This window comes from Anser anser (assembly GCF_964211835.1).
Source record: "Anser anser genome assembly, chromosome: 23".
Taxonomy (NCBI): domain Eukaryota; kingdom Metazoa; phylum Chordata; class Aves; order Anseriformes; family Anatidae; genus Anser; species Anser anser.
In genome coordinates this window covers 3444171-3691205 of record NC_139744.1, presented here as the reverse complement: position 1 = coordinate 3691205, position 247035 = coordinate 3444171, and the positions used below count along the sequence as shown (strand labels likewise).

The 247035-nt window shown below is 49.5% G+C and overlaps 12 protein-coding genes and 1 long non-coding RNA gene across 41 annotated transcripts in view; 8 read left to right on the top strand and 5 right to left on the bottom strand.

Moving 5' to 3' along the window:
• The first annotated feature begins 3525 nt into the window (after positions 1 to 3525).
• KCNH6 (potassium voltage-gated channel subfamily H member 6) lies at positions 3526 to 35140 on the top strand. Of its 2 annotated transcripts, XM_083809097.1 has the most exons (16): positions 3526 to 3796; positions 6705 to 6935; positions 14507 to 14662; positions 17203 to 17312; positions 19049 to 19361; positions 20870 to 21081; positions 25691 to 26119; positions 26864 to 27263; positions 27506 to 27705; positions 29466 to 29718; positions 30211 to 30404; positions 30819 to 30918; positions 31205 to 31492; positions 31875 to 32055; positions 33208 to 33406; positions 33781 to 35140. In XM_083809097.1, the coding sequence occupies exons 1-16, from the start codon at positions 3721 to 3723 to the stop codon at positions 34066 to 34068; spliced, it is 3630 nt and encodes a 1209-aa protein (XP_083665223.1). In that variant the 5' UTR covers positions 3526 to 3720; the 3' UTR covers positions 34069 to 35140. The 2 variants fall into 2 exon arrangements, with proteins under 2 accessions (XP_083665223.1, XP_083665224.1); XM_083809098.1 differs by lacking the exons at positions 17203 to 17312; positions 19049 to 19361.
• Positions 6982 to 14495, bottom strand: LOC310885583. The gene is made up of 3 exons (XR_014574859.1): positions 12966 to 14495; positions 12792 to 12838; positions 6982 to 11892 (listed from the first exon to the last, which is right to left on the bottom strand). It is a non-coding gene; the product is annotated as an uncharacterized lncRNA (long non-coding RNA).
• A 1151-nt stretch (positions 35141 to 36291) lies between the features above and the next one.
• Positions 36292 to 52893, top strand: DCAF7 (DDB1 and CUL4 associated factor 7). Its single transcript, XM_083809356.1, has 7 exons — positions 36292 to 36674; positions 42323 to 42481; positions 42883 to 42994; positions 44087 to 44205; positions 44843 to 45052; positions 45630 to 45747; positions 46311 to 52893. Exons 1-7 carry the CDS (start codon positions 36537 to 36539, stop codon positions 46481 to 46483), a joined length of 1029 nt encoding a protein of 342 aa, XP_083665482.1. The 5' UTR covers positions 36292 to 36536; the 3' UTR covers positions 46484 to 52893.
• Positions 52894 to 59547: 6654 nt separating this feature from the next.
• MAP3K3 (mitogen-activated protein kinase kinase kinase 3) lies at positions 59548 to 102302 on the top strand. 2 transcript variants are annotated; one of them, XM_083809354.1, is made up of 17 exons: positions 59548 to 59820; positions 67110 to 67231; positions 67594 to 67683; positions 70776 to 70816; positions 75572 to 75671; positions 76950 to 77063; positions 80573 to 80693; positions 84658 to 84791; positions 85454 to 85527; positions 87217 to 87284; positions 87534 to 87626; positions 88449 to 88640; positions 90503 to 90651; positions 92500 to 92631; positions 93497 to 93626; positions 95260 to 95437; positions 97859 to 102302. In XM_083809354.1, exons 1-17 carry the CDS (start codon positions 59817 to 59819, stop codon positions 98085 to 98087), a joined length of 1971 nt encoding a protein of 656 aa, XP_083665480.1. In that variant the 5' UTR covers positions 59548 to 59816; the 3' UTR covers positions 98088 to 102302. The 2 variants fall into 2 exon arrangements, with proteins under 2 accessions (XP_083665480.1, XP_083665481.1); XM_083809355.1 differs by having other exon boundaries at positions 59561 to 59820; positions 85454 to 85515.
• A 6237-nt stretch (positions 102303 to 108539) lies between these two features.
• Positions 108540 to 121837, bottom strand: LIMD2 (LIM domain containing 2). 3 transcript variants are annotated; one of them, XM_083809357.1, is made up of 5 exons: positions 121360 to 121837; positions 112766 to 112929; positions 110180 to 110224; positions 109800 to 109939; positions 108540 to 109329 (listed from the first exon to the last, which is right to left on the bottom strand). In XM_083809357.1, the coding sequence occupies exons 1-5, from the start codon at positions 121733 to 121735 to the stop codon at positions 109170 to 109172; spliced, it is 885 nt and encodes a 294-aa protein (XP_083665483.1). In that variant the 5' UTR covers positions 121736 to 121837; the 3' UTR covers positions 108540 to 109169. The 3 variants fall into 3 exon arrangements, with proteins under 3 accessions (XP_083665483.1, XP_083665484.1, XP_083665485.1); XM_083809358.1 differs by having other exon boundaries at positions 112785 to 112929; positions 121360 to 121504; XM_083809359.1 differs by lacking the exon at positions 121360 to 121837 and adding an exon at positions 114867 to 115506 and having other exon boundaries at positions 112785 to 112929.
• Positions 121838 to 124236: 2399 nt separating this feature from the next.
• LOC310885554 (E3 ubiquitin-protein ligase RNF113A-like) lies at positions 124237 to 130063 on the top strand. The gene is made up of 10 exons (XM_083809040.1): positions 124237 to 124395; positions 124577 to 124653; positions 124782 to 124886; positions 126323 to 126430; positions 126565 to 126674; positions 126879 to 126985; positions 127467 to 127556; positions 128409 to 128502; positions 129225 to 129331; positions 129837 to 130063. Exons 1-10 carry the CDS (start codon positions 124296 to 124298, stop codon positions 129917 to 129919), a joined length of 981 nt encoding a protein of 326 aa, XP_083665166.1. The 5' UTR covers positions 124237 to 124295; the 3' UTR covers positions 129920 to 130063.
• Positions 130064 to 130883: 820 nt separating this feature from the next.
• On the bottom strand, positions 130884 to 142019 carry STRADA (STE20 related adaptor alpha). 4 transcript variants are annotated; one of them, XM_083809039.1, is made up of 13 exons: positions 141944 to 142019; positions 141778 to 141854; positions 140437 to 140494; positions 139820 to 139848; positions 136199 to 136301; positions 135554 to 135675; positions 135327 to 135435; positions 135077 to 135200; positions 134226 to 134397; positions 133818 to 133922; positions 133326 to 133567; positions 132781 to 132823; positions 130884 to 132349 (listed from the first exon to the last, which is right to left on the bottom strand). In XM_083809039.1, exons 2-13 carry the CDS (start codon positions 141811 to 141813, stop codon positions 132197 to 132199), a joined length of 1296 nt encoding a protein of 431 aa, XP_083665165.1. In that variant the 5' UTR covers positions 141814 to 141854; positions 141944 to 142019; the 3' UTR covers positions 130884 to 132196. The 4 variants fall into 4 exon arrangements, with proteins under 4 accessions (XP_083665165.1, XP_083665162.1, XP_083665164.1 ...); XM_083809036.1 differs by lacking the exon at positions 139820 to 139848 and having other exon boundaries at positions 141802 to 141854; positions 141944 to 141984; XM_083809038.1 differs by lacking the exons at positions 139820 to 139848; positions 141778 to 141854 and having other exon boundaries at positions 141944 to 142001.
• A 277-nt stretch (positions 142020 to 142296) lies between these two features.
• Positions 142297 to 154398, bottom strand: CCDC47 (coiled-coil domain containing 47). Of its 3 annotated transcripts, none has more exons than XM_083809033.1 (13): positions 154368 to 154398; positions 151857 to 152122; positions 151620 to 151727; positions 149960 to 150134; positions 149518 to 149639; positions 149130 to 149195; positions 148112 to 148213; positions 147150 to 147260; positions 146500 to 146585; positions 145321 to 145379; positions 144535 to 144644; positions 144195 to 144362; positions 142297 to 143876 (listed from the first exon to the last, which is right to left on the bottom strand). In XM_083809033.1, exons 1-13 carry the CDS (start codon positions 154381 to 154383, stop codon positions 143796 to 143798), a joined length of 1470 nt encoding a protein of 489 aa, XP_083665159.1. In that variant the 5' UTR covers positions 154384 to 154398; the 3' UTR covers positions 142297 to 143795. The 3 variants fall into 3 exon arrangements, with proteins under 3 accessions (XP_083665159.1, XP_083665160.1, XP_083665161.1); XM_083809034.1 differs by lacking the exon at positions 154368 to 154398 and adding an exon at positions 153970 to 154113; XM_083809035.1 differs by lacking the exon at positions 154368 to 154398 and adding an exon at positions 153776 to 153918.
• Positions 154341 to 171139, top strand: DDX42 (DEAD-box helicase 42). 5 transcript variants are annotated; one of them, XM_083809029.1, is made up of 18 exons: positions 154341 to 154462; positions 156065 to 156301; positions 156983 to 157133; positions 157744 to 157805; positions 158556 to 158592; positions 160061 to 160210; positions 160470 to 160574; positions 161192 to 161311; positions 161778 to 161954; positions 162441 to 162569; positions 163445 to 163544; positions 164243 to 164290; positions 164847 to 164944; positions 165909 to 166185; positions 166813 to 167039; positions 168358 to 168468; positions 168856 to 168957; positions 169639 to 171139. In XM_083809029.1, exons 2-18 carry the CDS (start codon positions 156081 to 156083, stop codon positions 170353 to 170355), a joined length of 2832 nt encoding a protein of 943 aa, XP_083665155.1. In that variant the 5' UTR covers positions 154341 to 154462; positions 156065 to 156080; the 3' UTR covers positions 170356 to 171139. The 5 variants fall into 5 exon arrangements, with proteins under 5 accessions (XP_083665155.1, XP_083665154.1, XP_083665157.1 ...); XM_083809028.1 differs by having other exon boundaries at positions 154376 to 154496; XM_083809031.1 differs by having other exon boundaries at positions 154445 to 154496; positions 158183 to 158592.
• Positions 171109 to 180725, bottom strand: LOC310885556 (parathyroid hormone/parathyroid hormone-related peptide receptor-like). Its single transcript, XM_083809042.1, has 13 exons — positions 179391 to 180725; positions 178524 to 178629; positions 178006 to 178116; positions 177761 to 177885; positions 177496 to 177590; positions 176967 to 177144; positions 176619 to 176772; positions 176396 to 176456; positions 175726 to 175792; positions 175494 to 175592; positions 175007 to 175144; positions 174859 to 174900; positions 171109 to 174525 (listed from the first exon to the last, which is right to left on the bottom strand). The coding sequence occupies exons 1-13, from the start codon at positions 179466 to 179468 to the stop codon at positions 174169 to 174171; spliced, it is 1611 nt and encodes a 536-aa protein (XP_083665168.1). The 5' UTR covers positions 179469 to 180725; the 3' UTR covers positions 171109 to 174168.
• Positions 180726 to 182803: 2078 nt separating this feature from the next.
• Positions 182804 to 188980, top strand: MYL4 (myosin light chain 4). Its single transcript, XM_083809041.1, has 7 exons — positions 182804 to 183028; positions 183857 to 183884; positions 185880 to 186029; positions 186566 to 186739; positions 187101 to 187178; positions 187824 to 187864; positions 188730 to 188980. Exons 1-6 carry the CDS (start codon positions 182930 to 182932, stop codon positions 187850 to 187852), a joined length of 558 nt encoding a protein of 185 aa, XP_083665167.1. The 5' UTR covers positions 182804 to 182929; the 3' UTR covers positions 187853 to 187864; positions 188730 to 188980.
• A 3318-nt stretch (positions 188981 to 192298) lies between these two features.
• On the top strand, positions 192299 to 225261 carry CDC27 (cell division cycle 27; the record flags this gene model as incomplete). 9 transcript variants are annotated; one of them, XM_083808903.1, is made up of 19 exons in its annotated part: positions 192299 to 192534; positions 198417 to 198492; positions 201803 to 201950; positions 203935 to 204060; positions 205079 to 205176; positions 205689 to 205843; positions 205955 to 206169; positions 206844 to 206958; positions 209983 to 210098; positions 210533 to 210632; positions 211322 to 211529; positions 212318 to 212487; positions 213805 to 213957; positions 215192 to 215400; positions 216068 to 216185; positions 217009 to 217137; positions 218147 to 218221; positions 219940 to 220120; positions 222326 to 225261. In XM_083808903.1, the coding sequence occupies exons 1-19, from the start codon at positions 192508 to 192510 to the stop codon at positions 222406 to 222408; spliced, it is 2502 nt and encodes an 833-aa protein (XP_083665029.1). In that variant the 5' UTR covers positions 192299 to 192507. The 9 variants fall into 9 exon arrangements, with proteins under 9 accessions (XP_083665029.1, XP_083665028.1, XP_083665031.1 ...); XM_083808902.1 differs by having other exon boundaries at positions 192304 to 192534; positions 212315 to 212487; XM_083808905.1 differs by lacking the exon at positions 222326 to 225261 and adding an exon at positions 221011 to 221165 and having other exon boundaries at positions 192333 to 192534; positions 212315 to 212487.
• A 4209-nt stretch (positions 225262 to 229470) lies between these two features.
• The window catches only part of KANSL1 (KAT8 regulatory NSL complex subunit 1), a 94725-nt gene continuing 77160 nt past the window's right edge, over positions 229471 to 247035 (top strand). For 2 of the 8 annotated variants that reach the window (XM_083808823.1, XM_083808821.1), the window contains exon 1: positions 238091 to 238531. The gene's annotated coding sequence lies outside the window, so the exon portion shown is untranslated. Of the gene's footprint in view, positions 229506 to 229982; positions 230309 to 237930; positions 237954 to 238090; positions 238532 to 238792; positions 238814 to 247035 lie in introns of those variants that run through there. The other 6 variants (XM_083808822.1, XM_083808816.1, XM_083808818.1 and 3 more) reach the window with 5 other exon arrangements.

Here is a 247035-nt window from a genome sequence, read left to right as displayed (position 1 = left end):
CGAAGGGGAAAGGAGCAAAACCTCCAAAACGCTCCCTGAGGAGGAGGAAAGAACTGAGCGAGGGAGGAGGAGGAGGAGGGGAGCAGGGCAGGGAGGGGATTACTGCTCGCTGAATTAGAGGGAGCCCTTCAGCTGCCTTGAACAGCAGGAGAATTTGCCCAGAGACCCCAATTCTTCCTATTTGGGATAGGCTGTAAGCACGGGATTAACTGCAAGCATATGCTTAAGTCCCAGAGAAGCCCAGGGAACTGAAAGGAGTCTGGGCACGGGGCACTCCTGAGGAGAGCACTGACCCAGCCTCACGGATCAGCCAGCTCTGCTGGGATGCTCTGGGGGCACTGGGAGAGCCGTAGGGGCACTGGGAGAGCTATGGGGGCACTGGATGAGCTGTAGGGGGAATGGGAGAGCCATGGGGGCACTGGGAGAGCTATGGGGGCACTGGGAGAGCTATGGGGGCACTGGGAGAGCTATGGGGGCACTGGGAGAGCCACAGGGGGACTGGGAGAGCTATGGGGGCACTGGGAGAGCCACAGGGGGACTGGGAGAGCCAAAGGGGGATTGGGAGAGCCATGGGGGCAGTGGGAGAGCCATGGGGGGATTGGAAGAGCTATGGGGGCACAGGGAGGCCGTAGGGAGATTGGGAGAGCCATGGGGGCAGTGGGAGAGCCATGGGGGGATTGGGAGAGCCATGGGGGCACTGGGAGAGCTATGGGGGCACTGGGAGAGCTATGGGGGCACTGGGAGGCCCCTGGAGCTCAGTCCAGAGAAAGGGGGACTGAAGCTGCCCCACTGCCATGGCCGGAGGGGGACAAGACTTCCCGGGCTCGCCCCACGGACCGCAGCCTGGCAGAGGGGCTGGAGGGGCTGTTCCTGTGCCCTGCCCCCAGAGGCCCCCCCCCCCCCGGTGACCCCACACTCCCCTCTGGGGACCCGATGAGCTCCGGCGAGGGCTGTGAGCCGTCACGCGCCCACACCACCGGGCACATCCGCAGCCACGTGCCGTGCCCATGAACAGCCCGGGCTGATTTATGGGATGAGAGGAGGGCAGGAGGCCAACCTTAAATCCTGACTGCCCAGTGATTAATAATCATAATTATCATCATATTAGCCATAATAATAATAGTTTTCTTTTCCCCGCGGAGCTGGACATCCAGGAATCTCGGAGCGGTTTCATAAGGCGGAGTGACCGCCGTCCCTATTTTCTGGCGAGGAAATTGCGGCACAGAGCTGTCTCCCTCGAGTCACCCAGTATATCAACAAGAAAACAGAGAAGGCAGGAGCCTGGACTCTGTGTCCCTCTCCCTCCCCCATGCTATTAAGCTGCATCTGTGTAATATAGAGCAAAATATCCTCCACGATTCGCAGTAAATCACGGCAGAGGCAGTGTGCGGAGTGGATGGGGGGGAAGATAATGGGTTTTTCACCCTCTTCAACAATGGAATAAGTTTTTCTCTGCTGGGGGAAGGCTGACTTCTCTGACAGGCGGAGATAAAAGCAGCGGCAGGGTTCTGAAATGGGCTCTGGGAGCACCTGCCGTTGCCCACCCACTCTTGGTGCCGGCCCTGGGGGCAGGAGGCAGCTCCGGTGGGTGCCGCCGCGGGTCGGGTGCCCCCCGGGCAGGGCCTGGTCCCCGTAAGTATTCCTGAGGTGCAGCGGAATATTAATTGAAAATCCCAGCAAAACACTCCTGCTGATGCTAATGGCCCATAATCCTCTTAGTCCAATTTCATGCCTGAAAAATTGCGCGTGGCGAACTAACAACGGAGAGCCCCTCGCTGCCCTGAGCGGCGGGCCCGGGGGGAGGAGGGCTGGGAGAAAAGGGAGAAGGACCCCTTGGAGGTACGGAGAGGTGGCAGGATTGGTGCTGAGCCTGGGGCTCTGTCCGAGCATCTCCTCTGCCAGGGCAGCCTGGGCCCCCTGTGCCCTCCTGGTCCCCCCCGAACCCCAAGCCCACGGGGCCGGATGACCTGGAGCTCAAGCGTGACCCCAAAGGCCCCTGCCCCCCTTGGACCCTCCACGTCCCATGGAGTCCCCGTGTGCCCCGTGTCCCCAGGCCCCAAAGGTGCCCCCCCAGTGCCGAGCCCCCCCCCGGAGCCCGGCCCTTCAGCACCTCGCGAGTGGACAGCGCCGGGCGCGGGGCCCCGCCCGCACTGGGACCCCCCCGGACCCCCCCGGACCCCCCCTCCTGGGATCCCCCAGGAACCCCCGACACCTTCCCTGCACCCCCAGCCTTGCCCCCATCCCCCTGCCGCCCTGTACCTCACGTCCCACTGCACCCGCCCCCCCGCTCTCCAGCTCCCTCTCCCCTTTTTTTGGGCACCCCCGCACCCCCCCCCGCACCCCCCACTTCTCACCCCCCCCGGCTCTGCCCCCACACCCTTGCAGCCCTACAACTCCTCCTCTGCCCCTGCACGCCCCCTCCACCCCCTGCATCGCCTCCTCTGCCACCCCCGGCACCCCAGCACCCACCATCACCCCCCCCACAGCCCCCTGCACCCCATCCCCAGCCTCCTGCACCCTCCCCAGCCCCCAGGCCCCCCCAGCACCTCCTCCTCCACCAGTCCCGTGCCTCAGCACCCCCATCACCCGGCACCCACACTCCCACCAACCCCCCCTGCCTGCAGCATATCCTATTCCAACACCCCAATCTCCCAGCGCCCCCCTGCCTCAGCACCCAAAGAACCCCACGTCCAGCACCCTCCAGGATCCCCCTGTCCCATCACCCCAAGGACTCCATCTCCACCATTCCTGTCCCAGCACCCCATGGACCTCACCTCCAGCTCCCCAGCACCCTAAGAACCCCACCTCCAGCACCCTCCAGCACCCCCCTGCCCCAGCACCCTGAGGATCCCGCACCCACAAACCTGCAGCCCTCCAAGGACCCCACCTCCAGCACCCCCAGCACCCCCATCACCTCCAGCACCCCACATCCAGCACCCCAAGGACCTCACATCCAACACCCTCCAGCACCTCGAAGACCCCACCTCCACCCCCTCCAGCACCCCAAGGACCCTCCTCCAGCACCCCAGCACCCCAGGGACCCTCCTCCAGCACCCCAGCACCCCAAGGACCCCACCTCCAGCACCCCAGCACCCACCTGCTCCCCCCACCCCAGCACTCCATCCCGGAGCCCACCGGGGCTGCGGGGCCGCTGCCGGCAAGTGCTGTGCCGGGGGTACCGGGGGGCACCGGGGGACACCGGGGGGGGACCAGGGGGGGCCGGGGGGGGCAGCTCCCCATCTTCCGTCTGGTGCTGTCGACAGCCACCCGGGAACCTCCCGGCGGGCCGGGACAGCGGTGACTAAGCACTTTGGGGATTTCTACTCTTAGAATTTTATTCTCTTCTTTTCTCCCCCTTTCAAGCAGAGCCTCCCCCCCTTCCTCCACACACATCCCCCCTCCACCTCCCACCCCCCTCCTCCTCCTCCTCCTCCTCCTCCTCCTCCTCCCCTCCATCCTCATCCTCCCCGGCCGCCCCCGCCCGGGGCCGGGCGCGGCAGGGCGGGCGGTGGGGTTCCCCCTTCCGGCCGCCGGGAGCACGGGAGCCCCGGGCCGGCTCGGCTCCAGAGCTCGGCCAGCCCTGGGGTGAGGCGGAGCGGGGCCGTGCCGTGCCGAGCCGGGCCGTGCTGAGCCGAGCCGAGCCGCTCCGGGCCGGGCCGAGCTCCCCGCCGCCCCCGTGGGAAGTTGCGCTGCGCCCAGGGCGCACCGGGCGGCGGGGAGATGCCGGTGCGAAGGGGCCATGTGGCCCCCCAAAACACCTACCTGGACACCATCATCCGCAAATTTGAAGGGCAAAGTGAGTACCGTACCCCCCCCCCCGCCCCGCTCCCTGCTCCCGGTCCCCGGTACCGGTACCGGTGTCGTCCCAACCCCCCCCCCCCCCCCCCCCGCGGCCCCCAAACTTCGGGGCGCGGCGAGGAGCAGAGGGGGGACAGGAGGGAGGCCACCGGCAGGGTGTCCCCGGGGAAATAAAGGCTCCTCCGTGACCCCCCCCCCGGGGAAGGGGGGGGCGGAGGGGTGGGCGACAGCCAGGCACTGTCCCCGCGGGTATTTATAGACAGGGCGACGCAAGGGGACGAGCGGTGCCGGGGGAGGGGGACACCGGGGACCCCCGCGCCCCTCCGGGCTGGGTGGGGGTCCCCGGGGTGGCGGGGAGGGGGCCCGGCCGGCAGCCGGGTGTCCGGCGGCACAGACGCGCTCGCTGCTTGTTTGCCTTCAACTCCGCGCTGCTCCGAGGCAGCCGTCCCTGGTGAAATGTTGCCATTTGCTGTTGCTCGGAGTAATCCCTTTATATGATTTTTTTTTTTTTTTTGGCTGCTTTTCGTGTCAAATATAGCAAAGAGTTCGGGCGCCTCGGGGAGCTCGGGGGTTTGCACGCCGTCGGTCGGGGGCCACGGGGGGAGGCAGCGGGGGGCTGCGCTCACCCTGTCCGGGCACCCCGATGGGGCTGGTTTGTCCCTCTGGGGCTGGGGACAAGGGGAGGGGAGCGGGGTTACCCCCCCTTTTGTATTTGGGTCTCTACCGTGGGGCGCTGGGGCCGTGCACCCCCCGGCGCCCCATCTCCCTGCGCTTTGTCCCTGGTATCCGAGTTTTCCGGCTGGGCGACCGTCCCTGCGGGATCTGCCGTGGCAGTGAGTGACGTGACCCCGGGGACGGGAAGCGAGAAAAACTGTCCCTGGTTCCTATCAGCCCCCGCTGGGACGCGGCGGCTGGAGGGCAGCGGGGGCAGGCGGCGAGGCGTGCCAGCGGGGAGGCAGCCAGGCCCCCTTGGCCCCGCGGGCTCCCTGCCTGCGTGCTGCCAGCAGGGCCACGCACACACCAAAATATTCCCCCCGCACTCCCCCGGGGCAGCTCTGTGTGTAACAGGTGTTGGGAGAGACTAAAACGAGCCCCCCCGGGTCACTTCGCCCTCCTTTGTTTGTGGGTGCCGTCACCCTGCCCCGCAGCCCCCGTGGGTGCCGCAGCACCCGGAGCTGGAGAGCCCAGAGCACCCTCCCGGCTGAGCACAAGGGCAAGGGCAAACCTGCAGGTGAGGGCAGGGCAGAAAGCAAATTTGGGGCAAAAACACCCGCAAGGAGAGCTGGCTCCCCAGCTCGTCCCCACGCCGGCCTTGGGCACATCCGTGTGCTCGGTGCGGCGCGCTGCCAGCACCATCAATTCTGTCCTGCGCCAGCACGGCCCCGATCCGGCCCACGGGGCTGGCACTGCGTGGGGAGATGTTTATCGCAGGTGGTGCGCGGGGTTTGGGGGGATCCCTTCCCTGTGCTGCCAGAGTGATTGGGACAGAGCGGGATGGGGCAGGGGAGGCAACTTGGGGACGCTTGGATGTGGGTTTTGTGCTCTTTGCGGTGAAAACCCCACGCCAGCGTGTGTCCGTCCTACGTGGGAAAGGAGCCGAGGGTGGGAGCCCCCCACGAGGGGCCACCAAGGGCTGACGCAGGAGACCACGATGCCGGCATCCCCGCTCCCCCAGGGACTCCGGAGGTGACATTAAGGGGAGCCCTGATGTGCCGGGGGGGCCCCCACCCCGCCAGGTCCCGGTGCCGCAGCCGTGCCGAGGTTTCTCCGCGTTGGAGTGAAGCCGGCGCTCGGCTCGGGAGAGCAGCGGGGCTCTGGAGCGCGCGCACACTGCAGATGCCATTCCTGGGTAATCCGGGAGATTATTTGGGGTCTGGGCTGGGAAGCAGCCTCCAAAGGGACCCTCTGCTCTGACCTGCCTCCGGCTCCAAACCGGGAGGATGCCAAAGGCTGGGGGAGTGCTGCAGGGGGTGGACGCAGCCTTTTCCATCAGTGCACATAGACCCCGCTGCCACATCCTAACAAAACCTCTCCTGGTGCCCAGCACCCCCCGATCTTGGAGAAAAGCAAAAAAAAATAAAATAAAATAAAATAAAAGCTTGAGGCTGGGTCTCCCCTAGGAAAAGGGGTGAAGGGGCTCCATCCAGGCTGGACACCCCAGGCTCGGCAGCGCTGCGAGTCACCACGGCATGACACCAGCGTGGCCACAGCCCAGCGATGCGGACGTGCCGCTCCCTGCCTCAGTTTCCCCTTTCCTCCACCTGAGCCCCGGCCTTCTCAAGCACGTGGGCCATGCAGCGCAGCGGGGTCTGCGTTTCAGCTCCAGCCCGAAGGCACAATTATCCCATAAAACATTCGGAGGATCATTAGTGCGGCAGGTTTCAGCCTGGCTTCCCGCAGAAGCCGAGCTCACGCCTCCTCTCACCTCTTGCCTGACTTGAGTCAAATCTGAGCAAGGGTGGGAAGTGTCTGAGATATCTCGGGTCCCCGATGATCTCCTGGGCTGAGACGGGCTCTGCAGCTCTTCCCCATGCCTGCTGGGGACAAATTTCCCATGTTTCAGACAGCAGCGAGTCCTCATGCGTGAGCAGGGAGAGGTGGCTCAGGGCTGTGCAGTGGCATTTTAGCAGGGACCCTTGTTTGGGGGTCCCCACAGCCACCGATTTGCGGGAAATTAGGGGGATTTTCTCTCTCTGAGGAGCAGGGCAGCACCCAGAGTGGTGTGGGCTGGTGCCAGCGATCGTCCTAAGCACCTCTCACTGGTGTCACTGGGGAGCCCGTCCCTGCACAAGCCTGGGGTGCCCAACAGAGGGTGACACCAAAAAACCCCAGCACCCCCCATCCAGCCGGGCCCCCCGCGTGTCCCCACGTCCCCCTAAGCCCCGCGCTCTGCTGCGTCCCTGCAGACCGCAAGTTCCTCATCGCCAACGCCCAGATGGAGAACTGCGCCATCATCTACTGCAACGACGGCTTCTGCGAGATGTTCGGCTACTCGCGCGTGGAGGTGATGCAGCGGCCCTGCACCTGCGACTTCCTCACCGGCCCCGACACCACCAAGAGCTCCATCGCGCAGCTCACGCAGGCGCTGCTTGGCTCCGAGGAGTGCAAGTTGGAGATCCTCTACTACCGCAAAGACAGTAAGGGATGCTTTCGGCATGCGCGGGGCGAACCGGTGTCCTTAGGTGGGGACTGTGGTTGTGGTGGTGTCACCCATCTGGGCTTGAGGTGAATCACAGCATGGGGTGGGGTGGGAGGGACCCTAAAGTTCGTCCCATTCCACTCGCTGCTATGGGCAGGGACCCTTCCTACCAGCCTTTTGGTTGCCCAAAGCCCCATCCAACCTGGCCTTGGGCACCTCCAGGGATGGGGCACCCTCAGCTTCTCTTCTTCTTTCAGCTCTTTGAAGCTGGGGCTGGGTGGCAAAGGGAGTCTGTTGGCACCAGGGCTTTGCGATTGGACCCAGGACTAGGGTTTTGCCACAGGATATGGGAGCAGGGTGACCCCATGGTGGGTCCTGGCTGGACAGACCCAGCTTGGCCATAATTTGGGCTCTGGTAGTGGTGGCAACTCAAGCAACAGAAAGGAGCTGCTGGATTATTTGGGAATGGGGTTTGCAAGCCCTCAGTGACGGCTCAGAGCCATGGGACCACTCTCAGCATCCCGATGGCTTGAATGAGGATCCCACGGGGTGCCCACGGAGGAGACGGGGTGGGACTGCGGCTGCGTGTCGGGGTGAGCCTGCCACCCATCTCGTCCCAAAGCCGGCTGCGGGCGCTGGTACGGCGTCGGAGCCGCCCCTCCAGCCAGCAGGATGTGGCTGCGTGCGCACAGATGGAATTACACTAAGATGAAAATGAAGCTTTGATGGAAAATACTAGTGATTAGTTCTAATACTGCAGGAAGTTAAATAAATATTTAGTGCTCGATGCTGCCAAGCAGCGTTGGCCGGGACTGGCAGAAGCGGGGGGAATTCAGAAGATCAGGCGCTCGCTAGAGGTAGAAAACATTAAGTATTTCCTTTTTTTTTTTCAACCTGCGGCGCCTTCCCATCGCTTTAGATTATATTGCTGGGGGCTGGGCTTGAGAAAGGGGCTGCACCTCGCTGTTGTCAGCTCCGAGCGTGCCGGGATGGAGGAGAAACAACCGGGAGGGGAACATGGAGGCAGGAGCCTTGGCTCCCGGCCCGCGCCCTATCTCCCAGGCAGGGACCCGGGTGTCCTGGCCTCCCTCCCAGCCCCTATCTCCTGGGCTGGCATCCAGGTGGGGCTGCGCGTCCCCCCTCCCGAGCCGCCGCGGGTTGAAGGGGTCTGGCCGGAGCCCAGCGTGGCTGGGAAGGCACGAGGAGGAGCGGGCACACGCCGTCCCCCTGCTCCCTGCAGCGTGTGGCAAGGACAGGGCGTGCGGCTCCGCGTCCCCTCCCCAGGACGGGGATGGTGGCACAGGATGAGCAGGGAGAGAAAGCAGCCCCCAGAACCCAGCGCCGAAAAACTGGGGACAATCCTGGCCCCCACGGTCACGGGGAGCTGGAGGTGGTGGCTTCCCAAAGGCCGTTTGGGATCTTGGTCCCTGGGGACTGCTCGATCCCACTGGCAGCAGGATCCAGCCCCGTCCTTCCGTGCTTGAAGAGCTCCCGACAGCTCGTGGGATGCTCGCCACTCTCCGCAGAGCCCTGCTCTTCCTCCAGGCCACGGAAACGCTCCGAGCTGCTTTCTTCTCTTTTTCTATTACAAAAGAAAGGGTTAAAAAAAAAAAAAACACGCACACACACAACAAAGCCTAGAAGAAAGCCCTTCGTGGCTATTTTTAAACCCCAGCCCCACCAGCAATACGCTCTCCAATTGTCTCCCCCCAGCACTCAGCCTGCGATCGCTCAGCCCATTATAAATGGGCCTTATCGGCGAAGAAAAGGCCCTCGCATTACGGGGAGCTGCTGCTTAATTAGACCGCGGAGGCTCCGAACCCGCCCGTCCTCCTTTTCATCACGGCGGCTCCAATCTCCAGGCTCGACCTGCTGTTTATTACTGCGGTACTCCCGGCTCTGCAGCTCGCCTGGTTCTTTCCTGGCTTTTGTGGTTTGCCAGAGCTGATGTTCTCCCCCCGAAAACCTGCCTGCCTGAGCCCCCCAGCGGGGTCGGGGGGAATGAACATAAGGGACGGGGGGGGGACAGGGTGCCTGGGGCACCCATGGGTGTCAGGGCAGGTGGCTGTGCCCATGTCCAGGCAGGTTCCCATGGGGGTTGTTGCTCTGGGGCCAGCACGTCCCTGGGGACAACATCACACCCATGCTGTCGTTAGCGTGCCGCTGATTATAAAAGGAGATGAAATGGAGCCAATAAACACCGGGGGGGGGAAGCAGGACCGGGTCGTTGTCCCTCCCCACCGCAGCAGCCCCAGATCAGCCTCGGGAAGAGGGCAGAGCCCGGCCGTGGTGCGGGTGGGCTCCAACCCTCCGGCCAAAGCCAGCGGCTCAGCCTGAAGTTCATTTCCTCGCAAGACGCTGCCCAGCTGGACCTGCCCGGGGCCAGGATCAACCCCACATCAATGAGGAGCACATGGGGTCACGGTCCCCACCACGGCCAGCTGGCCCAGAGGGGCTGGGGGTCCCCCAAAGGTGGCTGGTGAGAGCCCCCAGGGCCCCCCGAGCGGGGCCGGTGGCCGCAGGTGCTGGGCACGGTGGCGCTGGCACAGGCGGCGCGGCGGCAGCTGGCACCGAGCGCCTGGCTCTTAATCTGCGTGGATGCGATGGTTATGAATCTGAAAGGGGAGACGAGGGGACGAGACAGCTGGAGGGACAGCCACCTGCTGGCAGCCCCTTCATCCCCGTCCCTGTCCCCCCCCGGTGACAGTGTCCAGAGCCCGGGGTTTGTCCCCTCGAGCAGAGACCGTTCGTGCCAGTCCCCCGAGGGTTAGGGGCAGGGATGAACCCGGCAGATGCCTCGCGCCCGCTGTGCCGTGGCTGGGATTTCCCCGGGGGCTCAGGAGGTCGCAGAGCCGTCGGGGACCCGGTGTCACCACGGTTGTCCCCCGCAGCTCCCCATGGGGCTGGTGGTTACGGGGTGTCACCGCAGGCAGCGTGTCCCCTCCTTCCCCATTTGGGGCACGTTTGCAGCACAGCCATGGGCTTCTCTCCATCAGCTGTTGCCAGAAGCCCACGTGAAGGCAGACGGGGACGGATCCGGCCACGTTTACTCCGCACAGCCGTACAGATGGCAACATGCAGCGTGCTGCCCCGTGGTGCAGAGCAGGCAGGACCCAGGGGACCTCCCGGGTGGCAGGGGACAGCAGGGAGGCACGGCAGGCTGACAAAGCCCAACCCCAGCTCGATCCGTTCGCTTTTACAAAAACTTGTGGTTTTTGCGCCGAGCCAGGGCAGCTCGCCCCGTGTTTCTTTAAGGGTCGGGCTTGGCAGAGCTGAGCCCTGACCTCGGGAAGGGGACAGACACCGCGGCCCGACTCCAGATGGGGACTTATAAACATCCCCGGCTCGCAATGACAAACACTCCGCTCCCGGGGGTCTGGCGCTGCGGGGCCACGTCTGTCCTCCTTGGCACGGCCGTGCTGCGCCTCCAGCTCTGCCCCGGGGACGGCACGGTCAGGGTACGGGGCTGGAAGGGACACATCTCCACCCTCTGCAGCTCCTTGGGTGCTGTGCGCCTGGACCGGCACTGCTTCTCACCCTAATCCCCACACCCTCACCGGCTGCTGTGTCCCCGGTGGGAGGTGGCACCGTGTGGAACCAGGACGGAGCCCTCCGGGTGCCTGGACAGCCCCGGGAGATGTAGTGCTGCAGCTTTGGCCACACAGCCCCGTGCTAAGCTGGGCTAATTCCTGCGGCCAGCGGGGATTTAGCGAGGGAAGGGCCACCGGAGCATCCCGCCACCCGCACCCCAAAATGCCCCGCCAGGCTGGGTGGCATCCTCATGGCCACCTCGTGCTGGAGGCTCCCCGGTGTCCTCAGCTGCTCCATGCTCCTACTCCTTCCCCTCCTATCGTCCCCAACCCATGAGCAGAAATCCCCGGTGCGGGGCCACGTCCATCCCACCTCCCTTAATAAGGTCGTTTTGGTTGTAGGGGCTTGCCCCAAGCAGTATTTTTGCTGGTCCCATGTCGCAGCCAGTTTCAATAGGATAGGAGCAGGCATCCCCCAGCACCATCCTCGTGGTGCACATGGGGCCACCCCTCCCAGCGCAGGGGGACGCGGTCCCAGGGCGCTCCCCAGCCCCCATAGCCGCCCCCCAGCAGACGGACCCTATGGGACACCCACTTCCCAAGGGCTCAGCCTCCCAGCATTTTCCATCCCGCCTCAACGGCTTGATTTAGGGTCTCGGAGCAATCTGCACAGCTCTTTGAAGTTTCCACCGGGGCCCTAGCGCTGATTTCTCCCCGGACAGGAGCAAGGCTCAGCCCTGTGCGCGTCTCGGGGGCGCGAGACGGCCCCGTCCCCTCCGTGCCCTTCCCACCCTTTTTCCTCCGCTCCGTTATATAATGCCACTATAGATTTAGCCACTCTGCCATGAGACCCTGCAGATTAAATCTGCCGGCCGGGGGAGGGAAGGACTCAGTGAGAGCTCCCAGGGCAGATTAATAGCTTGCTTTTTTAATATTCATAACAATACAGTTTTGTGTCCGGCTCTCGGAAACCCCCGTGTCCCGTTGATTAGTTTAATGCCGATGATACGGGCAAACACAGTCACTGCTCGTGGCTGCAGAGGATAAGAGGGCCGGGGAGGGAGGGGCCCCACGATGACATTTTTAATGTTATTAAGTGCTCGCTTTCATCAAGGTCAGGAGACGAGATGGGTCAGAAAGCACAAAGCCTCTGACCTCTCGGTTTCGGGGAGATGCTGGGTGATGGGAGGATCGAACCCAGCCCGGGGTTTGGGGGAACGAGCTGTTTTCCAGCCCATGCAAACCCATCAAGTCTTGGAGGATGAGTGTGGGACTCTCCAAAGCAGCAGCTTCATTGCTGACGGCCAGATCGGTGTGGGGACACCCCCCGGTGCTGGGACACCCCCAGTTTTCCAGGAGAGCCCTCACTGATGCCCCAGGGACCGCTCGGCTGCCAGGCAGGAGGGAAGATGCCAAAAGCCTGCGCTGGGGAAGGGAAAAGAAATTCCAGCAGGGTCCCCAGGGCCACCACTCCCTGCCCCAGCCCACCGGGAGCCACTCGGTCCCGTTCCCGTGCCGCGTCCCCCCTGCCATCCCTTTTTGTGGGCAGCCCCACGGGCGGGGGCGAAGCGCAGAGAGGTTGCGAATGCCCCCAGGACTCCTCCAGGAGATCATTTGGCGGCTAGATAAAATTAGACGGATGGAGACAGATTAGCTGAACAGCTGAAGGGAAGAGACGGGCAGATGGATGGGGACAGGCGATCGAGGAACAAGGACGGCGGCGCAGGGCTGGGGGCTCAGCCCACCCGCACCAGGCACCGCAGCAGCTCCAGGGTGCCCAAGTACCCCACACCCCGCTGCCCAAAACCCCAAATCTTTGAGGATTTGGCTGCAGCTCAAGGGAAGGTGCTGAGCCATCCTCTCCATCCCCGATGCCCCGTCCTCCCATCTAAGGCACAGGTCCAAGCCAGGCACCGGGCTCCCTGCACGCAGGATGGGTCCTGCCCCAGCTGGGGCAATTCCCCGGGGACCAGTGGGGGGGTATCGGACCACTGCCTGGATTTGTGGGATCACACCGGGCGCCAGCTGCCTCCCAGCTCCAACCCGAGCCCCAGCCTTCACCCAGCTGCTCCTCACGGCCCCAATCTTCAGCTGTTTGACATCGGCCCGGGATTAACCCTTTGTGGGCACGCTGGCCCTTCCAGGATCCGGCCCCCACAAGGTGTGCGGCGGCTCAGAGGCTCCCAGCGCCGTGGAGGAGCTTAGGAAGGAAAAAAATGAAGCAGCGAAAGGGAAGCGTGCAGCAGGGCAGAGCACGTGAGCCAGGATCAGGCCATCTGGATCGGGATGCCCTTGCATGGGAAAGCACAGAGCTGACGGCTAACCTGCCAGTTTTCTGGTCCTTTGGAAGTTGGTGATGCTTCAAAATAGCCTGCAGGAAAATAATAATAATAATAATAATAATAATAATAATAATAATAATAATAATAATAATAATAATAATAAATTTTATAGCACGGAGCAGGAGAAAGCATCCTGCAACCAACCCTACCACTCACACGCGTGCGCCAGCAGAGCTGCGGCATCCCAGGGCTGGCACCGCATCCTCCGTGCCTGTGCCACCACCTGAGGACACCCGCTCGCCTCTCAGGCCCCGCAGAAATACCTACAAAAGGTTGAAAAAAGGGTTCATTTCTCTCCGTCCCCAGTATCACGGCACGCGGGTCGGCGCGGCGTGCCCGTGCGTCCCTTCCAAATGACTTTATCTGTCGAAAATCCCCCCCCCTCCTCCCCACCTCCTGCTTTTAAGTGGATTTCCCCTCCGTGTGGTGAACAACGATGAAATCAAGAAAGGAAAGGAATAATCCCGGCTGCCGGGCCCTTTAAACGGATTTCACCCTATCCATTTCTTTCCCCTTCTTGTGCATGTGTGTGTGCGCGCGCCACTGACGTCAGGGCAGATTTGGAAGTTGCCCGATGCCGGCCATCTGCTCCTGATTACGGGAGGCCCTGAGCTCTTTAAAATTACACGCAGGAAGGCCGACGGGCCCCGAGCGTGGCCGCGCATCCCCGCGCTGCCGACCCCGCTAATCCCCCGCTCGCAGGGCGCCGGCCCCTTTAATCGCTGTGTCCAGGGGCGGAGGGAAGATTTGGGTGGTTTTGCAGGGGCTGATGCTTGTTGAAATGGCCAAAATTGCCCCAAAGTGTTGAGGGGGGTTATCCTGTCACCCAGCAGGTACCTCTGCAGCAGTACCCCGCTGCCCTGTCGCTTCTAGGGGACCTGGGGGGATTTTCGGGGGGATTTCACCAGCAGGGATGGGGTCGGTGCCAAAGCAACAGGAGGCGGCTCAAGGAAGGGCTGCGCATTGAGTGTACCCTTGGGAATGGCTTTTTTAGGATTGTTGTGGGAATGAAGGGTGGTGGGAAGCCCTCTGCGTCCTCCCTTTGGGGAAAGGGCTGCAGGGAATTTGGGGATCCCCTGCAGCAGGCTGGCACCTGCCTGCGGCTCAAGCAGGACCATGGGGTCAGGTCGTGCATCCAGCGGGCAAATCTGCATGGCCCCGTGCCCTGGTGCCACACTGGGGGTCGTCCCCGCAGCCCCCCTGCTCCCAGGTCACTGCGCCCATCCCTATGTCCCCCCCCCGTGCCTCAGTTTCCCCGAGGTGCTGCCCCCACCCACGGCCTGCACCCGGGACGGGAGAAGGCCGAAACCGGTCCCCCCCCCAAACTGGTTGGCGATTGCAGGGCAATTAGCGGCGGTTTGATTACAAGCAGCACACTTAATGAGGTTGAACTGCTACCTGGAAACTTTCGGAGTTCTTAATTACCCACGCTGTAATTGCTAGTCTAAAGTACATTAATATAAATGACTGTCTGGGACAAAAAAAATAAAATATAAAGGCAAGATGCGGTCTGCGGGAGCTGGGATGTGGCAGGGCGACGGAGCTTTCCAGGGCCTTCCAAATTCCCCACTGCTCACCCTTGGGAATTGCATCCCTTAAAAAATACGGCTCTGCCAAAATCGTTTTATGGCACGGGGGGGGGGGCCGGGGAAGAGCTCCCCGGAATCCCCCCCTGACTTCTCCCTCTCTCCGCGCAGCCTCGTGTTTCCGGTGCCTGGTGGACGTGGTGCCGGTGAAGAACGAGGACGGCGTCGTCATCATGTTCATCCTCAACTTCGAGGACCTGGCGCAGCTCATCGCCAAGAGCGCCAGCCGGAGCCTGCACCAGCGGCTGTCGCAGAGCTGGCGCGCAGGTGGGTGGCGCTGGGGACACCGGGGACATCGGGGGGGGGGGAGGCAGGGCTGCGTCCTCCGGGGGGCTGCGCTTCTGCAAAGCCGCAGCTCCGCCGGGTCGGGGAATTGAGCCACTTGAAAAGAAAACGGGTGAAAAAAGGGCTTTTTTTGCCCTTCGCGTGCACGCCCAGGCACGCCGTGTGCCGCGCGCCTCCCGATCCACCTGGGGACCTCGGGACAGGGTGGGGACGGACCCCGGGCACAGGAGGGTGCAAATTTAAGGAGAGGGCATCTCGCCACGAGTGGAGCCGTCGAGCCCCTCTGCACACCCCCTGCTTTGCTGCCAGCCTTTTGATAGTTCATGCTGCGAGGGGTTTGTGGCAGCCCCTCGGGTCCCTGCTGCGGGCAGGCAGCACTGCGTTGGCCGGGACAGAGGGCGCTGGCGTGGGACAGGAGCCACGTGTGGATATTTTGGGACAGCTGGGGGATATTTGGTGTCACCAACAGCAGGGCTGTGCCACGGGGATGTCACCGCACGAGGGACGCATTGGGATGGCTCTGAACTTGCTCCAGCTTTGGGCTGTTACCCGCAGTCCCAGGCTCATCCCAGGGTTTTGCAGGGCTTTTGGGGGCAGTGGAAAATCCAGTCGCAATTTTTTGGGGAGCTGGATCAAAGGGAGAGCTATGGCGAGGCGCTGCACGGGGTGCGGGTACCAAAAGATACCGATGTTGGACCAGACCGTGGGAAGCTGGGGTGGAGCTTCCAAATACTCTCCTGCTATAGGGTCCTCTGTGTCAGCCACCTGTATTCTAAGTGGGTAAATAATCTTGCGTAGATCTTCCTATAAACGCTACCTGGGGTGCGGGGCGCTACAGGGAGGCTTGCGTCAGGACATATGGGGACCAGGCTAAAGCTGTGGGAGCAGCCCGGCTCTGTCCCCCCATGGCACTGGGGGTGGCACAGTAGGACTGGGACCACAGCCAGGGCTGGGGCTGCACCCGGGAATGACGGGGCTCCTTCACGCTGCCCTTTGTGTAGTGTAACGTGTTTTAAATGCATTCACGCTCGGTGCACGGACACAGCCCGGTGCCACGAAGGGGTTCGCGTGCACGGCTGCAGGTCCCGGTGGGGATGCTGTGTGTGGTTTCGGGTTTTGTGCATCCTCAGGCCAGGCATACGCACAGGGCTGTGCGGTGGATGTATGTAAATCCTGCTATGTCTGTGAAGTGGCGAGGTTTATATTTCTGGTGCATCGCGACAATAGCAGTTAGCCTCTGTGCGTGAACTGCTGAGGACGTCCTAAATACCAGCACCGGTGTTGCCTGGCAGCCCTCCCAGCTCTCATATGTACGTCTCGACATATGATGTGTTCCTGTCCTGTTGAACATACCCCGAGGTGTGGGTTTGGCTGCGGAAGGCGCCCAAACAGATCCAGCACCGAGTGATTTCCCTGCGCACCCCGTATTGCGCTGCGCACCCCAAGGAGCCTTGTCGGGAAAGGCTGGGGCCAGCCCGGACCAGCCTCTTGTGCGTGGGTTTTATGACTCCGAGCAGCTCAGCAGCGTGTTGGGGTTAAGTGAGGGGAGGCAAATTCTGCCAAAACCCACCAGGTCCGCAATATGCTGCCTTCTCCCAGAGGACGATGCCTTTCTGGAGCTTATGTTGCATCCCACGTCCCTGTGCCAAGAGGTATTGCTGCTAGTGGAGGGATGAGACACGGGGAAAGTCAGCCAGAGGCTCATCTAATGGTGGATTTAGGCTGCTTTGTTTTTGACGCAGGGTGAAGCCAAGCTGGTCCAAGCCTTGTCCAGCTCCTGGCCCTGCTGCCGGGGTTTGTCTGGGGAAGGTTTTGGTCCTGGTCACGAGTGTGGTCCTGTGAGTCATGGTCTGCTCCGCAAAGCAGCCGCAGAGGAGGACGAGCGATTTTGTGCTGGGCATCACAACCAGGGACATCAGGTCCTCCTGTGGCTGCTGGTGGTCCCTCTCTGCATCCACCCCTTCCCCTCCTCACCCTCTTCTGCCGCTCCTTGCAGCCCCAGCTGCTCTCGTCTCGGTCCTGGGCTCCAGCGAGGTGGTGCCTTTGTCCCCAGGGGCAACCCCAACACTTTGTTCCAGCACTGGACAAAATGGCTGGAAGTACTTTTCCTAATTGTTAACTTATAGGATTTTTTTTGCACTTTTTTTTTCTTTTCTTTTTTTTTTCCCTGAGTCCCACCAAGGAGATTTAGAGGCTCGATTTCCTCCAGGTCCAAATCCCCTAAGTGGCTTTAAGCAGCTTAGAGACGCTCCGCACCTTTCCCGTCTTGCATCCTCAGTGGCAGGGGTCTCCTGCAGCCCCGCCGTGCTTTCTGCCTGCTCAGGGTCTGCCCTGAGCGCACAGCGCTGCGGGAATAGCGAGCGCCGCAGGAGGAAGGCCCACGCATGTCCCCCAAAACCACCCGAAATCCTTCGCAGCCCGCTCCCCCGCCACCGCCCCGACCTGCCTCACTGCAGCCATCCCGTGCAGCTAGGTTACATCTGTGTCTCTTGTGTTTTGTCTGTGTTTTTCTTTTTAACAAGGTCAAGGTAGGCGGTTGAAGTTTAGTCTCCCGTCCCTGCGGCGACTCAAAGTCCAGCGGAAATCTCTGCCCACCAGTGAGTTTGATGGAGTAGCCATTGACTATGGAAAGGTAACCGCAGCCTTTGTCTGATACGAGCCCGTGCCTCAGGCCAGGACCCAGCGCTCTTCCTCGCTCTCCCCACCCCGCTCCCCCTCGGCTGCTGTGGCTCGGGCCGTACCCGGTGCTGGGGGGGCTCCGGCCCCGGCGGCGTTGCTTCGGTGGCATGGGACCGTGCTGCTCCGCAGGGCCAGCCGTGGCTCACGGGGGGAGCGGGAGATGTGCCGAGCTGGGAGGAAGGTCCAGCTCTGTAGGGCGAGTTGTTTGGGATGGCGGAGGTCAGGGGAGGTGTCTCCTCCGTGGAGATACTGGTGGCAGCTGGAGAAGGTGTGGTGTGAGCAGGGAGCACAGCTGGCAGGGCTTGCAGGCAAACACCTCGAAACGGCACATTTCCCCCCATTTTCCTGGCTGGGACCAGCCCAGGCAGCTCTGGCTTCTCAGTCCTCCTGCAAAGACTGTGATGGAGGGTGATGCTCACTGCTGATGTGATGAGATTGGGGAGGTACCGGAGGAACCTCTTTAGAGCTTGCTCTTCTCAGTGTCTTCTTGGCTGTCGGAAGTGCTCAAGGTACCTCTGGGCAAAGGCGTGTTGTTTTCTGAAACCCTCCAGCTCGAGGCACAGGGCTGTGGGCAGGAGGCTTTCGCTCTGCTGGGGCATCCCCAGGCACGAGGTCGTTGCTGCGCTGGGTGTATCCAGACAGCCTGGATACAGCTGCTTCCCAAAATCACAGCTTGGGTAAGGCGGGAGGTGCATGTCTTCTCAGAGGTTGTGCTTGTGGCGAGCTGAAGGCGTCCGTAGTGCTGTCAGCTGCTCTGGGTACGTTGGTCCCACACCCACCAGTGCTGCTAAAGGCTCTGGGTGCCCCACGTTGAAGCTGCGTGGTGCACTGCAGCGTTTCGGGGGCACACACGTGGAAGATGCGCACTGAGGACGTCCTGACGATCCACCGCTCTGGTGGAGCCTGGTCTGAGTGGGGAGAGCCTGGCAGGAGCAGGGACAGCCAGCCCCACTGGTCACCACGTCCTACGACCTGCAGTATGGTGAGAAGTGCTGCACCATGCCTTGGGCACGCGCTCAAAGCCCCAGTCCCAGCCATGGACATGACTGCATAGACCCGGAGGATTCTGCCCCAGAAGGCGGTGGCTTTGTGCTCCTCGCTGCAGAAGCCGTTAAAGGCTGGAAACCCTTTAGGTCCCCAGGGAACAACCTTTAGCAATGGCCAAGGGGCGCTGGAGGAGGGGGAGGACCTCATATGGCTGAATTTGCAAACCCAGCAGCATCTCTGGTGCTTCCTGGTGCAGAGCACATCACTTCCCAGGGACAGCAGCACAGCACCCCGGGCACCCACCCGCCGTGGTGGCCTGAGCAAGGGGCGAGGGAAAGGCAGGACCGGTGGTGGGACATGGGGACACCTCAGGAAAGAGCGCTGCAGGGCAGGTGCTCCAGGCAAACCCACCGTTAGGGTTTCCTCTTCTCTTCTTGCTCTGCCTGCTTCCAGCTACGCCTTGCAAACAGCCCTGCGGCCGTGCGAGCAGGCTCCTGGCACCGTCCCGGGGCTGCCACGTCCCCGAGGGCTCGGTCACCCCCACCGCAAAGCACCCTCGGTTCTGGTCCAAGCTGGAGCTGAACGGGGGAACCGCAGCACTTCCCAGCCCCCTGCCCCTCCTCTTACCTCCCCAGCTCCCTCCTTCCCCCCAGCACGCGAGGACTCCTTCTAATAAAACCCTTTCTCCCGGCTGTCTTAAAGCCTGGTGGTGACTCCCTGATTTTGAGGGACTTGAAGACATCGCCCAAGGAGAACTGTGTGCAGTCAGAGACCGAATCCCTCCTGGAAAAGGAGAGGAGGCCGAGCCTGGAGGCCGACCCCACCTTACAACACTCGTCCCCGAAACAAGAGCCTCCCTCGCTGGGCCCGCGAGGGCCGTACTCTGCGTGGGGTTTCATTCGGTCTCGCCCCGGGGGCAGCTTCCACAGCCTCCGCAGGGTCTCCTCCTTGGACAACTTTGAGGCTGCGAGGTCTGAGTTCCAGAGAAAATTCAGGGAAAGGAGGGCAAACTCAGGTAGGGGAAAAACCCCGGAGTTTTCGGTCCTACTGCGGGAGCGACGGCCCCAGGGGCCACCGGCACGTCTCGGGGGGGGGAGGTCTCTTACCTTGCACTGCTTTTTCCTCTGCAAAGCGGAGATAAAGCGGGGTCTCCTCCCTCAAACCCACTGGTCTCGGCGTGCTTCCCTGCGTAGGCAGGTCCTGCTCTTGGGTAGAGCATCGGTGGCGTCACGTGTGGGTCGTGAGACCGCGTGAGGTTGCGTTTGGCTGCCTCGGGTGAGAGGCGTCTCGATGCCGTCCCACCACGCCAGGAGGGAGGGAAGGGGTCAGCAGGCAGCGCGATGCCCCCGTGAGCGATGTCCCCACGTTGAAGGTGGAGGGGACAGCGGCCAGGCCGCCTCTGTAGGGTGGGAGGAAACGCGCCTCCACCCTGGTGTTCACGTTCAGGCCTCTTGTTCTTGTAGAGACGTGACAATAAATAAGATGGAGGTCAGGCAAGGGAAGCTCCAACAATTGGGGATGGGGAGAGATCAGCATGCGGTGTTTGGCTTGAGAAAACGGGGTGGGGGATCGTGGTCCTCAAATAGTCACAAGTTACGGACCTCAGGAGGGGACACGGCACAGTGGGAGGGAAGGGGCTGAGCGGGCAGGAGAAGGGTGGCAGCAGGAGGGCACCTTCACGGGGTCTTCGGCACCTCCTGCCCATGACACCTCTTGGGGTGATGTCAGAATGTGAGGGCTAGAAGGGGTAATAAACTGAAAAAATAACCCAGCCGTGCCCGTAGGAGATAGAGGGGGTGGGACACACTGGTTGCGGTGCTTGGGGATGTTCCTGAACCCCCTGGTGTGGGCACGAGCACCTCTGTGGGCACACATTGCCATGAGCCAGCCCAAGCTGGTGCCTCTGGAACTTCTTCCCTGCTCCTGCACCAGGGTGAGGCAGGGAGGAAAACCAGGTGGGATCCAGCCCCCGCAGCACTGTGACCCCAACCCCGCTACAGCTCTTCTTCGGGAGAATTGAGGGTGGAGGATATGTCTGGGTGGGGACATTGCCCATCTCCTTGGCTCACTTTGGTGGCCACGAGCCAAGGCGAGGAACTGAGGAGCTGTGTTGGTCATGCTGGAGTATGCAAGGGTGGAGGAGGCCCACCTTCCCCTTCTGCTTTCATATCAGCTCCTGACATCCCTCCCTGGTGGGTCTCGTTGGGACCGGTCCCTAACCCACCACAATCTTCAGGGATAGCACAGCACGTTGGGTGCCTCTGTATTTTGGCATCCCATCCGAGCCCCCCTGAAGGAGGTTTAATGGTGAGAAGATGGGTGATGTGCCTGAAAAGCAGCCCCCCTCGGGTGTCTTGGGTTGGGCATCCCATGTCAGAAGCCACCCTGAAGAAGCCAAGCCTTTATGGCCTGGTCAGTGCCTTCTGGTGGCACCCTGTGGTGGTCCTGCACCAAGGTTAGAGCTCTGCAAATCAGCTCCTGCTCTCGCCACCCTCCTCAACGCTCCTCTCCATCCTGTTTCAGAGGCTTCCCACGTCAAACCCAACCCCCCGAACTCCACCTCAGACTCGGACCTGATGAAGTACCGGACCATCAGCCAGATCCCCCAGTTCACGCTCAACTTCGTGGAGTTCAACCTGGAGAAGCACCGCTCGGGCTCCACCACCGAGATCGAGATAATCGCGCCCCACAAGGTGATGGAGCGCACGCAGAATGTCACCGAGAAGGTCACGCAGGTACGTGGGCGCTGAGGCAGTGGTGGCATGGTGGCACTGCCACCAGGATGTGGTCACGGCCATTCCTGTGGCTTTGGGAGGAGAGGGCAGCGATACCTGGAGTTTCCACCCTGGGCAATGCCAGCATCTCAGCATTTGATTTTCATCTTTTCCTCTGAATGTTTGATACACTTACTTTTTTTTTTCTTGAATCATTTTTTTATGGGTAATTTGTGTCCAGGGGGACATGGGCATTAACTGCTGGTGGTGTGGCGATGGCCATGAAGGGGACACGCGTGTGCCTGCATGTGCCTGTGGTTCCTTTGCAGGGGAGGCTCTGGCTGTCCCCAGGGCACCGGTGGCCCTCGTGTGCTCAGCTGGGGACCCCACGGATCCCCTGGGAGACAGCAGGTGGCACTGCGCTGTCACCGAACTGGACACTCGTGGCACTGCGCTGTCACCAACACGTGTGACGCTGCGCTGTCACTGCAGGGGACACGCATGACACTGCGCTGTCACCGTGGCGAACACACATGGCATCACCCTGTCACCACAGGGGACACGCGTGTCCCTGTACTGTCACCACAAGGCAAACGCATGGCACCGTCCTGTCCCCAGAGGGACCGAGTTCCCTGGTGGCCCTGGCCATGGGACGCGGTGGCACAGGTGTGAGGAGGAGGAGGACGCCAAGTGGCGAGGACCGACCCTGCTGTCACCTGCCCACGGTGCCTGTGCCCCGGGGGCAGAGGGGGGACATTGCCCACAGCTGCCTGCCCTCCTTCTATGCACAGGAAGGGAAATATTTTTAAATCCCCATTGGGAAATAATGACTTTGGGACAGCGAGTTAATTAAAAGGCCACGGGAGATGCCAAGGCACGGCGCGAGCAGGGAGAGGGGCGTTTCGGTGCACGTGGGGGGTGCTGCTGCGTCCCACAGCCCTGGTCAGGATCTGTTACCAGTGGGGAAACTGAGGCACGGGGGAGCCGTGATGTGCAAAAAACATCCAATACATCCCACCATTGCTAGGAGCAGCCGAGGGCAAATTTAACGAAAAAGCAGCCATCTGAGCCCAGAAAAGCCCCAGGGTTTGGCAGGTTGCTCCTTCAGAGCAGGACTTCCCTCCCAGGAGCTTGGTGCCAGGAAACTTTCCAGCTCGTGTCCTCTGTGCGGGGTGGACGGGCTCTCCCCAAATAGCACGGGATGGTTTTTAGGTTTGTTCCCTGCTTTGGCTTGACCCCGTCAGCCCACACCCCTCTGATCTAGGGGACCAGCCCCGAATGCTGCAGCAGGACGGCGAGTGGCCTCCATGTCCCCATCCTGGGGGAAAACCCACATGCTGGGGACCACTGCGGTGCACTGGGGTGATTTTGGGCATGATGGCGATGCCGGGTCTCTGACTGGTGGTGGGGTGACGGGATCAGAGCTGATGGGTTTTGGCTACGGGCAGGCACGGGGCTCTGCGGTGCAGCCCCCAAAAAGGTCAACCTTCCCTTTGCCCATCTCCAGGCGGGATGGGATGGGATGGGATGGGATGGGATGGGATGGGATGGGATGGGATGGGATGGGATGGGATGGGACTGGACCGGATGGGACTGGACCGGATGGGACGGGACAGGCTTCTTCTCCCCATTGCATCTCCCTATGGCTTCAGGGACCCCAAGCATCCTGCCCATCCTCACCCCATGCCTCCCACCACGCCACAGCTCCTTGCTCCTGCCCACTAAATAATTCACAGCGAGGCAGAGACAGAGGCGAGGCATGGCTGACGGCATCTAAAAATACCGGCTGGCAGCAGGGAGAGGCAGGCAGCGGCTGCTCGGGGCGCTCTGGCACCGCAGCGAGCGGGCGGGACGGTCGGTCACAAGTGCAACGAGTGCGCCGGGCTCAGCCTGCTCAGGGGTGCTGCGGGGTCAGCACCACCAGCTTGGGGTCTTGTTTCGTGGGTGGCACCTCTCCAGGTCCCCATGGAAGGGGGAAGTTTGTGGAGGTGGTCGGGGGGTGATGGGGAAGAGGGGTGGGGGTGCTGAGCGGTGTCAGGATTTGCACCAGAGGATAAACAACAGAGAGGGGGGGAAAGGCCAGTGCCTGCCTGCTGCCAGCACCATGGGCCTGATCCTGCCCAGTCTCTTTGCTTGAGGTGTGTCCCCCTCCCCAGCTTGGTGTCCCCATCCCCCTGCATGGGGCAAAGAGAGAAGGAGGCAGAACATCTGCTCTGCCCTGAGCCCCATGGGGAGCAAGCAGTGGCCTGGGTCAGCCGGGGCCATCAGGGCCCCCCCCTCCATCACCCACAGCCCACACGCACCCTCCTCCCTCCTCCCCCTCCTCCTCCTCCCTCCCATGGCCGCCTCGCTCACCCAGCACCCAGCACCGGCACCCTGCACCCTGCACCATGAGCCTGCGGCTGCAGCTGAAGCCGGTAAGTGCAGGGGAAAGGGGACAGGGGAAGGCGCACCCGGTGGAGTCACCATGGGGGACACCCGGCACTGCCACCCTTGCAGACTCCTGGAGCCACCCAGGCCAACGATGGGTGCCGCCCGCATCCCTTGGGGCCAAGGCTGAAGGCATTCCCTACCTCTGGGTTGCTATAGATGCTCATTTGGACGTTGTTTCTTTTCCTTTTTCTGCCTCAAATCTTTGTGGTTGTCCTTTTTTTGTTAATCCCTGCCTGGAAACCAAGGGGGCTCAACCCACTCTTGCTCCAGCCGCAGGAGCCAGGTGCCAGGAGCAGGGGTGCACAGCAGGCATCTGAGCACAGGGAACAACATTTGAGGTGCTCAAATTTGGGACTGGCCTCGCCGAGCTGCTCCCAGCCAGGCAGGACAGGGCAATTTTGCTACAAGGGTGGCAGCATCGCCTGCTTTCCCAGACACAAAGCGTAGGAGCCCGTTTGGGGTCTGCAGGACACATCTTAGCTCGAGGACCAAAAATTTCAGCAGCATCACTTTGTCCCCGCGGGAACCGGTCCCCAAGCCCACCCAGTGCCTCATTTCCCTCCACAACGATTGCATTTCAGTCACTTTTTCCTATCCCTCCCTCTCCATCCACCGGCGACGTCGGCAGCTCCCGCAGCCCCATTGGTGCTTTCGTCCCCACGGGGGCCCCAGCATCGATCGGGTTTGATTAATCCACGCCGGGCTCCCGAATGCCCTTCGCAGCCGCATGCCTCCCGCCCGCCTGGCCGAGCGCGTGCGTGCCTGCGCGGGCGATGCCGTGGCCCCGGTCCTGCGCCCCCTGCACCGGTCGCTGCGTGGGCGCCTGGGGCTGGGGACCCCCATGGGGGACACCCGGACCTCGCCGCGGGTCAGCTGCCACCCAGGGCGCCGGGCAAGCCGCAGGCAGGTAGGAGCTGAGGACGTGGTGGGATGGGGCTGTGGGGCCGGATCTGTGCGGGGTCACAGCAGCAGGAGCCCTCGGGTAGCCCTTGAAGCCTTGAAGGAGATGGGCGCCAGTGCAGGAAGGATCCGGCCCTTCCTCCGGAGCTGTTGGCAGAGTCATGGTGGTGCCCATCACTGTGGCCTCAGGGTATACGGGGCTGCTGGTGGGATGTGGGATCTGCATGGGTCCTGCTCTCTCCTTGGGGACAGATATCACAGCCTGGCACCGAATCGCGCCCGTTTTGCTGGGGCCTCCGTGCGGGGATGCCCCTTGTTCTCCTCTATGGGTGGCACGGGTGGTGGGCACTGCGGGGACACCCAGGGGACAATGGAGTGGCAGGGGCAGGCAGGGAGGATCTGGCTGCCCCCAGCTGCAAATAACCCCCTTCATGCCACTGTCTCAGCATCCAAAGTAGGACAGCCCCAGCCCTCTCGGTCCCCAGAGCCTTGCTTCGTGTCCCCACGGTGGCTTCAGAGCTCACCAGGAGCTGGCGGTGGTCCTGGAGGGGGGAACTGGGACATGGGGGGACTCACCGGTGCTGTGGGATTGTGTCCCCAGGAGGAAAGACAAATCCAGGGCATGTGACAACGCGGCAGGCTGGCTGTGCATGTGAGATGGTGTGTGCCCCTTGGTGGTCACAGGCTGTCCCCTCCCTGAGGATGCTCAGATGGGAAATGGGCTTTGCCCGAGGCCAGGCTTTGCTGCGGGTGGCCCCGGCTGTCCCCTCTGTCCCAGGATAGCTGTCCCAGAGGGACATCGAGGGGAAGGTCCTGCTGTGACCAAGAAAGGCACCATGCAAGGCTTGCAGGATGTCTAACATGCCATCGCCCTTGGGGCCACAGCCACGGGACTGCATCTCCAGGCTTGTTGTCCCCTGTGGTGGGGACACCCAGCAGCTCCTGGGCTGGTAGCACAGAGCTGAGGGCACAAGGAGGCATGATAAGAGGCACTGTCCTCCCTGCCAGTGTGGGTCTCAAGGGTGTAAAGTGGATAAATGCCTGCCCCGAGGGTCCTTCAGCCATCAGAGCTGGCCAAGGAGCTGGGAAGACCTTGGTGCCAGCCACAGTGGTCACCTCACCTTGTGGCCTCCTGGACAGACACACATGAAGGCAACAGAAGTGAAATAGATGTAGAAACCCAACTGAATGCTCCCTGCTGCCCTACTGGGACAGACAGTAGCCTCTCACCTGGCTCCTGGCCTTGCCCAACCTCCCTCCTGGTCTCCATGTCCTTCTCATGCCCATCTCCTGGCAGGTGCTGTCCCTGGGGGCCGACGTCCTTCCTGAGTACAAGCTACAGGCACCGCGCATCCACCGATGGACCATCCTGCACTACAGTCCCTTCAAGGCCGTGTGGGACTGGCTCATCCTGCTGCTGGTCATCTACACGGCCGTCTTCACCCCCTACTCGGCCGCCTTTCTGCTCAACGAGGAGCAGGTGGAGGAGAAGCACTGGAACTGCAGTTACTCCTGCGACCCGCTCAACATCATCGACCTCATCGTGGACATCATGTTCATCGTGGACATTGTCATCAACTTCCGCACCACCTACGTCAACATCAACGACGAGGTGGTGAGCCACCCCGGCAAGATCGCCATCCACTACTTCAAGGGCTGGTTCCTCATCGACATGGTGGCCGCCATCCCCTTTGACCTGCTCATCTTCCGCTCCGGCTCTGACGAGGTCAGGAGAGGACTCGTGGAGGGATGGGGAGAGGGATTTAGGGGAGAGAACGAGAGGGGTATGGATGGGTTAATGCAAGCGGTGGGTGGCTAGGTCTGCGAGGAGTTGGTCAGAGGGTTGAGCAAGGATGTTATTACAGGTTTTTATTAAGCAGCTGGAACCTGGGGTTTTATTTGAAAAGGGTCAGGCAGCCACGCAGACCCTACTATAAGCTAAGATAATGTCCAACTGGACCTGCTCTCCTTGCAGGGCAGACAGCCCGAGGCTAACCCAGCACAGCAGGCTGGGAGCTCAGTTTAGGGACCGGCCTCACACATCAGCAAGGACGAATTTGGGCTTGCATTTCCAGCCAGACTCAAAATGTAGGCAGTGGGATGGGTCTGTTGTTATTGTACTACCTGGAGGCCCCACCATGGCTCAGAGCCCATGGGATGGGGTGAAAGGCAGTCGTTCTGGGATCTACGCGAGGTGAGGACCCATCAGGAAACACGAGATTGGCCTTGACTCCTCTCACTTGCTCGCCTGTAATCCCAGGGCTCCTTCCCTTCCCAGTCAGTGGAGGGAAGCCGTCCATTTTGTGGCATGATTCACCTAGCCTCTTTCAGGTGTCACCTCCAGGACAAGTGATTCATGCTCTAGAAGTGCCTTTTCAGCCTTCAGAGCTGGCATGGTTAGACTGGAGACATGCCTTTGGCCACATTTATCCCCTGCTTGTCCCTGAGCTGTCTCTGCTCTGCCCTGCAGACCACCACCCTCATCGGCCTCCTGAAGACCGCCCGGCTGCTGCGCCTGGTCCGCGTGGCCCGCAAGCTGGACCGCTACTCCGAGTACGGGGCGGCCGTGCTCTTCCTGCTCATGTGCACCTTCGCCCTCATCGCCCACTGGCTGGCCTGCATCTGGTACGCCATCGGCAACGTGGAGCGGCCCTACATGGAGCACAAGATCGGCTGGCTGGACAACCTGGGCGACCAGATCGGCAAACGCTACAACGACAGCGACCTCTCCTCCGGCCCGTCCATCAAGGATAAATACGTCACTGCCCTCTACTTCACCTTCAGCAGCCTCACCAGCGTGGGGTTCGGCAACGTCTCGCCCAACACCAACTCGGAGAAGATCTTCTCCATCTGTGTCATGCTCATCGGCTGTGAGTGCCTGGCCCTGGCCCTGCCCCGGAGGTTGGAGGGGTTGCTGTGGGGAGAAGCGGGGGGGACAGCCACCATGCTGTGGCACGTGGGGTTTTGGAGAGGATCTCCCTCCGTCTGTGCCTCTTCTGCACAGAGGATGAGGGGATAGAAATAGAGGATTTGGGAACCTGCTGGTTGCAGGTCCGTGGTGGTTGGATATGCATCTCCCCGTGGCCCCCTGAGTCGTGCCCTCTTGTTGCAGCTCTGATGTACGCCAGCATCTTCGGCAATGTCTCCGCCATCATCCAGCGGCTGTACTCGGGCACGGCCCGCTACCACACACAGATGCTGCGGGTGAAGGAGTTCATCCGCTTCCACCAGATCCCCAACCCCCTGCGCCAGCGCCTGGAGGAGTATTTCCAGCACGCCTGGTCCTACACCAACGGCATCGACATGAACGCGGTGAGTGCGGCGGGGGAGGCCCCCGATTCGTGCAGCACCTTGTCCTGAGGTCTGGGAGCCCACCCAAATGTGTCCACCCTTTTGACCAGGTTGGAGAGGAGGCAGGAGATTTGGGAGGCTGAAGAGAGTCTGTCAGCCCTCTTTCCCTATTTTTCCCCTTTCTCCTTCTCCCCCCTATCTATCCATACCTCCACATCTATCCAGCCATTCCAGGACCACGATAACATTTCTCCCTCCCCCAGCTATCCAGCCCTCCACATCTATCCGGCCGTTCCAGGCCCACGATAACATTTCTCGGCTGGAGGGCGGCTTTGGTGCCAGCGAGGAGCTCAGAGCCCCCGTCGGCGCCAAGCGCTTTCAGGACGGTGTCTGCTGGTGCCGCAGAGCCGGGATCGATCCAGCTCCTCTTCATGCTGCCGGTTGCTAAGCAAAGTGCATCCCGCTCTCGGCAGCAGGGAAAGGAGGGCATTTAAATAAACCTCAATCCATTTTAATTAGAGCCCAGAGAGGCAGCTGTTTGTTAGCAAAGGGGGGATCAATGGGGGAGCCACGCTGGAGAGGCGCCGGGGCTCCGAGCCTGGTGGGGTGGCTTGGATGGCACCAAGGCACCGTGGGGCACAGGGGGGGCTCAGCCTGGGGTGGTTTTGGGGTGGTCTCGGGGTGGCAGGACTTAACTAATGGCCATGGGGTCCTGTGCACAAACGTGCTGGCTCAGCCAGCTGCAAGGCAGAGAGGAATGAGAAGGGGCAAGGCAAGGAGAGAGGTGGCACCTGGTGCTCCCCAGCTTGCAGCCCTCGCCAGGCTGCTAACCTGCTCGTTCCCAGCTCATCCTCCCTTTTTTTTTTTCAAAGACTTGATCCTCCTCCATCCTTGAGCACTACCAGGGGACAGATTTGCATTAATTCAACAGCTGCTGCCTCAATAAACTGGGCAGCACTGGGAGCTTTGCTGCTGGGATAGCCTGAGGTTACCCCTCTCCCATGGAGGGAGCACCCTGAGCTGGACGTTGGTGGCAATAGCTGGAAGCGAAGCCACAGCACCCCGCAAAGCAGAGGGCCTGGCACAAATCCCCTGCGACGAGCTGAGTTTGGACGTGCCTCTGCTCACACCAGCTCCTGCTGGATGCTGCTAAGACACAATACACTCAGATCAATCATCCCACGTCCCGATCGAAGTGTCCGCCCCCGATTTCCCAGTAGGGAAACTAAGGCATCCTAACTAGGCATCCGAACTAAGGCATCCAGACTAGGCATCCGAAGCCCTCGGTGGCAGCGGCTTTCTCCGTGTCGCCAGTTTTACCTTGATTTCACCTTCAGGTTCAGCTTTTGTTCGAGGAGAGGTGTTTGCCATGGGTATATTTAGCTGTTGCTGCACACAACTGGCCTGTGCTGCTTCTTGGCGTTCAGGCAGGTGCTGTTTAATTAGGACAGCACCTCGTTACCAGTTTGCGCTCTCATTTAGCCAAGATTAGTGGGTGGAAAGATGAAAGGGGGATATGCCACCAGCGGGTATAAATAGATTAATTTGGTTATTATTATTATTTATTGCTCAGGAGTGCTTTCATCCCCAGCACAGGTGGTACAAGCCAGGGACAGCAGGCGTCCACCAAGGGAAGCTCAGAAGATGCCCCCAGCTTTGGGATTTGGCTTTTTGGGGGCTCCCCATTTGGCCACAACATGCAGCACCCCGGGGTGGGCAGGACCGTGGCCGTCCTTCCTGGGGACAGCGGTGTGAGGGCATCTCTCCCTCGCTCTCTGCAGGTGCTGAAGGGCTTCCCCGACTGCCTGCAGGCAGACATCTGCCTCCACCTCAACCGCACGCTGCTGCAGAACTGCAAGGCTTTCCGAGGGGCCAGCAAAGGCTGCCTGCGAGCCCTGGCCATGAAGTTCAAGACGACCCACGCGCCGCCCGGAGACACCCTGGTGCACTACGGGGACGTCCTCACCACGCTCTACTTCATCTCCCGGGGCTCCATTGAGATCCTCCGGGAAGACATTGTGGTGGCCATCCTAGGTGGAGAAGTCCTTCCTTCTGGGAGAGCGAGGGGCGCTGGGCAAGGGGTGAAGGGTGATGGGTGAAGGGCAATGGGCAATGGACAAGGAATGCTAGGTAAAGGGTGATGAGCGATGGACAAAGGGCGGCAGGTGAGGGGCAGAGGACTTCTCCAAGTCCTGGAGAAGGAAAATTTGATCCTCATCATCCGGCTGGTCACCATACCAGTGGACGTAGGATGGAGGATTGCCTGGAGATGACGGGGAGAGGCCCCAAAGGACTGAAGATAGATAGCAGGGCATGGTTCAGCAGTGCCCAGCTGTCACTGATGACCCACCGCCCTGGCTTGGTCTCCCCATCAGTGGTGGCTTTCATGGTGTAATCCCCACATCCACACTCAAGGTTGGGGTTTCTGGGCACCCCCTTCTCCCCAAGCCCCAAAGTGAGGTCTCCTGGTCCAGCAGAGCTGGAGTGGGCCCCCATCTCTCCCTAACAAGCTGTCTGTTGGCACAGGGAAGAACGACATCTTCGGGGAGCCCATCAGCCTCTATGCCCGCCCAGGGAAGTCCAATGCTGATGTGAGGGCCCTGACCTACTGCGACTTGCACAAGATCCAGCGGGAGGACCTGCTGGAGGTTCTGGACATGTACCCGGCCTTCTCCGACAACTTCTGGAGCAACTTAGAAATCACCTTCAACCTGCGAGATGTGAGTGCTAGGGTTGTCCCGGGGATGGGTCGGTCAGTGCCTTAAATTTGGCCAGTGGGAGGGCTGAAGCGAGGACATCAGGCTGTGCTCCTCGCTCAGTCTCTGAGCTCTCAGGCCAGCCCTTAGGGTCCCTTGAGCTCTGACACCAGCCCAGGAGTTGCTGTGTGGGATGGGGAAGTGAAGAAGAGCCAGAGGTGGCTGGAGACCAGCCCTAGAAGGATGGTGGTTGGGCGGTGGCACCTACGGATGGGACATGGCACCCATAGATGGGAAATAGCACCCATGGATGGGACATGGCGCCCATGGATGGACTGTGACACCCATGGATGAGACATGGTACCCATGGATGGGCCGCGGTACCCATGGGTGGGCCATGGCACCTTGTCCTGGTGACCAGCCCCTCTTGTCCCTTAGGCAGACAGCGTTCCCCGCACACCGCTCAGCGAGGAGTACGACTGCACCTACCGGCGGGTGCGCCGACGCAAGCACTCCCTTTGCCAGCCCAACAAGCCCGGTGAGTCCCCTGCCTCCCTCGCCGTGCCCCGGCCATTCCCAGCCCTGTGCCAGCTCCGCAGCCCGAAGCATTGGCAGAGCCAGGGAGCAGGATTTGCCATTCAATCGCTGCCCTGGCAGGCACCCCAAAGCGGTGCTTCTGTCCCAGTACACCCCCACACTGACACCCATGCTGCCTTCCCTTCTTCTCCTTAGGATGCCCCAGCCCTACAAGCACCCTAGAGGGGGTGGGGGCTGATTTTACCACCGTGCCACTCCCCGAATTAACCTGTTGTGCTGCCCCACAGACCCAGACACGGGCACCTCTGATGCTGAGCAGTATCACACCTACTCAGAGCTCACCAACCCGCAGGACCCGCTGAGTAAGGACCAGTGGGATGACCTGGGCAGCAGCACCACCCCCTGCTCCCAGACCAGCGACGACGAGGCCAAGCCCAGCAGCCCCACGAAAGCTGAGCCCTTCCCCGCATCCAAAAAGGATGATTTTGCTCTGCCCACGCTCAGCCTCATCACTGCCAACGTCAGCAGCACGGAGGTCGGCAAGCAGGCGGCGGAGAGCAGCCAGTCCTACACAGGTAGCCCATCTGCAGCTGGTAGGAGGGTGGAAGAAAGGATGCTAGGAGTAACGCCGGTGCCATGGGGTTTCTCCTAGCACCCAGGGACCCCTCTGGAGCTGTCCCAAAGGGCCAGATCTGTGCTGGGCCACACAGGAGGTAGCAGCTTCCATAAGTGTGGTGGGTGCCACTGTGGCGGACTGCCCATGAGCAACTTGGGTGCCAAGGGTGATGGATCCCCATAAGCACCTCAGCTGCCAGGGTGCTGGACTCTCCCTGAGCACCATATATGTCAGGGGGTGGCTTTCCGTGAGCACGTAGGGTGGTGGGTCTTGGAGCATCTCCATGCCAGGAAGCTGGGGAACACAAGTCAGAGGTGCTGAGGGGTCTCCTCTCCTTCCAGCCACCCCCCTGGATATCCCCAACATGTTCACCTTCTGGGAGGACCGAAGGCCGAACCACCACCCGGAGCCCCTGCAGCATGTCTCCCTGGTGCACAGCTCACGGGACATCCCCCTGCACAGCGACTACAGGCCAGGGCAGATTGAGTCCAGGCTGGAGCTCCTGCAGGCCCAGCTCAGCAGGTGGGCAGGGCACAGGGTTGGAGAGAACCTTGGGGGGAGAACTCTGGGCCATCACCTTCTCCTGCTCTCCAAGGGTGGCTGCACCAGGCTCCGTGTGCAGCAGATGCCACCTCCTGACCCCCTGGGACACTGCAGTCCTTGGGGAGGAGGTGGAGGTGATTTGTAAATGCAGCAGCTTCTCAAAGTGCAAGTCTCGGCCCTGGCTGCAGCCCAGCACCTCGTCTCTGCCATCCCATCACCACTGGCATCTGCTGCTCTGCCACTGCCTCCAGGCTTGATGCAACCACAGGCGTGAAAGCACGCCCAGGCTCACAGCCTGAGCCCTTTGCAGGCCTCCTCTTCCTCTTGCAAAGAGCTGCAAAATTCCTCTTGCTCAAGCCTCATGCACATCGTTGCCTTCTAAATAAGAAAAAGGACAAGATTTTTGAATAAAAAGGAAGAGACTGCACTGGAAACACGGGTTTAAAGGCCCCAGGCAGCACCTGCACGAGCAGCCAGCTCTCCCACTCACGGTGCTGCACGTGTTAATCTCACTTCACCCCAGTGCCCGTGCACATATTTCGGTGTCTCACCAAGGTGCCAGTCCCAGCAATGGGAGCCAGACCTCCCATCTGCTCTGATAGCACTACCAGGGCTATTGCCTGCAAGAAGAGCTGTGCCCACTGCTGCCAGAGCTGCTCGTTTCACCTAAGGTTAGGACAAGGCAGAAGGAAGGGGCTTATTCTGCTTTTCCTTTTCCTTCTATTACTCCGTTCAAAAAGGTTGGCACCAACCCATCTTGCTCCCATTTGTCAGCACAGGCAGCTGGCCTGCAGAATTGATCCGGGTTAAAACTAACCACTGCGTTTTTCCCCCCCTCCGGGGTAGTTTTAACTTTGCTCAGTTCCCTGCTCCAGATCCTGGTTTGGCTCCACAAAAAAATAAAACTAGGCGGGGGAAAATTGAGTGTGGCAGGAGAGAGGCGGCAGGACTGATCTCTCTGTGGCAGCACCGGTTTGAAGCTCTGCTAAAAATCTCCCCAAGCAGCACCAGGCAGAGCAGCATCACCCGCAGGCAGCCGAATCAGCACCTCCTCCCCGCCCATCCGCGGGTCCGGCTCTCACGGGGTGCAGCGGGACGCACTGCGCTAACGCTGGGCTGCTCTGTCCCCAGGCTGGAGTCCAGGATGTCGTCAGACATTAATATAATCCTCCAGCTCCTGCAGCGCCAGCTGTCCCAAGTGCCGCCCGCGTACAGCCCCATCTCGCCGTCCTCGCACAACCTGGCCATGTACGGCATCGTCCCGCGGAGCCTGGAGCCGCTCGCCCCCTGCGCACCCCTGGAGGATGAGGAGCAGACGGCCCTGGGGCAGGTAAGGCCACCCCGTCCTGGCTCAGCACCCACCGAGCTTCCTTCTGCCCCCAGATGAAGGGCCCCGGAGGGCCGGCAGTTCTCTCCAGCCTCCCTGCATGCAAAACACAGCTAAGTTTGTTGGGGTTCAGACAAAGCCCAGGAGCCATGAAACTGGAGAGGATCTACTTTGGGGATGCTTCTGCCACTGATTTGTGGGCACAGCGCTACCAGGTTTCCCAGTCAGTAGGGAATGGGGTGGGTTCCTCTCCTCCGAGGCTTCCCCAAGCCCAAAATAACATTTTTGGGGGGTTAAGGCCTGATGGGGTGAGGAGAAAGCATGCCTACTTTGTTTTGCTTTTGCCATAACCCACCTGGTTCCTCCTTTCCCACCAGAACCCGAGCTACACGGAGGTAGAAAAGTTCCACTTGAAATCCAGGGACTCCTTGTCGAGCGGGATGCACCTCGCCGTGGCATCCGATGAAACCATGACGGTCTACTCCAAACAGGAGCACCATTCCCCACCTCTCCCAAACCCAGAGCCTCCCCACCAAAGGGCACCAAATACCCAGGGACTCTTGCGGGGCTCTCGTTTCCCTTCCCTCCCTGAGCACTTGGAGGCATCTTCCGAGCACCAGGACATTCAGAGACACCTCTCCGACCCAGTGCTTCCTGGAAGTTAGAGATGTGGGGGCTGCGAAGCAAGTCAAGAGGAACCTCAACTGTGAGCTCAGTCAGTTGATGTTGATTTTGACTGCAGGGGTAAGACGGAGGACAATGCCGTTGGCTCAGGGGTATAATTTGTAGCTGTCTTCTGCCACCGTGAAAGGAAGAGTAGAGTGGCTGGCTTCCAAGATCAACGTTTTCCAGCGGTTTCCATAGAGTAGATTTCATTTGCACATTATAGTGAACCCAGAGCAGTTCTTTCTTACGGCCACCAACAGGCTGGCTAGGCCAAACAGCACCCACCGCCTCTTCCTTGCCAAGGCTTCCTCTCGAGAGCAGCACAAGCCGAGTGAGCCACAGCGACTGGAGGGGAGCAAATCCGTGGCTCTCAGCCGCGAGGGCGCTTTGCTGTCAGCTCTTCGGAGCCGGGACCATTGCGTTGGTACTGGGCTTGGCCCAGCGGAGCCTGTGGGCACCACAAAAAGGGGAGTCAACCAGAGGAGGAGGAGATCTCCACAGTGCGGTACCGGGGGGAGCTGCAGGTGGGAAGCCCAGGACAAGGACAGAGGACAGAAGCTATCCCTGTCCTACCTGATGGCCACCGAGACACTAAGAGCCAACAACCCCCGCCACTTCAGCATGCTTCAGCACGAGTCCTAGGGCACTGACTTCTCCAGCAAGGCCAACTGCGCCTTGCAAACCCCAACACGCGTCTCACAAATCCCTGTAGGAACCCAGCTGGTCACCGGCCTGGACATAAAGCACAAAACTCAAAAGCACAATCCCAGAAAGGCGAAAAGTCCCAGACACCTCATCTCCAGCCCTTCCTCCCAGCTTCTCTCTTTTGATAAAGGTTTGATAGATGCTTCCTCCTCCTCAGCCCTTTCCCTGGCAGACTCCCACAGCACCCCCCGTAGGAGAAGCCCACTTAGCACTGCCGCCTCGCTGTTCGGTTAGATGCTGTGACAGTCCTAGGCCGCCTGCTCAAGTAATGTATTGAGCTCCCTTTGAGAGTAGTAAAACTGTGAGCGTCTCTTTCTCTGGAGTTTTAGTGTACACTTTGCTAATAAAGATGTTTTTGGCACCTAACGTGGATTACAGCTGTGTTTGTTGGGAGTATATATAAATTCACTCCTGGCAGTACAGAGGAAGCTGCTGATCTGTAAAGATCCCTGGAAAGGTTGTGGTGAAATCACAAAGCTGTTCTTTTCCAGGGAGTGCAGGGCTGATGGACACCACTTGCAGACCCTGCAGATCAAGGACAGGGCTGGTTGGCAATTCGTTCCCAGTAGGATGCAGCTCGGTCTCAGCAACAACGGGGAAAGCTCTTTGACTTTTACCAGCGTGCTCCTGTTCCCCTGTGTACGTGAAATGATCCAGCAAACACACCTCAGGCAGAGATCGCACCAAGAGCCCTTGGTACACGCTGGATTTCAGGATAACATAGCGCTACCTGGAACCCAACGCGCATCCCCTGAGGAAGGCAGGGCCCGGGGTTCAGACCTGCCCCCCCCGCTGATCTCTGCCCTGGGGGCTGCTCCCCGCCTGCTTTTTGCCCTGCCCTGGCCGTGTCCCACAAAGCCACCATCTGTAGCCAGGCCAGCTCAGCTTTGGGCTCACGGCGTTTGGGCACCTCTGCTCCCCGCCATGCTCCAGGAGGCACCTGAGCACCCAGGGAGCACCCAAGGGAGCACCCGCACCCTGTTCTGGGTCCCCAGGCACCACCTGCCCCGCCATGAGGGGCTCAAGGCAGGCGCTGTGCCTCAGCCTGCCCGGCTGCAGGCAGGAGCTTCCTGGGAAGCCGGCGCACAGCCGGGCTCCTTGGCGTTACTGAACGTAAAGCCCCGTAATTAAACTCCGGCTAATTGCATGCCAGCCCACCCCCGCCCGCCCCTCGGCGGAGGCGGGATTCGAACTCGCGACAACAGGGAGCGCCTGAAGCGGGCCTCGGGCTGCGGTGACAGACAGCGCCTCCAGCCAATCGGCTGTCAATAAGGGCTCAAGAGCCCACCTCGCGCCGCTGCAACCCCCAGCAGCCAATGAGATGCCGAGAACGAGCGTGGCCTCCCTCTAGGGCGGGACCAACCTCCGCGGTAGGTTATCCCGGCAAGGGAAGGGCAAACCAACCAATAAAATACCGCTCAGCGCCAAACGGACGTGAAAAACACCCAATAGCCAACCGCCGAGCTAATTGACACCAGAGGCGCCCAACCCGCGCTCAGAGGGCGGGCCTCCGCGCGCGGCTTCCGCTCCCGTTGTGTGAGGGGCCCGAATCCCAACCGGCCGCCGCCGGGCGTCTGAGGCCGGGCCTGGGGGCGCCGCGGCCTCCCCCGTTCCCCGCCGCCTCCTCGGCCGGGCCCAGCGCCTGCCTCGGGCCCTTCCCCGGCCCCTTCCCCTCAGCAGGGCCCAGCGCCCTCCCCCCACCCCCCCTTAGCCCAGCCCGGGGTCCCCGGTCCCGGTCCCGGTCCCCCCCCCCGGCCCCGCCATGTCGCTGCACGGCAAGCGGAAGGAGATCTACAAGTACGAGGCGCCATGGACCGTGTACGCCATGAACTGGAGCGTGCGGCCGGACAAACGGTTCCGCCTGGCGCTGGGCAGCTTCGTGGAGGAGTACAACAACAAGGTGGGCGCGGGCACGGCCCTCCCCTAAGGGCCCCGGGAGGGTTTTTTTGGGGTCCCCCCTCCGCCCCGGGCACCACCCCCGCGGGTTGGGGGGGCTGCGGGGGTCCCGTGCTTCGGCCCCGGCTCTGGGAGCCAGGCGGGGCCTCCCCTGGGTGCCGCCCCCCCCCGGTTGGGTCCTTCCCTGTGGGGTTTGGGGTGCCGGGAGGCCGAGGGGTCGAGGTGGGGGTGCTGCTGCTCACAGAGAGGTCTCCTCGCTGGCCTCAACCCCCCCCCTCCCCCCCCCGGCTTTTTGTGCAGAAAGTTTTCGGCCAGGACTCAAGTCTGGGAGCTGGGGTGAGGCTCCGTCAGAAGTGTTACGCCTTTTTTTACCGTTTTTTCTCCTCGTGGAAGGCTGCTGTGGTGGCTTTTTCACGAGGCTGTAATCCCTCGGTGCCTTTACTCGGCTCTGAGAGGAATGCTGACACGAAGCGCGTGGTCGTATCCTCAGCATTCCCTCCAGATCGAAGCAGGGAGCCTTGTGCAGGTAGCAGAGATGTGCCCGTCTCTTCAGGCATTTCACCCTTCATCTCTCAACAGCCTTTAATGCATCCGTCTGGGGTGGTGAATGCATACAGGCAGGGGAGAGATGAGGAAATAAACCCAGCTACAGAGCATCCAGAAACTTGTGTGAAACTGAAGCTGTTGCAAGTAGAGCTTTGTGTTTATAGTATGCATGTTTTGTAGCTTTGTCGAGCTGCTTAACGGAGAAAATAAGGCCGAAAGTTGGTGTCGGGGACTGGGCTTTGGGGAGGATGTCGTGAGATGTGATCAGAAGGGGCAGGGTGACATCTCAGAGCGGTTAAATCACTGCACCTGCAGCAGTCCTGGCATGATGCTCACGGAGCATGCTGTAGTCCAGCCACTGATCCGGCTACGAGTGAGTTGTGTCCTCCCGCCGCTGAGCGCCATCGGGGTGCTGGGGATTGCAGCTCACTGAGCTCAAAAACTTTCCGTTTGTTTAAAGGCCAAATCGCCAACCTGTGAATATATTTTTTTTCTTGTTTAGAAGTGGTAGAGTTGGTTAATAAGGGACGTGTTTCTGGTGCTTTTCAGTTTGGGTCATTCCCCGGGGATTATTGTTCCCAATTACAGCGCTATCAAGTCTGCTTTTCGGTTCAGGCTTCAACCATAAAGGCAGTTGAGTCAGCCACATTTTTTTTTTTATCCTTTACACTTAGTTGTTGCAGACAGAAGCTGTGTAGGACTATGTAAATTACCGCTGTCTGTAAACATCCCCCAGAGCTTCTCCTGCCCTCAGTGATTCAGGACTGACAATCCTGTTGACTCCGGTCCCTGGAAGCACCTCGTTCTGTATTTATGCAGCGTGGTGTGAATAGCAGGAGAGTAATTGGACGAGGACGAGGTGCCAGTCTGGAAGTAAAGAAAATGTGTGATTAAAAGCTCAGTTTGTACAATAACGCAGTGAAACGTGGCCTTCGCTTTGCTGAGATGTTTTGCTGTGACACTTAAAGGGTGCTATTTTTTTTGTGTGGTGAGGGGTGGGGTTTTGTTTTTTTTTAAGGTGCTTTCAGTGCAGTTTTCTGCTGTAGGCAGGTGATAATAGGTAGAGCCCTCCTGGATAAAGGCAAGTGGTATTATTGCGCAGAGTATTGGCGTTGTCTTTTCTTTGGAGACCAGAGGGAGCTTGGGAGTGCTCGGTTATTTGCACGCTCTTCGTGGTGTCTCTCTGAGACTCTCAGCCCTTCGCTGAAACTTTCAGAGGATGCTCAAACCCTCGGGGAGTGGCTTCGGGCTCCAGGTTGGGAGCTCTAGGACAGACCCTGCGCGGTCGTGCAGGGTGCATGCCAGCTGTGAGTTCTTTCAGCTCCAGCCTCTTGTCCGTGTGTGTGGTAAAACTGAAGTTGTCCTAAGTAGTCCATAACGTTGTGCTTAGAGCAGGTTTTTTCAACCCGAGTTCTGAGATAAGTGGAAATTTAAGGTTTTTCAGGCATGTGTGGCAGCTTTGTCCTTTTGCCTAAGTCACCCTGCGCGGTTGAGATGTTTTACGTTGCCAACTTCTGACATCAAAATACACTTGCAGGTGGAACCAATCAAAAGGCTAACGAAAACTCACTTTCATTTCAGCTTTCTCCTTGCACTCAGATATCTTTGGAGGCTTTTGACAAGCACCGAACATTTCTGTTCCTGTTGCTGCGGTGTTTTGTTCTAAATAACCGACTTCCTTCCTTCCCCCTACTGCACCAAAGCCCAGATCGGAACAGCAATTCTAGTGTGCTGAAAACGTAACCAAATAGGTCAATATACCTTTTCCCTGTTACTCTCCTGTTTTATTTATTTTTTGGAAGGTGTTTTTAAAAAGATTTAATGCACCAAGCGTTCATTGTAGCAGCAGCTTCTGCTGGGGTTGGAATTGCAGGGGAAGGAAGAGGACAGATCCTTGTCTCCTTCATTTCGGGGAGTTTCCATTTCTGTAGTAATTACCAGAGCTCCGAGTACTTGTGGCTACATGTATAAAAGGTCTCTCTGCACCTCTAATTTGTGGGGGATTCAATTCTGCTGACTGCAAAACCCCGATTTCCTGCTGTCCCCAATTCCCAGACTCTTCTAACTGCTGTCACTCCCCAACTACTAATGAGCTGTAGGGCACAGGAGGAAGCTGATTGCCAGGATCTCTCTGAACCCCCAGGGAGTTTTGGTTCAGCTCCTACACCTGCACTGATCGGTTCCCTGCTATAAGACAGATGACTTTGCTCCAGCGGGAAGAGCTGAAATTATTTAGGCTGGCTTTTCCTGAACGCTGCGGATTAGCGAACTGCTGTTAGGCTTCAGAACGTCTCGCGGATCGCTGGCACGACGGGAGGCAGCTGCGGGCCCCTGACCGTGCCTTCGGGGATCAGGAGTGATCTGTGGAAAACGGCAGGAAGGCTGATTTCAGGACGTGCCTGTAAGACAGAGGTGAAATGGGAGGTAGAAAGCAGGAGGAGGTGGTGCTGTGAGCTGCTCGCTCCCATCGCAGGAGCAGACGGACAGGTTGTGACCACGCGTTTCCCAGACTGCCACCTTCTCCCGCGCAGCGCCTCAGATCGGAGAGCGTTCCGGGTGGTTGCTGTACCAGAAGGCTGTGGTTTTGATTTTTCTGTAAGGTTTAGGGTTGCAAAGACAAGTCCATCACGTGTTGAAGGTCAAACAGCGCAGTGTCTGACTGTGTCTGACCCTAAAATAATTGTGAAATGTCATTCTTCTTTTGGATCGTGTTGAAGAGGGAATTTTGGGGAAGTTAATGAATGCTGATGGAAGGCGCTTGTTTGCTCAGATGCAGTGTTGCAAATAAGCCTCAGGTAAATAAAAGCTGGGGCTGCGATAGGAAAACACACAGCCAATTGCAGCGTATCCTGATGTATGGGAGAAATAAAATAATCATGTAGCCTTCCTGGCTGCCATCGTAGCATAATCGCAAAACTAATGGAGGTTGAACCCCCTTGTCCTCATTTTCCCACCGGAACGAGTTACAGGTAGATGCAGAAGGGTTCAGATCGTCTCCTGACTGACGATTACTTTGGTTTTAGCATCTCCTCAGGCTTTTCTGGCCTAGCCTTCAGGCACTGCTTCGTGCAGTAGTCGACAGCAGCAAATCTCGCCTCGCTTGCAGGAGGGAGAGACGGGGCTCTCATACAGGCAGCATCCTGAAAATAACTCCGTCGTTCTCCGCAGCCTGCGCCAAGAGGATGGACGGAGGGCTTCGGTAGTCGCTGCGTGTGATCGGGTCCGAAGAGAAGAGTCAGACCTTCGAATATGCTGAGCTAGGAGAGAACAGAGCTCCTCAAGCAGTATTTTCTGCTGCTGTCTCTGGGCAGACCAGTGCCTCCTGCTCAGAACTACCCCGGGCTGCTGCCGGCTCTGACAGTCAGCGGCAGGCACCTGCTCCTCAGCAGGTGCCAGGAGGTCTTGTGCCCTTACGGGGCTTTTTGTTCTCCAACCTGGCCTGCACCAAAAAATGTCCAAGATCACAAAGCGATTGGCTTGCTACGTAGTCGCTGCTTTTTCTGCAGAGGGGTTAAACACGATTATGCAGCGCGGGGATCTGTCAGTTGACACCAGGAAAGGGAGTCCTCTGCTGTCTGAGATCTGCTGCTGCTTGGGGAATGGTGATTGCTTTGCACAGGCTGAATGCCCTCACGTTGAGCTGCAAACAGCGTAAGCAAAGGGAAAGAAATGATTAGAAGTCATTTGTCTTCTGATTCTGACCTTGCCACGAGATTTTCTGTGACCAAGGACAACTTGCTTCCTTTGTGAAATCCGCTTAGCGTTTCTGATCCCTGAAGGAGTCAGAGAGCTTTTTGTCAATCGCTTCAGAAGACCGGGAGATCCGGGGCTGGTTCGTGGTGGAGTGTGAAGTGGAGTAGCTGCAGTGAGGGGAGTGCGAGGCAGACGTAGCCTGGTTTTAGAGGCTTATTTTGATGTCTTCTGAGGTCTGTTACAGGGTGGAAAGGATGGATGGATCTTCAGTTTGACAAGCTGCAAGGGTTGCATTTGTTAGGAGCACCTCTAAATTGTCTCGTAATTGATGATGATGCTTCAGTTTAAGGTCTGAAGGATGGTGGAGAGGCGGTGTTGTGTGTCTGGGGGGAAATATGGTGATTTCCAGTCTACTTTTAATGTGTAGTTCATTAACCAAATTGCATTTACCAGAATATTTAGGAATTGTCCAGATAAACATCGTAGGGTAAGTCCATTAAGCCGCCGTTTCCAGGAGGAAGCTGCAGTGTGGAAAGTATTAGGAAGTTCCTACTGTGAGCAGCTTACAAACTGCTTGCAATGAGTTGTCCTCGCTGTTTGTGTTCGAGCAGCGTTTAGCACAGCGGGGCTCTCATCCTGTTTAGGTCTTGTAGGCACTGCTAGGTAAACACATCCTCCCAGCACCATATTGTTCTCTGAGCGCTTTCTGACATGTCAATATTTTTCTAATAACATAATGTCTGGGACTACCAGCATTACTTCAGGTGTTGTCATGACCGAGCTATGTGGAGATAGCTTCTCGTCTGCTCTGTCTTGCTTTACTTTAACAACTGGGCAAGTTAGCCCTTCCCTTCATCACATTACCGTGGGAAGAAAAATACTAATTTGGAGATCAGCTACCTAAAATCTTCTTCAGCAGGCCTGCTTTCTTGGTCTTCACACAAAACAGTTGAATAATTTTGTCAACGTTTTCTCTTCCCCCTCCTTTTTTCAAGTTTGAATTCTCTTTACTTTCTGACACCAGGTGGGATTAATCTGCGTTCTCCTTTGGTGCAGTTGTGGCAGGCTGCGCTAGCTACTGTGACACCGAGAACAGCTCGAGAGTTGGCTGATGCGATCTGTTGCAGTGTGTGGAAGAGAAGGGTGGGCTTTAGTCCTTCAGGCTTGGATTTTGCTTCACTCGAGATCTTGTCTTCAAAGTACAGCACTGTGGTGATGATGGGTGCTTCGCTTTGCTTCCCAGCTGGGCCTGTAAGCGCAGCTTTGAAGATTTCTCATTCCATTGCCGTGATGGTCCTTTGTAATTGTCCTTGAGGTTACAGAAGGCATCCTTCTGAAATACTGTCCTAATGCACTAATTATAAATGATTATTTTGATAAAAATGCTTTCTTTTTAAATATGGTTTCTTACAGGTGCAGCTTGTTGGTTTGGATGAAGAGAGCTCGGAGTTCATTTGCAGGAACACCTTTGATCACCCCTACCCTACCACAAAGCTGATGTGGATCCCAGACACCAAGGGAGTCTACCCAGACCTGTTGGCAACCAGCGGTGACTACCTGCGTGTGTGGAGGGTGAGTAAATCCTCCCTGGGGAGAGACAACTCGGATATTAACTGCTGCATATTTATCTCCTTTTTACTTGAGACCAGATTTTTCACTTTCCTTTCAGGTTGTCTTGTGCTTGCTGCAGTGTGAAGGTTAAGACACAAAACGAAGGCAGAGCACTGAATAATTTTTTCTTAACTGTAGTAATAACGCTACTAAATACGAAGACTGTAGAAGAGGCAGAATTATGGTGGTAGTTGCTGGTTTAATCACCTGGTTGAAGATAGAGGTGGTGATTGTGTTTTCCAGACACTTAGGTTGTAAAGCTGAAGGAAAGAAACCCGGGATTAGCACTCGGTGTTGGAAGTACAAGTGGAACGAGTCGCGTGGTGTTTCTATTTCAGTCAGATGTTTTGCTTTTTCTAAAGGTGGGTGAAACAGAGACCCGGCTGGAGTGCTTGCTGAACAATAACAAGAACTCTGATTTCTGTGCTCCGCTAACATCGTTTGATTGGAATGAAGTGGATCCGTACCTCCTAGGTGAGACTGACAAAACGCTGCGGTTTTTGGCGTGAAAAAGACACACTTCTGAATTCAGTCTGGTGAAATCCCAGATGTGCCTGACTGCTGTCACTGCAATCAGCAGTCTGGTAACTAACAAGCAGACAAATTTGTACGTCAGAGAAACTGTCGTTGTCTTGGGTTTCAAAAAAAAGCCAGCTCGTGGAGACTCTTTTGTATTGAAAGGTGGCCCCTCCAGTACGGAGCGGGTCGCTGAGGTTGGGTTAGGGGCGTTCCTTTGCTGCCTCAGTTGTTCCTACCTTGCAGATAGGAGCTATCAGCCTTCAGGGCTGGTGAGCTGGTGTTCCAGTGCTGAGTAAAAGCGGATGTGAACTCCTGTGACTTATTCGGTGTGTTCTGGAGTGGTTAGAAAACTCCGTACCAGGCTTTTTATTTCTGAAAATCGTTTCAGTAGCAGGAGTAAAGGCAGGAACCCTTAAATCAGTTGGAGGAGGGGGCTGAATGCTTAAGGCTTAATTTTAGCCTTTGGGACAAATTGTCAATCCATGATGACTGATTCAGCAGAGGTTTGTTTTCCAGAGGAGGACAGCCGTTCGTGTCAGGGGGATTTGCCCAGAGATTAACACTGATAATGTGTCTTAGTAATTATTTACTACATGATTTATTTTTTCCATGTTGCATTGCTTCTCTCTTAAGAGCTTTACTGCTAGCCCCACCTTCAGTCCACAGAAGCAATCAGTTAATAATGATGTGCTATTGCAATTCTAGGATTAGGCTTTGGTTTTGACATGTGCATGAGACTTAAAGGATGGGGAAGTTCATCCCAGAGCTGCATCAGGCTTCTGCATAGATTGAAGCAGACATGAGCTATTTACACTTTATTCCTGTGTGAAAGACCCTTTCTGCAGCTAAAGGGTTTGGGTCATTTAAATGCATGGCAGACTGCTGGCTGGTTGACATCCTTGACTTTAATTGTATGCTGCTCTTGTAGCTATTCTGATCTGTAGATGTCAGTGGCTATTACACTAATGGAATAAGTCATTAGCAAAATTCTCACAAATTATCGTATTAAGAATATTCATTTTGCTAACAGAAGCCTTTTTGTTTCAGGTACTTCTAGTATTGACACGACCTGCACTATCTGGGGTCTGGAGACAGGACAGGTTCTTGGAAGAGTAAATCTGGTCTCTGGCCATGTTAAGACCCAACTTATTGCGCATGACAAAGAGGTGATGACTTTTTTTTTTGGTTGTTTACACTGCATATTTTTAAAGCAGCAGAAAAGGAAAAGGGTTTTTCTGTTTTCTTTTTTTTTGAGAAATCTGGTTATCCAAAAATTCAATGTATCTAAAACTTAAGATTCATGGCTTTGATATGCATTAGTTATAGCTAAGATATACAGGTTTTATACATCACAAACTGATTCAAGCTGTACTGTTGGCTACCAGAACTGCTCTGTTTACTCATCATAAAATCTGGGCTTGAGAATATGTTTGTCTTACTAGATTACGCTCTAGAACATTTTAGAAAAATTAGATAAAGCATCAAACTAGAATTGTAATCAACTGCATACCAAAGGCAATAAACAGCTTACAGGATTCTTTCATTTTAACAAAATCTGAGTCTGGAAAACAAATGTGTTCGGTTTCAGTGAATAATCCTGTAATGACATGACTAGTTGTTGTTTTTTCCCCTCCCTTTGGCGAATGTAGCGACTTAAAAACTAGCTAGGAACCTCAAGCATTTAACAGAAAATGTCATTACTAGTTCTCTTATCCATATGGAAAATCCATTTTGCTGTGAATTAGGAGGCAGTGCACTCACTAAAACTGAGGTTGTGTTTTTCTCTGCCCTGGTGCCGAGCAGGTGTATGACATAGCATTTAGCCGTGCAGGTGGTGGAAGAGATATGTTCGCTTCGGTTGGTGCAGATGGCTCGGTGAGGATGTTCGATCTCCGTCATCTGGAACATAGCACCATAATTTATGAAGACCCACAGCACCATCCATTGCTGCGTCTTTGCTGGAACAAGCAGGATCCCAACTACCTTGCTACAATGGCTATGGATGGCATGGAGGTGAGGCATTAGCTCTCCTGGGGGTGCTAGTGGCTGTGATTTTTGGGAGGTTGCTCAGCTCTTAATCCTTTTTGAAGGAAGGGGGCAATGTCGTTATGTGGAGTATGATTAAGTACCACTTCTTACTGTAGCAATTTCAGTAGGAGCTAAACATAACTGGCGTTATAAACTTGGAGATCTCTGGGGCTCCTAAACATTTTAGCTGATTTTTTAAGAGGGGTCTGTGAGCCAGCTGGGCAACAGCTTTCACATAAAATCATAAATGCAAGTATTTTAGTCATCCTGTTCTTTCTCAGTTCATTGCATAAGGCAGTGTACCTTAGTTTGTCGCCTGTGCTGCTTCAGGGGAGCATAACTCATTTGCCATTTTTTCATAACTCACAAGCCTTCCTGGTGAGGCCTGACTCTTTTTGAGATACACACAATTTGCTGACCAGCTAGAAACTTTTGAGAACAGTGTGTGCTTGCCAGGTACACCCTTCGGGAAAGCCTTTACCGCCGTAGTCCAAATCTTTTTGTTTTCTGGAGGAAAACATAAAAAATGCAAATTATTAACTTAGTTGTTTTGTTTCTGAAGGTTGTGATTCTGGATGTCAGAGTTCCCTGCACTCCTGTTGCCAGGTTAAACAACCACAGAGCATGTGTAAATGGAATTGCTTGGGCGCCTCATTCTTCCTGCCATATTTGTACAGCAGGTAGGTGTGGAAAGAGATTCCAGATCAATCTCTCGCCATCTATGTTAGTGAATCTCTGCTTGGGAGCTTTCCATTACATTTGCAAAATCCTCTCTTCCAAAAAGTCAATGCACTTCTCTTACTGCCTTTTGCTAAAGATTACCTGAAGTTTAGAAGCCTTTTATTAGAGACTTTCCTAAAAATTTTATGCAAATAGACACCTGCTTATTGGGAGGCAGTAGTGAGCACAGTGCCCAAACTGTGCATCTCTGTTGGCTAAGCTATTTTATTTTCCACACTTCTTAATGTTTTTTTGCAAGCTAGTTCTTAAATGTTTTCAATTGGAGTTCCCTGGATTGTTTGGTTTATAACTGTCTTGGATAACGCATAATTATCCAAAGATGTGTGCACGTTTTGTTGGAGAACAGCTGCATCGCTCACTGTACCTCCATCTTGATTTCTTATCTGGACTGCAACAGCCATATTCTATCTACCTGCTTCTACTACACCCCTTTTAGGGAGATCCCATGTAAGGAGATCCCATAGTACTTTGATTCTACTTACTGTTTTGTTTTCTTGTGCAGCGGATGACCATCAGGCTCTCATCTGGGACATCCAGCAAATGCCTCGTGCCATTGAGGACCCTATCTTGGCCTATACAGCAGAGGGAGAAATCAACAATGTACAGTGGGCATCAACTCAGCCAGACTGGATAGCTATCTGCTACAACAACTGCCTGGAGATTTTGAGAGTGTAACATTACTGCTTCATGCCGAATTGAGGCAAGGCCGTATAATTTCCCCTCCCCTCTAAAGTAAGAACAACACAAGTCAAGTGGCCAGTATTTGTTGTTGCTTTGCATCTACTGTTCCAAGAAACTGTTACAAGAATCGAGGACGGGTGTTTCCTGTCCCCAAGACTCTAAAATGCAGAGACATGCTGAGCCTCTTGGACCTTTTGGGTTCTGGTTTTCTTTTTTTTTTCTTCAGTTAAAGTTCTGTATATTTGTTTGACTGTGTTAATAAGCTTGCAGGCTTTAAGTTGCTGCGTATGTCCACATGTTTGTCAGCCAGCTGGGGCAGCACATCTAACTAGTTCAACAGATGCAAGTGCAAAACAAGGTGGGGAAAAAGACGGTGATGTTAACAGCCACCTTGGCAGGAATCTTTATCATTCCTGTTGTTGCTGCCTCGCAACTGTTTAAACATTTGTATGTTTTTTATATATTGGGCTAACTTTCTATTGAGTAAGGCTTTTCTCCCGAATTCTTACTTTTGATATGTGATCCACTTCCATAGGCCCAAAGCAGGATATATTTGTTGATACAAGTCACAATAACACTGCAGGCTCCCTGGCAGTAAAGGCCTGCCAGAATTAACTGTTGCCTTGGCTCTCAATACCTGGTTACCTGGGCAGAATTTTCTGGTGCTGTGAAGTACAAGTACTTGTTGCACAATTTCCTTACACTTTTCTGATGCTAGAGGCAGTTGCTACTATGGTAGGCCTTATTTTTAAATTATAACTGAATTTATTGTGTGTCTCCTGCAGTTGTGTTAGCTAACAGAATGGTAATAGGTTTCAGAAAGAAGATACTTGCATGACTTGAGCTCCCTCTGAGGTAAATGACTTCTCAAAAAAATGTTATTTGTAATGGACTTTGGATTGACATTTCCAATGAAATGATTTCCCCTTAGAGGGCTTACTATCTGAACCAAAATAAAATGGTTTCACACTTTGTAGCTTGCTTGATTGGCAAATAATATGACCAAGATTTTGTGGTTAACCTGTACCTTGGAGCTTCTTTGCATTTGGCCTGTGTTCCTGGGAGTTCTTGAAAGGAGTGCAAAGCAATCTTTTTTTCCTAAACGTATTTGCTTTGTACTGTCAGGTCTTGTTGAATGAGGAGATGAGTTGGAAGAGCTGGTCTGCTATCCAAATGAAAGCTGTTTCTCTGAAAGAAAGAATTCCCTAATGTAATGCACAGAAGATGGGTTTCAAATGAAAGAAACAGTGCCACAGAGGCTATGGTTTGGCACTTGTCATCCTCATGTCTTTTTGGGATGTGTCCAGGGGCATCTGTTTCTGTTTTGAATAGTGGAATGCTCTACAGTAATACTTTGCAATCAAAGCTGAGTGGATTAGGCAAGATAAAAATCTTCAGTGAAGTCTTAATATAACACAGCTATTCAGATCGATGTTCCACAGTGCTCTCCCAGCGAAGACATGACAACTGTAGCTGGGCTCTGAGGCTATATCAGCTGAGTTTTGATGTAAACGTCAGAAATTATCAAAATCAGCCTTCCACCTAATGTATATTCACCTACAACTCCAGGCAGCATTATAAATAGTAGGACACTGGCAAACTTGAATTTTGTTGGTTTATGCAGCCAAAGGCAAGTCGGGAAAAGAGATTGCTGAGAAACAGTAAAACTGACGCTGAAAGTGCTGTCACGTACAGAACAGGCTCTGAAAAGTTTTGTCATTCTGGACATGGAGAAATATTCTTCTACAGATTACTTTTCAGCATGAGCTCAGAAAAGCACGGCCTTGTGAATTTGTTTGTAGTTCATTAGAAACAGCATTATTATTCCATCACCCCTTTTAATTGCAGAGCCAAGAAACTCTAACACAGTTTAAGCTCGTGGTTTGTCAATGGCATTCTGTGTTCAGGATTTTTTGACAGAAGGCTCCATTTGACTTGAAGGTCGGTTTTCCTTACTAGCTGTGGTGCTGAGAGTAGTGTGTTCCACAGATTTGATCTAGGTATCAGAACGGTGTTAGCCAAACAGTTGGGTTCTAACTCTTTTAAATAGTGCTTCATCTTAAATTGGAAAATACTCAGAATTAAATGAAAATTAGGATTGTCTTAGTAGTAGCGTATAATTACGTGCAGAGCTTTAGAAACTCATAAAAATGTGCACACACTTGTAATGTGCTGTTTAATTACGAACAGTGGATATTATGCCGTGTGTCACTAAGGGATTTTAACTTTGGCTTGGATTGCAAAGTCAGTTGTTACCAGACAAGCTTTTAATTTAACTTGTGGTTTGGGGAATGGCAGGAACTACCTGTAACGTTAGTACTTCAGGAGTCCCCTCTGTGCTTTGAAGTCTCATTCTTAAATAGATGGCATGAGTAAAGGATGAATGTGCCTGTTGCTTAGCTTAAGAACAGATCTTTTGCAACTGTCGAATTGTGCTTTAAAAAAAGACATAAGCTAATTTAGTTGAAAATAAAGTCACCGAAAGACTCCATTGGCTATACTAAATGACAAATACAGCCTGCTTCTCTAGGAATAGAATCTCTATTTGTACTAAGATGATGAAAAGAGCACGCGTGAAGGGGCTAATAGTCAAATAACCAGGTAGCTTTTGCTAGTGTTAAGAGTACAATTCTGTTGTGAACCTGGAGTGTCAGCCCTTCCATTCATAAAACCGATGGAAGTTCGCTTGTGGTATTGGATTCTCATTCCAAACTCTTCAAAGGCAAGTGAAGGAATTTTGTGGACTCCAGTGGATTCTAAATAAAACTCATATCCTGTTTGTTTAGCCAGTTGGGCTACCTTCTAGGTCTATAACATGTTGCTTTGGGCATAATCTGTTGTCATTCTTTGTATGAAATTACATTCAAAATCACCAGAGGCTGTTTTGGAACAGGGAAACGCTACTTAAAATAGCTTCTTTTCAAAGAAGTCGCTTGAAAGGTTAATGACTGAGAAGACATGAAAATCCTCATGGGTGAGATGTTCTGTAGTGCAAATGGCACTTCCATCTAGAGAGGAAGTGAGAGACTTCGGTGCCCTTTTGCCAGCACCTGCTGACACAGTGGCAGCAAGCTAACTGTCTACTTGCTGGTTCAAGTTTATTTGCAAGATAAAATAAAACCCTGAGACTTGCCACTGTACCCTGTGAATCAGAAGATAGAGTTTATCGCATTTTACTGGCATAACATTCAATTATGTTGGGTATGAAACCCCCATAAGCATTATTTTTTTTCTAAGTTCATGGATATAAATACTTCAGCATTTGATCTTGATTATTTTGTGCTTGCTGGAGGGTGCAGAGCAACTGCTTTCAAATGCCTCATATCCCTTGAGTATGCAGTAACATTAAGGGAAAAGTCTGAGCATCAGTGAGGTTAGAAAAGCAGAAAATCGCAGCCTATTTTGGTACAGGCAAGGCCTTGATTCTGGTACAGAAATGTCATTTTTCTCTGGCTTCGGTAGTTGTGTAGCACTCCAGTTGATTAATTCCAGATATTATGCTATTGTCTTGTTGTTATGTTCCGTTTAAACCAAGCTTTCCACAGATTTCTACTATTATGTGGGCAACCGGTTGCTAGTATATGGGCTTCAACCAGGAGATTTCAATTGTGTAATACCTCATTAGTGAGGGGAAAACATCCAGAATACAAGTTGGATGTTGAATTAGTGTGTAGTATGCTAACCCTTAATTGTCTAAATGAAATGGCCTATGGTAGGTTGTGTATACCGGACTTGTGCTTCTGTGTGCAGGGATTTAAAAGGCAAGGATGTGAGTGCTTTGACAATCTATTTAGAAAGGAAGCGGCGCTTTCAAAGAGCGGTATGACAGGAGACTGATAATACAGGTTGTTCCGTATGGAACCTTGAAATGTACTTAAAAGGGGGAGGCACTGCCTCTCATAAGTCAAAGTTAATGATCCTTTCAAAACTTAGCTGTAATTACTCTCCTGAATGTTCTGGATAATAGTAAAAGGATCTATTTTTGCCTGGTGTCGCACTGAGAAAGCTGCATCAGGCTCAACTGTAGATCATTGCCTACCAGGGACTAGGTGAGGGGAGAAGTCCAATATATTGGAATTCACAGATACTCTTGTGCTTGTTTTAAATGTAAATTAAGAAAGCTGAGTGTGTCTGTTTTGTTCTCTTGCAGATGGCACTTTAACAAGTATATTTTTGGTAAGATTAGGAGGAGAGTCATCTTTTCCTCAGCCTTTTTATGGTAGGCGTTCGTCTGTGTTTTGTATGAAATGTTAAATACAACAGTCACTGAAATCCTCAACTGGCTATGGCTGTCAGTATCTAGTGGACCCTCATCTGTTTCTACTAAACACCAAAACCATGAGCACTTGACAATACTGTTTATGTTAAACTGAAGCTCTGTATTCAGAGAATGACACAACCTTGCAAGGTCACCCCAAGTAATTTAGCGCAGCTTGTCACCCAGGGAGTCCCTTTTGCTTTATTTAGGAACTTGGCAGTGTTTGGCAATCTCTCTTCTACTGTTTGACGGCAGTGGTGGCAGGTTGGTGGTGTACAGATCTGGCTGGATTCTTTGGGTAACGTTTTTGTGATAGAAAAATTGCTGCTGCCGTCTGTAAATTCACACAGCCTAAATTCTGGAGCTTGTCAGTTCCTCGTGTTTAATGGTGTTTTGTCTCTTTCAGAACATCCTCAAAAGGATGAATGGCAGCAGGGGTAAGCTATTGGCTCGATGGATTGCAGAGTTACAGTTCCATCAAAATACTGAAATGGTTAGTCTTCCCATTGCAGGTTAGCAAAATGGCCCTACCACCTCACGTCCATACGGTTATCTTACCAGTTAGTACAGGTTATCTCTACACATTTACTGCTTTCTACTGTCAGACCAATATTCCAGAGCAGGCCTGTATTTATTGTACAGGGGACATTAAAAACAAGGTGTCCAAAACCTGTTCTGGAATGGGCAAGGTACTGTCAACTGTGTCCCTGTTTCTCTTGATCTTTGCGGAGAATCCGGGGATTTATTTGTATGTGGCACTTAACGAGCACTTTCTCATGCTTGCTTAGAGAGGCAGCTGTATTTCACCCTACTTACCTGAGAAGAGTCGGAAATGTTTTATTGTTGAGGATATTGAGAGGAATTCAGCATGCCCCGACTCTTCTTTTAGGAAGAGATTTCCAGAACTTTTGGTCAGCAGCATTCACCAGCACTAAAAAGCAGTAATTAAAAATGCAGCTAAGCACCAGTTACTGAATGCTCATCATTCGTGGGCAGACTCCAGAGACAAAGGCACTTGTGAGACTTGCTCGCTGCTGTCTAATTTCAGAAGATAACTTTGTCTGCCATGTATCTCAGTGGCCTTTTGTGCAGCCTTTGATACTCAGCATCAAGCTAGGATTTTCATACTCATAAAAAAAAAAAATCTGTATGACTTTCTGTATGACATCAAATTTACTCCCTTTCAGAAAATCTAACAAAAAGATTATTTCCCGAAAAATATCGCTGCAAAGGGTAGCTGTAAGCCCATGTTCCAGCTCTCATTGATAGCCACAAGTCAACATCCCTTGGAGTTTGCTCTCACGATTGTAAAACGTGTGACTCTCAAGTCTCCTCTGTTAGAGACGACAATCGGTCTGTCGAATCTGAACAAAGGCAGAAATGCGAGAACTAGTGAAAGTCATAGTACAGCTGTGAAGCGATGTGTTGCTTTTCTGACAACCTGGTGAATATGAATTATGAAATCTACTATTTAAAAGGAACCTTTTTTTTTAAACTTGGGTTGCTAGCAGTGTAAAATGTAATTTAAATCTGTTGCGCCGAAGCATTTTTGTTACCGATAGTCAGTAGGAGATGTTTACTTTTGTGTGTTTTTTCCCTTCTGCTCTTTCCATTCACGGTCCCGTTGTGGTAATTTCCTGAAGGTGTAATCTTTGTAGCATGATTGTACAAACATTCATATGAAACTCCCGACTTCTTGTTCTCACTAAAATATGTTAAAGCAATAGTAGTTTTACTTCTGTCCTTCTTTTCTCCACCTTCCATATTGAGATTTGCAACTTTGCTACTATACTGTCCTAGAGGAATCCTAGTATCCTGCTATTCAACAGACATATGTTGTTGACATGGATAACTGCAGTGTCCCTATACTCCTTTATTTTTATGGAGAAAATGCAAAAGGTTTTGTTACAATGGATTTTAACACCTGAGTCATGGAACCATACTGTTGAAACTCTGTAAATTTTAAGGCAATTTTCTGAAGTCGCTTGAAAGTGGAATGTTGCATCCTTTTATGCTATTTCCTGCTTCCTATGTAGTTTTATTCAAATTTTTTAACCTTCTTTCTAAGTTTCAGCCTCCTGTGTATTAGGTACAGTATTTTCTGCCTTTCATACTTTGTAATAAAAATGGAACATTTGTAGATTGACTGCAGTTCACTGTGTGGTGAGTTGAAACTGGTACCCGTGGGACTAGCAGGGAAATATTTAAAACAGGTTTCACATATCCTGCGTGAAGTTCATTGCTGTGAAAGGGAGGGTGATTGTTTTATCTTGTCTCTGCTTTACAAAACTGGTGAGATGTATTAATCTCTTATCCTACTAATAACGAAACTAACTTAATATTTCTAGCTACAATAAGTTACAGGTTGCTCCAAATAATTATATTGTTAGGAAACCAGTCACAAGACAACTTGAACAGAATGGTTAATATTTAAAGTACACCCACATTTACTTTTTTTTTAAACAAATGTACCACGTGTTGTCTGTGCTCGTGTTTTCTGACTTCCTTGCATAGTACTTCTTCCCTACAGAACAAATAGTAATTATCTGCCTGCATGTTTCTGGTACTTAAGATGAGGGGAAGAGGGATTTTCTAATACAAATAATTGGTCTCTAAGGCTTTTTGAATACAGGCAAATTGAAGACAAAGCAATTAGGCCCTTATTTAGCTACTAAGTCTTATGTATAGGTGACCTCTGTTAAAGGGCATTTTCTTTACAGGCTCTGTCACTGGTGTCATTGTTGCTGGAACTGGGACCTAGAGGGGAATAGGGTGGCGGAACTTGGAAATCTGTTTTTAACCTTAAAACTTGGTGAGCAGGACTGATTTCAGTAAGTATTTAGATTATCTCTGGTTCAACTAAACTGTTGTCTGAAAACTAGTGTACTTCTGGATTCTTCTCTAATTCTTTGTATACTGGCTTTGAAATGAAAGCTTTTTAAGCTTCATGACCACAGTGGAAAGAGTTGCCTATAAAGATGCACTGTTTAAGCTATATATGGACTTTGTTCCAGTAATCCATATTTGGAAAAGATGCCTTCCTTCTAAGAATTGTGTCTTTACACTAGAAATGTATTTACATCCTCCTAGATTCTTTTTCCTGGATCTGTGCTTCAGAATTCTCCAAAGAAGGTTTCTCCGCTTCCATTCTAGCGGAAGAAGGCAAGAAATTTAAATTTCTGTATGCCAAATCCCAGCAACTGTTTTCAATATTGAGACATACTGCATCAGCTTCCCGCTTGGAGAACGTGCTTTCTTCTTTATGGAGGTAAATAGCAATATGTATTCAAATAGCATCAAACTTGCATTTGCTTGAAATCAATTTATGCAGAAATCTTAAGTGACAATCTTCAAGCAGCAAATATTTAATGCCAGAATTCAAAGATGCCAAGCACTACCTGTCGTATTTTTAGTAACTTTCAACTGAGAAGAAAATCCCCATCTCTGTAGGGAAGCAACTAAAACAGAAAAGTAAAAAAACAGAAAAGTAACATTCATTGTAAAGCCAAATTATTGTTCTTTGGTTAACTTTGCTTACAATCTAAATTAAATCTGTCCTTTCCATTTGGCATAACTGAGTTTTAAACTTCTCCTTACCCAGTGTGGTATTATGGGGAGTGCAACAAAAATAGGATCGGTGGCTATTGGAGGTAGGTCACCTTCCAGCCGAGGGAGCTCAACCTGTCTTCCCATCTCTTCCCTTCATTAGGGACCAGTAGGATGCAGAAATGTGTAGGTTGGGTAGGAGGTGGGGGCTAGCTCAGCAGTAACCAAACAAATCTACCTGTTTCTATAGGCATCCTGTCTCTTTGGTGATAAAGACTAGAAGTCTATAAAATACAGCTGGAAGCAACCAGTTTGCACCCTAATTAAGTCCTGGGGGAAAGGCTGTGATGACAACTTCTGCAAATTGGACCTACTAGTGCAAAAAGTCAGGAGCTGGTAGATGATGAGAGAAACAGACTGCTTGTCAGCGTAGCAAAACAAGTGCCATTAAGTCCTGTAGAGGAATATGCGTAGAAAAAGAAACAGCGAGAGGTTCTCTTCCCTTTGTAAATATTAAGGAACAGCTGACATCTGGTGTGGCTGGCCGGCTTGCTTGCTGTGTGACCCTGGGAAAGTCACTTCTTTCATAGCAGCTGTAAGTGAAAAGCACGCAATTCATCGCTGATCAGTAAGTGGCTGGAAAATACTTGAAAGTTAAAGATGTCCAGCAGTAACGCGCACTAGTTACAGTAATGCAGTGACTTTAACAAACTTATGCTTTAATCTTGGGCTTTTTTTTTTTTGGTGCTGCTCTGTAAGTGGTCCAGATTGCCAGCTCAGAAGCAAGTAATGATCTGAAAGCATACAATATTTCTAACATCCTTCCTCTTCCTTCTCTTCAGTTCAGCCCACCACAAGCAGGAGAATGGCTTTTATTTTTTAAACAGACAGCTTCAGAGCCCCCTCTACTGGAGTGCTGACAGCAGTAGGCCAGAGTTTGGCCAGCAGAGTAGGACAGGTACCAGCTGTTCTGCTGGGGCTGGGGAATGAATGCTACACTTGTGCTTTTTGAGGAGATGTTTCCCATGGGTGATGTGCTCTGGTGGTGGTGCGGTAAGGTTTGGCCCTTCCATGTTGTGCCACGCTCTCCTGAAGTTGGATTACAATGACAGTTCTCTTAGTTTTCCATCAAAAAACCTGCCTGCAATGTTAAAGCTGAGAACACCAAGAGAAAGTGTTAGCAGAGCCAGAACTGCCTGGAACCAGCGTGATTGCTCTTCTCAGATCTGCGGAAGAGAGTGCAGAACGCTTTCATGCATTGTCTGAAGATTCATGGAGTTTCTTCTCCACTACCACCCCCTTCCCCCCAGTTTTTTTTTCTTTGCACAGCTCCCAGTTCAGTGTGTCTGGCTGTGGAGGCTGAGAGGTTGAATAAGGAAGTTTTGGCATGGGACAAGGCTCAGCCTGGAGACTGCTAAGCTCCCCAGGAAGGATGTGTGTACCTAAACAAGAAGGGAAACAGGAAGGAAAGAAGAAATAGTACATCTGATAGCAAGGAGAAGAGGCTCTTTGAGTCAGACAGGTATGCTACAGAAAACGGAAATACTACCAGAATAGAAAATATGATGGCATAGCGATTAAGAGACTGGGAAAAGATGCCAGGAGTTAAATCCCAAAGGCCTACTCCAGACTTCCTGTGTAACTTTTAACAAGTCACTGGCTCTCTGTGCAACGCTCTTTAATCCCTAAAATAGGGATTACATTTCCTTTTCTTGCTTCATGCTGTGTGACGGCATTAAACAATTAGGCCTCTGTAAAGTTCCTTTAAAACAAATGAGATGACTATAAACACAGTAGCTCCTGTAGAGTCTTGGTGAATATCTGTACTGATGATTTTACGTAAAACGGCTTCAAACAATCTGAATAGCTTTAAGCTGAAGTATTAAGTATGTTTTATAGCTGTTATTTACAGAAATGCTGCTGCTTTTCTGGAAAGCAGCAGCTTTAAAAGGATGTGGGCAATCAGGGTGGAAAACCACAGAATATCAGTTTGTATCATAGTGTTATTAGTAAAATGAATAACCTGATTCTTTTGTTCAAAATTAGTACATCATTAAGTAGATAGTAAAAGTGGAAAAAACTTTTTTTTTCCCCTGAAGATATACAAAATAGGGGCATCTGCTAAATTTTCACGGTAGAAGCTGTAACTGCAGTCCAGGAAGGGTGTACCAGCTTGTCTAGAAAATAAAATATCAGGCGGGAAGTCTACAATGGGCCAAAAAGGTCTAATGGCACTTGGGTATAAACAGGGTCATGATAATGTCTCCAAAAGAGAACAGAACTGCAAATCAGCAGACACAACTTGCTGTCTTGCACATCAGGCTTGATAGGTGCGTGAAGTAATGAACCATCAAGGACAAATCATTCTATTTTCAGAGGAGGAGGAATAAAAACTTCAGTGAAATCCAGACTTTCTGGGCAATTGGAGATGGAAAGAGCACGTTTTACCAGGGTGGCTGTCTCCTACCATCTGCTGGGGGCTCCTCATTCATTGTCAGAATTGATGACTAGCAAGCCTGGTGTCTCTTTGGTTTAAAAAACCCACTTTCCACACAAAGGACTTGTAATAGGTTTCATGTAACAGGACTTCAACTGAGAATTTCATTCAAAACCATGTAAGAACTGGAAGACAGACAGAAATTCCAAAGGGTGAGGTGACATAGTGTTTTGACATCAGAGCTGGCACAGTGGGGAGTTAATACTGAATTTCTCCAGTTCTAGTCCCAGGAGTAATCTCATTAAAACCTTCCTATAATGTCCTTGGCACAAAAAGCAAGCATGATAATTAAATTTGGTGATGAACAAAAGAGGGAGGCTTCAATAATACGAGGGGACTAGAATATCGTAGAGAATTGATGACTTTGAAGAGTGAGAAATAGACATGAGATGAAACGTAGCCCTGGAAAGTGCAAAGCTGTGAATTTAGGGGCGAAGAGAAATTTGCAAAGGATGCTAATAGTTTATTACTTGGAAATTAGTGCGGAAAGGAAGTTGGTTTTACTAGTTGATAACGGATAGCGATGAGCTACTGTGAAGCTGTGAAAATGCATGTAGAAGGTTGGTCTAGTGGCGATGAAGATACTGTCATCGAGAGAGAGGAATCAAATTGGAATGGGGGCAGAAAAGGCTGCCAGGAAGACACTGCAAATACAAAGCTTGTATTATAAGAGTTAGAGTGGCTTACTCATCTATTAAAATGAAGCCTGGAAGGGGATATGATTATCTTCTTGAAGTATTTAGAGAGAAAACACCAGGGAAGAGGAAAAGATTATTTAAATAAAAGGATAATCTTGACATGAAAACAAATGGCTATACGCTGGGCATGAATACGAGACAGAATATACAGGAAAAGCAATTCAAGAGATACTAAAAAGCCTAAACACCGACAGCATTAGACTTGGTTTTGGGTGGGAACTTCAAGGTGAGATCTGGGGAAGCCATCTAGTCCAACCCCCTGCTCAAAGCAGGCTGACTGTTGGCTTTGTGCAGAGCTTCGTGCCCTAGAGAGGCCAGATCTGTTGATCTAAGCATTCCTTTACTGATTAATTTGTCTATAGTATGGCATTGCAAGATCTTTTTATCATCCCAAGTACTTGACAAAAAAAAAAGTAATGACATCACAGATACTGTCATCATGCTTTGGGTAAATCCTAAATTCTTCCTGCTGTGTGGGGTCTGGATTCCTGCACTTGCCCACGCTTCTGAGAAACTTTTCTTTTCCAGTCTAGTTTTCTTCTTCGTGTGGCTTGTCCAGTTGATGCAACCCCTTTGACATTGCCGTGTTGCTTGTGAGCAAAAACATTTAGAAAACAATGCACTTGCTGCTAGATGGCTGCCAGATTGAAAAGCAGCTGCTGACACCATCTGCACGAGGTGGGTTTCCCAGCAGCAGGGTGGCCAGTGCAGCAACAGGGAAGGAGAGCTGTACTTGTTCATTGAAATAAAATAATAAAAATAACATAACCACACCCCCCGCTGTCCCTTGTGCAGAAAAAAAAAAGCACTGTCAAAATATCATCCCACAGGTGGAATGGAAACAGAAGCAAGGAAAGAGCAGCTGAAGCCTGGACGTCATTTTAAAAGGTATGAGTTGATTTATGAAGTGAGATGGAATTAACTGGGTTAAATGGGACAACCACCTTAGTCCTCCTTTGCACTAAAACTGCTGCAAATTCCCTGTGTGGTGTGTCTGTTTTGGGGTGATCTCCCTCAAAGCTTTTTATGTTTAGTGGCACTGAGCTTTTCAGCAAGAATGTGTTCTGCTTCTGGGCCCTCTGTTGGAGGTGGCCTGGCAGACAAGGCTGCTAAAACAGGAGGAGGAAAAAATTGTCATCGAGTGTCTACAGGTGAGCGAACGTAGCAGGTGAGCAGTTCCGCTTCCACCACCAAAAACACTTTCTCCTGGAGACAGACCGCTAAATGAAAGGGAGGAAATGCTGAGCTTCAAGTCCCCTAGGCTAGAGTGCACTCCCGGGCATTAAATCCACGTGAATTTACTTTCATGTCGAGTAACTTTAATAAATATTTGATGACCTAGAAGCATTGGGGTTGTGGAGAGTATGAAATGTGCTTTTGCAGGCTTAAGGAATGAGGGAATTAAGATGTTACGTGCACATTTGTCCCTTACTGCACTCTCTGGGGGGCCATGGGTCTCATGGGGGCCATGGGGTACCTGTGAGGCTCAGGGGACACGGGCAAGGCTTGGTCATGCCACAACTTTTGGTTAGAGCAAAAGAGATCTCTTCCCTCAGGTGGCCTTAGTCATCCTGAGGTGGTTTGTGGGGGCATTGTCCAACACTTCTTTTTCCTTTGAAAACAAAAAAAAATCCCGTTTTTGCAGCTTTGAGGCTTTATTCCATTATGGAACTGTGTTCTTTTTCAAGAAAAAGAAGCCCTTTCTTAAAAATAAATAAAAAGAGGATTTTTAAGCAGAAACTTAACCTCCCTGCAACCCTCCCTGCGTGACGGGAGCGAACCCCCAGGGCCCAACGCGGCCCCCGCGCGGCGGCCTCTAGGACCCAGGGCCGAGCCCGCGGCGGCCGGGGGCGGGCCCCGGGTGCCGCCCGTCACCCTGATTGGCAGCCAGCAGCGGGCGGGCTCCCCGCTCACCCCCCCAGTAGCGGGACGGAGGGGGCGGGCCCACCAGCATCCCCATCCAGCTTGCGGCGCGCCGATTGGCGGGCCGAGCCGTCTGCTGGCGGGCCGCGCGGCGCTGATTGGCTGCCGCCGGCGGGCCGGCCCCTGTGATTGGCAGGCGGCGGCGGGTGCGCGGCGGCGGCCGAGCCGTTTGTTTTGCTCCAGGCGGCGGCGGCGGCGGGGAACGATCGGCACCGCCCCAACCCCCCCCCCTTCCCCCTCCCTCCCCCGGTCCCCCCCCTCCCTCCCTCCCCTCCCGGGGCCGCCGGAAGGAGCCCGGCAATGTGGCGGCGGCGGCCCTGAGCCCTCCCCCCTCGGCCCGGCCGCCATGGAGCCGCGGCGGTGACAGCCCCGGAGCGCAGCCCAACGCCGCCGCCGCCCGCCGCCATGGGTGAGAGACGGGGGGCGCGGGGGGGGGGGGGGTCCCGTTGTGGTGGGGGCTGGGCCGCGTTACGGGGCTGGGGGTGGAGCCTGAGGGGGAGAAGGGGGGACCGGGGGGGACTGGGGGGTGTGGGGGGAACCGGGGGGAACCGGCACTTGATGGAGCCGGGGAGGGCGGGGGGGGACCGGGGGGAACCGGGAGGGGATGGAGCCGGGGGGACGTGGAGGGGACCGGGGGGGGACCTAGGGGTGTAGGGGGGCCGGGGGGACTCGTCCCGGTCTCTGGGTTTTGCTCCAGGGCTGAGGGGCCCTCTGGCAAAGAGCGAGGCCGCCGGGCAGCCCGTGCTCGTGAGGCTATTTTTTTTTTTTTAATTTTCTTCGTAAAAATTTTGCGTTGGTGTGGCGGAACGTGGGCGCGTTGGCGGCTGGTTTGGGTTAAAACTGGCTGGAGGTCAGCACGGGCACCCTGCGGGCCCCCAGGACCCCCGTACGGGGCTGCTCTGGGGGTGGCTGCCCGTGGCCTCCAGCTGGGCTGCGAAGGGGCCGGGGGGGGGTGGCCGCGGGGCCAGCCGGTGTCTGCGGGGCTGGCCAGACACCTGTGGGGCCAGCGAGTGGCCGTGGGGCCAGCCGGGTGTTTGTCCGTCACGTTGGCCACAGGCCTGTCAAGGCACCGCTTCCTCCGGGGAGCTTCCATTGAACGCTTGCTTGCTGCATTTAACTCGGAGAATGGCGCACAGAACTGCGTGAAGGAGTTAGGTGAACTCTTTCCAGACTAAAAAGTTGGTCTTGAAAGTTGGCATAACTGAATTTGAATGATTAATGCGTATTTTTTTGAAGTTATGTCTTCTGTAAAGAACTGGTTACGTTCTTGGGTTTTGCTTTTGTTTGTTTGTTTTGTTGCCTCATTTCCTTTTTAGTTTAAAGAGATGTCTATTATGTAAGAGAATAAAAAATTTAACTTCTCTAAACCCAAACTTACCCCTGCTTATATATCGGCTGGGGAATTATCCCCTGTAACGTGCTCTATGTGACCCTGCTTGAGCAGGGAGGTTGGACTGGACGGTCCCTGGAGGTCCCCTCCAACCTCCCCCATTCTGTGAATTTCTGAGCAGATTCTGTGAATTTCTGCTTTTATCTGCAGCGCAGAATTGGGTTGCTTTGTGGGCTGCAGCTTGCTCCTTTCCTCCAGCTAAGTGTGCTGTTCTGAGGCTCACCTGCATTATTTAGTCCCTGTGCGTAATCAGGTCTTTTATTTATACTGTAACTTCATAAAGCACTGCAAACCTTGCTCAAAGCCAAAGTAAAGCAAGTTCGCTTCCTTTGTGGCCCTGGGCAATCCTAGCTACAGTAGCACTTACCTAAAACAAGCTTGTAACTTGCTTTGATTTTGTAAATACAACAAATGTGCACACCCACAAGTGGGTTTCTGCCTTATAAAGAGAGGCATGGTATTGTTCGGTCCGTATCTTCCCTAAAGGAACCAACGTGATGGTACGTAGGCTTAAAATAGTTGAGAAGGACGGAGCTGGATTTCCACGGAAGCATTTTCCAGCAGCTTTGGGATGCCTGTTTGCAAACAGCTGGGTGCAGAACGACGATGAGCAGTTCATGGAGTGCTCCTCTGTAGCGCTGTACGCCTGCACGGAGTAATTACGGTACAGCTGCGAGCAGATTGCTCCTGATAGGAAAGATCTTATCTAAATTAACGTGGCGTTCGTTATCAAGCCTTTTAATAAGGCTGGTGGATAACGGGCTGCGTGATGCTCTAGTTTGCGTCCCTCGTGTTTTTCGGAAGCTGGTCTGAGCTAAGGGGAGGGGGTGATGACGAGAGGTTAGTGTCGCAGGTTTTGGGGCTCCATCGATACAAATGAGGCTCGCTGCTGGTGGATCTCTGGCACATCGCAGAAGGGGCTACAGCTGAGGTTTATTTCCAAACGGAGAGCTCCTCAACAGCATTTAAAGTAAATACACGCATAACCAGGTCTTTTGTTTATGTCGTAACTTCATAAAGCATTGCAAACGTTGCTCAAAGCCAAAGTAAAGCAAGTTCATTTCATAGATTTACATTTCGTAGTAAATCTGTGGTTACTTGCTGCTCATCCAGAGAAATGCACGTGTACGTGGGACACGGGAGAGCGGCCTTTGGGCCGAGTGGCCTGTGCAAGGCCTAGGATGAAATGCTCATTGCAGGCCCAGCTGCAGTCGAGTCTTTCCCTCGATCTGCTCTTTTTTTCCTGCCTGTGTCACTTCCTTCCCTTGGCTCGCAGCTTGCCCGTAGCCAGCTCCTGGGTTTCGCTGCGGTGACAGCCCCTGCAGCGTCGGGGGGGGGGGGGGGGGGAAGGGAGGGGGGCCAAGGCTGCAGGTCAGGGCCGAATCCTGCTGGGGGGCTCTGTCGGTGAGCAGAGGGACCCCAAACACGCACCCCATGTGTCAGGTTCATGGGCACGCTCTGATTTCTCTCTTAAACTACAAACCAAGTCACTCGTGATTTCCAAAAAAATCTGGCAAAACAGCATTTTGCTAAGACAGTGTTGCAGAATCCCCAGCGCTTCGTTCAGTGCAATGCTGCAAAGGGCTCAGAATTAAAATTTTTCAAAGAAACACTTGAAAGCTCTGAAAACACACTGGAATCTCTCTCCCTAACTTGTGATACTTACTCATTGCCCCTGCATCTGCTGATGGTTTGCGCGAGCAATCGGCTTTGCTGTTGTTGGGGGGAGATAACAAACAACCCCTTATTTGTTCGCTTTTCTTCTTTTTTCCTAAGCAGCTGCAGCATCATGCCTTCTATTATCACACTATATAAAACAGCATCTTGGTTTATAGGGCTTTACAGACTTCCTGTTTTTACCAGCGTGCAGATACTTTTACTCTGTTTGAACTTCGTGATTATTTTTTTTTGCAAAACTCTATTTTCTGCCATTGCAAACACGCCGACTTGCTCGGACCCGTGTAGTAAGCCGTGTATGAGCTGAAATAAACGCTTTATGCAGAGGAACAGCTTTCTTCATGAGCAGCAGTTCCCCTTTATCGATGTTATAAAAATCCTTGAGTGTAGTTTTTAAAACATGAAAAGCATTTCCTGGACAACATCTTTCCCGCACAAAGCAGAACTGTGTTTCCCAGACCTAGTGGAGACCTAGCAAAACAGGGTCTCTCAGTGAGCTTCAAAAATTGCTTATTTTTCATTTGTAATAACTTTTGCATTGTGTGATTAATGCGATGCTGCTGCACATACTTCCTTAAAGCCAGCCGATGGAAATCATCTATTTTGATGGAAATAAAGAAGTATTCATGCTCCTCAACGCTAAGTCTATCACAAGGTTGGCCGAAATGGAAACATTTTTTCCATACGTTACATTCAAATCAATATTTGGCCTTCGGTTTATGTTAGGAAATGGATTTCTCTTTTTATCTCGCCAACATAGGAATGAATTATAGGATATGGTTTGGTACTAGGGTCCTAACCCAACCCTAGTTACTAGGGGTCTGATAGCCTGCTGTGAGACTACTAAAACGTATAATCGCATAAGATTCAGATTCACCTGCAGTTGTTCCATCAGCCTGCCGCGTTCCAGCGTGTCCCTTTTTGCCTGGACGGAAGATTTCAGCATTAGAGATGAAGCCCAGATCACAGTAAGCGTCGCGCAGACCTCGCAGCGCACCAGCTAGGGTTTAGCTGCTGCCCGTAGGAGTTTAATATCTTTCTTGTGAATTCACAGGTTGAATTATAATCTATATCAAGAGATGGATAGGTGATTAAATGCCTGTCCTCTTTGCCCGCTTCCTCGTACAAATAAGAGACAGAAAATGAGCTGGGGCTTTGGCACGCGACACCTCCAGCCCGTGATCCCCTCATAACTGCTGATCTTGATTTCTGAGTGCCGTGCCGTCCTGTTTAGATGCAATCCCTCATTCACTGATGGGTTCCTTGATTGATTTGATTCCTTGTCATGAGTGCTCAGTTACGAGCTGTTTTCATAGCTGTTGTGCTTGCCCAAAGGAGCCCTGACCGGCTGCCAAGACAAGCTCTTCTTCCTCCTCCTGGTATCTGGCCAAACCCCAAGTGCACTGTAGTGGAAAACTTGTGTCCCTGCTCCTGGAAAACTTGTGTCCCCGCTCCTCGCGGCGTGCTTTGGGTGGCAGGCGCTCCAGGGACGTGCCAGTCCCTAATTCGTAGCGTCTTGTTGTGCAGAGTTACAGTCTTCGCTGGGCAGGTTACTCAGAGGTTATGCTTAACATCAACCAAGATGAAAGAAGAGGAGAAAACTGGAGACACTCCAGTAAGGTAAAAGGTTAAACACTCGATGTAGAGTTGGAAACGATTTTTAAAAGAAGTTGTGCTGTCAGCTACCTGGAACTTGAACTTCATTCACGTGTTTTATCACGTTTTCCTCGCACAAGGGTTTACTTAGTGCTGAGATAGGGATAGCAATTATTTCCTTTGGCCGTGTGCTTGTCAAAAAGCACCCTCTTGCTTTGGTTGGGTTACTTACGGTTGGATTACTTATCCCCTGGTTCCTTGAGCATGCAGATGGAAACTCAAGGAACGCTCTCCCTTCTACGCTGCCACAATGTAGTTATTGTCTCATCTGGCTTGTCTTGGAAAATTGTGATTTGGTGCATTTTAAATTTTTTAACTTTGTTTGCTGCGCTCTGCTTTAATTTGAAGGGTTTTGTTCTAAGTTAACACCTCCTGCAAGTGACGTGGGGGGAGCTCCTTCCCTTCCTCTCTCTTGCCTGGCTGAGGCGCGATGCTTCTGTTTCATTTATAACACTTGATCAGATTTGTCTTAATAATTGATACAGCACCTCATTAAAATCCAGATAATCCTTTTCTTGGTGGTGCTGGGAGAGCAATGGGATGAATGCACGATCTGAGAGCGGGATGCTAACCCTCCAAAATTGCCCTCAAGCTACCGGAGGAGCTCCGTGTTGCATTTATCGATTCTTGATGCAATCAAAATCCTAGAAACAATTAATTTGTTTGTCAGTGGTTCCTAGCATACACCGAAGCTAAGTAACCTTGGTAGGAAATGCTTGGTAGGAAATGCCCCCGGTTGTTTGCAGGGTACCTGCTCAGCGCGTCGAAGGACTGCCGAGGTCTACGGCTATCGACGAGGTTTAAATGAACTGGAAAAAGTTTAATGGGGAATATGGTCCAGATTTTGTAGTGGTTAAACAATCGTTCTTGTTTTGGGGGGATGCATAAAGCTGCCTCTCAAGAAAAGATAGTGAAACGAGAGCTTACATCACCTTACCAGCACGTACTGCAGCCCGGAGTGGAAGTATTTCTGCTCTACCATTCGGTCCCGCCAGGGAGGCGAAACAGACCTGGGCAGGAACCAGGGGCTGGAACAAAGATGATGGTAGCGTGGCTTCTGTTCCAGCTGGGACTGGTTTAGATGCTGCCCCCATACAAGTCGGTATGTTTTCATCCTTCTTGCTCCTAAGTGTTGGTGCTATTTGTTCCCTACGTGCTTAAGAAGCTGGACGCATCCTGCATTTGTCAGCTTTAAGCAGGGTAAAAATCTGTTGTTCAGGCATTGCTTAATTCTGAAGGCAGTCTCCTGCATAAAACATAAGCCAGCTTTATGGAGAGAGACTCCTGGGCAAAAACATAACGTGAAGCTGAAGAAACGATTGCTCCCAGTGAGTCCCCTTCACAGGGAAATGCAGGTGCACACCAGTCTGTCATTTAACCTACAGCTGGTCCCAGGACACCGCTTCCCAATATAAGCCTTCACCCATCCGAATCAGTACCTTGGCTTGTGAGTAAAGGTGTAGCCCTGCTGGATTTATAAAAGAACTTCTCAGTTATTTACACGTCACCCTCAGAAACGCTCGGTTCAATTCAAGCACGTCAAACCGATGTTTGAGGACCTTGGGGAGAAAGGAGGAACCTGATATATCCAAACCTGCCTACCTGACGCACTTCGTACGAGTGTGGGTGTCGTCTGTGCCTTTGTTGTGTAACAGCACTTTCAAATGTTCGTACCCCCCCCCCCCCCAAAAAAAAACCATAAAGCATAGCTTTGCATCCAGACCTACTGGTGAAGTCCAACCAGCCTCTTCGAAAGGGCAGATTGTCCTTCTGGGCATGCCTAGAGCTGATCTGATCACTGGTTCACATTTCATGCATCCGTTATCCGTCAATATCAGGAAGGATTGAACCGGACGCGTTATTTGCCGAGGAAACAACGCTTTGTCCCCCAAAACACCGAGTCCGTATGTGAAACCGCAGCCCAGCAATGCGGTAGGCATGAGCGTGCCGGTAACAGGTCATTGCGGTGGTGGCATCTGATGCTGCTTTGTTGCACAGATGGCACAGCACCTAGGAGCAAAGACACTAGCCCGGTCCAATTTTGAACCAAATTTCAAATTTTTTTTTCCCCCTTTTGCAATGCATCGAGTAATTTAGGATTGTTATGCTTGCAGAAACAAAGGATTCTTTTCAGTAGCTGCTAAACACCTTCCTTTCTGCTAGCATCCGTCACAGCCCAGCTACTATGCATTTCTCAGTAGAAGAACGCCTTAAATTGGTCACATCAGGAGTCTTAGCATCAGAAAAGTTTTAGTCTAGCGTGCATAAGAAATATTTCTCTGTGTATTTTTGGTTTTCTGCATTTGCAAGAAGCCTTGACGAGAATCTGCTGCGCTGTGTGCTGGCAGCAGAGAGTTCTTAGTTCTGTTCGGTTTGAATCTGAATAGGTCCTGAAGTTTCATAACATATTTTGAACTCTCTTCTTTGGGGGAAAAGAGAACAGTTTGGGGAGATACCAGTACAAATGGATTTGAACTGAGATATTCTAAGATGGCTCACCGTCCAGATTTTCGTTTTCTTTCTGCTGGCTGTGGTTTGCTCCACTGGCAAGCAAGAATTGTAAGGTAACAGGATATAGGATTGGAAGGAAGAGATTCTTACTGGGTTTTCCTTGGCAGGAGCACATCAGTTTGCTCTTCCTAAGTGACCTGTGGTGATCTAGCAAATCCTTCCAAGTCGCGCTGTTTGTTCTGAAGCTGTCTTAACAGAACCAGAGGCTGGGGATATTTGTTCTGAACCTTCCTATGGCCTGATCCTTCTGTGACACTGGGCAAGTGGCTTAAAACTTGTCTGTTTACTACTTTGTGATACTAGGTCGAGTTTGGGCTTTTATGACTCAGTGAAATGTCAGTGTATTTATTTACAAAGTTCTCTCAAAGGATTGTGTTTCTGTGAGCCAGCAGAAAACACGTGCGGAAGTGTTACAGCTGATGCTCACCCAGGCAACTCACCGCTAAAATCCTTGTCCGTGGCAGATGAACAAGAGGCCTTGAACTCCATCATGAAGGACCTGGTAGCACTCCAGATGAGCCGACGGCACAGGCTGACTGGGTTTGATACCATGAAGAACAAAGACACCGCTCACTCCAACAAACAGGTAGTAGGCTGGGTAGCGGGTACCTGAAATTGCCGCCTGGAGTCAGGAGGGGCGCGCTGGGTTGACAGTGGGTCTGCTGCCTGACTTCTGTCCTGTGCTTCTGGCCTGGCAGCTGAAGCATCACCGCTGGTTTAGCTTCCTCTTCTTGCTCGGGCTGTGTTTTTTTCACTTACTGACCTTCATCAACTAAGGAGGATGCAGTTTGGGTATCTCAGCGCTCCGTCTTCATCCCACGTGTGGTTTTGATGGTATTTGATCTGTGTAGATCAGCTAAAACGTTTACCAAGTAAACTTTTCTTGTTTTGCAGTCCCTATCGTCTTTTTTTTTAATTACTTCTTTTTTTTTTTTATAATTCTTAAAGAAAAAACACAATGCCAGCAGTCCACCCCTCTTGGGCAGCCCTGCAATAACAAACCAGTGTGCCTCTGCAGTGGAAGAAAAAAAAATTCCGGTAAGAGAGCTTGCTTCCTATTCAGCGTTAACAATTACAAATTTAGGAGCGTGTTTTTAAATTGTGCATGGCAGCATTTACAGAATTCACTTAAGCAGGTGCAGGAGGCCGGGAGAGCTTTTCATTACTAACTCTGTCATATGGCAGTAGCACGCACTTCTCCTTGTAGTGGAAATAATCCTTAAATTCAGAGGGAAGCAGAGAACTGAGAAGCAGTAATGATGAAAAGGAAACAAGTATTTCAATTTCTGATTCAAAAGAAGGTCACTGCAGTTCAAAGTTGCATAAAGCAGTCTGTTGGGTAATGAACTAATGCTGGTCTTAATCTTCACATGATTCAGACTGCATATGAATACGGGGTGAGGATCCTGATGAAAGTGAGTCAAAGTGAAGTTGGTTCAAGTACAGTGAAGGGGATTATCTGAAAGGGCTGGCTTTAGTGAAACTGTAATAAATCTTGCCTCTGTGAAAGAGGAAACAGCCATTTACAGGTGTCTGAACGCAGCCAGCATCCTTAGTGGGGAGGATTGGCTGGAGTTACCCGTCCTGTGTCACATGAAGAGGGGAATGAAGCTCACCCTTGTTTGAGTATGGGGATGTAAAATCCATTCTCCAAATGAAATACTTCTCCCAAGGTAGTAAGTGGCAGGGTCAATACTTTAAAATTTCTCTTTTGTGTCACTAGAGACTTTTTTTTTTGTAGAGAAAACTATTGCATTGACTTTCTGGTAGAAAGAAAGGACAGAATAATATAGCTCTGGCACTATATGCCGCGTATCATTTGAATTAAATACTTCAGTGCAGAATTAACAGTTTCAGTCAAGAACTGTTTGTCCATTACTGTCTTAAAGAATTAAATCAAGTTCCTTGTAATTAGATTGAAGTTAACATGAGAAGTTGCTGATACCGGTAAAATCACTCTTTCCAGTTATATGCTTGTTACAGGCATAAGCTTGCTGGAGCAGGTTTTAAAGTTCATGTCTGTCTCTTCCTTGTGCTTTGTTCATAATCTACTTGTTCAGCTGGGATCTGGGATTTCCTTGAATGTGCTGGACAAATCCATAGAAGGAGTAGTACAGAACCCTTTCCAAATCATTTTGAAATGTAAATTCAGTGAAGTCTTAAATCACAATCTGTAATCAGTCTTTGTGATACCACATCACAGAGCTGGAACACTAAAGCCCCAAACTTGGATTTGTTTTCTTACTCATCTCTTAGGACAGTTTATGTGAGTCACTTTGAAAAGCAGTTTGTATAGGAGATAAATTTGCTGTACTTTCAAAGGAAACGAGAAGTGCTATAGTTTAACTCTTCTAGGTTCTCTCTGAAACACTAAGATGACTTTGAATTCCTTGAAATGACCAGTGTCTGATCCTTTTGGAAAAATTATCAGGAGGTAGATGCCAAATTATGTCAGTACCCATGATCACTTTTCCCCCTTTCTCTTTGTTACAAATCAGATGTTTGAAAGGGTACAACAGGGTTGAGAAAGAGGTATTTTATTTTTTTTCAGGTAACAGCAAGTTGAAGAACAGTTTCTGTAAAGCCCTGAAGATTTTTTTTTTGATCTTACTAGTTAAAGTAATGAAATCTAAAATGTCTAAACCTAAAATTCATCTTGAGATCAGAAATTTAATCTATACAACTACAGTCACTTAATTTCATCCAAGTGGTCCTATTTAGCTCACTTAGACTGGATTACCTAGAATAGTATAGGAAAATAAAAAATCTAGAGCTTTCCTTCCCAGAAAATCATAATATTAAGGGATCGTTCCTCTATCCATCAGTATCCATCTGTTTCATCAATAGTTGGCTGGTGCACATCCTTTATAGCTTATTATTCCTATGCTGTTTGTTGCATTTTTCTTTTACTGTTCTGTTAAAATGACTTTTGGTGTCTTTCTAGAGTAAATTCCTTTTCTTCCCACATCTAAGAAACTGTCTTTGATAAAGTTGATGTGTAAATTACCCACCTGCAGATTATTGTTGCTCTGATTGGGAAGCTCAATTAGGATCGATTATGTACCTACAGTAGTGCTGCAGGAATACTGTGTACTCGCAGTGATTGCATGGGTCCCTTTGAACTGCATTCTTGACCACTAGGCCTGCCAGATATTTCCTCTAGCTAAAGAGCATTTCCTGGCCACATTTTTTTTGAAGTTCCTAGATGTATGATTGCCTATTGTCTAAGGCTTTCACAGATGGCTTAATCTACTCCAATCACATAAATTGTGCAGCAGAAATTATGGAGGCTTATCAGAGCAGATTTTTCCCTTTTATTTTTATCTTTGTGACCTAAATTGGGATTTGAACTTTGATCTCCAGAGTTGAAAGTTCAGCATGTTGACTCTTCCGTGTCATCTAGCATCTTCTGAGTTTACAGGGAAATGCACAGGTTGTGCAGTTAGTGCTATTAACCATCTGCCAGATACGGATGATAACCCTTTGCACTTTCCAAGGTGACATAATAGTTAACTTGTTTTTATTCTCATAGTTTGAGTTTCAGGGACTGAGTTTTTGCAAAAGCAGAGGCTTTGTCTGTGTCTGAAGAGTGAATATTGTGGTGTGTTCTCTGTTTGCCTCTTTTCTACCATGGAGAAAGACATGCTTTGAGGATTCATAAAGAAAATCAGTTTCAGTTCGCATGAATATACAGTTGGACACAATTTCAGGCTTCTGCCATGCAGTGCTGAAGATGGACTGACATTCTTTATAACTAAATACGTCCTCTGTTTAAATGGCAATTAATACATTTAAATAAAATAAATTAAATTAACTAATTAATACAAATTACAACTTAGTTTTTACCCCCTTTCCTTCTCTTTCTCCCTTAGCAGTTTCTCCATTGCACATGGTGCTGTGCTCACATGCCATCCTCTTAATTGTCCACAGTTGACTTTCTCCATGGAAGCTCAAGCACTCAGCTTTGTTGTGTTCTGGTTAGCCTTTTGAGGAGCTGGTGCCTCCTGCAGTCACAGAATTGCCTGCTTTGTGTTTGGGCCTTAAAATCATTATGTGGTCCATTCATTTGCTTTATTCTGTGTATGTCAAAGTTTTTATTGTGAGCTAACCTTTTGTTCTTTTTTATGCAGAATGATGTAAGGATAAAGTTTGAATATAACGGAGAAAGGCGGTAAGTCTGTCTTCACTACTTGAGTATTTTGCCTAGTAGAATGCTTTAGTCAGGTTAAATATCTTGTTGGCTTCACTTTCCTTGATGCTGAGTGAAAAACACACACAGTAGTGAGAAATGTTGTCATTAAAGGCAGATTATACACAACTTATTTTTTTAGAAAATCACTTTCCTCTTATTTATTTCCATAATATCTCTTTGTAAGTGAATTGCAGTAATATTAAGTAAGCTATCCAGCCTGAGTCTTTTTATCTCAGATATGTTTCACTTCTGTTTCATTTAACTAAAACCAAATGAAGCGAATCAAACTCGCTTCATTCTTTTCTAGTTTCTCACTTCCTGATGACCTATCACTATTGCTGGCCTGCTGTGACTGAACAACATACACAGCAAGGGAAGATGTTTCATTGGTCTCTGTTTCCTTCTTATTTCCTCTGATACATGGTATTGAGATGCTTTCTTTAAAAAAAAATTAACTGAATGAACATTTTTTTGTTTACAATGTTTCCAGTGAGTAAAGTTAGTCAGGTCTTTCATTCCCCGCTCTTCTGCGTACATGAGTTTTTCTTGCTGAAATAAAATTTCTCACACAAGTAAATTTTACTCGTTTTGTAAATCTCGTGACTTTGTGTACACAGAAGGTCAATACTGAGGTTTAAGACCACCTTACACACACTCCTGAAATACTAATGCATCATATAATTCCTTCATTTTTCTTGTCGAAGGAGCTCAGGTGTGATTAGTACACACATTCTCTGTCCAAGTTGATTTTGCACTGCTCGTGCTCATTGTTAAAGGGTCACTAACCGCTGCTTTTCAGAGGAAGTCATTGCTGTGTTCTTTGGCACTTTTGTCTCCTTGTTTGGTTGTTGCAGGAGGCTATAAAATATACCTTAATTTTGGAGAACCCTACAACCTGCATTGGTTGATTACACACAGTCAAACCCTCACAGAGGTCTTGTAAAAACGCATCTTGTGCTTATGCATTTATCACCAGAAGGGGTTTAGACAGAAGGAATGTATCTAATTTAGTACATCAAGTTAAACCTTGACTGCTCATTGATAGTGTCTGGATATAAAATAATAAAGCTATCAACACATTGTTAATTATGGCTTAAAACTTTCCCCTGTTGTTCATAGTTCATTTTTCACATCGAGGCCTCAATTTGAGATTATTTTAATGAATGTTCTCCATGATGCTCCGTGTTTGGTCCAGTTTGGACCACGATGCTGGAGCCGGTTACAGCTCAGCGTATTGGAGCAGCCAACAGAGTGCAAATGCTGTACCAGTGGGAACTCCTGGAAGATGTAATGGTTGCCTAGAACTTTGAAAAGCTGGTCTCAAAAAGGCCCTAATTTGTCCCCTGTTTGAGAGGACCTCTCGATACCGTCATAGCTGTTCAGTGGCTATGTGAATGTACAGGAAGGCTCCAGGCTTGCTTGCAGCCTCTTTGAGAGTCCTCTTGAGCTTCCACTGAGGAAGAAAAGGGATCTTGATGTTATTTATGTTCCAGCTTCCTTTTTCTGAAGAAATCAATTGGATTGTAAGCATGAATTTGTACGCTACTCCTTACAGGTACCCTATAGAAATCCTTTGGTTCCTTCCATTCCAGGCAGTATTTTCAACATGAAGTGGTTCGTGATTTTTACTATCATGATTTGATGGTAAAACACAAATTTAAGAAAACATTTTTATATGTTTGATAGTACCTCAGCACAAGTTGTGTACAGAGATCCTAAAAGCCTGTTCCTAGCAAAGGTTACCGACTGGGCTGCTTAAACTCTTCTTTAAGTGTCATCCTTTGTCAAATGTAGGTATTTTTGTTAAAAGAGGAAAACAGTCATTTTTGTTGACAAAGCAAACAGTAAAGAATAACTTAAATTTTTCCTCAAAAATTGAACGGTTACATTCACCTTAGCCCTACAGGGTGAATTCCATGACTAAAAAAATGATTTTGGACACTCAGCTCTGTCAGAGGCATTGTGGGGACTACGACAGAGCCGCTGTGCAAGGTGTCACAGCTTGTCGCGATAGCGTGTCATGACAAGGCGCCTCGGAAGCGAACTCCTGTCACCATAGTCCCGTCACCCTCCATGTCTCCTGCCTGAGTGCATTTAGGATGGCACAGAGCTCAGGGGAGAAGGAAGGTTTTCCTGAAGTAACATTAAAATGAAAAGGTTGATTGTGTGTTAGTCTAATTATGCAGTTACGCTTGCCTGAATTCCCCATTCCCAGAGCGGTATGCAGTTACAGACAGCGAGCTTGCCCCGAGAATGTAAGTGTGTGTGCTGGGTTTCAGAGGAGCTGCCAGATCTGACCACAAATATTTAAGGTGGTCAGGCAGGAATGGGCTCCTTAAGCCATGCAGTCCATGATTTTGTGTTAGAAGAGTGCACGGAGTTTTTTACACTAATAGAATTTGTGGCACCTGAGAACAGCTCTGCTTTTCAATGCCGTGAGCACAGAATGGAAGCCTTTATAAGGGACTTCAGTTCAGCCGAGAGCTAAATTACATTTGTACGGTGCCAGAGTGCTATAATTTCATGGACGGCTTTCTTAGTAATATGTAGAAAATGTTATTGTGGGCTGTGTTTTTAGCAAGGACAATTATTTCTAAATTGCTGAACGTTGTAGGTCTGGTAGCAAGACGAACCCTTCCTGGGAAGTGGCTGAGGAAGCCAACTAACTCTAGACTATTTAAAACAAAGGCTGCGTGTAGAGAGAGGACACTGAGTGTTGGCAAAGCGTGCTGGATGGACATTTTGGAAATTGAGCCTGCTATCTTGAGGTCAGGTTCAACACAAAATTGTGTGATTGCCCCCAGGGACGATTCAGGGTTTAACCAAGCTGCGAGCAAGATGGATCTCGAGCATCCGTGGTCCGTTCAGGTAGTCCGTGCTCTTCTCGATGGCAGAATTGCCGAGCGGTGCAAACAGCCAAGTTTTTGTGGCAGTGTTTCAGCTCGGCAGAAGCAGAGTTGTTTGAAGTCGCTATCTCAGAGCTTTCTGATAGCTCCCCGCACGGCAGTGCCACATCCCAGAGCTGTTTGCTGGACCTGCAGTCGGGAGGCAGCCTGGTCTCGTAGCCTGTGGCAGCAGAAGGCGAGGAGTCTGCTTGCAGGAGCCCGGGGGCAGGAACAACCAACTGGATGGATTTCTGGGCGGTCGGCATCCTTGGTTCACCAAAATAAGGTCTGACAAGCTGTAAGCTATAGTTTACATTTGAATCCTCCAGTTCTTGACCCAGCCCATTTTACTGGCTGATTATTCTTCCGAGAGAGGTAAAATCATCTTTTTCCATGGCCGTCAAGGTAGCAACTTTCTGAGTACTTGGCAACTTCCTGCAGCAGAACGTTCCAGCAAAATAAACAGTTTTAGGTGCTTTGCTGGAACTTCATTTTACTACTATGCCTAAAGCATTATCGCTTCTAGCCTCATGGAGGCAAAACGGTAATAAATACCTAACAAAGAAATCTATACGGCACTTTTCTTAAAAGCATGCCTGTGCTGTGGCGTGCACCAGGGTTCCCCTAGGACAGCTGTGCCTGTTGCCATTTCGGATTTCTTGAGGCCGTTGATGTGTATCGGCCTAGAACGCTCTGCCATTCAGCTGGCAAGGAAACGGCTGGATGTTAGGACAAGGATTTTAGTGGGCCACAAAGTCTGGGCTCATAGATAGCGATCAGAAAAATTTATATCTCTGCATATTTTAATTGTCAGTTGGTGGATATGCCCAGAGTTGCATTACATGTAAGCACACAAGAAAAATACTTGTTTTATTTAAATATGTCTCTTCTACTGAAGCAGGGAGGACACATGAGATTAGGAGATTGATCTGTTGTATATGAATATTTTGAATTACAAGTCAAATGTTGTTACAGCTGAAGCAGTATTTAAGTTTTGACATATTACACCTCTGTAATTAAAAGAGAGAGTAAAACCAAAATTAAAAGGAAAAAAAGCCATGAGTGACCAACAGTTGCACGTGAGTTAGGTTTGACCTCAACTCCTGAGAAAAAGCCGCTGCTTGTTGCGTCGGATTTGAGGTAGAACTACAGAAACAGGGTGGTGAGTCTGTGTTTCGGGTGTTTGGAGATGTTTGACTCGAATTTGCAGAGGGTGAATGTGGAGCTGATGTCCCAGATCACCCTTGGGATCGAGGGCTTTGAGGTTCCTTTGTGTCTTCCTGCCGATACCTTCCCTCAGGAGTCCAGGCCTAGCTTGCTGTGGGAAAATTTGTTGAAACCTTTCAATTGGAACACGTTTTGGAAAATATTAAGAACTGAGTTTTTTGTTCAGATATCAGAGTATTTAAACCAAAATGCTTTTTTTGTTCTTTGGGCCTTTTGCTGCATAACTCTCACTAAATGTATTTGTGTGTGTTTAGTGCCTGAGGCGGTATTCTTTAAGCCAACGTACATAGTAAATTTGTGTCCTCTTATGTGGAAGAAATTTATTCAGTAAAGGATACTTTTCTATCCAGGAGTAAGGGCATTCTATTTGAAATCTTTAGCTGAATAATTCTGAGGTTGAATATTGCATTTTGGTGAACCATTTGCAAATGCACCAGAGATCAACAAATCCTTGCTAAAATAAATACCATCAGTTCAAGTTAAAAAGGTAATTACCTATTTGAGGATGAAAGGAAAACATTTGTGTTTTGTTTTTGTTTTTTAGTGATTCAACCATCTAATTTGATTACATTATCAGGTATATGTCTGAATTCAATAAGTAATTTTTTTGTTGTTTTTCCAGAATTATCCCATTTGTCCGTCCTGTGCGCTATGAAGATGTGCAACAGAAAGTGAAAACAGCCTTTGGCCAGCCCCTGGACCTCCACTACATGAACAATGAGGTACAGAGCATTTTTGTCAGTGCCCAAAACATGCAACAATCTCTCTAGATGACACTTCCTTTTTCCATCCCAAATTTTGTGCCTTTAAATTTAATTTTCAGTTTTTCCCTCTAATATGGATCATGATTGAATCTCTCTGCTCCAGAGGAAGACGTGCTGATAAGGACAGAACATTACACTGATGTCTATATTGTAGACATCATCATCCTGCTTCTTCCTGCTGGTGTTATTTGGGAGACTCTCTTGGGGAAGTAAAAACAAGTTAATTGAAGTATTTTGACTGCTGAAACCAACTATCACAGGCCAGTAGATTTGCAGTCTGCAGACTACAGGCAGTCCCCACTTCTTTAGCTGGCCAAGAACAGATTTAAAAGTGTCTTAATTTGACTGCCTACCAGCAGCAGCCATCCAAGCATTTGTAACACATTTACTTCTTGCTGGCTGTAACCCTTCTGCTTATTGCTCAGCTGGCAGGCAAACAACGTGAGTGAGGGAACAGGGAACGCTATCAAGTGGCTGTGAAGGGATTATGGGCACTATAGTTGATAGAAGAAAGTGACCTGGGGAATATGCACTTGTCTCTGAGGAACTGGGTAGTCTGTGTTAATAATCTAAAGTATTTTTTGGCTTTCTCACTGGGCATCCTGGCTTTTGCTGTTTTTTTTGTTGTTGTTGTGGTGTTGCCCTTGTGTTGTTAGAGACTGCATCCCTATGAAAGAGATGTAAAACACCATTCATCAGTAGAAGTCCAACAAAATGAAAGTAGTTCTTCAGTGTTAGTAACATGCACGTATCGAGCTGTCAGGGAGCTGTAGAACAGAAGGTGTCTGAGAGCAAATTTTTAAATTCTTCTTTGATTCCCTTTCAGAGCATAGATCTTCCCTGTGTTTGCCTCTTTGCTGAAACCTAGTTTTCATTTGATTGCTAGGTCTGGATTCATAAATATTCTGAGACAATGTTCTCATCAGGGAGTCAGCCTGTCTCTGACTTGTTCTTAGCAAGCAATGAATTCAGGTAACAATTAGTATTTTGTGGATGCTGCCCTAGGGAGATTTGCATGGAGTCAATTGCTTTTCTGATGGTATTGAAGGAAAGCTCTGTATAAAAAGACAGTAAGACAATATTGTGATGAAAACTTGTGGCATAATTGAGCAATCAGAATCCTATTCTATATTTTGATTTTACTTTTATTTTTTACATCTTGTTTAAATTCTTGTTACAGAAGTAGACTCTTTTCTGTTCTTTCTAATGATTTTTTTTTTGTTTTGTATTTTGCAGCTATCGATTCCTCTGAAAAACCAAGATGACCTGGATAAAGCAGTAGATCTCTTAGACCGAAGCTCTAATGTGAAAAGCCTTAGAATATTACTGCTGTCTCAGGACAGGAACCATGTACGTAACAACTTCTGTGACTGCAGCAAAATGTAGTCATAATGGTAATTTTATCCAAGCATAATAGGAATTAGTAAAATTTCTGTGCTTCACAGACACACATGAATATGTTTATTCTCTTTGTTTTGGCTTACCTCTAGGGTTTGTTTTGTTGTTGTTTTTTTTTTTTTTTCTGGCTGCAGCAGGTGTTTAGGGGCTAAAACATTGAAAAGAGGTTTTCAAGCTGTAATTACAAAGGATGTTTTATGTGGAGTACCCAATGACAGTATGCAGAAAACTCTTGGTGAGTTTGGTTCGTAGAGAGCTTTTTTTAAGTTTCGATTAGTAGCACAGTGTCAAAACTGCACGTAATTATCTTGTCTTTAAGAAAGCACAAGTTGTTCTTGAAGACAAGCTATTAGCACTTTTTTTTCTGGATTTTTTTTTCTGGATGGAATGCCTCAGGACATACCTGGTGCTTTTCCAGTTCTGTGTCTTACTGCTTTGAATCCAGTCTTACTGTGTAGGAACTGAGTTGCTTTTAGCTAATAATGGCACATACACACCTAAGATGAATTTGACTGTCTTGGTTCACTGTCCATCGTAAGGGGCTGTGGCAGTCAGTGACTATCAATGTAGTTTGCACTTTTCAGCAGAAAAGACCGTAACATAAGAAGTAAGTCAAGTTCCCAAAGACACCTATTTTAGACAGTGAATTGAAATATGAACCGAGGAGGGCAAAAAATGTCAGAAGTTTCTTATACTGCTGGTCTGCACGTGAACTCTGTTCACTCAGGCTGTTAAACCAGTGCTTTTGGGGTGATTTTTTTTGGTGATTTTTTTTTCTTTTCTTTTTAGAATAAAAGTCATCCAGCTTTTAAAGCCAAAGATGCCTGGTAGCTTAGATATTTTATTTGCAAATTACTAAATTTTCTTGGAACAGTGTGACACAAAAAGCTACCCTATCTTGAAATCTCTGTTGATCGTAGCTTGTCAATCTTGAATGTTCATCCTTGTTCAAGTTCTGCAGGCTGTGAGCTCCGGCTCTTGGAATAATCACTCCTCTAATTCTTAGAGCTGTCAGGGGAACTTAAATATACTTTGTACTATTTTTGAAACTGATAATCTATGGTAATAGACAAATAAACACCTTCAGGTGTATTAACAGCAGTTTCTCAAACGTGCCAAAAGCTGGAAGGGTATTGGGGGAACGATGATGTTCTTTGTCCTATGCCCTGTCCCTAAGCATTTGTTACTGGCCGCTCTGAAGACAATACTTGGCAAGAAGACCTTTGGTCTGACCTAGTGTAGTCAGACTTTGTTCTGTATGGTCAGGAAACGGTCTGGAAAAGGTGGCCTCTACTTTTGGTATTACACAGTAAAACAATCATCTTTTACAGCCCTCTTAATTCCAGTGTCTTGAGGCTACAAACCAGATGTTATATGATACTATCTAAACTTTACGTAAGCCCCCAAAACCTTCCTAGAGTAAACACTCATCCCTACACCAGCCAGTAGCCAGTACTGTGGTGGTGTCCTTTTATTAGCTGTTTTTTCCTCTTTTGCTCAAAGCAGAAACAAACAGCAAAGTCTTCAGTAAGTGCCACTGTTTCCCCCCTCTCCTCTGACTTCCTCTTCATCTCTGAGTTGCCTGACAGGAGAGCCCTACATGTGATAAAGCAAAAGCCCACGAGGCTGAAGGAGATTTCTTGGCTGCATGATCTCATCCCACTGAGGGAGCGGGAAGCATTATTTTTCCTGAAGTACAGGATGCAGATTTTGTTTTAGTTGTGCTCTTTTTCTTTTTCTGGGGATGGAAAGGTAATGCCGTGACTTTGGCACTAACGTGTATAAAGCAACTTAACTTTCCAGCAGTAGCTCTGTGACTAGTACTGAGCCTGTCTTTGTGGATATTGTTTTTATTAATTTCCTTGTGCCTCTTACCGTGGCTCACTTGTGCTCTTTGTTTTATCAAGAAACTCACTCCTGTCGTCCCTTCTTTCTCTTTAGAAACTAATGGGAAGAACTGGTTAAGTTGAACACCTAGAGTACTAAAGGCAGACTGTCCACATAACTGGTGTGACCTCTGCATCCATTATTCACTCCCATGAATGTATTCATGATGGAGCTTCTGCAATTTAAACCAGGCAGCCTCCTTGCTTGGTGCAAACGATTTTCCCTTTTAAATGACCAGCTATTTGATGGTTTTACTTTTTTGATTCTATGGCCTCACACCTTGTTTGTCAGTCCTGTTCAAATAAAATTCAGAAGAGAGGATTCATTTCCTTGGGGTCCCTTTGGTTCTGTTCATCTCAGTAAAATCAGTGCTTCACAAGCATTCAATTCTGTAACAGATCAGAGGGAGGGCATATCATATCCTCTTGTAAAACTAGGTACTTTGGGAGAAGACAATCGAAATCAAAAACATCCACTGGTCCTGAGCACCTGCTTTGTCATGCATAATATCTCATTTGCTCGGGGGAGGTTGCCAGTCCACAATATTTCATACGTTTGGACCCTAGTGCAGCCTCCTCAGATAACTGGTGCCCAGGATCAGTATTCACAGCAAAGCTCAGTTCCCTGTTAAGAGCCCACGTTACCTGTACAGTCCCCAGGGAGTGCACAGAGGGGTTAACTCGCTGGAGCTGCAGTCTGAACGTTCATGAGTGAGCACCTTAAGGAGTCTGATTTCAGCATTTAAGCTTTGCAGTTTCTCTGTGAGAGCTCTGCGTAACTGTCGCACAAGGAGGACGACAAATTTCCTGGGCAGATTTTTACTGCACTGAATTGCAAAACCATCCTGCGGTTTCTCTTTCTACAAAGCATACTCGAGTTACCCCTTCTGCCTTCCTCAGCAAATGCAGGAGAAGTCCTGTGGCACGTCTCCTTTCACTGCTCTTTCTGCTTTGAATGAAAGGAAGGCACTGTGGAAAAAGGATCTTTAATTCGATTACATCCATGTAAGTGCAGGGAAGGCTGAGTAAAAGCAACGCAGGCAGCATTCAGCTTGTAATCTCCCAGGTCTTTGTGCTTTCAAATTCTAGGATTTATTTTTGCTTAGGCTGATTAGTCAGCTCTCTTAAAAATTGTGGGGAATCAAGTTGCTAGCTAACCCTGTCTGAAAGAGTGCAAGATTCATAATTTATCGCTGCTGGCCAAAGTGGCTGGCAAAACTGCAGGTTCTTCCGTGGTCTGATATCGGAGGGTGATCTGAGCCCCTTTCCTGTTAGCTTCACAGGTAGCTGCTAAAGGAAGACAAACACTGAGACCGGTAAATCCTGCATTTGATTTGAGGCTGGAGGGAAGCATGCTCTAGTTGTTTGACTCCTGTTCTACAAAATAATTGCAAAGCTTCCTCTTTTGCTGCCTTTATTGTTTGTGTTCTTTGAAGTAATAAGACATCAGGCCGTAGGGCTGGTTTTCAGCTACTTTCTTGCTACTAAACATAATGATATTTTTGAAACTGTGGCCAGATTGCTTGAGCTCCTCAGTCTCATTTTGTTTTATTTCATTTTCATTTTACCCAACAGACAAGTTCTTCACCCCATTCTGGACTGCCCAAACAAGTCAGGATTAAAACCTCCCAATCTGTGGGGGATGTGAACACACCCTATCAGCAGCCAGAACCCAGAAGTAGGCATCTGTCTGTCAGTGAGTATTTTTGCCACTTCTGCTTGTCTTTATTTTGTGAAAATTACCTTTTGGGCACTAGGATTTATGGTATAGAGTTTATGAAAGCCATGAGAAATTGAAAGGTTATTCTAGGACAAGGCTGTTCATTTTCAAAAGCTCTTAATATGTTTATAATAGAATGTTTCAAAGTTCCTTACTAAGTTGTTGAACAGCTGAGGAGCTGCTAAAAGGGATGTGCTAAAGCCAGATTCATTGAGGTTAGAAGTTTGGAAAGCTTACGTGAGTCCATTAAGCTTTTTTATTTAGATTGGCAATTTCACTTCATGAAATCTAGATTTGATTTTTTTTATTATTATTATTTTTTTATGTTGAGTTTTGGAACTGGTGCTTGCTCCTGTAATCAAGCATTTTATGGGTAGCACAGGAATTGCCACTGCATATCTAACCACTGCCCTACATACAGAGTTCCCTTACTTTCCACTCTCGTAATTACCAATCGGTAGAGCACCGGGGCAAATATGGTAGGTGACTGGCACAGCTGCGCAGAAAATAATGAAAAAAAGTCAGAGTAATATGTAACTTTGTCTCAGTGCCTTTGTGTTTGTTAGCTTAGTGAATACATACTCAGTGAGAAGGTCCATGTAAGACCCCAGTAATGCAAATAATCTAAACCTGTAAGTTGCCAAGTATTATCGATTCTCACAACTTCTAAAAGTTAGTGTGCAAAGTGTTAGAGGAAGAACTCACTGACCATATGTGTACATGTTACGGAACAGATGATGCACCATAGTGCATTGATTTAGAGCATCCACAAGCACGCATTTCATCTGCATGCTTTCTACCTGTGGTAGGTTTGGGTCAGTCATCCCAGTTTCTCATGATATCGCCCTGTATAACTATAAAGTACTGTTGAAAGATGCTCAAAGCTGCCAAGATTTTTATATAAAAAATAAAAAGTAAATGTCTGAAGTTCCTTCAAAGATTTTTGGGTCAAAAAAAAAAGCTCCGTGGTTTAGAGTCTGGCTCCTTTGTGTGAAACCTCAGCGAGCTGTGAAAGAGCAGGAAGAAGGTGAAGGTGATAATAGGGATCTGCAGCCTGAAGGCTACATACAGCCTGAGATGGCGTTCCACGTAAATGACTTTTGCTTTAAAAGTGAGAAAAGCTGAAATTTGCTGGAAACAGAAGCAGAGGATAGTTGTGTTTGCTTTAGCAGCTATTTTAGGGCTTGTCAGACCCAATGCTTCAGCTGACAGGTGCTGCAAATCACAAGGGCAGCACTAGGGGCTGGGAATGTCGGAGTTGTTTTGTTTCCACGTTCTAAACCAGCTCTCTCTGTGGAAGAGGAGTGCTTCAGGTTCATTAAGTGTAAACTTGAGGCGTAATCTTAACCATATTTTATTCAAGAGTATTTGCAAAGCAATCCTGGTGTCAAATAACAAATCTGATTAAATTAGTGCAGACGGTCCCGTACTGGGGGCCCTAAACCAGAGTCAGATCCGCACTGCCTGACTGAAGCTTATTGGGAGAGGAAGCTCAGTAGAGAAGGACTTGAGAACTGGACCAGCAGTTCTCTAAATCAGACTCATCTAGCAAGTCTGCTGTATCTTTTCTAGAGTCTGCTGATCCCCTTTTATACAGTTTGCGTTTGTGAAGTAGCAAACAAAAACAAAAAAGTGCTGTAAGCTGAAGTATGTCTGGGACTGGTACAGAAAGGGTTTACCCATCCATTCTAGTTTGAAGTTAACATGCATAAAAAGAGCAGCATTCCTTGGTCCTATAAGGAAAGCAGTGATATCCATGCTTGTCTGAACACCACGTTTCTTTTTTTCAGACAGATTCGTTGCCAAAAATATTTTATTTTAAAAAAATTTTTCTCTTTTGTTGGCATTTGATGGTATCCAAATCATGATGCCAAAGCTAACAGACTGTACCGAGTGTCTGTCATGGGTAAGCGGTACAGTAATAAGGGGCCCCTTCTGTAACCCTATTGCACAGACTCTCTCCTCTTATCCTGGCTTATGAACATTTTCTGATTAGCCTGTCATCAATCATAAAGGCATTAGTTTTATTTTCTGAATATGTCAAAGTTTCAGGCTGCTACCTTATTAAGAGGTCCAGAAGGATTCCAGTTTTTCAGGAGGTCTGATAGTGAGCTGGCAATAGCTTAGCATTAAATCTGCTCCCTCTTCCTCCTCTTTTCCTATCTTTGATTTTGGAAACAGAGCGTACCCTTGTTAGCTAGCATTTCAGGCACAGAAACTTCCCTGTTCATAACACATCGTGAGATGGAAGTCGAAAGCAGCGTAGAACAGAAGTTGTTTGCAGGAGATACGTCCGTGTAGTTCCTGTCTTCTGAAATGGCCAGGCCTCGAGCCCGCTGTCACCAATTCAGAGGAAGTAAAGATAAGTTTTATTTAAAAAAAAAAAAAGAGAGAAAAAAAAAGTTGCTAAGCATTCTGGCAGCACTTGTGTTTTTTCCACTCACTTCCTTTGATATGCATTGATTTAGTGCCGACTTCCTTTTCCTGCCCAGCGCTGGTGGCCTTTCCACAATAGCGGCTGGGCTGCTGCCAGCAGGACTCGGGCTGCCTTCGGCCAGCCGTGGTGGCATTGTCTCGGAAAGAGTGAAAGTGTGCTCCCCTGACTCACTCGGTGCAGCCACAAAGCACACTCGCTTGTTTATCCCTGCTGCAGTTGGCTCGTGCCATCACGTGAGCTCCGCAGAGCTGCTTGGAAAATCAGGTAGTAGCTCTCAGCAAATTTTTTTGCATGCAGTCCACCTCCCCACCGCCTGCTCTAAACCATGCCAGTGGAGGGTTTTTTTTCCGCTCCGCAGCCCTCTGAAAGGTGTACATGCTGGTTTTCGGCTAGCTTCTGCCAATGTTTGCCTTCACTCTTTATTACAATAATTTCTGTAGAAAATATTTTCCTTGGGAGAGAATTTGCTGATCTTTACCCATCTTTCATAGCACCTGAGTACACACAGTTAATTAAAGACAGTGTTGTGAAGAGCACAGCTTGAGAGCTGATCTTAAAACCCTGTCTCTGACTTCATGGGTGACCTTGAGCAGATCGGCTGGACCACAGCATTTCTTGGAGCTCACGGATTAACTTGGTGGGAGCTGCAGGTGGATAGGTCACTGCAGAAAAGGATTTTATTCCTTCCTGTTTCTCAAGTATCATCTTTGAGATGAGCAAAGAAAAAGCAAATCACAAGGGTTGAGCTTTTCTAAGTGGCGCAACAGAAACTCCTTAGGCAGTACCATAACAGATGAGTAAAATGTTTTTCTCATTTTTCTTCTTTTGGCCCCTAAACATACACACTCTGGCCACTTACCTGTCTCATAAATGAAAATTGCAGAATTGACCTCCATGTGTTTTTGCCCAAGCTAACCGTACAACTTCAATTTCACACAGCAGAACAAATCTGGGGGTTGTTCACAGAGTTACCAGTCTTCCCGCTGAATACTAAAAATTGTTCAGTATCGGTACGATCAGCTGATGATAACTAGCAGGGATAGTGTTCTCACTCAAGGTAGATGACACGGATTGAGGCAAAGTTACAGCCAAGGCAAAAGATTGGTTGCTCTGACCAGAGTTTTGTCTAGTGATTAGCAGTGTAGTCAAGTTCGTGCCCCTGTTAGAAAGCCAGGAATTCCTGAAGTCCTCTGCCTTCCCCAAGATAACAAAGTTATGCTCAGAGGATTGAGCAGAAGAGGTTAGAGACAGGTGACATCTCCTTTAGGAGCTTTGCCAGCAATTTTCTTGTAGCAGCTTAAATGGAGGCACAGGTGCTCACTCAACAATTTGCTTTTTTACATCGCACCTCCTGGTTCCACTCCAGGCTATAAGGCTTACTCCAGCGTTGCTGTGATCATAGAGGTCTAACGTTAGAGGTGAATATTCAGGTTTTGTGTGCGTGCACGTGCAGTCTCGTTTCAGTACGCGTCAGTCTCAAAGATGTCCTTCTCTCTGGCTCAGGTTCCCAGAACACAGGCCGAAGTTCACCACCCCCTGGGTACGTTCCAGAGAGGCAGCAGCGCATTGCTCGGCAGGGTTCCTACACCAGCATCAATAGCGAAGGCGAATTCATCCCGGAAACCAATGAACAGTGTGTAAGTATGAACATCAGGGTAAAGAAAAGGAAGTCCAGCAGTTAAGGAATTTGCTGCTGCTATCTGGGCCCTCTCTTTCACTCCAGAACAATCAGTAGTTGTAGCTGTGTTAGAAGCTACTAGTGTTGCCTTGTTCATTTAAGCCATGCTTCAAACCTCAGTGCCTTTGTTGGGCTGCCAGAAGCTGTTGCCGTGCATATTGGGCACTGTCTCTCCACCTCCGAATGAACCCTGCAGTTCTGGTGGCATTACACGTGTATGCTCAGGTTTCCTATTGACCCTCTTGCATTTGAAACTGGGGTTTCCATTGAAAAAAGTAGGAAGTAAGGCCAAAGGGCAGCCTGCAGGTGGGGACAGCAGTGCAGTAGCACCAGCAGAAACTGTTTCTGAAATCACTTGGGATCAAACCCAGCACACTGGTTGATTTACTTTAATCGTCACAGCAAAGTCCATCATCACCCAAAGCAAAGCAGTGGCTCAAATTCCGTATGTGCTTAACAGTTTATGTGGGAGATGTAGGAAAAATGTACGCTCTAAATAGCTTTAGACTCTCCTCATCCTCTGGACATCCTCCAGGCAAGCAGTAGTGGACTCGGATCCTCTTGTGCAGCCTCTTTTACGCATCAGACTGATGTTGCTGTGTGACTTCTTTTGTGTTGCAGATGCTGGACCCTTTAAGCAGTGCTGAGAACTCGGTGTCAGGAAGCTGTCAGTCCTTGGACAGGTCAGCAGACAGGTATAGGCTGGTAGGAACTTACATGCTCAAATCAAAATACCAGTTGTACTTATGCAAAAGTCTATTTTCCATCTCAGATTTTCTTGGAGAGAAATAGGAACTTATTTCCTACCTATATCCCAATATATTTCTTAGAGAGAAACAAACTGGTGCTTCAGTAGCTCTGTGTTATAAATACAAAGTTCTAAAGTGTGCCGTCTGTGTGGAGCCTGGGCTCAGAACATCTGGCTGCAGGGTATTTAAATCTTTTAGACAAGGCTCTACTTGTTCATTTAAAAAAAGAAAAAACAACAACCTATTCTAAGGTTACACAAATATATCATTACACCAGATTCCTGTGCCCTGCAAGATACTGTATTAATTCCTCAGGTAAATGGGGGGGCTATTCCTTTGATGAATTTAGTCATAGTCTGATGGTCTAGATCTTTCTCTTCCCTTTCTTTGCTGGTGGTGGTGCCCATCTCCTGCAGGTATTAGGGTCAGTGCTGCCTTTGAACATCTAAAGTGTGTGTGAGAAAGGCTGTGAATTTTTAAGTGCTTCCCATGTAAAATCAATAATGTGAAATAACCTAAAATTCATAAACTGAAATGCCCCATTTAAGGTTATGTATGGACCCTCCCAGAAAGACTATTCTTTTACAAAGACAAGTCCTTTTCTCAATTAAAGGAATCTAGAAGCTACAACATTGATTTCTTCCCCTGCAGGCTTTGATTTGGGGGAGAAGGAAGGGCGCACGTGCCTTGAGGTGTCAATAGACAACTGTATGTCCTGTTAACTTGAATAACAGCTATGGCTTCCCATATGGGCTTCAGCTTGTTTTTAAGGTTCTTCCAAGCTGGTTCCTATAGGTAGTGTAAGCTTTTAGGTTGAGTGCTTGAGGTTTGGTTTTGTGTCCATCTGCTTCTTCCACACAGTTTGAGTCACAAGCAGTTAAATTAACCTCTGTGTGTGCACACATTTGTATTTATTCATTTATTTAGTGTTTTCTTACCTGTCCTTCTCTCCCCTTGTTCCTTGCTGGTGTGGGTATCATCTGGGAAAACTTGTTCTCCTTCTACACTGGTTTAAAAATAAAAAAGTGCAGGTAACACGGCTTTGGTACAGATGAATTTTGCGTAATCTCTTTAGAGATGTTAGAGGCCTTCCGCCAAGCAAGGAGCCGTACTTAGGCTTGCTTTGAGGAGTCCTGCTTATTGGGGAGAAATGTGAGGTATCATTGCTGCAAGCAGTGTTTGTGGTTGGGCTCGCCTGCTGCTGGTAGAGAGGAAAGGGAACAGAAGTTTTCAGGACAGGAACTCTTAAACCTCACGATGAACCTCTTAGGGCAGTGGTCCCGGTTCTCTTCTGCCCTGTGAGCAGTGTGCTACAAGCAGTGTCCTGTTTTGCTCTTCCTCTCAGCCTTGGATTTAAGCTTCCATTTCACGTAGCTGCAGGAAGTACTAGGTTTCAAACCATGGTCTGGGGAACCACTGAATGAGTGGCACAAACTGAACAGAAAGGATGCCTGCCCGTGCTGGGAAATAGTCTGGGGCTAAGCTTGACTTTGTTTTAGCATTAAATTATTGTAGGGACATCGACTTGAGAATCACCGTTACTGATGTGCAAATATATTAGCTTGTATTTTAAAGTCCTTGTAGGTTTCTCTCCGGTAGCTAGCAAAACTTACTCTTGCCTTCTTTCTTTAATAGTCCTTCTTTTCGGAAGTCACGGATGTCAAGGGCACAAAGCTTTCCTGATAATAGACAGGAGTTCTCAGGTATGTCAGTGTCCAGTATAAAGAGTTCTTGATCCAGACATTTCTGCTGTTTGCTGGCTAGCCTCCATGTTTGCTGGGATGATAAAAATAGAGGAACTGGGGATATGTTGATTGAAAAGTGCTGAAGTTATTTATTTCTTACATCTTCCTAAGTATAAAAAAAAAATCTGCTGTATCAGGAAAATTCTGTCCTTAGAAAACGTGTGCTTTTTGAAGGAGCCTCACTTCTGTCTTTGCATCTACTTCCAGACCGCGAGAATCAGATCTATGACAAAGCCGGGAAAGGTGGAACCTACCCTCGGCGCTACAACGTCTCCATGCAGCACAAAGACTACAATGATGGTGAGTTGTGTTCAGACCTTCATTCCAGGCTTGAAAAAGAAACTGAAGCAGTGGCAACCTCCAGGGACTGGCATAACTCTTCAGGAGCCTCACAATACCCCTGTCCGTGCAGTTAGTGCCCAAGTTGCTGCTACTGTGCATGATGCTGCACATGATGCTTGTCCCTTTTCAAAGGGACACAAGATTTCTTTGATTACTTTGCCCTTTCTGCATGTATCCAGGCTGATCTGTGAGTGGTAAGGTTGAGTGCTGGACATGTTTATTCCTACCTGAAGGATTCATCATGCTTCGCTAATTCACAATGCAAACTTGCTTCTGTGTATTTTAAAATAAGATAGCAGGGACGCAGGCACAGCTCTGCTAGGCTGGCTTTAAGGAAATTAATTTCTCCAAGTTCCATAAGAGGCGCAAATTCTCGTAATCTTTGTGTGTGTTTTTTATTTGCAAGTCCAGGCACGTTATTTAGAAAGTCATTCTGTCTGTGTGGTTGTTAACAAGCTTTGGAGCTTGTGTGGTAGCTTGTAAACCAAATTTTGCTCTGGAAGGCAAGTTCTGTTTAGATCTTGATAGAAGCACAACAGCTCTGAGGACGTTACAAAGTGTTCTCTCCCCTCAGCCTTGGGAGTCATCCAAAGCTGTGCTGAACTCAACATCAGCCCTACGCTGTTACATTTTTGCATATTGTCTGTTTGGTAATAGGTTATATTTCATGGGAAAAGAACACAACATGTTTTTTCTGTCCCTTCTCTTCAGTGCTTCACTTCCAGCCATTACCTCCCAGCTGTAAGGAAGTCATTTAGAATTTTCACCATTTTTCTCCAGGTCGGAGGACGTTTCCCCGGATACGGCGTCACCAAGGGAATCTTTTCACTTTGGTGCCTTCAAGTCGTTCCTTAAGCACTAACGGGGAAAACCTGGGCCTGGCATTGCAGTACCTGGACCCCCGGGGGCGCCTGCGGAGTGCTGACAGTGAAAATGCCCTCGCTGTGCAGGAGAGGAACATTCCCACTAAATGTAAGTGGTCACCTTGATGCTGGAGAAAGGCTTCCTGGGGTTACGGGCAGGAAAGGCTGTTAGAGATGAACTCCAGATCCAATTTAGACTATAGCTTGACTTTTAACAAGCCGTTCCAAACCACGTAATCACGTGGCTGTGTTTTGCGACCAGTCTGTCTCACCAGTGAGGTCCTTTTTTTCCCTCAGTTGAGCTGGTTTAGAAGCTGGTGATAATCTTTGGTCAAACAACAGTCCAGCAAGGCAAGTGCTGCTTGTAAAGCATTTTTAGATCTAACCAGCTGTTTTCTACCGCCTCCTATTTTGGTAGTAAGGTTTAGTAAGTCATATTATAGTCCACAGTAACATGACCGTGTAAAAAGATTTTAGGAGTTTTTTGGGCTTGAAATAGTTTGGTAGTTATTAAGTAATGATACGTAGGCCTGCATTGTGAGATGGTCTTTCCTTTAGAAAGCATTGGAAATTCAGCTAAGAATTTTTTTTAAAGAAAAAAGGAAGTTGATTGGATCTAGATGATGTACAGGATTCTTAAACCAGTCAGACAAGCTTATTTTCTTGATACATTAACATTTATAGTCAGGCTTGTGGATTACAGTTATTTTACAGTTAAGGATTATTTATTTCACTTGCTTCTTAGTAGAAAGATTTACTTCTGTATTAGTAACATCCCTGAGTTGTTTTTTTGGGAACATTTTATTGCTTAAAAAAAGGGGGAAAGAAATAGAGCATCAGTCATTAATAATGAACTTCAGCGATCCCATACAGTAATTTAGGGATCAAAATAAAGACATTAAGCCAGCAGAGCAAGCAACACTAAAACACCGACTGGCAGTAAATCTGATTAAATTAGACATGGCAAAGCTAATCTCTGAGCTCTTCTGTATTTTCACACTGTCCAGATGGCTGGTTCCTGTCTGTGTTTTTACAGTTTCTTGTTAGATGCAACATAATTGGATGCATCGCACTGCGTGTGTCTGGTAGTGTCCTTTTCAAAGTTAGAGTTAAAGCACTGCTCTGTGAGTAATGTGCTGTGGTATTAAGTGCAATCTGGAAAACTGGGCTCAGGCCTTTCTGGGTCAGGAGGCTGCCACTTGTACAATGAGCTGGCCAGCACAGTAGAACAATGAGAACTCGTAATTCCCTGCTGACGTAACCTCCTGCTGGGGGTGTTGGAAGTAGCTGATTTAGCTGGTTCTCATGTATATTTTTTAGAGTCTTAATCGTTCAGCAGGTGATGAAGATACCTTCACTGTTCTTACATTATGGTCCCTACCATGCAGGTTTCTAGTAGGGAATTTTTCTGCTGTAGAGATAGCCTTGCAGTAAAATCCTTCACGCAGGAGAAGGAACCCCAAAATAACTACTAGTTGGCAAAGAACTCAGAAATTTGTCCTACGAGTTGTCCCAGAAGCTTAACAGTCATTCTTAGCTGGGTGAGATTGATTTAGCAAGGCTGATCCAGCTCTTCTTCATCTGATGTGTGTAGTAACTACATATCGAGGGTCAGAAGGTCCTGTTTAATTGCTGCCCCATCTCTTAAGATCGTGATGTTGTAGAATCCACCCTGCTGGCAGAATGAAATTCCACCAGACTCATTGAATAACTTAAAACTTTTCTGCAGTGTATCTTTATGAAATATTGCACAGTTTCCTTTTGATGGGATGCTGTGGCCTGGGAGTCTGGATGGCTGAATTCTGTTCAGAGTTCTGCCACTAACTGATACTCAGAGAGTCCCTTTCACGTCTGTTTCTTCATCTGCAAAATACCTGCTTCAGTCTTACTATGATAGGAATTGATTTCTAAAAAGCTCACCATTATATTTAAATAGCACAGCCAAAAAGGAGAATTATTGCTGTTTTTTAGCTCCGAGTGCTCCAATAAACTGGCGACGAGGAAAACTGCTGGGCCAGGGTGCCTTTGGCCGTGTGTATTTGTGCTACGATGTGGACACGGGCAGAGAGCTCGCAGCTAAGCAGGTCCAGTTTGACCCAGAGAGTCCTGAAACGAGCAAGGTAATTGTCTTTGCAACTACTAAACTTTGATTTTGAGATCCTGTAATTTGCCTGTATCTGTCTGTCCTCGAAAGCTGGCATCATTAGTTTGTACTCGGGTTTCAAATCATGTGGAGAGGAATAGGAGTCATTTAAAAATTGCTTTTCCGTATTACTAACTTCAGTCTGAAACTAAAATCCATTTTCTGGCTTCATTTTTGGCTGTCTGTTCTGAGCTTTTTGGTTTGTTGCCAGGTTACTTGAGGAATACTAGACTGCCCTGTGTTCCTGGTTAGACACGGATGTGAGTGAAACTAGACCCAGAAAGAGCAGGACTTTTTTTTTTCTTTTTTAAATTAAGAAAAAAGGAGGAAAAAAAGCTTCATGCACTTGCAAAACCCATTTTCTTGGCTTTTATGGCTTTCTGGGCCCTATATCGAGTGTATTAATTAATAGTTGCCTGTTTCCACTGCTGAATTCTCTTTATCCTCAAGATAGACTGAACTGTGCTGTGTAAATTAATCAAGAAGGTGACAACACAGTAGAAATGGTGGCAATGGGAAGGAGAAGGAGTACCTTGAAACTGTACAATAGCAAATGATTCCCTCACAGTGAATGCAGATGGATTGACTGTTAGATTTTTGCTGGTATTTGAACAATGAACTGATTTCCCAATATTAAACAAATCCACTTTGAGCTGAAATAACTGATCCATGAAGATTTAATTATTCTGACTTTATGTGGAACGTTGGTGCCAAGAGCAGGCCTAACTTGGTACGTTGTAAGTTGTACCATGTCTCTGCTGTAAATCAGGCAGTAAATCTGAGCCAAGGAAGAACAGGCTGGAACAGATTTCGAAGGCACTGAAACTCCAAACCTTAAACTATCAGTTGGCCCCATTGAGCTCCTTCCTCTCGTTCCGTGCATCTCTGCAGCAGCCAGGTCCCTGCTCTCGAAGAGCTGTATCCTCTCCTCAAGTGAGAGAAGCAAATCTGGCAGCTTCCAGTGGCAGGGGCAGAGAGAGTTAAGTGGGACTAATTTGGGGGAAACCATCGTTCCTTTTTCCATGAATCCTCATGCTCCAGTGCCTTTGATGTTCAGCCTGTTCATTCCCTGGATTCAGCAAGAAGCTGATACTTTTCCTGGGCAACAAACATCTCCGATTCAGTCTGAAACTGTTGGATAGCCTTTTTGCCTCTGCACTATGATACCCTGTTGTCTGTGGCAGGCATAAAGCAGAGAATTAGTTTCACGTGCATAGCTGCAGATTCTTTGAAGTAAATAAGAGGAAACTTTCCAAGGTTGATCCAAGTAAAATCATCAACATGAATCAGAGCAGGACTACATGAGAAAAGAAGTCGGGAACTTTTAGCTCCTGTAATCTAGATATCTAAGGGATTGGGGTTCCTGCAGAAAGATTCCTGGCCATTCTGTAGCAATGTTTTCAGACCTTTTTCGTAACTGAAATTAAAGCGCACTGCCATCAACTTAGTGCTGAGGAGTAAGGCTATTGCTGTATTGTGTGCAAATAATTCTTTCCACCAACTTAGCTGAAGCTATTGAATAAATAGGTGACAGAATCAAGGCAACAAAGGTTTTTTTTGTTTGTTTGTTTGTTTTTCTGGTACTAAATTCGTATATGATACTTCCTCTGTTCTAACATCTGCACTGCTACTACCAACTGTACAGGAAGGATTGACTTGAGGCATTGGTGAATGTTTGCCTTTCCCAAGAGCTAGCTGAGCCAATGCCATGGATTAGACTGCATCAGTGTAGTAGTGGTCTCATCCTGACAGTGACAAGGATGGATTTATTAGGATGGAATATTTCCTGAAGCCAGAACCTTATTTTCTCCTTCGACATCCATAGGAAGTGAGTGCCCTGGAGTGTGAAATTCAGCTGCTGAAGAATCTCCAGCACGAGCGTATTGTTCAGTATTACGGCTGCCTACGGGATCGGGCAGAGAAGACCTTGACCATCTTCATGGAGTACATGCCAGGGGTAAGAGCTGAAACAAACTGAGATGGGTGGTTTTGTTGATCGGGACTAAACTTTTGTTTCAACTATGTAATCCGTCAAACGCTGGAACAGGCTTTCTAGTGATGCAGTTGATGCCCCCATGCCTGTCAGTGTTCAAGAGGCATTTCGATAATGCTCCTAATAATATGCTTTATCTGTTGGTTAGCCCTAAAGTTGTCTGGCAGTTGGATTTGGTGATGTTTGTAGGTCCCTTCCAATTTAACTATTGTATATTTCTATGTTGTGTCCTGTTGGGTATGTTCCCTTCTCATACTGTGTTACAGTGCCACTGCTTGCTTTTTATTCATGCCCAATTCACCTCTTTGTTTTTTTTCCTAAGGTGTCTTGTAGTTGAAATACATTCTGTTCATTCGTCACTAAAGCTAATTCTTTCCTTCAGTCTAAATTTGTTCTGCCAAAGTACTTGAAAGAGCTTGGGCCAACTTGTAAATTGGGCTAACTGAATTAGCAGAGTCATACAGTGCAGCAAATTAGCTTAAAAATGACCCTGTAAAAAGGGAAACCTTTGACCCGGATCTGTCTGCTGAACTAGTTTATTGCTTGCATCCACAGACAGTTGTATCAACACGGCTAGAGGATGGAGGAAGCGCAAAGAACCTCCTCAAGCTATTTCTGCTGTAAAGCACTGTCCTTGCTTTTCTCAAAAGGGGCTTCATAGGGCAAGAAGTTCTGAGAGCCTCACAAAAAGGCTTTAGAAGGGGCCAGAATTCATTACTTGTGCTGGTCGGGTATATAACACAGTCGCAGCTCTGGGAATTAAATGGAGACTGCAAGATTTGTGGTTTGTCATTTCTTTGCCAATCTGTTCTGTTTGTTTTTGGCGCAGGGGTCAGTGAAAGACCAGCTGAAGGCGTATGGTGCTCTCACGGAAAATGTAACCCGGAAATACACTCGCCAGATTCTCGAAGGAGTCTCGTACCTTCACAGCAACATGATTGTGCACAGGGACATAAAGGGTGAGATCAGCTGGTGATTTATATATATATGCCACGTGCTGAAGGAATTCTGGGGAAAAGAAGCCAAATGTTAAATATTCAGTATCCTGGTTGTGGCTTCTTAATATTGCTTTGCTCAGATATCCCTTTTTGTCTTATATCCTGTCCAGGTCTTAGGGATGGAGATATTCTGGGCTGGGCAAGGGAAGTTGGGCTGTTCTCTCTACAGGACCTGGGAGCGTGGCAGTTGGTGTTTGTAGTAAGGAAGACTGGAAGCCTCTAATTCTTAGGACTACTGAGCTATAACTCCACCCCAGTAAAATGAGGTTAAGTTGCCACCTGACTTTCACTGCCCCCGTAATACATGTTCATTTCCCTGTTGATTCCCTTCTAATTTCCTCTCTGACCAAAGTGCCATTTCTCTGCTGTTAAGCATACCAATTGCTGTAAGAGCTCAATGCCTGCTTTTGACAGTCCTGCTTACCTCAGGCTCTTGTGACTTCTTTCCTGCTCTGTGCAAGGAACCTTTCTGACTTTCCATATACAACTTGCGTGATCAGCCTTTAGTTGTCCTCTTCCCAATGTAACCACATGGAGCCAGGCAGTCTCCTTAAGAGTTAATGTCAACAGATGTGGCAGACACCACGCACATTTTTCTGTGCTCTAGAGGGACAGGAGCATTGCTCACTGTAAGAAAAATATCTTCTTGTTCCTGCCTATAAATCTTCATTGCCTCCCCTCCAGGGTTGGCAAAGGAAAATGAGCTGCTTATTCTTGAATAACACCTTGTGTATTGCTCGTGTGGTGCTCTTTACCAAGTGATCTGCTACCGATGGATTATTCACTAATCTTCACCCATCTTCCAGACCAAACTGTTCATTTGTCCCTAGGGTGCTGGATGACCAGACTTGCTATTCCGAATTCAGCTCTTCCACTGGGGAAGTGGAGTGGTAAAGCACAGATGCATTTTACTGGGGGGCAGAAGGAGTTCACATAGGCATATACCAAATAATGGCAACAAAGGGTTCTTGAGCTTATTGCAGCTTTGGAGGAAGAATTGTTTTTGGTGTCTAAGCCTTAGCTTGTATCCACACACAAGCTATCCTCTAAGTTTGCTTTTTTTTTCCTCTGTGTTTCATGTTCAGGACCTCTGACCAAGTGAAGTGGAGATTGACTTGTTTATTGTAGGAGTTCAAAGTGGTTTAATTAGGTACATCTGTTAACCATTGCTTTCTGGTCAGCTGGGTATATTCACCAAAGTAGTATCCAAATAAAATCCTTTTCCACACAGCTATGAACTATCTAAGCCATTGGCCTAGGGGCCCTGTATAGGCTGTCTGAGCTGTTTACAGGCGCTGTTAACAATGACAGTGCTGACTCAGCTCTCATTTCCCCTCCCCCTTTGCTTCCTTGTGTTTTTCCCCTGAAGTTTTTCCCATTTGCAGCCATTAGCGGTTGGCTTGTCTACAGCCTGAAATAAAGAAATGATGTTTAGCAGGTCACCTGAGGCTTAACGGGTTGAAAGCCATACCATGAGCATGGGTATTTCTGGGTTGGATATCAGCTTCGTAGGCTGCAGATCCAACAGCTGGATTGCATGAAAACATCTGTCTCGATTCTTTTTTTTTTTTTTCCCCTTCTTTTTTTTGTCCAGGAGCCAATATTCTCCGTGACTCTGCTGGGAATGTGAAGCTTGGGGACTTTGGGGCCAGCAAACGGCTGCAGACAATCTGTATGTCTGGAACAGGCATCCGCTCTGTCACTGGCACACCGTACTGGATGAGCCCAGAGGTGATCAGCGGAGAGGGCTATGGAAGAAAAGCAGACGTATGGTGAGGGATCGACTTTCTGTCAAACAATTTAGAGCTTTTCTGGAGTGAGATAATAGAGATATGTATGTTATCCCTAAGATAATAGACATACACATTCTGTTATCCCTATATATCCAAATTCAGATTTAATCTGGATCAAAAGTGAGAGCAGTTAAAGGTGAACTTAAGTAGTTGGTTTGAACTTAAGACATGACCTGCTGCAGGTTGAGCTGTACAATGTCAACACACAAGTGCCCATTTAGTGTTTCAGTAACGATTTCCATTCGTTCCTCCCTTGAACTGATAGCCAGTTCTCTAACTTTCTGGTGCAAGGTTTCCACCCTTCTTATATCCCTTATGTTGATAAGAGACCGAAGTTTGTTTGGGGAGAGTCCATTCATTTTGTTTTAAAATGAGAGGTATGCTTATAACACTGGAAACGAACAGAATTTGAGTATGTTGACAAAGCTTTAAAGGAAAGATGCCCAAACCTGGAATAACACACAAGGTACAGGTCAGATCAGAGGTGATCTGAAGCATGCATGAGTGGAAACTGTAGCCATGCTATTATTGGCATAGCCAAGAAACAGCCTCTTTCGAAAGGAAAAAGAAAATGGTCCTGTGTCAAAATGTTAGTTTTGGAGGCCTTAAAAAGGTGAGATTATAAAACCAAGCTAAATGACAGCAACAAAAGGTATGTTTGTGTCTCAGCAGTAAAGCAAGGTCTGTGCTATTTCCCATACAAGCAGCGAGTGGAAACAGAGCTGAAATTTTCTCATATGCAAAGAGTTAAGTTCTGCGTAGTCTCCCAGTTGGGATGCTTTGGGAGAGAACGGAGCACGTGCCCTTCCCCCTGGATTGCTGCAGTTGTGGATTTCCTCTTGGTGCTGACATCGGTCCATTCCCATCAAAGAGACACTGCCGTTGGCTGGGCTCCAGTTCCTACAATCCCCATCGTTATTTAGGGGGGTCAGAATTTTCCAGTGCAACGTTAGTCCCAGGGTGGATGCATATGGCCAGGAGGCTCAAAGACGTAACAAATCTAGCCACCTGGCTTTCTGCCACTGCTGCAGGCCCCTCTCCAATTTTCTTTTTCCTAAATAGCAGAATATGTGAGCTATTTGTTATTGCTGGAGTGACTTGACATGAAAAACATTCCTGCTGTTTGCTGAATATCTTAAAGAAACCGGATCTGCTTAAACGGTATAAATCAGTCTAAACAATAATATATCCCTGCTTGCTCTTGAGCAAACCCCCAGCACTTCAGCACACATGGTTTGCATTTTCTGTACTCTCTTCGAGTAAGACTTAAATGGCTGGAAACCAGTGTAAAATTTTCACGTTGGAGTTTTAAACCTTGTCAAGAAGTCATTTCTTGCATATTCACTGGATTTAATTCCTTTCCTTCCTTGTCTTGGCAATTGTTGCAAGTCTGCCTCTGAAAATGTCTTTTCTTTGCATTTCACTTCAAAAGAAGGTGTAGTTTAAAGGTAGAAGAAACAATTTTGCTCTTTCAACGGAACAGTGTGATCAGAACACAAAACTGGATGTTTGAATTTCACTACCTTTGCTTAATCCGTGGCCTTGAGGAAGCAATCAATCCTTTTTGAACAAAAAAAGGGCCACTGCTGTACTACAGGAACCTGTGAAAGTATCGGTGTCACACTCACTTCAGAAAGGTGGCTAAGCCGTGTCTGTCCTCATAATCACGTTCTTGCCCTGAATTACCCCTCAGAGCCCCGTAACTTCACTGGTTGTTTTTCCCTAACGTATCGATGCATCTGCCCTACTGGCGTCTTAATTTGCTGCCTTCTCAGTTTGGAGCTGTTAAGATTTTAATTACTTTTTTGACTGTGGCGGGTGCTTGGTGTCTTATGGAGATAGGAGCTTTCTCACGTGAATATTCTGAGGAAGTGCAATGAAAAGGGGTTTTGCCGAAATGGCTTTGTGGTGTCGACCAGCTGTGATTCACTGGACCTTAGCTCAAAGTCAGTTTTCTACCCTGCAACCCAGCAAGTGCATTCGAGATAGCAGCAGCAGCACCTGAAATACCACTGAGGTCCAACAACAACTTCAGGGGCATCTTGTGTGCAGCTCTTGTCCCCCGTTGTTAATACAAACGTTTACTGAGAGTAGAATTTGGGCAAAGGAGAGCCGGACAGATGGCGCTTCGCAGTTCTCAGTGCAGCGAGAACCCCGGTGGAAACCAGCCTCCCTGTCTCAGCACTTTATTGCTAGCCTGACAGCGGTAAAAGCAGCAATGTTGGCAGATCTGGCTCAGGATCTGTGCACACATGGCGTTTGCTGAGCACAAAGCCATTTTATAGCTGTTTTCAGGGCAGAGCCGTACCTTGGTGCTGCCTGTTTGGAAGTTCTCTCTGAACACTGTGCGTTATTGTGTCAGTTGGTTCTCACTTTTTTTTTTCCTGTCTGCTTTTCCAGGAGCCTCGCTTGTACTGTTGTGGAAATGCTGACAGAGAAACCACCCTGGGCAGAGTACGAAGCCATGGCAGCCATTTTCAAAATTGCCACCCAGCCAACCAACCCCCAGCTCCCTTCCCACATATCAGAACATTGCCGGGACTTTCTAAAGCAAATCTTTGTGGAAGCCAGGCACAGACCCTCTGCTGAAGAGCTGCTCAGACATCAGTTTGCACAGCTCCAGTACTGAATTACCTCCCTCGCTCGCAGCTCCTGCTGGGCTTTCGGTGCCCCGCCTGGTCTAGTTGCAACTGCCCGTCGTGGTGCTGCATCTTCAAAATGCCAACTCAGCTGTCCTAGTCCTTTGGGGAATTTATGCCAGGGAACCTAGGGTCTGCCCTTGTGCCTGATACCTTTGTTTGCTGGACTAATGTTTGTTCTACCGACAGCTGTCCGAACAGAGCTGCATTTTTGCCCTAGTTACCTTGATGTGAAGCTGTAGCTGGCTGCATGTTTTCTGCAGGCCCAAGAATGGGAATCTACGAAGTGTCTCGCCGGTTGAACCTAGAAGAAATCTGAACCAAAGTGGGAACTGGAAGAGCTACACTATTCAGAAACGTGCAATGGCTACCCAGAGCAGCTTTCTCCAAGTGGCTACTCGTGTGGGTCACTGCTTTCCAGACTTCTAGGGCTTTAGAGGCATCTATAGTACATGAATCCAGCAAAAAGCCATGTGTCATTGAGCATGCGCTCACTATATTATATATTTTTCTTCTTAAGTATTCAGCATCTGAAGGTGTTCAGAAAATATTGATTCAAAAGTATGTGAATAGTGTTATTTTATAATGAAACCATGGATTTCGGGGTGGGGGTGAGGGAGGTCTTTCTAGCTAAATGTCAGGATAATCAGAAAAGTTTCAGCAGAATGCAATCACTCTAGGGTCTAGGATAAGGGCTCTCCCACTGACATTAGAAAAATCCAGAGCTTGATTTCCAAGGCTTGATCTGTCCTAGCATTAAGACAGTGTTGGTTAGCTTGTGTCCTCATAGCCAACAAATCTGTGTCCCATGTTCATCTTCCTGAGACTGTTGGGTCTAAACAAATCCCTTCTGGAAGGGAGTTGTGCAGAACAGCTTTGCGTTGTACCTATCTTTTTGGCTGGTAACTTTTTACCATCCCTTAAACCAAAGATAGTTTACCTGGCACCCAGGAATTTACTTCAGGAAAAGCTTACAGGTTTCTTTGATGGCCTGGCCTGACGGAAAATTAAGAAAATAGGTTGCTGTTTTCTCACGGGGAGAATTTGCTGGACACTAGTTTTACTTGTGCACAGTAAGCTAGAGTCAAGCTCAACCCTTCAGCAAGTGTTCATTTAAGGTTTCCATAAAATATTTTGGTCCTATTTAAATAAGCTTTTGTACAAATTAAGTCAAACAGTGAAACAAAGAGAACACTTGTAATGGTAGCATATTTGTAAAACTATCTGGCCAACAAGAGAGTTGCAGAAATCCCCAGGCAGGTACCAACAAGATCTATCCAAGTCATTCTGCATTTGAATTTGCTCTTTATAGAGCAACATCAGAGGTGTTCTGCTCTTGTATTGGAAACCATATTAATGGTCCACATGCCTCCCCTCCCCCTCCTAAAAAAAAAAAAAATCACTTTCATAATGCAGTAAAATTAACAGTTCATTTGTTCATTTTAAGTGAAAGCTCTTAGCAGGATAAGGCAAGTTTTAATGAAACCAAGCTCCTTGAGCACCCAACAAATAATATGTGAAATTAGAAGAGGGAACTAAGAAGAAGAAAAGCCCTGAAAGGCTTTAACAATCTGACGTGTTTTTTCTGTGCCAAACTCTGAGCAATGTGTAATCAGTGAAAGAAAGCTAGTGTTGGTTTCCCTTTTGGCTCTCCTGCACCACTACAAGGATGCACTGTTTAGGGTGCAGGCACTTAGGGGGATTTATTTTTTCTTTTTTTTATGAAAGCCCTTGTTTCATAATTTATTTAATTCTAGTGAGAGCACTTCTATTGATCTCTTTAAAATCTGGAACTTGACTCCAAATTGTCCAGACACATGGCCTGACTTTTGGCCTGCACTTCACTGTCGCTTGCACCAGAGGGAAGTGAGGGCGTAACACTACTATTCTGTTTTGGGGAGTCGTTTACACCACTTTGCTGTGGCGTAAATGGCTGCGTATGCTGCAGAGGGATGTGAAATCATTCCTGTAGTCTCGACAGAAGTAGGGTGGTCATCACTCCTGTGGGGCCCGGTAGCACTCTTCAAGCCTTGCAACTAGCACCTGAACATACCAAAGATTGGAATCTTTTATTTTCACACTTGAACCCACAGGCATAAAGCAGCGACCTAGACTGCAGTGATCCTGTCCGTGTAGGTTTCTCTGTACCCTCGGCTTGTCCTCACCAAATCGAGACCTCCTTCCGTGGTCTTTCCTTGCCATCCCACACATCGTGTCCTGGGAGAATAGGGCATGAGGAAACGGTGTAACTTTTAGTGTTTCAAAGCAACTAAATCCTCAGGATCTGTTGTGGCTTTTACCTCATACGCGGCATGGAAGGCTGTGCCAGAGCAGAGCAAAGAGCGTCGTGGGCTGATGGGCTCAGTCCTTTCCCCGTCAGAGCTTCTGGGCCTTCCCACCACCTATGCTGAGATGTGCCTACTCCGTATACACTTGTATTCCAGTCGGTAGTAAGGAAAGTCAATAGCAATTGTACAGTGACAAGAGAACATGGGGTGCCAGCTTGGACTTCTTGTATTCCAGTACCTGACCCAATGCCACCCGTTCGGCACAGGAACAAGCCAAAGCATTACTTGTATGTTTGGAGATGCACTTTTATGAATGTAGTTTATATCGCTCTTTTTTAGCTCTTTTTACATCATGTAAACGGTGATGCCTCATACTTTTTTTTTTTATTTATATCGTAAAAGATCATATTTGGTGATTTTTATATATATCGACTCGACTGTTACGGGGTAGGGGGGAGGATGGGAAATTAATTTGACGCCTTTATGAATTTAAAAAGGAAAAAAAGCAGCTGGTTTTGCAGAGAATTTGCTGATGGTTTATAACAAGTAGAGCCAAACCAAAATGCATTCTTTGTTTCCTCACAGCCTTCTTGATTATGGAAAAGGAAGATCAGGATTCCTAAGTCCACTGCTACAACGAATAAACATGGGGCCAGCATTTATACTACAGTCTATTTATACAACCCCGACATCAAAAAAGTTTCAAGTGGACATAAATGTAATTATACCTCTAAATTGAATTACATCTGGCCTCTTTATCCTGACAGAATTGGAAAAAAAAATGGGGATAAACTTGTTTAGGGGAGAGAGGAGGAGAGAGTGCCAGGCTAACAAAAAGCTGTTGTGTCCATTTCAAATGTCATTTTGTGTTTTCAGCTCTTCCTTCCTGGGAGGCACATACGGTGAATATTTAGTATTGGGATTCTTGATGGAAGGTGCTGCAAAAGTGGAGAAAATTCTGTCTGAAGATAAATATCTTACAGGAGTATTATTATCCTGAAACAGTTGTGAGTCTGAGCAGGAAAATGTCTGATTTCCATCAGAGAGGAGCTTGGGGGAATGGGGACTTTGGCTATCCATGAGTTTGTTAGGAAGCAAACTATTGGCATTTTGGTCTTGGTGTGACGATTCTGTGCATTCCAGGTTACTAGCTTCTTCTCCACTAAATCTGGTCTTTGCCTATTCTAATTGCTGTAGGTTGCAGCACTTTGGATTTTTTCACATTTTTGGAGTGGTATTCCAAAGAACTTGAAGATGCTCCAAAGAGGTTCCTTTGCCATTAATTACCAAAACAAATTAACCCAAAGGGAAATTGGTACCTGCTCAGGTGACACACGTTATTTCCAAGTGCCAAGAGAGCCAGGATAACTTGTGAAACCTCAGTAACTCTATCCCTGCTGTACAGGCTTTCATTGGTAGGCAAAGGCACATTTAAAGCTGTGCAGGGGCAGCTGAATGAGATCCCAGTGACTGGTTATTAGGTTCATAGCTGCTGGGTGGAAAGGTTTTATGTATTTGATTATGTAGGCCTGTGGCTGTCACCTTGGTACCTGCCCTTGGAGCTGGGAGTATTCAGACTGTCTAATATTCAGAGGAAAGATTGGTGTTGTCTGTGGTTTAATGGCGTTTGGGCTTTAGCTCTCTAAACCCCAACCTTGTTCAGGAGCAAATCTCACCAAGCAGCTCTGAATTCCCCAGTTAGAAAAGGCAGATGCCTAGGAGGCAGTTTAGAAAAGGACATCGTTGTGTGTTAACACCTGTCTGACATAAACCATGCAGAGCAGGGAGAAATTGCTTTAACCTGGATTGTGCAGAAGACCTTGAACCAGTAGTCTATATATACCGACCGGGGGCTTGCAGTGCAAAGCCAGGCCAATGTATCGTTTTATTTACAATAAAATTATCATTTATATGAAAGTCTTTCTGGTGGTTGTTTGCAATGTAGTGTCTGTTGCTTCCCATGTAAATGATGCTTCTGGATAAGTAGATAAGGTAACAAGTTTTCCTCCTAACCGAGGACCTTAACTGAAGGAAGAAATCTTTCATTTCAGGAATTTATATTTTGGGACAGATGGAGAAGTGTCCTATTTATGAAGCATTGCTTCTTGGATCGGGTAAGTGTGTGTCATCTACAGGGCTGCCTCTCATGAAGGTTACATTCATCCATTGTCTCTCTTCAGAGAGGTAGAATGGCTCTGTCTAGGTATTTGTATATAAACCACAACACCACTGCCCCTGTTGTAGAGTGTAAAAATAGCTGTTGTCGTTTCACCTTGCAGGAGAGTAGCTGAGCTGGTTCATTAGTGCTTCATTTGGAGATCCTACTGATGGAGAGCAGAAGCTGAGGCTTGCGTTTGGATTGTGCTGTGGTGGTGAGTTCTTTAGTCCAGGCCTGGGTCTGTAAATGGCCCTAATTCATCGGTGCCTAGGAGGGCAGATTGTCATCAGGTGTGGGAGAGGGACCTGGGCAGTTCACAACAAGACTGTGAGGAGAAGGTTTGTGTGGCAGTGTCTGCCGTGGAGCGTTTTACTTGGGAGTACCCCTGAGGAGGTAATGTTAAGTGGGTAACTCCAGTTCTAGCTCGTGAAGCTCAGCCTGCTTGGAAACGTGTTTGTTCTACATATCTGGAAACGGTTCCTGAATTGTTCCTCCTTTGAATGTGTTGCCATTTTAGAAAGCAAAAATTGGAGGAGTGTGGCCTCTGGGCTTCAGGCAAATGTCACGAGGTCCTCTGCCAGAACTGAAGCCTCCCAGCAAAAGTGGGGGAATCTGGGTAGCCTCGCATTTGGTGTGCTAGGGATTTGGGACAGGGTAAGCTTAGCTGTCCTGGAGTAGGGCAAGGGAGTGGGTGACCACATTTCCAACTATTTTCAGGCTTTATTTTTTTCCAACATACTGTCTTAGGAAAGGACAGAAATAGTGCTCCTATAAAATTCGTCTACACTACTTGCTCAGATACTCATTTTTTCCTGGTACTGTTCTCTCTGTTTATGCGTCTCCTAGTCTTCATTGTCGCTGCCACTTGAGCACAGTGGTTTGAATGCCAGCGGGGTCCCCTGGGATGCTGGCCTCCCCAGGCCCTAACCACAACCTTCCCTGTAGTCGCCTTTTCCCAGGCCAGGCTATAGCTAGTTGCTATGCCAATTAAATACTGCAATATTTGTTAATGTAAATTATGAACAGATAAGAATAAATGGGTTAACAAGCTGATGCAATAAAAGCCCCGGTACATGAAAGAAGTACATGCGTGGCACTTGTGTGCTCTTCCAGAACAGATGAGAACCAGACAATTGAAGCTGTCCCAGAATAAAAATGTCATGTGGAATTAGAAATAACCATCTCCCGCTGCTTCCTGACACCCTCTCTGTGTGTTAGAACCTGTACTGAAGGAGAAACTTAGAAACCTTCAGGCCCTGAAAACCACTGTTACTGCAAGAGATCCTTCTCAGAGCCGATGCCTTCGTTCTCCTCCCCACTTGGTTTGTTCAGCAGTAACATTTTCCCACTCAACTCTGCGCTGGTGTGGCCTCACCTCGAGTACTGTGTGCAGTTCTGGGCACCACAGTACAAGGAGGACATTGAACTGTTGGAGAGTGTCCAGAGGAGGGCGACGAAGATGGTGAAGGGCCTAGAGGAGAAGACATATGAGGAGCGGCTGAGGTCACTGGGCCTGTTCAGCCTGGAGAAGGAGAGGCTGAGGGGAGACCTCATCGCGGCCTATGGCTTCCTCACAAGGGCGAGTGGAGGGGCAGGCGCCGATCTGTTCTCCTTAGTGACCAGTGATAGGACCCGTGGGAATGGTGTCAAGCTGCAGCAGGGGCGGTTTAGGCTGGACATCAGGAAGAGGTTCTTCACCAAGAGGGTGGTCGCCCACTGGAACAGGCTCCCCAGGGACATAGTCACTGCACCAAGCCTGTCGGAGTTAAAGAAGCGTTTGGACTGTGCACTTAGGCACATGGTCTGAATTTTTGGTTAGACCTGTGTGGTGCCAGGAGTTGGACTCGATGATCTTTATGGGTCCCTTCCAACTCAGGATATTCCATGATTCTATGATTCTGACATTTGCTTTGTGAACAAGAGATGCACACCTCAGGCCTGTAGGATGGCATGTTTTCCCCCGGACTCCCCTCCCACTCGCCCCTCTAGGAGGTAGCTAGCTTATTTCCAGAAATACAGCATGTGCTCCTGACTTGAATCTTCACCGTGCCTGTCCTTGGGTGGTGTTGGAGCCGGAGCTGGGAGAGGAAAATGACTCCAAGCTTGGGTTGAAGGTGGATACGATCAGCCCCAAAACACTGATCAATGCACCAAAGAAATGCAGCTAAAAACCTCCACTGCCTTTATGATTTCGTGGTAATTTGTGTTACATGTATAGTGTGGCTCAAGGGAAGGTGACTTAAGGTAAGTTTCCTCTTTAAAGCCAGAGCTAAACGGTTCTGAAGCAAATGTAATTTTAAATCTCTGAAGAGATTGGTTATACTACTCTGCTGTGGCTATTTCTGTGAGGATAGTAAAGTCTCAGCTAGGAACAACGTCTTCTGGATTTAATATCGCTTGGGTGTGGGTGTATTGCATTATATCCAGGAAATGCTGGCACGGTTAGCTGTCATGTCACTTGTTCTTCTGGTGCTGATCTCTGCCTGGTGCTCTGTGTCGTATCCAAAACTGGACATCTGGATGGTATAGATATAAAAAGGATTTTTACTGATTTTTTTGTACCCCTCCAAAAACCATTTTTTTTATTACGTGAATTTATTGGCTTGAATTCTTAGGCTCTGTAAAAGGTCCTTTCTTGAGCTGAAAGGCAAGCTGGCTAACAGGGAAGCCTTGAGCTTGTATGGAAAAGGAAAGAGAAAGCTGTGGTGTGTGCAATACAAATAAAGGTTTTTGGGCGCCTGTCAGTTTCGTATTGTCAGTGACAAGACCAGATCTGTGCTGTGGAGGGAAGGAAATGCAGGTGGCAGTCTGCCATTGTCTATGATTCAGATGAAGCCAGTGTTGCAGGAGTCGTCAGTATCCCCTGGAAGAGCCTTTTGCTGCTATTAAAGGTGCTGTTCTCAAGCTCTCTGTTGCCTTGTAGCCCAGCGGGTCACGCTTTCACTGCAGCTCTCGCTGCTTCCCTCGCTCCTGTGCTGGGGTTAAGCTGCTTTCACTGTGCCGGAGCAACAAAAAGCGGCCCCAGCAGGGACAAGGACACAACTTGAAAAGAATTCCAGGTAGTTCATCTCTGCACGAGTGGGTGCAGGTCCTGTGCAGCTTCCTCGAGTAGGTCTGTGTGCAGCATCGTCCCCCTAGCTCTTGCTTCACTTACCGAATAGCGCTGGCTGCTTTCTGAACCCAGCTGATGCTCCTTATCGCTCTGGAGCATCTTTGTCCCAGGCGGGCGTGGGGTGCCGCTGTGCGGTGCTGCTGAGCTGCTCCACGGGGAGCACAGGGTGCTTTCCCCCTCGCTCAGCTTCTCCAAGTTGATGGCTGGCTTCTGGCCACTCCAACTAAAAAGCTGTCGTAGTGTTTGGCAGCTGTGTACGCTGGGAAGCTGTGGTCTTTCTCTTCTTCGTGGTACTTAAGCTGTTAAATCTTACACTTACGTAGGGTCTGAGCACCCTGGATCCTAGGAGCTGCAGGCACGCAGCACCAGCAGATCGCCGGGCTGGACTGCTGTTCAAGGGAGGCTGGTGGCAGCTGGGAGGAGGGAAGATGGCTTTTGTGCTTAAAGACAGAGATTTGAAGCAAGGGCATCGCGGTGAGAAGTGAATCTTTAATCTTTGTCTTATAAAAACCTCTCTGATGAGAAATTTCAAGCTGGGGTTTCTGTACTGCTGCTTCTTGGTACTCCCTGGGAACGTGAAGTGTGCATTGTCCTCTGTGCAGTGTACCCGCCTTCAGACTTACCAGGCAGATCAGGTGAGCACAAAGCATTGTTTAAAACATCTTCCCATGTATATTACCACTAGGATTTCCCTGTGTACAGAGCTGGGCACGTTCATCAGGGAGGCAGGAGTTTGCCGTTAGCTGCTTTATGTGCAGCAGCCCTTCTGTGAAGGGTAGCTGGGTCGATTTCGGCTGTACCCGGGTGTGAATTTGATATTAATCAGATTTCCTTCCGTCCCCTGAACTGTGCCTGGGTCAGCTTGCTGCAGCCCATTTTGGTGGTACATAGGATGTTGGTTTGTGTTCTCCGAATGAGAAAAGGGGACTGTGCAGAAAGCAGTGATATAGGAGATACTGTATCTTTTTGATCTATATTCAAAAGACGTGGCACCTCGCGGTCTTTTATCTGTTCCCTCTGTTTCTGCTGTATTGCCAAGAGTTTGCCGTGCCTGTATGAGAAAGGGGTATGGAAAGGTGTGATTGTAAAGATTGCTACTGTCTTTAGACAAAATCCCAAATTTCAGTTTTTAGAGTGAAGGGAGGGAGAGAAACAGAACATCATTGTTCTTCCTGTTTGATGTGGGTTTTGTTTTTTTTTTTTAACTGAAAGCCTAACACTTGGAAGCTTTTTTCTCCCTCCCCTACCCCAAAATCATCTAGTATAGTTTAAAATTCTTTGTATATAATTTCCCTGCTGTGTGGAAAAGAGCAGCAGCCTGCCAACGTGAGAGAATGGGGAAGTGAAGCCAGCACGAAACAGGAAACGAAATCGAGGAGTCTGCTTTCATTTTCTAAGCCGGGGTTGCAGAAGGAAGGGACCAGAACCTGACGGGGTCACGAGGCCCCCTGCACAGAGCAGCAGGCGCTTGGTGCTTTCGTTTGTATTACAGTGAATCCTACAGGGTTGGTCAGGAAGTGGCTTTTGTTATGGTGTAAGCGTGGTGTGTGCTGCATGGCTTTTGGTGTGAAGAGGAGTCAACAGCTCCCGTGCGATTGCGGTGGTTAGAAGCACTTTGTGAGGCTCAGGCTCCAGGGTCTCTGTGTCTAGTCCTTGCTGTGCTGGCACTGGAAATCCCCAAGCAGTGCCCACCCCACAGACCTGCCTGCAAAGCCTTTGAACTAACGAGGAGAAATGGCTCCTCCGCCAGGAGGGACATCGAGCTCCTGGGGTCATCCAGCAGGCCTCTCCTCCGAGATCTGGTGGGACTGTGAGAGGCCTAGAGGGAACAGCCTCACGTTGCGCCAGGGGAGGTTCAGGTTGGAAACCAGGAGACATTTCTTCTCAGGAAGAGTGGTCAGGCATGAAATTAGGAGAAATTTCTTCTCAGAAAGTGCAGTCAGGCATTGGGACGGGTTGCCCAGGGAGGCGGTGGAGTCACCGTCCCTGGGGATGTTCAAAGAACGGTTGGACGTGGTGCTTAGGGACATGGTTTAGTGGGTGACATTGGTGGCAGGGGGACAGTTGGGCAAGATGACCCTGGAGGTCTTCTCCAACCCTAATGATTCCATGACTGCAGCCTGCTCCACCAGTGAAGGAGAGCCGTGGAGGAGCCTGGCCATCTGCACATACCCCAGGCCCAAAAGGACTGAGGGTGAAGTATTGAGGCCTCCAGCTCCCCCGGGAGGAGCACCACAGTTACCTGGGTTAAGACACATCTGAAGAGGCACCATTGGTTTCCCGGCCCATCCCCATCTCTTCCCCTCTTCGGTGGTTTCTTGGCTGGGTCTGGGTTCTCCAGCAGAGTTTGGTGGCGGACAGGACCTCAGCAGGAGCTGGTGTTGGGCTCTGAGCAGGCCCTGAAAGGCCCAACTCCCTCAGTATTTAAAGCCATGAGGTTCCTCACTGCCTTCTCTTTCAAGCTAGCCTTGTAAATCCGTGTGTGTGGAGGCAGCAGGTAAATTATAATTAAATGCAAACCCACCTGCTTTCCCTAATTCCATTGCACTAGGTCTCCGGCCTGACAGGTCTTGCCAGGGGAAGCAAGCAAGCCACAAAGTGTACGCAGGGCAACAGGGCAGATATAATTCACATGGCAGTGAATTCCCTTTGAGGGTGGTCTGGGCTCCATGTGGAAGCTGACGTGGTTACAACTGCAGCTTCGGTTCGGGGCTTGTAGCTCGCAGGGTAGTGATGCTGCTCAGGATTTCACATCACTCAGGATTTCCGCACCCAGGAATAGTTTCTTGGACCTATTTGGGCAGAAGCTCTTTCCACAGCAGCTGCCCAGACCTGACCGCTGCTCCCACCTCCCCGTGTCCCCGGGAACACAGGACAAGACAGGGAAGGCTTGGAAACCTTGTATTACAAAAATAAAAGAGCGCATGGCGCAGTGTCACACGTGAAGCCCTGCCGGGCTCCAACGCAGAACGTACCAAAGAAAGGCAAATATAAAAAAGACAGACACTGTTAAACAGTCGCAGGGCAACATCCTTAAGGCTGAACAATCCCAGCTGAATGGAGCTGATGTAAACCAAGGACCCTCCTTATTCAGAGCCCCAACAAGGCAGAATCGGTGTGGCAGGAGCTGGGAGCTCTGCTCTAACTTACAGGCTAGGTTGGGGCTGGCTCTCAGAGGCCCCAGGTCTCCTTTTCCATGGTAGCAGGCCTGAAATGTGTGAACAGGGCTGGGTCATTCCCATGGGGGCAAGTGCTTCTGGTCTGATCTCATCAGGGAGAGAGGGCTTCAGGTTTGGGGGCTACACCCCGCTCACCTCCGCCCTGTCCTTAGGGTCTGCGGGACCCTTCTAGACATCCTCCAGAGGCCTCAAAATCGGGCTGCCTCCCTTCCCTTACCACCCACGGGCGCTTGGGGTCCCCTTTGCTTTACATCAGCTCAGTTAGCTGCCGGCTCAGCAGTGCTCTGCGCCGTCTCTGCTGGGCTCCATCCAGGGAAGGCTGGGCTGGGTCCCACTCACGCCGTCTTGGTCCCGCTCTCCACTTCCTTGTGCACCCACAGCTCTTTGTGCTGCTTGCGCCCGAAGCCCTCGTCGTAGTTGCCTTTGCTCTTGAAGAGCTGCTGGAAGTGGGGCTTGCAGTAGAATTCCCCGTGGAGCGCCGCGTAGCTGCCCAGGCTGGGGAAGGAGAAGGGGTTGGGTGGGCAGCGGGGCGCAGCTGGGGGTGCCGGGGGGCTGGGAGGCTCAGAGAGGGGAGGAAGGAGGAGAGAACATACTGCCCCTTAGCAGGAAGGGCCAGCTGCCTGCTCAGGGCTGCTCGGGGTCTTGGGGCTGCTGTGAGCAGCTTTAAGGGGCTGCAAAGAGGGATCCTGCAGGGCGGCTCAGCCTTTGCCCTGTGTCACCTAGGAGGAAGCTCTGGCATCCCCGCGGGGCTCTATCCCTGCTCCCGAGGGGAAAAACTCTTCTTCCATACCAGGTGGGATTAAACTGAGACTTGGGACCAGATGGGACCACAGCCCTTCATGCTGTGATCGGGAGATCGAGGGCCTATCCCTTCCCCACAAGAGGAAGGGCTGCGGTGGGCAGGTGGGTGCACTTTTTGGAAGAGCCTCCCCTGCCCCGTCTCGGCGATACCTGGCACGGCTCACCTGAGCTTGGCGTGGCAGTGCTTGCAGCAGAAGCAGGCGTTGTGGAAGACAAATTTATCCGCCACCAGCCGCTCCATGGGATAGACGGTCTTCTGGCAGGCAGTGCACATCTCCTTCACCTGCGCCTTCAGGCTGAAGGACTGGGCAAGGGGAGAGCAAAGAGAAAAGAGGGTGAGGAAGGGGGTTTGGAGGTCTGGTGCCCATCTCACCATGCAGCCGCCTTCCACATCATCCCTGCTACCATTTGCTGGAGCACCGATAAGCCTGAAACAGCCCACCGTCGTCTCCACTGACACTGGGCTGGATTGGTGCTCAGGCTTTAGGTTTCCATCCTCTCCCCCTCGCCATGAAGCAGAAGAGCGCAGTAAAGCTGTAGGTACCTTGGAGCGCTGCACCGTGCTGCCTCCTGAGTTGTTCTTTGCCTCCTAAGGAGAGATGGAGCAGAGAAATCAAAATGAGAGCCTGGACTAAGGGGCTCGGTGCTGAGCTGTGCTAAAGGAGGAGCAGCAGAGGATTTGTAAGGGCAGCTGAGCAGCAGGACCTTGGGGCACGCCAGCAGCCTCTGCCTGGCCATCACAGCACGCGGTGGCAGTCTCTGAACTCATTTGCCCAGAGGCCGTGACCTCAGTCAGGTCCCGGTGTGCAAGTGACTGCTTGCACTGTGCTGCTTCTCCTGAAGTGACGAGAAGGAGGAAAGGAAAATAGAAAAAGGGGGAAAGTCATTTATATATTGCAGGGAGCGAACTCGCACCAGGAGGCTGTGGGACTTCCCTGGGGCCGTGGGCACAGAGCGGCCAGCTCTGCCATCCAGCACTGCTCACTGAGGCTTGGATGCAGCACATGCCGTGGCTTTGTTTCATCTGGGACCAAGACGTAGCAAGCACACCGGCTGCTTTTTTTTAGCAGAGGCAGCACATGAGCACAGACCCAGGGGGTGTCACGCTGTTGGCACTGCAGAGCACAGCCCCGGAGTCGTGCAGTTGTCCCCATCTGCAGGCAATCGCTGTCCTTGGCTACCTACCATGCACATCTCAGGCCCACAGGGCTGGCATTAGCCCCTCAGCGAAGCAGAGGAGTGCAGCTGAAGCATCCCTGCTTCAAGATCCCTTGGGACAGGGAGGGGGAAAGGGCTTTGCAGAGGGGCTGCAGCAGACCCTGTAGCAAAACCCCTCTCTGACCCGCACTGGGAAGCATCACGTGCTGCCTGGTAAGCCCCTTAGCTAACAACAGCTCCGTTTGGGTGTGGGATGCTGCTCGTGTCCCTTCTGCCCAACAGCTATTTACCCCACGGGGCTGGAGAGCGATAATTAACGCTTCTCGTGCTGGAGGCGCACCGGGCTCCGCCAGGTTTTTTCCCGCAGTGGGAGGGTGCCAGGCTGGCCGTGTCCCCGTGGCACAGCCGGGGTGCCCCTCGCCCTCACGAAGCGTGTTGTGCTGGGTGCCCCTCGCCGGATGTTTTGTGTCTGAGCTCCCCTGCTGGCACTGCTATCAGCCAGGCGCTGCTGCGCTGCGCAGGAAACGCCCGCGCCGTGGCTGAGGCCGAAAAGCTTTCAAAAACCCCCACAGACTGCACGTGTGTGGGGCAGGAGGGGGAGCGGGGCACAGGCAGGGTTAAAGATGTGCTCTGCTGCCTTCAGCTGCTTGGCGGGGGGACGTTGCTCAGCCCCTGCAGCTGTGGGGGGAGCAGCAGGGCAGATGCAGGCACCAAGGTGCCCAAACCTCTGCCCCCAGCATCTCCAAGCGAGGTCTCTGCGCGTCCACAGGGGTCCCATCGTGAAGTCCCTCTGGTCTGCAGCTGCAACAGCCCATCACCTCCCTCTCCTCCTCCTCCTCGCTTGCCCCCTGGCTCAGTCACCTGCAAGCCTCCCTTTGCACTGACGAAAATGCCCCCTTCTTCTTTCAGTCGGGAACAAAGGGTGCGTTTTTTAGCCGGTGTGAGCCAGCCGGGGCTGCTTTGCGACAGCCTCCTTCATCCTCTGCACTCCTCGTTCCCAGGGCAGTGACCTGGGAGCATCACCGCGCCGCCTCCGCGTCCTCCCCCTTGCCGCTGCCTTAGCTCTGCTTGGGCAACGCGCCCCAGCTCTCTGCCCCCAGCGTGATCTCCCACCCCCATCCCCCCTGCTTTGCCCTTCCTCCGTTTCTCCTTTGTATTTTTGGAAGCAGTTTGTCTAAGAGACACACAGGAAGCTCTCCCTTCGCTAAGCTGCCTCTTCAGACATTTCCCAGCTGCTCACGCTGACTGAGGTCTGCGCCGTGGTTTTTCTCCCTCCTGCTTGCACAAGGCTGGAAGGGGAAAGCCAAAATCAACAGAGGGACACGGGCAGCGGGGAGACTCGGGCCGCGTAAAACCGGTTGCGTCCCTCGGCACTGCTAAAGCAACCCCCGGTGCTCTCCGGAGGTTAGGGCTTGATGTACTCTTTCTAGGCTCAGCTGACCAGAGCGAAGGAAAGCGCTGCTGCTTTGGAGCTGGATCACATCCGTTCCCAAGGCTACAGGCAATCCACCGCCGCTCGTCACTTCTCGGCAGCCTCCTGGCTCCGATCAGGCTCACTATCTATTTCTATTTCGTATCTGATCCATCCTCCCCCGGGGAAGGGCCGTATCCTGTCCCAGCAGGGGATGTTCTTGAGCTTTTATGTTTTTCCATCTCCGATCGCTCCAACCCTAAGCAGCTCGCATGCTCTCAATTGTGATCGCCGAAAGCCATGGAAACACAAACAAACAGCCGGCAACTCAAGACAAGAGCAGGGTGAGGAACGGGCTGGGCCAGCGCCGGGACGCTGGCTCCGCAACGTGCTCAGCGAACAGCACCTTCTGCTGGAACATCCCTGCCCCTGGTCCTCTTGTCTCAGTAGCAGCGACTGCGCCTTTGATGGCTCTAAAATGCCAAGTCCTGCACACAGCTTCCGTGCCCAGCCTTCCACCCCGAGAACAAACCCAGCTGGTCTGGAAATTCGCATACAAACCACGGGGGACGCGACGTACATGAGCCGGGGGGGTGCTGGTGGCTTCCGTGGCCTGGAACATGGTCCCTTGCCCTCCTCCGTCCGCTTGATCCTGAGCTTGAAGCTTGTGGCCCGACGGTCCCTGGGGAGGTGGCTGAGTGGTGCAAGGTGGCCTCTTGCAACACCTGGAAAGGAAATGTCAGCAGGATGAGGCCGGTTTCGTCACCCCGAACCCAGCAGCTGCTCGGCTCTGCAGGAGCTGGTGCCTGCTCACAGCTTGCTCTGTGGGGTCGGGGCAGCCTCTGGGGTACGGGATTCCTGGGGCACACCCGGCAGGAGGTGCAGGTCTGGGGTACGGCTGGGTTAGGAACCCGGCAGGCGATCTTGGGTGCTGAGCTGAGCCTAGCATGCAGCTCACTACCTCTAGTCCCCTTTCCTACGCAAAGATATTGGGCTAGGATGGCAGAGGGAGACGTGTAAATGTGACAGCTTCTGCAACCAGCCTCCAAACCACGCGTGGAAGGCGATCACCAGGCAATGGCCAAGCTGTTGGCAGCGAGGATAAAGGATGCAGCTCCCAGCCAGAGCTGCTGTCCTGCCCAGGCAGTGAAACTAGAGCCCGGAGTTTCGCTGATGCAGCCACCAAAGGATTGGCGATGCTAAAATCACAAAAACGGTGATTTTAGTCTAAGAGTAACCCAGAAAAGCCTCGCTGAGCAGAGATCACAGCTCAGCGGAGTGGGTGGCAGGGACTTTGTCCTTTCGGGGTGCCCACGTTGCCTTGAGGCTGAGAGCGGTTCCCTTAGAGGCTGTGGCCTCCGGGTGATGTGCTGAGCGTCCGGGAGGCTGAGTTCAACGCGCCTCTGACCGCTTTTAATGCAGCACAGAACAAAACAAAACAAAAAAGCCACCAGCGTTGCAAACCAGCTCCTTTGGTACAAGATAAAAAGGCACTGACATCCTCACGGGGGTTTCCCCGTTGCACCTTAACTTCAAAACACCCAAAAAAGGTCAGGGTTGGTGAGCCCTGTTCTGCACATGCGGAGCTGAGCACCACGAGGTGCAGAGGGAGGAGCAGAGCAGCAGATGCTGAACCCGTGGCCTTAACCCCCGACCCCCCCATGTTGTCCTGGGTGCAAACGGGAGCAAAGGGGTGGCTCTGCAGGGACAGGGAGGTGCTGGGGTCTGGCAAGCCAGCACCCCACGCTCTTGCTGATCTTGGGTTTGGGGTTTGGAGGGCTCTTTGGTCCCCCAAAAGTCCCAACACTCAGCAGCTGGTTTCAGGTGTGAGCGGCGCCCAGCTGAGCACCCAAAATTAGCGGCTGCTTTCGGAGTTCAGCTTTGCTCCGGGTCCTGAGCAGCGGCAGAGGAGCCAGGCTCACCATCGCAGGCCAAGGGGCTGGGCAGCCCCTGCTGCAAACGTTTCAGAGCTCCGGCTGAGAACACGACTCCGATTTTACCCAAATCATTTCCCGTCTCCTCTGCGGTTCACTTGTTATTTCCTGCTCGCGAGCAGGGCGGGTGGTGGTGCACGCAGGCGGCTGCCGTGGCCCATGCGCACCGTGGGCTGGGCAAACGGGGCTGGGGGCGCAGCCCGAGCCCACGGCCCCTCTCTGCCCCCCGTGTCCTGGCGCAGCACCTCCCCTCTGACACCTCGGGGGTGTGCACGGTGCCTAAAGCACAGCACAGACCCTAAGAGGAGCCTGAGGGACCCGCAAAACCCCGCTGGTTTGCACCCACCACGTGCCTCGAGCACAGATGCACAACCCTTGCCCTTCTCACCTGCCTTTCACCCTCTCCCCTACAAACACATCTCCACCCCCAGCTTCCCTTCCCCTTCCCCTCACAGCTCATCTTCCTCCCCTACTCCAGCTGCCTCCTCCCCATTTTCCCCCCTCTCCCCCCCACGCACACACTCCCTGGCTCCTTCCACCTCCTTTTTTTTTCCCTTCACCTCTTTTCCCACGTGCAGCCTCCCCCCAGACCCCAAACCCTGTTCCTTCCCACACCATCGCAGTTAACCTGACCCGCGGTTTGATGCTCTCCCCCCAGACCCACCCCCCATGCTCCTCCATCCCTCTGCCCCCATCCCTCCCCGCACGCCCTGCTCCCAGCCCCGTACCCGCGCTCTCCCAGGTTTTGTTTCGATCCCCGTGGCGTAGCAGCCCCGCGGACACGAGCAGAAGTTGCTAAACGTCCTTCCTGCCACGGGGCAGGAGGCAGGAGTACAAATCTCGCAGGGGAAGGGTGTGCTGAAGCGATAAGGGAAACACGACGAGTTCGAGACCACAGGAGGGATTCTCAGGGGCTCCCAGCTGCTGTCATCGCTGTTTCAGGGAGGGGTTGGTCTGTCCAGGGGGGGATTTGAGCCCCAGGCATTAAACACACGCAGAGGAACCCCAGTGGCACAGGCTTTGCTTAAGGACACATTGCCACGTAGGTGTTGGGAAGTCTTCACGTTGCCAGGGCAATCCCCCAGCGCTCTGGAGGGGCTCACCGATTTTCTGAGGACCACAGGACAGCATCCGTGGCAAGGCAAGGAAGCCACAGCCAAGTCTGTGCTGAAGGCTGGCACTAGAACTGCTCGGTCTGACTTCTCCAAACCTCTCTGCCCCAAGCCTCTTAGCCACCTACCCAGCCCAGGAAGAGCAGGACACAGTACTGACTTCTCCTAATCATGCAGCCAGCGATTTCGGGCTCAGGATGGGATGAGAACACCTTCACCCTGCACGTGCTGCCCTTCCTGCGTCCGATGACCCTCCAAACTGGGCTTGTGCCCTGCTCAAGGGGGCTGGAGCAGCCAGGTGGCAGCGCTGGTGGCCGCAGTGTGGCGAGCACAGAGGGGTTTGGGTCTCAGAGGGGTTTGGGTCTCAGAGGGGTTTGGGTCTCAGTGGCACTGGGGCCAGCAGGATGCGCTCAGCACCCAAGCTGCCAGCTCCAGCTGCTCGCAGCTCACTGCCAGCAGTGCCCAGCCTGGCTCTGGGGGGTTTCTTGGTGCTCTCAGCAAGCTGGTTTTTAGCTCAGGACCTCAGGGTTGGAGCTCGTGTGGAACCTGCAGGGGACGTGTGCCTGCCGCCGTGTGAAAACAGCCGGAGAGGTGCCGCAGCTCTGCCTTTTGGCACTGACCAAGGAGCTCTTTGGGTTGAGGAAGGCAGTGCTCAGCCCAGAAGCTGCCTGCTCACAGCAGCGTTTGTCCCGTCCCCGCTCACCTTCCTGCTTGGCCCCTGGAGACAGACGTTAAGGACAGGGAAGCGTTTGGAGCGGCCCCTCCAGGAAATTCGCCAACCGACTGGAGGATGGCGGCATCCCCCCGACCACGACCTGCCTCCAAAGCAGCCAGGCCAGGCGTGGGGTTTTTCCCCCCTTCTCCTAAACCAGCAGGGCCGCCCAGGCTGCCCTCAGTGCCTCGCCAGCCCGGTCCCACGGGGCCCCCGGCGCGGAGCAGCCCGCTGCTGGCTGAACGCCTCTCCGAAAGCCGAAGGGTTTCCGCTACAGGAAAGCAACGTGACTGCAGAGGGTGAGAGGCCCCTCTCTGCCATATGGTTCCCATTAGCAGCCCTGTGAAGTGAATGTTTACTGCTGGGATCGCTGGGCCACGGCAAGAGGCTTTCCCAAAAACCAAACGCAGCACGGGTGATCCGGGCCCCTTCCTTCCTCGTGTCCCAGGAGGATGCTGAGCGTCCCTGGCAGCACGGCGAGGCACGGGCAGGGGCTCAACACCTCGGAGAGGCTGTCAAGCCTCTCCGCCATGAAACTGAGCACCACCGATGTCCCCGTGATCGTGTGCAGGATCAGCGCAGCTTACACACGCAGGCCAGCCACTGACCAGCTCAGCGCCCGGCTTTGTGGCAGGGCTGCAGGGAAGGAGCTGGATGAGGCCAACCCCAAGCCTGGGGGTCACCAACTCGCTGCACAGCCGGGCCCTGTTTCTACAGCCCTGGGGCATCACAGCCAAACTACACCATGAAGAGCCAGCATCAAACGGGCCAGCACCTGACCAGGGGGCTCAGCACCTCCAGTGCTGATTCAGCTTCTCAAGCACGGAAAGAGAGAGTGAGCTGCATTGGTGGGGGGACGGTGGAGTGAGCCCGGTGGTCGTGACTCCAGCCTTGGCCATGGAAGACTTCATCAGCTTCAGATCTTGGCTCCTCGTGTGGCTTCAAGCCAACCACTTGACCTCACCAGTATCAGCTTCGGGATGCTTTGACTCAGGACAAAGCACTCCAGGGAGGACCAACAGGGCCACTGGTGCAGACAGCCCTGCCCGGCTCAGCCCCGCCACCCCGAGCTGCTCCTGCCCGCACCCCACGGCCCCGCACTACCTTCCACCAGCCTGCCCCACTAATCCCCTTTCCATCCACGTCCTGCACCCGGGCTGCCTCCTGAAAGGCTGCCAGTGGGCAGGAAATCTGCAGCCGAAGTGCTGAGGGATGCTGACAAGGAATACTTGTGGGGATGAACAGGGCTGCCTTTGTCAGGGCACCAAAGGGGGACCCGCGCACGCGAGGAGCGAGCCCAAGGGGAGCCCCTGCCCACCTTTTCTGCTCTCCCACCTTCAGCCCTGCCCGGCTCTGCCTCCCGGAGGAGGTCACAGCCCTGGAAGGACCAGGGCGAGGGGATCCGGGCTGGTCCAGCCCCTGCCTTGCTTGGAGGGGGCGGCTGAGACAGGAGGATGCTGCTGGGATCCGTCTGTTTTCCAGGACTGGAAACTGAAGCACGGAGCAGCCCGTTCCTTGGCCCGTGGCCATGTTTTATGGCATCCCTGAAAGGTGAAGGTCTGAAGGGAGTCTCTGCGCCCTGGGATCTCCTGTCTTGCTACGAGTCAAGATTGAGTGGACAAATGCAGCAGAAAGCCCGCTGGGAGGCTGGGATGAGCCTCTTTTCCAGGCAGAGACGAACCTTTCTCATTAATGATAGAGCAAGCAGCAATGGCCAAAATTGCAGGTTGCGAGGTTCAGATTGGACATTAGGCAAGAACACTTCGCAGGGAGAAAGGCCTGGAAGCTCTGCAGCATGGTACTCATCAAGTGCCATGTAAACCTGGTGCAAAGAGGCATGGGAGGCAAACAGCAGGCCATGCTCCCTCCCTTCCCTTCTCGTTTTTTCCATAATCCCTTCTACAACCTCGTCACGTTCCACCTGGAAAACTCACCTTCTGGTTTCCTGCCTGAACGTTTATCCGTTTCCTGGCATTATGCTCCCAGTTTGCCCACCCTAATGTTTGCTTCCCAAAAGTATTTGTAAAGGCTGTGCCTATCGGCCTGCTCTTTCACCAGGAGAAGCCAACCCCTTTTACTCTGTTCTCCAGTCCTCCACCTAATTTGGTGGCTTGCTGCAGGCGGGTGGATGCCCCGCACTGGAGGAAATCTCAGACCTTTGTCTCTTGGTACGAATACTTCTCTGGCACCACAGAAAACATCTGGCCTTATGTTTTCTTCTCTCACCTCTGCCACTAATCCTAGATGCTCGTTGTTCTCCAGTGCCCTCCACTTGCTGAGGTCCCCCTGCCTACAGCAGCTTCTTGTTGCAGCTCCCCGGGCACCTGCCTTGGCTCAGCTCCACTTGAGCCATTTCTAAGAGTCTGGCTCACCTTCCTCTCTGCTGATCTGTTTTTTCTCCCCATAAGCAGACCTCCTGCGTCCTGCCAGCATTGCTCCATCTCACCTGGGCACTAAAGGGACTGCTAACACGTTCAATTTTTAGACCTCTCCTTGCGGTAGGATCCAAGTGTCCTCTTTCCACTTTGCTGGCTCGTCTTTATCCTCTTTCCTATCTCCACCTGAAGTCATTTCCCTGGGGCAGTGTACCAAGGGCTTTCCTGAAATGTGGACCCATTAGCCCATGTTGTTTTGGAAGCTGGTTATCACATCCAAGGAAGACACCGAGGCAACTTGACGTGATCTGTGTTGAAACCACGCTGCATTTTATTCTGCTTCCCAACCTTTAATTCCTCTTCCAAAACCTACCCTAGAAACTTGCTTTTTATTGTATTCCAACCAATGGACTTGTAACTTCCCATAATTTCCCCTTTCCCCAAACACAACCTGTAAGTGTTACGTTGGCTGATCTCCTCCCTTGGAATATCACCGGTAAAACACCGGACTTTGTACTTGCACTTCCTACGTGGGTTAGCTCATATCTTGACCAGAACTCTGAGAGCCCCATCAGCCTGGGAGCTGGTGCTGCTCCACCACCTCCGGCAAGAGCAGGGGTGAGTTCTGCTCCCGAAACCCAAACCACAGCACAACCTCTTCCCGTGGTCCCTCCACACCAGCCCTGAGTGCTGCTGTGCTCTCCCGCGTTTGCTGCCCAACGTACGGATCGCATCCAAAAACTCAAGCCACCAAAAATGGCATTCACATGTCAAGTTTTAAAAAAAGCTCTCTCTTTTTGAGCTGACCCATCTATTCTCCGTTCAGCCTTCACCTCTGTCCCCTCTTGTAGGATTCAAGATGCCATACAGCCCGGCGTGGGCTGGGGCTCTGCAAAGCAATGGGATTGCAGCGGAGCGAAGAAAGAGCGCGCCGGGCAAAGCGAGCCCTGGAGAGGCTGTGCCAGGGCACACCAGGGCTTGCTGAGGCTCTTGTGTCTGAAAACCCTTGAGCCGGCCATATGGAGAGGGTTATGGGCACACCAGAGGAGTGAAAAACACACCTAACTTGTGTTTAGTAGTGTTTGCAATAATCCCTTCACCCAGCTTTAATGTTTTCCAGCGCTGTGCTAGCAGCTAGGTAAGCTCTGCAACACCCCCAGACGGCAGATAGAAATGACTTAGCTGGAAAGTGAAAGGCGGACACCTCTGGGAACATGGCAGCTGCCTGACAATGGGCAACGCTCTGAAAGCTGAGGATGGGCAAAAAGGAGAGGAAAAACCCCACCGCGGCTGGGCCCGAAGGGGGTATCTGTAGGCTCGCAGAGCTGACGCGCCGAAGGAAACCAGAAGTGGAACTCCCTTCCCTAACGAGAAGTCTCGTGGGACTTCTGTTGACCAAAAAAGGTCAGCGGCCTTGTTTTGAGCCCGGTGAAAACGAAGATGCATCCCGTCACTTCGCACCCGGTGCCGCGCTGGCCCACGGGGGTCCCTGCAGACCCTCGCTTCCTAACGGGGATTTGATTCTCGCGGGGCTCCCACCGAGGAAGGACATTCACGCGGGGGCAGTTTCAGACTACGCTCAATCAGTTACCCTGCAATTATTATTTTTTAATCTGCATTAATAATGCTGCAGACGTGCTCTTCCTGGCCTTAAATACGTGGCAGCTCAGCTGGGGCACCAGATGTCTTCCCTGGGAGAGCCCTCGCGCGATGTCTTCGGTGGACAAAGCCCAGCTTCCAAGGCACGATCCAGGCTGCTGAATTAGCCTGCTTTTCCAGAACTGCTGCTCACCCCGCGAACAGAAACCGGTGGAAAAATTGATCAAAAATGTGACCTGCGAGGTAGCTTAGCTGGTCTCAAGTGACCCAAGGGGATTGCGGAGATAAAGCCGGTGGTTACGGTGCAGGACCGCGACCTGGGAGACCTGGGGCTGCTCCCGGCTCTGCTGCTGATTTCGGGGTGATGCTGGGCACATCATTGCCTTTTTTTTTCTGTTCCCTTTCCCCTCCCCAGGCTGAAAACAGAGCCGATCTCCTTTGTGAAGCCCTGGGAGATCCCTGGCTGTTCGGGGCTGTGTCAGAGCTCGGGGTATTTGTGTTGTAATTAAATCTCACAGTCGTGCAACAGCCTCCCCCGGGGAAGTGATGAAAGACCTGTCGCTGGGAAGGTTCAGGGCCGGGCAGGATGGGGCGCTGGGAGACACATCACCGGGAATTAGCAGGCATCAGCCGAGGGGGATAAGGGACTTAGGATCTAACAGGTTCCCTTCCATATCTGCTCCTTCCGATCGGCTTAATAAAATGGATCTGTCCAGCCCCCCTCCAGCACGCACTGCAGCGCACAACAAAGAGGGAGCTCAGCCCAGCGCGGGGACGCGAGCCCCGAAACGCTGCGAACCCAGACCCCGCTGCAGCCGTGCCAGCGCCCCCAAGCCCCCGCTCACCCCACAAAGCACCGGGTGCAGGTCCTGTACCCCCCCAGCGCACGCAGGGTCCGGGGTGCTCGCCCCCTGCCCCTCCCCAGCAGCATCGCCCCCCCAAAAGGTTCCTGGAGCCCCGGCAGCACCCCCTTTTCCCCTCCTGCCCTCGGGGAGCGGAGCCCCCCTTGTGCTCCCCGCACCCCAAATTTGCTTCCCGCGCCCCCCTTGGCCGAGCCTCCTCCCAAAGCAAAAGTTCCCGGCGCATCTCCTGCCTGGGGGTCTGACCTCCGGGGGGGGGCCGTGCATAAGGGGGGTGGAAACCCCCACCTGCTGAGTGGCCCTGGCCAGCGGCGCTGCTTTCGGGGCTCCCCCGTCTTCGCATCCCTCCTTTCTCCCCATCCCTTTCTCCCTGGGTGCCTGCCTCTCTCCCTCCCCTCACATCTTCCCTCTCCCCCCCCCCCATTTCTCCCCCTCGCCACCTCCCCGACCCAGCCGCCATCCCCACGCCGGGCGAGCCCCAACGCTCCCCAGATTTCGGGGCGCCCACCCAAGCTTTGTCTCCCACCCAGCAGCCCCGTTCTTCCCGGCGGAGCGAGACCCACCATACGCCTGGGCTCCGCGGCGGAGGTGCCGAGCGGGAGGGCTTGGCCCCAGCGGGGTCTGGCCGTCCGTCTGTCCGGCCGTCCCTTTTGGCCGTGCCTTTTGGCCGTGCCTTTTGGCCGTGCCTTTCTCTGCGCTGCAGAGGCCGGGGCTGTGGGCGCGGGAGCGTTTCCTGCGAGCTCCCACGGCCGCCTCGCGAGCCCTTTTTATCGCTCGGCCGCCGCGGTGATTGGTTCCCGGCTTCGTGCCGGCTTCGAGCCGCTGGCTCCTTTGTGTGAAGCCAACCTCTAACCCCAGCCTCCCCCAGCCCTCTCCCTGCGGCCTCCCCAGGCCGGCAGAGCCATGCCGAAGCCCCCGGCCCTCCAAATGTGCCCCCATAATCAGCTCTCACCCAGCCTCTCCCCCCCGGCTCCCTGCCACGTTCCGCGTGCACGGGTGGGCTCCGCTCGAGGCCGTGGGCTCGCCGTGCCTGGCACGAAGCCACGCGAGGCATCCTACAGGGGTCCTACAGGCTCTGACCCTCGAGGATCCCGCAGGATCTGACCCTCCGCAGTCCCCCCCCCCCAGCCTCCTGATGGTTTTGGAAACCTGGGTTTTACCCCCAGGAGGGTTTAGAAGCGTGCGTGGGGTGGTGGCGCGTGCGGCGGGCATTTTGTGGCCAGGGTGGGTATTTGGGGTGAGCAGAATCACAACCGAGCATCCCCCCTGCTGCTGCTGGCTGTGGGGCCAAGGGGATGAGGTTTGGGGGCTGGGGGTTCCCCAGAAATAGGGCAGAGGGGCAGGAGCGGTGAGGGTAAGCACTAATGGTTAAATCTGCAGGGAACTCAGAGGCAAGCTGGGAGCAGGGAATTGGGGATGGGAAGGTGGGCTGGGGTTTGGGGTACCCCCTGGTGCACACAAGGACTTCTCCTTAACCTCCCAAACCCCTCTGGTGTGGGGGAAATGGAGGCAAAGCTTGCAAAGTGCTGCTGGGAAGAGCTTTGGGGTGCATTCGGGCTCCTCGGTGCAGCCTGGGGCTGGGGACGGCTCCGGGTCCGAGCGTGGTGCCTGCTCCCAGCTGCAGAGGCAGGCGATCGGTCGCCGTGCAAAAAAAATAAATCCGTGCAAAAAAAAATCCGTTTACAGGATTTAAGGCGGTGTTTACCGGCCGAGGAGGCGGCAGCGATGCCGTTCATCACCTCTGTCCCCCGAGCAGCATCTGCGGTGAACGGGCCTGCTGCCACCAGGGGCAAAGGAAAGAGGAACTGGATAAAATCCGCTGCTGCTAGGCCCAGCGGTGGGGGCAGCGTGCACATGTGTGCGCACACACACACACACACACACACTCATGTGCACACAGGTACTTGCACAAAAGCACATGCATGCATGCTAGCACGCTTGTGCACACACGCATGCATGCATGGACACGTGCACACACACGTGCATGCCCCCACACGCACACACACGTATGAGCCCACACATGCATGTGCACATGGCCACATGCTCCCCTGCGCTTGCACACAGCCACGCGTACACACTCATGGACGCACGTGCATGCTAGCGTGCTCCTGCACATGCATGTGCATGAAGGCACGAGCATGCGGCTGCACGCCTGGGCACACACAGCCCTGTGCACCCCCCACCCCCCCCCATGCACGACACTGTGCACACACGCTGCTGTGCACACACCCCGGTGCACACACCCCCCCCCCCCCCCCCCCCCCCATGCACACACACACACACAGCTATGCACACCCACACCGGTGCACACCCACACCCCTTGCACACGCACACCCCTTGCACACCCACACCCCTTGCACACCCACACCCCTTGCACACCCACACCCCTTGCACACCCACACGTGCACGCACACACCATGTGCACACATACTCATGCACACACAGCTATGCGCACACACATGCACGCACCCACACCCCTTGCACACCCACAACCACACCCCATGCACACACACACACTCATGCACACCCATGCACACACACCGTGCACACACACACACACACAGCTATGCACCTACTCACACACCCTTGTACACCCACACCCATGCACACCCACATCCCATGTGCACACACAGCTATGCACACACACAGCTATGCACACACACAGCTATACACACACACCCTTGCACACCCACACCCCATGTGCACACACAGCTATGCACACACACAGCTATGCACGCACACCCTTGTACAACCACACCCCATGCACGCACACACACACACACTGTATGCACACACACACCCTTGCACACACACACAGCTATGCACACACCCCCTTGCACCCCCCCCCGTGCACACACCCCCTTGCACCCCCCCCCGTGCACACACCCCCTTGCACACACCCCCCCCGTGCACACACCCCCTTGCACCCCCCCCCGTGCACACACCCCCTTGCACACACCCCCCCCGTGCACACACCCCCTTGCACACCCCCCCCCCGTGCACACACACCCTTGCACCCCCCCCGTGCACACACCCCCTTGCACACCCCCCCCGTGCACACACCCCCTTGCACACCACCCCCCCGTGCACACACACCCTTGTACCCCCCCCGTGCACACCCCCTTGCACACACACACCCCCCCGTGCACACACCCCCTTGCACACCCCCCCGTGCACACCCCCTTGCACACCCCCCCCGTGCACACACCCCCTTGCACACACACCCCCCCGTGCACACACCCCCTTGCACACCCCCCCCGTGCACACACCCCCTTGCACCCCCCCCGTGCACACACCCCCCCCGTGCACACACACCCTTGCACACTCCCCACCCCCCCCAGCCCCGCGGCGCTGCCGGTTGCCATGGCGACGCGCGGGGCCCCCCGGCAGCCGGCGGGGGGAGGAGGAGGGGGCGTGGCCTCCCCCGGGCCCCGCCCCTGCCCCGCCCCTCCCGTCCCGCAGGGGGCGCCATGGCGCGGGGCCGCCGCGAGGCCGCAAGATGGCGGACGGGGCCCCGGTGTGCGGCTTCGTCTTCAAGAAGCGGGGCCCGGCGGCGGGCCGGGGGCGGCGCAAGCGGCCCAGCAGCGACCAGGAGGGGGGTGAGGGTCACCGGGGGCTCTGGGACCGGAGCCGGGCTGTTACGGCGCGGGGGGAGCCGAGGGGTGTGAGGGGGCGGTCGCGGTGCCCGCCCTGTGGCCGTGTCCTGGGACGGGGGAGGGGGGCTCGGCCCCCGGGCTCCCCCCTCGGGCTCCCCCCTCAGCCCCGGGTTTCCTCCCCCAGAGAGCAGCGGCGAGGAGGGCAGCACGGTGGTGCGCAAGGAGAGGCGGCGGGAGACCCCCAACCCCATGATCCAGAAGGTAAAGGGGGGGGGGTGGGCGCTGATCCGGGCTGGGCGCGGCGCCCTGAGGGTCCTGGGGGGTCCTGGGGGTCCTGGGGGTCCTGGGGGTCCTGCCCGCCCTCACCCCGCTGCCTCCTCGCCCCCCAGACCAGGCGGTGCCCGAAGGAGAGGCCCGCGTACGCAGCGAGCAGCAGCGAGGACGAGGATCCCTCAAAGGAGATCGGCGTCACCTACAAATCCACCAGGTCGGCGGTAAGGACGGAGCGCGGCGGGGGTCCCGGGGCGCGAGGGCAGCTCCGGCTGGCCAGGGAGGCTCCGTGGGTGTGGGATCGGCTGTTCTTGCTTTTTACCTATAGATGCGTTTCTGTGTCCTTTGCCTCATCATACACAAGCACCTCATGCTGAGTTTGTTCTCTCGATGCCCCCTGCGTTACTGGGAGGCCACCTAAGGTTGGTCGTCCTCTCGTAGAGGCGGGAGTTAAAACCTCACGATGGCATCGAACTTGCCCCACGTCACACAAAGTTTTCAGGAGACGGAGCTCTTGAATCAGGTTTCCCTAATTGTTAGGTTTGTGTTTACAGCTTTAGAACAGCTTCGTCCCCAAGGAATTCAAGTAATTTAGAAGGTGCTCCCATCTTTATTCTTGTGACTAGTGATGGGGTAAAAGCTACACAGAGAGGTCAGTGTTTATTTAGGATTGACAGGGGACACCCGAGGGTCTTGTTAACAACTGGAGTGGAGAGAAATCAGTTGTGAAGGTTTGGAGCTCTTCCCACTGTTTTTTTTCTCTAACTTTCCTCTTTATGCAGTGAAATTGTGCCTATTAGTAAGAGTCTGGTCAGGATATAAGTAGTATTAAAAGCAAGTACCAACGTTTGGTGTATTGATTCTTCTTATTCTTTTTCAGACTTGTTTCCTTAGTCTCTGTGCCTCCATTTGTTCTGTATAAAATGGGAATAATGTCCAGCTGTCCCCAGTCAAAGATGTGGGATCAGACTTGGGTCTCCTTATCCCATTAGAGACTAATATGAAAACTCGTGCTGTAATTATTCACCACTTTGGCTGCTGCAAAGGGGGGGCTGCATATTGTTTGCGCTACTTGCTGCAGGAAGATGGGAAGAGAGGAGGAGGAGGAGGTGACAGCCTTCGGGCTCCAGAAGCTTTTGGCATATAAGTTGGATTTGTTTTCAGTTTAGGCTGGTTATAATTATTCTTCAGTTTCTATGCAGCCATTCCTGGAGAGCTGGAATAGGTGTCTGTTCGGTGCATTCAAGAGGAATCTAAACCAGATCACTGTATTAAAACTGAGTGCAAGCCACCCACAGCTGGGTTAAAGTTTGGATGTAATATCCTGCGTGTAGGCAGGATTGTCTCATGATTGAAGTGTTGGACACGGGAGACCTGAGCTCAGTTTCTCGCTAAGCCAAGGCTGAGCTTGAGGAGTAAAGTGAGGACGAGCATGTCCTGACTTTGCAGGCTAAAACTCAGGAGCAATCAGTAATTAGCATCCTGGCCTCTGCAAGCACTGGATCCAGCCTGTGGGGGATTCACTCTGGCAAGTGGTAGAGGAAGTTACAAACTGCTGGAAGGTGAAGCAGGCCGTGCTCAGTTCTGTGACCCACCCTCCAGGTAGCCAAGGAGCTCTGTTTTCACTTCACTGTGGTCAAAAGTTGTTCTTGCTTTTCAGAAACCCGTTGGCCCAGAAGACATGGGGGCCACAGCAGTGTATGAGCTGGACACGGAGAAGGAGAAAGATGCCCAGGCCATCTTTGAGCGCAGCCAGAAGATCCAGGAGGTCAGTCAGCCTTGCTGACTGAAGGCAGGGCTGGGCTGGGAGACTGTTGTCAGAGATGTAAAAGCTATCTGGGACGTGAAGATGTGAAGCTCTTCTGACCATTAATAACTTTTTTTTTTTCTTCCCTTTCCTAGGAACTGAGAGGAAAGGAAGATGATAAAATCTACCGTGGTATTAACAACTATCAGAAGTATGTGAAGCCCAAGGACACGTCCATGGGAAATGCCTCTTCAGGAATGGTCAGGTAGGTTGGGATGAGCCTTGGAGGAGTGCGATCACAGAGGAGTTCAGGCGCTGTCCCCAAAGGCACTTGTTTGGGGCTTGAACTTTGCTGATCCTGCCGACTTGTTCCTGTCTAATGAGTCCGGTGTCTGGTTCTGACCAGGCCCCCAGGGGCCTTCTCCACCGCAGCGGCGCAGCTGGCCTGAGCCTTCTCCCACCCTTTCAGAAAAGGACCCATCCGTGCTCCAGAGCACTTGCGGGCCACGGTGCGATGGGACTACCAGCCTGACATCTGTAAGGATTACAAAGAAACGGGGTTCTGCGGCTTCGGAGGTGAGTGGGCCTTGCCTGCAGCTGAATGTGTGCTGCACCAGATCTGCAGAGGGATCCGAAGGGATCTAGTCCAGCTGGTGATCCCACGTTTGTGGCACGCAGATGTGCACTTACTGCTTTACAGGCACTTGTTTGCAGAGCTAGAATGTGGTGCTGTTGCAAAATGGTTTGGTATAACGTTCATCTCACTTGAGGCTGTGGGAGGGATGGGATTTCCTGATCCATATCCCACTTCCCACGTGGGTCAGTGCTGGATCTGTCGCTGTGGCATACAGAGCACAGTGCTCGTGGCCTGTCAGTCCTGAGGAGGAGATATGGCCTGCTTGGCACTGCCCTGGGAGGAAGAGCAGGGCTGGGTGGGGAAACAATCAGGTTTCACTTGGTCCTGGGCACAGCTCAGGCTGCCCCTGAACGAGGTGTCTAGTGGGCAGCTAGGCAGCGGGACGAAGGGTGTTTATCTGTCTGTCTTTGTGCTCCTCAGACAGCTGCAAATTCCTCCACGACCGCTCGGACTACAAACACGGCTGGCAGATTGAACGGGAGCTGGATGAAGGCCGCTATGGAGTCAATGGTACGGCACCACCCCTCTGCTCTGCCTCTCCCGAGGCTGATTGTGGCGACGGCCACACGGTTCTGCCTTCCCTCATACTCTGGAGTGAACATGACTCAGGGACTGTGTTGTCTCAAATTGCATAGGCCATGGGTTGAATTAATACTGGACAGAAAGGACTCTGTTCCACAAAGCTGTGGAACTCCCTGCTGTGGGATAAGCTTAGTGCCAGGAACCACTGACAGTGCTGAGCAAATCTGCTGCTTTCAGATAACCACCGACTGACACCAGGGAGAGTTATTCGCCCTGTCTGTACAGAGTGTAGCACGCTATTGTATGAGTGCCAGCAGGGAGCCTTGTGGAGCTGGGGAGGTGCAACCATTTCCTGCCCCACGGATGCCCCGAAGCTGGAGTGCTTCCATGCTACGTCATTATTTCTCACTCGGCATCCATACCTGTGGCCCAGGACTGCTGCTGAGTGTCGCTCATGAACCCCTGCGCAGTTGCGGGGATGGGTGCAGGCTCTGCTCAGTTGGAGCTGAAGTGTTTGGTAGCAGCTGCTTTGGGAAAAAAAAAAATCAAAAAAGTAGGGGGCTGGAGGATATGTCCCTTCTGCGTCGCCCACTCGCTGCTATAAAAATTTGCTCTTGTGAGATGAGCAACAGGCACGCTGGTTCATTAGACTAATTATATCTCAGTCCCACGCGTGTTACTGACATCAGTGACACCCAGATGCCAGAACCCTATTGTTTCCAGCAGGGATTCAATCCCACCTGCTGTGCTCTCTCCGTGTTTAATATTTTGCGTCCCACGCGTCAGCTGGCCTGGCTGCCTCTGCTCTTGCTCCAGTCTGGTTAACTTTCTCTTGTGCAGACGAAGAAAACTACGAGGTGAGCAGCGACGAGGAGGACATGCCTTTCAAATGCTTCATCTGCAGAAGTTCCTTCAAGAACCCCGTGGTCACCAAGTAAGTGGTTATTTTGGCAGGGGGGAGCCAAACATCTGTCGTGGATCGAGTCCACTAGTCATTCACTGGAGGCAAAAAGAGTCACTGCCTGCAGGCTGCTGGGTGGAACCTGCCTGTTGTCTGCTGTGGCTCTTCTGGTGGGCGTGGAAAGCCTCAGGTACCCAGGGAGCCTCGTAACTACATCGGAAGCATCTCCTTGGTAGGGATCCCAAGCCGTTGTTGTCCATGCACCTTCCAGATTTCCAAAAGATGCTGCCTGATTGCATCATCTTCCCCTTGAGGTTTTGTTCTTTCTTTCCTCCTGAACACTGAATGACACTGCAGGGTGTGAGCAGAGAAACAGAAGCATGGGGAAGGCAAGAGGCTGAGGATAAGGTACAGAGGGGGACATCGCACACTGCCAGCCCTCGCCCACAGCGCTGGCTGCCTGATACCTCCACACTTCCCCACAGGCAACACCACAACCTGCTAAATTCAGCGCTTGAACCTGTGGTGACCCTGGAAGAGCTCACGGATGGCTCTCTGCAATCACTTTTGTGTCAGTAAAGCAGTGCTGAAACACGTTTCCTGAGTACAGCGGGGGAATGGGGCCAGTGCTCCAGAGGAAGCTGTGCACGTAGCTTGCTTTTGCATCCCTCAGGGCTCAGTAATCAATTTTATCTAACTCCTGGACGCAGCGATTGTGTCTGGTGACTGGCAGTGGCACCTGTCTCCCCTTACAGGTGTAGGCATTACTTCTGTGAGAGCTGTGCCCTCCAGCACTATCGGAAATCCCAGCGCTGTTACGTGTGTGACAAGCAAACCAACGGCGTCTTCAACCCAGCAAAAGGTGAGGGAAAGAGGGCTTCAGCCTGGGGGAGAGGGCTTTCACCTGGCGCGTCAGCACAGCACCAGTGCCCGATGTGTGTGCGTGGTGCTTGCCCTGGCCCTAAGCTGGGGCTCGCAGCTTTTGGCTGCAGGCAGAACTTCCTTTAGTGCCTGGAGACACCGGGTCAGGGCCTGGGTGGGCTCTGGGTGTGAGACGAGCGTCTTGTGCTTGGCCAGATGAGGAACTCGGGGAGGTGACCCTGCTGAGGGCAGGGGGAGGGTGCTGGGGAACAGGGGCTTGTCTGAGGCTCTCGCTGGCAGGTCAGCGATGCCCTGACTGCAGCGTCAGATGCCCTGGGCTCAGCGAAGGGCGGTAGCTCCTAGCTCAGCCTCTGTGTAGGCGAGTGACTTCTGGTAGCTCCCCTGGGTTCCTGGGGAGAGGGATGTTTACGCGTCCTGGGCCCCCAGCTTCGCTGCTGGACATCTCCCATACCCGGAGTCTCAGCCTGCCTCTTCCTGTGTTTCAGAGCTCATGGCAAAACTGGAAAAACACAAGGCGGAGGAGGAGGAGGAATCGGAGCATTCAGACCACGGAGAGGCTCCACAATAGCGAAGCACTGTTTTGTATCTAGCTGAATAAAGTTTTTGTGGGGGAAAAAAAAAATACTGATCACAGCAGTTGCCTTGGGACCAGCAGCTGTAGCCAGTGCGTGTTTATCCAGCCAGCTGTTACTAAAATGCCGTCATGACTGGTGCCAGGGCTTTGTTCGCTGCTCTGTGAAGGCACAAGAAGAGGTAAGCTCAGAGTTGTGGCTAAGTACCACTGTGCCGCTAGCAGGACCGCATGATGGCCTGGCTGAGTGCAGCAGCGGACCTGGGGAAGGGTTAAAGACTGCTCAGTTATTTCATAACAGCTTTTTTGACAAGGTACTGCTGTTTCACGCCTAACTTTGCGCTGATCCTGCTTGTGTCTGACTGCTAGCTGTGGAAGCATAAAACCATCCCTAAGTTACGGGGAGCAATCCCAACCCTAAAGTTTAAGTCTGTAACCTTTAATTGTGTAGTAAGCTGAAAGCAGGGAGAGGAACGAGAACAATTAGCTTGTGCTAAGTTCATCCATCACCCTAGACATGCTAACGCATTAGAAAGTAAGCTAGACTTCTGCAGGTATGTGTGGGTTATTACAGCTCACAGGAGTGTGTTCCTCCTGTCTCTTCTGCTTGCCTCCTGGTTCCCAGGGGAGTTCAAGAGGTAAGTCAAGCAGGCTTTAGGACTTGGGCAACAGGAGAGTTCTGGGGAACCAGCCCTCTGTGAGGAAGCACGTCACTAACACCACCCCAAAGGTTTTATGCTGCAAGTGGCACTTTGATTTTTTTTCTTGCTGCAAGTACCACTAACCCCATCCCCATGCAAGCTTGGGCGAGAGGGATGCATCTTTTGGCAAGATGCAGACTTCATGAGCTGAGGTAGAAGATAAAGCCTCTTAAGTAAGGAGCAGGGAAGACCGTAAGTTTGCAGAGCTAGCTTGTCATCACTGCTGTGATCTACCCCCTCACCTTGCAGAAACAGCAGGCTTAAAAACTTCAGAAATATTTTATTTGTTTTGGCAAAAAACTAGAGTAACAAACTTTATCTGGGTTCAAGTACAGTTTATAAACACAAGAAGGACCTGTTGCCAGCACCACTACTCCCATCAACCACACCTGCAGGACTGGATTCTCAGTGCTTCATTGAAGAGTAGAAAGACCTCCAGCACTTGCGGTCCTTGGAAAGGTCAAACTAAAAGCCTTAAACACACCTCCAAAAACAAATACCATGGAATGGGGGCGAGCTGCCACAGCCATGAATCGAGGGAAGCCATGTGAAAAGCAAGCAGAGGATTTTTTTTTAACCTGGCACTCAGTCAGGGAAGGTGGAACAGCAATGGTAAGAGAAGGCTTAAGATAATTCTGTACATGATGGTGAAAGAAGAGTTGTGAATAAGAGGTTTTTTGCATGAAAATCAAATTACTTTCCCTCTATGCCAAGTTAAGTCAGTGAGAACAAGCTGGTGTGAATGTTTCATGCTGTCAAACCAGCCCAGCTAACAGAAGGCTGAGCTAGATACGCTGTGGGGAGTAAAAATGCTGGTACGTTGCACAGAATTACACACTGCATTTGTTGACCCAGGCAGCCACGGGAGAAGAGGCTGGAATGCCCTGCCCTGTCTGACCTGGAGTTCAGAGTACTCAGCATCGACTGAGGAGTCTCTTCAAGGGCTCTCCCAAACTGGAGAAGAACTCAGTGCTGCAGAGGAACGTCCAATGTAGTGAACGTGCCCAAAACGGAATCAGGTCATCCTCTATTTCCAATTTTCCACCCCAAAGCAGTGACTAAGAGCACACTCCTTCCCCCCCCCCCCTCAAAAGTTACCTGGTGACAACGCTGTAACTAATCTGACCAGCTCTAAGAAAATGCCCAAAGCTAAGAGCTGCCTCCTTCCCCTTCTTAACTCTAAGGCACCCTTAAAAAAGAAAGAACAAGAGGACAGGGACATACAGCCTCTGACTGTGATACAAGGAAGCCAGTGATTTTTAGAAACAGAAATAGAGACCGTAACTAAACAGATTCGCTCAACCCACCCTAGTGTTCTCAGCTGCAAGGACTGGGGCTTGGTGGGGCACTGTACCAACGGGGATATTCCACAGTTCCTTGGGGTTGAGCCTTTTCCAGCTCAGGTCTGTCCATTTGTTTCCAGGCTACTTTCCAAGTAAACAGGCAGCTGAAGTTCCTTCCCAAGGACCTGTAAACTCTTCTACGTGTAACATTCATCACCTTTTATGAACAGGACCAATAAATTACAATGTCCAGGAAGCTCCTCCAGAACCACGTATAGTCCCTGTTTGTTCTAGAACTCCCAGTCATCCACGTCTAGCTGCTCCAGGTTTGACACCAGCCCAAAAATGCCACTGGGATCCTGGGGCCGTGTTCCTTCAAAATTGGTGATTGGGGTGACGGGGCGCAGAAGTTCAGGGAGTGCTTCAGAAGCACGGCGCTTGATCTGCACAAAAAGGAGAGAACTCAGCTGCTGAAATGCCTCCCTACACAGGCAGGCAGCAAGTAAAACAGTGCTATCCTCCTGCCTGCAGCAAGAGGTGCAAAGGATTTCTGCTCTGCATCTTGTAACAGGAAGGCGCTTCGCATACAGTCCTTCCAGCAGCACTTGTGTGCCTCAGCAAGGAAAAGAAGTTGCAGCACCACAGAACAGACAGCTGCTTCAAGAGCTACCTCACTCCCAGAGAACATTCACCTCATCCCCCATCCACCTTCCTGGAGAAGCTGACGATCACCACGCTGCACCAAACTAACTTAATTTTTCTGTGATCTGAAAGGATTAAGCAACTCAACACTCCCACCCTCGGCTTCAGTGACACAGGAAGCTAATGACTGCAAAAAAGCCGCTGTTCTCTGCATATTAAACGAGTTCCTTACCTGTTTGAAAAAGGGATGATTGAGGAGAGCGCCTGCACTGGGCCTGCAGAAGGGAGTTAGAATAAAGCAAGCACACAAGAAAAATCAGTCAGTGACACTTTGTCCTTTCAAGATGCTCAAGTGGAGTTCTGCGGGCAGTTCACTGTCACAACCGTGTCCCATCCCCTCCCTCACAGCAGCTCTGGCACTCAAACTGTCTGTGAAGACTGAACCCACTAACACAGCAGAAAGCTATTCCTGCTCTTCACACCTCGTGGAGTGGTCTGATGAGCACCAGAAAGACAGGGCAGGACCCCTCCGCTCCCCAGAGAAGGTTGCAAAGCAGAGCTCTGAACTCTGAAATTCTTCAGGCTCTCTTAAAGAATATTTTAACCTGCTTTTGTTCTGCGTACTTTGCATACTCTTCTCAATGCAGACCACATCCTCACGCAGCTATAGTTTTGGAAAAAAACTTCAAACAACCTTTGCTGGCTCTCCTGGTTCAGTCAGCCCCTAGAACGGTGCTTGTGGCATGGCCCCGAAGAGCAGCTTTGGCCTGGCTTTACCTGAAGTCCGGGTTCCGCTGCAGGCACTGCCCTACAAAGTTGTGGAAGCAGGCGGAGAAGGTCCGCAGGTAAGGGTGCAGGGCTGACTCGCCGTTGGCTGCTCTCACGTTGCTAATGGCCATGCTCTCACCCAGCCCATAGTTAGCGCTTGAACGCGAGGTTTTCATAGTCAGCTCGTCAGCAGGAATAGTGGTGGTGTCTAGCAGGCAGGGAACAGTTCCGTTCAGCTTTTCCAAGAGCATCTGGAAGTGAAGGGACATCAACATCCCATGCATGCAAACACGACAGTTAAAATTTCTCAGTAGATTTCTAATGTCCTCAGCGTTTGGACACCGAAGGTTTAATACAGAAGCACAGCAGTTCTACGGAAAAAGCAGCAATGAGAAGGGAATTCAGGGAGGCTCAGCACCCTCCTGTCTTCACAACCCAGTGCTGCAAGGCACTTCCATGTGCTCAGATGAAAGAGAGAAAGGAAGAACCTTTAAACCGTACCTGAGTGGAAGGCATGTCTTTAAATGGTACGTGTCCGTTTGCCAGCTCGCAGGCTGTTATCCCTATGCTGTAAATGTCAGACTTTGCATCGTAACCCTGGAGATTCTAAAAGAAAAGGAAAATAAGAATTGTGGACTCGCAATGTGGACAGGCAATGCTCATGACTCGCCATGCAGAAGAAAAAACCCAAATGATTAGAACAGAAATGGCACAACCCGCATACAGGATGGTTTGTTGGTCGTGGTGGTAGTTTTAAGCTAAGAAGTATAAAGCAAGATGCTCATCATGAGAAAAAGCAACACCGTGGCTGTTTTTCTTTTCCCAGAACAGGCCCTAAAACCTCAGAAAATTATGCAGAGATGCTATGTATCACCGAGCACAAGCAGTAGTTTTGTTTTTATAACACACCTGCTGCAAGACTTCAGGACTGAGCCAAGGTAGGACTTTGATGCTGTATTTGGGGAAGTCATGAACAACTTTGAGTCGCTGCCCGTGGTTAATCATACTCAGATTACTTCGCAGGCCAGAGAGGTACACCTTCCCATCTACGGAAATCAGGATATGGCTGGCTTTCACACTCCTTAAACAACAAAAAAAGAAGTCCGGTTTTCTGCCCTCCGAGGATTTATGTTCCTTACAGCATCCCCAGGAACACCGCTAGTGCGGAGGTGCACTACAGAGGATTTAAGGCAGGAACACTTGAGCTAAACAACTTTTACAGTACATACAATAAACGTAGTGACCACTAATAACCTAGGGCATTCTGTGTTTAAAATTTACTTTCACAACAGGATATATCAGAGGAAAGGAAAAACATCCTAAAGGATGGACACGGTGATTTAGGAAGAGATTAAAAGACATTGCAGCACTGAAGAGAAAAATCAACCTTAGCAAGCACCTGTGGAAAGGATAAAAGCATACCAGGAGGCTGAGAGTCCTGATGGCCATCCTGAATGCTGTGCAAAGCTACGTATACAACCACTAACAGGACTCGATTCACTCACTTTGCATTTTCCCAAAGAAAGTTTCCGTGGCAAGGAGAAATGCAGGACTGGAGGTTCCGGACTCAGGACCTTTTGCAGCAACAGGACAAATTTCCCCTCGCTGTCAGTCTCAATTCAGAGACTCTACACAGCACCTGAACAGAGCCTTAAGTCTGCCTGCCAGCGTGGCTTGTCGTGACTTCAGACACCGGTCTTCACGGTACAGACATAAGTTTATTGCATAGTGACATTTTAAAAAAATTATTATTATTTTACCTATGTACATAGCCCATATGGTGGATGTAGTCAAGTGCTTTCAGTACTCCTTGGAGGATATATGCAATCGCCAATTCACTCATCCCATCCATAAAATGGGTACAGATTAAATCTTTTGCAGAACCTGAAAAGAAACAAAACACCTCTTCAGTGGTCAGCAAAACAAGGATGCTTCAACAAAGATGCAACACCTCTTAAACCCGATCTAACAGGATACGATGGGCAGTCAAGGTGTTCCCTCTCCACCTACCATAGGCCATGAAAGATGTTACCACCCACAGCTCATTGTCTGCTATGAAAGTTGCTTTGTATGGCACAATGTTAGGGTGGTTGAAGAGCTTGGAAACATGAAGTTCCCCCTAAAAAACAAAGAAGATATTTTGATTCATTTTAGTAAATGCAGAAATTTGAATACAGGATTGATAAGCATCTGTTCTCTCCTAAACTTGCACTGTTGTATTAGTGGATTCATGTTACCTGCAAGAACGTGACCATTTCATTGGTGCAGGCTTCCAAGTTAACTCTTCTGACAGTGACATACTCCCCTGAGGGTTTATACCTGGCCAGGTTCACAACCATCAAGTCTTCAAAGCCTCTGCCTGAAAGAAAAGGCAATAAAGCTTCAGCAATATTTCTGGAAGCACACGCTTCTCAAGAACTCCTCCAGTCCTTGACCCTTAATAATCTTTATACTCATTTACTTAAGCTATTTACAGCCTTGTGAAAGAAAGTAATTGTTCCATCAGATACCATTTCCCCTAGCATGTATCCCAGTGAGAGAAATTATCCTAGCCAGTAAGTTGGTATTATCCAGTCTTTAAAGTTCAAAACTGAGCCAGAAGTAAAATGATTTGGCCACAGCCCCTCCAAGGACAGGGCTTCGGAGTCCTTCTGCTGACTTTGTCCTTTATACTCAGTATTGTTAACGCACCACATGCCTCTTTGAGTTGCAAGCCTTTAGGATAAGCATCTCAGTTTTCATTAAAGTGATTTTAAAATCAAAGAAGAAGGGCATCTAATGTCAAAAAATAAGTAATTAATCAAGAAAAGGCCAACAAGTCTGCAGAAATTATTCTCTTTGCAGAGCAGACTTCCGATCCTCCAGCCCACGAGTAATCTTACCTATGATAGTGAGCAACTCGTAGCAGCTGCTGTCTGGTAGGAAGTTGCTCATGGTGTCCCTTTTAGGGGAAGAAGCTATTGACTCGGAGCTCGCCTCATTTGTCTAGGGAAAAAATAAAGTCAGGTCAAAAGAAGTAAAGATCACGTGGTAGAAAAGTCATCTGTTCATTATCATACACACTGAATATGAAAAAATTATAGAAGAGACAATTTAACTGCTGTTAAAACAATTAATAGTTAAATATCAATCAAAATCCAGGAGATGCCTCATTTCAGAAGATCCAGACATCTGTGTTTTAAACATATAACCGTAAAAGGCAATATTCTCACTTAGGTTAGGCTAAAATTTATTTAGAAATATTTGGATAAAGCCAATTACTATTCCCCAGGACAGCTTGAGCACTGCTTTATAGTAACTGTCTTTCTCCTATTATTTACAAACTTCTGTGTCACCCTCTTCTTGCCTGAGCAAAGGCCAAAGGAAAGCTCGTTCACAGCACCTCCCTGCACCGTGGCAGTCAGCGTTCCTGCCTGATGAAGCTGGGGCTTCTGGTTTTCAGCCGCTCATCTGTGAGAAGAGCAGCGCAGCTGAAGCTGCTCAGCCGAACATAAAAGTGATGAACCCACCTTAGCAAAGGTATGGAGGTCAGACACATGAAAAGAAAAGCTCCAAATGAAAGCAAAAATTTAGCTGCGATGCATTTGTGCTTACAGGGAGAAAAGAAAAAGAATAGAAAAAAAACTCACACCACGCAGGGAAGCAGCGCTCCTAAGCCTACCAACTACGCTACCCCGACACATCTGACACAAAGCTATCTGCTTTATTTACAATCACAAAAATCTTTCCAAGCAGCAACTTCTTGCAAGTTCCTTTATACGTTGCAACTCTCTTAAGTTTCCAAAGTCACAAGGAGCGCATCCTAATGGGAATCCAAATTTATTTGGTGTCTAAGTCCAGACTTCGTTATGTCAAATTTCTAGCACATTAACTCCTCCTGACATTTGGAACCCCAGCTCATTTTTGCCAACTCATTCCTCAACAACTTCAAGTGCCCTTTATCAGACCTTTCCTTATGATTCATGAGGTAGAAAGAGCTTGTCCCTTTTCCTGCAGTGACAGTGAATACTCTTTTTTTCCGTTGCTGAAAGATGGAAATGACACAGTGACAGCTGAAAAACAAGGCACTGTTCTACGCTCAGCCAAGGGTAAACGTAGTGCAACAAGAGCAGACATGAATTCACCACAAATTAATTGCCTTTGGTTCTGTTTGAGGGTTCAGCTCCTGAGAAGCTTTCAGCTCTAAGTATACCTTGGGAGTAAGTCGCTATTCAGGCTTCCTAAGCTCAGCTTTTTGACTGACTCGGATCAGGACACATTTTACCTCTCTCTGTCTACCTTAAAAATAGGTTTATTTTTCAGTTATGGGAAAAGGTGAAACTTTGCTTTGTGAACAGTGCTAGGACACAATTCCAGCTCAAACAACTCCAGCACAGCCACTTAGCTGGCATCTGTTTCAGGGTAACTAACCCCCCAGACCTCAAAACCTTTACTTCCAGTCCTAGCACTGCAGCGTGCTGTGGCTTGGCTGAAACAGGCAGCAACCTGCTACTCGCTATTTCAAACTCGTGTTAAAGATCCTCGTCAATTCTGACTTGGATTGCATCACTCGTTACTTCTGCCATCAATTTCACACAGAGACACACAGGCAGATGGAAACCTCTGAAGCAGAAAGGCACCACCAAGGAAAGGAAAGCTCTGGTAAGCAGCGTTGTGCAGCAGTGACAGCTGGTGAAACACGGAGCAGCACGTAAGTGGTTTGCTTTAATAAACTCCACTCCAAATATAGCGTAAGCCAACAAAACAGATGCGAAAAATTAAATAAATTTAATCTTATGAATGGCGTAGGCTGTTTCAACAGGAATGGAAAAACGCTGTAAAATCCCTATTTAAAAGTTTGCCAGAACATCAGAGGTCTTCACTCACCTGTCTTCGTGTTAGCAGTGACCAATAACTAAGTTAATGCACAAGGAGCTCTACCAGAAATTTACCAACATCATACGAGGGTTTAAAAAAAAAAAAGTTAAACTGAAATGTCACTCATGAAATACTGCAAAAAAGCTCCTCTGTGGTTTCACACGGGACAACTTTTGGTGTATGGTCAAAAGCAAAAGCAGCTGCGAAATGAAGTCACGTACGACTGGCTTTATGGCCTGGCATTCATTAGGAGCTAGCCTTCAGGCTTGTTGATCAGATTTTAATTGGAAATAGGTTTAAGGAAATTAATCTTTGAAAGATAACTGCTGTTATAAATGCCATAAGAAAATCAGTTATATGATGCTAGCAAGAATCTGCCTCTGCCAAATCACATCCGTCTGAATTAGAAAGAGGGAAAGTTGTTTTTGTTCTGCTGCCTTCCTCACCACCTCCTCACTCCTTCACTCCCTTTCAGCACGAGCAAGACAAATTTTCCTCCTGCCCCTTCCCCCAATTATTTGCCTTTTTAGGCAAATAGCCTAAAATATAGCCATGATAGAAAAAGTGAGCTTTTATTTAGACGTAAAAATAGAGTCACCAATATCACTGTCATGTCCAAAACCACAAGGGAATATTTTAATAAAAACGATACAGATGCTAACTAATCTCCATTTACTTCCACAACAGCATATGCTGGAAGCTAAGCAATTAAATAAGGTGTGAATTCACTTGACCTTATACAAAACATTCTGTATATATCTCATGTTTTCAGCTTTGTTTGTGCCAGCAAATTACAGACACTGACACAAAATCAATTGTAACAGCTTAAACTGACACAGTTATAAACAAATCACGCTTAATTCCTGTTTGTAACTGCCTTAAACTAAAGCAACACCTGCACACAGAAACGTTTCAGTGTGGTGTGGGCAGGTAGGAAATCATTTAGACCACTATATTCTGCTATAAATTGTGTTATTCTGTGGGCATTACTCATAAAGCACCACGCAGCATGTAGTCAGGGCCTGCAGAACAAAAAGCAAAGGTAAAGTTCTCAACAGCCCCGTTTTGGCTGTATGTTTTTGAACAGACATTGCTTGTGCGTAAGTGACTTTAGTTCTTAAGAGGCAAAGCTCTCAGAATCGGCTCTGGAGAAGAGCAGCCAACGGGACATGAAGTCACCTCAAACTGCAAATTACACGATGTTTGCTTCTGATGTTGGAGCCTCTGACGTGACTGCTCTGCAGGGAAAAGTAAGGAAACCAGACTCAATGTGTTCAGAGGGGAACGCTGGCTTAGAACGGCCAAAATAAAAATGTGGGGGCCGTTTTCAGAAGTCTCACAGGCTAACCTCTTCCCTCGATTCTAAAAGAGTTCAAAGAGATTAACGTCTCTGAAGAATCGGATCTAAATCACCTCAAAAGAGAGACCCTCAAATCTGAGGAATTAAGTTTAAAGTTTTGACTAGTCACGTACAGTTTTAAAACCACACACCAAAACCTCCACTCCAGGGTGAAACCTGTCTCCACACTCGTAGAGCTAAATATAGAGATGAAATATATAACTAAGGTAAAAAGAAAAATCAAACTTTCACAAGGATAATCTCCATGCAATGAACCACAGCACCACAGCCTGCAAAAGCCACTTACTTTTCTCCGAGAGTCACCCGGAGGCTGCTCTGGAGTAAAGAAATTAATTGTTCACCAAATTGTGTTCAACAGATACCCATTAAAAATATAGCTGGAACTTACTGATGAAAATTAAGCAAATAACCCTGCGTGATACTTACTGATAGCACATATATACAAATATATTGTAGACAAAGTTTTAATTTACAGATAATTACGTTAAAAATAATCAAACGTAGTACAAGAATGGGAATTAAAAAGATTCAAACAGTGCTACTGTTCAGATATTCAACATAAATGTAAACTGACATTGACAAATGACAGACATACTTAGCCTAAATACGGAAGAAACTGTCTAAAGGTTATTTATTTAAAGTAGTGAAAGTTTTTCCACTCCCTTTAGAAGCTCAAAATCTAGATGAGATCTTGATTTCCTTTGTTCTGATTGCTTTCTAAGTCACTGACCAAGATTTCTGCATCGTGGTGGATGATTTTGCTTGTTCCACACAAAGCAGACCAGAAACCAACCAGCTCTCCTACGGGCACGCTGGGGAGCTATCATCAGAGTTTCCAAACCCATTTTCACTCATAAATCATAATTAACCTTCCCAATGTCATCTAACGAGAGGAAAACTTACCTCCAAACAGTTCAAACTCTCTTAAGCCCTCAACAATGAACTTTTCCGACACCCACCGCTAAAAGAAAAAAAAAAAAAAAAAAGAAAAATTAGTTATTTCCTTCAGAGACGATCTACTCCCTCTTCCCTCCACACCCCCCAAAACAAAAACTAAAAGACAATCCTAACACTTCTACAATTTTACTGTGATCTAAAAAGATCTAAAAGCTGCAACATCAGAGCTACATCCTTACTTTGGACAAGACCATTACCTTCCTCTGCCACTATGCTGGCATGCACCCAGCAAGCCCCTAGGTGCTGCCGCCTCTCCTGGATAGCATGTACTTGCAATAAAAGTTCATTTTAAATTATTCAGACAAGAGTCTTCATACATGCACATGAAAATAGCAAGCATGCTATGTACCCTTATACAGGCAAATAAAAGTTTCCTTGGGTGTAACAGGTGTGAAAAAGATTCAACTTTTTATAGCAAGATGATGTCTTAGAACTCTGAGAACTATTTTGACAGTATATCCATTAACTAGAAGTAAAATTAAAACCCAAATGTTGTAAAGCTGTAGTTCTCTTCCAGAATTCATGCTTAAAATTCAGAGCTAGCATTGGCTTGTGCACAGAAATGTTTCTACCATTCTATTTGGCTTCGCAAGTTGAAAAAAATAGGGCTACATATGTAATAGGCAATAGAACATGCAGTTTCAGGCTTGCAGAGCGTTGATTAAGTTGGCATTAAACAGTCAGGAGCAGTAGCACATTAGAGCCTGTCAGCTCAGTAAAAGCAGTGAGAAAAGAGGTTATGTCGCTTAGTGTGAGCGAGGCCGGTCCTGGAAAGCGCCAGTCTCTGGTGACAGCAACTCAAAACACACAGCACAGCATAACCCTTTCGGTTTAAGCCACTAGAAGCTCTTCTCTTGTGTAAAACAAATCACTTTGACACTCAAAAACGCAGAATTAAGCAACGCTGACGTTCAACTTCCCAAACTTGGCTACGTTCAGAAAAAGCAGAGCTGTACGCGGTGCAACGAGGGCAGTCGCTTCGTGAGGAAAGGTCGGAGAGACTCGGCTTTTCCTTAAATACGACATTTGTTGTAAATGCTGGGTGCCGCAGACGGAGGAGATGCACGCGTGCGGGGAGCGAGTGTGCAAGGAGCAAGGGTTCTGGGTGCAAGTGTGCAAGCAGCAAGGGAGCGAGTGTGCAAGGAGCAAAGGTACAAGCAGCAAGTGTGCAAGGCGCAAGCGCTCAAGCAGCAGGTGTGCAAGCAGGCAGCGGCCAAGCGCGGTTCCCGAAGGAGCCCCGAAGGAGCCGGGAGGGCCGTGGCGCTCCCGACGGGGGGTAACACTCACCCTCAGGCGCTCGGGTTTACTTACAAGGAAAGACATGGAGGCCGCGGGTGCGTCGCCACACGCTGCTGAAAGGCAACCTGGGGGGACGAGAGCGGCTCAGCCCCGACCCCGACCTCGGTCCCGGTCCCGACCCCCCCCGGTCCCCTCAGCCCCGGCCCGGCCTCACCTCAGCGCCGCGGCCACCGCGCACCGGCAGGAGACGCTGCGTGTGACGCCAGCACGTCGCTGCGCGTGACGTCAGCGCGCCGCTACCGCCACGCCTAATGGCGGCTCGCAGCCCCGCGCACCTGAGGTGGGGGGAGCGGCAGGCGCCATCTTGGCTTCCGTCAGGGTGCCGTCCTCCAACCCCGGCACTTCCCACCAGAACGGCCCTCCTCTGGCTACAGCAGCCGCGTCCCCCACATAAAATACACTTTTATACCCTAAATAGGACAAATAAAGTGTTGAGATGCTAATAGCTGAGAGGAACGTTAAAGTAGCCAGGGGGAGTAGCTGAAAGGAACACAGAGTCCAGTAAACTAGGCAGGCAGAGTGTTTCAATTATATTTTACTCTTCATTAGGTAGTTCATTTGAATGTTCATATTACAAAATTAGCTGCCATAGGACTTCAGGAACACTGTCGACTTACTCAAAAAGAGCACAAATTACTATTTCCTTTGCGAGAACTTCATGAAACAAAACCACGTTAATCTTTGAAGCTAAATAGTGCTAAAATTTCACATAATCTACATTAGTTTTGGTTTTAAATTAATTTTACCAACCATTATAAAATTAATGTATTTGCATGTATCAGGTTACAGACTTCTGCATTTAAATCAGCTTGAAGTATCCCATGCTGGAACAAGAATTTTAAGCAATTGCTGTTTCAACAGCAGCTCACTCTTATTGCCTCGGAACAAAATTTGCACATATTATTGAACGAGAAAATGCAAGACATTGTTTCCCCACAAAACTGTAAAAAGTCTGTTACAGCAACAATATAATGCTTTCGAGACAGGAAGCATTTATAAAATGCAGAGCTCTCAGTTAGCCAAGTGCTTGCACAAGGACGCTCACTTCCTTCCCCCCATTTATACTCAAAAACCTGAAGTGACCACTTATCAGGTGAAGAGGATACACAGCCTCTGAAAATTTTACTAGCTTGGGGAAATTGGCAATAGCAGATACTTCACTGAATCTAGCTTCTTGCTGGAGTGAATTAGGCAGCAGCTGCTAAGACTAGGAAAAATGTTTCTGAGGCAAATTTGTACAGTTAAAATATTCAAGGAAAAACTAGCTGAAGCTGCTAACTCACCATGCACTCAACTCCTGAAGAAACACCACGCTGACATCACAGACTTCACATCTCACTAAGCTCGCAGCACTCAAAACCACAGGTAAGAAGTAATGCTCATGGATTCCGTTCCCTGGTATCTAACCCATCTACATGTTTTACACGTATGCCAATCATGCCTACAGGTGACCTAATACTGTTTCAGACCCTTGTCTGTTAAAAAAACACTTCTGTTCTACTGGACTTAAATCCCTGAAGTATCCATACTGTGTATGGAAGGCTAAGTTTTGTGCCTTTAAAAGCCTGATGCACATAAATGCATGGTAAATGCTTATTGTGCAGTTTTCCTCCCCTTAAATTAAGGATTTCCCCCTTCCCTCCCAAAAACTAAAACCAAAGTTTAAAATCAAAGCATTAATATGTTACCAGCATACGTGGACAGGTTTACAATCATATGTTTTTGAAGAACAAATGACAATGAGCATTCAAGAATATTGCAAATTTTTTTAAACAGACAAGTAGCAAAAATTTATACCACCTGGAATAAAACTGCTGAGACAAAGCTCTCTACATACACCTGCAATGTTGCTGTAATACTTAAATAAGTAACACCGATGCAAGGAGCATTTCCCTTAATGGCTAGTAGTGTTCAAAAAAGTGTAGGATTATGGAGTTAAGTACGTCTTTGTACCCTGTGAATTAAAATTCTGCAGGTGGCGCTGAGACAGGCGTCTCACAATGGAGTCACATAGCTTTCACTTTGATTTGCTTCATCTTCATCTGCTTCTTCTCAAGTTTCTTCTGCTCACGCCGCAAAGCAGCTTCCTGTAGGAAAGGATACAGAGAGCTAAATGAACATCAGCGATCCCTTCAAAGAACAAGCTGATCATTTCAGAAGAGAACAAAGGCGGCAACCCCCAGTACTATACTTGGGTTCGCATCCCTAACCACATGAGCTGGCTCCCCACTGAGAGCCCTCACATGTTTGGGAAAGCAAGAGAGCATACATGGGAAGCGTGTGCTGCCTTCTGGCAAAATAAGAAATCAAAGCTGGCTGCTGCTGGTTGTATGCCTACAAGCAGCCCTGGAGATATGTAGCAGAAATTCGCCTGTAGCTTGGAACAAGCAGAAAATCCATCTCACCTCCAGCCGTCGCTGTTTTTCTGGATCCTCCTCGTTCATGATTCGCTCCTTCTCTGCCCGTTTTTTCTCCTCTCGACGGGACTGGGCAGCCTCCTGTCTTTGCACGTGAGTCAGCTTAAGGAAGTTCTCTTCCACGCGAGCCCTGTTCTTATCAGCTTTTTGTTTGCCCTTTTTAGATAAAAGCAAAGGCAGTTAATACAGATTCCCTATGAGCAGGATAGAGTACCTGTATAGTAGTTATACTGGAAACCAAAGGCTCCCAGCGTTAAGATTAAGGATCAAAGGTTAACATTTGCAATTTCAAATAATAATCAGAAGGCACAAAACATATACTACTTACTTCTCTGTTCAGACGGAACTTCTTTGCTTTGTCTATAGAGTAGATAACCATGCTCATCAGAGGCAGCAAAGACTCCATATCCTTTGGGGAAGTATTGCCTGAACCAGGCACTGAAACAGAGAGTTCCTTATTAATTCAGGGAGGTCGGCACGATTTTCCTATTAGCTGTAATGCTCCTTCCTTATTGCTCACATAATCATCAGATATTCCTATCATCCTCTTTGGAAACAACTTTACTAACAGAGGCATTTTGCTTTGGAGATTGCACATAGATTCTTCACAGTGACATTTCCTTCACATGATCCTTCTTTTTGTTAGTACAGAATGAAAAAAAAAGTAAACCGAGTTCTGGCTCTGCCATTAACTTTACTTGGAGCTATGGCTGTGAATTCTTAAGAGAACTGTGGTCTTTTTCTGGAATAGACTGCTTTTCTTCCAAAACAGGGATAACCAAGGAACTCTGTGCAAGCTCACACCACAAGCAGTGTGGCTTAAAACAAGTCACCTTTCAATGCAGACCTAATACAACCACCAGCAGAGATATGATTGTGAACTAAGACCCACAATAGCAAGGTTCAGTTTCCTTTTATCATCACAATATGCTGCCGAGTCCTCCTTGTTATTACTGCCTTCTGTTTACAGGTTCATCAGTCAGCGATCCTGTTTACATGCACCAGTCATTCGTCATAATATTGTCTTCCATAGGCGACATAACTTGAGCATACCTTGCACAGGTAAAACAACACCCCCCCAGATACATTTACACACATACGCCAGTTCTCTTACCGTTAAATGTAAACAAAAGTGTCTTTTTAGTTTCGGGCAGTTTTGTAAGCTGACCCTCCCTGGTAAGAAAGAAAAAAGGGGCTGGAATCGGTGAAGAAAAACACAGGCATATAAAATACTAAGCGTCGTTAGGGGGAATCTCATCAAGAACCAAGAGACAGTTGCAACTACTCACAAGAACAAAATAAACAAGATTTAAGTTTCAAACTATTCAGGTTCCTGAACTGTTCCACACAAAAAATATGCAGTGAGAAGACAATAATGTAAAACCATACAAATAACATCATCCAAGCTGATTGTCAGAAGTCATCTGACCCCTAGAAAAGCTTGTGTATTTTTAAAGGCATTCAGTTTTACATATACCCTAAAGTTTATACTACTACTAGAGACATAAAGCTTATATAAGTATTAGTAAGAAAGAAAAAATTTTTTTAAGAATTCAAGACTTGACTGCCCAAAAAACCACAGGCTCATTCAACAAAGTCAGACCTACATTCCACAGAGCCTCCAAAGCCTAGCAATTTCAGTACAAGGCACACATGCTGCTGTCTTATAATTAAAAGAAAGCACGATCCTTTTGAAGGGCAGTTTCAAGTTTTGATACGGATCATTTTTTTATATGCCTGCAAGCATAATACACCCTTGCAAAAGCCTACATAGTAACTCAGATGATAAGATAAAGCACCCACTGCTTGGCAATTCTGAGGCAGCAGCTAAAAGCACTTTTTTTTAAACACTTCAGACTTTGCTCAAACCTAGTTCTTATTTCAGATGCTATTGGAACGCGCTAACGTGCTTTTTCAACCACTCCTGGAGCATTATTTCTTGGCTCTTGAACTCTAACGTGCTGTATCCTTTCAGTGGGATTACTCAGTTGTTTCCCATGAGCTGTGTACACTGTAACAGCCAGGTGTTATCTGAGATTTGGAGTTGCCCAAACTGGAGAGTAACCAGCACTCAAAAATAAACATTAAGGCAATGCAGCACCTTGATCATCTACACTGATGCAGCATTTGTAAGCATTGGGAGCGTATTTATTCAGCTGTTTCACCTTTGCTCCCAATTTCTCTTTATGTGCATTCCAGCCAGCTCCACACTGCAAACAGGTTTGTCAGCCTCTACTTTGCTTACTGTTACAGCAGCTACTGCAAGGAGAGATCTAGCTTTATACGTACGTACTCTTGCATAAGTTTTGGACCGGAGAACTGGTCCGAGAATTGGACGGACTCAATCTTGTCAGCATAGTGCGTGAGGAAATGTATCATCTAAAAGAGAAACGGGGGTTAGTTTCTCCTGTCACCAACAGCGACATCAGCCTACGCACTCTGGATTGGTTTGCCAGCGTGGCCATACGTCACTCAGAAAATTTTTGTGCTCAGTTTGCCGCAGTAACACCGCAATTTAAACCGCTGGATTTTTTAGCTTTTGCTAGAAGGGGCCTCAATGCATGGAATTAACACATCTATTAACTCTTGAGTTGCTCTCATTTGGGATTTGCCATTTCATTTGATAACAAACATCAACATTGAGGACCTGCAGAGAGACCAACACCCTCCTTCAAGCCAGGTGCTGGAGCTAACTTTGAGGCTTTGAAAAGCAGTTCTAAGTCCTCAGATCATATGTTAGACTAACGGTTACCACATAAAAGGAATAAAAAGTTGCAATTACTCCCTTCTTCTAGCCCTTACATTCCTCTTGATTCTCTCAGATCTCACTAGGGCCATTCAGCTCTCTTGTGATTTTTACAGGAGACAAAGATTAGAACTTTTGCACAGGCTGCAAGTACCAGGGACACCGAGGAGTATTTGTACTAAGTCACTCAAGATCACCTTTGCGTCCATCATTCCCTCTGTGACCTCCCCCATCTCCGACAAGATAGCCAGCGAATCTGGAAGCCCGTATTTTGCACCAGACTTAGGTTTATCGCTGCAGAACTCACTCTGTTGCAAAGAGAGGAAGAGGAAAAAAAATTAAAAATAGCATAAGCATGCAAATAGCTTAGCAACTAAACTTTCAGTACAATGGCACCCCTAAAAGTACCAGATAAGAAACAATAAAAATGCATTAACTCAGTCTGGCTGGGGACAGTTCAAGCATAAAGTAAAGCATGTAATACAATGCCTGTAGCCTTTAAGTTAGCATTTCCCTTCAATAGCGAGTACTTTAAAGAAAAAAGTATAATACATCCATGCCGGCACACCTGATAAAGGTTAATGTATTCTGCTTATTTTGTTTGCTAAAACAACAAGACCAACTGGCATCCTGCCAACCGCGTTTGAGCGCTGTTCGAGATGTTATGAGAGAAAAGATTTGCAAACCACTGCTTGCTGGATTCTTTGCAAACTTCAGGGCTTGAATGTATGGGAAGTTTTCTTTATTTCACACTAGGTAAAAACATGACTCAAATTTTTCCACATCGCACATCACTTAACTTCATTTTTCAATCCTTTACAAAGTCATTTGCGCAAATTAGATTAGGAGAAAATGAGACTCGCGTGTATCCCAAATGTACTTCAACCTCCTCCTAAGCTAACTATACATCAAAAAAAGGCGGTGAGCTGCTTTCAGTTGCCTCTTCTGCAGTTCTGACAACAGCTGGATAGTACTTTGGACGGCTGATGGCATTAAATGTCCATCTATTAGATGAAAATATCTTTTTCCCCCCACAGTAATTCCAACAGGTCAGTCACAAGTGTTCAGCTGTTCCCAAGAAAATAAATGACCTATTGATTAGAGGTTCTTACATCCCACTGGTTTTATCTTGTTACTATTCCCTTGTGAGCACACATACCAGGTCCTGCATCTCTTTCTGAAGTCGCACCAATGCTTTTCTCGTTCCAACAGCAAACACATAGGTGTCCATATCTTCATCGTTCATTGTTACTTTTATTTGCTGCGGGACAGAAAGTTATTAGCATTGATCAGATTTCCACGATGCACTCCATCTTCAGACTACCAGCCAAATGGAGACCTGTGTCTTCTACGAAGAAGAGTTTCTGCTGCCTCAGTGCTTATCTGACATTTTGATTCATCCTTCATAACCTCAAAGAACAAAGCCTAAGCAAGGCTGTACACAGCTGAGATAAAGGTTGTTAAATTAAAGCTTCTCAGTGTGTCTTAAAATTAAAAAACGCCTTTCCTGGAGCACTCAATTCAGCATTCTGGTATAATGCTACCGTGCAATGACAGCGACTCCTCAATAGAAGGGCTGTAAGCCTTTGCTGCACAGATATCCATTGATAAGATTATCTGCCCACATCTAAATTAAGTATTTTAATGAATATTATAAATACAATTATAGACACATTGTGTATCGTGAATACTTTTTCTAAGCCACCGTTCTTCCAAAACATAACCTCTCTTAACATTTATGTGATCAGAGATTCCCCTCATCTCTAAGAGCAAGGGGCTAGGCAAATAGTGACGTTACAAGAAAGAACATGCAGGCCAGCATGTGCATTAAGCAGCTCTGTTCAGTCTGACTGTATAGATAAAAGAACAATTATAGTATTTTAGATTGTAAAAATATGTTTTAATCAAGATGAGGTCTTGAAGCACAATGAACTGTTCACAAAACCACCCAAATAATAAAACCCCTAGAGATAAAACATTTCCTAGTCATCAGTTTGCATTTCACACACAGAAAAAAAATATGAATGATTCTTGCAGATTATTTCAACAGATACTGAACACCATAAAAAGATAACCAGCACTTCAAGTGTGGGTTATAAATACAGCCAAAAGCAGCAGAGAAGCACAAAAGCAATGCAACAACTTCTCACAGCTGATCTAAAGGGTCGAGTACATACCACTTGGTCACAAGCTGGCCTCATCATGCGCGCAAGAACATTCAGTAGGTCTTGTCTCTTGAGAAACTAAAAACACAAGATTGTAAACACAGAACATTAATAAATATACCTAGAATGAGGGGCTTCACTGGCAGATAGCCGTGCAACTTAAGGAAGAACAGGGCAGATGTAAGACGTTTTTCATTGAATAATTTAACTTTGAAGGGCCCCTTAGAAGTCACCTATACTGCTCAAAAGCAGGTTGCCTTTCTGGGTTTGATCGAGTTGTTCATGGCCTTGCTCCCTCAAGTTATGAGCTGAACTAACACGTGAGACTGTCCATCCCAGGTGCAGGACTTCCCGAACGTGGGCAGCAGGTAAGCAGTGTTACAAAGTCGCTTATCCTTACCTTTAGCTGGATAAGCATTCCTTCACAGCACACCCTTCCAGAGCACCACAAGTTATATATGTGCTCATTTTCTTGATTTAGTTTCCCAGTGCTTGTGGCTTCTTTATTGGTACCATCGTCCCCTGGAGAAAACGACAATGAAAAAGAACTGCAGTCTAAAAAGCACAAATTTATACGCTAGAGCAGCATCAGTACGTTTATAAATCTGTTGTCCCTGGATTCCTTCAGACTCACCTTGATGTTTCTGAATAATTTATAGCACGCCATAATCTAATTTCAACACTTAAAGACTAGCATACTATTTATCTACCTCCAGAGCTGCCCTCAGTGCTATCACACATATGCATAGAAAAGGTTTTCCTTCTCTGGAGCTTACAAGCAGGTCTAAAACAATCTCTATTCAAATAAACCAAAAACGCATCCTAATCATTATAGGACTTACCAACAAGAGCAAAGTTGCTTTCTAGCAGCTCCCTGTGGGTATTGAACCACGCGTGAGCCAGACGGTTGTTTTTGTTCTTCCCAATGATGTAATTCATGATGTAAGCAAGAAGACCTGTTACCATCAGGATCTCCATGTAATAACTCTCCCAGCTGTTTTGAAGGTGAGCAGGGACCTATGGAAAGTAAATGGAAATCTTTTTTTTTTTCCTTACTAAGTGGATTAGGCATGCACAAACAATTTGAAAAAATGCAGAGTACTGAAGAGGTTTCCTCCCAAATACAGCAGCAAGCTCCACAATGGCAACAAGACACAAGTAAGCCTGCACATAACGCATTTAGCTCTCCTGGGACACAGAAGTCCTACAGGGAACAACTGATACCAGCATTCCCAAAGTACCTGGCTACCACACACCAAAAAAAAAATAAATCTTTTCCAAGTGAGCCTGTGCTAACATTTATCCTTCAGAGTAGTCAACTGCCCAGCATTTCAACCCAATGGTTATCTGGGCTCGATGCCCTGCCCATCACAGCATTATCTGATCGTCATTTAACTTCTGTTGAAATCTAAATGTCCAGGAACATTTTCAGGATGGCACCAAGAGCCATGGACTGTGGGGGGGAGCACGGAAGCCTGCCTGATCTTTTAATTTCAGAGACTAATCAGCAGTTCTGCTTATGACCACGTCACCCTACAGTCATAAAGCAATCCAAACCTTCATTTTCACTGCGAAGGTCAGCCACCGTCTTTGAAAAGAGATCTTACAGATAATAAAAGTGTAGGCCTTAAGCACCTGATCATTCTATAAAAGATCCTTCTGGGAGTCAACAAGAAGGTGAAGCAGTGTGGACAGAGACATTAGTTTCAAAAACCATCTGAGAAGTCAACTTCTGGAATCTCAGAGTGGTTTGGATTAGAAGGGATTTTTAAAGATGATCTAGGTTCCAACCCCGCTGCCACGGGCAGGGATATCTTCCACTAGATTAGGTTGCTTAAAACCCCAGCCAACCTGAACCTTTAGCCAGAGACAAGCTAAAAGTACACTATGTTTACTGCAAGCCTATCATCACTGTAACTTCCTTGTTGTGTTAAGAGAGCACCCAGACATTTCTGGGATGCATGGTTTTTCTCTGGATTAAATGGAGTTTATCCCTATAGCTCATCCGTATCTCCACCTTTTTCATATAGGTAACAGAACCTAAGTCATAAAGTGTTTGCCCAAACCCATGCATCAAAGCATGTGTTTTAATGAAGAATTTACTGGTCTATATTCCAATTGCAGTTCTCAGCTTGAATCCAGCACAGATCCAAGGACAGCAGTTCTAGCATCTTAAAAGAGACATCAACAGACCAACAACATACCCGCCCTGGAAGTTTTACTTCAGGAGTTGCTATCTGAAGTAACATAAACCAATGCATGAAGAATTCCAAGAGCATGGAATTGAGAGCTGACGGATCCTATTCTGCTGCTATCCTGTTGTATTATTTTAGGTATTTCTTGTCTCCAAACTTCTCCCTATTTCTTCTCTTGTATCTTGTTAATTCAAATAGCAAATTTTTTAGGACAGATTCTCTCTTTGTACAACACAGACATTACGGGCATACTGCCATAAACAAGTGATGAAGTTCCAAATTAAAAAGGATCAAAATTTATACCTACGTTAACTATTGTTATGGGGTCTTTATTTTTGCTAGGAGACGCATCTGGTTTCTCTTCATAGCCTTCAAACTCCTCATCATCATATGGTTCACTCTCAGTATCACCTTCCTAAAGGACAAAATCACAAGCATTACGAAAATCCAAAGCTGGGTAATCAAAATCCAAAAAGATAGGGTGAGAAGGTAAGGTTCAGAGACACCATTAGGAAACACACAGGGGAAGGAGGTGAGGCACTACCTGTGTATCTGTGTCATCAAAGTCCTCCTGATTCTCATCCTGACCTTCAAGCTCTACAGTGGCTTCTTCTTCATCATCTTCTGTCGTGATGATCCTCTGAGGAGACTCTGTGACTGCATCTTCATTAACATCTTCAAATTCAGCAAAGTCATTATCATCATATTCCATAATGTCATCTCCGTCCTCAAATTCATCGTACTTTGCCAAAGACAAACTCCATGGGATGAACAGGACAGCAACGAAAATATATAAATTCTTCATTTTCACTGCAAGAAAATCCAAAACATTGCAACAAATCCTTACGTTAGGAGATACAAAGTTCCATCACACCTCCAATTATGCCCAACTTCCATGAACAATTTCAAAACGCTATTGGGGTCAGGTCAGCACGAGAGAAATAAAGCTCTGCCTCATCTTGCCATCTGCTGTATAAAGTGAACACTCTAACAAGAAATAAAAACAACTTGACTGGCGAGGTACTCGATTTTCTGCTTGTAGCAGGAGCAGCTGAGGCAGCAGCAAGTTCACATCTGGCCAGGCTGTTCAGGTGACCAATTTCTAGAAACAGCAATGTCCTGCTATAAAACTGACTCTTCAGTAGCAACTCTCAGAGTTGCCAACTCATTTCAACACGCATGGTGCCTACAGTTCTCATTAATTAGCAATTAGACACAGTCAGATCCAGGAATGCGTTACAAAAGCAGTAAAACTTAAAATGTGCTTAATTCATTTACTTTAAACAGCAATGCTCCGACAGCCTCCGCTTATTTAAAACTGATCAGCTTTGATCTTTCTAGATCAGTTCTCAGAATCGGGTCCTACAGCATCCCTCCACTATTTCTGTTCAGAGATGGAGACCTTTTGTTATAAGGTCCACAAAAAAAGAAAGCATAAAGAGGATGGATATTGCGCTGGTCCCCAAAATAACAGAGTAAACTGGCTCACGAGCCTGGAGTTCTCTCCCCAGATCTGCCAGGAACCTGCAGAGATGATCTGATAGCTCACCTTTATTTTTTTTTTTTCCCCTCTCAACTTCTTATGACTTTTTGCTTAATCTTGACGCAGTCACGGTCTGTCATTCAGACTGTACAGCACTGACAACTGCAGATTTCTGAGGTCCAAACTAGGGTCTCAGACAGCAGTAACAATGTAAAATGCATTTTGTGCATTTCACAAATGTCTGGGGATGATCAGCTGCAAAAGATTTGGCAGTACTCCCTTTACTCCCTCTCACACCCCGATCTGAGTGGGAACTTCAATGTTAATGAGACTGTTCTCTGAAGAACTTGAAATAGAAGCAATTTGTTTCTAAATTCGACCAGCACTCCTCTGAGTAATGCATGCAGGGAACTCTGCTGTGAGTGACAAGGACAGCTAAAATAAACGCTGATGTTCAAGACTTTTCGTTCTAGCAAAAACCCGCACAGATCAGTCACAAGAACATTAATCCAGACGGGAAGTACAGCAAGACAGACCCCAGGATTTTAGCACACTGCTTGCTTATATCACAGCTTTAGGTGAATTCAAACATGAAAACAGAACACTGTTTACACGCCACAGAATTTGCATAGAACACCTGGACAACAGAACCACCTGCTCTACAAACCCACAAGGCTTTCACAGGATGAATTTTGAGACCATGAGCACGCCCAGTTCCAAAAAACCCTACACGCTCCACACAGTCTTATGCAAAATGAAACGAGTGGAAACCAACAGACCCCTGACAGCGCCCGGGGGCTGCTGGCAGGGACACGAGTCAAGGTGAGCCAGGCTAAAACTGGCTGTGGGCCACCCTCTGCCACCCCACGCCCCCCTCTCACCCTTATCCCCTGCCTCTCAGCCCCCCGGCCCCTCACCTCGCCCCCCGGCCCCTCACCTCAGCCCCCCAGACCCTCACCTCAGTCCCCCCGGGCCCTCACCTCAGCCCCCCAAGGAGGCCGCAGCTCCCGGCCCCGCAGCCCTCAGAGCCGAGACCACCCGTCCCGGGGGGCACCGCAAGGCCGAGGGCTGCCGGTAACGGGGGCAAGGAAAGGGCCGAAACCCGGCCCCAACGGCCCGGGGTGGGGGTGGGGGGGCAGCGCGGTGCCCGCAGGGCCCGGCCCGGCCGCGTTACCTGAGGCACGCGGCGCCGCCACCGCTTCGGCCCGGCCCGGCCCGCACCCAGCGCCCGCCGCGGCCGCAAGCGGCGCACCCTGCGTACTTTGCGTAGCCCGAGCGCTCTGCAGAGCCTGCGCGCTTTGCGGAACCTGAGTGCTTTGCGGAGCCTACGCGTTTTGCGCAGCCTGCGTACTTTGCGTAGCGCGAGGGGAGCATGCTCACTGCGGGCTGCCCACACACGTTCGTGAGGGGGCAGCGGGCCCGACAGCCCCCGCCTCGAGCCCGGGCAAGCAGCCGGAGCCCGGGCAAGCAGCCGGAACCCGTCTCCTCCTTACACAGCCCTACTGCTGCCAGCTCAGACCCCGTAGGCCCCTCTCTGCCCAAACCCTTCCCTTCTCCCCTCGGCGGCTTCACCTCCGCTACCGCGCATGCCCGGCAGGGCGCGCTGACGTCAGCGCGTCACGCACACACGTCGGCACGTCGCGTCCCGTCTCCACGCCCCCGGCCCGGTAACCGGGGGAGCGGCGGCCGCGGGGCCGGGCGGTGAGCGGGGGGTGGGGGGGCGCGGGGACGGCGGGGGCGGGGGCGGGGGCGGCTCCTGCCCGGCCTCCCCTCACAGGAAGGGGCTGAGGGAGCCGCGGGGCCACCACCCAGCGCCGCTGAGGGAGGCCTCCGCCCGGCCCGGCCCGGCCCTCACAAAGGGCCCGCGGCGGGCGGGAAGCGCCGTGAGGGGGGTCCCGAAGCGCCGTGAGGGGAGCCCCGAGCCCGGGGAAGCCGTGAGGGGGCTCCGAGCCCCGCCGCTGCCTCCCCCCCTCCCAGCGGCCTCAGAGCCTCGCAGGGGCCGTAGGGGCTCGCTCCGCGGCCCGTCACCGCTCCCTGGGCGAATTGACGCGGTTTGGGGGGGTTTAGGCACAAAAGGGAACAAGGGAACGTTTCTTTTTTGGTCCTGGAGCGGTGGGGGGAAAGGGAGGCCGCTAAGTGTGTGAGGATGGATCCTTAGATGCAGGCGTTGTCACTCAGAGGGATGCCTGCTGTGCTGTCGGCACCAGGGCTGCGAAGTTCCCCCTTTGATCCATTTACTTATACGTTTTGGCCTCGTATCCGTGTCAGGTGTGAAAGCTGCACCGTGTGCCTGTGCAAGAGCAGTGTGTCGCAGCCAGCCTCTGCCACAGAGAACCGAAAAACGCTTCCCCAAAGCCTTCTCATGAGCTTTAGGCTTGAGCCTCACTGAGCAAGACCCAGGCTGGTAAACGTCCTGCCCAGGGCGCGGCAGCAGCGCTTGCTCTGGGGTTATTTCGAAGTTGTTCCCCTTGCCCGTGAATTCTGATCTCGTTGGAGGGCTCTCGCTGAATGCAGGGATTCCTTCGATAAGTCTTGTAGCCGTTGGGCTGTCAAATTACAAAACACTTGGAAGCAGTGGGGGTCGTGTTCATTTTGGCAGCCTTAAAGGTATGACTTGACCGTGAAGATGAAATAATTAAATTACTTGGAATTAAAAGTGTAAATCTTAGTATATCAGTTCGGCCTTCATCTAACTTAGAAGGCTGGAATGGAGAACACGTATCGATGGCTAGAGACACTTGCTTGAGGAGAAGAGGGAGCTAACTTTTTGGCAGAAGTGTGTCTTGTCTCACGACAAAGCGGTGAGCTTTGGGCCTGTTTTTCTAGAAATGTCTGGATTGTAGTGTGGTATTTACAGAGCCATCAAACACTCGGGGATGGGAAACACTGTATGGGCATGCAGAAATATTTACTGAGCTGACTTTTCATCTCTCGTTCCTCCTGCTGTGCCAGGTTCTGACTTCGGGTTTGTTTGTCTTATGTTGTAAAAATGTAAAATGTAAAACAGACAAGACCATCAACATATGCTTCAGTAGGGTTTGAGGGATGTGATCTATTTTCGAAGACAACGTCTTTGATTTATTCTTTTTCCAAGTTGTGGATTCGCTCGTTCTTGCAAATCCGTTTTGGGAAACAGATCAAAATTTTGTGGTTACATTTCCCAAGTCTCTTTATTATGAGTAAAGGAACCTGCTTTCAGGAAAGATCACTATTGTTTATACCTGCCTAAAGCAGGAAGGGCATTAATTTCTCTGTTCTGGTTTTAACAGGTATATTGAGGGCATCATGAATTGGAATAAAGGTGGACCTGGTACAAAGAGAGGCTTTGGTTTTGGTGGATTTGCCATAACGCCTGGAAAGAAAGAGGAGCCTAAGCTTTCTCAACAGTCTCATAGTGCTTTTGGAACAGCCGGTTCTTCTGCTGCATTTGCGAAATCGGGACCTCCACAGCTGCCTTCTTTCTACAAAATTGGGTCAAAGCGAGCAAATTTTGATGAAGAGAACGCGTAAGTAGAGTTATTTCTTGTGTCTCTCTAGTTCTAGATTGTGGTGTTTTATACTTTTCAAGGTCAGGGGAAGTACCTGTGATGTTTGTGAGGTTCAGTTATTTAGAACAGCCTAATAAATACCCTAAATAAAATACCCTAACACTTCATGATGGCGTAGCAAAACCCTGGTGGCTTTACTGCCATAGTATCAAAAATACTGAGCTGATTGCCTGCAGGAATGCCCAGCCCTGCTCAGGGGTAGATGTTTGGTGTGTCCCTGGACTTATTTACACTTTCTCTGTCTCAGCTCATCACCTATAAAACAAGAATAGCAAAGCTTCCTTACCTTTAAATACATTTAGAAGACAGTGAGATCCTACAGGAGCTCTTGGAGAGCTCTCTTCCTCCTCTAGCTTTCCTTCTCCCTAAGAACATCCCTCAGCTGAGCCTCAGACCGTTCAGATCTCATGCTCTGGTACGACCAAGACTTTGCATGAGGTGTTTTGTTCAGAGTTGGAGCCAGTTAGGATAAATTTGTGTGCCTTTCACAAGGGAAGCATTTTAGCAGCAGGTCCTGTATACGCGCTGACTTTTATTATCCATCTCTGCATGGGAAACTTGACTCAGCTCGAAAACCGTGAAGGACGGTGTGCTGCTGTAGGCTCCGTCCTGACTGGGCCAATGTTTGTTTCTTTTCAGGTACTTTGAGGACGAAGAGGAAGATAACAGCAATGTCGACTTGCCATACATTCCAGCGGAGAATTCCCCTACTCGCCAGCAGTTTCATTCCAAATCGGCAGACTCTGACAGCGACGATGATCCTCTGGAGGCATTCATGGCTGAAGTGGAGGCAAGACCCAGCTTGTGAAATGTTTGTTAACTTCTGTGGCAGTGCTCGTCTCCGGTCAGGAGCAGCAAATGCCCCTCATGGCTTGGGCAGTTGCATTCGGAATGTCACTTAGCTTTTGATTTTTATTTAAGACAGTATGTTAATTAGAACTTAAATGTGAATTAAATGGGGATGTAGCGGATATACTTTACAGTAGCTCAACTATTTAAGTGTTTTGGGTTTGCCAAGGCAATGCCACAAAGAGCTTTGTGTGTCTCTAAATACTAAGCTAACATTTTGTGTGTTTTTTCACAACCTGAATGGAAATGTTTTAGATTTATCAGGAGCAGTTCCTTAGCTGCAATTCTGTAGTTAGCTGGATTCTATCACAGCATTTGCAAGAAGAATGCAGAGAATATATTTCTTCAACAACACTGCCACAAAGTTACAATATATAGATTTCAAAGGAATTAGAATTTGTTTGATGCTAATAGGGCATGGAGCAAGAAAAGGCTTAGTCCAGAAATTATCATCGCTGCAGCATGATGGTCTAGTTAGGAACAATTTTTCCTTTCCACATTTTATCATCTTGTTATGTTTTCTAATGTGCCACAATTTTATGACCTGCTAGGATCAAGCTGCTCGAGACATGAAGCGACTTGAAGATAAAGACAAGGAAAAAAAGAATGCTAAGTAAGTTCTCTCTTGTAATTCCCATTCCTACCTGTGTCTTGTATGGTGCTAAGAAAATTCCGATGTATTTTGTTGATGTTCATGGTTCTGTAGATAATATGAAACAGTGCTGCTGCACCTGTAGTACTGGAGATACTGGAGGCTTTTCCAAACTTGAACTAGGTTTTAAGACGTTCCCTGTAAAGCTGACACATTAGGTAGTGGGTGACAATTGGGATTGCTGAATTGGGAGTTCAAGCAATTTACATTTTTGCAGCTTGTCTGTCTGTTTTGACCAAGGGAAATAATTGTGCTTCTTGATATAAGTGTCAGAAACATTGATAGAACTTGCATTGCATTGCATGGGGTTGATCAGATTATACATGGTCCTGAAACAGAACACCGGATCCAAATGACCGCCTGGGGAAGTCCTGAACTGGATTTGCACTTCCTGGCTCATATTGCTCTTCACTTATGGGACATCTGGTAGCATCGAGAGCTTAGACCAGGATGATCTTTGATGTGGCTTCTACTGGGAAGACGGAATCCTAATCTTTCAGTCTCATTAATAGAAGTAAAATGAAGTCTTTGCAGGGTCGCTGTTATGGTTGGCGCCAAATAAGAAAAATCCATGGGTTGGGATTATGAATGTTACTGAGTTGTTAGCGTTGTATCTTCCACAAAGTATCAGCACTAATCAAATCAAAGTGTGGAGCTGAGTATGTGGAACACTTGCAGGGAAGTTTTTTTTTTCTCCGCTTGTTTTTCCAGGGGTATTCGAGATGACATTGAAGAGGAAGATGACCAAGTGAGTTCTTATGCAGTCTTTCTATCTTCTTTTTTTGTTTTTTATCTTCCCTCCCCAAATACGTAACTACTAGGTACAAATAAAACTCCAGTGTCATGCACAGTACCCGGACAATTCAGCAGGAAGCTCTAGAGGTTACCCTGCTGTCTCCACCCTTCTAGGTGTTTCACCAAAAGAAAAAAAGAAAAGAATATTAGGAGACAATTTCTTTCTTTTTTTACCCTGTTTGAGACGTTTTTTTTGTCAATTTGAATTTCAACTTCCTGTACTACAGGTTTTTCAGTATCTGAGGGTCTCATTAAATTTGAGATTAACTGAAGAAACTAATATGGAACACCACTGAGAGGCTGTTGAAATTTCACTGCAAATAGCCTCCGCAGTTTGTCTGCTAAGGGCAAGAATCTGGCTTTTTGCTCTTAGTTTTCAGAGGAACTCCAGGTCTGACTGAGGATTGTAGGCATCGCCATAATGGAATATTAAGCAAAGAGGAAAGGCTTAATTTCAAAATGTCTCTCTACCAGATTACAATTAAGAATTATCGTGGTACTTGTAGTAAAGCAGAGCATGGAAAGGTTCTCTGGCCTGTAGGGCTTTGCTTCCAGTTTGGGGAGTGTAGCCATGCTAAAGTCTGAGCACAGCTAACTTACGCTTGCAGACAGTTGTTCAGAAAGTATATTGCATGCATATCTAAATGACTGAGCAATAATTGGCCATGTGAATGGAAAAAAAACAGATGGGTATACACATTTCTTTTTAATTGAACCTTGCTTTAAAAATCTTGTCTTAAATCTTTGCTTAAAAATCAATTGAGACTGGTGTTTCTGCATGAGAATGTCGTGATGTGCCAGTGAGACCTAAATGGGATTCTGTGAGATGCATACTTCCTTGTGAGCTGTAAGGATAGCATGTGACAGTGATTTCTAACTTGGGCTTGTGTTGAAAGACTCTTGAAATAGTTTCTTTCCCATTTGCTGTTGACTTTTCATTTCTTGAGTGTAGTTAGAAGTGGAGAAACTATCTTTGGCATAGTTTGTTTAACAAAAAAAGAACAGCATATGCTTAGTAACATTGTGTTCTGTGTTTAAAAACCTGCAGTGTTTGTATTGTGTTTGTGTGGAAATAAGAATAGAATTTTATATTGTTAAAGCATTGCAAGTCTTGATGGAAGGATTTCTTAAGCAGATCTGTAAGAGGAAAAGTTTGTGTTCGTTGTTTTTTTTTTTTTTTTTAAAAAAAAAGCATTTGTGGTCTACCTGAACATTGTAGTTGTTTTCTTTTTGTCTTCTTACTGTCCTTTCTCTGGGCATAACTGTTGGTATTTGTTAGAAGAACCAGTTCTAGTGAACATTCTGTTTCTCAATGCTGTGTGTGAAAGCAAACCACCACCTAGCTTTGTACATCATTAAACAAATGTGGTACTATTTTTGCATCCTATTGTATGCAATTTTACTGATATGTTTTGCTGCAGGAAGCTTATTTTCGCTACATGGCTGAAAACCCTACTGCTGGTGTGGTACAAGAGGAGGAAGAGGATAACCTCGAGTATGACAGTGATGGGAACCCAATTGCACCGTCCAAAAAAATCATTGATCCCCTTCCACCTATTGACCATTCAGAGGTAGGAAGCTTATTCTGTTCTATTCTTTCTGAGGGACTGTACAAAGCAGGAGCTAGGAAGTAGACTGAAATATGCTTCCTTCCCTATGAATCAGTGTTGTAATATTTCACTGCTGTGCCACTTGAGTCATACTGAAGATCCTTAAAATTGCTCCCTATTAAGTTAACGTTATCACAGACAGCTAAGAACTAATTTCTAAGAAATTAGATGTACAGAGAGAATCTTAAGTCTTGGACTAACTGAGTAATTACCCTTGCAGATTGAATATCCACCTTTTGAGAAAAATTTCTATGATGAGCATGAGGAGATCACCAGTCTCACCCCACAGCAAGTGGTGGAGTTACGTCATAAGCTAAATCTCCGGGTAAGCAGGTCACAGAACTATCTTCGTTGTATTTTTTTTTCTCTCATTCTTTTTAACTGCCTTAGTAGTTTTAATGAAGATTTTGACAGGGAATTCCATGTTTTGAATACCAAGCCTCTTGGACACCTTCAATGACTTTGGTTTAAAGGAGGTTGATTTTCCTCAGCAGTTTTTGAAAGTCATCTCTGGGCTTTTCAAATTGGGCACCCAAAATTGCCAGTTGTATAGTTGCAATTGTACTAAAGAACCACAGAGCTAAGAATTGAAACTGGAAATCCTATATGCAAGAATTATTTTTTTTTGCCATTTGAGACATGTTAGCGTGGTGACTTCCTGTGAAGGGAACTATTTGGAGGAGGAAGGAGATAAATTTTACAAGGAAGTAGGTACGATTTTTAGTAGCTTGTGTTGATTGACAACTTATGTAATTTTTTTATATCTGAAAGACCTAGTTACACAGCACATATGGAGTTTGCACTGAGTTATACTTAGGTCTGTTAAAAAAAAAAAAAAGGCAGTTTTCTGAGGTAGAAATAGCTTTGTTCATTTTTTTTTATAGATTTCTTTGGTTTTCTCTTACTGCTTTCCATGAACAAAGATATGTTTTTATTTCTAAGGTCTCCGGTGCTGCTCCTCCAAGACCTGGCAGTAGCTTTGCTCATTTTGGATTTGATGAGCAACTTATGCATCAAATTAGGAAATCTGAGTATACCCAGCCCACTCCTATACAGTGCCAGGTGAGTGTTGTTACTCTCTTACATCTAAATGCAGCTAACAGAATGCATGCAAAGGTCCCTGGTGCGTATGAGGGTGTATACAATTCTAGTTTCCTATATAGAGCTGTCACAGAGAAGAATAATTTGGATTTTTGTAGGTAAATAGCTTTGTTATTTTTCTTGGGTTTAGCATTCTTACAGCTGGACAGGATGCATTTATGGCCATGTAAATATATCCTGGGGATGTTGTACTGTGCCCAAACACCGACTTCATATAGAACACTAACATAATACTGCAATTACTTCCAGCCCTTAAACCAAACTAACTCAAATCTGACTTGGCAATAAAACTGTGTATGTATCTACGTATGCTGCTCTGAGTCCGCTGCAGCATGTCTTCCATTTTTATCTGGGTTTTCATTTAATATCTAGGACAGTAACATGCTAAGTTGGGCATAATATGGGTTTAGAATCTCCTTATTTTTAGGGCGTTCCAGTTGCACTAAGTGGCAGAGATATGATTGGGATAGCTAAGACTGGAAGTGGAAAAACAGCAGCCTTCATCTGGCCGATGTTGATTCACATCATGGATCAAAAGGAGCTTGAACCAGGGGACGGTCCCATTGCAGTGATTGTATGCCCAACCAGAGAGCTTTGCCAACAGGTAGGTGTCTAGAAAATATGTGTACCATACAGTGTTCCTACAGAAGGAGGCAAAATTCTGTGCAGAAGTTGCCAGAGAACCTCAGTAACCTATTTGAAAAAATTACTCTGCACCTGCCTCCATTGTAAGCTCACAATCCTCACACTAATTTTAGTCTAAGGATCATGACAAACTTTAAATTGTTACTTTTACACAGTTCTCCCATGTTATTCTTAAGTATTGGGAGTACTGTGGATACATTGCCACAAATTGTATGTATAAAACAATAGCTTAAATTGCAGTTGAATGCCTAAATAGCTTTCCCAGATAAGTGAATGGAAGTTATCCGCAAGTATTGGAGCATTCAGTCCTGAGGATTTCTGAATAATTTAATTAAGCTGATAACTGAAAATTGGATTTCAGGAGCTGGGCTCCATTGCCAAGGTAAGAGTATCTTCTCAGATCCTTCTAACCTGAACTGAGATGTGTTCTGTTTAAAATTCTCAGATCCATTCTGAATGTAAGCGCTTTGGTAAGGCGTATAATCTGCGCTCCGTAGCTGTGTATGGAGGAGGAAGCATGTGGGAACAAGCCAAAGCCCTCCAGGAGGGGGCAGAGATAGTTGTTTGTACACCGGTAAGTACCTGTCTGCACACAGTACGTGTTTTGTTGTGTAACTGAAGCTGAGACAAATCTCTCAGTATCATTGGTGATGTAGATTTTGTTCTCTGATCACTGAAATCCAGGTTCTTCGCAGGTTATCAGATGTTAAAGACAAATAAACTGGGATTATTCCTGTCTCAAGAGAAATTGAAAGAGATTAGGTATGATCTTCCAACAGAAGACATAGTAGCAAGCAAGACCTGCTTGAATCAGTGTCAGTTGTGTGCAACACCAGCTTCTGATTGCTGAGTCTTAAATTTGTGAGGAAAATTCCCAGAATGTCTTGAACTTGAGTGACATCTTCCTGAATCAGTGTAGAGCCTGTAGCAGTTACATTGAAGGGCTGAGACATCGACTGGGTGTTGATGCGGAGCCAGTGATTTAAATGAGCGCTATTCTCAACTGATTTTTGCTTACTGTAAAACCTAGTTACAAATTTGGGCAAAACTGAGTAAGTAATGGTTGGAGGAAGTTTTATTGTGGGTATTTATTGCGGGTACTGGGCAAAAAAAGCAAAGCGTGAAGATCTCCTGCACCAACAATTTTGGAATTAAATAGTTCACAGTTAAAGTTAAGTCAGGATGAAGAATGGGCAATTTTAGGGTCTCAGCACTGTTTATCCTTCAAAAACTAGTCATAAAATTCATCTTGTCAAGTATACTTCATGAGAGATTTAGGAATCTGTTTCTATGACTTGAATATTAACACTTATTTCCAGACTGAAGCCCTGACGTGTTTTTGTTCTATGTCTCTGGTAAGTGAGGATAAAAAGCAGCTAGGTGATTGAGGGTTGTATATAATTTTTTTTAAATATGCTTTAAAAAAATGGCTTTTTTTTTTCTCCACAGGGTCGTTTGATTGACCATGTGAAAAAGAAAGCTACAAACCTTCAAAGAGTCACTTACCTTGTGTTTGATGAAGCAGACAGAATGTTTGATATGGGTTTTGGTATGTACTGACCAAAGGTCACCGTTTTGGAAAGCGGCAGTGTGTGATTCCCAGCTTAATATGACTGTTTATAGCTCCAGTAGCTTCCTATACTTAATACATTATGGAAGTGTTTTCTATACAAAGCGCATATTTAAAGGTCTATTATCTGTTGGTATAAAGAGATTAGCAAAGCCCTGTTGATGAACAAATTCCCAAAAGCCTGATTTTCATCTTAGAATCGGTGAATAACTTTTGGGCAAGTCACTTCTGTGTTTTGATTCTGTGTGTACAAACTAGTGGTGTTAGAAGAACTTTCTGCTTTTTTGGATCAGGTTTAGTCATTCGGATCTATATGACTTTGAATATGTGCCCAGGAATCATGGGACACAGTAAAGATTTGGCGGTGCTATGATACCCCAATGTGAGAGACGCTTGTGAGATGTACAGAGTGTGCACAGATTCAGCTAGGATCTTTGCTTAAAGGAACTTTTGATGAAGTCCAAGGAACCTTAAGAAAGTTCCGTAAGGAAATTTGAATGAACTTCCGTTGTGCAGCAAAGAGCACCAGGAAGTCCCAGTAAAATTAAATATCAAGGGAGAGGCACTCATTCCTTCTGTGGTTATTTGTTAAATAAAGCAGTCCAGTTGTGTTTCTGAGTTAGTCCACTACCTAATGAGCATACAGCGTTGATTAGAGCATTTTCTCTCTCTTCCAGAATATCAGGTCAGATCAATTGCAAGCCACGTACGTCCTGACAGACAGAGTAAGTATAAGCAAGTTTCAAAATACAGTGCTGGGAGATGAAGGAGGCTGTATGGTGGGCTGCCAGTTAAGAATCTGGAGCAGAGCTTGGATTTCTTGTTCTTGACACAGCCGTGCAGTGAGACTTCCGCAGGACTCCGGTGGCATTATTCTCTGTGGGGGCTGGTGGGAGGGATTGCTTGTGAAGTGTGAGCATTTAACCAGGCTGTTCATCACTCTGTAATCCCTCCACAGACTTTACTCAGAGAAAAAATGATTAGCTGAATTAATATTCATATGCTTTGAGACTCTGTGTTCTAAAGTGGCAGAAAAGAAGGCTCACAGCAGTGCCACCTATTATTCATATCCTATTTCAAATACCATGAAACGTATTTCTACTTCGAGATATTCTAATAGTCACTGTGATTGATAATTTTCATTAGAACCGCTGAAACAGACTGTAGCTTTAGATCCCTGACATACAGTACAGTCGTACAGGTTCACAATATCTGTGCAGTGTTCTCATAATTCTGAAAAAAGGTTTTTCATGAAGCTCAAATACTGTTTTTTTCTTTCAGCCCTCTTGTTCAGTGCCACTTTCCGTAAAAAGATTGAGAAATTGGCCCGAGATATTCTGATTGACCCAATTCGAGTTGTGCAGGGAGACATTGGAGAGGTAATTCCACCTTACTTCTGATACAGTCATAGAAATGAATCATTCTGTTGTCTGAAATTTGTGTTAAACTGCAGTATTCATCACATATATTTAAGAGTAAATATCTTGTGTTTAAAAAAAATAGTTTTGTGATTTTGTTTTTGTTTTATTTTATTTTATTGAGCTTTCTGCCAGGAAATAATCTTGTAGTGATGGGAGGGTTTCATCTAGGAGTGAAACAACATTTAAGGCAGTGATTGATTGGCTTATTAGGCTGAATCAATAGGTGTATCCTTTTGCTTTGTCTCAAAAATATAAATAGGGCGATTACAGCTTTTGCGATGGAGGATTTGCAACTTAGACTGTAATGCCTCTCAGCTGTTTTATGTGGGAATGTTGATCTGTACTTGCTTGACAGTAGCAGGTGAACTATCAGCATGCTTTGGTAATAAGTCAATGAAGTGGGCAGATGTATGCTTGCTGTGAAGAAACTTTGCATAGAATATATGCAAACTGTTGAGAAGTTTCACAAACTGCCTTCAGAACATTCTTCTTTCAACCAGTTCCCTGCATTTTTGTTTTTTTTAATCAGGATTGTGAGGTATCCCTTCATAACAAAAAATGAACGGCTACCTGCGGCCTTGCCTTTCTAGGAGACTCGTTCTTCTAAACTTTGCTTAAGGAAAAAAGCAGCTGTCCTTGCTCAGTCAGTTTCTGTTTGTGTCAAAGTCTGCAGTTTGCCTCTCAGATTTATCAGAGAGTAGCTCGCTTAACCCCTGCCTTTTCTGTGTAGTGAAGATAAAGTGGTCAGCAATTAGTCAAGCAGGGGATAACTGAAACCTCATTCAGAGGAGGATGTCAGTCCCCTGCTTCTGTACATTTTATTCTCACACTTAGTTTAAATTCTTGATTTTATTCTGCTGTGTTTGTTTGCAATAGTGCCTTTTGTGTACTGCATTGTGGCTTGTCTTATCTCTCTCCTCAGGCAAATGAAGATGTTACTCAAATTGTGGAGATTTTCCCTTCTGGCCCTAGCAAATGGAACTGGCTGACTCGACGCCTTGTGGAGTTCACATCTTCTGGGAGCGTTCTCCTGTTCGTCACCAAGAAGGCAAATGCAGAAGAGCTGGCTAATAACCTCAAGCAGGAGGATCATAATTTAGGGCTGCTTCATGGTGACATGGACCAGAGTGAGAGGAATAAAGTCATTTCAGAATTTAAGAAAAAAGGGATCCCGATACTGGTAGCTACTGATGTAGCAGGTATGTGGCTTTTTAAGAAAGAGCAGCTCGTACAAGTTGTGGATATCAGCAGAAAGGTTAATGCACTTCAGTGGAAAGCAACAAAGTTGGCTTCTACACCTGCTGGACACAGTTTTCCAGGTGTTTTTCAGAAGTAGTGTTAGCAAAGGATTACATTTTTAAAGTCTTATAGTGATATTTGAGTTACAGTGACAGGTATATTATTTAATATACAAAAAGAAAATAAGCTGTTTCTTAAGGATGTAATTGCTATTCATCAGTCAGCTGACAAATTATGCATGCTTATATGAGGAGGAGATGGATGCACTTGAAGCCTTCTCTAGAAAACCTTTCGTACCCAGATGTTTAGCTGAACAAAGCATGGATTTCAATGTATCTTTCTCACTTGAAATGAAAGCCATTTGAAGAGAGATGTTCCATCTCCAGTGCTGTGAACTTGGAGATGAGCGATATTGCTGTACCTAAGATAGCAAAGAGTCGTAGCGTATGAAGGGTGTCTTAACAGGGATCTTTTCCTGTGAAAACTCCTTTCCTATGCTGGAGCAGAATGATGTGCTGGTATGAATGGGATTGCTTTGAGTTCCTTCAGGCCAATCACACTCACCACTGTATTGCTCTTTGTTACAGCTCGTGGGTTAGATATTCCTTCCATTAAGACTGTGATCAATTACGATGTGGCTCGGGACATAGACACGCACACCCACAGAATTGGTCGCACTGGCAGAGCAGGCGAGAAGGGAGTTGCCTACACTCTGTTGACTCCCAAAGACAGTAATTTCGCGGGTGATCTCGTCCGAAATCTGGAAGGTGCTAATCAACATGTTTCCAAAGAGCTGCTGGATCTAGCAATGCAGGTACAAAGCAAAACTTTTTGAGTAGAGGAAGGTTACTTCCATGAGTAGCACAGTGAGCAAATAAGGAGTTCAGAGTCTTGTGTCTGGCTCCATCATATATTCTCAGTGACCTTTTGGGAACCTGTATTGTTTTTAAGTAGGCTTTCTAGTGTTTTTTTTGTTATGGCCTTTGAAAGAATGCAGAAGACATGATGATTTTGGACTGCAACATGTAATCTATTCAGGGGTAAAACATTGCCTAGGAAATTAGGAACTATAACCTGTCTGATGTCAGCAGAGCACTCCAACTCTGGTATCTCCTTACCATCAGATTTTCGATACGCATTAATAGCAGGTACCTAGAAGATGCAGCTTAGCTGTAAGCTGAACTAGAGGCTGATTACAGGAACTTTCACTTTGTGAACTGGTTGTGGCTTGATCGTTTTACCTGCTTGGCAGTGCTGTCTGGCAGGCTTACTATATATAGGTCTGATGGATTGCTCAAACAATTGTGTTTATGCCGCTGTACTTGTCAGCTCGTTAGGTTCTTGTCTTTTGCTGCCCTTGTAGCTGCAAAGAAGCAAAGGCTTTTTGGTAATTTCCAATTTCAGGTATGGATTAGCATGCTTGTGACTTCACCCAGCAGCTTAGACACTAGCTGTTAGAAGTAAATAGTTTTTCTGGTGTACAGAGGCAGCATTTTCACAAGTGACAGAGTTTGTGAGGCACAGCTCCAAGGCTGTGTATGAGAGGAGAGAACAGAAGCTGAATGGCTTGGCTTACTGGCTTCTTCAGGTTTGAACAAACTACAGGATATAAGGAGCGGTGCAGCTAACCATTGTCTAAAAACCTAGTAACAGGAGGTCTGGTTGGACTGCCCTTTCCTAGCCACTGCTCGTTGCAGTAAGTTTTGCTGACAGAACTTCATTTCTTCTTAGCCAGGCAATGGACTAAATCAATAAAACCCAAACATGAGCAATTTCAGAGCTCTCAAGCGAATGGCATTAGAGATTGCACTTATTCCTGGGTTTATTAGAATACAACCCCCCAAAACTTTAGTATGTATGAGAGCTCAGGACATAAAATCAGTTATCATAAGGAGCATTTGTAGGAAAAGCTTCAGACCCACATGACAGGACTGTCTCCAAGTTAATTATAAAGCAGCGTAGTCTGATGTGTCCCGTCCCCTTGCAACGGCTGTGTTGTGGATTGGGAGACTGTTTTTGTTTTGTTTTGTTTTTTGAAATGAGCAAAATCCTTCTTTTCTGAGTCTCATTACCAGTGTTTACCAGTCTTCTCATTCCCTGTGTTGAAAAGCATTTGGTTTTCTTTTGTACAGAACCCATGGTTCCGGAAATCCCGTTTCAAAGGAGGAAAAGGCAAGAAGCTGAATATTGGTGGTGGTGGCTTAGGATATCGTGAGCGTCCTGGTCTGGGATCAGAAAGTTCTGTAAGTAGAGATGCTGAAGAAGTTCTTTACAGGTTCTTGGAACTTTTAAACTCAGGATTGACCAGCTTGTGGCTTGCTTTTTTTTTTTTTTTTTGCGAGCTATCTGATTTCACCTTGGTTTTATCATCTGGTTGCACCTCGGTTTTGCTTGTACTGTAGGGAGCTGGGAAATGTGGTTATACTGCTGAATAGTGAGTTGCTTAGAGCTCCTGCACCTTTACCTTTCTGTCATCCTCAAGATCATGAGCCAAACTGTGCTACTGTTCGGTGCTCCCGGAGGTTTGTGGTCCTTAGTGGGCATTTTCCCTGAGTGCAGAGTGAAGATAGGTTTGGAGAAGTGTCTGAGTTGGATAAATCTCTCCAGTTGTCCTTTGTCTTTCTGCTTAGGACCGTGGAAACAACAACAGTGTGATGAGCAACTATGAAGCGTATAAGCCATCCTCTGGGGCAATGGGCGACAGACTTACAGCAATGAAAGCAGCTTTTCAGGTTGGTTCAGTCCCTTGTATCCCAAGTTCCAACTCAGGCACTTGTATCCCAAGTTCTACCTCAAGAGAAAAGGAAATAACATGGAAAAATTTTACTACTGATGGTTCAAAATGTTTTTTATTTCCTCCCTCAAGAGTGCAGAAACCCTGCTGACTTCAGGGAAGTTAAGTTTGGTGGTTGCAGCCATGTCTCATCCAACTGGAGCACTCAGTGTTGCAGTCCAAAGTGGAGGAATAGCATGCAGGCTGGACTGAACATAGCTGCACAACATGAATGTGCCAAACTTATTTTGTTTTCTGCTGCCTATTTGCTCTTTTTCCCGTTTGGATTCTGCTCCTAGGCTTGATCCTACTTAAGTTGCTTAGCAGCAATAGTGTAATTGCAGACAAAAGAAGCAGGGAACAGAGACACCCTTTCTTTTGAGTGTGAAAATAAACCCCACAGTATAGGAGTTTCGTTGTTTCTGTGGTCTGGTAGCAGATGTCCGTTACTAATTCTGTGTTCATAAGCACGGCAGGAATGTAATCGCTCCAAGACTGACTTTTTATAGGAACCCTTTTTACTAGGGGTTCCCCAGAGTTCAAGACAGGCTTGTGTATGCATGATGACTGTGTGTTTTTGTGGTGCAGTGTAGAGGCAAACGTGCTCTCTTTTTTTTTTTCTTTCCATCTCTTCTGGCAGTCTCAGTATAAGAGCCACTTTGTTGCTGCAAGCTTAAATAACCAAAAGACTGGAAGCTCTGCTGCGGGTGCTAGTGGCTGGACTAGTGCTGGGAGCTTGAACTCAGTACCAACAAGTTCAGCGCAGCAAAATTCTGCAAATCCTGACAGCCCGATTGCAGCTGCCGCAGCAGCAAAGGGTGTTCCAGGTTTCACCAGCACCGGGAATCTGAGCAGCGTTCCCACCTTCCCAAGCGTCGGAGTACAGGGCTACAACAACACCACGACTGCCAGCACTAATAATCGAGAAGGCGTCGGCAGCACCAGCACCGGCGTTGCTCCTGGTGGTGGTGGCGGCGGCGGTGGCGGCATCGTCAGAGAACGATACAATGACAACAGGAACAGTCGGCACAATGAGGTCCCACGCCGGGGAGAGGGCGGTGGCGGTCGCTACAACGACGTGCAGCGCCACGGGGAAGGAGGTGGCCGCCACAGTGACGCTTACCGGCACGGAGAGGGCCGGCACAGCGACAACCATCGCCACGGTGAAAGCCGGCATTTCGCTGACGTGAGCAGTGGCAATCGCAATAATGGTGAGAGCAGGAATATCAGCGAGGGTAGGAACAACGAGAACAGGAATGGCGAGAACAGGAAGGATGCCAACAGCCGGGACAACAAGACAGATGGTTTTGCTGTCCCAGAGCCCCCAAAACGTAAGAAGAGTCGATGGGACAGTTAAAGGCTGGTGCTTCACAGCCTGGTGGAATCTGTGCAGGTAGTGTTGTCTTTTTCCAGAGGATTTCTTGGGTTTTTTGGTAACTGGTTGTTGAGCAGCTGGGGGAGGAGAAGGAAACCATGTGAACTCCTTGTGGAAGTCTGCACCGGTACATCTGCGGACAGATTCAATCTAATGATGTGTACATGCAATGCTTAGTCAAAGAGAAATCATTTTGATAAAGCTCCCTGGGTTCTGCTTTTAAACATTCAGTGCTCAAGTGACTCTGCTGGATTTAAACAGATCTTCTTGACAAGAAAGAAGCTGTTTCATGTCCTTGGAACATTAAGAAACTGTTGAAGGTAGTCTTTTCTTAACCAGCATTCACACTTACAAAAAAAAAAAAAAACACAACAAAAAGTTCATCTGGAGATGCTCAGGACCCACCTGTTTAACTTTAACCTTTCAGCAATTTGTTCGGTATGGTGAGTTCTTCTCCAGTCTCTTCTTTTCCCATATTCTTCTATCCCCAAATAATTTGGCCTCCAGATTGGCCCGTCTGTCTCTCCCCATCAATTAAGAATGTATTAATTTACATTGCTGAAGGGGGGACGGAGCAAGTTGATTTTTCTTAAATTTCTTACGAAGCTGTTCAAGGGATCCTTCTCCAGCCCAGTTAACCACGACGTCACACATAGTGAAGGATGAACTCCCTGGTTTTTTTTTTGTGGTCAGTACACCAATCCTATTGCCCCAGGTATTTTTCTTTTCTTGTAAAAAAAAAAAAAAAAAAAACAACAACACAAAACTCTTCTTTCTTAATAACCTTCATTTTGGTGGAAGCCTGCATAGCAAACGTGTCTCTCTGCTGTGCCTATGCACCCTCTGTTGTGAGAGGGCTGATTGCTTTCTTCAAAGTAAAAACAAAAAAGGGAAACAAAATGTAGATATGCCACAGCAATCAAAGGCTGGCACCTCCCCCTCACGAAGTGAAGCTAAATGAAGAGGCTTCATTCAGAAATTCAGGGACCTGCTGCTCAGAAGCCTTTAGGGAGAACCTGAAAAGGAATTGAAGGAGTGGAACAGCTCAAATATCGCCCCATATTGGACACATGTAGTTAAAACTGTAAAATCTTGCTTGACTGTTTTTAACTCATTGTGTGTATTACCTGTTTTTTAACTTTTTTTTTTTTTTGCACCGTAAAGGTAAGGAAGAACTCTTTTGTTGAAACATGTCAGCACCCACCTCTGTCTTGTTTCTACTGAGAGAAGTATCAGAAACTGTCGTTTTTTTGTGACATTGTGATGTTTTCTTTATCAGCTGTGCATTTACTTTCTGCTTGCTCTAGTAAATGTTTTATTACTGGGACAAAATATCTAGCACGTGCTTTTTGTTCTCCACTTCTTCCTTTGGCTGTTCTGGCATGTGGATAGCGATTTGTCTGGCTGGAGATCTGACTGCATCCCTTTCTTTGAACAGAAGTTTTGGATTGTAGTTTAGAAAATAATTCCTGTGGTTTTTCTCAGCATCGTTCACAGTTTTGAAAACCGTATTTTAGCTTCAGAGCCTACCGGGGAATAGATTTCTCTCCATTTTACAAGCGTGGAAGTGTGCAGTCCAGGACACATCGCTTCTCCCAGCCTTTCATGGAGTCATTGTAGAGCTGGAAGGGGAACTCAGCCACAGTCCTGTCATCTGACTTGCACATGTCCTGGTTTCAGTGAAGACAGCAATTTGATTATTTGGGCCCCCTCGCTATCTAGCTCTAATAGAGGCTTTAGAATGGCTTCCACTTGAATTACCTAATCGCAGTCCAGGCAGAAACCTCTTTGCACTGGTTTGAGCTCTGCAAAACTGAAGACTTCAGCATATTTAGTATTAAGATGAGGATGATGCCTTGTTCTAGGGCAGATGCGGCAGGGGGTTAGGAGCCACTGCTGGGTTCCTTTTTCCTTATCACACGTAGTGTTTATCACTCAGCATAATTAAAGGTTTGAGTTTTGAAACCAAAAAATAGCTTGGTGGTCTGAAGGTGCCCTCTGCTCCCTCCCTGTCTTGGTCTCAGGTCGCTGCCACGGGGAACTGGCCTGTATGTGGCATACGCGTGGGTTTCTCCCCTTCTTTTTAATGCGTCCCTCTGCTGTTCTGATAGGATTATTGAAATTCCTCACCCCTCTCTCAGCTACCAGGAGCCTCTGGAGAATTGAGTGAGTAAATATTGATCGGTGACAGAGCGCTATAAATATCAGTTCGCAGGTCCCCGTTAGGTACATACGGGGGCTGATTCCTTTTCCACAGAACAAGGTAGCAGTGTGAGCTGCATGCCAACTACCCTGAAAGAGAACCTCTCTCTCCTTGCAGGGGGCTGGCTGTGCTTTCTTCTGAACAGACGGGAGCACAACTCAGCTGAGCAAATCAATTACAGGAAGCTCAGGTTTGGGAAGTACAGCCCTGCTCCTGCCTCTGCTCGAGCATCGGTCGCCCCCTCTGCCTCTCGTCCCCCAGAATGGGGCACTTGCTTTCTTGGCTGGGGGTGATGCAGGTGTGCCAGCTTCTTCTAGAGCAGGAAACCTCATCCCTGCCCTGACACAGGCCTCCTGGCCCTCTGGCTGGTGGTTCCTCTACTGATTTCTAATCCTCGTGGCTCAGTTTGCACCTTAGGCTTTCACCGGAAAGCTCCGCAAATGCACAGAGTTATTTACGTGTTCTCTGTCAGTAGCTTTATTATGAAATTACTGCCTTGGAATGTGTCTCAAGTAGGAAAAAACCACCGACGTGCCATGTAACTTCAACTGGTGTATGAACCCCAACAACATTGTACTCATCACCCCCCGCCCCGCTCCCTCACCATCCGAGAGAATTGTCTGTGCAGGGCATCGCAATATCCTCGGGAATGCCTTTTCCCGGCTGGGTGCTGAGGTTTTCCAGGCACTGTGTGTGTCACAGAGGGGGCAGGAGGGGAGCTGGGAGGCGCCACCGCACCCCAACAGCGAGCAGCGAGGGTAGATCTGGCTGTGTGAGAACCTGGCTGGGTTTCCAGCCCTTCGCCCCCTCTGCTTCCTCCTGTAACCATTTGCTGAGACCGTAAAGAAGTTTGAGGGTGGAAGCAAGCCTTGCAGACTGTCTCTTTATTAACTAGCTTGCAAAAAGACCCCAGGGCCAAGGCTCTGGCATGCTGTGGTCTCTGCCTTTCCACGCCATCATGCTGGAAAGCGTGGGGGAGCGAGGCATTTTGCTGCGCCCTTCCCAGGCTGTAATGCACGGTCTGCCTCCCTCAGCCCATCGTGTCCCGGTGACTCCGTGCCCCCTGTTTGTGGCTGAGCGGTGCCTGTAGGCGTTCACAGCACCGCTGAGCTACGCGAGGATGCAGGTGAGTGCAGGGTGAGCCGCAGAGCAGCTCTGCGGGCACTGCTCACTGCCAGCCCCGGGCTGCACACCGCAGGAATTAGTGCCAAGGAGGGGAGGCAGACTTCAGGGCTGCGGTGTCGTTGGCACGGCTTTGTACACGCTGGAGCTGAAGTAGCCTTCCAGGCTGTCAGAGTCTGTCAAATTGGGCCTGGAGGGCTGTGTCCTGGTGATGATTCACGGCTTTGCATGCACAGACATCACTTACACCACTCATCTGCGCGTGGAAGGAAAGGAGGTTTTGAACCAGCTCGTTTTTAGGCCGGGTAGGTACAAGAAGGAACAGGAGCACGTGGTCCCTTTGCGTGCTGGCTGGGAGGCAGAGGGATTTGTGTTGATTCAGCTGCTGACCCCTGCCCCAGCTCTCCACGCAAGCACAAAAGGAGCCCAGAGCGCGAGGATCAGTCCGGCTGGGACATGCACCGTTAACTTCACAGCATCGTCTCCAGCTCTTTGTTCAGGCTGGGGTGACTCCGATCCACATCTAAGTCCCCGGTGGTTTCCCCGCAGGCTTTCTGGCTCATCTCCTGGGTCGGACAGGGCAAAAAGTCCGAGGCAAAGGAGCCGGGGATGTAGCCTGGCAGGCTGGCACGGGCGGGGAGCAGCAGCCCACGCTGCTGCGTGCTCCCCGCCGCTCGCCCCGCGAGGCTCATGCTGAAGCTGGTGGTGGCGTGGGAGGCCAGCCCGCCGTAGTAGCAGCTCCCCGCCGCACTGGTGGCGCGTGCCTTCTGCTTGAAGTCCAGTGCCAGGCTTCTCCGAAAATGGGCCTTTTTAATCTCTGCCTGCACCTAAGGGAGGGATCAGAGACAGCTGCTGGTGCTCAGAGCCAGCAAAACGGGCAGCCCTTCCCTTCCCTTCCCTTCCCTTCCCTTCCCTTCCCTTCCCTTCCCTTCCCTTCCCTTCCCTTCCCTTCCCTTCCCTTCCCTTCCCTTCCCTTCCCTTCCCTTCCCTTCCCTTCCCTTCCCTTCCCTTCCCTTCCTAGAGATTTTTCCCTTCCAAAGCCTACAGAGAGTGATGAATCAGTTTTCCCTCCAGTTATCCCGAGCCGGGGGCTGCGGGTTAAAGTCCCTGACCCTAAAGGGGCTTGACCCAGAGCTCAGCTGCTCGCGCTTCTCACTCACCTCCCCGTTGCAAAAGCAGTAGATGAAAGCCACAAAGAAACCCTGCCAAAAGAGACGGATGTGGGGTTTGAGTCCCGAGCCGGGATGCCGTGTGCGTGCCCGGGTTGACATCGCTCGGTGCTGGGAGGGCAGCCCCACAGCAACGTACCTGAGAGGAGTTAAAGAGCATCTCGTAATGCATCTGGATCTGCCACAGCACCCCGGAGACTTCGGTGTAGGGCATGGCCATGAACACCACGTAGTGGACTCCAAAAAGCGGCATCAGCACCAGCGTGGACTTGAGCAGCTTCCTGAGAGGAGAAACACTCGGGGCGGTGAGCTGGGACCTGCCAGCCAGCCCGGAGCTGCCGGTGTTGGGGAGCGTCCCAGCGAAGGGCTGGTGCTGGAGCTTCTGCTGCTGCCCTGGTTTGTGCAGGCTATCGCACATCACCCGGCTCGGGGAAGGGACCAGGCAAGGTTTGAACCCCGAGCCTCCTGTTTCAAGCAAACCGAGCTGCCAAAAGTGCCGGCTGCCACCCTCCCTCGCTCCTGCAGCTACTCCAACGTCTCTGCTCTTTGTTCCCAGCCCTCTGGGGAACCGTCCCACCTAAACGAGCCAGCCCAGGGCTGGGACATGGCCTTGCTGCTGCCAGCACTTGCCTGTACTGCTGCCGGGGGTCCAGCTTCCCCGTGTTCGTCTCCCAGAGCTTGGAGGCCAGCACCCGGACGATGTTGAGGAAGAGGAAGAAGTTCACCTGCCAACAGACGCCCACCGTGGGTTTGTTGCCGGCGGTGACCCGGCCCAGCAACCACAAGCAATCAGCCCTGGGTTGCTCCCAGTCCCCTTTCCCTGCAAAGGGTTGGGAAATGGAGCCACGGGGTTCTCACCACGATGGCAGCCAAGATGGGGACCTGATAAATCCACTTCATGTTCCCCGCGCTGAGGTCCCAGCACCTGAAGAGACCGGTGAAGAACCTTTGGAGACGCCTGCAGTCACTGGTGAGAACTGCTGGCTGATGGCCCCTGTCCCCCCCAGCCACCGCCCCCATCTCCCGTCCTGCCACCCTTCACCTCTTTGCCATCTCCGAGCGAGCCTGGCTGGGAGAAATCTGGAGTTTGGGTAAATCCTGACCCAGCAGCAGCCCTGTTACAAGCACCTCCAAACATCTTTCTGTGGCAAATCAGGTTTTAATTAACCTGAATCCTGCTGAGAGCTCCTTGTCTAAACCTCCTGCTCTAAGTCCTCCTCTTGGTGGACGAGTGGTCTTCCTCTTTTTAAAATCTTAACTTTAGAACATACCCTTGGTGTTCATCTTGGCACCATTTATCAACCAATTTATGATGTAAAGCTGCATCCAGCTTCCTTCCACATGCAGAACAAAGATATTACTGGTCTAGATTACCGACAGTTTTATAAACAAGCCTTGTATACTGGTTGATTCCTCTTGTTCTTTTTGGAATTTTTTCATTTCCAGAAGCTCTGGTGCCCACAGATTTCTTGCTAGCATTTGCAACCAAGCTTTCCCTCCCCAAGGGCCTGCTGGTGAAGCTACGTACTGCGTATCCGCCAGGGAGGCCCTCACGCTGGCCCAGACAGACACAAAGACAGCAGGGAGACCTGGAGGGACACAAACCGGGGTGAGGAGCACAGCTGAGACACCACGTTTGCAGCCTGAATCGGTTCCTGGCGGCTGCTCTGCATCCCATTGCCCTTCTCTTGGCAATCGGTGCTGCTCAGCGCCCCAGCTCCTCGCGGGGTGGGGTTGGGGTCCAAGCTTACCCCAGCCGATGATGATGAGGACCCACAGGTAGCTCTTGTTGGAGAGGAAGGCCATGAAGATCAGGCTGTGCAGGTAGAGACCTTCCACCAGGATCCAGTAGTGGTTGGTGGCCAGAAAATAGAGGAAGAGCGTCACCACCACCTTGCAGCCGACCTGCGGGCAGAGAGGTGCCCACGTCAGACCCTCCCCTGAAAGCTGCAGGCCACCAGAGCTGCATCCCCTCGGGGTTTTTCCCTCCCCTCCCCGGTGGCATCACCCCGAGTGTCACAGCCCTACATCTCCTTGCACCAGGGCCCCTAAATCCCCATTTCCCCCGCTCCTGCCCCCGGTCTCCGTGCACCACTTGCCAGGTGGCTCCGTTGGCCCGGCGAGGAGCCCATTTCTGCCTTGAAGTCGTCCTCCCGCAGCTTCTCCGTCTCGCTGGCCGAGTAGAGCACCATGTCCTTCACGAAGATGCTCACCGCCCGGCAGATGAAGGAGGTGAAGAGGTGGACGTGGATGTAGTTGCGTGTGCAGTGCAGGCGCCTACGGAGAAGGAGGCGACGTGAGCCCAGCCCTGGCTGCCCAAAAAGCTCAGCGCATGTGGGCTACCAGGCAAGGGGGGGGGCCTGGAGAAGGTCAGCCCCAAGGTGCCAGCCCCCCGTGGGCACAAAAGGCAGCTCGGGGGACGAGTGGGGTTTCATCCCCCTTCAGGAGCGGGGAGCTGGTTGTACCGGTCACCAGTACGTGTCTGGGGGCTCCGGGAAATGCTCTGAGGTTTGTGCTGGGGTTGGGGTGGTGCCGGTGCCCCACGGGGCTGCTCCCCCCAGGTGCTGCGTGCAGGAGATGGGGACGTGGTTGTTCCCCCCGCGGGGATGGGGTTCAGCTCCTCCTTACTTGAAGTAGGAGAGGATGCAGACGGCGACGATGAGGGAGGCCAGGGAGATGGAGTAGCCGATGGTGTACATCAGGTGCAGGCGCTCAAACACCTCCTGGAAGAGAAGGGCTCTGCTCCACGCCTCCCCCATGGCCCAGGACCCTTTCTGCCTCCAGGCCGAGAGCACGGGAGGAGCAGAGCTTGTTCTGGGGAGCCCCCAGTCCCAGCCATTCCCGTGGCCCCCAGCCCAGTCCCTTTCCCAGCGCCTCTGACAAGTGAGGTCACCTTCTCGCGGCTCCGGCTCTCGGAGGAGAAGAGCACAGCGCATTCGGTGTAATTGGCCCAGGTCTTGTTGAGGCTGAGAGCCATCTCCCACGTCCCGTAGGCGCTGCAGTACCTGTAGGCATGACCTGGGAACGCGGTGGGTGCTGTGACAGCAGCAGAACCCACAGGAAACCCATCTGCACCCCCGCTTGGTGCAGGCGGCTCCCCGAGGTGAGCTCACGCCCTGTCCGGATGCGAGCGCTCACCTTTGTGGTTGAAGTCGTAGATGTAGTCGGGGCAGGGCACGGCCACCTCCTGGCTGGGGGAGCCCTCCGGCCAGCAGATAATCCCGTCCCACTCTGGAAGGCAGCTGGTATCTGGCCAGGGAGTAAAAGGCGCATCGCACCCCGTGTCCAAACAGCGCCTCGTCCTGCCTCTGGCCCCCCTGGGCCCCGAACCAAGGCGAGGAAGTGCGCTGCCATGCCGTCACCCCTCGTCTGCAGAGCAGGGGGACCCATCCCCATCCCCATCCCCATCCCCGAGCTCTTGTTTGTGCTGCACATGGGGCTGCCCAGTGCAGCCAGCGCTGGCTCATCAGTGTAAGGGTTTGATTAGCCCCTAATTACACCCAGGAGCTGCACAAATCCATCCCGGGACCCTGTGGTCCCCAGGCGCTGCAGGTCCCCTTGGCCCCGTCCTGCTGCCATCGGAGGGGACAGCGTTCTCCGTGACATAGCCAGGTCCCCAGGCTTGCCCCCCCCCATGCGCAGGGTCAGGATGCTACCTTTGATCTTCTCCAGCTGGGCTTTTATGTCCCTCTGACATTTCTCCTTGGCTTCCACCAGGAGGTAAATCTGCTCTTCTTTCGTGAGCACGTCGTCGGGGTCCACCTGCCCAGACAAAACCGGGGTGAGGACCCCCCCCCATCACAGGGGGGCTTTGGCCAGTGGTGCCTAATGGCAACTTGGCTCAATTCTGCTCCAAGCACCCTTTGCACCCTCCTGCGCGAAGCAGGAGCATCCTCGGGTGGGAAATGAGCCAAAGCCGGAGCAAGAGACAAGCAGGGAGGCCCGGAGCGCGTCTGGAGGAGGTGGGCAGAGACAACGGGGCAGCCAGGCTGGAAACGAAGGTGCCGCAGCCTCGCGGCACCGTGCTGTCCCCGGTGAGCTGGGTGTGGGTGGCTGGGGGTAGAGCTAAATGATGTGGGAAGAGCAGAGCCATAAGGGGAGAGATTCGGAGAGGGGATGGGCAAACCAGCAGCTTTGGAAAGGAAAAGGAGCCGGGATGCTGGGCGCTGGCAGAATGGGGCTGGGGAGGCACGGAGGGGGTGCATCAGCAAGGGGGGGCGCTTTGGGGAGAGGCGCTGCCGTGGGTGCCCCCAGCTCTGCCCTTGCTGCCAGCCCCGCAGCCTCGCCGGCGCTAACGGGAACTCGCCTGGGTCCCTCCGGTCCCTTGCGAGCCCTGCCCTGGGCATGTGCAAGAAATGAAAAAAAATAAAATAAAAAAATCCCATCACGGTGTCCCCGAGGCTGCTGAAAAGCTTTTAGGGGGAGTGCAGATGCAGGAGGTGCGGGCTGCCCGGGGGCGATCGGCGATACCTGAAGGCAGCAGGGCGGCGGGCCTGGAGGAGCCCGGGGCCGCGCGGACTTACCAGAGCCCAGGCAGAGCTCAGGAGGCAGCAGCAGAGCAGGGCCACCACAACGCCTCCCCCGGAGCCCGATGCCACCATGGTCCCGCCGGGGTCCTCAGGGATGGAGGGGTGGAGAGAGCAAAGCCTTCGCCTGGGCGCAGCCGTCCGGGCACCACGAATCTCCGCCAGCCCACGGGCTACAAAGAGAGCTGGAGCGGTCGGTGAGGCCGAGCATCTTCTGCGAGCGCCGTCCTGGTCACGGTCCCCATCGAGGCGAGGTGGCAGCAGGGGCACAGCGTGTCCCTGGGGGCTCGGGACGAGCCCCGGTCGCGGCAGCACTACGGGATGCTCGCAGGCTTGCCACGCGTGGGGGGTCTCCCCCCACCTCGCTTGCTCTTGTTGCTTCTCCGCGTCTCCCCTGCTTTAAGCAGCTCCCGGAGCGTGAGCAAACAATTCCCGTCGGGATGGGGACGGCCGAGCTTTATTGGCTTAGCCCTAGGTGCTAAAATCCTCCTCAGTCGAGGCAGATTCCTCCTTTCAGAACTCCCCTCGCTGCCCGGTGGCTCATTTTTCAGCTGTCACGGCATCCCACTGCCGCCCCCAGCAGCAGACTGGTCCCGAGGAGCCGACAGACTGGGAAAATCCCAGTAAGTGTGCCTGGAGGTGGGGAGGCAGAGGGTGCCACGCGTGAGCATCCTCACTGCTTCGCTGCTGGTGCTGGAGCTGGGATGTCTTTGAGGCAGACGCCAGTTTAACCCTTTTCCTTCTCCCGGTGTTGGGGCGTACGCTGGGGAGGTGCATCGGGGTCGGGACACGCACCCGTGGTGCTTGTGCAGGACCTCGCTGCGTGGCCGTGCCCAGGGGGGCTGTGGGGTGGAGGAGCTGCAGCTCCCTCATCGCCTGTATCCCCATGGGGAGGCCCTAGGGCTGGCCCCTGCGTTTTGGGATCGTGCACGCAGCCGGCTTGTTCCCACCACCCCACTGGTTTGGACACCTCGTGTCCCCCCAGCATCCCCCCGGGGAAATGGGGGCACAAAGCGGGGAGTCCTCCCTCCCTGAGCATAGAATCATAGAATATCCAGAATATTGGAAGGGACCCACGAGGATCATCAAGTCCAGCTCCCGAGCAGGTTGTCCTCAGTGGGATGAGGCTGAAATTCAAAACCCTGGCGCAAAACCCCGGGAATTTCAAGATCCCAGCCCAGTGCTTCACCCATGCAATCCATGGCTGGGTGCAGCTATCGCTGCCTCCGTAAATGGCAAAATCCCGCACGGGGCAGAGCCCCCTGGGGCCTCCCTCTGGGTTTTCCAGGCGGGGGGGGGGCTCGCTCTGGTCCTAACCAGGAGCCTCCCCGCTGCTTGGAGGAGGTCAGGCTTCGGCTGGCTCCTGCAGCAAGCAAAACCAGAGCAGAGAGTTGGGAGAGCAAAGCAAATCCCGGTGACAGCGCTCGGGAGGTGCTGCTGCTGGCTTGGATTAAATCGGAGAGGAAAGCAAGCCTTTGGGTCGCTTCTCTGCCTCGTCGAGCAGCTCTAACGGAGGGATTGGGGCAGGTTTGGCAGCTGCCCATCGCACCGGGCACTATTTAGCCCCCAGCCCGAGCGCTGCGTGGGTGCTGACCCCAGCTTGGTGTCTCCCTCACCAAGGGGCTCATCGGGATGTTGCCTGGGCTTTTAGGGCAAGAAAAGGGCTAAGCAGTTAAATTGCAGGAGTAATGTTTTCTGGAGGCTCTTCTGGGTGCCGATTTCTGGCCAAGAAGCTCCCGGGGAGCGCGGCTGGGGTTCAGGTGAGGTTATTTCGGAACGGGCTCCGTGTTTCGCGGCGCATAGGGATCGATGCTGCCTGAGGGGGAGGCAGCAAAGCTCCGGGGCGATTTGATTCCCACCGCAGCCGAAACCTGACCCAGACTCAGAGTTTGCAGCGAGCAAAACATGTTGTTTTCTGCTAAATTGCTCGCTCTATTATGCAGAGATCGGGAAAGCAATCATCGCAAATGACACCCACCCAGCCCCATCACGTAGCCCCGTCAGACCCCAAATCCGTTCCAGCAGTCGTGAGACGATGGCAGACAGCAAATTTCCCAGCAGTTTTCAGCTGCTCCCTCCTGCCAAAAGACCTCCATGACCCGGCTGGCAGCAGCTCAGCATTGAGCAGCGTTTTGGCAAAAAAGAGGCCAAAGCGGGGGCTCTGGGTGCAGGGTGAGGACCCCCCGCATCTTTACAGAAGATGGAAAATTACCCTAGGAATTAAAGTGGATTTGAAAGCTGCCATGCTCAGAATTTAATTTCTAGGGTAATTTTCTGCCTGATGGGAAGAAGGGGATTCAGTATTTACAGCCGGAGACCTCCCTGCTCATGTGTGCATCTTCCCTGAGCCCTTCTTTTTCCGCAGGGATCGGAGGAGTGGCACAAAGCGGAGGAGCTGCCCGGCTCCTGCACAGCCTGGGAGTGAGACAGATCCTCGAGCCTGGAAAATACCACCCGAGAGCGCACACACAGCTGCATTCTGCATACCTACGTACACGCACAGCTCGGGGGTATATGTATCAGTGCGATGCTCGCACCCTGCGCGCATCCTGCAGGCTCCATCCCGCAGGATCCTGTTCCACCCAGCGGCTCGCAGCCGTCCCTGCAGCCCAGGCGGGCATGGGAGCAACGAGGCCGTGCAGCATCTCCCGAGCAGGGTTGTGCTCCCGTCTCTTGTAAATAGCTTCTCCCCATTTCCGTTACCAAAAAAAAAAAAACCAGGTCTCACTTTGCTCTCGGTGCAACCCCACGCTCTGCTGCAGCCTGGCTGCGTTTAAGGTGGTGGTTTAGGATCTCTCGGTTTGCCCCTCCAGCACCGTTTGCCAGGATGCTGAACCTTGATGGTTTCTTCTGGATCTTCTTGCAGGAACTTCCCAGCTGCCAGAATTAGCCCTTGCTATAGGGGTGGGACTTTTTATTTTTATTCCCCTCCCAAAAAAATAAGCAAGGCCGCTTTTGGAAACCTCCCCTGTCCAGGTAGCGCCCAAAGCAGCACATCCAGCACCGCGGGCTGCGATGGGGATGTGCAGGAGGAGCGCAGGGGGAAAGATCCTGAGCTGATGGATTAAGGGTCACACCGTTTGCGTCGCCCTTGTTAGCCACCCTGGTGCAGGCAGATGTGTCCTCTACCCACAGCATGGCCATGCAGCCCCTCCAGCACCTTCTCCACGTTGCTTTTTCCTTGCCAGGCACCCGGGGCTGTCAGCGTTTAGGTTTCTGGAGCTGTTTTAGCGAGCGGCCCCCGTGCAGCCCACCCGGCGCAGGTGCTGGGGGGGACATCCCCCCTCTCGCGGCTGGTGGCTTCGCCGCGCGGGAGCCGATGACAATGGGCAATTGTCGAGTTGGGGCCCCTCTCGTTTGAGTTTTCTTCCTTTTATAGTAAGTAGCAGTTGCTCCAGCAGCTGGCCTGCCCCTGCGGGGTGAGGACAGGGCTGGGTTTATAAGGGAAGGAGCAGCCCCTGCCTCTCAGCCCTCCGCTCTATTGCTTCGCCAGCCCGGAGGACTCAGCCTTGAACCACTGCAAAGCTCCCAGCGAGATGCCGCTCAAAAAACCCGACCCCAAAAAGGATGCAGCCAAAGCGGCTGCAGCCCCGGAGGTGCCCAGGGAGCTCGCCTTCGATCCCAGGAGCGTGAAGGTGAGCGAGGGACGGAGGCATCGCGTGCCTCCATCGTGCCGTCGCCTGCCAGGCGCGGGCGATGCGAGGCACCACGCGAGTTGGCGTCAGCCCTTCCATCTAGGAGCTGGGGTTGGGAGGGGAAAACGATCCCGCTGCGTTGATGCAGCGAGCTGGCAGCGACGCTCTCCTCGCCGGGGGGGGGTTTAATCCTCCCCCATCCAGCCCTGCGTGCCGCGGAGCTGAGGAAATCGCGCTGGCTCGGGCTGCGGAGCCAAACGCCCCGCAGCAGCTCCGGGGCCCCCGCAGCTCTAAAAGCATTTCTGCCACCCGCTGCCTGCATCCTAAAGCACTTTGCCCCCTCATCGCCTCCTCCACGGGATGGCACCTTTTATCCAAGTCCCCACAACGGGAGCTCATTTTTGCTGCGATTCCCCAGGTTACGGTTACATTTTTAAGCCCGAGCTGCGGCAGGGGGGTTGTTAAGAGCAGGCTCAGCACAGAGGCTGCTTAATCACTTGAACTCGGGGTCAAGCCTCGAAATGACGTCCGTGCTACCCTACCGTGGTCCGAGCGTCCTCCCTGTGCCCGCTGCACCGCTGCTGGCCGTGCTTTCCATGGGGATTTTGGTTCTGTGATGAGGGTGGGAGCGTTCCTGGGTATGGCATGGGCACGGCACGGGCACAGCACGGGCACGGGCATGGCACAGGCACAGCATGGGCACGGCACGGGCACGGCCACCACCCTGAGCAGGCTGCAGAGCCCGGGGAGATGCCCAAAGGCAGGGCTGAGCCCCTTCGCTGCCCCCAGCACCGTCCTCACGCCCTGCTTGTTCTCTTCTCCCGACAGATCGAATTCACGGCAGAGCAGATCGAAGGTAAGTGCGGGCACCACCTCCCCCTCAGATGGCATTAGACACGGGGAGCCCCCCCTCCAGATTTTTCTGCAGCAGGAGATGGGAAAGGAGGCAGGAGAGGAGGGGACCAGGAGCTGGCTCAGGGATGTGGCTGGGATTGAGACGCCAGGGAGCAGAGAGCAGCCCCTGGCTCCTTGCTCTGCACTGGGGGCACCCCAAATGAACGGGATAATCCCGGCTTCACAGCCCAGCAAGGAAAAAAGGCGTTTTCTGTTCACGGGGAGAGATGCAGCCTGGTGCACAGTCTGGGGTTTGTACTGCAGGAGCAGCCTTTGGGACACAGAGACAGCCCCGTGCCCGATCTGCGCGGGGCTTGGGCGTTCTCATCTCTCACGGGAAGTTCCAGTGCCTCGGTGCAGGCCAGGGGAGGGACGAGATCTGAGGGCCTGTCCTGCTGGGAGTACTGGGAGGAGCAGAAGAGTGCTGTGCAGGCTCAGCCCCCAGGCCGGGTTTTGAAAGGAGAAAAGAGAGAGATTTGGAAGATATTTGGATTTAAGCTGCAGCAGTGTCCCCAAGCGTGTGATGTGCTCCAGGTTATCAGGCCCTGGTGCTGGGGCAAGAGGGGACATCACCGAGTGTCCTCTTGGCCCAGGGGCTTGCAGGTGGTGTTGGCCCTCCCTGGGTCCCCCCAGGTGCCACCTGCAGAGGCAGAGCCATTGCGAGGTCAAATGGGCAAACAGCAGCACCCCGAGGTGCTGGGCAGCCCTACAGGGACACAGATCCATGCCATGGGCACCATGGGGACACATCCAGGGGACGGTGAAGTTCAGCAGAAGATATAAGGATGCCAAGTAGCAAACCCAAAGCCCCAGGCAAGGATAACCACCAAACCCAAAGCAATATATCCCAAACCATCGCGTCTCCGACCCCACACGGAGACCGCGACCGTCTCATCCCGCGTGCCAGCAGGAGGAGCGGCTGCTCTGCTTCCAGCGAGCTAGTGCTGGGCATCATGAAGGAGATGGACCAGAATCTGGAGCTTGATGAAGCCATGGACATTACACTCACAGCTCTGAGCATCCACATGGACTGGCTGGAAAGGCTGATCGCCCACTTGGGCGAGTCAGCTGCTTAGGTGGGCTCACGGGTCTGGAGGCAGCAGGACGAAAGCCAGGAGTTGGTGGAGCATCTGGTGCAGGAAAACCAGCGTCTCGCTGCCCACGAGGGGCAGATGGAGAGGCAGGAACCAGCCGCCAGGCTCAGGACCCTTGGCTTGCCCCAGGAGGGTAAGGAGCTGGGGGGTTCCCGGAGAATTGGGTTCTCCACGTTTTGCACCTCAACGCCAGCAAGGAGCCTGCTGGAGGGGAGAAGCCTTCTGGGGGAGGCAGCGACGAGGCTCTGAGCTGCAGAGGAGCGTGGTTGGCCATGCAGTCAACATCTGGTGGCCATGTAGGCAACATGGGGACCAAAGAGAACCCAGCAGTAGGTTAGGAAGCTAAAAAGTATCATGTAAAGGAGGAGAGAGACCCTAATTCTTCCAAATTTAGGCTTCCCTCCTGCAGGTAAAAGGTAACACTCAAAGGGGTGATAATTTGAGCTTGGAAATGGATCTCCTGTGTCTTCCCAAGCAGGGCTGGTGTCAGGTGTGGTCTGCAAGGCTGGGTGGACGTGGTGACCCTACCTGAACACGAGCAGTGCCGCGCGGTGCCTGCATGGCCGGGTCTGGAGCAGATGGGGCACTGCGGGCATGGTGGGGGTGCGGAGGGAGGGTCGTGGGGTCCCCGGGAGGCCTGAGTCAAGAAGGAGAAGAGCAAAGGGGATGATCTGCAGCGAGGACAGCAGCCTGCAGCTGGTGCTGCCAGCACAAGGTGGTGCAGGAACCCCGGCAGGATTCATCCATCCAGCTCTGTACGGGGACTCCCGCGTGTCCCACCCTCTCCTGGCCACCCTGCTCCTGGTGGGGTGGGACACGGGGCCGGCACGGGCAGGGGGCAGCCGAGCTCTTCCTCCCCGCAGAGTTCAAGGAAGCCTTCAGCCTGTTCGACCGCACGCCCACGGGAGCCATGCAGATCAGCTACGCGCAGTGCGGGGACGTCCTGCGGGCGCTTGGTCACAACCCCACCAACGCGGAGGTGCTGAAGGTGCTGGGCAAGCCCAAACCAGAAGGTAACAGCACACCGGGGCCGTGGGACAGGGTGGGATACGCAAACCCAGACAGACAGTGGAGGGACATAGCCCCTGGAGCCCTGCAAGAAAAAGAAATTAGAAAGAAAATGATGCAGAGAGGCTTCATTCCTGCGTAATTTCTTCCCACCCAGCCCCGTACCATGACTGACCTAAGGGACAGGCTGTCCCCAGTGGGGACGGTGGCAGCTGATGCTAGCAGACTGGATCCTGAGCTGGAAAACTGCAAAGCAGCGCAACCCAGCCAGTCCCACTGCAGCCACGCTGCTCTGGTGGCTGAGGACCTACCCCCTGCTTTGAATTTTGGGCTAATACCAGCAACCCGTGTGCAGTCCCCAGCTGATAGTTAGTCCTTGTATGGATCTTCCCGTCTTGAGTATAACGTCCTAACAGTCCCATCACCTTGTGGGTCTTCTCAGATGGAAATGAGACCCAGAAAGGTTAAGCAGGAGGTCCTCAGAGGGTGAGTTCAGCCTAATAGGGTTCATCTCTGACCTCTTCTCCTCCTCCCCTTTCAGAAATGAACACAAAGGTGCTGGACTTTGAGACCTTCCTCCCCATCCTGCAGCACTTCACCCGCAACAGGGAGCAGGGCACCTTCGAGGACTTTGTGGAAGGGCTGCGCGTCTTCGACAAGGAGGGCAACGGGATGGTGATGGGGGCAGAGCTGCGCCACGTGCTGGTCACGCTGGGTACGGGCTGCCTGCGGAGGGGAGCAGGCCACGGGCCACCCGGGAGCTCTTTTGGGGCAAATAGCTTGGGTTTGTTGGCTGGAGAGACCCTGCTGCTTGTAGGCTTCTGTAGGAGTTGATGGCTCCCAAAGTCGTGGCTTTTCCATCTGAAGCCGTAGCTTCATGCGTGACCGAAGTGAGCTGGAGAGTCCACGTCATCCTCGACTGTCGGACAATGGCCACACCTTGGTCTTCTCTGCACAATCTCCCACCTATTTAACCCCCTTTTCCTTTACTGGTGGCTTTGGCTCTCTGGAAGAAGGACGGGAGGGTCACAGCAGGGCCACAGCCGTCCCCTCACCTCTCCATCCTCCTCCTCCAGGGGAGAAGATGACAGAAAGCGAGGTGGAGCAGCTCATGGCAGGGCAAGAAGATGCCAATGGCTGTATCAACTACGAAGGTAGGAGCAAGAGGTTCCTGCTGGGGTTGTCCCAGACACAGCGGTCTTGTCCTAGGGCACGAAATGTGTGAGGACACTGGGGATCACTGAGGGGAAGGTGTGGACCATCCTCGAAAGCCTCTCCAAGGAGAGATGGGATCCCAGCTGGGGTGGGAACACAGCGGTTGTGCCAGTGATTCCCAGAAAAGGCTGCTGAAGACAGCATGTTTCCAAGGGCTTCGGGACAGATTTATCCCCAGTGCTGGCACTGTTTTGCTGCAAGCCATCAAAAATAAACAAAGCCGGCATCTTTCACAGCAGAAGCTAGTTGGGAACGTTTGGAGACGCAGGTTGCTCGTGGCTCCAAGAGGGCGAAAATCTGGCATGAACTCTGGGAACCCCTAAAATGGGAGAGCATTGAGGAAAAGAGGGTATCCATTCCCCACGGCCTCAGAAAACCGGGAATAGTGGGACTGGCTTGTCTCCAAGAGGGGTTTGGTATCTCTCCAGATGGGTTTGGGGTGGGAAGTGGGAATAGAAGGAGATATCGTGGTCTTGGCAGAGCATCTCTGCCAAGGCAAGTCCCCTTTGTCCCTGGGCGCCCTGGGGACCTCCGCCCCCCAGCTCCCAGCAGGGTTTTGCTCTCATTTCTCCTTTCCTCCTCAGCTTTTGTCAAGCACGTCATGTCTGGCTGAGTCCAACTTCAGGTGAGTCCATCAGGGTCTCCCCTCTTTGCTCTGACATTGGAGGCCCTGCCTAAAAAACCTGCACGTGTAACTCGTGCTGGTGGACGTAAATATTTTAAAAACTGTGACTGACTAGACGCCAAGAAAATATTAAAATATTAACTACTTAGCACAGTAGTTCAGAAGTTTCCTTGTTAATGCTTAAAAAAATACCAACGTTCCCATTAACATTAGAAAGAATATGGAAAACGCACCCTTGCTGCTTGTTAAGCTTTTTGCATTCCTCTAAGGCTGCCTGAGGAAAACAGATAAACAAGTGTCTTATAGGATGAACTTTTCCTCTGAAATGTATTCAGTTTAAAAGAAAATCCAAATTACTAAGAGCTGGCCCCACTCACCCCTGCCAGTTTCTTATGCTTTTATCTCGCTTTTTTTTTTTTTTCTTAAGCATTTTTCCTCTCCTCAGCTGTGCAGAGGGCAGCAGGGAAAAAAAAAAAAAAAAAAAAAAGACCTTCAGAAACTGCTAAATACACAAATTAAACATTTAAAGATCTCTTTTATTTCTTCCCTTTGCAAATCTCTTTAAGCATCAGAAGGTTAAAGCCAAGGCAGACAGAAGTCTGAACTTTGAATGTTCGGTGCCCATTTTATCTTGTTTTCAATCCCTTTCTCTCCGGCTCCTGTTCATCAGCTCAGCGATACGGGCAGCTGGGTGGCAAATGCTGCCAGGGAGACGCAATTCTACCCAAAACTATTTGCACTAAACTTTTTTTTTTTTTTTTTAATGGCATGGAATTATGGTTATTGACATTTGGGGTTTATCTGGGAAGCGGCGCTCTCATTGCACGGATTCGTTGCATTAAGCCCTCTCACGGTTGTCTCCCAGGTTCTCGGAAATGTTGGAACCCACCCGAGCACGAACTGTGAGATTCCTGCGTCCGCGTCCCCTCTTCCCCAGATGTCCCCTGTTGGCAGAACATTCCACACGAGCCCCAGCGCAGATTTAGCCTCCGTGCATCTGCCCAAGCCTCGGTATACAATGGGATAAGTCCACGACTTGGTTTTAAACTCTAAATTATCCTTTTCAGGTTTTTCCTGTGACATTTATCTCATTAAATCTCATTCCATCCTTCCTTACCTGTGGCTTTGGTCTGGTCAGTGGAGCAGTGGATGGGGAGACTGGGGCTACCCGTGATCGGAGCTGGTGGGATGTTCTCGCAGCATGGGAAGGCTTCGTGACCTCGAGAAGCGAGGGAGGAATTCAGACCGGGCGTGAGGGTCTTTGCTCATCGCCCACCCTCAACGTGGGGCCAGCAGCTGGCCGTGTCTTGCTACTAGGGGTTTGAAGGCTCGGAGCAAAGTGAGAGTGAGGGACAGGTTGCATGCAATGACCCCCCGTTCTTAGGACACACCTCTCTGTGTTAAAACCAGGCCTTTTTTTGGACCTGTAGCCCATCCACCCTACAGCACGGTGCTCCACGAGCACTCTGTCCAGGTCCAGGCTGAACCATACCACGACGAGAGGAGGGACCTGCTTGGTCCTGCTGCTGTCCCCCATCACAGGAGAGAGCAGCGGGCACCTTCTCCTTGATCCATCTGTCCCAGCCAGAAAAGGGACAGAGGAGCCCAGAGGCTCTTTTCCATTTATTTCTTTGTTTATTTTTTTTTAAACAGAGAAAGCATTAACAACATTATTTCTTTTCTGTACGGTCCTGTACAGGCGGACAGCATGTCCGCAGCCAGAAGCTCCCTGGGGGCTGTGTGAAGTGAGCTGCCAGCTCTTTTCCTACCTGCAGAAAATCATCCTAGCATCCCTAGAAGTGGTGAATAATTCATGACAGATAACTCAGCCCCCCATCAGCAGAGCACCTGGGAGCAGATAATGCTTTCCTTTGATTTGCTCCATATTTCCCTGTCCTCACGCCATGGCTTGGACTAGAAATTGGAGGCGTTTTGCTTCGCCGTGGCTGCCTTCAGCTGCCGCTTGCTCATTTCTGTGCAGTGACTGAGTTAACAGCTGCTTTCAATTCCCACTGCTTGATAGAAATGCTCGTAAAAAGCAACATAAGCTGTTTATAGATGTGAGATTAGATTTTTAGCTCCTGTCCGTGGTATTTCTACAGCTCCCACTAGGGAGAATCGGGGCATTTCATGCCTTTAGCGTACTACGTGTGTTCTAAGCTGGTAAAGGACCACGGTGACAGGGCGAGAAGGGACACTGCTTGCTGCACTTACTCCGGGGTCACATTTGCCCTTGCCACCACCGTGGCGTTGGCTCCCGCAGAGGAACGTGCTGTTACAGACGGGAACGGGGCAGAGGCGAGGGACCTGCCCCAACCTGCAGGGGAAACGCACAACAGAGGCCGGTGGCCCCGCTAGCTGTGATGTGCCTGCCCTGGCAAGTCAGGAGGCCGTGCTCTTGCTCCCGTATGCAGAGTGCACGCCTTGCATTCAAGCCCCCAGCTTCTGTGCAGATAGGGATGACACTAAATGAAAAGCAGAGACTCCTGCAGACAGACAGGCAGAAAGGGAGCAGTGGAAAATGATGGGAAGAACTAGATAAAAATGCAAGGGCTGAGAAATCCAGCCTTTGAAGCACTCCTGGGGTAAGTCAACCATGCGTCCCTCTGGGGACCTGTTCTGTCTCTTTAGGGTAAAACAAAGCTGATTTGTACTGAAGCAGGTTGGAACGATGCACTTGAACAGGTGCAGCATATAGCTCTGTATCTGTCCAGCTGTGTACCTCTACATGTGCCTTTGTGCCCTGCCTCCTTTGGAAAAGAAGAGGATGCCAAGGAACAGACAGTTTTAGTCCCATGGGCATTTACACAAAGCATCTGTTGACATCGGCGAGTGACCCTATATGCAGAACTGCACTTCGGGGCCAGAGGCATCCCTATAAATTGAGATGTCCCAAGACAATGGTCACGTGCTGTGCTCTTTCATATTTCAGATGCTTTTCTTGGAGTCCAGGAGACTCCAAGAAGTAAAAATACTCCCCCACTCAAAGGAGAGACTGCGGCTCTATCTCCTCAGCCTGTGATAAGGCAGACTCATACCAAAGATGGTCCGGATGTCAGGAAAGTCAGCGCTGCCTCCGTGAAACGGGAGAGACAGATGGAGCCAGCTTTCCTCCTGGGGAGTTATCAGCTGCACACGGCAGGGCAGAGATTGTGATAAGGGTGATGAGGACGGACTGCGTGCCTCAAAACGCAGCCTCGCGCACGCACACCCACGTACGCACACCCCACCGTCACCATCATCACGGCGGGTGATGCCAAAGGCCCTTCGGGGAGGGAAACACTTCACCGTGTTTGGGGCAAAATGGCTCAAATCAACCTGGTAGGGAGCCAGGTATCTGTCCTTGAGGAGAGCACTGCTTCGTTTTATTTGTTCCAGGTCGTGGACTGAAGCAAGCTTTTTCTTTCTGTGCCAGCCTGCCCACACCCTGAAAGCAAACACCTGCAGATTTGCTGGAGCGATAGCAAACCTGTAAATAGGCTTTTCAGAAACACAGAGACCTGCAAAGGGACCGGGGAAGCAGGCAGACCAAGCCTTCCTGCTCTCCACGCAACTTCTCAACATAATCAACGTGCACAGAGCTTTATTCTCGTGTAAAGGAGCAACCTCCTGCTCCCACAGCCGCTCTGCCGTGCTCAGCAGCACATCGGCGGGTGCCAGGATCTGTCCTTCAAGGAGTTGAGCGTGAGTGTAAGAGGAGGGAGGGAGCAGAGCCTGTGAACAGCGGGGTGTGTGTATGTTGGTGGTGTGTGGCTGTTTTATTACAGGAAGCCTGTGAAGGGTGTTGGAGGACGGTCTCTGTGAGCTGCAGGTGGCTACAGATAGGTGAATATTTTTAATAAACCGAAGTGTAGCTGTGCATCTTTATTTCATTATTTTGGGAAAGGAAGAGAGCCCTCTCTGTACCTGGCGATGGGAGGCAAACTGGCACCTTCACGCAGATTGAAATGGCCATTGTCAAGTTACCCCCCTTGCCCCTGTGGACATGGTGTGAGGGAGACCCCAGGCCGCTGGTGAGGGTTGCCGAGGCTTCCTGACAGACAAGACACCCCAAGAACCCCATCTTTTGGTACAAAACGCAAGTTTTAATCTCCTGTGGTGGCATTTCGAGGGAGGAGGGCCTGAGGCAGCCGCCGCCCTGCTGCCTGTGAGGGGCAAAAGCCGCCCGACTCTGACGGGGTCAGCGCCCTCCGCGCCCCGCCACAGAGCTCGGCAACCTCCGGAACCACTCGGGCGGCTCCGGCGAGCGAGGCCGTTCCGCCAGCACTCGGCTCTTTCCGCGAAGCGCTTCGGGTGTTTCCGCCGAGGCGCTTCGGCTCTTTCCGCCGAGGAGCTTCGGCTCTTTCCGCGGGGCGCTTCGTGTGCTCCTCCAGCAGGCTCGGCTATTTCCGTCAGCAGCTTCGGCTGTTTCCGCCGCCAGCTTCGGCTGTTTCCGCCGCCAGCTTCGGCTGTTTCCGCCGCCAGCTTCGGGCGGCCTCGGCCCACCTCGTTCCCGGTAACGGTCGCTGGGAGTTTAAATGAGCAGGGGCCGGGCCGCGCCGCGCCGGGCCGCGCACTGAGGCGGGGCCGGGGCCGCCCCGCTCCGGGCTCGGCAGCGACGAGGAGGAGGTGGCGGAGGAGGAGGAGGCGGCCGGGGGAGCAGGATGACGGTGCTGCAGGAACCCGTCCAGGTACCGACCCTCCTGCGGGCCGAGCTCCGGCTCGGGCTTCACCGCCGCGCTCCAGGCCCCGAGGCCCGGCCGGGCCTAGCGGGGGGGGAGCCGGGGCCTGTCCCGAGGGCCGGGGGGAGCCGCTCGGGCCTGGGGCCCGCGGCGCTGCCCTGCCTCGGCCGGGCCTCGGGGCGCTCCGGCAGCTCCTCGCCGGCTCCTCCGGCCGTCCCGGGGGGGCTGCCGGGCTGCGGCTGGCCTCCGGGTGTCCCTTCGCCATCCCCCGAGCGGCCGGGGGGAGCCTCCTGCGGCCTTTCCGCCTCTTCTTCGGCTGCCCCGGCCCCGGGCAGGCGGCCTCCCCTCGGGAGGTGGCGGGCTGCGTGCAGAGCAGGCCGCTTGTGCTGCCCCTCGGGGGACCTGTTGATGCCTCTCCGTGCTCACCTTCCTGCCTCTGCTGCTGGCTCGTCTGGAAAGCTCGCAGTGCAGACGGAGGACGTGCCTTATTCCCGAGGAGTTTGTATTTTCAGAGCCGTAGGAGACCTACGGGAGAAAATAACGTAAACCGTGGGTTTCTGCCGTATTTCAGTCTTGCTGCAGTTGCCCTGATGGGCTTCCTGCTCTTTTTTGCAGTCTTCCCATCCAAAAGGTGTGATTCACAGGATAAGTTGGCTGTTTCTTTCCACCTTTCCTCTGTACTCTAACTCTTCTGTAATTTTCTGTTAATGATACCATAATCTAATTCACATTCCTTTTTTTTGATTATTTTTACATCTTAACAGATTTTTTTTCTGGTTATATTGGAAACGACTTACTAAATATGCCTTGGTTGTACAGGAATTGTGCTCTGTAATGCGCATTGTGAAAATCCTCGTGTTTGGCTCTCCGCTCTCCTTTTAAGGAAAGGAGGATGGGGAGAGGAAAGAAGGACTTCTTGCCTGGAAGACCACGCTGCTGACTTGACCCTGCCTGTGCAAGATAGTGGCAACGATGGCATTCTGGTAGACTCAGGGTTTGCGTTCTCGATGCCACCGTTCTGCTGGTCCACTTGGAGAGCAAGGGGTCAATGTGCTCCTGGAAATGCTTTTGGCCACCAGCTCCATTTTCTGCTGTGGCCGTACTGATGCCATTGTCGTTACCCTTGGAGCTGGGCTGGTGTTTTGCAGCGCTTGGGTATTCTAGGAAAACATGGGGTTACAGTCGAAAAGGAAGCAAGAATGCATTTCAGAGTGAATGACAGGAAACAATATTTAATGTTTCCAGTGCTGTGCTAATTAGACTAACCAAGTGGAAAATGTTTGCTATTCTGAGAGTTCCCCAATAGAAATGCGCAGTCTTATTTTAATTTTTCAGAGAGATAATGACCTATCTAGTGCGATTCTCAAGCTCTTATCAGCTTGAAAGTTCTGATGGGATTTCACTACGTTGAGTATATCTAGTTAGATTCTGTCTACTTCGAATGCCAAATCACTTTTAGTTGGTGATTCGACTGCTGTTCGCTGCTGTTCTTTGCTGACAGCAATACTGGGAAGTTTAGGATTTGTTACTTGCTGAAGCCTGGGTCATATCTTTGATTTTAAAGACAAAAAAAAGTTGCCAGTGCGCCATCCAAAAACAAAGTTGACGTTTGAGTTTTGCCTGGATCTGCTGTTGCAAGCTGGAGTCCTCTCTGTGCCATGGCTGGGAGTAGTGATGTAGGGCTTGGATCTGTACTGCAGAGGCTTTCCAAACCAGCTCACGCTTGTGTTCTCACTCATGTCATGTCCAACAATCAGTCTCCATCTTGCAGCACACGTTTGGATGAAGCCGACTTCAGCTGGAGTCCATGTATTTGTCTCTGCCTTTCTATTTATTTATTTATTGGCAGTATGTCTGAAAAAGTTGACGCTGCTTCTCATTTTTTTTTGTCATTGCAGAAATTTCTTCTATTTGTCTGTTTTCTCCTTTCAGATGTCTACAGGGCTTGGTATTCTAGGGAAAAACTGTCCTCTTTATGGTCATGATATACAAAGTATGACAGATAAATAATGTGTATATCGTCCTGTAAGTGTAACACCTTAATTATATGAAACTAATGTTGCTAAAGGCATCAAGTACATTGGTTAGATTTTCTTTTAATTCCTCAAACTCTGGTACTTTGTCTCATTTTGTGTAGACAACAGACCGTTATTGTACTTCCTGACGTGGTCAACTTAAAACTCTTCAGCTCAGACATGAAGCCTTGTATCCCATGCACATTTGGATGCCTTCCAAATATTTCTGAAAAACATCTTGGAAACAAATGAACGCTTTCCTTGGAATTTGGCTTTTCAAGGTGATCATCTGCTGTGACCCACTCGAATAGTGCTTGAACTCCAAGATTGCTGTCATGGCTGAAAGCATGCAACACCGCTAAGCGTCTGATTATTTAATGGAGAAAGTTTTCGTAACTAGTAAATGCAGCAAAGTTTGTCTCTGAAAATTTTCTGCTCGCCCCGAACAAATCTTAAAACGTGATAGAAACTGATCAATTAACATGACAATAGGCTGTAAAGCTCTGAAAATAATTTCCAGGGCCACGTAACTGTCAGAGGTGTCCCCTTATCCTTTAAGAGATCTTGGGATTAGATGTAGGGTGATACTTGGACAGCGCACAGGATTTGCTGGATCGCAGATGAATGTGTGAGCCAGCTTTTATTTTCTTGCTTTCCTTTCTGAGGATGCCTTGCCATGGAGCTGTGGTTGGTGTGGTAGTTTGGGGATTCTCTGTTCACTTCATTTGCGAATTAATGTATGTAATCAGTAGAACAGCTGACTAGGACCTGGAGGTTTTTATCCTGGAAGCCTGATAAAACTAGGAAATGCTTCAGGCTCCCCTCCTGTCCATATTTGCTCGTAGCCCTGAGAACAGACGTGACAACTGAAGTGTCTTAACTGCCTTGCACACCCCCAAGGAGGTAGCTTTTTGGATCTCAGCTGGCAGGTTCCATCTAAACTTCGATCACTACCACGGGGAAGAAACTAAGGCTGCATTTGGACTGTATTTGTGGCTGTACTGGATTGTCCTCCTCCAAAGTCCCTTTGGGATTATATAGTTTTTATTGGATAAATGCCTCTGAAGTTTCCTGCTCCAAACCACCGTGGCGTGGGTTAGCAGCTGTGTGCTGCTAATGCTGGGGAGATGCAGCGACCCCCCCCTGGAACAAACCGAGCTGCTGCTCTGCGAGGAGATGGATGTTCCTGTCCCAAGCTTGCTTCCTAAAGGGCGCTGTAGAAATGCTCGCTTTTGGCAGCTTGAAGCCAAGTTGTAGCTCAGACATCTGCTGTCTTCGCAGAAAATCCTGGTGTAGGTCCGGCTGCTGCCCTGCCACCTTCCTTCCCTCATCCTGCTCTTGCAGGACAGCGCATGCAAGGATCCGGTCTTCAGACTTCATTCGTTGAAGGCAGGATTCCAACTTGCACCATTTCAGTTGCTAAACGATAATTATTGCTTATTACCAGCTGGCTTTTTGCTTGCTCCAGGACTCGGCTCAGCAAGGATCGTCGCTTGAGCCAGTCTGTAGCGTGCCTTTTATCGTGTGGCTGCGGTGTAGCCAAAAACGACTTGGGTCCCCTCTTGGCCTTTGGCAAGGTTGTTTCTGGCAATTTGCTCTTGTTTGAGAAGTCAAATGGCATTGGTTTCACCACCGCCGCCCCCATACCCCTCTGTTTTGTAAGCATGGTGAGTTATGTCCCTGTAAAGACAGTATTTTTAACCTTAAGAACAGCACAACTCGAATATATTCATCTGAATGTCACTTGTGGCTTGGTAAAGGAAGAGCTGTTTCTGAGAGCAGGAGAAAAAGGAGATGTTAGGCTGCTCTAACCTGGATTTAGCCCAAAAGGTTTTAACACCCTCCTTCTGTTTTGTACTTCTTGTACCATGCTGTCCGAGGGGCACAGAACAATGAACAGCCTTGGAGCTTTTCAAGGTAAAAACAGAGTAATCGCTGCAGGCAGATGCTGAGGCTGAAGTTATCTGAAGTGTGGAATACAGCCAGAGAGAAATAATGTGTTTATATTATTATAATCAAACCGAGAGAATCTGTGGTTAAATACTTTTCACACAGGCTTAAAAAGGACCTGTTGATTTTTTTTAAAATGTACTGCTGGGGCCTACTGGTAGAGGAAAACAGCGTCTCTGTAGAGATGGTGCATAAAATATTCTCTGTAGTAACTGGAAGCTCTGGGGTGTACTGTTCATAAGGGCTGTGTAGGCTTCCCGTGAGGAGAACTCGCACATTTTTCACACCCTGACTTTGTCAAGTTTGTGTTGGAAGAAGCAGCATATGGTCCGTGTAACTGCCTGTGACGTTTGGGTTTTTTAATTGGAATTGGCACTTGCTTTTCCTGCTGGAGATGGCATGACAGGGTGCTTGCTGCTTTAGTTCTGGAAGTCTCGTTTTAGTTTTTGCAGCGTCTGATGAGGTATCAGAAGCTAGATTCTGTTCGTGTTTGCCGTTGCTGATAAATATTGGAGAAGAATTAGAGCACAGAGCCTTGAGTTCATGAGTTCAGACCCGGTTTGGATCAGTTATAGCACAACTCCTGCAAAATGGCTGTGTGCTGGCCTGTGGGAAACGGCTCGGGAACTGGAGCGAGGCTGCCAGATGGGAAGGAACTGCCGTCCTCGTCCCAGCACATCGAACCTCACAAAACAACCCCTGATAAGCATGCATACCGCAGCTTTTAATGGATGGGGAGGAAGGACCGAGCAGATGTTAAAAGGGATTCTTTTTTCCCTCCCGCCCCTTTACTTAGAGTTATTTTAATCGGATCCAAATAAAATCGCTGCATAGTGTAACAAAACTTGCATCCCCCAGCCCTGTTCTTCCTTTTGCTGGACAGCTCTTGCTTTTAACTCTGCTAATAAGGATACCGGGCAGGTAATTACAACAGCTACTCCAACGTGCATGAGGTTCATGCGCCTATATGCGTGTCGGATTTGCATTTCCCTGGAGTAATGCCACCTTGAGAGGTTGCTTGAATACCGACAGCCCCAAACACTAAACATTGAAAAAGGAAGACTGGTGCCCTTAAGCAGGTAGCTGGCTTTGGCCGAATGTGGGCGTACGAGCAAAAAGTAGCCTTCGTATGTGTGTAGGGATCAGTTTGTCCATCCCATGGCATCACATATGTTCTTGTGAGAGCTCCCAACCCTAATCCGCCGTGGTGAAGCGGTGGCTGGTGAGCGAAGACCCGAACAAAACCGTGACAAAAAGCAGTGGATCACTTTAATCTTGGTTCTTAAAGGGACGCCAATGCCTCATCAAGGAAAATTCTGTGTATTTCATATGCTTAAGAAACAGCAGGCTTGCACTGACAACCCAGACCCAGATGTGACTCCTAGTCTTGTCGGTTTTCGGTTTGTCCTGTCTCGAGGTGAGGTGGCTTAAATGGGAAATGCATTAAAATGCGTTGGGTATGCTTGCTTTTTTTTTGCTTCCTTAGGCACCGTGAAGAGCCAAGAGCAAGATGGTACTCTGCTAAACAGTTGGGGATGTTTTCATTCTTAATGCATTGTTATTTGATAGTTGGTGATAAAATGCCTAATTATTTGGTGGTTGGTGACAATCCCTGCTCGGGCACAAGGCTAAAACACTGTAATGAGTGGAAGCGCGCGCTGGCTGAGGTTTATAAATGGCTGTGTATGGTAACCAGTGAGAAACAGTTGTCGCAGATCGGTTTGTGGTATCAGTGCAAAGATGGTTTTGCTTTTAATCTCCTTACTACTAGTAGAAACAACTAAAACGTCATATGTATCCATGTCCTTTCTTCTTGTCACTCCAGGACAACAAAACAGCTTTGCTTTTTGATAGCAAGAGCCTAATGAGTTCTGTAGTTTTAAAGCTTCTCTCTAAACCTAGACTATTTATTTTCTTGTCTTGTAGGCTGCTATATGGCAAGCACTTAACCACTACGCTTACCGTGATGCAGTGTTCCTCGCAGAAAGGTTATATGCAGAAGGTATGTACTTTGCAAACATTAAATTGATGGTCTTCTCAGTTTTGATGTAGGATTTTGAGCCTCTGGTCCTGTTTTGTCTTACTGCAGTCATTGTGGTAATAAAGCTTAACTCTCTGCTTGGGGAAAACAGAAGAATGCTTTGCAGTTAAGTTGGGAAATTAAATCATGTAACAGCAATGTGTTTTTGTTGTTGTTGTACAGTAAAACCTCCTTAAAATTAAATTCAGAGTTGGGTGTTTAAGTGTAATGTTTCTGGTGGTATCTTGCATGGTATCAAATGAGAGGGAGGTTTTTAATCCCTCAGAAGACATGCAATTCGTCAGGTTGACTTGGAGAGATGCAGTCTACAAATTGTCTCGATATTGAAAGCTGTCTTTGCCAATAATCCTGTTTGGATACATTGATTGGTGTCTTAGCTGAAAGAAGTAATTTTGTAATAAAGAGAGAAGAACAGAGAGAAATTGAGGCAGTGAGCATCAGAACATACGGAATATTCATCTCCTGTGGAATTCTTGTTAGCTGTTACTTCATTGTAATGCCATTAATTCTAGCCTGCGTTGTGCACTCAGCAGGCAGCAGCAACACAAATCTGTACTGTTCTGGGTCCTTCAAAGACCACTTCCTTGTACTGTAGTCCCTTTTCTTATCTTTAACTACGTGACCCCAGACAAGCTTTTTGTTCTTCTCTGCTTTTCTCCTTGACAGTGGTGTTCATTTTTTCTCTGTTTTGAAATATGTTGTCCCTTATTCGCTAACGTGAAAACAAAAATAAAACCACCACCATTAAGCTAAAAGAAAAAAAAGAATGTTTTAATTTCAGGCTAAGCAAAACTCCAGTTTCTAACATGAATTAAACTGGGTAATCTATTTCATGATCCGGGTTTTATAATGAAATGTTTTGCTTTTGATGTTCTGCTCGATGTGCCTACTGTGTACTTGATGCTGGAAGCACAAACCTAACCTTTGAGAACTGGAGGGTTTTCCCTTTTGTCAGGGTTACCCATGAAATCTGGAGTCTTCCATCTAGTGTTGAAATGACAAGCGTTATATAGAATATTGTGGGAACCTTCAGATTGTAATAAAGGTGTACATGAAGGAAAGAATTCTTAGGGATGGCTCATCTCCCCTGAACACAGCACATTCTGAGATGCAGGAACATGCTAGATTGAAAGTAATTGCCAAGGATATTGTAGAAATGAGGAGAATCCACTCTGTGCAGCAGCCAGGAGAAAATATATGATGATGTAATGATGCTATCTCTGCAGAATAACACTCTACAAGAATATTTCAGGCAGCTTTTTTCAGTGACCAACAGTGCTGAGAGAGAACAGCATGCTGTCCCTTGGTTCAAACAGTTAACTGTTGATAAAACATCTCACTTCTGGTTAAAATTAGTAGTTATGTTGCAGGGTAGAAGCTGCTGAGCTCAAATACACGGATTCCATAATGACAGTAAGAATCTTACCCCAAGAAGAATTTTAAGTCCCCCTGCAGTTACAGTCTCTGTGGGGACATCTGTGGCGTGGCAGTTTCCCAGGGTGCTTGGATTGAAGCGTGTTAAATTAGTGGATAAAAATCATTGATTTAACTTTAACTTTCAAAAAGATCTTCTGGAGTTTTTAGCAGAAGGATAATAAAATGTCCTTCTTTCTTTGGATCTTCGGTTTCCATTGCCATCATCTGAGTGATGACGCAAGCTTAAAATAGTGTTCAGTGCAGCAAAGGATTTGAGTAAGTTGCCCAAATTGTGTTTTGTACGATGCTTGCACTGATTTTTCTGAAGAGTTCCGTGTAGGCAGACAAGGAAACACCATAACTTGTTTTTCTTTTAGTGCTGACTTCCATCTGCTTGGTAGTGTGTTGTGAAAAGTATAAAGTAGAATTGTTTTTCTAATTGTTTGGAGGTCTGAGAGGCTTGCCATTACAGACAGCCTTCTTTGAGGTAAAAACTTTGCTTAATGGTGGCTTGAGTGAAACTTTGGAGAAGTACAAAGAATAAGGCTAAATAATTCACGAGTATATCTGCAGATCTCTGCTCTGGCTTAGAAACTGGTGAAAGGAGTGAAAAATGAAGACATAGACACTCCACACAATCATAGCTTAACACTCGAATTAACATCACGGCATGGTAATGCTTGCTATTGCCTTTCAAATGTGTGTTCTCTGTTTCAAGTTTCAGCTGACAATTGCACAGTAAGGTTCTAAAGTTACTTTTGGGATTAGGTGCCCTGTCCTTTACACTGTAATCGCAAGTAAAATCAGCAAGTCTGACCTCAGTCTTCAATCTGGATGCCAACTCCAGTTGTTTGAATAGAGCGTTCTCAGTGCAGTCCATAATACAGCTCGGCGGTGAAAGAAGTGGTGAAGCAGACATGATTCAGGCTAAAAACTTCTAGTTTCTGTCAAAGAAAAAGTGTTGGATTTTTTTGTCTCAATCTCGCTGTCTGTTCAGATAGGTTATTTTTCCTGAAGCTTGGCTAAGTAATTCAGAATTTGGAAGCCTGTGACAACTCTGCTTGGGAAGATTTGCAGGAGAGCTTGTCCCTGTTATTACTTCCTACCATAAAATAAATAAAGCATCTGAATGGTAGTTTTAAGCCATATTCCTGATGAAGCAAATAACTGTAGGCAGCAAAAAGAACAAGAATTTATTTTGGGGTAGAGGTGACTGGTAACTGATCTGCTTTAATGGCCACTAAAATCAGAAAACCTGCTTTGCTAAGTCATGTGAAGATACAGAATCAAATGCTTTAGAAAAATAACAGGAATAAAATTGCAAATGGGGGAGAAAAACATTTGATGTTAGCATGAAAAGTGTTAATTAGTCTACTTAGGCTGAAATTGGTCTTTCCTGCTAGAAGTTCTTTTACATAAGCTGTTGTTGTGCTTATGCACAGCTGAAACCTGTGTGAAGTGTTACTCGCAGGTGCTCCCTGATAACACCCTGAGCCAAGTCGTGGTATGGCCAACAAGTTGTTAAAGCAGTTCAGCTCTGCTAGGAATGACTGCTTCGCTTGACTTGCTGGTATTTTAACAACAAGCTGGCTAATTGCTTATTTACGTTGGGTAGCCAGAAGGATCAAAGATCCCTTCTAACAGTAGATGTTAAGAATTGCTCTGACTGTACAAGAAAGCAGCACGTTAAAGCTAGTTTTATGCTAATGAATGAAGAAATACACCTCAGTGGGTAATGACTGTCTAATATCAGTACTTGTTTTCTTGTATCTTGTTTCTAACTGTCTGCTCCCACCAGTTTATTGCATCAAAATGGTAAGCAACCGACTGATGGTTTTTGTTTTATTTCTCTTAGTACATTCAGAAGAAGCACTGTTTTTACTGGCAACGTGTTACTACCGCTCAGGAAAGGCATATAAAGCATACAGGCTCCTAAAGGGACACAGCTGTACTACCCCACAATGTAAATACCTGCTTGCAAAATGTTGTGTTGACCTCAGCAAGTAAGTGAACCCTCTATGTTCTGTTCCAGGGTTACAAATGCATTTTTTTGTTGGAGTTTTGCCTTGAAAGCTGTCATATTGCATAAGCTAGTGGTTCATTGGCCCTTCAACTCTAAAGATTACTATAAGTTCAGTTCATTTTGCTTTGAGATGTACCTAACAAACATTAGCCCATGTTGTACAAACCTCTAAAAGGTATTGAATAACTTGCAAAGGAGTTGTCAAACTGCACAGGGGGAAAAAGAGCATTGACTGCTGAGATGACTCAAGGAGACCAGGCTGGGAAGTGTTTGTTTCGCTCTTGCATTTCTCTGATACTCTTGCTTATTTCATTGTGTTTCCAGTATGAATTTAATGGACAGGCCACTTCCCTCTAACAATAAGCTTGCTCCACTTACCCGGTTAGTGCTATGGGTGGATGAGGGGAAAAGATGTCAGACAAACATCTATTTAGAAAACAAACTAGCTTGAGTCCACACCAACGAATGGTGGCTTTGACATCAAAATTAACCTTAACAGGGACATAATATCAAGGTATCGTGGTAGTTTTCTGGAGTTTCATTGCAAGAGTATGTAAATGAGATTAGGGACTGTAGCCTGACCAATGCCCAGAGACTTTGTTAATGAGGGTATTTTGCTTCTGTGTAGATCTTTCAGATTGTTACAACTCAAATGTAGGAAATAATATCTGGTGGAGATGTTGAATGGAGAGAATAAAAGACACCAAGGGAGGTAAAAACCTTAGTGCAAGAAACTTCAAGTACTGCAGGATGCTTTGCAATAGTCCAAATGTCTTTCTACAAAACAGCTTGTGGTTGTATTGTGTAGGATTTGGGGTGTGTTTTGTTTGTGTTTTTTCCCTTTTTGAGTGGCCCTCTTTCAGTGACCAAAAAAAGGTTCATTTCTTCAGATGATAGGAAGTGAAGTTTGTAGTTCAATACGGTGTGATGCAATTGTGTTGCAGTATTCATGATCCTACCCACAACATGTAACCAGAATGCAGGTCTCTTGGGGAAGCTCTTCTTTGATGCTCTTTTTAGTAGGCAAATCTTGTGACATCCTTAGAGTACTAGGGAAGTCTTGACTTGTTGCATTTCTTTTGACACTATTTTAGCACTTTGGGAGCTATTAGGATACCAGTTTCTTTACCGTGTCTTCTGTTGAAAGGGAAATCATGTTAATGCTCTACTTGGAAAGGTCCCAGTAGAATAAATTTGAAGCTGATTGTTTTCTCCCTTGCTTTTACGAAGTCTGGTGTATGTGTATGATACATCAGCTTCTGAGCTGATTTCAGTTAGGTAGGTGGGATTTCTTAAACATTCTTCAGAAGTTGTTAAATTTAACTGTCATTGCCACTGTTACATTTACATGAGCTCTTTTATAGAGACGTACCTTATTTGCTTGTGGGAATGGTCTGTACTGATAGGAGCATCTACACAGAAGCGTAACGTCATGTGGAAGCAAGAGGAGATTATGAAAGAAACAAAGGCATTAAAATGCAAATCTACCACATCCCAGTACTGGATCTTAAGAACTGAGTGCATGGAGCCTTACAGGTTGTTTCTCATAGCTGGGAAATGAAGCCAAGCTGAAGGGGTATTTTAGAAGACATGTTTTGAACACCATCAAAAAATAAAGCGCTTGAAAGACTGCTCTCCCCTTTGTATTCTACCCAATATCAGGCCCTTTTTGGAAAAATCATGCCGTAGTATGTATTTCTGGTTTTGGAGTGGCATGGTTTCTTTTGTTTTTTCATTCGTTTCTTCTTCCCCCAGTAGAGATGTTCAAAGTATTTTGTACCTCCATGTTGCTAGAGGAATCAGTCATTTATTTAACATTCATTTGCAGGAGCTGGTATGTATGGGATTTGAAACTTGAGAACACTGACAGTGGATTTCTGTTTTTGTTTGCAGCAGGGTGAGAACACTGGACTACCAATACTGTGAGCCTTGTAACCCCTCTAAACCTCTTGTTTTTTAAAAAGGCTTGCAGAAGGAGAGCAGATCTTATCTGGTGGAGTGTTGAATAAACAGAAAAGCCATGATGACATTGTTACGGAGTTTGGTGACTCTGCATGCTTTACGCTCTCCTTACTAGGACATGTCTACTGGTAACGTTACTTTTTTATTTTGCCTTTGTTTTAAAGCTTAGGGGGGTTTTGTTGTTGGATTTTGGTTTTTGGCAGGTGGTTTTTTTGTGTTTTTTCATTTTTTGACCAAACCAAATTTTAGTCAAAAAGAAAAATTAATCTTTTGGTGATTATTTATTTACCTGCTCTGGGTTCTATGGCCAGACCACGTGGTCTGTGCAAAAGAATATGCTAAATCCAGATAGATAGTTGTGGAAACCATCTAGCTTAGGGATGTGAGCGTGATTTCTTTTACCCAGAGCTTTTGACTGCCTCAAAACACTTAATTCCTCTTCCAGGTTAAGCATGTGCCCAGGAGTCATTTTCTTATAACTTAGGGTTTGATCTGTATTCTTCCTGAAGAGAAACTCTCAAAGCCTGTTTCTCAGTGTTACCACTTTGATTTTTCTGTCTGGTTTATAGAGGTATAGCTGTAATCTTCAAATGAAAACTGTGAGGAATACCTTTCAGAATAACTGCAAATTTAAATGTTAAGCTTTTGCTCAGATACAAGAAACGTTTTAGTAAATGTGGAGAAATGAATAAATGGGAATAGTGGAGTTCTTGGATTCTTCCCTAGTATACCTGTTCTCAAAAAAAAAAAAAATATTTCAGAAGCAGCAGGATACTTAAATGGACACAAAAATAAGCTTACCTCTAATTTATATGCAAAAATATTACCCATAGATATTTAAAATGGCTGAAGGGCTAGCAGTCAGTTCGGAGAAAATAAAATAAACGGTTGCTGAGAACAGGACCTTTCTAAACATGAAAACTTTGGTGCTTGGGGCTTTTTTCTTTAAGAACTGTGTTTAAGTAACTTTCTTCTGTGTATAAATATGCCAAATAACTCAATATTGCTCTGTTTCTCATTGAAAAATGAGGAATGTTGCTGTGGTTCTCAACATGTTTTTGTTTTTCAACTCCTCTCCTGGAAAGCTATCTTGAACAAAAGTACTGTTCTTCAGTTTCCTTATAAACTGTTGCATTCTTTTTGCAGCAAGACAGATCGGCTTGCCAAAGGATCAGAATGTTACCAAAAGAGCCTTAGTCTAAATCCTTTCCTCTGGTCCCCTTTTGAATCGCTCTGTGAAATAGGTAGGTCTGCAGAACTGTCTTCCCAGTGAAGATATTTTCTACATTTTTTGGTTATGTCAAGTCTTCCCATTTGCCATCCCCATGTGGCAGCTTTTTACGTTGTGTCCAAAACATTGTAAGTAAAATGCCAGCAGGATTCTTCCTGAGTGTTTTTGTGAGTAATAATGGATTTAAAATAGTTTACCAGTGTTCAGAGCTTTTCTCATTTTATTTTTCACTACTACATTTTGGATTTAGCAATACCATGTGTTTTTCTACCATGTGTTTTCTGAGGAGACCCTTAGAAACCATGCTTCTGAGAATAACTTAAGCAAGTTAAATAAAACAATAAAACAGATTGTCCAGGGTTTTGCAGTGGAAGAACACTTCCAATTTAGTGTAAGGAGTTTTAAAATAATGAAATAAGAACGCACCCCTCTAAAATACTGTCCCCTGCCCTCCTTGTTTCAGCCTGAATCTTCAGCATACAGACTCAGGAATAACTCTATTTAAATCTCCTTCCAATCTTACAGGTGAAAAACCAGACCCTGACCAAACATTTAAATTAACATCTTTACAGAACTTCAGCAGCTGTCTGCCTAACACTTGCACAACATTGGTATCTAATCACAACATATCCCATAGACAGCCTGACTCTGTCCTGATGGAAACTCCACAAGACACAATTGTGAGTTTTGTTGAAATCATTGTATTTGAAGCAGTCTTTCCAGCTTGACTGAAAAATACTAATTAGAAACTACACTGCATGGGTAACTAAAAGCAGCCTTCCATTTTTCAGGAGTTGAACAGGCTCAACCTAGAATCCTCCAATTCAAAATATCCTTCCTTGAACACGGATTCCTCTATGTCTTACATTGACTCGGCTGTAATTTCACCAGATGCTGTCCCTCTTGGGTCAGGATCTGCCATATTGTCTAAACAGGCTCAAAATAAACCAAAAACTGGGCGGAGTCTACTAGGGGGACCTGCGGCTTTGAGCCCACTAACTCCAAGGTAAGTCTTTGAGGTGGACCACTTCTGTAGTTAACTGCTCTGTTGATAATTTGTGTGTTGTGCAGCACAAGACTTGCCGATAGTGGATTATGATGCATACAGAATTCATGCAGAAACAAAAGCTAAACCACTTCAGTAACTGCTCTTGGTCCTAGTGTTCATCTCTTCTGTTTTTTTAAACAAGCAGCTGGTGTTTTTGTTTAGAAGAGAGGAGCTGTTGATTCACCATGTTGCTTATTGCTGTATTCACACTGGAAAAGTCTTTAAAAGAATATGCTTCTACTCTGGAATAAACTGTTATGAAAAGCTATTCTTAAGTGCTTGCATTGAAAAATCTCTCTTCTGAAGTGTGTGTAAATATTCTTTCCTCTATACCATCTTGGTTAAAGAAGTGTTACAGTACTATGTTACAAGCTGTTAATACTTGGGCAGTCTGTGTCTGTTAGTTCTGCAGGAGGCAAAGAAAGTTCTGTGTTAAACTTCAGGAATGAGAATGTTTTGAAGCATCTTTTACAGATGAGAATGGATAGTAAGTTGTTGGGGGGGTTAACATAAATCTGAAGTGTTTTTGAAATAAAGCAGGTAACCTGCGTCTGTGCTTTGCCCACAGAATTGGTCTGATACTCATGGTCTAATATTTGGACTTTGACACTTTCTCTTTGTTTTATTCACAGCTTTGGAATTTTGCCACTAGAAACCCCCAGCCCTGGAGATGGATCGTATTTACAAAACTACACTAACTCTTCTTCTGTAATTGATGTGCCATCCACAGGAGCACCTTCAAAGAAGGTACTTTGCGTTCTAGAATGGAATTGCTGTTCTGTATGTGTTTTACGTTCCATTGTACTTGAAATCTGCATATTGCCTTCATTTTTAAAAAAAAAAAAGGCATTGTGGAGGAGGAGTTCATTTTCAATTTGACTACAACTGGTCGGTTATCTCCCTGCACGAAACCTTTTGGACTTCTAGAAAGTATCAATTGAAATGAAATCTGCTCTGGAATAGTCTGTTTCAAAGTAACAACAGTTTCTAAAGCCTCAACAAAAAGCATTGTTTTGAAAATCTTCTTTTCAGCTAAGCAAATACAGATTTTTTTTTCTTTACTGTCTTATCTCAAGCAATGATGTTTGTTGTAAATGGTTTTCAATTTATCATGTCACTTCCATTGGACAGTGAAACAGACTTTTTTTTTGGAGTTTTATAAAGATAGGCAATAGTTCTTCCTTTCAAATAAAAATAAACCTCCTCTCCTGCCCCCAAATGCCCAGGCATGTGTAAGCTGCCTCGGTGGCATTGCTTGGCAGGCCTAAGAGGCAACCTGGGGCAGATGCTCTGACTCCTGTCCACCTGCAATTAGAAAGGAATGTACAAACAATGACTCTAAACTGTGAAGAATTCAAAACTTCTGTGTGCAAGCCAGAGTCTGAGAGCAGTCAGAACTTGGAGTTTTCACATTAATGTTGTTTAACGCAGGTGTTTTCGGGGGTAACTTCAAAGAATTCTAGAAGCTTCAAGTCAGCTGAAAATACTGCTTTCTTGCAAGCACTTCTTGAATACTAGTTTACAGGCAGGTCAAATCAAAATGCGGCTGGTGGTCCGTGGAGGGCCGACTGAACAGTGGTGTTTCACTTGGCTAGGTCTTGTGTAGAAGAAGCTAAAAATTCTTTTCTTTACTCAGTAGGAAATTGCCACAGTTGCCATAGTGATAAATGAGAGGTGGAATGTTGATGACAGTTGAGGAACCATTTGTTCATTTCTAAAAACAAAAACCAGAGGATATTTCCGTGTATTTTTAGTAAATCTAGAAGTTGCATGAGGGATGCTAGTGTTTTATAGACGGTCACCTTTTAAAATAAAAGTTCAGTGCAAAAGTTCTGATCTCCTAAAAAAGTAACACTTAGATTTCTGCATCTGATGGTCTGGACAAATCAGGTGGTGCCTAGCTTGCTGTGCCTTTCTGTAAGAGATCTGGGAGCCCTTAAAAGCTGCGTTTCTTTTCTCTCAATAGCCTAATCCCTATAAGAATAAAAGGCAGTAAGCAGGTAACTATGTATGTATCTTTCTTCCTTCTTCTTTGGATGTTCTTCTGAAACCCATTACTGGGAACTCCAGATTTTTTTTTGCACAAGCCATTATGGTCTTTAGACACCTCCTTATTGCAACCTTTTCTATCACTTGTCTTAGTCCTGCCCTTTTTTTGCCTTTCTTCTCTTGGGATGGGCTGTGCTCAAACAGTCTGCTAGAAGCGTGCTTTGTATGGCGAGTCCAATTCCTGCCCTTAGTTGCTGAGGAGCAACCAGTTTTCCCCAGTATAGCTGAAAGCACTGCTTTGTGGTGGATCGTGTGTGTGTAGGAAGGTAAGCTGTCACAAGTCTGTACAACTGAAATAGCAAAGAGCTGCACTTCACTAACTGTAATCCTCATCTCTGATTGATCTCACATGCGCTACGTGATGGATGTGAAGCTTCAGGAAATCAAGTCCTACTTGTTCCTTCATTGTTGCTTTGCTAGGTATGGCACAACGGCATCATGGTGTAAACTTCACTAATTCATGGATATGCTTTCTGCCCAGAAGCATCTGTGCTAGTGCCTAAACACAAACACTTAATAAATTTTAATAAATATCTTAGAATTCTGATGCCTGCTTTGTCCAATGTAAATAATTACTTGGCCAGTTTCACTTCTGCTCTTCAAATTACCAAGTTCGAAAAAGCTTAGTGTAGCTGTGGCTAGAATGTGCATGACTTAACGGAGGCAGTTACCTTGGAGACGCTTACGTAAATGAATGAAACATTAGGATGGATCCAGAGGCTTCCTATCTGAGTGGGCAAGCGTGCTTGCTGGCTGCCTAAACTGTCCTCTGATAACAAAGAAATTGAGAAGGAAGGGAAGGATGGAACGTTTACAAGTCTGGTAATCCATAAAGTCTGGTAATCCATAATCTGGTGTTGCTTGTGCTGTCATTAGTCCTACTGCAGATTTTTGGTGTCATAAAGAGCATCTTTTCCAAATGGCTATCACTGACTTGAATGTTAGTGCCCTTGGAGGGAGCAGAAAAATACGACTTAGGCTTTGTTTAGAAAATAATAAATAAAATAAATAAAAAGCAAATAAAAAGTACAAATATGTGCATGTGGACACGAAGCATCGCTGAGCTGACGTGCAGTACGTTGCAAGTCTTTCTTCTACGTGGCATCATCAGATCCCTTTTTTGATCAAAAAGGTTTCTTCTGTATCTGCCCCAAAGGTTCGCACAGTAATGGTGTAATTGAAGGTACTGATTCATGCTGGGAGCAGGTATGCTAAACAGGCACTTGAAATTATTGTAGAATCTTCAGGGGAGTGGCAGGCTCAGATGTTGTACAGTGAGCACCACAATGAGATGTTAATGGGGATGGCTTCTGAATGTGAGTGCAGTGTAAGACTTCAAAATCTTCTTCATTCCCTGGTCGTTGGGAGTTTTTGAACTACTTTCTCCCTGTTGAGAAGGAACTTAAAATATGACATCTGTTAATTCTCTTTTATTCTTGCACAAAGTTTTAACATAGTTTCTTGCCACTAGATGGAGTTTTCAAATCTTTCAAATACTGTGTGTGAATTTTTGGTAAACTCAGTGCTACTGGCATTTTTGCAGGTAGCATGAGAAATACTTTGCATGCTCCTCGTGTGGATGGGGGAAGCCTTTGTGGAAGTAATTTGTATTTCTCCTCCTTTGTTCAGCGTTCAATAGGCAGAAGGGATTTGGTCTGATATAACAGATTGAGGCTTCTTAGTGACATAATAACAAACCTGTAGAAACTTTGTGTTATGCAGGCTGTCACCAGGATAAGCCAAGCTGGAACAAAATCTGTCTTCTCTCAGAGCGGAAATAGCCGAGAAGTCACTCCAATTCTTGTTGCACAAACACAGAGCTCTGGCCCACAGACAAGGTAGGAAAATAAAAATAATTCAACTTAGAACTATCTTTTGCTTCTCCTTTCTGAAAGTTTTGGGGATTTTTAAATTTATTTTCCACAGCCTGTTTGGGTGTTTCTGCAGAGTTCTTCTTTTAGATAAGGAAGAAGCTTATTTTTTGTTAGGGGAAAAGAACTTCATTGGATAGGAAGCTTGTGCGTGGTGGGTAGACTTCTTGTTCTAAATCTCTTTGGGCAGTTAAACAGTTTCTTCAATAAACATTAAGGTAGTTGAAGATCTGATCATGTTCTTAATATGCGACAGGTAGATATGTTTTTCCATCCCTTTAAGATGGGAATACCTGCACTGTTGTACCTGAGCAATTTTCTTTAACACAACAGTAAAATTGTGTTAAAACTTGCTCAGAATGGAACCGAGAACTTTAGTATAATGTGGTGTTTGTTTTCAGTACAACACCTCAGGTATTGAGCCCAACAATTGCTGCTCCACCAAATGCACTGCCTCGAAGAAGCTCTCGCCTGTTTACTAGTGATAGCTCTACAACAAAGGTAACAAACTTCATGCAGTTTTTTCAGACTTGTGGGGTTTTTCCCTTGCACATGCCACTGCACTGACTAATAATTTCCCCATATGCATAGCAATTGTAGCAGCTTAAGAACAGGTTCTCTAATGAGTAGAACTTACAAAATATCTGACTGTGAAACACATCATGATGCTGTAACATGTAAATTTTCAGTCTTGAGAATGCTTAACTAAGACTGAGAACAAGAATATCATAAACAAAACCAAAGATGTGCGTTGGGATGACAAATGCAGTGGTTCTGTTAGCTGTCAGCCTATTTGGTAAGGCGTCGTGTTGTTCATATTTATTGAAAAATTCATTTTGGGTGGATGCTTTGCTTTTCTAAAAGCAAGCTATGTTTTTCATACCAGTTTTCTGCTCCATAAACAATGGAGAAGGACACCAAAACGCAAATACTCATGAACTGTAGTTACCATATGTGAATGTTTGCTGTCTAAAAAAAGGACAGCTAAACATTTAATGAAGTTACAAGGTGTCTGTATACTTGTTTAAAAGCAAAATGGCTGGGCATATAAACATTCTTACACAGTTCACTTGCAGGTTTAGTAATCTGAATTCAAAAGTTTCTTATACGTGTAACTAATTCAAAAGTTTCTTATACGTGTAACTAATTCAAAAGTTTCTTATACGTGTAACTCTTGTTCTTACTTTCAGGAAAATAGCAAAAAATTGAAAATGAAGTTTCCACCTAAGATTCCAAACAGAAAAACAAAAAGTAAAACAAATAAGGGAGGAATAACTCAACCAAACATAAATGATACTTTGGAAATTACCAAACTAGACTCTTCCATCATTTCAGAAGGGAAAATCTCTACTGTTGCACCACAGATCCAGGCTTTTACGCTACAAAAAGCGGCAGCAGGTCTGTTTGAATGCTGTCAAACTTAGTAAATCCACCTTTTTATGGTTTAGTGGGGAAAAAATGCTCTATTTTTGTTTCCTGTTCTTAGCCTGCACCTATGACCTTTGTATAATTGTAAAGATTGATTGAATTCAGTATATTCTAGTTAACTTAAAGAGAACAGGTGTAGTAGTAGTAAAAAAGTGTCTATCTGTAAGCAAATCTATTAATCAGCTCTGGTCCTTATTAGGGATTAAAATATTTTCAGGCAATACTCTTTGAAACTTACTCAAAGGAACTATAAGGAATCCAATCATTTTCCCTCAAAATTGGGTTTATGTAGTCTATTCTCCCTCCTTATTTCCCATTTGTTTAAAAGCTTGTCTTTATCCAGATTGTCAGAAAATCCTAGACAAACTGTTGAATTACTCTTTTGGCTCGATAGAGTTTCCAGGCAGCAAGCAGAGGTATCCATGGATACCAGACATGGAAACTCTGCTTCAGACCTGAAAAAATGTTTGAATTGCTGCTGTAAATGCAAAAAAATCCACTTGTCCTGAACTTCAGTTTCTCTCTTCCTGGGTGTTCTGTTGCTGACTTAAGAAGTTGTTGGTATCTGACTTCCATTACAAGGGTTGCTGTTTAGAATATTATGCCTGAATTAAGAGGGTATAGGCCTGTTTGGGAACTCTTGGGAGATTTTAATAAGTAAAATCAGGAGCAGTGCCTGCACAATTGAAGAGCTTAAGGGATTAGTAGTTTCAGCAATCCTTTTTCTATTTTTATTTATTGTATTTTTCTCCTAGAAGGTTTGATGAGCCTTCTTCGGGACATGGGGAAAGGTTATTTAGCCTTGTGTTCATACAACTGCAAAGAAGCGATAAATATTTTAAGCCATTTACCATCTCACCACTACAACACTGGTTGGGTGCTGTGCCAAATTGGGAGAGCTTACTTCGAGCTGGCAGAATACATGCAGGTAGGAACTGTGTGGTTGGTTCTTACTCTTTTCACTTCTGTTTTGGAAGCTTTATGGAAAACCTGCAGACTTCCTGTGAAAGCTGTGGGAAGTTTACAGTTGATATAGCTGTATAAACAAGGTATGAATGGTAAAGCTATATCTAGAGTGGATTTAGATCTTGAAGATGCTGAGAATGCTTTAGGCTTATTTTAATGCTCGAGTTATTTTCTCTTGCATCCAGTCATTGGGGTCTCCCCTGCCTCTTCCTGTCTTCACCCACAGCTGTGCCGATGTAACTGTTTGTACTGCGGTGTTGTAAATAAGATCACTGAAACTATTTGGGTTCTAAAACCAGACGTCTCGCCCCCTTCTTAGTTATTGCAGATCACATCAGTGACCTAGTTTCCTTTGCAGCCTCAGAAATGACTGCATTTGTACAGCTGAGGTGATGCCAAACTGCTTCAGAAACAGAAGCGAGCAGCTAAGGATAATCCAGCAGTAAAACTCTCCTTATCGCTGTTGTCCTGATAGTTGACGTGCTCATTTCCTTAGGAGAAGCTTTTCAAACACTTCTGATATGTTGTGTGCAGGAGACAAACAGGTTTCAGAAGCAGTTTCTAGATTGTGCTGTCTCTACTCAGGCTGTATGTTACTGCACAACTTAATAGTTAATTTTGAAAACTGAGGCTACAGACCGTGGTGAGTTTCTTAGAACTAGTGTTCTTCCCTTGTTGCTACTTTGAGTGTTATAACTTGGAAATTATGCTTCTGAAATAGAAGTCTACATCAGAAGGACTTCATTAGTCAAGTGTTCATAAGAAGTGTACCAGTTCCAAATGAAAATAAAGTGCCTGTATGTGCTGTCACATTCTTACCCACACCCCATCCCTGCATCAGCCATGTTCAGTGCAGGAATTCTAACATTGCCTTTTTGCCTCATAATTAATACACAGTGTTTGGAGGGATATAGCACTCCGTTATGAATGCAATACCTGCCATCTGTTAGAACAGCTAATAATCAGGACTGACATACAAATCTTTTGCTGATGATGTTTGCTTCACATGTGCACTGCGATAGAACAGTCACGTAATCCGAGACAGCAGCAGGGAGGGCTGGCTGGGTTTCTGCTTGGCCTAACTATATTGGGATACGGTTATTTCCTTTACTTGGAGGTGATGTTAAAAATACAACAGGACTGATAGCTCTGCATAATACACCTGCAAAGCAAAGAGGATCCTCAGCCTGGACACAGGAGGTTTCTAACCTTGACCTGTGTGCTCTGCTTTGGTGGGTGGAATCTTGTTTTAAGTTTGATTTCTGATTTCTGTTCTTAGGCTGAGAGGATATTTTCAGAAGTAAGGAGGATTGAAAACTACAGAGTGGAAGGCATGGAGATCTATTCGACTACGCTGTGGCATCTGCAGAAAGATGTTGCGCTCTCTGTTCTTTCAAAGGATTTGACAGACATGGATAAAAACTCACCAGAGGTATAAAATGCTGTGGTGTTAAATGAGAAGAGTAACTGTGACAAAATCAATGATTCAGAACAAAACTCTGAATTCTAATCTAGCTCAAGTGTGTTCTCATGTGAGAACTGCTTGGGAAACTGGAGAGGGAGGTGGCAGGATTGCCTCTTGAACTGATGATGCCTGAAATGGCTTCTTGGCGTTAGAATATAAGCTTACACGGAGCAGGTCGAAACCTTTTATCTGTTAATGGTTATTTAAATTTGCATTGGCACCATTCATCCAGGAAGATCATGGATTAGTCAGTCATGCCTATTAATGCCAGTACGTGAAGATAAAGAATATCTTTTCCTGTACCACTTCTTAATTGCTCTAATTCACTGGCACATAAAACATATTTGCTCTAGAGCTTATTTTCCAACAGAATATTGCACGCTTGTATGCTAAGGTCCATTGAACCTGCAGAGTGTACAGCAGTACAGGCATGATACGCAAAAAGACAGACCTCTCTTAATATTTGTCACAGTACAAGTAATGTGTGTGTGTTTATAAATGTGCTCTTAACAGAGCTGAGAAAGCTGTAGAGTTTTTTCTTATTGTTGGAGGAGAGAATCCTGTTTGTGTCTTCCTAGTAGCTTGTCTAACAGCAGAGGGGGAAAAAAACAATGAAGGAGCAGGTCAGTAAGTTGTAGTAAGATAGCCTGGAAAGGAGAAAATGCAGATGATAATAACAGATAATAACTCTAATGGAAGTAATGGAGAACAGTTAGAGAATTTGGCAGTGATGCTAACAGTTTGGGAAAGCAAGGGGCCTTGTCTATGATACTTCACTGTCTTGATGATGGGTGCCGAGCAGGAGGGGGAGAGGAGGTTGCTGCTAAAATTGTTACTCTGCAGCTTCCAGAATCCTGGAATGTGAGGAGAGTGTGGATGTACTCTCCATCGTTATTCATGGATATCCAAGATGTTTTATTTCTAGCCTTTCAACAGCTTCAAAAGCTTTAGTCATCAAAGTATCGAATTGGCACAGATCTGATGGCTGTCTAGATGCTTGATTTCTGTACTTCAGCAGACAAGCTCAAAGGGATATTTAGCCCTATCTTCCTCAGGGGCTTAACTAACTCTTGTATTATTATTATTAGGACTATTTATAATCTAGTAGGAAGTGAAAACTGTAAGTCAGTATTGGGAAATCTGTTCATCTCAAACTGGTTGTAAAAGGAAACTGCTAACTTTGGAATGCTGTTTTCACTAGGCGTGGTGTGCTGCAGGAAACTGCTTCAGCTTGCAACGAGAGCATGACATTGCAATCAAGTTCTTCCAGAGAGCCATTCAAGTTGATCCAAACTATGCTTATGCCTACACCCTTTTGGGACATGAATTTGTGTTAACAGAAGAACTAGACAAAGCATTAGCTTGTTTTAGGAATGCAATCAGAGTCAACCCTAGACACTATAATGCATGGTAAGTCATGCTTCAACCCTTTTGTGTTGCGTGTGATGTGGAACACCTTTTGGAGAAAAGCTAAACGTGCTGCCACTGGCAATGTTTTCTTAGCACTGTTCTCACTAAGAAGAGAGCAAAGCCATTCCTGCAGAAGATGTGGACCTCATTTTTTCGTTAAAAACTTACTCTACGCAGGGAGTGCAAGAAATTAAAGCTTTTCTGGTTTCCATTGATCTTTTGGGCTGTGTTATGCCAACTATTCTGTTCTCTGTGCAACACTCCTTGTGCATCTAGTTGTTTGTTCTTCACTTGCAGCTGGACAGGTGAGATCTGTCCCCTTATACGTTAGGATATAATCTGCTTCTTGTAGCTTTTTTTGAGGGGAAAAAATACGTAAAGTAGTAAAATTCAGGTTTGCTAATGTAAGTCCTCAAATCTTTTAGAGGCTTCTATATGCTTTCTACTTTTGTCGCTCTTCAGCTAGTTTTTTGTGTATCGGATATGAATTCTTCAGCCTATGCAATCAAGAGAAAAGTAACTTTAGTCATAGCTTTCTCCTATAAAGAGTCACTTCTTACCCTTGATGGAGTGGCCAGTCCATATGCCACTTCTACCATATTCACTGACAAAGGTTAGTTTACTCAGAATGCAGTCTTACTTAACAACATTATTTTTCTGTTTGCAGGTATGGGTTGGGAATGATTTATTACAAACAGGAAAAATTCAGCCTAGCAGAAATGCATTTCCAGAAAGCACTTGATATCAATCCTCAGAGCTCAGTCTTACTGTGCCACATTGGAGTAGTAAGTAGTCTGTACTTGGCTCTCTCCTTAGGTTTTAATCTGCCTCTGTACTTCGCTTGCAGTAGTCCTACTGAACTTGTTTTAAGCACAAAAGTACAAGCTCAGAGTACCTGTTAGAGGATCTTAAGTGCCATATGAATCAATAGCCGTGGGATTAATGTGTCAGGAAAATAAACACTCCTCTCTCCTCACCCCCAATTGTTTTTAGCCAGTAATGAAATATACTATCAGGTTGTGTATGGGAGTAAGCCAAGTTACTAGTGGTATAAAAATCAAGCCCATGTGCAATTACTCATGGGAACATCATTGAATTTGCAGGGCTATCTGGAAAACTGGTCATTTGTCCATCTGCCACTGTGGTACATAACGCAGTACCTCAGCCATAAGCCTCACTCCAGCAAATGCTTGCTCACAGTGTGGTGAAGTAGTTCTCGGATGTTAGTGATGGCAACTAAAGGCTGTGCAAGCATGAACGGTGGTAACCTGCTGGCATTCACTTACCTGTTATGCAGCAGCAAAGTTGTCAGGGTCTGTAGGAACAGTAGGATTCTTACCACTTAAGCGCTGAGAATGGCATTGAGCTTACTTCTGGCCAAAGGCTAGATGATTTCTATCAGCCAGTGGATGGAGGGTGTTTTGAAGTGGTGATGGGGAGAGGTGAAGCTTTCTTCCTGTAAGAAAACTTGCTTTCTTAAGACTTGGTCTGGAATTGGACTACTTTTTTTTTTTTTGAAACATTGTAAACAAATATAGCAGCTGATCTGCCAGACAAGTCTATTTGGCCATTTTCCCTCTTTAAGGTTTTCCTTCCTTTCTTTAATAGGTCCAGCATGCACTGAAAAAATCTGAAAAGGCTTTGGATACTTTAAACAAAGCTATTAACATTGACCCCAAGAACCCGCTATGCAAATTCCATAGAGCTTCTGTATTATTTGCAAATGAAAAGTACAAGGTAAGATTTGGTACGCGTAGACAACTTTAAATTATCTTTAAATTGTTACAGCTATGAATGGGGATGCACTGGTGGCTGAATGTTAACTGATAAGCACTGGTAGCGTCAAGGCTTGCAGCATGAGCAGGAAGACTGACCTATCCTGTGGAGTCTAACATAAAGCATTTGTTTTGGCAAGTGCCACTTTTGCAATATGTTAAATTTTTTGATTGTCATAAAATCTGAAGCCAAAAGGTACCTTTTTAATTAATATTTTAGTCTGACCCTGGAAAAAGAAAGAAGGGGACGTTATTGCAGCTGTCACCAAGATGGGGCTGTGTTATTGTGAATTTCTATTAAACTACTAAAAATTGGCTCAGCAAACAGCCCCACAGCAGATTACAGCAATAAGAACTAGCCATTTCAAAGGCTGTATTATCAAGTAAAAAATAGGAAGCCAAATAATTTCAGTCTGATCCCTTGCTGACTTGTACCCTATTTATGAGTGGAGATGATCTTCCCACAGTCTGTCTTTCCAGTGACTCTGTCCTCTGGCCTGTTTTTCTTGGCCACAGAATACAAGCTGCAGTCTGGCTTCTGAAACCTTGCTTCAGAAATGTGTGTACATATGTAAAGGGAAAACTTTACTTAGAACTTGTTTTGGAAATTCATAATGTAACCAGTTAAACATAAGAAGTATTAAGGTTAAGGACTTACTGGAGTGCAATTTGTAGATTTATTTCTAAAAATTAAAAGCAGAGGATAAATACAAGAGCAGAAGAATGTTAAATGTTTTTGTAGGAGACCAAAGCCCAACAGACTTTCTCTGTTGCTATAATAACCTACAATCTTTACATGAGGAACTAATGTAAAAGAAGCTTTAGGTTCTTTTGAGTCTGTACTGTTGTTCTTGGTGGAGTATACTGTATGTAAATGCCAGGGTTCTCGTCAGCACTAAAATGCAGTTCAGTGATGCTGTAACTGGTTGCAGACTGCTAGCTTGTACTGAATCTTTTCTCTTCCTTTACAGTCTGCTTTACAAGAACTTGAAGAACTGAAACAGATTGTTCCCAAAGAGTCTCTTGTTTACTTTTTAATAGGAAAGGTAGGTGGAACTTAACTGTGTTCGTAAGTACTTTGCTTTTCTTCATTGCAGAAATGTATGCCTAATGAGGAAATTTGATGCCTGTCACTAAGCTGCTTCCATTTTGGGCAGTATTCTAAAAATTCCCGAAGCTTTAAATAAGACTTACTGCATATAAACTCACAGCTTTATCAGCTTTTAAATGCAGAAGACAGGAGCAGCCTCAAGGTATTTTTAAAACCAAGAAAAAATAACTCAGGCCCCTGTTGTTCTGTGCCTTCTTTGGTTTCACTACTGTCAACCTGAAATAATTAATTTTAGAAACTGCAAAATAGATCTCTATTGAGATAATTCACTGAAAAAAGATGCAGTGGTTATGCATAGTTGTATATTTTTCCTTGAAAATTGAACTTCATGAAGGCTTGATCCAGTATTATAGTAATGATGGAAATGGTCTATCCCTCAAAATTAAGAATTTCTATCAGCCAGACGTTGGTTATATGGACATGGAGCTATTCAAATATTGAATCACACTCCAATATGTCTTCAAATGTTGAATTAGTATTTTTGGAGTACTTTTAAGTCTCCATCAGTAGCCTCAATGTCTCATTCAGTTGATGGCCTTCCCAGAAGAATTGTAGAAAATTCTTTCTACATAGGTTTGGAAAGCAAGAAGCCTTTATTCAGGCTAATAGACTAGACTAGCACACAAAAAGATGTTTCTAGTCCATCAGATGTGTTTACATTCCAACTTTTTTTTGTGTTTAATGCCAGAGAGAAGTAATCTGGTAATAGAAGTCCTTCCTTGGCAATCCTCTTTGCAAAACTTAAAGCATATTAGCTGTTTTAAATTCTGTAGGTAGTCATTAGGAAGCAACAAGACAAACTTGTCTCTTTCACAGACTGGGTAACTCTTAATCAATGAGACTTTTTTTTGAATTAGAGAAGTAAAAGGATTTGTGCTGAAATTTGTTGACTGGTGTTTATCCAGTAGTAGCTGGACCTCTAAATTGGTGTTAGTTGCCATGTCTTGACAAACCTGAGAACTTCTGCTGCTTAAATCTTAATACAGATAAATTACATGTTTGCCTATCCTTAATGACAAGGAGCAATTCTTTGTCACCATAAACTTGCTCTGAAGGTAAAATATATTGAAATGTATACTAGATTTGGTAATGCACTGTTGTGAAAATGTTCCCAATCAGTTTATCAGGACAAGCTAGGTGATGTTTAATATTGGCCCTCCTCCCCCCCCCAAACCTGCTGTAGGGAAGAATATAAGGTTACTCTACGCATGTGGTTAATGGTTCACAAGACTATTCTCTCTGTCTCTGACAATAGAAGGCTGAGACTTTGGGCTTTTCCTGAGCAAGTAGTAGACTTGGGGTTACAATGACTGTAAAAATTGGAAAAGAGGGAGGCAACACAAAACATGCTAAAAGCTTTTATACCACCCTGCTGCCACAGTTGCAAAGCATAAATTATATCTGAAGAGCCACTTTCTTATGTTCTTGAATCTGTCAGCTGCTAATTTCTTTTAATCCTTTTGGCCACTTAAGTAGGAACACTTGCATGCTCTTTCCACACACCTTTTCTCTTTACCTTTTGACTTGTGTAATAAATCTTGTGTGTACTCTCCATTGCTTTTCATAAGATATTAGTTAACTGGCTTAGTATGTTTCTACAAACTTTCAAGTAACAACTTTTTGTAAATGTAACATTTTATGCTTTTATTTTAGGTTTATAAAAAACTGGGTCAAACTCATTTGGCCCTAATGAATTTCTCATGGGCGATGGACTTAGATCCCAAAGGAGCCAACAACCAGATTAAAGAGGCTATTGATAAACGTTACCTTCCAGATGATGAGGAACCAATAACTCAAGAAGAGCAAATAAATGAATGTTACCCCTATGAATCAGGTTTGTATTTCCAACCCTTTGTCATTCAGGGAGGTATTTCTGCTTAGGTGTCACCTAGTGTCTGTAAGTAGGAAGAATTCCAGGCTTAAGTAAAGCACACTGCTCAACTTTGCTGCTCAGCAAGTAAAAATTCAAAGTTCTTGATTCACAAGAAGGTACGTCTTATTTTAGGTTTACTATGAGAAAGGATTATGCCTTTTCTTTAGGATATGTAGATGGAGTAGGACAAAAATAATGCTGTAAAGTCACACAACTCATGGTTGGTTAATACCATCTTAGGAAAGAACAAGATGTTCCTACAGCCTCCACTCTTCCCCCATAGAAGCATGAAATCATGCGATGTAACTGAATGGTAACTAAAATTATCTATAGATGCTTTGGGAGAAATTAAATAAACTGGATGTTAGGTAAACATCTTTGTCTGGAAAACATCAAAGGTAGCTTTTGAAGAAGGAAGTCAATAAAAGTTTCACTTGAATCGAGAGTAAATAAAATGCTCCCAAATGCACTACTTGGAATAATCCACAGAAAGGGATGTCCCAGATGTCTCCCTTCTTTCTAAGATGATGTTGTGAGCTTAAGTTCCAGTGAAGCACAGAGTAATGTTAAGCCATAAATATTGAGCTCTCTGATACAAACTGAAATAGTGGTGGAGAATAAATACTAATAAGCAATTTAGTTCTTTCCCTCCAAAGAAGAACAAAAAGAAATTCTGAAAATAATAATGTATGCTATGTTCTACAATCCAAAATCTTCATATGAAAAAGTTATGGTAACTGTATATCATACTTATTTTTATTGATCCTGTGTACAGTGTGCTTTTTAATAATGGAACTATCCTGTGCTGTGTTTCCTGAAGTATCAGACTTTTCTTCTCCCTGCTGTTGTAGTTGGACTAACCTAGAACACTGGTTTACTGGGGGCTGAGTGTGTTTCTGACCAGAAGATGGAGACAGAGTACTTGAACTTCTGAGCAACACTTAAGTCACAGAGCATTAAAAAAAAAATAAAAATCTGTCCAATAAACATAACTGAAATAAAACAATGTCCCAATGTCCATGTTTAAGCTGTGTGTAGACAGTTCCGTTTCCTTGGCTCTTCAGATAATGTAGATGAGTTTCACAGTGTCGGCTGAATAACATTTTTAGGATATGTGAGATAAGTGGAGAGTTGCTTTACAATATGTTGGCTAGTATAAGCCATTTTGTGCTTTAAATTCCGTAGCAGAGAACTTGATGAGCCTATTGTGCAGGAAACCTGTAAAGTGTTTGCCTTAGAGCAGCAAAATCATCATTGTTTCTCTACATGAAACCTCTTAGTCATTTGGGAAATGATAATATGCTAAATTCTACTATAGAAAGACTCAAGTTGCACTCCTGTGTGTGAAGAACCGTGATTAGATATTTACCTTGGTACTAATTTAAACTAGTATAGAAGTTAAATATTTAAGGGTAGCTTCTCATATATATGTATTTCTCTCTTATGCTGTGCATAGCATGCTGTCTTTAGATTTCTGCTGTTTTTTGAGTAGTTTTCCTGGAAGTTGTAGGCCAGCAATCATCTGAGCTGAGTGAGCAGAGTAATTGAGTGTGAGAAACTTATGTATGCATTTATTCAAAGCAATTTTTTCCCCCATATTTTATGCAGTAGTCTTTGTTATGAAAGTAGGGAGCAACTAGAGACTGCCTAATGCTTCTAATTTAATATTATTTGATTGTGAATGGAGTGGACATGATGCACTGATGCAGTGGGTAACTGATGTGAGCGTATTCAAGTATCTGGTATGATTTGAAAGAGTTGGGAGGGTTAAAATTCTTCTAAGGCGGTTCTGGAACCCTCCATACCCATCCCTACCTAGCCAGGCATTGGGAATTCCAGATATTTAACAGAAGGTATCTAAACAGACATTAAATTAGGCTGCATGTTTTTATAGTACATTATGTTAATTCCTTTCTAAATGCATTTATTTAGACTTCATTAAATTGACAGGGGTTGACTTATTGCAAGGAAAAAGCCATATGGCCTAAAAGCATTTTGGGGGAAGGGGACAAAGGCAGGAAGTCTGTTCCACGTTGTTAATGAAGTACAAGCACGTTGCTGCTGTGTTTTTAACATGCTGGAGTTGGTTGTATAAGAATTTTTGTAGTGAAGCAGCCTAGTACTGTTTGACTACTTTGTGTGTTTTGTTTTGTTTTTCTTTCAAAGTTGGCACAGATGAATCCCAAGAGAGCAGCATGACGGATGCGGATGACACACAGCTCCATGCAGTTGAAAGCGATGAATTTTAACCTCCAAAAGCCAGTATCTGGGCTTGAGTGTGTGACTGGTACTGTTGTGTTCTCCCCTTCCTTCGCATCCTGGGTCTTCACATCACTGAGCCAGCATTGTCATTATTCTCCACTGACACCATGAGTACACCACTCAGACTTTAAAACTGTATGCAGAATTAATGGCAGTGCAATATTCAGCTGCTACTGAGTCTGACTAGTTGGCTCGTACACATTTATGAAAATGACTGAGGAGGAAATACTATTTTTGGACTCCCCTTTGCTGGAAAAATATCACGGAAGAAAGACTTGTGGTTTGCTGTAACGAAGCCAGTAGATGCGGGGATAGTACTAATGAAGCAGTGTCTTGTTCTTTTTCCAGAAATGTGTCTTAGTTTGGTTCTTTCTTGGTAAGCAGAGTGCTGAACTTCATTTCCAAGTTCTTCGAGGACAGTGTTGACAAATGCAGGCTGTTAAAGACTTTTGCATATTGTAGTGTAACTTAAATGCCAGGGAATGTACATGACCATAAAGCTGCAGTGTTTCCCGTGAACAAATACAATGCACGTGCTCAGGACTGGGAGTGTCAGACTACATAAAATGCTCAGTGTGCCCACTTAGAGTGCAAACTTGCAGGAGTGAAAACGTAGCAGGAGAATCACATTGCAGAATCATAGCTTTCACAGAATGCTTTCATGTTCTAACCAAGAATTAATTTATTCACCTAGTTTCTAAAATGTCAATGTCTTACTTTGTACTTCAGAGAAACAAGTCGGCAACACATTGCTTCATTTTTCATCTTCCCCTTGACTTGTTCTTCCCGGTGTGAGAATAAAAATTAATAAAGGGCGAAATCAAAGAGCAATGTAGATACAACTTAATGTGGAAACATCAAACCCTTAACCAACAGCGCCTGTGTCTTTCTGAACAAATAAACTGGGAAGACCGTGGAAGCCTTAATGCAATCAGAACCTTGTACTCAAATGCATCAAGTAATTGCCTAAGATAGTGTCCTTTTTAAAACTGTTTTCTAAAGTGTGGTCCAAGCAGTGTGCAAAAATGTGCAATTCTTTCTTTTTTTAAGCTGTTCTTTAAGACTCTTAGAGTACTTTCTCACTGTAGGAACGTAGACCCCTTTCCTCCTCTACTGAGGCTGCTGCTGTGAGAAGAAAACTGCCACAGTAACGAGTCTAAAATGATCTTTCTCTGTAGCATTTTGCAGCAACACTTGGTGCCCTTTATGCAGTGGCGATAAAGAAAGCGTATGATACGAGCAGTTTTAAAGAGCAATTTATGCATAATAAATTGGGAGTGATATAAATTTCATGGCAACATATTTGTCATCAATCTTAATTTTTTAAAATATTTATCTTTTAGGGGTTATGTAGTTACCTTTAGAACTTAAGCTTTTAAAACTGCAACCTTGTCTTACACCAGGCCCGTGCCCTGTCATGGCTCCTCGCTGGCTGTGAGCCACTGGGACGCCTTCCTCAAACAAAAATAATCCACAAGTGCTGTGTGGAAATACTGTTTTGTTTTTTTGTTTTGGAAGCAGGAGGACAAGCAGAGAGAAATAGGCGAGAACTCCCCTAATAGTGTGAAATGAAATCTGAAAAAAATGAGGAATGGTAGTTTATGAAAGGAGCCTTGTGCCTCGGCCGTGCACTTCAGTTCAGCTTGTGTCTGGATGGGGGATGAACTGAAACCACGACGTGTTTCGGCTGACTTGTGTGCTGAATCCTGCACGGCTTCCTGTGGTGATCGATGTTCTGGTGCGATTCCCTTCCTGATGCATCCTCCCTGAGGAAAATGCGGGGCTTGCATTTCCCAAGGGCTGTTCTGTGCCAACGGTAAAGCTCTCACAGGGCCCTTGGATTCCCTGGCTCTGTCACGACATCGTTTTTCCATCCAGATGCAATGCGCCTACGGTTTCGGTGCGTGTTCCTCGTGAGGCTTCCTCGAGGAGTCTGAGAGCACCCCACACCTCAGCAGAAGGTCTGGAGGCAGTACTTGTGTGAGTGCCACCACTTGATGCGTGAATTGCCTTCCTTTTGGTTCCCGATGTTTTCTTAAGCAGAAAGCATGAGTTTCTTCCCTCTCCCTGGGAGCTAGAAGACTCTCAGCTGAAGCCGGGGGGCCTTTTGTCTTTAGATCTAAAAAACGCTGGGCGCTTCTAGCTCCCAAAATTGCACACTTTTTTTATCCTTTTCAGATCTGAAAAAACAGGTGCTGCTCTTGTGACTTTTCCAGGAGACTTGCTGCTTGTTTAACTGGGGACCAGAGGTTTAGGAAACTAGGTGGCTTTTTCCCTTCTCTGAAAATTGTGAACAACTGTACTAAGATTTCCAACACCCTGGCAAGAGTTCTTAACTCAGCTGGGGTGTTAAAAGGATTCTACCTTGAAGATTTAGTACTTAAAAACCGTCCTGCTGCTTTACATGTACATCGTATCTTAAATGGTTGCTTTTTTTTTTCCTCCAAGGATATCAAGTAACATTTGGACCATGCTGCTATTTTACCTTCTAAATAGATACACAAAATTAGTGTTGAATCAATAAAGTTTTGCTACTCTTTGAAGAGGGGCAAGGAGAAGGGCGGTGAGCACGAAGGCACTCTGACAGCCAGGTTTGGGCAAGGCTGTTCACTGAAAAGAATTAGGGAACTGTCATTTTCTTACAACAAAAATATGGAAAAATGCAAAGTGTGGGTGTGGTGTGTACTATTTGCATTGAAACAATGTAATTTGTCTTTTTTTTGCTTTCCTGACTTTATTTCAGAAATTGTACAGTCTTAGGGGAAAAAAGTCTTTTCTGTTAATATATTTGCGATTCATTAAAGGATGTGGAAAATCCAAATAAACTACTTTTAAAAGCAGGCTCAGCAGCAGGTGCTTTGGCTCGGTGTTGGGATGCAGCCTTCGGAGCGCGATGGGGAGAGCTCTGCGGGCGCAGCGATGCAGCTGCTGGGTGCCCCGGGGCTCTTTTCTGCCCTGTGCCACCTCGCGTGTCCCGGGGCTGTTCCTGCGGCCCCCTTAACTGGAAACCTGCCACCCGGATTCACAGGTGACACCATTTTTTTATTCATTACCCCAACAAGAGCTTATTCCTCCTTGGTAAAGAAAATTACAGTGATGTACACCAGAGAAATGGTCACAGCCTCGGCTTGCTGGGAAGGCGTGCTTGCCAGTACGTGCAGAAAGCTGCGGGCTCCGCGGGAATCCCTCCTGCATGCACAGTAGCCTTGGATTAAAGCTTTTAGCGCCGGGTCTGTTGTATCAGCCTAATCCGGTGACTTTTTGAGAGCCGGGTCTGGCTGTAAAAGTTGCACTGAAATTAACCCTCTCCTTCTCCCTTTCTTGCTTCTGTGCCTTTCGATGCCGGCCTTCCATGACCGCGTGCACAGGCACGGCCGCGCAGCTACGCGCCAGCTCCTGCAGCCGCCCTCCCGCCCCGCGTTGCGCGCAGCAGCGAGAGCCGAGGCGCTCTTCCTGTGCAGCTCTTCTGGGCATGTCAGGGTGAGTCGGGCTGCACGCTTCCTAGTGGCGAAGCGAAGCTTTGTCGATGGTTGGCTGAGCTTTAGGTGCCTCCGGAGAAAAGCAAAGCTTTTTGTTTTATAAATGAGGTTTGACTTGTCAGCTGCGATACTGAATGGTAGCAATGCAGCGCGTATTAGGGCTCGGTAGCATCTCAGGACTTTCCAGCTTGGGAATGTTTTTGGCACTCGGTGTTTATGAGTGCGTACAGCTTCGTACGGGTACATTGGGCTTTGCTCTGTGGCTCTTTGCTGCTGCAGCATCTCCCTGTTCCCTGCCCCTCGGTCAGCATTAGGGACTTGATTTGTGCGAGACTCGGTAGAGGAGCAGGGCTCGCGTTGTTTGAAACGTGTTGTTCATTTCCCAGCTGAGCTGAGCTGAGCTGGTTTGAGAGGGGTTGTAAAGACCTGGCTGCGCGTGGTGTGAAGAACTAGGTTTCTGAGGCAGGAAGAGTTCCTGATCCTCAGAGGAGCAGGGCTTAAAATTATATTAATGCAGAGAATCGGACTTCCTCCGCTTGCTTTGTCTATCTGCTTCTCAAAACGGTATTTGTGCGGCCCGGGATGTCTCAGTTTGGATCCTGCTGTTGCATGAACTCAGGGAGATGTTCCTTGCCTGCAGTAGCAGCCTGGGGAATGGGGACAGTGAGGGGACCCGGTCCCTTGTTCGGGGTGGCAGTGACCCTGGTGGGGTGCCCCAGGCAGGGCTGGGGAATGCGGGGCTGTCGGTGCGGCCCCCACCGGCCCTGTCCTGCTGGGAGCGGGCGGTGGGTTCCGTGGCAGTTGGCTGTGGAAGTTTCCAGTGAGCCCGGCCTGGATGGCTTGGGACGAGGAGAGTGTGGCCGGCTGGGCACGAGGAAGGCTGGGGCTGCACCCAGATGGACCCAGGAGAAGTCCCAAGCCCCCAGCCAGGGAGGGCTGGCATGTCCCAGCCCTGTGGATGCTGCCCTGGCCGCAGAGCGGGACCAGCTCCTGCGCCTCGCCTCGGCACCGCCCTTGCTGGAGCCCCTCCGTGAGAAAGGTAAACCCGACCGCGGCCCCTGCTCCAGGGGGAGACCAAAGGATCCCCCCAAAACACACACACATGGGGTGACAGGCCACCCAAATGTCACAGCTCCAATGGAAACTGGCAATCCCTGCCCAAACCAACGGCCCCTGCACCAGCCCTGCCCGCTCGGGGACAGCTCAGCCCCGCAGCACCGGCTGTTGTGTTCAGCAGGATTGGGTCGGTTTGGGGATTTTTGGGGGTTTCTCAAGCACAGCGCTCAGCAGGGTCACCCCCATGTCTGCTGGTGCCCCAATCACAGAATGGGGGCGTCCCATCTGTGGCTTTGGCTACGATCCTCATTGCGCCATCGGGGTCTGGGCATCCTGGCCCCTGCTCTCGTGATGCTCTGACCCCTTCTCATCTGGGACCCGCTCTCCTGGCCCAGACAATCTTATATGGCCTTAAAGGATGAGGAGGTTTTCGAGAACCCTAACAGTACCAATAAACAGACACACCTCCCAGATCATAAAAGGAAACAAACCAGACCAAACAAAAAACACTTCCAAAGGTCTATTCCAGCAAAAATACCTTGGAAAGCCATGTCCAAGAAGGAGCCGCAAGTTCCTTTCTGCCGATCTTCACCTTCAGATGATTTATTGGTTAAAAATCTCCTTTTTTAAAAAAATCCCGTGGTTCATACATGAGGAACAACAGAAATTCCTTGTTGTTGGGACATGTGGAAAGCAACCTTAATAAGACAAGAGGATTAGTGTGCTAATTTCTGCCTCTTTTGGTTTCTCGTGTGTGTCTACACGGATTTAAAAACGGAACCTGCTGGGGTCTGATGGCAGCTTCTCTGCCCCGAGCTGGGTAGGAGTGCATCCCCTGCTCTGTTTTCTGGAAGAATGCTGGCTTTTAAATGTGCTGTGGCTGCGTTGCTGGCGGCCCCAAACAAGCAGGAATTCTCCTCGCAGGGGACCAGAGGCTCAGCCCGTGGCTCGGCAGTGCCGTACGTTTGTGACCGCCGTCGCTCCGAGCCTCCCTGCGCGGTGCGATCTGAGAATCGCTGCACCGGGCACACACTGCAGCACCCCACTGCCGCCTGCCCCTTTTTTTATGTTTGCATTTTGATAACCCTGAAAGGCGTCTCATACATGGGTATACCGGCTTTTGTCTCCTGAAAAATGGCACGAGATGTAAAGGTCCCCGAGAAGCCGCAGAAGATCCGGGTGTCCTCTCGCTGAGCCAGGACTGCTGCACTGGGAAACCCCGCTCCGTCAGATAAAAGCCGAGGGGCTCACCTCGTCCTCAGCCTGCTGGATGTGCACGTGTCACACCTGTGTCCCCGCTCTGTCCCCAGGTCCCTCTCTCGGCTCTTTCCTCCCTGCTTCGCCCCTCCTGCATCCCATGGGTGGAGGACACGGGCACCGAGGGGACAGGGGCCTGGTGTCACCTGTGGAATGTGGGCCTGGTGTCGCTGGTCAGGCAGGAAAAGATGTCGCCTGTGGGACAGGGGCCTGGTGTCACCTGTGGGACATCAGCCTGGTGTCATTTGTGGGACAAGGGCCTGGAGTCACTGGCCAGACAGGAAACCATGTCACCCGTGGGACAAGGGCCTGGTTTCACTGCTCAGAAAGGCATGTCACCTACAGGACACAGGCCTGGTGTCACCCGTGGGACAGGGGGCCTTCTGTCACCTGTGGGACATCAGCCTGGTGTCACCCATGGGACAAAGGCCTGGAGTCACTGTTCAGACTTCCTGACCGTGTCACCCGTGGGACATGGACCTGGTGGCACTGGTCATTTAGGAGTCTGGAGTCACTGTTCAGAGAGGGAACCGTGTCACCATGGGACACGGACCTGGTGGCAGTGGTCATCTGGGAAGCCGTGTCACCTACAGGACACGGGCCTGGTGTCACCCATGGCACACGGAGCTGTGCCCCTTATGGGCCAGGGGCCTGGTGTCGCTGCTCATCCAGGAAGCCATGTCGCCCACGGGACAGGGGCCTGGCGTCACCCGCGGGACACGGCGCGGTGGCACCCACGGCTCCGGGCCCCGGTAGCACCCACGGGCCCCGGGGCTGTGCCACCGGCGGGGCAGCAGCACCCTGCCGCTCCCCGCACACCACCGCTGTCCCCCGGGGCCTCGAGCACCCCGCCAGCCGCGGGACACCCGGCCTGGCCCCGGGCCGCCCCCGGGGCTGCGGGACGGGGCTGGGGGCCGCGTGTGGCGACCCCCCCCGGGTGCCCCCCCCCCCCCGCCGGCTCCCCCTCCCCAGCCGCTGCCTCCCCTCGGCGGGGCAAGGCCGGGACCCGCTCTGCGGCCCCCTCCGCCCCCCGCTCCCCATCCCTCGGGGGCGCGCACGGAGGGAGGGGGGGGGCGCGCTGAAGGAGGGGGGGGGTCACCGGGGGGGGGGGGGGCCCGGCCCCCGCGGCGGGGGGCGAGCGGCGGCCCCGCATCAATCACCGGCCGGGCCCCGCCCCCCCGGCGCTGATTGACGCGGCGGCGGCCAATGGGGTGGGCGCATGCCCCGCGCTCAGCCAATGGGGGCGGGGGAGGGCGGAAGGTCCCCACTTCAAGGCTGGTTGAGCGGCGCAGGTAGGTGCGGGGCGAGGCGCCGCCGGTGCGGGGCGGGGGGGGGGGGGCCGGGATGCGGGGAGGGGGCGGCGCGGGACGGAGCCCCCCCCCTCGGGGTCGGGCTCCGTGGGGGGGGGGGGCGCCCTCACGGCTTCGCCCCCCCCCGCCCTCCCCCTTCTCCACACCGGCCTCCCGCAACTTGGCTGCGGGGAGCGGGCCGGGCCGCGGCGGGGCGGGGGGCGCGGTACCGGGGGGGGGGCAGCGCTCCTCGGGGGGGGCTGCGCGCGGGGCGGGGACCCCCCCCCAGAAACCTCCCGCCCCCCCCCTTGCCCATCCCGGGCCTCCATTTTAGCCCCGGCGCATCCCGGGCCCGGGGGGGGGGTTGGGGTTGGGGGGGGGGGCGGTGAGCCCGTGGTGCCCCCCCCCGGCTTCACGGCCTGGCCCCGTTGGGGTCCGGTGTGGGATGGGGCTGGGGGGGGGGGCAAGTGGTGCTGGTGGCCCCCCCCCCGCCTCTCACCGCAGCCTCTTCTTCCCGCAGGTCCCGGATCTTCCACCGCCTCCTGAGCAACCAGAAACTTGCGGAGCCGCCGGGGATCCGTCGGGGCTGGGGGGATTCAGGACCCCCCCGCCTGCGCTGCTGGTCGGCCCCTGGCATTGGGGATCCTCCTCACCTGGTGCTGCTCGTCACCCCCCCTGGAATTGGGGATTCTCCTGCCTGCGCTGCTGGTCACCCCCTGGAATTTGGGATCCCCCCCCGCCAACGCTGCTGCTCACCCCCACGGCCGCAGGTGGTGAGGATGGGGCTCACCGGCACGGCCAGCCAGGTAGGGTCCCCCCCCCTCATCCCGCCTGACAGCAGGAATTTCGGTTTCACCAGCTGCAAACCTACCCGAGCTGGGTGGGCTACGTTGGGGTTTTAGGCTTCGGTTTGATTTCTGGTGGTGCGGGGTGAGTCTGCACCCCCGCAGTAGTTTCTTGGCAAACGTCGAACTTCAAGATGGAGGTGCAGGACAAAACATGGGTGCGTTCCGTGTCTAAGGGGTGTTTCACTCAAAAGTGGCCCGTGCAGCCTGGACCCGTGTGCCCACACGCAGGGAGATGTGCGGCCTCCTCTTGGGAGCGTGTGCGTGTTTCCTGGTACCACCTGTCTGCATACACAACAGCACCTAGGCATCGAGGTGGGACTTGCCTAGAACAAGGAAGAACTACTCCTCGTACCATGTGCATCCTTAAAACCCAGGCTTACACCTGTCAGGTCCTCCTCGTTTGCTGCTGTAGCCTGGTTTTTGTGCGTGTCTGTAATATCGAGAGTTTTGTGCGCACCTGTCAGAGCAGTCTGAGGGGCTTGGCTTGCTCCCATGAAAAGTGAGGGTCTTAACTTGGCTTTTTTTTTTTGTATGGACAAGTCTGATCACCTTTCCATGCCTCTGCGAAGTGACCGAAGAGCTTCTGGGTCTCGAGAGGAGGGCCGTGAGGACTTGCTGATGCTTGCTTTGAAAAGCCACCTGTTATCTTGCAACTCTTGTTACGGGGTAAACACTTAGGTACAGCAATTAAGTTACGCGAATCTGAGTAAAGCCTAAAGTGGAGTGCTGAAGGCGAGAATATTTTCCTCCTCACGTAAATCTATAAGCCAAAACAGGCTGACTTTAGCCCAGTTACGAAGGACTGAAAATTCCTTTTGTAATGGGAAAACCAAAAATCTTTACTCAGTCCTTTCACGCTAACATTAGACAAATCTGCTCTGATTTGTATCTGATTTCCAGTTGGCTGACAAAACAAGCAAAGGCTCTTATTCTGTGTATACATAACAGCGAATCGTTGTGTGGGCTTTAAGCAGGAAAATAAGGCTCTGTTACAAGTTTTGGAGGTTATTGCTGAATTTCCCAGAAATCTCAGTTCCTACAACTCCTGCTGGAACGATGGGAAGCCAGTAAGTGGCTTCTCTGGAAACCAGTCCTCACTTCTGCACGGCGACGTGTTGGCTGAGCAGCGGTTTATCATGCGTCGCATGGGGTTCGGTGTTCGCGTGGCCCTAGGATGTTGTCAGCCCGGTGATTTTCGTATTCCTGTCAGTGGGCGAGGGTCTGTGGCAGCCGGAGGTGGTGCTGATCCGTATAACAAAACGTCGGGATTCCAAACGTGAGCTAATTGCCCTCGTGCTCCAGCCTGGAAAAGGCAGATGGGGGGCAGCCAAGTGAAATTCAGGAGTCCTTAAGCTGTGGTGAGCCTGAGAGGCGACATCCATCTCGTGCTGGTGGCTGCAAAAGCTGCAGGTAGCGCCCGCACCGCGCAGCCTGGACCCGTGCCTGGTGGCCCCGGGGAGAACCTCGGCTCCGGGTGCCGGAGGGGTGCTGGAGGCACCCGCTTCTTCCAGCAGAGCGGCTCGGAAGCGGGCGCACGGGAGGATAACGTGGGATGCTCTCCGCAAGCTGTGGCAGGAGCCGAGGGGAAGGAGGTGTGCCCGTGGCGGCGGGTCACGTAGAACTAGCCAAAGCCTGCTGGAGAGCGTCCCGAGGAGGATGTGCAGACAGCCGCTGTGTCAGGCTGTCACGTCCGCTCGGCAGTTTTGCTTGGAGGCATTCAGGAGGAGCTAGGTGGACCTTGGTTTTATTTTTTTTTTTGAGCGCTCGAGTATGTCTTCTGTTCCTGTGCCAATAGCTTTAAACCTTTGACTAGTAAGTATTTGAATACTTTTGTGTCCTGCGCTCCTGACTTGGGCTCAAACCGTGGCACCTAATGTTGTTGTCATAGCCTGCGTTGTTTTTTTTTATAGTCATAAAGAAAGCAGCTCCATTATAGCCCTTAAGTCTTATAAAACTCTTTACCTGCAGCTCCTTAGCGGGGTGGGAGGGTGTTTTGGAGCAGAGGAGCAGGAGCACCGTGTGTTCTGCCTTCATGGCTAACAGCCGCAGGTGGAAATCTGCAAAGTGCTCCTCTGCTTCCCCGTGGTGGTAGCAGAACCGGGGGGCTCGCTGCCTCGGTCTTGCTGCTGTTCCCCTGCAGTCGTTCTGCTGTGCCTGCCTTGTTACAGGAAGTATCGTTAATAAGGAAAGCGTGTAGGGACTTGACTCTTTCCACCGATGATGTCTGATGTTTTCCTGCGTTGCTGCGGGTTTGGAGGCAGGTGGATTTGGCGTAGACTGAGGAATTTGTGTGAAGCACCAAAACCTAGGGCTCGAAGACTTGAGGAGTGTTGTCTCTGGAACAGAAGCACTCAGAGCATAGCTAGGTGAGACTTGACTATGACCAAAGGAGTAAATAGTCAATAAGCAGCATATTTGATTACGTTCCTGTCTGGTTAAACTGCTGCAGCAGTCGTGGGTCAATAGCAAGGTATGCTTTTCCCTGAGTCTGGAAATCTAAACAGCAACAGAAACAGAAACTGATTCTGCTGTTAAAAAGGCTGGGAAGGACAATGTGGTGGAGGGGAGGAGGCTGAGAATTACAAATGGAGACTTCAAACCTCCCCAGCCAGCTTCCAGCAGTGTCCTTGGCTGGAGGCTGGCTTGGTTCTCAGATCACCCGTTGACTCACAGGAGGACGTGTGAGTGCAGGGTTTGGTGCAGGACAAGTCGGTGAAGGCATTCTGCGAGCCGTAGGTGTGGCTTGCGGATTTCCTTGCCTAGGATAAAGGGAAATACATCGAGACTTTGCAAGTGGAAGGAAGAAGGGCTGAGCTGCACAGCAGGTACAGATCTGGCCTTCCCCTCAGCCCCAGACTCCTGGCAGCAGGAACCCCGCTTGCTACGAATTGCTGGAATTCCTAACCAGACCTCGCTAGTTCTCCCGAACTTCTACATGAAACCTCCAAAGTCTTTGCCCATCAGCCGGTGGAACGGAATGTTGCCCCTAGTAGTGGGGGCACACATGTGAGTATTGGGATTTGCAGTGCGCTGTCCCCCACGCCGTTAGCCTTTGTCTCCTGGTTTGATAAGACATGGGCTTCTCCGTGGGTAGAGCAGGATCGCGTTTCCTTGTCCTATTTCTTCCTCCTTTTTCTCCGATATAAAGTACGTGTAAACTGAAATGGAAGGGATGCAACTTGTTAGAAGTGTGCTATTGCCTTACTTACAGATAAATAGCAGAATAATATCATGGGATCACGTACCACGTGCTGCACAAAACATCATGATTCCCATAATGAAACATCACCTTAACTCCAGCCATCACAGTGTTTCTTAAATATCCAAGAACACTGATGAGATCCGAGGCTTATCCTTGCGCCTTTTGTGCAGTTTTACGTGCATGTTTTGAATGGATCTAAGCCAACCTGATAATATCGTTGGTAACTTACAGGGACATAAGTGATACAGGGTTACAACTAAACGTAGAACTGGATGCTTTACCCTCTGCAAGCTGATAAAACCTGGCTGTCGGACCCCAGCTGGACTAACGACCTAAATCCGGGGTGCTCTCCTGTGAGTACTCGGCCTGCTGTTCTTTGGAAAATACTCCACTGTTTTCCCCAAAGTGGTGAAAATAGAGCTTCCCGTGAGGACTTTAAGAAGCGAGGCTTTTCTGTACAACATGCGTTGGTCTGATGCAACAGTGTGGAGTATTTGAGTAGTTTTTGGCAGGATGACACCAACATCTTTGGCAGGGACTCAGAAATACAGTGGCCAAGTTAGTTTGTTACCTTCGCTAAGGAGCCTTACATTCCCAGCCTCTCATCCTCGTGGAAACCATATTAACACATTTTGCAGCCGTGACTGTAATTGAGTCAAGATAGTTTATTACCCCGTCGCTAGCACTGACTGCCCCTTACCTCCACAACAGATTAAAACAACCCCCCAGCCTGGGTGGCGATAGGACTGCGACCTTGGGAGTCGCGGTGCTTTCCAGAGCAGGCTCTCCGATGTGAGAGCAAACGGCACGTGTTGTCCTTGCAGTTAGGGATGTCTGCATCAAATGACTCAGTCCGAATCATTAACGTGGCTTTCAAGCAAGTGATGTTACTTCTGTGGATCAGCCAGCTTGTTAAGGGAGTACCGTGTTCCCTTCTTGTTTGTATCAAGCAAATTGGAATAGCCACTGACAACAGATGCGGGTCTGTAGCTCGACCTTGGGGTATTTCAGCAGGACAGATAACCCCCAGAGCCCCACCAGCCTCTGCTCTACCTGCATGTGGCTCTCTTTAAGGGCTCTGCTCTCTTTCTGTCCTTTCTGGCGAGCGTTTTCAGAAGAGCCAGCTGGGGAGTGCTGTCTGTCACAGCTGAGTGCCTTTGGTGCCGTGACTGGACACTTTCTCTAACGTTCAGGAAGGATACTGGAAGTGCAGCGATCGCTGCAGAGCTCTCTTCTTGTTGTTGTTGCTGCAGCTCGTCAGGTTTGAAGCTAAATATAGATGAGTCTTGCATCTCCTGAAGCCTCAGTGGCCACTGACGTTTGAGATCATCAGATGTTTTAACAAAAAACGGCAAAGTTGCAAAGCAGGACGTGGAAAAAATGCAGTTGTATCCAGGGGCAGTGTCTGTAGGGAGTCGTGTCACCGTGTCCCTTGGTGGCCACTGCTTTCTCTGCTTTGATAAGATGCTTCTCAAACTGATCTGGTGTCTTTGCATGCTCTGAAGTCTCCCTCCACGTGCCCTAGCATATTTGTGAGTATATGTTTTGTTGTACAAATAGTTGTATATGCACACAAAGCTTGTACCTGCCTTAGAAATCTAACAGTCAAAGCAAATTATGAGGATTAATAGGGAAAGGGTGTGTGTGTGTGGGGGGGGGAAATAAGGCAGCAGTTGGGTACACCGTGTATGGAGCCCTGTGGCTCGTGTGTTCTTGATGCTTTGTAGGAGGGGAGGATTTCAAAGAAAGGTTTCCAGGCTGGTGCTGTAAAACCTGTGGGTTCAGCACTGAGATCACCTCCTGTTCATGTGGGGTACCAGCAGCAGCAGTGAGCCCGTCTGGGGACTCGTGGACGGGGCAGTTGGTTCTGCTGGTGGAGCAGGGATGGGGCTGTTGGCTGGGAGCCCCCGGGGACATTTCCATCTGAGCCGTGTCTCGAGGTGTGGGCCTGTGCCCGATGGGAGCAGCCAGGTGACCATGAGGATGTTGCAGTGCTCTTCTGAATGGAAAGGCTATAAAAAGGTACGTGGCAAAGGCCAAAGTTGTGTTATTTTGGACTGCACAGAAATTTTTGCTTCATCATCTCCAGCTCAGGGTGAGTGATGAAAGCCGTAGGTACGGCTGTGCTGCAAGGGAGTCCAGGTCTGCAGCAGACTGCCAGGCTGGGGATCTCCACTCTTGGTTGGGCTTGCCTCGATTAGCAGAATTCTGCAGTGCAGAACGAGTAAAAGATGAGAAACTTCATTGCACAGGATTTTATTTATTTATTTTAAACTTCCTCCACAACCGATTGCTGCTGGTTTTCAGCTGAATCGAATTCTAGGTAGACTTTAAAAAATAAAAATAAAAATCAGAGGTATTTATGCTCTTGGAGGGAGCTGGTATCTTGGCTTCCTAAAGAGTTGCCCAAATGTGGTGGGGAGAAACAGGTCAGGAGAAAGCGAGAAGCTGCTGAGTTCATCATGGGGCAGCCTTTCAAAAATAGTACTTCTGTAACCCGTCAGAAGGGAGCACATTCTGCGTGCTCTGCTTCTGCGCTGGCACGGGGCTGCTGCTAACACCCTGTCCCCATGTCCTCCTTGGCACTGTTTCATCATCCACTTAGAGACCAGATCGAGATCTCTGGAGTAATTTTTCAAGGTTCTGCATGGAATTGCTGAGATAGGAGAACTGCCCCGTTGGGACAGGACCATCGAGGTCATCTAGGGAGGGAGGACAGCGAGGGACAGAGCACACACAGGAGCAGGGCGAGTTGCCTGCAGCTCGCCGCCAGGGCATCAACACCACCACTGGTCTCTGCCGTCCTACGCTGGACGGTCTTCCTGAAAAACACTTAGACATGTGCTAAGCTTTGAGGGTTTGTGTTGGGCAGCAGACAGCATCTGGCCGCTTTTCCCCTTGTGTGGTGGTGGAATTTGAGGCAAAGGGGGGCAAGAAACTTGTCTGGGTGAGCTGCTTCTTCCAGGTCTGGCTCTGGTCCAGTTGCCCGCACTGGCTGTGGATACAATATTTGCAGGTCTTACCTAATTCTGCAGTCAGAACAGTATAACTTTGAGGTTTTATTTTTATTTTTTGCTTTAAGCTGACTCCTTAGGGTGAGGACACCTCTCTGCCGGTGTACAGCAGCGTGCCCTGCTGTGGCTCCTTCCCTTTGCAGGCAGATGATGAGAATACAAAGCACCTTTCTACTGGCATAACTGCAATCCTACTGTAGGGGCAGCATAGCCGGAGCGAGGGGAAAGTAGTGCGTTAGACTGAACGGGTACGGGAACGGGTACGGGATCAAACCCGGCACGTAGACCTGCCTGAGGGGGGCCGGTGGCCTTGGCCAGCAGCAATATTCAGCAGCTTGGGGGCCCTCCGAGGGCGGCAGGCGAGCGAGTTTTCATTAGTTCCGGCTGTGTGGGACACGGGTTGGCGTCACCCTTGTACCCGTGACAAAACTGAAGGTCAAAGAGGCGCAAGGCGCGCGCAGCGCCCCGGTCCTGGCCGTTTGGGCACTGCCGGGTGGGTCCCGGCAGCCGGCTTGTCCCGGAGGGGCCCGGTGTGCTGGGACGAAGTGGAAGGGGAGGTATCTGTATGATCACGTGCAGAAAATTTGCTTTCTGCTGGGCTGCGGAAAGCGCTCGCCAGATTTCCTGTCAGCCCCGAGTGTTTGTGGTGGTTGCTGCAGGGTCGGGCCCCGACCCTCGGCATCGGGGGCTGCGGGCGGCTGAGGGACCCCCAGCGGGGGCTGTGGGACCCCTGGTGCAGGATGGCCTGGGGAGGCCGGTGTGGCCCCCCATGAGCCGTGGGTTCACGTTTTGGGGTCACTTGGTGCCGCTCAGGCTTCGGGGACTGTAACAAGCAGCACCAGAGGCGGAATTTTTGGAAATAACGCCTGGCGGCGTGTGGGGGGGGTGAGAGCGTGGTGGGCAGAGAAGGCTGAGGAGCGGTGTTTTGGGGAAAATGCTTAAAACGCTGAAAGTTCCTGCGGTGGGGCCGGGGAGGTTCCCCCCCCCTTCCCTTCCCCTCCCCTTCCTTTCTCCCTTCCCCTCCCCGCCGCACGTGTTGGGGTTTGTGTGTGTGTGTGGGGGGGCACCTCAGGCGGACTACATTTCCCATCACGCCCCGCGCCACCCCATGCCCCGAGCGGGAAGGGCGGAGGAGGGGGGAGGCAGCGGGCGCGCCACCGCGCATGCGCACCCCTCCCTGCGGGCGGGGCGGGGCGGGCGCCCCCTGGCGGGCGGCGGCGGGGCGGCGGGCGGACAATAGGCGGCGGGCCCCGCCCCTTCCCCTTCCCCCCCCATTTTATTTTTTTAATTTTTGTAACCCCCCCCCCCCCCCCGCACTGCAGCTCCTCGGCACGACGGCGGCGGCGGGAGCTCGGCGGGGCCCCCTGGCTGCGGGCGGCCGGGCGCGGTACGCACGGCGACCGGCGGGGGCGCTGCGGTGCCCCCCCTCCCTCACCACCCCCCCCCCCCCACGCCACTTTTCCCTCCGCCCCCCCCCTCCCCGCCCCCCCCCCTCCGTGCATTCTCCGGTTGAAGGGAGGGGGAGGGCCGACAAGGAGCCCGGCCGCCATTTTCCGAGCCGCGCCGCCCGCCGCCGCGCTCACCCGGAGCCTTTTGGGGGGGGGGGGCGGGGGGGGCGGGGGCCAAAACCGCTCTGGGGGGGGGGCGGGGGGGGGGAGCACCGAAGCCCCGCTCCGCTCCGCTCCGCCCCGCCGGGCCCCGCAGCCCCCGCCCGCCCGCCGCCGAACCGGGGGTGGGGGGGCCGTGGCCCGTGTCCCCCCCCCCCCTCACCTCCTCCTCCTCCTCTTCGCCCCCCCCCCCGGCTCCGCGCCCACCGAGGGAAACGGGCGAGCCCCGGGGGGGGCGGGGGGGGGCAGGGCAGCGGCGCCGGCTGCGGCACCGCCGCCTTCCTCCTCCTCCTCCTCCTCCGGGCCCATTTTGTGCGGGGCCTCCCCCGGCGGACCGCGCTCGCCGCCCGATCACGTGGTAGGTGCCGCTCCGCGCCTCCCCCCCCCCTCCCGCCAACCCCCCCCTCCCCGTTCTCCCCCCCCCCCCCCCCCCATTCTTCCCCCCCCCCCCCCCCCTCCCGCCGCCGCCGCCGCTGCCCCTTTGTTAGCGCCGCCGCGCCCCGCCGGGCACCGGCAGCTCCGCGGCCGCCCCCGCCCCAACTTCTCCACCCGGCGGGAGGCGGCCCCCCCCCGCTCCGTTTCACCCCCCCCTTTCTATTTTTACCCCCCCCCCCCCCCGTTTTCCCGGTGCCGCCGTTGGGTAAAGTATTACCGGGGGGGCTGCGGTTGGGGGGGGGGGGGGGCACGGGGACGGGGGGGGGTGGGACGGGAAAAGGGGGGGGTTGAACGGGAAGGGGGGGCACAAAGGGGGGGTACGGGGAGGGGGGGGTCCCGGCGGCTCCTCGTGTAGCCCCGGGAGGCGCGGAGGGAGCGGGGGGGGGGGTTGTTTGGGGGAGGGGGGGGGATCCGTTTTTACCCCTGGGGGGGGTTAACGGGGGGCCGAAAGGGGGGGGCCACGCGAAGTTTTCAAAGTAAACAGAAAATAAGCTTTTAAAAAAAAAAAAAAAGAGAAAAAAAATTGCATAACCTCCAGCTTGCAACACGCGTGCACGCTCGCCCCGGCCCCGCGTGGAAAAGGAGCCCGGGGGGGGGCTCCCAGCGCCGGGGGGGGGGCTCCGGGGCTGTCAGCGGGGCCGGGGCTGTGTCACGGGCGCCTGCCCCTGCTCCCGGGCTGTACAATAGCGTAATTTTTCATCTGGGTTTGATCTGCTAAGCCATTTTCCTGTATTTACTTTCCGGCTGCTTCTTTCTTTTTTTTTTTTTCTTTCTTTTTTTTTTTTTCTCTCTCTTTTTTTTTCTTTTTTTTCCCCTTGCCGGAGCGGCCCCGCCGACCCGAAATGTATTTTTCTCCAAACAAGAGAGCGCGGCTCTCCCGAAAGGCTCTCGGTGACCGGCACGGGTGTTTACTTTCATCACGGGATTAGCATCTCTCGGTGCCTGATTACGGAGAAATTCCCCTCCTTTGGGCCGGCAGCGAAGGTCTCGGAAAAGGCAAAATAGGGCGGCCAAAATTACTAAAAAAAAAAAAAAACAAAACTAAGATTATTTTCTACCAAAAAAAAAAAAAAAAAGGCAGCTCCTTCTCGCAAACGGAGCTGCGACCTCCCTGCTAATTAAATTTGTGTACAGGTGGATCAGAGCGCGGGCTCCACGCCGCCTGTTATGTAAAATGCACTCGGATGACAAAACTGTAGTTTTCCATAAAAACCGGTCGGGCTCCGGGAGGAACTGCAGGGTTTTTTTTTTTTTTTTTGGTTATTTGTTCGGGCTGACCAGTACGTTTTGCGCTGCTTTGGGCCGTTTCGGTGTTAGCGGTTACATCATGTCATGTGTTGCGTACAGTGTGATTTGTGCCTCTAAAAATAAGGCGAGGTAAAAGCCCCGCTGCTGGGTGCCGGCGAGGACTCGAGGGGGTCCCGCTGCCGGGGGGGGGCCTGGATCGCTCCGGGGGGGTCCTCCGGGGCGTTACGAGCCCCGCACGGCCCGTCCCGAACGCGGAAAGCGTCTTCCCTTTAAACCACATTTGTCCTTTTTATAGCCTTTGTTTTCATGGAGGAACCTCCGGTTCTCTCCCCCCTGCTTCAGCCTCTTCCTCCTCCCCGACTGCTCGCTGGCGCGCGGGTAAGGGCGGCGCGGCGGAATCGCTTCGAGCCGCGGTTATTTCTTTAATTAAGAAGCCTCAATTAACGAGGGGGGAGACGGAGAAGGGCCGGAGGGAGGTGGGGTAAGCCCCGCGCGCGGCTCCGGCTGTCCGCTGCCGGCCACCGTCGGGGCCGAGCTCGGGGCGGCGTGCTTTTGGCGCGGGAGGGCCGGCTGCGTGCTCCGGCACCGCGCTGCCAGGGTGGCACGGCCACCCCGGGGCTCGGCGCGGGACCCGGCCGCGATAGCGCTGGAGCCGAGCCGTGATGGTTTGGCGACGGGGGATGGCTTGCGTTCCCTCTTCGGAAACGATAAAGCAGCAGATGACCAGGCAGACGCGGCTGGGTTGATTCCTTGCGTTGTGGTTTTTTTTTTTTAATTTTTTTTTTTTTGCAATGCCGAATTCGAGTCTCATCTGCTCTCGGAGCTCATTCGGTAACTGGAGAACTGGTGAAATTCTGACATCACAAAAGCCAGGGGGGAAAGCTGAGCAGTTCTTCGACCAAAGTCACTTCCTTTTGCCCTGTTTATAACTGTTTTTTTTTTTTTGTGTGTGTGTGTGAGAGCGCAACTGCCATTATCTAATGAACACGCCGAACAAAGAATGTCTCTGGAGTTTCAGCACTCCACCCTCCTCCTGCTCAGGCAGCGAGCGGTGCGTGTCCTCAGGAGCTTCAAAAGGCTTTTCCAGGCAGGGGAGCACTAAACCCATAGCGGGGTGAAGACGCGGCCTGAGGGCAAGGGTAAAGGTTTGGGATGGGGGAGAAAGGACGAGCAGCACGGTGCCCCCACCCCGCCCACGAAACTTCATCTATTTTTCCTCTTCCGATGGGAGGGTCTTAATATTTCTCTGGAACTACTTTTTTTTTTTTTCTTTGGTGAGTGTAAGTCAGCGATATCCCTGCCTGTCCCCATTTATCAGCAGCCGATTTTGTCTTTCTCGTTTGCTTTTTACTGGGCTGTGTGGGAAACAGGTGGGCCAGCTTAAGCAAAAATGGGAATTTAATTCGGTGGAAGTGGCTCAGTTGGATCACGTAGTGCTGAGGCCAGATAAAATGTGACTTCTGCGCGCGTGTTCGGAGCGGTTATAGTTTCGTTACAAGGAGCTGCTTGGTATCGGGACAGCCGGAACGGCAGGTGATCTGAGGAGCACCGTTTCCGCTGCTGCGTTTTATAAATACCACGTCCCAGCTCAAAACTTCCAGGAATACAATGTCTGTCTGGAATGACAAGCAGAGACTGCTCCAGAATGCCGCTTGCTTTGAGAATCCCTTCCTGCCCTGTAAGTAGCGGTTTAGCCGCATCTTCAAGGATGCAGCTTTCTGTAACGAATAATTTGAGGTGGAAGAAAGGCTTTCTGCTGCTTCTCACTGGGCACGGAGTTGTCGTACCCAAATCTGCGAGAGTCCTGGTGCTGCGGGACTTCGGTAAACACAATTCCATTAAACCCCGCGTGTGTCCCCCCAGCCTGAGTTCAGAGCACTGCTTTTGGAAGAGGGCTGTGGATAAGTTACTGTTCAGGTTTCAAAGAAAGTTAGAAAATAAGAAAAATAAGTCGGTTCCCCCCCCCCCCAACCCCCATATTTTCAACTCCTGTTACCAGATGACTGCAGCAGAATGGGATATGCTAATAGGCATGGAGACTTAATTCCAGGGGACAGAGTTTTGAGAGCACACTGTCTGAATTTAGTGGTGGAGCTGTGCTGTTTATCTAACAGAACGAGGAAAAAGGATAACAATTGCATCTGAGGAGAGGAAATGGGAGTAGCTGTCAGCCTCAACAGGCCACATCTTCATCTGTTACTTAATCTTTGGCTGCAAACTTTTTTTTAGCGGAGAGCCAAGCGTTTAAAAAACCTAGCTATTAAAAAAAAAGTTTAATCGAAATACCTAGTGTGATATGGAGAGCTTTTTTGGACCTTGGAGATGTTAGCGGAAGATGGACCTTAAAGACTTGTCATTTTCAGCTCTGTCAGACCTCACGATTCTCCTCGCTGAAATCTTCCTAACTTCCTGTCGAGGGCTGCAGTGACAGGATACGATGGGAAAGGTTACCAGCGAGCTGCCTTACGCTGAATGAGAAACGGCAAACCGAGTTCAGGCTGCAATCGTGGCCCGTAGAAAGGGACGTGTGCCGTGCGATTGAGCGTCATCTTCCATTCAGTGAGCATCTCTGTTCCGGAGTTCGCGTCGTCTTGGCTTTAGTTGCTGCCGTGGCAGTCCTGGTGGATTTGTTCTCTCTGCCGTGAGATCTGAGGAGCAATAAAAGCTGAGATCTGCAGTTAGCTGAGCACACGTATCCGGGGGAGCTCTCATGAGCTCCGTTCGAAATAAGGTATTTAAACTCGGCGGGAGGCTGGCCCGCCAGATTGCGCAGGGATCGAGTGGTTGGGGATGCTTAATTCTGCTCCTCCGGCCTGTCGCTTCGTGCCGGACACCAGTTACCGTGAGGTTTCTTCTAGTGACAGTCCTTACGCAGTGTTTAAAGCACGAAGGATCAAGGTGGTACCGTTTACAGGGCAGGGGTTTTAAGTTTTGGTAAAAATCCTTGTGTGCTTTTGCCCAGAGGTGGTTATAACAGCGCCTCCTGAATGGAAATGTGTCTTTAAACTGAAGAGGCAATTCTGTTTTTTGTTTAACTTGCTCTCTGAGTCCTGAGTTCAGGTTTTCATATTTCCTGGGCAACTTGCCCAGATTATGCGAAAGAAAAACAAAATCTCTCTGATACTGGATGAGGGGGGAGACCTGGATTTAATAATTAAAGCTTGTTTTTTGTCTTTGTTAGTACTCTGTCAGACTGCTGATTTCTGCAAATGCCCCACTATTGTTTTTTAAACCATGCTGCTTTATATTTGACTGTAGAAAACAACTTTGCTCTGAAGAGTAACCTAAAAGCGATGGGTATTTTTATCTCCAGATGCTTCATTTACCTGGTGAAGTCATTCTTGCTTAAAATTATTTGATTTTCCATACTTTTGATTAGGGAGATGACAGTTAATTTGGCTTTGTGGATGTTTGGTGTTTTTTTTCTGACATGGCATTGATAAGAACTCCTCTACCTTAAATTACGCAAAGCATAGGGAGTTTTATTTATATCCGGCGAGAGCTCAGGCGTAACAGAAAATTGTGCTTGAAGAAGGAGACCTCAGGTTGCTGGTCGAGAAAAGACCCTGCCACTTCTGTGGGCCAGCAAGTGAAAAGCAGCAGCTTCTGTTTTAATCTTGAGGGCTTCTGATTGGAAACAAAGGCTATAAAACTGGAGCTTAGTAATTCTTTCTTCTTTGCTCTAGAGCAGAAGTACAATTCCCTGGGAAGTTCTTAATATGAAAATAGTTATTTTTCCCTGAGTGACTAGGAGCCAGTCTGCTGCGTTAAAATATACGGAAGATACTTACGGATGTGTTTTAAAAATCTTCATTTCTTAACCTTTTTCATTCTTTTCTGTAAAAAAAGAAGAGAGGAAAAGGGGCCTGTTTCCCAAATGTAGGTCATTATAAGTGCACGGGCTGCCAAACTGCGTGTGACCACTGGGTTATCGATAACTTCATCGTCCCGTACTTGCCTGTCACGTTTTCTTAATTAAAGCTTTGAGAGTTACTTCTCATGTAAATCTCTCCCTAAATTGGTAAACATCTGTCTGACAACTATAAAACATTGAAGGGTGATACAAAAGGCATGTAGGGGATCTGTTACGCATATTGTATATAACTTCTGGTGGATGCACGTTGTGGATGCGGGAAGTATTTCTAGGCTCGGGGTGTTGGCTTTGTGTCGAGTGCCTGCGTTTTAAGTTGCTCTGTGGGGTTAGGAGCTCAGATGCAGCCTTTCGGCCGCAGAATGAGGCGTAAAGGGATTTAATTCTCACCAAGTTTCTTCCGAAAGCTGGTTGTGACCCCGCAGGCTGAGGAGATGCCTGGGCGTGGAGGAGGCGAGGGGGGAAGTGGGAGCTGGCCTGGTGCTCGCTTCCTTCGGGGGCGCTTGGCCTGCGCGGCCTTCGGCTCGTTGGGACCCCCCCTCAGCACCCGGCCTGAGGTGCTGAGCCCCCGTGCGCGGTCCCCGCTGCCAGGACGTGGTGCCGGGGCTGGGGGGTGGTCGCAGCACCAGGCGCGGGGAGGCTTCGCTGCTTTGTTGGCCCTTCGTGCACGCGTTGAGCTCGACTCTGTGTGGGTACCCGTAACCTCTCCTGTCTCCGTTCCTAGCGCAAGGAGTAGGGAAAGGGCATGTCCCGAAGTGGGTTTGGATGAGAGCGTTGGGGGAGGAGATCCGGGGGTGCGAGGGGGCCTCGAAGCCCTCACAGAGAGCAGCCCCGGCCTGCTTTGGCGCGTGATGAAATGAGACGGTGACATTCACACGCAAAATTCCCTCAGTGTGAGGGTTTAAATGGCAACCCGGGGAATTCAGACCTACGGGAGGCGGATGTGAGCGGTGCCAGGGGGAGGCAGACCGCCTGGGGGGCTGGTGGTCTGCGTGGGGTGGCCAAGGCCTGGGGGCAGCCGTGCCCCTGTGGGGGCGGATGGGTGGCGAGGCCTGTGGTCCTTGGAGCCCTCCGGTTCTTCTCGTGAACCCTCCTGCGAGCACAGGTGCTCGGTTTCTCCCCCCCTCCCGAAACTCCTGTCACAACTTTTCAGAGAACAAAAACTTAGCGTGTCCGTTTCGGGCTTATATTGTGAGGCGTTGCACAAACTGGTGTGCTTGGAAAGCCAGTTCTTCTTTCAAGGCCTGGTTCTAAAATTGAGTTTCAAAACCAGATGGTCCTGGAGAAGTCGGCGTGCTGAAGGAAGATCGTTTTCGGGGGCATTGTGACCCGACGGCCGCTGCGGAGGGTAGCGTGACTGGCCGCCGTCCTCGTGCTTCTCCTAACCTCCCATCGTTTCCTTGGCCTTACTGACGCTTTTCCCTTTGCTCTGATTTTGAAAGGCGGGTAAGAATTTGAATGCGAGCGTAGTTCACGTGGAGCTGTGGCTGGAGCCACCTGACCGAGTCGGCCCAGTGACTTTCCTCCCTCGGTGGCCTTGCTCGCACTCCTCAGGAAGCAAGGGAAGCTGGGCGAGTTACGGTTACCCTGTTTTTAACTGCGTGCTACAGCCTTTCATCTTTCCTCTGTTAATTAACGCTAACTGCTTTGCCAGTGCTCTAGTTTTGAAGTAAAAAATCAAGGATGTGCTTGTGGATTCGGAGCATCGCTGTCAGGCTGGCTGTACATGTCGCCCTTCCAGAAGAAGCTCCTTTTGGGTGTTTTGAAGCAAAATCCGGACCAAGGCATGCGTGAGGGTCGTGCTGTGGCTGCTGAGGGCAGGTGTGGAGTTTGTGCTGCTGCAGGCTCGTCGTGGTGATCTCCAGTGTCCGCAACGGGACTTGGAGCGGGCTTCTCCTGTGGGCCATGTTCCTGCCAGCTCCGGTGCTCGGAGTCGCAGGCCCTTGGCGGAGGAACACCAAAAAATGGGACCTGTGGGTGCTGGCGTCGATCTGATGGGTGATAGCGGCTCGGGGAGAACTTGCCAGCGTGGTTCGAGTCCCAGGGGCAGACGAGGTTCAGGCCAGCGGGGTGGGTAGTTCTTAGAATTACTGCCGGAACGCTCCCAGACCCGCTCAGTTCCGCAGGCTGTGTCTGTGTGTCCGTGACCTCTGCTCCTTGTCCCCACGCTCACCTCTGAGGTGCCTACTGCCCTCTCCCCCTGCTCTCGTAGGAAGGAGTTAGAGATGTTGTGGTGGGGCTTTAACAACAAGCAAAGCCTACGAACAGAGCCAAGGGGGAACATGTTCACAAACGTTCCTTAGCGCTTCTTCCCAAGGCTGTTCAGAGCAGTAGAGATCTCATTCAGCGTTAGGGAAACCAGCGCTGTCTGGCACGCGGTTTTTAAGGACTTAAATAAAAAGCCATACACCCAGTACTTTGGAGGTCATCTTTAAGCTACCAGAACAAAGCCTCATTCTTAAGGGTGTCTTCCCGGGCTTCAGAAGTGTTGAAATGTTGTCCGCCCAACTAAAAGTGAAGGCAGGGAGGGTTGCTCTAGCTTGGGAGGAGGGTTTTCTCTTTAAAGCGAGTTTGCTAACCTGGAGGAAGAGGCAGCATGAAAGTTTTGCTTCCGTTTTCTACTTCTCTTAATGCAACTGAAGTTGATGACATACAAACTTACTCTGAAATGCTTTTCAGCCTTGGTAGACTTAAATGGCTGCAGCGCAGTGTGACCGTGTTCACAGTGAATCATTGCGCTCCGCACCAAGCGTGGATTTTTCTGCCCTTTTGCGGTAAGGGTGTTCACAAAGCTGCTCTCACTGCCTTGTGATGTTACGGTGGCAGTCGTGGTGAAAAGCGCTGATCCAGAGCCTCCCTTTGCAGGGCAGACCAGCGTGGTCCTGCAGAAGTGGCAGCTGCTCTAGGAGCAGTCCCTCCTGGTGTACGCATCTGGTTGGAGGTCTTGGTAGGAGGCTGGAGTGGGGGAAGTCCTTTATTCTGGCACTCTTCCTCCCTCCTCTCCCAAGGGCATCTTAGCTACAAGTGGAAAGTTCCCTGCAGGTTCCTTTTTTTTTCTGTTTCTGCCCCAAAGAGTCGTTGTCATTATTTATGGACCCAAATGATGACTTAAAAACTATTTTCAGTGTGATGTACATTAAATCTGTAGGCGTGCAGCGTACTTTCTTTTCAGTGAGGACAAAGTATAGTTGATTACAAAAGAGGCGAAGTTCTGTCAGCAGGGGACTTCTGAAGTCTGAACTCAGCCCTGGTAGCTCTGTGCTCGTTTTTTAATCAGTTCCCCCATGAGCGTGTCCTTTTTCCCTGTT

Bases quoted from the DNA above. Each gene is read 5' to 3' on its own strand.
- KCNH6 (XM_083809097.1), top strand. From the start codon at position 3,721: ATGCCGGTGCGAAGGGGCCATGTGGCCCCCCAAAACACCTACCTGGAC. The intron at 30,405-30,818 runs GTGAGTGCTAGG...CTTGTCCCTTAG, and splicing joins TCACCTTCAACCTGCGAGAT to GCAGACAGCGTTCCCCGCAC. The intron at 30,919-31,204 runs GTGAGTCCCCTG...GCTGCCCCACAG, and splicing joins TTGCCAGCCCAACAAGCCCG to ACCCAGACACGGGCACCTCT.
- DCAF7 (XM_083809356.1), top strand. From the start codon at position 36,537: ATGTCGCTGCACGGCAAGCGGAAGGAGATCTACAAGTACGAGGCGCCA. The intron at 42,482-42,882 runs GTGAGTAAATCC...CTTTTTCTAAAG, and splicing joins ACTACCTGCGTGTGTGGAGG to GTGGGTGAAACAGAGACCCG. The intron at 44,206-44,842 runs GTGATGACTTTT...GGTGCCGAGCAG, and splicing joins TTATTGCGCATGACAAAGAG to GTGTATGACATAGCATTTAG.
- MAP3K3 (XM_083809354.1), top strand. The intron at 80,694-84,657 runs GTGAGTATTTTT...TCTCTGGCTCAG, and splicing joins AAGTAGGCATCTGTCTGTCA to GTTCCCAGAACACAGGCCGA. The intron at 85,528-87,216 runs GTATAGGCTGGT...TTTCTTTAATAG, and splicing joins TTGGACAGGTCAGCAGACAG to TCCTTCTTTTCGGAAGTCAC.
- LIMD2 (XM_083809357.1), bottom strand. From the start codon at position 121,735: ATGGGGGCACATTTGGAGGGCCGGGGGCTTCGGCATGGCTCTGCCGGC. The intron at 112,930-121,359 runs GTGGGTCTCGCT...TTTCCTTTCCAG, and splicing joins CCGCGGAGCCCAGGCGTATG to GTGTTGCAAGAGGCCACCTT. The intron at 109,940-110,179 runs GTACCTACAGCT...CCCCTTGCCCAG, and splicing joins GCACGGTGCAGCGCTCCAAG to TCCTTCAGCCTGAAGGCGCA.
- LOC310885554 (XM_083809040.1), top strand. From the start codon at position 124,296: ATGGCGGACGGGGCCCCGGTGTGCGGCTTCGTCTTCAAGAAGCGGGGC. The intron at 124,654-124,781 runs GTAAAGGGGGGG...CTCGCCCCCCAG, and splicing joins CCAACCCCATGATCCAGAAG to ACCAGGCGGTGCCCGAAGGA. The intron at 127,557-128,408 runs GTACGGCACCAC...TCTCTTGTGCAG, and splicing joins AGGCCGCTATGGAGTCAATG to ACGAAGAAAACTACGAGGTG.
- STRADA (XM_083809039.1), bottom strand. From the start codon at position 141,813: ATGTCTTTCCTTGTAAGTAAACCCGAGCGCCTGAGG. The intron at 140,495-141,777 runs GTGAGTGTTACC...TTTTTCTTTTAG, and splicing joins GTAAACCCGAGCGCCTGAGG to CGGTGGGTGTCGGAAAAGTT. The intron at 133,923-134,225 runs GTGTGTTATAAA...CTTTTCTTTTAG, and splicing joins GTCCTGAAGTCTTGCAGCAG to AATCTCCAGGGTTACGATGC.
- CCDC47 (XM_083809033.1), bottom strand. The intron at 149,640-149,959 runs GTAAGTCCTATA...CGTTTTCTCCAG, and splicing joins AAGCAACTTTGCTCTTGTTG to GGGACGATGGTACCAATAAA. The intron at 148,214-149,129 runs GTATGTACTCGA...TCTGTCCCGCAG, and splicing joins GGCCAGCTTGTGACCAAGTG to CAAATAAAAGTAACAATGAA.
- DDX42 (XM_083809029.1), top strand. From the start codon at position 156,081: ATGAATTGGAATAAAGGTGGACCTGGTACAAAGAGAGGCTTTGGTTTT. The intron at 164,945-165,908 runs GTAATTCCACCT...CTCTCTCCTCAG, and splicing joins TGCAGGGAGACATTGGAGAG to GCAAATGAAGATGTTACTCA. The intron at 166,186-166,812 runs GTATGTGGCTTT...TCTTTGTTACAG, and splicing joins GGTAGCTACTGATGTAGCAG to CTCGTGGGTTAGATATTCCT.
- LOC310885556 (XM_083809042.1), bottom strand. From the start codon at position 179,468: ATGGTGGCATCGGGCTCCGGGGGAGGCGTTGTGGTGGCCCTGCTCTGC. The intron at 178,117-178,523 runs GTAGCATCCTGA...CTCCCTGGCCAG, and splicing joins CCAGCTGGAGAAGATCAAAG to ATACCAGCTGCCTTCCAGAG. The intron at 174,526-174,858 runs GTGAGTGAGAAG...TCCCTCCCTTAG, and splicing joins ACTGCTTTTGCAACGGGGAG to GTGCAGGCAGAGATTAAAAA.
- MYL4 (XM_083809041.1), top strand. From the start codon at position 182,930: ATGCCGCTCAAAAAACCCGACCCCAAAAAGGATGCAGCCAAAGCGGCT. The intron at 183,885-185,879 runs GTAAGTGCGGGC...TCCTCCCCGCAG, and splicing joins CACGGCAGAGCAGATCGAAG to AGTTCAAGGAAGCCTTCAGC. The intron at 187,179-187,823 runs GTAGGAGCAAGA...TTTCCTCCTCAG, and splicing joins TGGCTGTATCAACTACGAAG to CTTTTGTCAAGCACGTCATG.